Source organism: Mercenaria mercenaria, chromosome 4 (assembly GCF_021730395.1).
Source record: "Mercenaria mercenaria strain notata chromosome 4, MADL_Memer_1, whole genome shotgun sequence".
Classification (NCBI taxonomy): Eukaryota; Metazoa; Mollusca; class Bivalvia; order Venerida; family Veneridae; genus Mercenaria; species Mercenaria mercenaria.
This window is the reverse complement of record NC_069364.1, coordinates 42,464,651-42,753,008: the sequence shown is the minus strand read 5'-3', so window position 1 is coordinate 42,753,008 and position 288,358 is coordinate 42,464,651. Positions and strand designations below refer to the sequence as shown.

Below are 288,358 nucleotides of genomic sequence, written 5' to 3'. Positions count from 1 at the left end.
AACTGCTCTGAAAGCCCACGTGGAAAGATACTGCGATAAAGTATACGAAAACTCTGGTAAACACTTATTTTGGTCGATTAAAAATTCTGGTGAAATCCTGGATAAGTTGAAAATTAATAATTACAAGGTATCTACAGTCAGTACATGCGATTTTTCTACTTTCTATACCACTTTACCACATAACTTAATAAATGACAAATTAACTGCCCTAACTCAAAAGACTTTTGCTAGAGAGAATGCTACATTTATTGCTTGCAATTTTGATAAAGCTTTTTTTTACTAACAATATTATCAAACATTATACAATGTGGACCTGTGACGAAGTTTGTAAAGCCCTTTCCTTTTTATTGAACAACATTTACATCAGGTTTGGGAATGCAGTTTTTAGACAAGTTGTTGGTGGTATTCCCATGGGAACAAATTGTGCACCCCTTGTCGCAGATTTGTTTTTATATTGTTATGAAAGAGACTTTATGTTGAGCCTCTCTCCAGATACGCAGGCAGATATTATAACGGCATTTAATAATACAACACGCTATCTAGATGATATTCTTAATATGCATAATCCGTTTTTTGGTCAATTGGTGGGTACTATTTATCCTAGGGAGCTTCAGTTAATTAAAACTAACAATTCGGATACTGATGCTTCATTTCTAGATTTGCATCTCTCTATCTATGACAGTTTTATACATACCAAAATTTATGACAAGAGGGATGAATTTAATTTTAGTATTGTAAATTTTCCCCCATTTGGATGGGGATGTACCTCAGGCTACATCTTATGGTGTATATATTTCTCAATTAATTCGGTTTGCCAGAGCGTGTAGTCATGTCAAGCATTTCAATGAACATAATCAATATATTACAGGTAAACTTCTTCAGCGAGGCTACCGTTATTACAAATTGCGTAAATATTTTGCTAAATTTTATTATCGTAATTCTGATTTAGTTTTAAAATTCAATAGTAATTTAAAGACACTTCTGCGAGAAGGTATTTCTAAACCCGTTTTTTTATGGGGATGTGGTTTACAAACTTCGTAAGATCTTGGGTCACGGTAATTTTCCAAATGTATTTGGAAAGATTATCAAACGTTTTATTAAAAGAGGTTACGACCCAACTGTTTTGAGACATACCGCATGTTAAGTGTTCAACCCGTTTACTGTTGGACACTACGCTTCCCTCTTTGATTGCGTCTGACGGAAGAGGGGGAGGACTCTATGATAAGCAGTTTTTAAATCCTACCAGGACGTAACTGTTTTGATATTTGTCTTCTGGCCTGTTTCGTCGGGCCCTTAAGTGTGTTTCTCTTGTTGCTCTGTCTTCTGAAAAGGCATTAAGTACATACTTTTTGGTTCTTAAGGTTTGTTTCTTATATATTTATACACGAGCATTTTTGTGTTTTACATGCCATGCCTTTTTGTTTCCATTACGTGTGTAAGAGATTCACCTGGAGGGGATTACTTTTATTTACACTGTCCCATGTCTTTGGAACATGGTGGGGGTAAGAGTGAGGTTAGGTGCACCATAAACCGGTTTAAGCTCCCCAGTGGTGTTTTTGCCACTGACCGTTCCAAGGCGGTGCCCCTCTGTGTTCCTTTGTTTGTTCGTTTCGTCTTATGTGTTGGCTTTGTGTGCGTGTGTGTTGTTCGTTTTGTCCTTGTGTGTTGGCTTTGGGTGTGTGTGTGTGTGTGTGTGTGTGTGTGTGTGTGGTGCACGCGTCTGCGTGCTGGGGGTTTCGTTTTGGGGAGGCTGCGTTTTTGGTGCGTGGCATTCTCTGTTTGATATTTTTCTTTGGCTTTTTTTGAAATAATAATACTTTATTACGCGTTATTTTGTCATATTTTGAAATCTGTTTTATAGTACAAGTGACAGTATAATTATAGTATACCAATGTATTTCGTATATAATATCATTGTATATTTTTACAAAAAAAAAAACGTTTCCTTTCTATATTTTGCAACCCCATTGAGCTAAAAACTCATGACTTAACAAATGCGTTAACCTTAAACAATGGTCGATCAATTTTGATTTTAAAGTCTGTCCATTAATGGTCAAAGTCAAAGTAATCGTTAGTGCAACACGAGCTGTCTGTCGAGTATTCGAAGAAATGATGGAAGTATGGGGTCAAATAATTTTAACAAACATGTACTTGTATAAAAAAACAATTTCCAAGCCAAAATATGGTCATAATTCAGCCAAGACACTTCACAGACTTATGTACTCTTGCCTACATGTAGAGACTGTTATAATAAACAAGAGTTCTAAGTTTAAAACAAAATATTTTTACTGGTTTACAAGATATTACCATTTCATAAAAACTTTAACCGAAGCCGACTCCGGGATGAGAAGTATAGCTCTCCATATTCTTCAAATAATCGAGCTAAGAACTTTGAGTGATTGTTTCGAAGTCAAGATATCATTAAATTAAGAAATGATTAATTAGATACAGTAATGTAGATGGATGATTGCTACTAAACATTTGCTAATGAGTTCTTAACGTTTGGAGAATTAAAATAATACCACAGAGCAAAGATCAGATAAATTTTCAGCAAGTTTCTTAAAATCGTCAAGTTGAAAAAAAAATGTTAAAATTTATGATAATTTAAATAGCTTTATTTCACATCTAAAGATATCTATCATAATTTAATACCTATTCTAAATGTGGTATAAATTCTAAGATCATTTTAAGTGTCTGCATTGTCTGAGAATTCGATTATAGCAACTGCCTGGATTACACTGCATTTTTCATATCCCAAAATGAAACTCTCCGCTATTAAAATAATCAGGATCAGTTGCCAATACCATTATTTGCATAAGATAAGCTAGAACATTATCATTTCCGATGGTATTGGTACAACTTTTAAATACAAAATTGTTGTGAGTTCGCTATGTCATCACGCTCTGACATGATAACATGAAACGTCTCGACATAAGGCAGGTACGGCCTTCCATACAATCCTGCCTACACTCGAGAATAATATTTTATCAGTTAGAACGTGTATTCTTGCACGCCGGACTGGCGTTTCCGGTGATTTTACCCATGCCGGCAAAACCCATCTGGCACCCCCAATGCCAGATGACTCTCGTGCTGTTAATGACAAATAGTGGTTGATGCACTGATAATATATTGTTTATGTAAAAATACGAAAAAAGCAGGTACCTCGATAGTTTCTCTCCGTTCCTTATAGAATATTTCTCGATTCAAAATACGTTACTTTACCATAAGAACATAACGTTACGCTACAAACGATAAAACTTAAGTGAAACTTTGTTATTGTGCGTAACGCAAAACATCATGACGTCACTTTTGCTTACGGACGTTAATTTCGCGCGCTCTACTATAAGAAAGAGTGCTACAAAGAAAATATTTCTACCTGTTATTTGTAAAATACGGTATGCCGGAATAAAATGCTAACATGTAGACGATATGTAAGAAGATATGTAAGAAAAAATATACCCTCGGCCACCTGCGCATGGGCGGTAATTCGGCAAGCCTCATTACCGTCCAATGCGCAGGTGCCCTCTGGACGGATATTTCTATCCGATTCCTAAACACATGACAGATATTATTAATATGTTATAACGATTGTATTCTTTCTTTCATTTTCACTATAAATATGTGTCAAATCTAATTTTTAAAAAAGTCCATAAGCGTCGTTCTGTCAGCAGGATGAAAATTTAGGCTTTATGCCTTTTTGTTTTGCTTTTTTGTTCTTTAAATGACTGTTACATGTGTTATTTGTTGATGGCAGATTAAAATTTGTGGTAGATCGAATCAATTCCTTGAGTTTACCACAAGAACGATATAATTATGTTTTTTTTCGTTCCATTAAAAATACACCACAGTGATAACGACAACTCGTTTTCTGTAAACATGAAGATTCAATATTCTTTTTCAAGGCTTATGTTAAAGGGGAGTTACGGACAAATGCTACACCTTCACGTGTTTCTTGACTCGGAAGTTAATCCATAAAAATAAAATTTTCTTTATTTTGCGAGAAATTATAACAACTTATTAAATCAAATGATTTATATTTGTTAAGTAGCTTACAGTAGTACTTTAGAAGACCTCAATTAAATTCTAATTTACATGTACATTATATAATAATAGCTTTTTAAATTAGATATGATATTTTAATGGACTAAAAGGTTAAAGGGGAGTTACGGACACATGCTACACCTTCAAAAGTGTTTCCTTTGTTTTGCGAAAAATTATAACAACTTCTATCAAATTATTCATGTTTGTTAAATAGCTTACACTTGTAATTAAGAAAACCTTAATTATATATATATAGTAGAGAGAATTAATTAATACGAACTAAATCACCACCACAATATACCAGACCAATTACGGCAAAGCGCCTAGCAGTACAAACGAACACGCACATGCCACAGCAAGTCCACTAACCCATTAAGATTAGTTTCGATACTGCTTTATATACGAGCCCGAATTGTACTACACATTCGTACTGGTTCAACATTTGTATATATATACTCAAATCTCTGTTTTCATATATGTGTGTGTGTGCAATATATAATAATGGCTTTTTATATTAAATATGATATTTTAATGGACAATAAATTGAAAATCTCTGAATAATGTTATTCCAGTTGAAAAATCGTTATCTACAATACCGGAAATAGTTTTTAAAAGAAGAAACGGAACGAAATACAAATGGAGATATAAGTAAAATACAATATGGTTGCAAATATCTTGTATTTTGACGTTATCGTTTCCTTCTAAGGTGACTATTAAAACCCAGAATATATAGTGACATTCTATAGCATATAGAAATTCTTGAAACTCACTCTTAACTTCGGTAAATATAAGTGTCGTTTAAGAGACGTTCTGTTACTAGAATTTTCCCACATAACTCTGATAACCCTCTGGCACAGACCTCCATTTACAAATCTGCAGTGATTCTAAATTGAATTCGAACTTGATATGAAAGCAAATGAAAAGCACCAAGGAAACATTGTTTCATTTTGACAAAAACACGATAATTGACAGAAAGAAGACTTGCCATAACAGACAGCGTTGATACAAAAATAACGATCGAAAGGCAGTTAAATCACGTATGTGAGAAACATCAAGCAGATATCATAGTAAAACTTGTACATCAAGACAAATACGCAAACGTAAATCTTAAGAGGAGATAGAGGGAATATACATTTGCATTTCCTTTCTGTACAATTATAAATCAACAATGAGGTTTATCTGGACTCGTATAGCGTTGCTACAAGTTAACTCATATATGTTTTATTTTTAACAGATACTTTCTAAACATTATCATTTGTAGTTTCCGTATGTTTCCCGAATTAAAGCATCACAGAAATTTTGGTTCATTTGTATGCAACACTGCAGAAATTTGACAATGATACAGGACTTTATTGATATCGGCCTCTGGTGACACTGTCAGATGCTCCTCCGACTGATCAAGTAACACATTCAAACATTTTATCTTGGCATACATAATTTCAAAAATGTCCTTGAATGCTAAACCACTTTCACATATTCTTGCAAAATGCGAAACACGATCGGTAGGAAATTCTGAGACATAACGGAATAATGTTCAGTCAAACGAATATAAATAATGGAAATCAGTAGGAAAGTAACCAGACTGAGTCAATTTCGATATTCGTCCCTCTAAATTAGCTGAATATGTAATGAAATTGTCTGTAAACAGAAGAGCTATTGGTCCATTCGTCATCGTGTAAATGCATTAATGGACATCAGTATTACAGGCACATTGTTGAGTAATCTATCTAATAGCTTTGAATATTTACGCTGTGTGAATGGAAAGCTTCTGGAAAACATTCAATATCGTTTGAGAACTATTCAGAGTGCAATTGTATTCAAAAGAAATTGACATTGAGACATCTTTATAATAGAATGGTTGATTAACTACCATATCAATATCCGTCCAAATCATCTAAAAGCCATCTTGAAATTCTGCAGTAATTAGCAATGAATACAAGCCATCTATAAACTCTAAACAGACTGACAAATAATGAAAACATTTACATCAAATGAATGTTTGTCACTCGGCATGAACGGAACAGCTGTTTATGAATAAGTAGTTAGGAATGAGGTTTTACTAAAATATTCAAACTATGTCCAACATAATCCGTGTGTTTGTTCTACTTTTATTTAAGACATTTTAGACAAAATGTACTTCAATCCGTAAAAAAATCATTAAAGTGTCTGCAAAAACATTAGAAGCTTTTAGACTGTCATTTCGAGTTGCAAATTAAATAAACGATTGTGAATGGAATGGGGTCACCGTGGTTTATCTATCACTTAAATATTGCGTGACCAGACGAGAGTCAATGTACCACACATTTAAACATTTTTTGCTGTCACTCGCGTGGCTCCCTTAAGTGATTCGAACAATTTATCATTTGAGAAGCAGAGAGAGAATAAAATACAAAAAAATGTAGAAATCTTCACGTCAACTTCTCTCTGAAATACATCTGAATAATTAAGCTTAGACTAGATTCTTAATAAATTCTCAGTTACTGTAACACACCCTATGAACGACTGTACTCCCCATGTTCCTGTTGCGACCAAACAAAACAATAAGCTGACCGCTAAAAGTTGGAAAAAATATTTTAAAGTGATTATATTTATATCTTATTGGAAGCTTAACATGATTTGTTTCTTTATATGTTAGTCTGGTAAAATTACAGCACAAAAACTAGATTGATCACTGATTTTGGCCAGAAATTGCACATTGTCGGCGTCAAAAGTACATTTTTTCTTGCTTGAAGAATGATCTACATATAAATCCCACTGTTTCGTGGATAAATAAACAATACTAGTTTAGTAAACTTAAACAAAATCCTTGCTAAAAACTCCAATTTGTTTATTACCATCAATGAAAGAGGATTCGGTGTGATTTCCTGACGGTATGCATGATTGCTTGAAGTATTGTACAAATGTTTGCGACTTTCTTAAAAAGATACTCTATGCCTGTTAGCAACTGACTTATTTATTAAAAATCGGTTTTTACCTTATTTCTTCATAATTATACACGGAAAACGAAGTTCGAAGGTGGGGTATATTTGAGTCACCATGCGGTCTGTCTGTCCGGTCTGTTTGTATGTGTGTCCTCATAAATTTGGTCCTGCAATTACCTGAATACTATGACACCTACCTCTCTCAAACTTCACAAACACACACATAGCTAATATGTGGTTAATGCTCGTCCTCTTTCTTTTCCCTGTAAAGTCAATGTCACACGTAAGAGATCAAAGGTAAAAAAGGTCCATTTTTCCTATCCGTGCCATAACTTCGTTATGCATGAAGAGATTCTGAAATAACTTGGCACAACTGTTGATGTATCGCGCACATGACACAGTTCCCAAGTTCAAAGGTCAAGGTCACACTTAGAAAAAGTCAAATGTCAAAAATAGGGTCGGTTCATTTTTCGTGTCCGGGCAATAACGTCTTTATGCATGAAGGGATTCTGAAATAACTTGCTACAAATACTCACTATCATGTGTCAATGTGTAGCGCATAAGACACAGGGGTGGGGACGTCTTATCAAACATAGTAGGTCTACGACTAAAATCGATCGTAGGTCAAGTGTGATATCTGTTTTGTTGGAATATGGACACATTATGCAGAAAACATGCTACCTGCCCTCTATGTGTGTGTGAAGTTTAAAAGAGGTAGGTGCAATAGTTTTCAAGAAATCACAGGAACACCTTTTAATCCAAAATGACTGCCAGTCAGCCATCTTGGATCCAATCTGAAAAAAAAAAATATTATACGGGCATTAACTACATATTGCCCGCTATGTGTATGTGAAATTTCAAGGTAGGTGCAATATTTTTAATAAATCGGAGGAACAATTTTAGGCGGACATACAGACAGAAAGACACACGGACAGACGAACGGGGGTAAACCTATGGACTTTTTGAAGTCGTCAGGAAACATTTCCTCGCGTGACTTCTATAGGGAAACAACAGAAGGTAATTTCTTTTCGTGACATACTAGGGACCCTGTGTATACTTTCGGTTTCATCTCAGTGTTGTTATATTTTCTGGTCCTTCGGGATGATTGATTTCATCTCATTTAGATTTGAAGATTGAGTACTGCTTAAGCCGGTGCTAGGGGGCGTGGGCAGTGTTGCATTTTCCATTACTGCCCATGAACAGACTTAGTCAAACCGAGTCTGCAATTTTCACCGTTTGCATTGTTTTCGGTGCTTCCGAGGGATCTACTTTCCAGATTTTATTTCTAATTCTATATTTTATGAGAGTATATGTCTGTAAAACCAACACGGAATACTTGGAATACTTGCATGTAAACGATTCTGAAGCATTCAATAGCATTATATAATCAGGTAGGAGAGCGAGTCACGAACAGATATGCAACATCTTATTTACATATATTTATGGAGTGTGCATGCTTATTTCTGAAAACAACATTGATTATTAGATTGCAAATCAATTTGACATGTTATTCACCAGTATCGTGACTTGGTCGAGAGAATTTCCTTGCAATGAGTGTGATCAGTCAACATTTTGTCAGCATTTTGTAAACATTACTTGTCTGTTTCGTCTGTTATATCACCCAATACACGTACTAATGTTCAACTTATCGTAAAACTTAAATAGACACATCATGTAAAGCAAAAACTGCTAGTTGTTTGTTTTGATCGGTCGCAACAGGAAGAGGGGGAGTACAATTGTTTATAGGGTGTGTGTAAGAAACAAGGCCCCAATTTCACAAAAAACTGATGTCATTGCTCAGCTACGTCTGTTATTTCAAATGCTTGTTTTTGGCCGTTATGCGTCATCAATGTTGACTTTTTCTTCTACATGTATATCAGAATTGTACATGACTATTTCATAGATCAAAACACAACAATGCTGAAGTTTACAGAAAACAAAGTATAGAAATGAGAAATATACTTAAGCAAACACTTAAAATAGAAAAAAAATGGAAACTTCACAGGTCGCTCAGCACGACAAAGTTCGCTAAATCGTGCTTAGATAGTAATATCATATTTGCGTGACTGAAATAAGTACTGCAGACAAATACTACTAGCCATAGTATAATTTAGGTATAAAAACATTGTTATAGAAAAAAACAACATTAGATAATAATAACTTTAGCAACAGCACGATTTTAAAACAACAGACTTAACTAAGTAATTATCTATTATGAAATTAATATAAAGAAATTAATTACATAAAAGGGTGTAATATGTGACAACTCTTATAGATGTTAAGTAGGCAAAAGGAAATATTCTCATAGGCGTACGTCTTTTATACTTTTATTCATAAGATCAGAGGAACAGTGTACTGCTTCCGGAATTTTGTTTTTAAGCAAGTAGTTATGTAAAAACATTTTAACGAACTTAATTAAATATTTTCACTGTAAACGTTTACCATATTGAATAAATAAATCTAAACTTCATATTATTGCTTGCAAGACAATGTTATAAATGTTATTATGATCACCTTTAACTATATTGTACACAATTTTATTTTTGTAGCTTATAATGTATTGTTATTATATAAAGCTTCAGATAATTTCCTCTTGTTACAACTGTAGTTGAAACTTTTTTCTTTTTCTCACGGTACCAACACTCTTTTACAACTCTTTTGCAGTGTGATTCTGATCACAGGCATTGTTTTCAACATTTCCTATTAAACATAGTTACACTGATTTTATTTCTTTTCCGAGAAAACCCACATAATTGATTATGCTGTAAATTAATTATTTATTAATATTGTCTTTGATATTGGAAACGTTAATCATAGCCGACACGAATAAGGTTAATAACATTTTCAACTGCACTTTTCAAAATATTACCACTCATTTTGGGAATGTTTGTTTGTTAAAAATATGAGTTTCTGTTGTTTCAAAACGTATGTATTCACTGATATTTTCTTGTCCGTCAGCATACCATAATTTTGTACTTGTGTAACATATCCGTTTTATTCGAAACTCTAAAGAAACTCTTCTTGTTGTTTGTCTCTTAAACAAATACTATTGGCACTTCATTCATAGAAAAGGGGATGCCTGGCAATATGTCATTTTCATCGATAATGCAAAACAAAGTACATCCGACCGTGGATCGAACTCACGACCCAGAGATCTCTCTCTATTGAGGTAAGCGAGTGGGCTTTATAATGTAAAGTGTAAAGTTTAGAATCAGTTAACATTAATCTATATAAACAGCTTATGTCATGCTATCGATTGTAGCATTTCTAGATATTTGATTTTTCATTTATTACATTTGACGACGCGAGAGTGAAACAAAGTCATACATAATTTTGGTATTACATTAGTGTAATAAACCTTTGACGTTGACATTGTTTCAAATATAGGGTACGTTGGTTGATTTGACTTTTGATGTTTCAGATGGATAAAAAGAATACTACATTTGTGCCTTTCCACATTGGATTTATTAAACTTATTTGATAAAATTGATAAAATACTGGGCAGAGCTTCGAATTTTATTGTTTTATTTAACTCGTGTAGTATCCAATACTTAATGCATACATTACAATGTCTTGAAAATAAGGAATAATTCAAATATCACTCAGCTGAATATAAAGCATCTTGCAATTAACTGGGACCTCAGTGGTGTTTCTTTTGGTCAAAAATTTGCTTTCTTTGACTTCGTTCAAAAGTTTAGGAACATGATTTATGATCTGTCAAATTTCCTTAATTTATTATATACACAATTCTATTTACATGAGCATATCTATTGTTTATATATCTTGCCTTTACTGGTGGGAATAACCTTTCAATATAACATCCAACAAGTTGTTCTAACAAGTAGTGCGGTTAATTTTTGCAATGGAAGGACATACTAGATATTTTCAATATATTTCCTTACACGCGACGAAGGGAAATAGATAAGTGTGGTGCTACCGCTGGTGCTTAACTTTGGTGAAATACAGAATTTACGTTATATTAACAAAAATGGAATATGTAGCAATGCTACTAGTTCATTGATTTAGCAAAACCCTATCGAATTAAATCTACACTTCTGTATAAGTAATACATAGGCTGTATCGCACGTGCTTTGCAACCTGATTTATGTTTTGTGAGATTATCAAAACGATATTTAAACCTTTGCGATTAGAATATCGTCACCCACTAAGAAACGTAAGTGATGCCTGCTATAGTTTAGGTCTATTTACGATTAATAAAAATTACAAAAGCATTACTAGTATCTGTTTTAAATGTAAAACAATAAAGTATGTAGCATTTTTCATGACAAATATTTTTGGCATTTGGTAAACATACAGGCTTTAGTTATCACCCTTAATGAAAGGAATTCTTTATGTCATTTCATAAACAATACTGAGCAGTTGATAGGATAATACATATTTATTTAAATCATTCAGTGTCTTTTTGTTATAACAGTTTCTGACTTAAATAATCATTCGGTTATGAAGGGATAACGCATGTTTTTTCGTGTTATAACCCCTGCAGAATCCTGAGGGATTGCTTGGTGCCCGAGCCCGGTAGGGCGAGGGTACCAACGATTCCAGAGGGATTCTGAAGATGCTATAACACGAAATGAACATTCGCTAACGCTATTCTATCATAGTTAACGCGTAAAAACTAATAAACGACTATATTATCCCGCATCGTCATTAAATTTCCATGAAATGCGCGGGAATGTCTGCATTGTTTGTTTACGTTGACATCATTTCCTTTTGAACCATTTGTTTTGGGGCCTAATGCGTTTACGCATCGCCAAGAACCGCGCAAATGTAAAAAAAGGGTGTTTTAACAGCACGTGAGCGCGAAAATCTCTCTTTTAATACAAGTTTTCTCTCCTATTAAAACACTACTGTAAAGTGACAAGAACAACAGTTTTATGCTAGAATAACAGATTTATATTAATCCAATTTTAACAAATTCTATATTTTGCTTCCATTGTAAATATTGAAAATTACTACAAAATGATCAATAATGTCTTTTACAAGTGTGCTTTCAAGCATTAGAGCGTACATAGTAAATATTATGCAGTAGGCCTGCTGAAATAAATATCGGAAATATGAGTTCCACAAAAAGTAGTGTAAATGAATATCTTAATTGTTATTTTCATTAATCTGTCATGTAACTTAAGTCAGATTATGATCATATATGCATATGTAAATACGGTGTTACCTATCAACTTCATTTGATCTGAGAATACTTAATCTAGCAGCGGATGGGCTTTCCATAACAATAGCTTTGCAATGTCGCTAGGAAAATAACGATCCTTATAACGACATGTGTTAACATAGTTTCAAGTTCAGAATTAATGCTTACGTGATCGAAAGTTATGCAAGGTATATTTTGCATATAATCAAATCTATAAGAGGCATTATATTGTACAGTATTCTAAGGCGCTTGGTAATTCATTTGCAATAAAATAGAGACAGTAGCCTAAGAAAAGGTCAACCTAGTTTCGAACGGTTAACCTACTTTGAGACTTGTAAAAAAGTCTACTGTAGTTCTAATACAAGCTTTATTCAAGTCATTTCTTGCAATAAATTAGTGTCAAAGCAACAAAAACATCTAAAGACTACCATTTATACTGTGCAAAGAGTTAAACAAATACAAAACATCTGAAGATTTGTTTCTTCAATTGCTGACTTGTACGAGTATTGTCTATGTCTGGGTAGCTGTAAATTTGGTCTTTTTACCAGCTTCTCTACTGATTAAGGACCATTTGATATTCAGGCTTGGGGTGAGATTTTTTTTAGAAAAAAAAAACCTGTCTGGTTTTGCTTTTAAAGTTGAAAAGAAGCTCTTAGGTAAATGATGTGTGTTTTTTTCTTTGTTTTTTTTTTGTTTTTTTTTTTTTTTTTTGTTTTTTTTTTTTTGTTGTTTTTTTTTTCATCTAGGCCCGTAAAGACATAAATAAGACATAAATACCTGTATCAATGTCAAGCTTTTTTCTTTCATGGTTGTTAGGACATACTACATTAATTTTAGATTCAGTTCATTATACTAAATTTCATTCCCCATAACATATTTTTTCAATTTTACATCTAATGTAATGTTAAATTTTGTTGACAAGATTTAACCTTTAACAAATAAAAGCATGTTCTTTGATATTTGTATATTTAAAAATAATGCTTTAGCAAAAGACTTGCATGTACGATAACCATAACAAATGGCGTATTTCTTGTTAATTTGTACAAAAAGACAATCCAGGGAAAAAGAAATATGAGCCGTGCCATGGGAAAACCAACATAGTGGGTATGCGACCAGCATGGATCCAGACCAGCCTGCGCATCCGCGCAGTCTGGTCAGGATCCATGCTGTTCGCTAACAGTTTCTCCAATTCCAATAGGCTTTAAAAGCGAACAGCATGGCAGATCTAACCAACATAAGGCATGTCGCTTGTTCTGATAAATCATAGCCTGCATGTACGATAACCCAAACTATTTTGTTTTCTCATCCGGAAAGAAATATTTCCTTTGTCATTTAATTATCACACCGTAATGCTTCAGAAAACGGAGAAAGTTCTCACATATTAAGTTATTTGCACACAGTTTTCCCCAGGCTTTCATGCTTCTATGTTTAATTTCCCACTTGGTTTTCTTCTGCATTAATATTCGATATAAAATTTATTCTAGGCTACATCAAGGCTAGATCAAATTCGGTTGTTTTACACAGTAGCTTTGAGATCTCATTGTTCATTCGGAATCTGTAGATTTAATGGACCAAAAAATGTATTCCGACAAATATACGTTAATAATTTAAATATTGAGCTCCAAATTGATAATAATAATGTCGCCAACACGCTTGGAAAATTCGGTGCTTAGCAACTAGAATTGAAACTAGTAGTTTAATTCGTGTTATTTTGTCAATGTTTTGAAATCTGTTTATAAATAAAGTTATAGTATACCAATGTATTTCGTATATAATGATATGGTGTGTTATATCAGTACAAAAGCCGTTTCTGTTCTATATCTTGCAACCTCATTGAGCTACGAACCTATGACTTGGCAGATGCATTTGCCCATGAAATATGGTCGATCCTGATTGATTTTAAGTATGTTGGTTAGAGGTCAAAGTAAAAGTGATCGTTACTGCAAAAACAACAATATTTAAGAAGTACAGTTGTTATGCTTCGTGGCCAGGTGAACTTATTACGTGATAGCGCAAGATGTCAGCCGTTTGTTAGCAAACTCAAGACCTTTAGAATGAATGCTTTGACATATGATCCTACATTGCTTTAGGCGTATTTAGCTCTGCCTAGTAGTGCCTTGCGTAAACCCATTTTAAAAAAATCTCAAAAATACGATTTAACAAATAAAATCAAATATGAGCCGTGCCATGAGAAAACCAACATAGTGGCTTTGCGACCAGCATGGATCCAGACCAGCCTGCGCATCCGCGCAGTCTGGTCAGGCTCCATGCTGTTCGCTTTTAAAGCCTATTGGAATTGGAGAAACTGTTAGCGAACAGCATGGATCCTGACCAGACTGCGCGGATGCGCAGGCTGGTCTGGATCCATGGTGGTCGCACACCCACTATGTTGGTTTTCTCATGGCACGGCTCATATATTTTTTGTAAATCAACCACATCTTATGGAAAACTGAGTTATCTAAAATGTATGTTTCAAACTGCATTTTTGAAAGCGACATGCTAAGATAACCTTTCAGACATGAATTATGGCAATAACACAACGTTAAGGTTATAATATGTCCAAAAGAGACTTACTCATTCAAAGACACATATAAAAGGATAATTTAATGAGCATTTAGCAAGTATTTATTACGGAATTTACTTATTTTGTTATTTCTAATGTCGGTTAAAACTTTTGCATCCAACTTTGATTTTATGAAGATTTTCACTATTGATAGTAAACGACTGTATGTGTTATTGGCTTTAAATGGGCGCACCTTTATTTAATGATCAACAATGTCTGAATACTTGTTTTCCAAACGATTTGCTCAAACATTTACTTTGTTTAAAAATTTCATTACATTTATTTTATGTTATTTTCATGGCTTTTCGAAAACGGTGTGTGGTCGTAAACGTGTAAAATTATGCTGTGACTTAAATTCTCTGTATGATATTTATAATAAACTTGTCTTAAAGTATGCTAAATGTTAGAAATATACTTCCCGTACCGATTATGATATTTGCAAAGCACGAATTACTGCGTTAGAAGATTTATAAGTAGTCCAAATCATTAAATAATTTCAATCGTCTGTAACACGGTTTTCTGAAGCCATAGACAGTTTAGAGTTTATTAACTTAACACAACAGCAATGTATAAGTGCCGAGTGTCCTCGTGCTTGGATTTAGTGTTGTTATATTTCCTGGTCCTTCGGGATCAGTATTTATATGACAGAGTTCCGCTATTTTGGATCTCCTTAGATATTTCATTTCAGATATGAAACTGGTCCAATATATTATCAAAGTACATTGTAAATACAAATAACAAAAGAAACGGAGATGAATAAATATAAATGCAGTTTTCTATTTTTTCAAGTTTTCAAATGTCCAATAGGCAGCATCAACTAATGTAAGCAACATTTTGAAGGAGGTTAAAACAAGGTGTAAAAAAAGATTTTGAAAAAAAAATCAGTTTATGTTTTATATAAACTATTCTTAGACTACGAGTTCTACTGCAGTTAATTTCCTAAACAAATTCGGTCATATTAATTGTATTCATTATAGATCTAGTGATGATTTTCCCATAGCAAGCGGATAATATATTCCTGTGAGCTATTTTTACAACAAAGCCTCATAAAAAAGAAAAAGTATGAAAGTGATATACTATTTTCTGCAGTTTCACTCCTAATGTCGGGCGCCACATACGTCATAAACTGATTTCCCATATGTATAACAAGCACTAAAATAGCTCCGCATTTTACTTATGTATATTCAATAACCTCACTTCGCGTTATGAGACCTGCAGGGAACAGATAGATTATTAGGAATATCTTCTCTACTACTGTGCAACTGGTCAGGAAAAGATGGTCAGGTCCTTTTAAGACTATACAGACAGAATCATGAAATATACCGTTTGTAAGGACGTATATTGGTATCGTGAATCGTTTCTTCTTTTGAAAAATGAACAGCATTCAAGTTTTGCTTATTTATACGTGCTTACTTAGCAAGAGTATGAAATCTTGGCATTTGAATATGGAACTATTCCTCACTGAAAACAAAGACAAAATTATACAGAAATTGTCGCGTTTCAAAAAACACACTCCCTCCAAAATGACACCCACAGCAGTGTACGTATGAATTTTCAAATGGTTGACATTTACACAAAAAGATATAGAAAAAAGCAAAGCAATGAGACAAGATATTTGTGTTTGTGTGTTTCTTTTCTTCGGGGAGGGGATGGTGTTAACGCCGTTTTAACAGTTTTTCAAGTATGTAACCTCGTGCAGATAACCTAACCAGTGTTTCTGGAATAGGTTCTCCGCCAATAACTGCCTACTTCCCCACATGAAGAAGAGATGGAGGAAAAATGATTTCAGACACGATGTCTTTTATCAAATCGTCTGGGAGAATATACGCCTCGCCAGGGGATCGCACTCAAGACACTACGATCCGTCGATCTTCGCTCTTCCTATTGAGCTAAACGGGCGGGCAATGACACAAGAAGGCAAATGAAAATTGAGAATTAAATGTTATCCGCACAAATAGTTTGACTATCAGCAGTATCAGTTGTAACAAAAGGCCGAAATATAAACCACTATAATGCTCATATAGAACTATATACAGTGTACTCAGTGCCTTTGCAAAATACAAAGCAACTGCAGAACCACTATAAAGGGTCCAACGAAACTGGCCAGAAAACATATTTCAAAACAGGTCAGTCCCAGTGGGCCTTAACAATTGCCTAATATAATGTTTTCACCTGTTTCGTTAAACACAATCATATAGGGCGGAATAACGCGTAACTGTAAATGGCTGAATGTGCCTCAGGTTGATTCATAATCCCCTTCATGTCGAAACATTTCTTTTGTTTGGAAATATGTTCGGTAAATGTGATACAAACATTATCTCAAACAGAGTGCAGAGTCTCAGGTATATTACAAGATCTAAAAGATCAAGCTTGCAGGCACTTATCAACCAGTGTGTATAGCAGCCAACGTCGTGTTGTAATTTCAAAACACAAACTGTCTAAATAGAAAAACATTTTTCAAGTGATGTAGAAGGAAAATGGAAAGTATCTAAGGAAATAAATCTTGGCCATTATAATTACCATTTGAATATAAAATATGATAAAATGCATTTTGATTGTTTTAAAAGGGTGTAGAGGTCACATAAGGACAATGACGGGGATCCATGCAACGGTGATGACATTTTATTTCTAATGTACATTGTTATACGACTGATTTTAAACACCTATAGTGCATTTTCGGGGATTTTTTTTCTATATTTGGGACCTTGTTCTCTTTCTTTTTTATTGAAATAGCTTTTTATAATTTGATATCAGCGAACAATAATACAGTAATGAGAACTATGCTAGATTATTTAAATAAACATTTTTATCATACCTTCATGTGAAAAAAGGCAAAACTAGGGATACAATAATTTTTGCCTTAAAAGGTCATAGACGAAATAGAATTTTACCGAACTTATTTTCTTTAACTTTTTCAAAACGACGCTATCTTGCTTTAGGTAATTACTACTCAAGATATATTCATGCTACGATTTTTATAAACAAGCTTTTAATTGGGTACGCGAGACTATTTTTATATCAAGCGGCTAACGTTTGCTTGGTGAGAATGGATATCTGAAAATGCAACTGAATTTCGGATAAAACTGCACTTGGTACCAAATTTAGATTATTCAACACTTCATGTTTAGAAGTACACAGAAGTTGGATACAAAACCAAATACATCTATCAAAATAGCTGACTTAAAAAGGTGAACGATGCTATGGGAAGTTACTTGGCATACCTGTAGAACATGTGAAAATCGGAGTTTAAGCACTGGCAGCCTCTACATACATGATCGAACTTCTGAAGCATTTAAAGGTTTTCCTAAATACTAGACTAGACTCAATACTAGACTGACCCTAAACGCTATACATAACGCATTTATATATGTAGTTCCGTCACGGTGTCAGGATGGATATAAAGTGCTTATCATATAAGATTGGGGCTTGACATTAGCGTTTGGTTTTTGCATGTTGTGCCACATTTTCTCTCCTAATTGCAATTAGGATCGTTTCCATTCTTTTCATCATTTTTAATCTAATCTGACTTTTAGTTTGCTAGTTATAGTTGTTTCACCAAGTAAGGATCTGATTTTTTCATCGTTTTGGCATTTTGAGTTAGGCATGTGTGGCAAAAAGTTGAATTGTTAGGAAGAAGTGTTTTCTTTAAGGTTTAAAGTTTTGAGATTTGATTTTAACTGCTAAGCTTTGTATTCAAATAACAAAAAAATGACTGAACGTCTCGTCCCTTGCCGGACATATATGAAACTAGATATGTGTCATATGGACACAGGTGCCCCCCCCCCCCCCCCCCCCCCCCCCCCCCCCCCACGGCCCACTTCTGCCACTGTGACATGGTTTAATGACTCAGGTTAAACAATTTTTAAGATACAACATTCCTGACAGTGTAAAGTTTTGTGACTCTACGTCAAATACTTTTGAAGCTACGCGCGACAAAACATTAAAATGACAATTTTTTTTCTAGGTCAAGGGCCATAACTCCTACAATACTGAATGAATCTGGACGTGAAACCCCAGGTGCACAACTGCACATGCAGACCAACATTCCTGTAAACTTTGGTGACTCTAGGTCAAAGACTTTTGGAGCTACGCGCGACAAAACATTAAAGACAAATTTTTAACTAAGTCAGGGACCATAACTCCTAAAATACTGAATGAATCCGGATGCGAAACCCCAGGTGCACTACTGCACATGCTGACCAACATTCCTGTAAACTTTGGTGACTCTAGGTCAAATACTTTTGGAGCTACGCGCGACACAACAATAAAACGACCAATCCGGACGCGAAACCCCAGGTGCACAACTGCACATGCTGACCAACATTCCTGTAAACTTTGGTGACTCTTGGTCAAATACTTTTGAAGCTAGGCGCGACACAACATTAAAATGACCAATTTTTTACTAATTCAGGGGCCATAACTCCTACGTGACTGAATGAATCCGGACGCGAAACCCCAGGTGCACAACTACACATGCTGACCAACATTCCTGTAAAGTTTTTTGACTCTATGTCAAATACTTTTGGAGCTAGGCGCGACACAACATTCTCGGAATGACGGACGGACGGACGGACGGAAAGAGCAAATCTATATGCCCCCATCACTCATGGGGGGGGGGGGGGCACAAAAATGAAGCAAAAACATGCGAACGAAATATTTTCTTTTGGGAAGTATTCTTCATTTTTCGTCTTAAAGATTCAATTTAAAGAACATAGAATAATAAACAAGAAGCTGTATTAGTAAAACACATTACCTTTTATAAATATATGATACAAAATGCACCAAAAAATCCAAACGATGCAATGGAGGCCAAAGAAATGTACATAATGGAAATCAGTTAGAATAATGGAGCATGAAAGTAACCAGTCAGTTTTGATATTCGTCTCAGTAAGTTAGTCAAGGATATAAGTAAATTATCTGTAATACGAATAATGCAAGGGAAGGTCTTCTGTCTGTTCCAATCTCTCATCGTAGAAATGTAATATTGGACATAAATATTAGAGCACATTGTAAATTCATCTCGGTAATAGCCTGTAGTGATGACTTTCCGCGAATATAGAGCTTCTGGGAAACATTCAATATCTTTTGAGAACCATTCAAAGTGCAATTTCGTTCTAAATGAATAGACAATGTGACATCAGTATAAAGGAACGGTTGATTTCTAGTAACTGTCTTATAAAGATCTATTCTTTAGAAACGCTATTTTGAAATTCCCAGTAGACTGACAATGAATACAAACATTTATATCAAATGCATTTCTGTCATTTTTCATAAAATGAACTGCTGCTTTGTGAATTAGTGTTTACTTGAGTATTCAAGGGTCTAAATTACGACTGTTGGATAACAGTAGCTATTAGATTTTTAACAGAACTTTGTTCTTTCAATAAAAGGAAGGAAATTAGAAGTTTATGAATATACAATCTGTAATTTAGGACCGCCATTGCAGTAAACAGAAACGCACTAATTTTGAATGCACGAATTGGTTACATAATAACAGGCCAGCGGTTGGTACATAATTACAGAAAACATGGCATACGTCATGCCTCGCAGAAAATGTTTTTATATCTGTTTCAAAGATAAATAGGGACTAAATGGTCTTTTGATACTTGGGGTACATATGTGAACGTCAACGCTCATCTAATATAGTGTAGCTTTCTACTTTTTCATTTTGCACAAGTTTTCATCTTCCAACATTTTTCATTTTTTGTCGTTGCTTTATTCTGACATAAATTTCTGCATTAAGATCTACAGTAGCAGGTTCGGTCTAAGTCATTTCATCAACGTTTGTTGAAAATGATATTTTCAAAGAATTGTTTGAGGCTATATTTGGTTCAATTTGTTCAGCTACTATTTATACTAAATATCAGAACATCAAAATTAGGTTTGTTTACGTTTCGGGCGACCTCCGCAGATTACTTCCTTTTCACCACTGTGTGTGGGTTCGAAACATTGCTTAGGGTGTTGAATTATTATTTGTTAGGAAATCATGGAGCCACCTTCAAAAGATTGGTGGTTCTATTCAGCCGCCCATTCTTGCCTGAAATAATGTTCATTTTCAAAACTAACTCAGGCTGTATGAAATGCTTCGATTAAATGTTTATTAAATTTTGAGCATGTACTTTTTAAAACTGGCTATTAAAGATCATATGCAATTCTTGTATCTAAATTTTAAGATCACTTGTGTGTTAGTGAGTTCAACATGTACTGGCAAATCTTCTTAAGCACCATAATATTTGGAAAATTAATATCTTTACAATTACTGACAATACATTGTTCAAATGGCATGCTTTTAGATTTTTTATCTTCCGTATTTTCTATAATTTAAAACAACAACTTAAAACAACAATGGTATCATAAACATGCAGTTTCATTTTCCATTTATGGTTAATGACATTTTAAAAAATATTCGGAAAAATACACAAAAATATTTTAAAGGTACTTAACGAGTGATTATTACTGAGGAAAGAATAGATTAAGATTCTGTGAACTTTTATCAGGTGATAGTCATATGTCAGATTTGCACTAGGATATTGACATATATCACATTTTCCTAAGTTACAGTCATATATATAATGAAAATTGCATGCTCTTCTTTGGTATCTCAGGACAAAGTTTCATTGACTTTATTTTGCACTTAAAACTCATTTTTTGTAAATTTTAGTTTGATATACTAATTTATTTTAGCTCGATTGTGATGAAAGCTTCAAGTTATTTGAACCACTCTCGAGTCCGCTTCCTGGAAAAACGAGTACTTGTGTATGAGAGGGCGCGGTCGTGGCCCTAGTGGTGCCCGAACCCACAACTCCAAGACTGAGCGGCCGACACCTTAACCACTAGACCTTAACCACCTTTCTTTGTAAATTGTATTGATGTTATTCGGGTATATTCGTTAAGTGTATAGTTATTGTAAAATGCCTTACCTAAATTTCCTTGAATCATAAGTTCTTTTAATTGCAATTACTTAATTAAACTAGATTTTTATTCCCTTTTTCTCACTTTGCCAAAAATCCCTGCGTATTTACTGTTAATTGTTTCGATTTATTTCTGTTTTGATAACGGAAACGAAAACAAGTCTATCATTAAAGATAAAATGGATCATTGATTTTTGAATTGTGACTACAACCGACATCAACAGAGGAAAATGCAATTTCCTATCATAAACAACTGTTTGAAGCAAAACACACTTTCTGTCTCTTAAATTGGTATTTCTGTAAGAAAATGTTGCTTTTTATATACACTAGCAATTCATTTTTCGTCAATAAGACAAATTTGTATTTAATGCCAGTCTGACCAACATTTCTGAGGGTGTGTGCGTGGGTGCATGCGTGGGTGTGTGAGTGTGTGAGTAATGTGTTTGTGTTTTAATTATATTATTTAATTAATTATTTATAGTCGCCGTCAACAGTTTCAAAACATTTTTAGTAATTTTAGTTGGAGAATATTAAAAGATACAGAAAACGCTCTAATATAAGAATATACCCTGTTACAATAGCGCACCGCATGTAAGGTATCTATGCATGGAACTCATATCCGGATGATATAATATTACTTGGGGGATATTAATATACAGAAAACGCTCCAATATAAAAAGATTCCCTGTTACTATAGCGCACAGCATGTAAGGTATCTATGCATGGGACTCGTATCCGGATGATATAATATAAGTTGGTGGAGTGTGGACTCGAACTCACATTTCTTGGTTTGGTAATCCAACGTGTTCAAACTAGACTACTGCGTCCGCTCTTTAGTGTTTAACATTAAATGACACTACCATTAACGGAAAAAACTACACATTTTGATCAGGAAGATAGCAAACATGGGTTCATTATATAATAAATTTCGTTTTGCCAGGTACCCGTCCATCTAACAATGTGCTATTTTATCGATTTGGCAAAATCTGAATATCTATCATAGGGACAAATCGTGGCGGGTTTCTCGCTTTAGATTACCTAAATTGGTAATTTGAATTGAATCATTGGTTTCAGATTTTCAGGAAAGTATTTTAAACTTGATGAATTAATGGTGACATTTGAAAGTTACGTAAAAAGCGTTCCTTCCATTCGAAGAACAATTCACTCGTTCGAGCCATCGTATTCAGACTGACTGAATTGCAAAGAGTAAGCGTAGAGCATATAATAGTTTTAGGCAACAGCTTGTTTACGTCTCCCAGACTATGAAGTGCAGCATTTTATCATGATTTCTTTTTATGTTATACTTGCTAGATCGGCGCTTTCATAAGAATCACATGAACAGTAGCTGGCTATAGTTGGATAGTAGGTGGTTGTTAGACAAAAAATGCGAACTTTAAAGGGAATTCCTATAGTTTTTTATGCGCATCTTTCTGCGCAGCCGACACTATCTACGGGAAATTGAAGTGAAGTCAGCATTTGTTGAAACATGTGACACACAATCTTAAATATGAGGAATCTTGAATAAAATAACATTTTAATAAGTTTTATCAGTAATCAAATGTTGATACTGGTTTATGTTGACATGGATCATGCCTGACATGCATCTTGCCATTTTTGTGGCTGTGTATTGACAGCGCATTTTAATACAAAGACAGTGTTGTTCATATAATGTTAGACAATTAACTTTGTATTGATAAAACAATATCTCCTTTCAGATTATTTAGTATTCAATTATAGAAAGAATTAAGAATTTTTATTTTTTTTAACTTCTAGCAGATTACATCTAATCAATTTGGTCAGGTTCGCGCCATTTTTCGTCCGAACAGGTGTTGTATTCAAGCGGTCTTAACATAAAATTAAGCCTGGTGACCAACACATTTTTAGCCATTTTTATGCTCACAATAAAATTAGTTATACACAAGAAAAACAGGAAAAAAAGTCTATGAAACAGTTGTTTTTTTTTTCAAAATTTAAAAAAGAAAAATATTCTTCACTATGGGTAAATCTCATCGAAGAAAGTTCACAAAAGTGAATATGAAACAAGATTTTTTTTTTCATTTGGACCCATTATTATAATGATATAGAATTACAAATACGACTATAATATCAAATACGTATATATAATAAAATCTGTAGAAAGAATAAACCTTACTGTGCTATTTTAATGCATATTTTGGTCGTTATATTTAAACAAGAAATATCTTTAAAAATGATGGTCGGCGAATTGTAATAAGGAAAGAAGTTTATGAATTTTTCATCTAACATTCATCTTTCATCTAACATTTTATCAAATTGCAAAACTAAACACCACACTTTAACAATTTAAATGGTTCTCTTTTAATTTTTCGCAAAGGTTTCGTAGGGTTGCAATTTTGTTTCGTTTATCCGTAGACGAATAATTACAGCAGTAGTTTGATGAAGATTCATGAAGCGGTTCATGAGAAGAGGTCATTAAACGTGTTTATATTTTTAGCTAAATTGGTCCCTATCCCCATTTATAACAAAATAGCAGGAGACCTTACGATATTGTTACGCATCGAGTTTGATAAAAATCCATTACATTTTAGTGGTTAATGCGAAGAAAGGCATATCTACTTTTAGCTATAGTGGTCCCTAATAGAGCCCAAGTTCCTATATAAATAAATTTGGAAGAGGACCTTATAATGATGCTCCAGACCAAGTATGACAAAGATCCAGCAAGCTGTTCATGAGACGCTGTATAAAGGCATTTCTTGTTTTAGCTCTAGCAGCCCCTAAAAGGGGTTAAATGTCCCAGCTGAACAAAGTTGGCTGCGGGCCTAATAAAGATGCTACAAATCAAGTTTGATTAGAATACATGAGAAAAATCAATTAAAGGATTTTTTAATTTATTATTTTTATTTATTTCTAAAATAGGCCAACTGATCCCGCTTTAACAAATGCATATTCGCTATTCACGAATCTTTGGACAATGACGTCACACCTATAAAAAAGTGAAGGTCAAGCAAAACATACAATTGTAATAATTTCAATATTTCTGTTTCATAAGCAAAGTTTGACCGTAGTCATATCACATAGATAAACTGTATGCAGCGTACCTTCATTTTCGTGCAATGAGATTCAGTGATTATATAGCATATATATAATAAAACAGATTTCAGCTGAGTTCAATATTTGCATACCATACTAAAGAAAAATGTTCATATATAATTAATCAGTTAAATAATTTATAACAAATATATCAAAGCAAACAAGTACTCACTTTAATATGCAATCTTAATAACTCACAAAAGCAAGAAACCTTTTCATATACAGACGACAATTGTAACAAGGAAAATCTTTTAAAAAGCACATCTCTACATAAAAGACTCTTCTCACACCCTTATTCATGTGATACGCAGACCGTATTCAGCTCTTTCTTTAATTTGATATATGTTGGTATTTGAACAGGTTTTTATCATATTTATTAAACTTACTTATCATTTTGAAATATATCAATATTCTTGCTAAATATACTGAGCCAAAGTTAGCTTTAAAACTGTGAACAGCGTCGTTTAGGATAAACGCTTTGTCTACATTTCACTCAGCGTAGCACAATCAAGAGAGTGAAAGAAATTGACACTCTCGTCCAATCAGGCAGAGTGTTGCATAAATCTTCCATTTTGATAAATTATCTATAATGCGTTATCAATTAGTTTGATTTGCAAACTGAAGTCACGTGGCATATGTAGCGAAAACGAATTTAGACGGCGTCGCCGAAAAAGCAGAAAATTATGCAAATGTTGAAAGATTGTTGGCAGTTTCAGCAATAATGGGTGTGTTCAAAACAATTTTACACAAATTCAAGCCTGGTCACCCATTGTTTTTATTTGTTCGTAATTTTCAGCAGAATTTTTCCTATCATAAATGTGAATTCGAAAAAAATCTATGAAAGGAAAAAAATTATAGGAATTCTCTTTAACGAGCCTTTTGTTTATAATGCTATGGATTTAAGTGATAAATAAATGTTAACCATCCCGCTTAGCTCAATAGGGAGAGCGCAGATCTACGGACAACGGGGGGCCGGTCGTATGTTCTCCGTGACGATTTGAAAAAAGACATTGTGTCTGAAATCATTCGTTCTCAACCTCTGATTCATGCGGAGAATTTTTAGTTACTTGCGGAGAACAGGTTTGTACTGGTACAGAATCCAGGAACACTGGTTAGGTTAACTGCTCGCCGTTACATAACTGAGATACTGTTGAAAAACGGCGTTAAACACAAAATAAAAAAATGAATAAATAAATGCAAATTACAAACATATAACTTACGCAAGAAATAAAATGTTTTGAAGCTGCATTAAACGAGAAAGATAAATTCAATTAGTATTTTTAAAAGAAATTACGATAAAAAGCAAGAAATAAGATATTATAAACATCTCTGTTGGCATGGTTACTTTAAACGTTAAGAATAACTGAATACCATGTAAAGGTTTTGATATCCTGCGAATAAAATTACCTTAACATTCCATTTTGGTCATAAGATAATGGCACTGAAGTCATTAGAAAACCCATAATCATACATAGCTGTTTAGAAATGAGAGGAAATGCGTTACCATGGAAATACTAATAAAATTATCAAGTTCGCAGACTTCTACGAATAATAGTGAAACCGAAATACCCTATAATCGGTATATGGTTCTAGAACACCTGATTTTCAGATTCAGTACTTTCAAAGTCATATAAAACCTTTCTAAAAATAAAGAGATCGAATGGGACGTGCGTAAATTGCATGGCTCATCTCTCAACATCAGTTGATAACTGGCATTTATTGAGTCATTCAGTGATGTTATTTACAAAATGCTGGATCCTAAAGTGAGTCATCCGTGGATATCTCAGCATTACACAGTCAATGATTTTCCAAATGAGTTGTGCAGACAAGGCTCATGAGTCATATAGAAACTGTTGCAGTTGTAAGTATATCTTTCTTTTGTTTAACGAGCTTAGACAAAATGTAAACATGACATCTAAGAAAAAAACATATCTATAAACATCCTTTTCTTATTTAAAAACCATATTCTGACTTCAGATAATTCACTGTTCACGGTTCAGTTGTTTTGAATCTACCCCGGTGACAAGGTATACTACATCCTTAATTACCTACCGACTCCTTTCTTTTGAAGATGTCTATAGATGCAAGACATATCTCGAGAAAAGATGGTCGGCGAATAGTAATAAGACAAGAAGTTTATGAGGTTTTCATATCATTTGTGTTATTCTATCACCTATCTAACATTTTGCAAATAGCAAAACTAAACACCACACTTTAACAATTTAAATGGTTCTCTTTTCATTTTTCACAAAGGTGTCGTAGGGGTGCAATTTTGTTTCGTTTATTCTACGACGAATTCTCTACCTATAAGACTTTAATTTATCGGCTAATCACACCATTATTTATGTGATACGCAGACCGTATTTTCAACTCTTTCTGTAAATTGATATCTGATTACAAATGTGCACGTGTTTTTCATGCAATGCAAATGTCGTTTCCTAATTGCTGACAAACATAACAAGCTGGACATTTTGTTATATAAGTAGAACTCGACAATTTAAACACACGGTGTTTTCCTTTATTTTTTGTTTTGTTTTTAATCATACATATATACAATTTCGAAACCAGCCTGGTATATTTTAACCAAAGGAGTGTGTAGGTAAGTCAGTAATCATTCTCGGAATATGTCTGCATGTTGTTTATAGACCTGTGAGGTGACTACACTCGCCAGGTTAACAAATCCGTCACAGGTCTATAAACACCATGCAGACCTATTTCTCGAACAAAAACTATTATATAAGGATTTCATCTTTTGAATACACAAAATATAGCAGCGTTTAGCAGTCGTACTTTGGAAGTTTGAATATTCTAAAAAAGCTACTACATTGTAGCCATTCATTTCATGAGATGCAGCTTTAACTCTTTTTATGTCAGCATATGTGTTCATTGCCTTCTGAGATGACTTATAGATTATATGCGTGGTTTGATACGGAAGTTACCCATCGATTCCAATATGTCAAATGTCCTGTCTGTTTTTTTTTTTTTTTTTTTTTTTTTTTTTTTTTTTTTGGTGGTTGAGGCACGATATAAAGGGGTTATTATAATAGTAGATTGATCTGGGATGCTGTATTCGGCTCGAGTGGATTTCTGCCAGATCGGAACTCACGAGGTGCTGATCCGACTTTGCAAAATCCACGAAAGCCGAATACAAAATCACAGATCTAGCTACCTTTTATTATATACCATTATTTCCCGATACCAGAGGCAAAAGATAACCTTTGTTAAACTAACTGTCAGCTTACCAAAATTAACAGTCATGTACTGTCTCGGTAGCCTAGTGGCAGAACATACGTTCTTGCGAACGGGCCTTTATTGGGTATTTCTTTTGTTAAAAAGTACCCAACTAGTGATAGAAAGTACCTAATAAACAGTACGGAATAAATAGAATTTACCGTTACCTATTGTCCTCAGTACCCAACAAATGTTCTCTCGTTTGCATATTTCTTTCGAGTACAGGAGGCCGTCGGTTTATCCCTGACCGTGTCATACCAAAGACATGACAGCTGCTACCATAATCCACTTTGGTTTGAGTTCAAATATTAAAATGTAAACGGTCTCTGTTTGGCTGTTTCAAGCCTATATATTGTTTCCGATTATCTTGCCTCCCCAAATGTCTACTACAAGAAGCCGGGATGCAGAATATATTCAAGCGACAGGATGTAAGTAGTCTACCGATTAGTCACACCTACATGCTTCGGTCCAACGGGTGTTTGCGTTTTATAACAGTCTATTATTAATTCGAGGGTGTTTCACGAACAAATTGTAAATCAATTACATATATTAACATTGATAATGAATATCGTTTCATTTCCGACTTTACATATTTCAGTTTTTTAGCTTCTATGGACATTAATACATGTCATAGTAAGCACACCCCTGAAATAATGCAATCTGCCAAATGGGTATGTTTCTGCGCTTAAGTTGTGACCGAACCCATAAGAGTTTAAAAGGGTGTCTGGTTTTGTACTGCTTCTGTGCATGTTTTCACCGCTAAGTCGTGTTTGCGAAAAAGACAGAGACAAAGACGGTTTCGTCAGATTTAAATAGTAATAAGTGGCCGATACGGATGCTTTTACACAATCTTTTCGGTTTTATGCGAACTGTTTTTGTTTTGGTCATAAGCTGCTATATTTGCAGTCTTTGATATAGTTCCCAGCAAGCCTTTCCTTTTTAAAGGAAACTTTATCTCACACTCTAAATGCATTGGATACCATCAGGAATGTAGAGTAGATTTGTAGAGTGATAAATATAAGTTGTAGATATTTTTCAAATCTAACATTAATAAATTAATATAAAATAACAACAAGTCGTTCTTCAGTAACAAAATTTACTTCTGACAGGACTTGATTCTTCAACAACCCAATTGCAGACCAGGGGCCGTATTCATAAAGCATCTTAAGTATACGTTTTGACTTAAGTTGAAGATTTTACTTAAGTTTGTGGTGATTTCAGCTAAGTCTAAGTAAAAACTTAAGTCCTATTCATAAAACAGCTTAAACTTAAGATACGTAAGAAATGACTTAAGTCAGAAAACAAAATGGCGTCGTGAGTACGATTAAAGTGTTGTTTTTCAGATAAAAGCACTTTAAACATAATTGTGCATGTTGTATCTGTCTGAAATTAATGTTGATTTTTTTAAATGTTTTCGTCCACAATAAAAGCCAATAATTACTTATTAAGTTGTTTTATGAATAACAAATATACTTAAGTAAAATAAATTTTCTTACTAAAGTAATACTTAAGTAAATAATCAATTTCTTATACTTATACTTAAGATGCTTTATGAATACGGCCCCAGGCCCCAATTTCACGGAAAAAAATAAGTAATTGCTTAGCTAAGTCTGTTATTTAAAATGCTTGTTTTTGCTCTTTATGCGCCTTCAATCTTGACTTTTTCATCTATATCAGAATTGTATATGACTATTTCATAGATTAAAAAAAACTAAACAGTTTTAAATTTTAGCGATAAATACATTGTTATAGAAAACAATCTACATTAAATAACAATAACTGAAGCAATATAGCAGGACTTTAAAATAACATACTTTACTAAGTAATTACTTATTAGGTTTTTCGTGAAATTGGGGCCTGGTGCATTCTCTATAAACCTTCGCTGTGTGGATAAATCTTAACTGTTTTTGTATGTTCATGATATTGGCCGATTCCGCCTTTTATTTTTATCATTGTAAGGAATTATATTTTTGAGAAAATATATTGTTGATGCATACAATATAAGAAGCACATAACATATTTTGGTGTCAATTCATAGGTTTACAATATTTATTATTACTACTTATGTTGTTGTTAATAAATCACAGTGATATTACAGTCTTTGCATGGATAGTTTTACGTTTGTACTGAGTATTTTACAGAACGTATTTCGTAAAATACAAATTAGTACTACTTAACTAAACATGAGCATCAGAAAATGACAAACGGGTATCAAATGACCCATACAATCAATATTGTGTTACGCTTTTATGTAAAAAGACTCAATGTTAATATGTTTAATATCATCACTGAAAGCAATGGCTTTAGAAATCAAAAACTCATATATGGATAGACCCGGTGAATACAGGGCAAAAACTTATGTCATAACAAAAAAATCAAAGTGTGTGTTTGGAATAGTCGTTGACACTTCATTTTCACAAACAGTCTTCCAAAGTGCGGCACCACTCTGTTGCCTCTTTTTACATTCAATTATATTTTTCTCTTTCTTTGTTCTTACTAAATTGTCGTGTTTTTTGTCAAAACAAGGTGCTTCTTCATTTGTTTCCTTATCTTGCACTAATTCAGTCTGGGATCAGTGCTGATATATAAATGAGCCGCGTCATGAGAAAACCAACATAGTGGGTTTGCGACCAGCATGGATCCAGACCAGCCTGCGCATCCGCGCAGTCTGGTCAGGATCCATGCTGTTCGCTTTCAAAGCCTATTACAATTAGAGAAACTGTTAGCGAACAGCATGGATCCTGACCAGACTGCGCGGATGCGCAGGCTGGTCTGGATCCATGCTGGTCGCAAACCCACTATGTTGGTTTTCTCATGGCGCGGCTCAAATGGAGATCTTAGACAGAGGAGTATGACAGACAGACAAACCCATAGCAGAAACGTCTTAACAAAATGTCGTATCAACAGAGTTTGAGACTAGTAGAATAACATTCTGGTGATATCGTGCATATATCGTAAAACAATAATGATAATACTGTGTTCCCACTATATATTCTGATATTGCATTCTTGAGATAATTTCCAGTAAATGTTTCCCCTATGCTCAAGTTTGAAAATCAAATTAATCCGAAATGCTAGATAAATGAGCTGTCTCGGTGCATTGAGAAATATATCGTCTATACGGCCACCGTGGGAGAAAACGACTACGTTCAAATACCAGACATACTTGCTTAAAATATTTTATCTATCTGCATTGATTTTTAATTTCTTGTTAAATAAATCGCTTATTGAAGAGAACAGTTTCCTGTAATTTAAATAGAACAAAGCTATATATTCAAGCAATAGTCATTTTAAAAAAGCCGTTTCTACTTAAGAACGAATGCTTTCATTTCAATTTGATGAAGGTTTTCTAAATCTTTTACATAAACAATTTAACTGAAATGAATACTTTGATGGAGATCTAAAAAAAATGGAAATTTAATAAATAGAGGTAAGGACTGTGGAAATAACTTACAACTCAATTTGCATTGTTCAGCATAATTTTCTGTGTTTAACTGATGAGAAAGAAAATGGTATGTAAGATTTAAAATGTCTGTGGAAGATATATGAGCCGTGCCATGAGAAAACCAACATAGTGGCTTTGCGACCAGCTGGGATCCAGACCAGCCTGCGCATCCGCGCAGTCTGGTCAGGATCCATGCTGTTCGCTTTCAAAGTCTATTGCAATTAGAGAAACTGTTAGCGAAAAGCATGGATCCTGACCAGACTGCGCGGATGCGCAGGCTGGTCTGGATCCATGTTGGTCGCAAAGCCACTATGTTGGTTTTCTCATGGCGCGGCTCATATGTACTTTTAGATGTCTTTTAATAAAACCCAACAGATGATTGTTGTCTCTAACAAATTTCATGTTTTATTTCATTTTGCCATCAACGGATTACAGATGGTGTAACAGTCTATGTCTATCAAGGGACAAAAGTAGCCGACAGCATGATTTTATAGAAGCTTGGGTTTATACTGTCTTTTAAAACAAGTTACGGGCATTGTCTTGAAAAACAAAATAGATAGTTACATTTTATGAATTTAAACAAAGAGTACAACAAATTACTATATATTACTGACTACATTACTATATCTTACTGACTACATTACCGTTATATATATTACTGACTGCATTTCAGTAATATAAATTACTGACTACATTACTATATATTACTGACTACATTACTATAAATGATAACAAAATCACCGATCGACATGGTCATTATGATTACCATATAGGGACAGATAATGACATGGTGTGCCTCACGCGCATTACTAATAATGTCCACTTGTCCAGAATGTCTGCGCATTCTGACGCTGAGTCACAATAATATTTCATAACTCTTTTGAGCGCTTCTGATCCGTGTTCATCGATGCCACTACGACAATGCGACAAGTAGGTTGGTGAGATAGATTTTCAAATTATCGGGCTACGATAGCTTGCCACTAAAGGACGTTTATCAATGCAAAATGTGTCTGCCTACTTATATCTATGTCCTTTGGTGAATTTATTGTTAAGATTTTTGATGGAACTTCTTCAAAACTTTTATTGACTTTGATGGAATATAATATCTTATATTTAAATGAATTAGAGGAACCAGTGTAATGCATTTTGTCTTACATTTATCACAGAATTTTCAAAAAGTCTTACTTCTGCGGAAATTTTTTTTAAAGCAGGTTTGTGTATGATAATTAACTATTTTGCACAACTACCAGCATTTTGATGCCATAATGTAGCCCGTTATTTTCTGGATGTACTTGCAGGATAATACAAGTGGGAAATTACACATAAAAGTACAAAACATCTGGGGAACCAGTGTGAAGGAAAGCTTGATGTGTGAGAGCTCTCTCCAATTTCTGAAAAAAAATTACAATGATTATTCAATGACAAAGGTCATGTTCGTTTTTCCCTGCACAGTCTTATTTCGTATTAACTTAATCACACATACACACGCAAAAGAAGCATTGATTAGAACCTGTTCCATTACTTGACGGTTATAATATGTCATTTACTATACCATTATGTCTAAAGTTACACACATGTCAATAAACACAAAACATACATACTTAAATTTGTCGACGATCATATATGTTATTAGCACAGCAAAATATTAATAAAGTATGGACAAAAGTTGTAAAGATGAGAAGAAGTGAAAATGGCTATAAATGGTGAAGAAATAAAACCAGCGAAGCAACTTAATGATGACTTAGTACCACAAATATCTTTTTAAATGATTTAATAGCACAATGCTTTTAACAAACCAAAGTTCCATCCGATAGAATTTTGTTGCATCATGATAATCCACACAAAACCTCGATATTTTCAAAATATTTTTGTTGAAAACTAACATAGTCAAACGTCTACAGAAATTTCGACCACTCAAATGAAATACAGCCACGGAAAATATTCAATAACATATAGGCTCTAATATTTTATCACTTGAAATCACTCTTGTACTACTTATCCCTACTAGAATTACTAAAAACACTTAAAAATATACATATTGTACAAGCTAAAAACTGTTTTATATAACTTATATTACACACTGCACCCGGCTACGTCCTTGTGCGCCATATTACCGGCAAGCGCGGAGAAAGGTTGTGTTGTAATAGCCGTGAAAACAAGTAATGTTCAATTTTATATTTGCTTGAAAATCAGTATCATAGATAAGTGTTGTTTGTTTTTAGAATTAATTCACATTTTGGTGAAAAACTTAAAGTAGGCGTTTCGATATTTTTAAAATCAAAAAGTCTTAACTGCGCCATATTACCTGCCACAAGGCTACTTGTCCAGAAGTGTCGACAGTGTCGGTTCAGGGAAGTTCCGATTAATTTCTGATATCAAGCTTACAGGCTGTAATCTTTCTGACATGATTGATGATTAGATCAATAATATCGTTAAACTTTCAAGTAAGTGTGAACATTCGAAAACCATATGCAATTATGATTGTCAATGATTAATCTAAAAACGTTTACATGTGCAAATAGATGCAATGTCTGACTATTGAGTCATCGAAGTATCAATTAAGATATCAAATTTCCATGATCTGTTTCTGTCAATAATTGCAATTTAGTTTCTGCATATTCAGTTGAACGCGTGCAATGTGCTCTGACACTTTCAACACATACTGTAAACAGATCAATTTGTAGCAATAACTCGATGCAAACATAAAGTAATTTCTTTTTGAAAGAAGATACAACATAATTGTATATATGATCATCTAAAGAAGTATTATCAATTTATTGTGTTTGAGAAAACTAATATAAAGTTTGAGGCCTTGTTGTGTAATTTTCATTAGCTTCTGATTCGATCTTTTTACTGTAAGGAAATTTTTCTGAGATTTTATGTTGGAAAAAATGATGAGAGATTCGGCTACCGCAAAGGACGTATTGCTGTAAATAAATATGTATGCTTAATGCTCAATGAAATTGCTGATATGTTAACCATCCTTTCAGTATCCCATTGTTTTATATAATCAATGTATCATTTCGGAAAAATGATTGCAACATTACATGAAACAAAGTCTTATACTAGAATTTTAACAGGAATGAATGCATTTAGATAACAGCTAAGAAACACATTTTGATTTTTTCAAATAGATAAGAAGAAATAACTATCTGGATAACTGACTTATTATGCTCACCTATTTGGATTTGTATTTGTAATAAAACTTTTGTTATTTAGTGGAAGTCTAAGGATTTTGAGAGTAAATTGATTTATTCTATTTCAGAAATTCTTTTACTCTCTATACATTACATAGGCATTAACTTTGTTATCATACATCAATCGGAATTTAACGTCTCGAGGGTTTCTTAACTAAATCAGTTTAAGTAATATTTCATTCCATGTCTTACAATTAAACTTTAACATTTAAAACGGAGACATTTTTTTTCCATTTAGGAAACACTGTTTTTACATTGGCATTTTAATCTGTTTTTAATCGTCCTGTGACAGCAAGTATCAAATAAGGATCTTTTCAAACACAGTTATAAGTTGTACACAAAGTTTGTATATCTCTGATGCCTCTATGTGCATTGTTTATCTATAATTTGCTCTGGCTGATATTTTTTCTGTTTTCTCTCAATGGAAATGATTTTTCTTAGTGCATTTTCATTTGTTTTATATTAGATAAACTGTAGGTCTTGCCTTAGGGGTACGTAGTCAAACTTTAGACCTCTCTAAAATTTAATTTTGCATTAACAAAATTCAAGAAGAGAACGCAACTGATGTTGGGATTGTATCAGCGCGATCGTAAAAGGAAACAATAACTTCATTTTATTTTGTCACTTTTCCCCTCGCTGCTGCATTTTGAATGTTTACTCAACGAACTTTGGTCGTTCCTGGTAAACGAAGTTGCTTAGCTTATACCCTAAAATAAACCTTATTCAAAATACTAAGTAATAGGATAATTTAGGAGACATTTTTAATTTGTCTCGGTGTATGATCAAACACGACTGTCTATATGGACACCTAGGGAGAAAGCTATTACGTTTAAGTATCAGAGATGTATCCTATAACGTGTGTCTATTTTTGAATTTCTGTAAACTACATGTGCATCTTGTACATAAAATTTGCAAGAGGTTTTATTGACAAATATCCATATTTCTTAATAATATTAATGTTTTATTGACTGCGGATGCTATCGTTAATTGCAAAAGTGAGAAGTTCCGTCCCACAGGACCATACAAACCTATTCTTTTTTAGAAGAAAGCATAGTGTATCCAGTTGATTAGGTACAATAGATTCATTAGATAGATACAACGAAATTGATTACTTCCATTACAATTCTTGAAATTCTTAGCACATTGTATTTCTAATATACCTTGATGTTGCATTTTTTTGCTTAAAGTAAGGTGAGAATATGCAAAAAAATAGTGTTATATACAAACTTTAGGTTTTGCCAAAAACACCATAGAATGAATTGTTCTTTCCACAGAGGAAGCGATACTTTCGCATCTGAAAACAAGTCATAAAGAACGATAGACATTTATGAATTCTAGCCAATTTGTTCATGTTTAAGTAGCAGTCTTGAAAATCTAAAACCCACGATATCAGGTTTTAGAAAATCGATTACATGTAACAGTACACTTTTACAGTAATTTGTCTACCAACCTAAATGACAAATCGAATTATAGGTTTTAGGATGAACATATGTTTTAAGTTTAATAACTTCTTCGTGATGAATTACTAAACATCTTTTTCTGTAATACACTTCAGGTATTTTCTTTCAAATGTTCGCGGCGTCCATAAAAAGTGATGTAGATTATTAAAATAATGTCGTCTTCACGAAACTATTGAAACCCTGTATAATCTGACCAATCAAATTTTAATCTAGCTACTGATTGATGATGAGGTAATTAAAATTTCTAATTATAGAATAGGTTACGATGCACTAAAATCAGAACTAAATACTGGATCTTAAATACTAGATTTGATAAAATGTAATAAATTACTGTATAGATTATGAATACAACTTAAACGCCGATTCCTTCACTTTTTTGAATAAGAGTTGTCCTCTACTGATCATGTGTTTTTATTATTATTATTAGAATGTGAATCTAATGTTTATTTGGTACATACTGAGAATTTATTTATAAACTTGGAAACTTGGAAACTATAAAAAATGTGCTTATTATTTGTTTCAAAGAGTTCTTGTTGGTTTGAACAGTATTCGATTCTGTTTATGACGGTTTTAGCTATCATTTCAAATAGCAAAGCAATTATCAGTAAAATAATTCTTTCATAATTACAGCATAATTATGATTGTTACACTTTGAACAGAAATGGCGCAAACATTGTATTGGGTTTAACGTCGCATCGACACGATTATAATTCATATGGCGACTTTCCAGCTTTGATAGTGGAGGAAGACCTCGGGTATCTTTCCGTGCAGTATTTCATCACGAGCAGGCATCTGTGTAGAACCACCGACCTTCCGTAAGCCAACTGGATAACCTCCTCACATGAAGAATTCAACGCCCGTGTATGGCTCGAACTCACATTGGTGAGGGACAGGTAATTTGAAGTCATAGTTGATATACAGAAAATGCTGCAAACAAATTTTGCATTAAGAACTCATATGATGGAAGATTGTTGACAAGGTAAGAAAAAGATAATAGCTTAAATTATTATTATTATTATTATTATTATACCAGATTTATATAGCGCCCTTTTCATGATCAATTTCACGTTCAAAGGCGCTTTACATAGTTCAAATGCAGCCACACAGGGCGCATAATTCATCCTCTACTAGTACAGACACAGAGCGATCTGACCAGAGGGACAGAGTGAGACAAAGTCCCCACGACAGAGAGATCAGGAATCAGATACAGGCTTGTCCGGCTAACTTAGCCTAGCTCGTTGCGAATAGACAGCCTGGTTCTTTAACGTGCCTCGTGTATAGCATTGATACACGCATGTATAATGCAGGTACTTATTCATTATACGAAAAATAATGAACAATAAATGTACAGTGGGCTGAATGAAGTAACAGGAAATGTGACCATAACAAAGTTTGGCAAACAATAATATGACGAACGTTAGAATTATAAAACTAAGTACACTGTTATTAATATAAAATTGGGGAGCATGTTTCAATCAGTAACGATAGTATGAACCATTAGGTGCCTTAAACATCTACAAGAAACAATTATGTAATAAGCTTATCGCGGCTTTTTTTATTTTTGCAAGAACACGATGGTTCATGTAACAACAAGACTCTCCATGTAACAAGAGTATACACAACTATCATAAAAATCAACACATGCTATCATCTAGATCTATTCTACAGAAGAAGTGGTAGATATCTCAAGCCGGCGTAAAAACAGTTATTGATAAAATACTAGGAAAATATATAACCACAGCAGTGGAAGCGAAGAAATGGTAGATACTGTGAAAATTCACTACATTTCCAGCTTAGCTTAGCCAAAATCCATTTTATTTCATTTATTTCACTAACTGATTTATTTAATACTAGTAAATCAAGATCTAAAGGACAACTTACATAAAGGAACGTATACTCATGCACTTGAGGCAAGTTAATAAAAATCGGACAAAACATTATTATACCAATGAATCGTCAGGGGAAATACAAACGGAATTATCTCTATATTTCTGTTATTGAAATGTGCCTCAGTTACATCCAATATCGATATAGTATAGACGATAAGCCTCCATACATAATAATAGATGGGACGGTCTATGATAAAATCTGTATTAATGACACGAAATCAAAATTAAGATATAGATGATATTACATGATTGTCTTTTCATACTGAATTTATCAAACGAGTTGAATAAGATAATAAAATGCAAGGCTGTGCCGAGTTTAATAAATTCAATGTGGGAAGTCACAAATGTAATATTCTTTTAATCACATGTTAGCCTTTCCTGTCGAAACATCAAAAATTCTACTTTCTTTTACTGTATAAACAAGTCAATTTGACCAACGTCTCCTATACTATAAACGACGTTGACGTCAAAGCTTTATTACATTAGTGTATTATCATTTTTATTTAATGGCTTTATTACACTTCCGGGACGTCAAACATGTGATAAAACAAAATATTCAAAAAGAACACACTTAAGCCTGTACTTCTGGTTTCGTCAAAGACTTTTTAACTTTAAACCACTGTCTAGCGTGAGAAATAAAAATATTTGTCAAGTAGGCATTTCACCTGCCGTTAATACATGATTTTTTTCTTTTTGAAATGCTGTGTCCCCGCCGGTTTAGCTCAATAGGGAGAGTGCAGATCTACGGATCGCGGTGTCATGTTTGATCCTCGGCCGAGGCGAATGCTTTCACTTGACGATTAAATACAGACGTTGCATCTCAAATTATACGTTCTTCACCTCTGATTCATGTGGAGAAGTTGACAGTTACTTGCAGAGAACAGGTTTGTACTGATACAGAATCCAGGAACACTGGTTAGAGTCACTGCCCACCGTTACATAACTGAAATATTGTTGCAAAACCGTGTTAAACCTAAAATAAACGAACAATGAAATGCTGCGTCAGGACCGAATATTTAATCTTGCGCCGCTATCTACACTCTGTCGATCGTGAATGTATTGAATCGCAGGACGCTTTAATCCATTTTATTTTAGGAATCAACGATTTTGGGATGTATCAATGGTATGATTCTTATCAAATATCTCACAGAATTCTTATAAATTTTGAAAGCATGTCAACACATTGAAAACCGTTGTACACAAAATAACTACTACAGTGGAACTTCCGAAAACCGGACCTTCTGAAAGCCGCATAAAACTTAAAGTCCCTCTTTTCTTGTTCTTATTTCTATATACTTTTAACTTCTGAAAACCGGAACTTCTGAATTCTGAAAACTGGACGATTTTTGAAGGACCATTTATATTTTAACACTTAAATTGACTTCTGAAAACCGAACAGCAAAATATTTGCCGGATTAAAAGTGTCACCTGTAAATCCAAAACCATTCATGGCAAGTTGTCAACATGTTCTTTTGTGTATCTATTAGCGGCGCATGTTTATTTTGACACGCATTATAATAACAATGATCATTTGATGCATAAGTAAAGAAGTAATTGGCGATTAACTTGTTTTAAATTTATGAAAACGTGATGAATTAAATACCTTAAGTGTGAAAACTCTTCTAAATGTTTGAATGAAAGAAAGATCGATGTTTTAATAATTGATTCAGTAAAATCGAGTAAACTATGCAATATAAACATCTATTAAATATTGACAAACTCGAACTTCAATGAAGGTAAATTGTATGTGTATAATATTTGAGTAAATGCTGTTATTAAAGAGATGTTTTCATATTTCTTATGTCGGTAATTTTTTTGTACATACTTGATTATCCTTAATGTTTGTAATTAATTCATTAATATATTCATTAATTACTTTATACAAACTTGTTCAATTATCCTAAAGGATAATAATCTCTTTCATCCTAAGATGTGTAAGAAAGGTGTAAGAAAAGATAAATATAGTGCACCTCGTCTGCTTTGCCTGCAAATTTCCAAACTTCTGAATTCCGGAAACTTCCAAATACCGAACATTTAGGCTGGTCCGGAGGTCGTTCGGTTTTCGGAAGTTACACTGTAGTAATCATTCTCTTGAAATTGTGTTCCTTTTCACCAAATATTTAAGTGATATGCAAAAATATTGTTAATGTCATGTTTGCTTTAACGAGAAATAAACAAAACCGTTTAAAATACTTTGAATATATGTTTTGGTAGTGTTGCTGATTTGTGCATTCCGGTTATGGATATTTAATACATGTTGATTGTTTCAAAGAACAACAGAAATATAATTAAAAATGTTATCAGAAATGTAAAGTCATCGCTCGCCTATGAAAAACAATGCATTAGTTTTCTTGTCATGTCTTTATGCAAGAATAACGACATTACACGTTTATATATATATTATATGTTTATGACCTCGACATTTGGTCTCGGTTTAAAATAAACCTGCGGACTTCTGCAGACCTTAATACATAAAAACGTGTATTACCCTTAAATCAAGTTATGATATTTTTTAGGATTTTCTGTATAGTAATTTATTGGCTTTGACCACCTATCAATTTCCTATCGGTAACGAGTGAGTAATTATTTTAAACCGTTGGATGTGATGAACTGCCAAGCGTCCGGTCATGTGAGCTTTCCGATGGTAAAACTGTCCATTGCTTCCGCAACCACTTAATTCAATTCAAAATTCGGAACGGCAGACTGACAGGTTAGTCTAAAGAGAGTAGAATATAGGCGCGACTTCCAATGGAAAACAGAAGCGAACAGTTCACAACAATATCGAATACAAAAGACATGGATAATTACAAATGTTCTGAGGTTTTAAACAGTATATCAGTTACCATAAGGTTTTGCTAGATGAATAATGAAGACTTTCCAGAGTTTAAATATATGTAAATCAAAACATATAGTATCTTAATAGAATTTATCTGCTTTAACTTTTTAAGTTTCCTGTCGCACATAAACTCAGCAAATACATTTGTTTTACTTTTCTGTCTAAAAAACTCTTCATTGGACTATTAGTGAAGGTTTGTATGTGATAGCATTTCACCAGTCTTCCTGCGTCTCATTTTATCATGTTCTCAATGGAGACATCATCATTTTCATGATACTTGTATAAATGCGTTTTAAAAAATTCAACGATGCAGGTTTAAAAGAAACTTCTTACATCAGTAAATTTGAATATACTTTATAATTCGATCTAATAAAAAATATAAATTAGTACACTTATTTATGAGATGTATGCTGCCAAGGATTAAGGATTACAGCCATCTGCAAATTTTAAGCTGGTTTATTCTTATGAAAGGTAGTTACATGTATGATTTCATCTATTAATGCACGGGTTGCCATCTATTTGATAAATAACGTTTCGGTTTTCCGGATCAATGACTTTCACTCATGATTTCGGTTTGACCATACGCGTGCTGTAATACCTTCAACATGACCGCTTCTAAAAATATATGTTTTTTGTTGTTCATTTTTATACATATTATTATTATTATTATTATTATTATTATTATTATACCACATTTTATAAAACTCTTTTCATGCACATGTACACGTTCAAAAAAGTTTTACAAAATACATTCCTAGGCCCAAGCATTCTACGTCCGGAAACGGTTTACCTGTTCCGAGTCACTTTGACCTCGACCTTTGACCTACTGACCTCAAAATCGTTAGGAGTCATCTGCTGGTCATGATCAGCCTCCCTATCAACTTTCATGATCCTAGATCCAAGAGTTCTTGAGTTATCATCCGAAAATCGTTTAACTGTTCCGGGTCGCTTTGACCTTTGACCTACTGATCTCCAGATCAATAGGGTTCATCTGCTGGTCATGACCAACCTCCCTATCAAGTTGCATGATCCTAGGTGCAAGCGTTCTTCAGTTATCATCCGGAAACCAATTGGTCTACATACCGACAGACCGACCGACATCTGCAAAACAATATACCCCTCCTTCTTCGAAGAGGGACATAAAATGCACAGGTCAGTTTGCGAAATGTTGTACAAAGAAGTGACCTTTAGCTAGAAACATGTCAAAAAGACTAGTTAAATTGATGTTTTAACACTCATTTATTGACATCAGCTTTACGTCGATATGTTGTCAACGTGCATGTAGTATAATGTAATTACTTATGATGCACAATTTCTTTCAGATCTCAGGTCTTTGTTTCATTTGTCTCTGTAATTTGTATTGAGTTAATCTCTTTGTGCTAAATCAATAAACATGAAAACTGCTAAAAAAGAAAGCACTGTTAAGAAACACAAATAGCACTATCTAATATGATGATACCGAAAACAAAGATACTGTATCAATCCTCACTCAGTTATAAAGAAGACGTTTATTACCAGTCAATAATATCTTTTAGATACTCTTGTTGAATCCATAGAGTAAAAATGTAGTTCAGTCATTGAGAACATTTTTGCACGCTTTTGACAACGACGACATGGATAGGAACAACAACAGCCACTAAAAGCCAAAAAAAAAGAGCATTTTTAAACTTGTAACCGTGATACATTACCAGACATCTGGTCACGCAAGATTTAAGAGGAAAGGAAAATATCTCATTTGTCTTAAAACCAATGAAATGACAGCTTAAAAGCTTCAAATGCTTCCGCGGTATCTTTCATTAATATATTTTAAGGAAACGGACATTTATCTAACATTTCTTTGAAATATAATACAGTTACGGAACGGCCTGTAAACACTGGCTCCACCTCTTCTTGAAGGTAAATTGAAAAAGAGCCAATGATACTTCCAAGGTGGCTCTCATGACTGGTACTAAACAAGAAATATAAAACAAAGAAAACGCTTTAGTTGATTCTTTCTGTAACAGTTGAAGACCTTATTTTAAAAAAGTTCCATGTAGTAGCACTGAGAAATTGTTATACTTTTTATGTGCGCAGGTTGATTTGCAGAACGAAGGTATTTATTATTATAGACTGATCATGAAAAAAGATTTTACTAATATTTTTGATAACTTGATATGGCACAATGCACCAATGATTTTTTTTTAAATCGTGCGGGGCGTTGATGAAATTATAAAAAAAGATCAATCATACAATAACGTGTTTATCTTAACAGATGACGATTTCCCTACCGAATTTGAAGACGTCTTTTACCTACTTCATCATTACTGTCCAGTAGTAAAACGATGATCGAAATCGAGAAACAAAGGATAATATTTGTAAATATCTTAAAAAGGGGCACAAATGGAGAGCAGAAAAGGGCGATAACTCGTCAAATTCAGGGGCATGTTAATCATGTACATTTGTATATTGTTTGTTGCTTTGTATACTAGTAAACCTATCCATGGCAATTATGCTAATGGTGTGGAATTGTTGTTTTGTTTTGTTATGTTATTTTTTATGATGATGACCATCATCATTCTGTGATTGATCCACATAGTTGATGTGAAGAGACACCAAATCGTGCCAAGTTTTATTGTAAACTTAGAGTTCTAACTTGTGATTTGTTATGCTAAATAACTAATTTTGATTGATTATTCTTTGTATAGATACAAAGTAGCATTTTTTAATATGCACCCCTTTTTACCGATGAATTACACGTTATTTCACAGACCTGACTTTTCATGGACAGTGTTAATCAAACGGAGTCTGATATTTTGCAAGGGTATTTCTATGTTGCTTCAAACTTCTGGTGTTTCTCTGGATGTTCTGTCTTCTGCAAAGGCATTGAGTACATACGATTTTGGTACTTAAGGTTTGCTGTTTATATAATTATACAGGAGCATTTTTGTGTTTCACATGCCATGCTTTTTTGTTTCCATTACGTGTGTTAGAGATTCACCTGGCGGGGATTACTATCTAAAAGTAAAGAAATCAATAACAGATTGCATATTCCGAAACTAAGGTAATCTCATTTCTTTTCGAAAGAGCTGAAAACATTGAAAATAAAGTGAACGTTGACCGGCTGTCGCCCTATACAATTATTAATATTCTAGTAAAACCTCATTTCTCAGCTTTTAGTTCACATAGCATCAGTTCATTTCATGAGAAATGACAGACATTCATTTGATATTACTGTTTTCGTTCATTGTCAGTCTGTTGGGAATTCGAGATGGCTTTTAAATGATTTGGATGGATCTCGATATGGAAGTAAATCACGCATTCCATTATTCTGATGTCACAATGTCAATTTGTTTTGAAGGAAATTGCACTTTGGATGGTTCTCAAACGATGTTGAATGTTTCCCAGAAGCTCTCTATTCGCACAGAGTCAACACTAAAAGCTATTACCGAGATTACTTTACAATGTGCCCGTAATACTAATGTCCATTATTATACTAGTATTTACATGACGACAGATGCAAATAGACAATTCGTTTATTTTCCATTATTCTTTTTACAGACAATGTATTTGCATTCTCTGTTAATTTAGGATGAATATAAAAACTGACATGTCATATTCGTACTGCATTGTTCTAACTGATTTCCAGTATTTCTATTTCTTTGTTCTCTGTTACAGAAAGACCGAAACAAATGGATAGTTTTGGTTGCTTAGCATTTAGTATCGACAAGTTTTTCGCATTTTTGAAGAAATTCCTGAAGCGGTACAGCAACTCAGTCAGTGAAACGAAGGACAAGACAACCAAGGACTAAAGACCAACATTTTCAGATTTTATGGATGATGGCCAAACATGTAACTATTCTATGAAACTAAAATAAAAACCTATCCTTCAATGTAATTGGCGAAATTACTTACATGTATCATAGGCTCAAGTAATTCAGCCATAAGAAAGAATTTTTATTTCCTTCTGTCTCAGATACAGATGCCGTAGGCAATAACGTGCTGTTTACATTTCTGCTCAAATTATCGTATATGTACGTTTTAGATAAAAAAAATCAATATAAACACCATTTTTACAAACTTTGTTCATCAGCCGGTTGACTAAAATTAATTTCAGATTTAAAAATCAGGAAACAAACGGAAACGTCTTTATAGACAAAAGCTGTTTAACTACATTACTGACGAGAATGGGTGGAGGAGTCAAGAAATTATCGTTCTCATTATTATTGCACGGGAAAAACGATTGTATATGCCCTGTCGCCAAAATTTACCTTCACTTTTCTCTGGTATGCTACTCTTTTGCTTGCTTTCACTAGCTGTTTAACTACAGTTTGCTCGTGTTTTTGCCGTTATTCTCATCTCGTAGCTGTCTGTTGTGACACATCTTATTTTCTTCCAATTATCGAAGTTTTTTGTTAATATGATGCTGTCTTTTCTTTACGCTTTTTCCTTTTTATTCCACTTTACGTGTTAATTTCAGTTGAAATCGCAGCAGATTGTAAAAAGAGGTCTGTGCCAAAGAGAATACAGTTATGCGGGGCAATAGCATTGCAAAACAACAGAATATCCTAATTATTAATCGTAAAAACAAATGAAAATAATATAATCCGTAAAAATAAGTCAGAAAATAGCGTAAATATAAATTAAACATTTCCGGAAGTCAATTAATTAAGATACGAGTAGGCACACTCTTGCTGAAACATTGCTGGTTGTTTTATAAAATAGCTTTTTAGATCTCATTGTCCATACTTAGTCTATTGTAATAGGGAACAAATTTTCTGTATATATTATCATTAAACATCACATTTTTTGGTGTTTTCACGTACAGTTTTGCTGCGACTTTATGTAAAAAATGTGTTTCAGCTGAGCAAAAACTTAATGACAGGTCCGAAGAGTTCTTGAACATTTGATGATCACAGTGAAATACTGTTAGATAAAATACAAAGGTCCTATGTATTATGTTTACCTTATTTTCTAAGATATTTGCTGGCAATGTTCTCTAGTTCACGTCAGTATAATGCAACTGTCCTTTCTAACTGAGAATAAATGACATGGTTAAATATTGATTTTAACCATAACCTGAAAGCAATGCTCAGGTTTGCTGAAATCGCAAATACTGTACCAATTTTAGCTTCATTTTTCTGAATTTTAGGACTCAAGTTTTTAAAAATTGTTTCAGTCACAACGAAACTGTGGGTTGACATCTCCTTGTATGCGATGAAAAGACCGGGTAAAACTGAGTCTGCTATTATTTTGTTTGGTTGAATTCAATGCTTTTACATGATCTTCTGATATATTTTATTAACTATTATGACAACAGTCTTTAACGAAATTCATTTAGTGATAGTGTGAGGATTTCATAATTGTTCTATCTACATGCATTTGTTCTTTCCTCGGTTATAATGCCTTTGAATTTTCCTCCAACCATTATACAATCACGACACAGTTTTTTACAAATTAACATTTATCTGATTAGTGTATCTCATTCATTAACTGACTCAGTGATATTCATTTTTGAAATAAACACATTAAATAATTATCAAACTCATTTCGGTAACATTTCAATTCCGATGAAAGCGGGTTTGTTCCCTTATTTAGAAAGCATGCGTTGTAGCTCCGTTTAGTTGCGTTTTCCATTTTTTTCCATAACTGATTGATGTGACATGTCTACTTTCTATCAATTATCGTGTTTTTTGTTGTTGTTTTTTTGTGTGTTTTTTTTGGGGGGGGGGGGGGGGGGGGGGGGTTGGCCATGAAACATGCTATCATGTTACATCTTCGTGTGTTTCCATATCGAGCGCTATTTCAATTTGAAATCACTGCCGATTTATAAATGGTCTGTGCTATAGGGATATAAAAATCATGCGGTGTTAACTGAAATCTACAGTAGTCAGAGTCACTAGTCATTATGCAACGGATCGCAAAAGGGCTATGCTAATGTTCTTTCATCAATATTTTCCTTCAATATTGCATTTTGAATTTTAAGGAAGTTAGGCTGTTTCTAGTAATTAGGGGTGGGGCGCCTTCGTGGCCAAGCGGTTAAGGTCGCTGACTTCAAATCACTTGCCCCTCATCGATGTGGGAGCCTCACTCGGGGTGTTGAATTATTCATGTAAGGATGTCATCTAGCTGACTTTACGGAAGGTCCGTGGTTCTACCCAGGGGCCCGCTCGTAATGAAATAATGCACGGAGGGGCATCTGGGGTCTTCCTCCACCAACAAAGCTGAAAAGTCGCGATATGACCTATAATTTTGTCGATGTGACGTTAAACCCAACAAATGAACAAAAACTGATAAGTAATTAGCGTTAATATTTTACGTTCTTACATATAAAGTAACTGTACGGCTTTCGAAGATATATTCTAGATGATTACATCAATGTTGCCGGTATTATAAATGTACACAGTGACTGACATTTACACTTAGGATGATTGCACGTTTGATTACCCTGAACTAAAATGGCGTTACGTTATTCTTTCGTACTACACTATCTGCGTATAATTTCCGGATTTGGCCCTTTCTTAATATTTGCCGCGTCTGAAGTTTTGAAAAATGAGGGTTTAATCAAATTCTGCATTATAGAATTTATTTTTAGTCGAATATGCAGAACTACAATAAGAGACCAGATATATTTTCTAAACAGAGTATCTGTATTAACTTTAAAAGACATTTAAATTATATCCGATAATATAGAAAACAATTTACAGAAAACAAAAGAAAACAAAATTATTAAAGTAATCGTTCATTTGAAATAACTATTTTTCACGAAAGTACTTATTTTCAAACTAATATTTTTCTAAATTACAAATTAAACTACTGAAAAAAATATGAATTTTACTTGCTATTTCTCGCAGAAAGAGTAGAAAGTTTACTTTATGAGTAAACGTTACGCGCCTGGAAATTGTTTCACATTTTACCACAGTGTAGCATAATTTGCCGGTAACACTTCTTTAAATGGAAAGGAAATATTGTTCTTATGTTAATTCCACCTGCTAGGATTTCTTAAATCATTTAAAGAAGTGAAAGAATTTTCAAAATCGGCTTAAAAAAGAGAAAGTTATCAGCATTAAATCAAAATGACGGACATTTTGTTTCCAAAACATTAAATTTCTAGGTACATATTTGAACTGTATTTACTTATTTACTATTATTCAGCTGTCTTCAGTAATGAAAGAAATTACTGTACCATGTTTTACGTCATCTTACCTTCAAGAAGCATATAAAATTTATCTGTTTAAAAGGTTATTTGGTAAATAAAGAATTCTGCAGTGTGTGAAAATGACGTTATAAACACACTAAAATAGCTGCCTCCATAACTATAAAACGGCTATATCTTTTTCATTGGTTGTCCGATTTTAAAAATTCTTTCAGCGTGATGAAAGGCTTGAGAATGGATTTTAAATGAAATTAAATTATTGTCAGGCATGCCTTGCCCTTTACGTGAACCGTTGAACAAGAAGCTGTAATACTGGTATTTACACAGAAAGCAAAGACACAGTCTATAAGATGAATTATTAATGGAATGAAAAATGCATTCTGGAACAGTTCTTTTAGTAAAACTCAAGAGACTGATACCGTCTGTCACAAATTCTTGTTTATTACAGTTTGTTATCAACGGATTACAGATAGTGCAGCTATCAGGGAAAAATGGCTTAGTCTACGTGATTGTAATGGTGAGCTAGTGATGTCATCTTAAACCAGTATAAGAGCTTTATTTCGCAAATAAAGTTTGACACATACACATGTAAAACAATCTCTTTATTTTATATAAGTGATCATGCTTCTATTAAGGATTATTTTATTTATTTCTGTACTCAAATTCCTTACAGTCAGTTATGTTTAAGTAAGATTTACAAGAAAATTAAGCACGTAAATTGCACAACTGAATCAGTAGAATAAGAGTTTACATTTATCAATTCGTGTAAATGAATACAAAATCATAATCCTGACTTCTCAGTAAAAGTCTGTATTAACTTTTAACCTATCGAATCACATATGACAATAATCTTGACAAAGAGAAATTAAAGAATTTTACTTGGAGCATCGTTTTAATTGATTCAGCAATGGCAAACAGATGTTGCCGTTCATATAGAAACAGCTTTATTTTCATATAATCATGTCATATGTGCATATTTGCATTTTTCTTGTTGTTGTAGTTGTTGTTGATGATGATTATTGGTAACAAAGAAATTTTCAATAAATTTTTTTTTGTCAAGTTCAATGTTTTAAGAGCTGACTTTTCTAGTACTTCATTAAAAATATCCTTTAGGAATAATTTTTGGAGCAGTAGGATCAAAAATACCAACATTAACTTAGTCATGATCAACTCTAGAAAGAACATTATATTAGAGATTTATAAAGAATAAACCAAAAGGGAAATTAACATAAAGCCATGAAATACTTTTGGGAAGAAACTTTTTAATGGTTAACAGCTCTCAACAGTGTCTGGAAAAAAAAAGATAATTTAATGACGAGGGAATATTCCTTTTTTCCTAGACATTCACATTTTATCAGCATTTGTACGTAAAAACACGCACGAAAAAGACATTCTTTTACAAAAAATAATTAAATGTTATTTTCTTTATTGTTATCATTTATTAATTATTGATTTATCTCTAAAATCACACAAAAGTCAGTTTATACTGACTAGGAATTGCCAGCGGTTATCTCTATATCTTAAATGGAATAACTTACACATTTTAGGCGAAAAACATATCACAATAATCAAATAAAAATGAGTACTTTGGAAGTGTCTAGTGGTACAAACATATTGGCATAAGTTTTTTCAAGCTATTCTAATAAATAACCAAATATATTGTACAGAAGGTAGTAAACCGTTGCAACGCTTTTGAAATGATGCAGAAAATTTACATTCTTCTTACATTTTTCCCAAAATCTAACATGTCATATATACATCCCATGCCAAACTTGGTGGACATGATATGTTCAAAAATTTCACCCAAACTGTGGGCGAATGCTTTAACATCATGACAAAAGATCAATTGACACCAAAATACTGTTAAATTTGAGAACTTGTAAAGAAAATAATTAGTCAAAACCGACCGACTTATAATGTTCATTTTCTTCTGTTTATCCTTTTGATCAAATTTAAATCCTGTGAGCGTCTTTATAACGTGCCGCTGTAATTCCTTTGTACAGGATTCCCATCACAGTATTCCGGCTGCGAAGGAGACGTTGGCATCCATTCTTCTGCAGTTTTAAATTTCCAAATACATTGATAAAACGGCGTATTTAAGGTAGACTGGTAACATTCCTTATATTTGCAAATGGTAGGTAACTTCTCTTTATATATATTAAATTGTTAACCTCTCTTACTGATTACAAATTTCATACAATGAATTGACTGAAAATAAAATAATAGTAAAAACAAGCTTATTGTCGGACATACAGCTAGTATATATTTCAGGAACAGTCCTGACACATTTCGTTGCTCATTTATTAGATTTTATGCGAGATTAATACATTTTGTAGTTTGTTTTAAATATGTATTTTATCATAATATTAATAGACGAATTGTTCTTTCCACACAAGAAACTAACATTTGCGTGTAAAGATCATGTCGTTATGAAAACGCAAATAGCTTTGACTACAATCTCCATATCCGGAAGCCAGCAATTCATTTAGGAAACATAACGCGTGAAAATCCCCGCCGCGGTTTGTTCTTGCAAAAGATATCAGAATTCAATTGATTTTATTTCGTAAAATCGACAAGAATGACACATTGCTATATATTCGGCATTTCTCAATAATTGGTCTAGCAAAACGAATAGCAATAGGAATCATTCAATAGAGTTTAGCATGGACCGGATATGTTACATGATTCTTGAAACTGAATGTAATTAGGTTTGAAACTGTATAAACAATATGTCCTGTGGTGGTGGCTGAAATTTCAAACGCACGACCGTTTATAGTGTTCGTTTTTTCTATAAAGCGTACGGCATACTTTACCGATTATCTGAAATAATTTTATCAAAAGCATTCCATCATACGGCGGTGTAAGTAAGAAAAGTAGAATGATAAACTCCATGAGATAATAATGTAATGGCCAAACATGATCATCAATGCAAACAGTAATTTAAAATCTGAATTTATTCAGTGTTTTTCTAAAATAAAAAACAAACGAATGAGACCATTTCGTAATGCTTTACTGGTAAAACATTTAGACAGGCGTGGCTTACGTATCCGAAAATGACCAGATCTAAATCATCTAAAGAAAGCGTTGTATATTTGTGTGGTACCGGAGCCATGCATTTACCTGGCTTCATGCTTCCAGATATGCCACTTTTACTTTCTAAGTTACCCATATCTGTTAATATCGAGTCAATATACTTTGAATTTAAAAAACCGTTATCAATAAGTCGCTCTTTCGACTATGAATAATTAAAAAGGCCATTAATTCACAAAAACAGTATTTCATTTCATGAGTAGAAACAGAAATCCATTAGATATACATTCATTGACAATAAGTTGGGAATTCTAGCAAGGCTTTTAAATAACTTGGAAGGATCTCGCTATGAAAGTTAATAGACAGTATCATTTATATTGGTGTCAAAATGTCAATTTATTTTAAATACAATTGCACTTTGAGTGGTTCTCAAACGATATTGAATGTTTATCAGAAACTCTCTATTCACAAAGAGTCAACACTGAACCTTTATATAGAGATTACTTTATTATTTGCCTGTAATAATGACGTCCATTATTATATTAACATGATGACGGAATGATATGAATAGACGGCTTTCTATTGCATTGTTTGTTGACAGAAAATAAATTCACATCCTAATTGAGAGGGAAGAATATCGAAAACGACTAATTACAATCACGTTCCATTATTTGAGCCATGCCATGAGAAAACTTACATATTGTATTTGCGACCAGCATGGATCCAGACCAGCCGGCGCATCCGCGCAGTCTGGTCAGGATCCATGCTGTTCGCTTTCAAAGTGTATTGCAATTAGAGAAACCGTTAGCGAACAGCAATGATCCTGTCAAGACTGCGCGGATGCGCAGGCTGGTCTGGATCCATGCTGGTCGCAAAGGCACAATGTTGGTTTTCTCATGGCATGGCTCATTTCTATTTCTTTGGATGGTTTCCGTTAGAGAGAAGTGAAGCTAAATAAGTGTTCGCTATGGCACCGAATTTTGTACCAGGGTTTGCTCTGGTATCTCTTTTTCACGCGTTATTTAACTGCATTTCCTTTGTATATTTCCATTACTTTTCTCTCGTAGCTTTCTGTTACGACTAGACTTTTTTCAGTCGATTTTCTTGTTTTGTCGTCGTGCTTCTTCCTTTGTTTTTATAATTATATTACAGATTAATTAATGGAGATGTATGTCAGAGTGAGTGAGGAACAATTCTAATAATAGATCCTCTCTAAAACGGCGCTGATATAAAAAGAAATTTACAGAGGTCTAATGAAATATCTTCTAAAGAATTTTAAACTGGTTCGAGTAAATGTTCACTTTTAAAACGTTGAACAAATCCAAACACATGCTACCTGTTTTTAAAATATTTTCTGGTACTTTTGGGGTTATGTGGAGCATTCAGTTGTACTATGATAAGATTCTGCTATAGGACTTGAGGGCTGTTGCACATTGCATTACCTCTCATGAACAGACCCGATCAAGCCTAGCCTGCTTGGTTTCATTCGATGCTTCTAAAAGACCTTTTTCTTAATTTGATGAAATATAATAACAACAGTCCTAAAGTGACGAGTAGCGAAAATAAAAAGTTATGCTTGTTAAAGAGAATTGCTATAGTTGTTTTCCTTTCATAGATTTTTTTTCAAAATCCACATATATGATAGGAAAATTTGTGCTGAAAACAATGAACAAATAAAAACAATGGGTCACCAGGCTTGTTTCTGTGAAAATTTGTTTTGAACACACCCACTATTGCTGAAACTGCCAGCGATTTTTTAACATTTTCATAATTCTTTGCTTTTTTACAAATACCAACCAAAATATGCATCAAGACAGCACAATAGGGTTTATTCTTTTTACAGATTTTATTATATACACATTTGATATCATAGTCATATTTGAAATACTATATCATAACAATAATGGGTACAAATGAAAACAAATCTTGTTTCATATCAACTTTTGTGAACTTTTTTCAATAAAAAATATCCATAGTGAAGAATATATTTTTTTATTTTGAAAAAACTGTTTCATATATTTTTTTCCTGTTTTTCTTGTATATAAATAACTGTATTGTGAACATCAAAAGGCCTAAAAATGTATGGGTCACCAGGCTAAATTTTATGTTAAGACCGCTTGAATACAACACCTGTTCAGACGAAAAGTGGCGCGAACCTGACCAAATTGATTACATGTATATCTGCTAGAAGTTTAAAAAAGTTTAAAAAATACTTAACTCTTTCTGTAATTGAATAATGAATAAGCTGAAAAGAGATATTGTCTTGTCAATACAAAGTTAATTGTTTAACATTATATGAACAACACTGTCTTTGTACTAACTTGCCCTGTCAAAACACAGCCACAAAACCCGTATCAACATTGGATTACTGATAAAACTTATTTAAAAAAAAATATTTTATACAAGATTCCTCATATTGACACTCTCTGTCTCATGTTTCAACAACTGTTGACTTCACTTCAATTTTCCATAGATAGTGTTGGCTGCGCAGAAATATGCGCATAACAAACTACAGGAATTCCCTTTAAGCCGGTACTAGAGTGTTTGTAGGGCTACCTCTTATGTACAGACAAAGTCAAATCAAGACTGTTTTTATGTCGCTTCGTTGCATGCGTTCCATGCTTTCAAAGGATCTTTTCTTATTTTAAGTTTCTAAGTCAAAATACTAGAGAGGTTTGCTGTAATATTATATAATCTAACTGTATTATATTTCATTGCGCATGAAAGATATGCCGATATTCAATTAGCATTAAATAGATAAAAAAAGATGTCAAGTAACAATTCATTAAAATTAACATTACCATATTAATTTAAAAAATCATTACCATACTTATATACAAATATCATTATTTAGTTTTAAACTTAAATTTAATGAATGCTTTCCAAATAAATTACTGACCTCCTAACTAACATGAACACTCGTCACATCTCGCAAAACCGGAAACTTAATTTGTCTGGAAAGTACTGTTGAGTCATCATGGATGCGGAAACCGTGAAATTCTTTGATGTAATCTGTTGGCGAAAAATTGATGAAATCATGATATTAACAGTAAATGAAGCTATAAATAATTAATGGAATTAAAAAATCAAATTATTGCACAATGCTTTTAGTAAAACTCGAGAGACGGCAGATCTTGTTTATTTTATTTTGTCATCAATGAATTACAATTGTGGAAACTTCAAGGAGACTAAAAGTGCAAGGCTTTTGTTATTGCGATGCTGACCGGTAAAAATATACGTTGTATTGACTTCTTAAAAACGTTATCTACATATACATGATACGTCCAACAGGCAATAACTGACTATGACTGGGAGGCGGCTGTCTGGAGAACATTTGGATGATTAAACCGCTATTGAAAAAAAACTATTAGTGTACAATATTACAACTAGTACTACTATTTGATAAATAAATTGTTTAAAGACGATAAAATCATTCATTTCAGGTTAGAACATTTATAATTCCAGGCTACTTCTGAACTCGTTAAGAGTATCGCTGGATTTGACATAATGCGGTAGGTTATTCCAATCTAAAATGAGCACATGCGATACTGTGTTCGAGAGAAGGGAATATGAAAGTTAACGTTCCTAGATTCAAGTACGAACTGATGATCTACAATACGAATGGAATGATAAATTTCATTACAAGGGATGTGAAATTTCTCCTTATTTCTAAAGTTTAACATTTCAGTACAATTGACATTTTATATGGGCCTCGTTTCTAAACATGCTTACTGCCACACGTCTGAACACTTTAAAACTCGCTGTATACCATTATATTTTACATATGTGTAAAAAGGAATGTTGGACTACGGCAAAAACCTGCTTAATATACTACAGCCGACATTGTATTAAGAGACCACCCAAGGGACTGCTAAGAATTGGTCTCTTAATTGAATGGTCTCTTAATGAATTTCAGTGAGATAAAAAGAAAAGTTATTTTTAACTGTTAATGTAACTGTATTTATTATGAATATACATGTATGGTTTAAAAATCTGTTTTTACATCGTGAACACTTTTCCAAGTCTACAAACCGTGAAAATTATGGCTAGATTGTTTGTCAGTTCGACTGATACAAAGGTTAATTGCATTCAGTCACGTGCAAAACGTACTCGCTAATTACACAGATGAAGAAATGTCCGGTAGAATTTTGGTACCCGGTCGCTTGATAGATACTTTTGTCGAATATTTTACCTGTCTACATTAATGTGGTCGCTAGTCGTTTAATAAAAAATGTTGTTCAATGGAATAAATTTATGTACTGAAAACGTTCGAGAGGGATTTTGACCGGTCGTTTAATATAAATATCGCTTAATAGAGGTGGTCGCAAGTACGATGTCGACTATATAGAGTTTAAAATTAACTGAATGTGTTTGAAAAAATCGCTAATGAATGTTAAATCAAAGAATCTAATGGGTGCGAAAGTGCCTCTTTTAGATCAGGAAATAAGGCATGCTTGTTCAGATCCTGAAAATGAAATAAATTATGACATGTTGACAAAAACAAAATTTGAAATGTGCTAAAATTTACGTCATCAAATGACAGACTTCTTTTAATTCATGCTGCGTTGTTGTGAAAACTCTTATAAACTCGTATGAAATGAAATAATCAATACATTCAAAACCGTAAATGAATTTGAATTTTAATTTGTTCCAATTTTCTAATATTTTGTTGGTTTGGACTAAAACTATTTACAGGAAGCGATGCGAGTAAAAACAGAAATCGAATGCAAATTTATATTGGTAATAAACTACGTGCCTTATCAGGTAATTCTTAGATATTAGGATATCCCATTCAATTCAGAGTCATTTATTCAATTTACAACTTGTAACAGTAGTCTAAAAGCTTCTAATGCTTTTGCAATCACTTCAATAAATGTCTTCGGAATAAAGCATACTTTATCGTAAATGTCTTTTTTACAAAGGAAAACATTATAAAATAACAAGTAAAAAAAACGCGAAAAGACTATGAAAGAGTAGACATGGCTTTTTCTAAGTAGAACCTAACAAGTTTTGTTCTGAATTTAAAAAAAGTAATTTACAAAACTTTAGACGTTGTAATGGATTTTTTTCTTCTATTTCATTCTAGAATATCCTCAATGAATTTAAATGTGTAACATATCACACCATAGGTCATCAAAACATTGCGGGCATGGCTCATCTACGAACCTGATTTATTTAGAAACTGATGCACTTGTAAGTATATTTTTCTTTCGTTTAACAAGCTTAGACAAAATATATACATGACATTTCAGGGGAAAAAATGATATCTTGCCCGCTTGCGGAAGCGAAGACATAGTCGTCCAAATGGCTGTTCGGTATATGTGCATGTGTGATTGCGTCCGTCCGTGTGTGCGTGCGTCCGTCCGGATTTGTTTGTCCGGACCCTTACTTTGACATGCATGGAGCAGTCTTGTTTATATTGGGCATGGATGTTAACCTTAGTAAGAAAAAATGTCACGCGCAAATTTCAGGTTCCTATCTGAAAGGTCAAGGTCACACTTAGAGGTCAAATGTCAAATTCAATTATGACTTTGTCCGGGATATTTCTTCTTCAGGCAACAACCTAGAATTACTTCTTGATGTTACTATAAATAGCTTATATTGTAATTTTTTTATTAGTGATCGAAGGGAAAAAATCAAGACCACTTTTCTGTAGTACAACATGCAAGTTACATTCAATTTTGAGATGTATTTTGACCTATCTCCACTGGTAAGGTTTTTTTCTGCGGGCTTATGTATTTATTTTAAGATTTACTTTCCTTTGTTGTTACTATAAATAATCTATATTGTAACGTTTTGCAATCTTTTTTTTTATTTGGCATAAATGTTTGCCTCAATGAGACAGTGTCGCGTGTTATTCGAAAAACATATTCTGATTTCAGATAATTCACTGTTTACGGTTCAGTTGTTTTGAATCTACCCCGGTGACAAGGTATACAATATCCTTAATTACTCTTGTATCTTGAAGATGTCTATAAAACATATAGACCGTTTAACAGATTAAGAGGTCTATAATAATTACCAGACCAATCCTACATCTTTTGCTTATAAAATCAAATAAACTAACAGTTTTCACAAAGACGTCCAAATTCTGACAAATATGCCAGCCATGTCAAATCCTGACAATATTCCATATTATGAAAGGATGTGTAGACACACGTTGCTGACCTCAGAACGACCATAAACTTCTCGATGTTCATGTATGTGCATGCGTTTTTCGTTCAATGCAAATGTCATTTCCTACTTGCTGACAAACATACTTACAGGTGCTTAGCAAGCTGAACAATTTTTATTATGACATACATTGGTTGTCGGTGAAAGCAAGGATTGAGTTCAAGATACTTTCTTTCATGTACAGTTGTCTGATTGGCAGAGCACATGTATTTAACAGAATTGCTTACACAGTATACTCCTAGTAGACAATGTTTGAGGTACGGTATTGGTTACGTAAGGTGTTAGACAGCCGGTTAGCTCAGTCGATAGGGAACTCGCTCTGTTAGCGAGGGGTCCCGGGTTCGAACCCCGGACTGACTGTACATTTTTTCACTCTTTGACATTCGACTCTGTTGTCTGTTCAGCAAATGCTTGTTAAAAAGAGTCGTCTGATTGGTTCAAAGCAAGATAGATCTGCAAATACAGAAATAGCAATTTGGGAGATCTAAATATACAGAAAGATGAATGTGAATGGGCCGATCTTAGATCTTCGTTTAGAAGATCAAGTATTTAGGTCATATTGCCTCTACATGCAGCCCTTCTGGGCGTAACAGGTAAGCCTTTTAACACTGGTATTCGCAACAGAGGTAAGGATCAGGGGAAGGATGCGCTCATGATATTTTGTTTAAATAAGGCTGTTATGATTGTTATTATTATTATTGTCGTTATTATTTCTATTATTATTATTATAACCACTCCATTGAATATGTCATTGTATAGAAATAGGCTTTTAAACAAATGATTCAGTTTCAGTTTTCAGTTTATATATGTAGTACCCGACAATTTTAAGCACATGGTGTTTTTCCTTTATTTATTTATTTACTTTTTAGCTCACGAGAGCACAAAGTGCTCAAGGTGAGCTATTGTGACCAGTCATTGTCCGGCGTCCGGCGTCGTGCGTCGTCCGTCAACATTTGCTTTGTGAACACTTTAGAGACCACATTTTTGACCGAATCGTTATGAAACTTGGTCAGAATGTTTGGCTTGATAATCTATAGGTCAAGTTTGAAACTTGATTATGTGGGGTCAAAAACTAGGTCAGTAGGTCAGATCAAAGGAAAAGCTTGTGAACACTCTAGAGACCACATTTGTGACCCAATCTTTATGAAACTTAGTCAGAATGTTAGTCTTGATGATTTCTAGATAAAGTTTGAAACTGGGTTATGTGGAGTCAAAAACTAGGTCAGTAGGTTAGATCAATGGAAGAGCTTGTGAACACTCTAGAGACCACATTTTTGACCCAATCTTTATTAAACATGGTCAGAACGTTAGCCTTAATGATTTCTAGGGCAAGTTTGAAATTGGGTTATGTGGAGACAAAAACTAGGCCAGTAGGTCAAATCAAAGGAAAAGCTTCTGAACACTGTAGAGACTACATTTGAAACCTAATCTTTACGAAACGTGGTCAGAATGTTAGTCTTGATGATCTCTAAATTAAATTTGGAATTGGGTCATGTGGGGTCAAAACCTAGGTCAGTAGGTCAGATTAAAGGAAAACTTTTGAACACTCTAGAGACCACATTTTTGACCCAATCTTTATGAAACTTAGTCCGAATGTTTGTCTTGATGATTGCTAGGTCAAGTTTTAAACTGGGTCATTTGGGGTCAAAAACTAGGTCAGTATGTCAGATCAAAGGAAATGCTTGTGAACACACTAGAGACCACATTTGTGATCTAATCTTAATGAAACGTTGTCAGAACATCTGTCTTGATGTTTTCTAGGTCAGGTTCGAAACTGGGTTATGTGGGGTCAAAAACTAGGTCAGTACATCAGATCAAATAAATAGCTTTTGAACACTCTAAAGACCACATTTGTGATCCAATCTTTATGAAACCTGATCAGTATGTTAGTATTGATGATCTCTAGGTCAAGTTTGAATCTTTCTTTGTTTGTTTGTTTTGGGTTTAACGCCGTTTTTCAACAGTATGTCAGTTATGTAACGGCGGGCTTTTAACCTAACCAGTGTTCCTGGATTCTTTACGAGTACAAACCTGTTCTCCGCAAGTAACTGCCAACTTCCCCACATGACTCAGAGGTGGAGAACTAATGATTTCAGACACGGTGTCGTTTATCAAATAGTCACGGAGAACATACGCCCCGCCCGAGGATCGAACTCACGACCCGACGCTCTACCTACTGGGCTAAGCGGGCGGGCTAAGTTTGAATCTTGCTCATGTTGGGTCAAAAACTAGGTCAGTAGGTCAGATCAGTGGAAAAGCTTGTAAACACTCTAGAGGCCACAGTTGAGACAAAATATTTATGAAACTTAGTCAGAACGTTTGACTTGATGATTTCAAGGTCAAGTTTCAATCTAGGCCATGTGGGGTCAAAAACTAGGTCACAAGGCCAGATCAAAGGAAATTCTTTTCAACACTCTACAGACCACAATTTAAGTTTGAAACTCATGGGAATTAGTCAGGATGTTTGTTTTGATAAGCTATAGATCAAGATCGAATCTTGGTCATGTGGGTTCAAAAACAAGATCACCGGTCAAATCAAAGGAAAAGCTTGTGAACACTCTAGAGGCCACAGTTGTAACCAAATCTTTATGAAATTTAGAATGTTTGTCTTGATGATCTTTAGGTCAAGTTCATCTCTTGGTCATGTGGGGTCAAAAACTAGGTCAGTAGGCCAGATCAACTCTGGTGAGCGATGTATAGGGCCATCAGGGCTCTCTTGTTTGTTTTTAATCACACTTACATACAATATACGTTTTACAATCCCGAAACCAACCTGATCGCTACGCTCGCTAGGTTAACATCTATAAACACTGTGTATACCTATGCCTCGAATAATAACTATTATCTTTTGAATACTGATTAGCAGTCCTACTTTGGAAGTTTGAATATTCTAAAACAACTACTAAACTGCAGCCGTTCATTTCATGAGAGGCTACATGAATTTTTTTTTATGTCAACATATCTGTTCATTGCCTTCTGAGATAGCAATTATCTGCTTGGGTTTTGATATGGAAGTTACCTATCGATTACAATTTGTCAAATGTCTTATAGTCTTTATTTTTTCTTTTCTTTACTTTTGTTGTTGTTGTTGTTGTTTCAGGCATTAACTTTTTGAATAGATCACAATCAATATGGAAAGTGTCCGAAAGTTTTCTATTCACACATAGTAAATATTTTGATTTATCACACAGATTATTGTGCTATTTTTAACCTGTCAAATGTGACTAAATTATACGCTCTGTGCATTCGATATTATAATATTCGGCCCAGCTCCTGTGCTATCCGTATGTTTTATGGAAAGAAATTTGGTTAAGTGCCTAAATATCATTATTAGTAATGTAAGTGAAACACGTGCTCATCGGCGGCTCAGTGGTTACAGCACATGGCTCGTATGCGGGAAATCGCTGATTCGAGCTCAAAAACGAGAATTTTTTATTTTTCATTTATAATTGTTTATTGATTTACATGTTTTAAATTAAAAAAAGGACTTGTGGAAATTGAAATTCTCGGGCTTCACGATAAGAAGTGTTTCGTACTAATTTTTAACGCCAAACCAAATCATTGCCGCCTGTTCACTGCACTTCGGTTATTGAGCTTGTCGAACTGTCTGAAGAAAATTATCTAGGAAATCTTGGGTCCAATGCCAAACGAATATATTGAATGTTTATGATTACCTTTAAAGACAACCTACATAAATGAAAAAAATCAGACATTGAACGCACTGCACAGGCGGTGGGGGTCAGGCCAAGAAAAGTCTACAGAATGAAAAAAAAGAACACAAAGACAGTCGATCCTTCAAATCGACACAGCGGTCTAAGCGTGGGGCTTAAAAAGCTATCGATACTTTGATCAGACAGTGATTCGGGACAAAATTCACGAGTTTTGTACGGTTCGTCGTCAGCTACCGACACTTGCAAACCTGCACGCAGCACTGAAGTTTGACATTAACTTTACAGGAAGTGTTTTAACGCTGAGGAAAGAAGTGTTGAAAATAGGTTTTTGTTGGAAGAAAACAAGCAACAACAGAAAAGTACTGGTACAAAACCGGCAGTTGTCGCTCAGAGAGTGAAATTTTATAGGAGAAAAAAGAACTAGAAGACCTGGATTTCAAACTTGTGTTTGTAGATGAAACATGGATAGACATTGCCTACTACGTTAAACGATGCTGTCAGGGATCAAATTCGCCTTGGGTTATACATTCTTTTAACGGAGGCCAGAGGCTGATAGTGGTTCATGCTGGACCCACTGATGGAATTGTACAAGGAGTCCAGCTGATCTACAAAGCTTCCGAGCATGTACACAAGGTTGTGCAACGATACAAAGCCAACGACCACTTCATGGGTGATGTCATGGATTCCATCATCATAGATTTGGCTGGCGACAGCAGTACCGACACCGCGAGCGAAACTGAATGATGAATTGAGCTAGTTGTAATTTATATTTATGAAATTTGTAATGCATTGAAATGAACTGTGAATAAGAATGATATAAAAATGTAAAAAATGAGAAATTAAATAAAGAGATAAAAATAAAAGAATGCTTGTAAAAATACAAAAAAAAAGGAAATATTGGATAAAACGTGTCAATGTACATAGTGCTTGTTGAAATTAATGGGAAAAAGCACAGACACTGAACGTTTTCGATCTTACGACCTCCAGGGTTCAAGTTATTGACAACTGAGCTATCGTGACTTTTGTACATCCGTATACACATTTTAATTGCTGGTTACTTTCCATAAAATGTATGGAATGTACCGAAAATCAATCGAAAAAGATATATTCTGTGCACCGACCATGTAATCAATATGCATTTGACAGTTCAATAAAATAGAAAAATACTTTCCAATATCCCCATATTTTATGATTATTATTATACTTACACTACCACAGATAAACAATGGCGTTCATTTTTATTACAATTTTATTTCTGTTCCTTTGGCTTCACAAGGAAAAAGAACTTCATTGTGAACTTGTAAACAGTCCAGTCCGTTACGTGGAGCATCGGAGCGGAAAATTAACGCCCAAATATTGAACTTCTTTCTGAATCTACACATGTAATATTTTATTATGAACGTCTCTGAGACGAAACTGACGACAAACGTAATACGTAAAACATTCAAGTAAAATAGCTTTTATTGAATAGAATGCCTATTCATCCAGTTGATTTTAAACATAGGGAGAAATAACGTTTGTTTTGTAAGTAGCATTACATGGATCTCTCAACGAGTTGAGGCATGACATAAATCATTTATTCAGCGTCCGCAATCATATCTTCATCATCCACATAATTGAAACATAGTTAAAGGTCATAAGTATCAGTTAATTGACGTATTGAAGTTGTCCCTACTTCCATTTTTTTAATTAAAATAAAAGTAATTTGTGTATAAATTATTAAGTTTGGCTAATGAAACACTTACCGATATTGAACAGACCAGCATCATGGAAGTAGGTACACAGTAACCATCACTGAACTAGTTGTATTTGATATTAAACATCAGCAAGTATAAACAATCGAGGATTCCTTCGATTAGAAGTAAAAAACAACCTTGGCATTTATTTGCAAACGACCTTCTTCCTCCGTGTGCAGAACTGAAATGACCCAAAAGGAGATTAAATCGCAACAAGTGTAATAATATACCAACAAGACATTAGCTAAAACGGGTCCTTACAACAGGATCGGAGCTCCTTCAGAAACTGGTTTTGAATGGTAATCATTAAAAACAGTGTCGATTCATAGGTTTACATTTTTCATTATTACTACTTTTGTTGTTGTTATTAAATCACATTGATATAGCATTCTTTGTATGTATAGTTTTAAGTATTTTACAGGGTACACAATCAAGAAAACAATAAATGCTGTATGATATAACTAAACATGAGCATCAAAAATGACAAACTGTTATCAAATGACCCATGGATGCAAATGTCTCAGATTATAACATTATCTGTGTACATCTTTCTTTATAATTATTTCTTTTAGCTTTATATTCTTATATTTATGCACAAGAAGTTTCGTCACAGTGAGTAACAAAGGAAGCTTTTTCACTGACAATGTTCAAAAGTTAACCAGTTAGCGTAAAATAAAACTTAAATTGACTAGAAGTAGGTGTCTTCTATATTACGTAGTGGTCAATAATATACTTTTTTCCATCCCATTATATTAAATTATGCTAACTCAGTTCTTCTTTGGGTTGATAACTCTCCCTTTGTTGAAGTTTTTAGTCTTCTTTTTAATACTATTAATGACAGTACTTCTATTATGAACATAACTAGTACAAAGTCACACATCTCATAGGTATTTATTTAGAATGTAAATGCTCATTTTCCGCGTGTAATGATATATGTAATTATAACAGCAATCTTATTTATTTCAAATTTCTGATTCTGATATTCTTGTTTCTGTTAAAACACGCTTACGCTTAAATGACGTCACGTTAACGTGCGATGACATCAATGTTTTGAAGAAAGAGTGAAAATATATTTTATCTACTGTTTTAGATTAAGGGCATATTAGAATCTAAATAATGTATAGCAAAATCGTGTTTTACATAAATTAATACACTCAAAAATGTTTATACATCGCTAGAATAATTCACTCGGGTTACGTCCTCATGAAATTATTCGCGGACGTATAACATCTTTCCGTGTATTAATAACTTTAAAACACGGCTTTTCTTTACATTATTTCTTAATTGTTAATATTGTGATTACCAATACGAGTATGATTATGAGTATTGTGTGCTATCACTAATGTTCGTCTTTGTTTTTCTTAAGTGAGGTACCATGAATGTAATATGTGATACCGTTACCACGTTATACTGACTGGAAATATGTGATACCGTTACCGAGTAAGACTGACTGGAAGCATGTGATACCGTCCTTGCTATTCAAATATTTGACACCCTTCTTACATCAGTTTTACTTTACTTTATGTAACAGTAAGTTTTATGAAATAAAGTAGTGACAGGAAGTTATTGTTAAAAGAATCTGTAAATCATTACCTTAATTTGCAAATAGTTTGTATTTCTATATTCTATGTTTTGTTTCCATCCAATTTATTTTTCAAAACTTATCATTACTTAGTATGTATTTCTTGCTTTAAAAAATATAAGCTATCTGTTTTCGAGTTTCTGTTTCTTTCATTACACATCTATCGTACTTGTTTAAAGCCGTAAACTCTTAAGATTAATATTTTTAACATATTCCTTTCTTTTTTGCAGTGGAAATAGTTTAAACACATTTGCTTTGATTTATATTATGTTTTGGTATCCAGACAACAACTTGACGCTGTAACGAAATCATAATTTGTAGCTTCAGACCATAAATCACAGGCAGACGTTTAGAAAAATAAAGTGACAGATAGGGAAGTTTTGTTTTCAATCTGCCTAAAGTACATCTCCAATTACGCTACGCTTAGGATCTGAAGACGTGCTATTGATAGCCTCGTTCTGATTGCCCTTCTGCTAGCCAATCAGAGTCTTACTTACAACATTTTTTATGTGAGTAGAAGTTTAAAAAATCTATATTTAGCCTGGGTTTTTCATATTTACAATTCTTATGACGACCACATCACGATTACGCCCTCGTGTTTTGAGAGAAATCATATGTCACGGTACGGACTTGGTCAAGTAAGGTGTCAGACAGCCGGTTAGCTCTGTCGGTAGGCCACTCGCCCTGTAAGCGAGAGGTCCCGGGTTCGAGCCTAGGAATGACTATACGTTTTTCGCACCGCTTGACATTCGACGCTATTGTGATGGTTCAGCAAAATACTTGTTGAAACGAGTCGTCTGATTGGTTCAGTAAAAATAGATTTGCGAAAACAAAAATAGAAATTTCGGAAATCCAAATATACAGCAAGTTAAATGTGAATGGGTCATTCTCAGATCTTCGTTTAGAGAAGATTAAGTACTTTAGTCAGATTGTATTGTTTTTGATGACTTATGGTTTGATATGTTACTCATTTAAATGCAATGAGGATATTCTAGAATGAAACAGAAGAGACAAATCCATTACAGCGGCAAAAGTTTTGTAATCACTTCTTCAAAATAGTTAAGAATAAAACCTGTTCGGTTCTACTTTGATAGCCTCTTTTGAATTTATATTTTCCTTGTTAGTTTTTAATGTTTTCTTTGTAATCATTTATGGTTTTAAAGATACTAACGAATAAAGTGTGCTTCATTCCGAAGACATTTCTTGAAGTGATTGCAAAAGCCTTAGAAGCTTTAAGAGTACCGTTACAAGTTATAAATTGAATAAATTAGTGTGAATTGAATGGGATATCCTAATATCTAAGAACTACGCGATAAGGCACGTAGAAATTTGAAATTGGGATTTGATTTCTGCTTTATCTCGCATTGTTCTCTGTAAAAATAGTCCAACCAAAGATTAGAAAATTGGAACAAATTAAAACTCAAATTCACTTATTGTTGCAAATGTCTAGAATTTTTCAGCTAGTTTATTCTCTACAACGCAATATGATTTTAATGATGTTTCTGTCATTTGATGACAAATTTTGTTTTTTTAGTCAACATGTCATAATTAATTTCATCGGCAGGGTCTGAACAAAGCACGCCTAATTTTCTGATCTAAAAGAGTTACTTTGGCACTTTTACATTGATAGAAGAAACTTTTCACACATCCAGTTCACTTAAAGCTCTATGGAATTAGTCCTTTCACTATTCGTTTTTCGGGAAAATGTGGTACTATCTGTAGTTTCGAAGGAACAATTGAGTCGTCGGCATTCTGGTATATTTTATGGTATGTAAGCATGTTCTTGCCGTAGTCCGACATTCCATTTCAGACATACGTAAAATATAATGGTACACATTATCAAACAAGTAAATGATCTTTTAAGTGTTCAGACGTGTGGCAGTAAGTATGTTTAGAAATATTTCCATATAAAAAATGTTAACTGTACTAAAATGGTAAACTTTAGAAACAAGGAGAAATTTACATCCCTTGTAATGAAATTCATCATTCCATTCTTTTTGTAAATCATCAGTTCCTACTAGATCTCAGGAGCCTTTACTTTCATATTCCCTTCTCTCACACACAGTACCGCATGAAATCTTTTTTCCAAAAACCATTAGACTGTAATAACCTATCGCATGTCAAATCCAGTGCTATTCTTAACGAGTTTAGGAGTAGCCTGGAATTATTTATGTTCTAACCAGAAATAAATGTTTTATTGTCTTTAAGCCTTTGTATTATGGTTTACCTGCAGTGCCATTATAACTGTTAACTTCCATCTATAATTTTTTTACAACTGAGGAAGAGGCTTGGCGATAAGCTGTACTCTAACTAAGTTACTAAGTTAAGGAACATGTCTTAGGTCCCACCTATATATAGAATACTGTAGGGAAATGTTGAACTTTCTGAAACCGTTCTCTATTACAGTTAGAGTACGATTATCTAATATCAAATTTAAGCTGTGTGATTCGCTTAAAATGGAATGTTAACTTGGCAATCAAAATAAGTAGCCGAATGCGTTGTTCATATTGGCGGACAATGATACAAAACAGAAAGGATAGAGGCCATTCGAATAATGAGGTTATTCCCCTGAACCCCTACTCTTTCTATTACTTAACTTCTATTATAGAAGTACTTACTCTAATGTTGTACACCACTCCTGTGTTTTTCAATAGCAGCTTAATCATCAAAGTGTCCCCAAGACAGTTGCCTGCCAGTCATAGTCAATTACTGACAGTTGAGAGGGTTTCATGTAGATGTAAATAACATTTTTCGAAGTCCATATACCGGTCTGCATCGCCAAAGCCTTACACTTTTAGCCCTCTTGAAGTTTCAACATTTGTAATCCATTGATGACAATATTAAATAAACAAGAACTTGTGACAAACATCACCCGTCTCTCGAGTTGTGTTTATAATTCCATTAGTTATTTATCGTTTCGGATTTGTCATCGCGTTTTCTGTAAGCATCATGATTTCATCAAATTTTCGTCAATGGATTACATAACAGAACTTCACGTTTTCCGCGTGTATGATGACTCAAGAGTACTTTCCGGACAAATATATTTTCCGGGTTTGCGAGAAATGACGAGCATAAGAGGTTTACGTTAGTAATTTATTTAAAAAGCCTTGAATAAATTCAAGTTTAAAACTAAATATTTTTTATCTTTTCACTTCAATTGCTTATTTTCAGCCCTTCTCTGTACCTCAAACATGTACACCCAGATTTCATCACCTGTTAGCAAGTTATAAATAACCCGATTATCACAGCATTTGTATGTTTTCAAAAGTTCCCGGGCACATTTAAGGCGTTGTTTCTTTTGCTCCTCAGTGAGCAAATGAGGTACCCACCTAACGCAAACCTTTCTCAGGTCTAAACGCTTTTTCAGAATTGTTTGCACACTGACTTCTGATATGCCAGTACAAGTGCCTACATCTTTTACCACCAATCGCGCATCCTGATCGACCACAGCTTTTACAAGAGCGATGTTTGCCTTAGTAACAGAGGGTATCATCGTCAACAGATAATTTCCCAGCTTTAAAAGCTTTAATCCATCTAAAATGTGAGCATTGAAATTTCCTGAGGTTCATATATACCACACAATTCATCAAATATTTGCTTTGAATCTATATCAAGCCTAATGTGGCATTTAATATATCTACGAATTTCTGTTTTAGTGTATATGACTGCATATATTTCAGTTTGAAATAACTCAGTTGAGAAGCAATTTGAACGAAATAAACGGATATCGTTAGCTATCGGACACACTATTCATGTTTAATGAAGCGTTTTAAAAATACCTGGGATAAAACTACGGAAGCCTATTAGTGACAAAACTTTTTCAGGACCATCCTACTGGGAGACATTTTACAGCTGCTGCACGGCACTTATTTGATGATGTTGTGATAGTAAATGAACTCTTTGAAAACATTTTTAGTAGCATAGAATGCAAAAAAGCAACGTAATAACAGTGTAAGTTTGTTTTTGAACCTTTCCATGAGAGGTTACGAAATGAAATGTGCAACATTCCTCCCGCCCTACCCCAACCCTGGCACAGGCTTAAGCGGAATACTGTTATAGTAAAAATAAATATTCTCCACGATCCCACAGGATACTGAGTACAGGATACATTTTATCTTCGCTTCGCGGCACTTTAGGACTGTTGTTGTAATATTTATTTTTTTAATGAATGAAAAGGTCTTTTAGAAGCATCGAACGAAACCAAGCAGGTTCGGTTTGACTGGGTATGTTCATGAGAGGTAATGCAATGTGCAACAGCCCTCACGTCCCATAGCACCGGCTTAAGCAGAATTTTGTCATAGTACAATTGAATGCTCCACATAACCCAAAAGTACCAGAAAATATTCAAAACAAAAGAAAACAAAAGAAAACAAAAAAGAAAAGACTAAATAATGTTTTTAACGCTAGCATGTGTTTGGATTACTTAAACGTCTCAAAAGTGAACATTTACTAGAAGCAGTGTAAAATTCCTTAGAAGATAATTCTTTAGTCCTCTGTAAATTCAGTTTATATAAGCGTCCTTTTAGAAAGGTTGTTCCTCAGAACTGTTAAATAACTCTGACAAGCATCTCCATTTAGTAATCTGTGATAAAATTATGAAAACAAAGGACGAAGCACCAAGAAAAAAACATGATAAAAAGTCTAGTCATAACAAAAGCTACGAGAGAAAAGTAATGGAAATATACAAACGAAATGCAGCTAAATAACGCGTGAAAAGAGATACCTGTAAAATTCTGTGTCATAGCGAACACTTATTCAGCTTCACTTCTCTCTAACGGAAACCAACCAAAGAAATAGAAAATAATTGAACGTGATTGTAATTAGTCAATTTCGATTCTCTTCTCTCTCAGTTAGTAAATGCGTATAAAGATCATTAGTTGTGAATATATTTTTGTCAACAAACAATGCAAGAGAAAGCCGTCTATTCAGATTATTCCGTCATCATGCAAATATAATAATGGACGTCATCATTACAGGCAAATAATAAAGTAATCTCTATAAAAAGGGTTCAGTGTTGACTCTTTGTGAATAGAGAGTTTCTTATAAACATTCACGATCGTTTAAGAACCACGCAAAAAGCAGTTATAGTAAAATTAATTGACATTTTGACACTAATATAAATGATACAGTCAATTAACTTCCATAGCGAAACCCGTCCAAGTATTAATTTTATATTTGAAAGCCTTGTTAGAATTCCCAACTTATTGGCAATGAATGTAAACATTCATATCATTGGACAAATTGATTTCTGTTATTACTTATGAAATGAACCACTGTTTTGTGAATCAATGGCGTATAAATACGTTTTTAAGTTACCGTAATATTCGAAGGAAGGACTTGTTGATAACGGTTGATTTTCTAACAAATACACTCAAAGGATTTTGACTTGATATTTACAGATATGGATAACTTAGAAAGTAAAAATGACATATCTGGAAGCATTAAGCCAAGTAAATGCATGGCTCCGGTTTCACACACATATAAAACAACAACGCTTTCTTTTTAAGTTTCAAGTTTATTTATTATCTCTTGCAGACCGTAGAATTATGCAGAAATTAATATTAGCGTATAAAGGAAATAACGGACTGCTTCCCGATTACCTTATAGACATTTTTCCTCCAACAGTTCACAATTCTAACAACTATGAACTTAGAAACAACACTAATTTTGTAACATTGCCTAGACGTCTCGAAATTTACTCAGAATCAGTTATACCCGATTCAGTAAAACTATGGAATAACCTTGACCTCCCGACACGCAATGCTAACACCCTTACATCTTTTAAGAGCAAATTGAAGAGTAAATTTAAAACTCCAATTGTTCCATCTTTTTATCTAATAGGAGAAAGATTCTATAATGTAGTTCAAACTCGTATTAGAAACCGATGCAGCAACTTAAACAATGATTTATTTTATAACCATTTACGAGACTATCCCGATTGCTCTTGTGGACATGGTATTGAAGATGCGGACCATTTCTTTTTTAAATGTAGCCATTATGCCGATGCTCGTCGATTGTTATTTATCAATACTCGAAGATTTCATCCTCTTAGTACTCACAAATTACTTCACGGAATTGATTCACTTACTATTGAGGAGAACAAATCTTTGTTTTTAGAAGTACAAACTTATATAAAACATACACATCGTTACTCTAGCACTGCCTCCTGATCGTTTGACTATATATCTGTTTTGAAGGCTCTGGGTTGGGCTGCGTGTGGGAATTCGGCAGCGGATGCGACGAGGTGCACTGATTGATTTTATGCTTGTCTGTGTTAGTTTTATTGTTGTTGTTTTTTTTTTTGTTTTTGTTTTTTTCGATTGTTTTTTTTTTGCCTGCTTTTCTTCTATTTAATTTACTGTCTTAACTCTTCTTCTATATAAGTAAGTTTATATCTTAAAATTATATTTTGTCAAGCATATTTTTTTCCATTCTAGTCCAAACAAAAATCCGCCATTTAGTTTAATCTAACATTAATTTGACATCCAGGGACGGACCGATTTCTAATGTTGGCAAAACTTGTGGTCCAACCCTTTTGTATTATCGCACATTCGCAAAGTTACTGAATACTTTTTAATGTACAGTAGTAATATATATGTCTTGTATAATGATAGTTTGCTGTTGTATATATATTTACATATGTATCTGTATAATATTGTCCTGTTGTACATTACCATTATGTGTTGTGTGATGATTACAATAAAATATGATTAAACTGAACATTTATTAAATCCATTAGACTCATAAGCCCATTACATGTATGACGAACAGTGAAAATTGCAAATACATAACACATATAAATCATACATTCCATTTCGGAGAAGGTTATATTCATATCAAGAACAAAATGTTATATACTAACACATGATTAAGACTTTTAGAAAATAATGTGATTAACAGGAAAAAACGTTATTCTAATTCGAGGTAAGAAATATAACTAGCCTACTAGATGGGAATACAAATTGCAGTCAACCTTTATCAAAAATGAAAATCCAGTGGTTAACATGTTCGCTATTCACATGTATGGTTAATCTTTAAAAGATCTTTAACTAAATGTTTTAGTCACAAAGACAATGAAGCAATAACATATAACAATGTGACTAAGTCTTTGTCTTTCTTGGTTGCATTCTATGCTTCCAAAGGATCTTTTTACAGATATTATTAACTATCACAACAGCAATCTTTAAGTGCCGTGTGGCGGCTGTAAAAAGTCTCCCCGTACTTAGATTCAGTGTTGTTACATTTTCTGGTCCTTTGGGATCATGGAGTCCATTCAACTTATGTATAAAAAGAGTTCCGCTTAAGCCGGTGCTAGTGGGCATAAGAGGTGTTGCACATTTCATTACCTCTCATGAATAGACTCAATCAAACCGAGTCTGCTATTGTTCTTCTTCGTTGCATTCTATGCTTCTAAAGGATCTTTTTACAAGGGTTTAAAGAAAGTTCACGTGTTTAGCAAGGAGTTACATGAATAACCAATTAAACCAAGTAATACTTATAACTTTTATTTACTCTGTCCTGTGACTTTCACAGTCAGTTTCAAACATAATTACACTCAGTTAACATATGCGGTCCGTGTTAAACTCTATCGAATAATTGCTATTGCTATTCGTTTTGCTACACCAATTATTAACACCGTTCATATAAAAACCGGATAAATAGCAATGTCTCATTCCCATCGATTTTACGAAATCAAATCCATTGAATTCTGGTATCTAATGTCAAGAATATACGTTGGCGCTCTGATGCGCGTGACGTCTACCGATATTTGTACGTTACGTCTAAGACGTCATTTCCTTCTTACTTTTGTATATATATACAATAAAGGTACGAACCTGGAAAGACGTGTTATTATACATCGCCTTATTACTTCCCGATATTGGTGCCGTGAACAAACTTCAAGGAAATGGAGAGACTAATTTCAATCAGAGAGGGACATAGAAGAGTTATTCAGCAATATTTACAGAGAATTGAAACCGCTAAACAAGATCCGACGCCAACAGCATTTAACACGATATTACAAAACATTCGCAATAAATTAGAAAATGTGCGAGAACTTGATCAGAAGATTATAGAAGTTATTGAGCCATCTGAGATCGAGACAGAAATACTAGAGGCAGAGGAATACACGTTGAATATAGACATAGAAATAAGCAGTCTGGAAGATTTTAGAAGATCACAAGGCTTTAACCCAGACAGAGAGTTATACCAACCCAACAGCGAGCCAGGACTTCAGCTGATACCCGGTATACAGAATTCTCAACAAACTGTGAGTTCAAGTTTTTCTCAATCCCATAAACTTCCAAAATTATCACTTCCAACATTCTCAGGTGACTTACTTCAGTGGCAGACATTCTGGGATTCGTATGAATCTTCGGTACATAATAATCCGACCCTTACAGATGTACAAAAGTTCACTTATTTGAAAGCTCAGATAGAGGGTATTGCAGCCAACACCATAGCAGGTTTTGCACTCACAAATGCAAACTACACAAGAGCGGTCGACCTACTTCATGAAAGGTTTGGACAAACACATAAGATCGTACAAGCATACATGCAAGCCTTATTGCAACTTCCAGCGCCGAGTAATAACCTAAACAGTCTGCAAAGATATTACGATCAACTAGAGTCATACATTCGCGGATTAGAATCACTTGGTCAGTTTCAAGAGACATATGGATGTCTGCTTGTACCAGTAATCATTGGGAAACTTCAGATGGAAATAAGAAAGAATTTAGCAAGGGAACACGGAAGCGATAGCTGGATTTTAGCAGATCTTCGGAGGGCAATTCACAAAGAAATCACAATCATGGACGTAGGACAAACGACAGTGACACCGGAAGTACACGATCCTACTGCGTTGTTCTTCGCCGGAACTAGACAAAAATCAAAGACACCAAACTACAAAAAGACAGATACTATCAAAACTAGTAACATAAAAGCATGTATATATTGCGATGAAGAGCATTTGCCGAACAATTGTAACAAGGTAACTTCTTTTGAAGCACGGATTGAAATTGTTAAAAAGAAAAAAATGTGTTTTAACTGCTTGAGGAACCATCAAGTTTCAAAATGCCGATCTAACAATAGATGTCGCAATTGTAAAAGGAAACATCATACCAGTATCTGTGAAAGTGGTTTTACACAGTCTACAGAGACAACACAGCAGACAGATAAACGTGACACAGCTATGCTGCACTCTGCGATACAGTCTACACCTAATGTATTACTGAAAACAGCCATAGCACAAGTATGTTCTAATCAAGTCAGCACCGAAGCTAATATTCTGTTTGATGAATGGGTGCAGCGTTCATTTATCACCGACGAATTAGCTGACCGATTGAAACTTACCCGTGGAAATATTGAGACTATTCACTTGACGTCATTTGGAGATTCGAACCAGTCTGTTAGACATATGAACACTACAACAGTCTATCTACTAACAGATGCCGGAAAAAGGATTGCCATTCAAGTCCTAATTGTCCCGACGATAGCAGTTCCGCTAAGAAACCTACAAAACAACGTTACCAACTTACCTTACCTACGAGGGCTGAAGTTAGCACATCCTTTAACAGACGATAATTCATTTGAAATTTCACTTTTGATTGGCGCAGATTACTTTTGGGAGATTGTACAGAATCGAGTAGTTCGTGGAAATGGACCTACCGCTGTCAGCTCAAAGATTGGTTACCTCCTGTCAGGACCACTTCCAATGTCACCCCCTACGCCTACAACAAATCACATTCTGAATGTATTTACTTCGCCGCCTGATGTCAGTCAATTAGAACAGTTTTGGAAATTAGAGTCAATGGGGATAGTGTCCCATGAAGAAGATAATTCTACTAAAGAATACCTTCAACGATACCAAGATTGTTCTATAACGTTCAAAGACGGAAGATATTCTGCCATGTTACCATGGAAACCTCATGCCGCGCTACCAACCAATTACAATATCACTAAGCGAAGGACAGAGAACACTATTCAAAGATTGCGACAAGAACCTGAGATGTTGAAAAAATACGGAGAAATCATAGATGAGCAGGAGAGGAGAGGTTTTATAGAGAAAGTTCCTCACACACAGATCCCGTCCCATAATGTACATTACATTCCTCATCATGGAGTCAAGAAAGATTCAACAACCACTCCTATTCGTATTGTTTACGATTGTAGCTGCCGACAGTCAGGTGACATGCCCAGTTTAAATGATTGCTTAGGATCGACACCACCGGTGCTGAATGATTTGACAAGTATTCTTGTTCGTTTCCGTCTACACAGATATGCCGTGTCTACTGACATAGAAAAAGCATTTTTGCACGTGCAATTAGATGAGAATGACAGAGATTTTACGAAATTTTTGTGTCTGAGTGACCCAAATGATGCCAATAGTCAGTTAGCTACCTACAGATTCAAATCCGTTCTTTTTGGCGCAACCTGTTCTCCGTTCATCCTAAGCGCGAAAATACTGAGACATCTCCAAGAAAACAAAAACAACTGGGTCAGTGAAATCATAAAGAGAGACTTGTATGTAGATAACATATTGACGAGCTTTCCTCTAGAGTCAGATATCATTGTTTTCTTCCGTTGTACTCGAACTATGATGTCAGGCGCAGGTTTCAATCTAAGATCTTGGACTTCAAACAGTCAACGTGTGCGGTCAGTTGCTGCAACAGAAAATGTTCTCCAGACAGACAAAATCACCAAAGTACTAGGTATGCTATGGAACACGGACACAGACGAATTGTCATTTCAAAACAGATCCATCCGCATTTCGGCGTATACTACCAAACGTGAAATTCTACAACAGACGTCCAGAATATATGACCCACTAGGTCTGTTGAGCCCAGTTACCATCCGTGCAAAGATCATGCTACAAGACCTCTGGCAATATGGATATACCTTGGATGCTCCATTACCAGACGACATACAACAAAGATGGTCAATCCTTGCTAGAGATTTGAACCTGATTATGAAAACAAAATTCCCGCGTCACTACTTTCCAAATACTTACGTAGCAGAAGACAAGAACTGTGTAACAGACGACAACTATAGTGTAACAGACGACAGTTGCAGTTCAGCAGACATGAATACCCTTCACATCTTCGTTGATGCCAGTATCCAGTCTTACGGTGCGGTAGCCTATCTATGCGGTAATCAGAAATCTACATTCGTTATGGCGAAAACTCGTGTAGCACCTCTGAAAACATTAACGTTACCACGATTAGAACTTATGGCCGCAGTGGTGGGAGCGCGTCTCGCAAATCATTTACAACATGCGTGTTCAATTGATTCTGGAAATATATACCTGTGGTCAGATAGCCAAAATGTTCTACACTGGTTACACACAACGAAGCCATTAAAAAGATTCGTTGAGAACAGAATTCGTGAAATCAAGGAGCTGACGGACGTGCGACATTGGAGATACTGCCCCACCCATGACAACCCTGCCGATCTTCAGACACGTGGTATATCTGCAAAACAGTACAATAATAGCCTTTGCTGGAAGTCAGGTCCTTCATGGATCAGTAAACCTTCAAAATGGCCGACTTGGAATTTACAAGACACGTCAGTGATGACAGCAGTGACAAATGACACCCTAGAATACGGTTTAGGTAACCTTTTATCACAGCACGACTCAGAAACAATAACTACACTCGGACTGCATAACATCATCAACATAAGTAAATTCAGCAAGAATATGAAGCTTCTAAGAGTTACGGCATATGTACTTAGATTCGTTAACAATTGTAGAGCATCTGGTCGTAAAATATCAAATCCATTAACAGTTGCAGAACTACAAAAGTCTGAAAAGTTGTGGATTCAGAGTTGTCAGGTTACAACATACAACAATGAAATATCAAACCTGAGTTCCAGCAAAAATTGCCTTCCACTCGTAAAACAACTACGTCTGTTCTTAGATGGTGAAGGTTTCGTTCGTTGTGGCCGAAGGATTCAAAACGCACCCCTTGGTAAAATGACAAAATTCCCGTTTTTACTACTTACAAAACGCCTACTTACTCATCTTTTAATACTGGACGCTCATGAAAGACAATTACATCCTGAAGTGAATGATACGATTACTTATCTACGTCAAAAATACTGGATTCCCTCGATTCGCCAGAGAGTTCGTGCCATACTCAGGAAGTGTGTCATTTCATTTTTGCCGGAAAACGGAAGGGAAACCATACAACGCCCCAGATCCACCACCTCTACCTAGATATAGAGTCGACGATGCTCCACCATTCTCAGTCACAGGAGTTGACTTTACCGGCGCTTTGTACGTGAGAGATAATACCGGATGCGAAACTAAAGCCTACATCTGCCTGTTTACTTGTGCATCGACCAGAGCCGTTCACCTAGAAGTTGTGTCTGACTTATCAGAAGAATCATTTTTACAAGCGTTCAGGAGATTTTGCAGTCGTATGTCCGTACCAAATATCATGATATCAGACAATGCTTCGACTTACATGGCTGCGTCCAACCATATTAAACGTCTGTTTGAATCAGACTCACTTCAAGAAACACTCAGCCACAAGGGTACAAAGTGGCAATTTATTCCTAAACGTGCACCTTGGTATGGCGGATGGTGGGAAAGACTTATTGGTTCAACAAAAAGATCACTAAAAAAAGTACAAGGTCGAGCGTATATAACTTACGAAACACTGCAAACAGTTGTGACGGAAGTAGAAGCCGTAATGAATGATAGACCACTTACATACATCACTTCCGATTCATCAGATCCAGATCCTCTTACGCCAGCCCATCTACTCTACGGCCGAAGATTGACCATGTTACCATATCAAGACGTAACCGATACACAGATCACTAATCCAATACTTAGTGATACATCAGGAATAACGAAACGAGCAAGGGTCCAGAAGAATCTCATTGACAGCTTCCGGGAAAAATGGAGACACGAGTATCTCACTGCTTTACGTGAGAACCACCAAACGACAGGAAACAATCATCAGACGATAAGAGTAGGAGATGTCGTTCAAATCCATGATGAAAAATCACGTTCTCAATGGAAACTAGCAGTTGTAGAAGACCTTATAACTGGAAAAGATGGTCTTGTACGTGCCGCGACAATCAGAACGAACAACTGTGTTACAAACAGAGCTATCATTAAACTTTACTCATTAGAAGTGCAATAAGAGTGAAAATATAATCAATGCAAAGACACTCACCAGAGAAACTGTTCTTAAGCAAATTTTATCAGTTTATGTATTTCAGAAGATAAAGACTGTACTTCATATCATTTTGCGGCCCCCAGAAAGCGCCAACGTATATTCTTGACATCTAATACAAGAACAAATCGCAGCGGGTTTAACACGTTAGTTTTAAAAAATTGTGAGCTACAAATGAATGAATCGCTTCCGGAGTTGATGATAGTAGTCACAGCTCTTTGCATTTTCATAACGAAATGATCTTTATACGTAAATGTTAGTTTCTTCTGTGGAAAGAATAATTCGTCTAAAATACATATTTTTAACAAGCTACAAAATGTATTAATCTCGCTTATAATATAAATGAGCAAAGAAATGTGGACTGTTACTGAAATATAGGCTAGCTGTTTGTCCGAGAATATGTTTGTTTTTACTACATGTATATTTTTATTTTCAGTCAATTCATTCTATGAAATTTGTTAAATTGCTATAAATTATCATTACAATCGGCAGTAAGAGAAGTTAACAATGTTATAACTATGAAGAGAAGTAATCTCCCATAAGTATATGAAGTGAATATCAGGAGTGTTAAGTAATAAAGACGTTCATAGAATTTAAATTTGATAAAAATGGTAAGCGGAAGAAACTGTACAATATAAGGCCGTCCGTTTTGACTAATTTATTTTACAAGTTTTCCAATTTAACAGTATTTTAGTGTCAATTGATCTTTTGTCCTTATGATAAAGGTACCCGCCCACAGTTTGGGTGAAATTTGTCAAATGTTCAAATGCAAGAGGAATGTAATTTGTCTGCATTATTTCAAAAGCGTTGCAACGGTTTATTACCTTCTGCACAATATTTTTATTTATTTATTAGAATAGCTTGAAAAATCCTAAGCCAAATGCTTGTACCACTAGACACTTCCAGAGTACTCACTTTTTATGGATTTTTGAGATAATTTTTTTCCCTTAAAATGTATAGGTTATTCCATTTAAGATATAGAGTTAACCGCTGGCAATTCCTATTCAGTACAAACTGACTTTTGTGCAATTTTAGAGATAACCCAATAATTAATAAATGTCGATAACAATAAAGTAAATGACATTTGTTTGTTTTTTTGTAAAAGAATGTTGCTTTTTTTTTTGTTTTTGTTTTTTTTGGGGGGGGGGGGTGTGGGCGGGGGTTCGTATGTTTTATTTTGTACAAATACACAACAAAATGTGACAGTCAAGGAAATAAAAGTAATTAAATTATCTTCTTTTTTTCAGACATTGTGGAGAGCTGTTAACTGTTAAGAATTTTTGCACACTGTTTTCCTAAAAGTATTTCATGGCTTTATGTTAATTTCCCACTTGGTTTATTCTTTGTAAATCTGTAATATAATATTCTTTGCAGAGGTAATCATAACTAAGTCAGTTCTGGTATTTTGGTCTTTACTACTGTAAAAAAATTCCTGGGTGATAGTTTTGATGAACTACTAAAAAAGCCAATAGTTCAGAAGTTGAATTAATTGAAATTTCCTTTGTTACCAAAAAAAAACAACAGTATAATTATCATCATCAACAACAGCAACTACAAAGAGAAAGAAATAAATACACATATAATATAATCATATGAACATAAAAAAAAGTTTCTGTATGAACTGCAACAAAAAAAAACAACGAAAAATAAATTCAAAAGTTCAAAAGTATGTAACTTAAACATACAGGATAGGCATGTCAGTCTGTTGACTGTATACAGTACAACCTCTCCAGAGCGGCCCTCTCTTAAGAAAAAAAACCTCTGTAACGAAATCATCAAACTTTCCCTTAGCTGAAATATACTGTCAAATTCATCTATCAAGAGCAACAACCTCTACATAACAATCAATATTTGTATCTCCCTCTGTTGCTCTACAGAGGTTGCACTGTACGTTCCATATCAACTTAAGCAATTACTTTTACTATTGTTTGTTCCTTGACATTTACGTAGCTGCCAGAAACAATAAAATTGCTTGTTAGTAATTATAAATGTATTATTTTTCAGCCAGAGTATCGATGTGTTTGGAGACTTTATCATTACTGACTAAACAACTAGAGAGAACATAAACATAGCACTTGTTTTTGTGACCTAACTTATTGTGTTTGACCATTAAATAATATAATATGTGCACTTAATTCCAGTGCCCCAAGTAAAATTCTTTAATTTTACTTTATCTAGATTATTGTCATATATGATTCGATTGGTTGAAAGTCAATACGGACGTTTACTAAGAAGTCAGGATTCTGTGTTTGTATTAATTTAGACGGATTGATATATATCTTATTCTACTGATTTCAGAAGCAAAATTGTGAATTTATTTTCCAAACGAATTTGAGTGTTTCTTACTTTCAAAGACCTATTACTTCCAAGTCAACAATAATTGAAAAGTACATGTATGTTCAAAAGCATTTCAGTTACAAGTTTTATGAATTCAATTCTAGTCAATGCGGCCAGTTTCTATTAAAAATCATCAAGAACACTGGCAACCCTGGCATAGTTGTGCAATTTACCTGCTTAATTTTTTTGCACAAATTTTACTTAAACATAAGTGATTGTTAGGAATAGTAATACAGAAAAAATACTTCTTTTAAACTGCGTAAAAAGCTCATATTACAACATTAGCTCACAGGTTAAGCCATTTTCCCCTGATAGCTGCACTATCTGTAATCCGTTGATGACAAACTGAAATAAACAAGACTTTCTAACAGACGGTATCAGTCTCTTGAGTTTTATTAAACCGACGTTCCAGCATTTTTCTTTCCATTAATAATTGATCTTATAGACTTTGTCTTTGCTTTTTCTGTAAATATACCAGTATTACATCTTCTTTTTCAACGGTTCAATTTAAAGAAGTGTTACTGAGAAATTATTCTACACTGTGTTAAAATGTGAAGTACTCTCTTACCCATATAGTAAACTGCGAAAAATAGCAAGTTTAATTCATATTTACGAGGGTCCTGCAAAAAGTTTTGTAACTAATGGGCTTCCATAGCTTTATCCCAGGTAGTTTTAAAACGCTTCATTGCACTTGAATGGTGTGTTCAATAGCTAACGATATCCGTTTATTTCATGCAAATTGCTTTTCAAATGACCGAGTTATTTTAAACTGAAATACATACAGTCATATACACTGACCAATTTACTTGTCAAATTGTAAAACGGACGAAAAGACTGAAATTGGTAGCTTTATAGATTCACAGCAAATATTTGATGAATTGTATGGTGTATATGGACCTCAGATCATTTCAATCCGCACAGTTTTTAGGTTGGTTAACTCTTTTAATGATGGGAAATTATCTGTCAAAGATGATACCCGTTCTGGTAGGCCTAAAACCTCTGTGACCAAGGCAAACATCGCTGCTGTAAAAGCTTTGGTCCTAAAGGATGCGCGATTGTTGGTGAAAGATATTGTCAGTTTTACTGACATATCAGAAGGCAGATTGCAAACAATTTTGAGGAAAAAGTGTTTTGACCTGTGAATTGCTTGCGCTAGGTGGGTACCTCATTTGCTCACTGTGGAGCAAAAGAAAGAACGCCTTAAATGTGCCCGTGAATTATGAGAAAATACAAAGGCTGTGATAGTCGAGTTATTTCTAACTTTGCTAACAGGTTATGAAACTTGGGTTTGAGCCTCATAGAAGGGCTGATAATAAGCAATGGAAGCTAAGAGAGCATAAGTTAGAAAAACAAGAGCTGTCACTCATGGTGACAAATGCCCCCGCAGCACCTTGACCTTTGATCTGGTGGCTTTGACCTTTGACCTGGTGACCCCAAAGTCAGTAGGGGTGGTGTACTCAATAAGTACTATCAGCATGTGAAGTCTGAAGGTCCTGGGTGAAGTGGTTCGCGAATAAAGTGCCTTCATGCAAAAAGTTAACGTTGTGACGAACTAACGAACGGACGGACAGTTGAAAACTAATATGCCTCCCTTCGGGGGCATAAATATATGTCGTACACAGTTTTCTTCTATTATGGGCCAGTCGTTTAAGTGCACTGTCCATCTGGACATACAATCACTGGACGAATCTACGAGTACTGAAGAAAGTGAAATAGTTTTACAGTAAGAAACTCTGGATTGACAGTGAAGCGTGTTACCACTAGACCACCAGCCCACTGGGTTTGACGTCGCATCCAAACAATTATAGGTCATATGGCGAATTTTCAGCTTTAATGGCGGAGGAAAACCCCAGGTGTCCCTCCGTGCATAATTTCATCACGATCGGGTATCTGGATGTCTTCCTTAAATGGAGAATTCAACGCTCCGATTGAGACTCGAACCCACATCAATGAGGGGCAAAAGAGCAAATTATTTGAAGTCAGCGACCTTAATCACTCAGCCACGAAGCTAAAATTTATAAGAAGCTAATTTTGTGAGCATTGAATGAAACCAAACAAAATAATAGCAGACTCAGTTTCATCTAGTCTTTTTTATCGCAAAGAAAAGAAGATGTCAACTTACATTTTCGTTGCGGCTGACACAGAAGGTTTTCAAAACCTGGAGTCATAAAATTCAGAAAAATGTAGTTAAAATTTGTACAGGATTTGCGGTATCAGCAAACTCAGGCTATGGTTAAAATAAATATTTAACGATGAAGTAATTTATTCTTAATTAGAAAGGACACTTGCGTTATACATAGAACAGTGCCAGCCACGATCTTGGAAAATAAGATGGACATAATTTTCCTTTTCTTAAAAATGTCTTTGCTGTAATATAAATACTGATAAGCCAAGGAAAGGCAGTACTAATATAAAAGAGGTATTATGGCAGAGAGTTAGGTTACTCAAGTGTACGATGTGACCTATTATTTTATAACGTTATCTCACCATTGAACACAATTTGTGATCATTTCTACATGTTAAGATATTTGATGAAATTTAACTTTTTGAACTTTGTTTATAACTCATGGCTACAATGTATTTCATTTATTCTTGCTACAATTTACTGTTTTATCGAGTCAGAATTATGTTGGTTATGTGAAAATATATGTTTATCTTGAAAATCGATTTATTACTGATAGATGTTATGTGAAATCCTGATGTATGCAACACAAGTACTTGTAATATTCTACAATAGCTTTCCCTTCTATCGAAGAACTTTTTATCCTGTCTCAACGTTTTTTTTATATGTTTAGAAGCTAGAAAATTGCATGACATGCAATGGATAGTACTTGAATTTTGCTAAAATAGTTGTCAGTCCCTGTTAATAGTTGTATAACTATTTTTTCACATAGAACCTATGTATTTTTTTAACATCATTTCACCATGATCATCAAATGTGCAGCAACTCTTCGGACCTGTCACTTGGCCCAACTGAAATATATTTCCTTACATAAAGTCGAAGCCAAAATGTACGTACAACTCCAAATATGTGATGTTTAATGATAATATATACAAACGTACCCTAACAATAAGATCTTAAAAGCTATTTTATAGAACAGCCAGCATTGATTCTGCCAGAGTATGCCTACTTGTTTCTTATCAAATTTAATTAACTTCCGGAAATGTTTACTATAATTTACATTTACGCTAATTTTTGGAAGCAAATGTCTTTATTACAAAAAATCATTAAGATCAAATAAATTTTTATGCTTCATGCACTGACTTAAAGGTAATTTTAAACTATTTTCTAATGTACAAGTACTGATTATGTTTGCACTGCAGACTTTGATTTCGGGAAATATACGGTGTATATACAAATCTTACAGCTACCGTTATCAAAATCGCAGGAAACAGACATTCATCGTAGTATCTTAGAATTGTTATAACACAGTGTGCTCTGAACTATTATCAACGTAAAATATAGCTTTTCATCACAAAATGTATGAACTAGATCCGTATATTCACACGAACCGAATGCCGATTTGAGAATTTTATAAAAAGAAAAGAATGCCTTTAGAAAAAAGTTAGGAGAGAAATTTTGACTGTTTTATGCTATAACCATCAGTGGAAAAATAGAAAGGAGTTTCATGTTATGCTTGTTTATTGTATGTTTATTTCAAGTACAGTGTGAAGGTCATTAAAGTATCCCCTTAACTGGAGTCAGTGTTGTATTTCCTGGTCATTTGGGAGTCCATTCAATGAAGCTGGATCTAAGGTGACGTTAAAATAATTCAATATAAGCTGTAAAAGATCAGGTCTACTATTATTTTACTTGGTTGCGTTCTATGCTTCTAAAGTCGTTAAGTTCATTATAGCGGTTGTAGAAAGCCTCCTGTAAGTGGACACAGTGTAATTATATTTTCTTGTCCTTCAGGTACATGGAGACGATGAAAAACGTTCTTTTTATACATGTTCGTTTCAGGGAAGTTTCACCTTTCATCACTTTGCATGGACGGAAACGATCAATTCGAGCCTGCTTCATTACGATGTCCTCCAAGATCTTCTAGTAGGATATATGCATAACTTTGTCAATTAGTAATGTTTATTTTCCAATTTAGTGAAAATTATACACAAACTGTTTCGTCTTTCCCTGTGAAAAAATGATCTATTGATCTTTTGATTTTTTGTAGCTTTTCTAAACATTAGCATATTTGATCCTAATGTCTGGTTACCACGTAACAGTCACTTCATTTCAGCAGTTTTAAAACATATTTGTATGAATAATCATGTTCTATATTTATCAGTTCTGATTGTTGCTTTTTCCATTGCGATGTCGGTTATATATAACGACTGCGTTCATTATCAAACACTTGTCAATTCAATCCGCCCGCTTAGCCCAATATGGGGAGCGCAGATCTATGGATTCGAGAGTCGCGAGTTTGATCCCCCGGCGGGCCATATTTTCTCTGTGACGATTTGATAAAAGACAGTGTATCTAAAATCATCAGTCCTCCACCTTTGATTCATGTGGGGAAGTTGGCAGCTACTTGCGGAGAACAGATTTGTACTGGTACAGAATCCAGGAACACTGGTTACTATGATAACTGCCCGCCGTTACATAACTGAAATACTGCTGGAAAACGGCATTAATCCCAACACAAACAATCAAAACTTGTCGCTTCAAAGAGCACAACTGAATATATGTTTTCTTAGCTTACTGGTATCTAATGTCATTATGCATGCAGTGTCTCTTTAATTTAGCTTAAGGAGTTTAACTTCATTCATAAAAAGATCAATGATTTGTTTTAAAAGAATAAGCGTCAATATAAAACAGGCTGTTGAGCTTTCGTTCCCCATGATATTTACACAATTTGTAATCCGTTGAAGGCAAAAAGAAATAAACAAGACTTTGTGTCAAACTCTTTCCGTTCTCAAAACTTTTCTTAATGAGAACATATTTATTTGAATTTCATTCCATAAATAATAGATCTAAGAATTTTATCAAACTGAATGCATTCTCAATACAAACCAAGATATATACTCCCGTTTAAACAAGGAAGTGGTACTTATAAATTATGCTGCATAGTCTGAACTAAGGCCTTTTTTTCTTTCATATAATTCACATGTTTCGTGGGGTGAGGGTGTGGGAGCAGGGGGCGGGCGAGAAATCAAATGGCAGGAATCACACTTAAAGTATACAAAAGTTACTGTCTGTTCAATGTTATTTTTAAAAAAGTTTCTAAATTACTAGGTATATTTAAGAAAATGCAAGTATAACAATATATGGAAAATATAATAATTGACTTCTTGTTTTTTGGTGACCATTAAACGCAGAATACAGAAGGCCGTATAACAAATGTATTAAATCAACTAATGGGAAATTTCAGGTTATTTCTAAAGCTGTTCTGTTTGCAGCATGTTAGATAAATTTTCATTTTAAATGCGAATGATACTGTCATTTGTTTTATTGCGATTTTCTATTTCGAGTTTCAGTTTAAACAATCCTGTTCTTTTGCAATGACATTGCCACGCATAATTGTATTCTCTACGGCACATATCTCCATTTACAATCTGCAGCGATTTCAACAGGAATTAAGACGTAATATGGACAAAAATGAATAGGAACCAAGAAAAGACAGTATCATATTAACAAAAACTTCGATGATTGGAAGAAAACAAGATGTGTCACAACAGACAGCTACGAGATGAGAATAACGGCAAAAATACAAGCAAACTTGTTAAACTGCCGTGAAAGCAAGCACAAGAGTAGCATACCAGAGAAAGGTGAAGGTAAATTTTCGCGACGGGGCATATACAATAGTTTCTCCCGTGCAATAATAATAAGCACAAACAGATAATTTCTTGACTCCTCCACCCATTCTTGTCCGTTTGTTTCCTAATTTTTGAATCTTAAGTTAATTGTCAACCGGCTCATGTACAAAATTTGTAAAATTTGTAAAATTGCTGCTTTTATTTTTTCTAAAAAGAAAGCCTAAAATGCACTAAAGTTGAATCTTCCAGCATGTTAAAATAAAGATCTAGTTAAACGTACATATACGATAATTTCAGCAATAATGTAAACAGTACGTTATTACCTACGGTACTTGTATCTGAGACAGAAGGAAATGAAAATTCTTTCTTTTGGCTGATATATTTGAGCCTGTAATACATGTAAGTAATTTCGCCAATCACATTTATTTTAGTTTCATAGAATAGTTATATGTTTGGCCATCATCCTAAAAATCTGAGGGGTCTCCGTGGCCGAGTGGTTAAGGCCGCTGACTTCAAATCACTTTCCCCTCATCGATGCGGGTTCGAGCCTCAATTCCTCATGTGAGGAAGCCATCAAGCTGGTTTACGGAAGGTCGATGGTTCTACCCAGGTCCCCGCTCGTGATGAAATAATACACGGAGGAGCGCCTGTGGTCTTCCTCCACCATTAAAAGCTGGAAAGTCGCCATATGACCTAAAATTGTGTCGGTGCGACGTTAAACCCAACAGAATAAGAATAAAAACCTGAAATTGTTGGTCTTTAGTCCTTAGTTTTCTTGTCCTTTTCTTCGCTGATTGAGTTGCTGTACCGCTTCAGGAATTTCTTCAAAAATGCGAAAAACGTGTTGATAATAAACATGATAAATGCTAAGCAACCAAAACTATCCATTCGTTTCGGTTTTCCTATAACAGTGATCAAAGAAATAGAAATACTGGCAATCAAATAGAACAATGCAGTACGAATATGATATGTCAGTTTTTATATTCATCCTTCTAAATTAACAGAGAATGCAAATGCATTGTCTGTAAAAAGAATAATGGAAAAGAAACTAATCGTCTATTTGCATCTGTCATCATGTAAATATAATAATGGACATTAGTATTACGGGCACATTGTAAAGTAATCTCGGTAATAGCTTTTAGTGTTGACTCTGTGCGGATAGAGAGCTTCTGGGAAACACTCAATATCGTTTGAGAACCATCCAAGGTGCAATTTCCTTCAAAACAAATTGACATTGTGACATCAGAATAATGGAATGCGTGATTTACTTCCATACCGAGATCCATCCAAATCATTTAAAGCCATCTCGAATTCCCAACAGACTGACAATGAACGAAAACAGTTATATCAAATGTATATCTGTCATTTCTCATGAAATGAACTGATGCTATGTGAACTAGAAGCTGAGAAATGAGGTTTTACTAGAATATTAACAATTGTATATTACGACAGACGGTCAACGTTCACTTTATTTTCAATGTTTTCAGCTCTTTCGAAAACAAATGAGATTACCTTAGTTTAGGAATATGCAATTTGTGATTGATTTCTTTACTTTAAGATAGTAATCCCCGCCAGGAGGATCTATAACACACGTTATGGAAACAAAAAGGCATGGCATGCGAAACACAAAAATGTTCCTGTATAATTACATATTATTAAAAAATCATTGATGTATTGTGCCATATTAAATCATCAAATATATTAGTAAATGTGTTGTGTTTTTTTTTCATGATCAGTTTATAATAACAAATACCTTCGTTTTGCAAATCAACCTACCTGGGCACATAAACATATAACAATTTCTCAGTGCTACTTCATTGAACTTTTTTTTAATAAGGTCTTCAATTGTTACAGAAAGAATCAAGTAAAAAATTTCTGTTTTATATTTCTAGTTTAGTACAGGTCAGGAGAGCCTCCTTGGAAGTATCATTGGCTCTTTGTCAATTTACCTTCAAGAAGAGGCGGATCCAGTATATACGGGCATTATATTTCAAAGAAATGTTAGATAAATGTCCGTTTCCTTAAAATATATTCATAAAAGATACCGCGGAAGCATTTGAAGCTTTTAAGCTGTCATTTCGTTAATTTCAAGAGACATGAGACACTTCTTTTCCTCTTATATCTTGCGTGACCAGAAGTCTGGTGATGTATCACGGTTACAATGTTAAAATGCTCCTTGGTTTGGCTTTTAGTGAATGTTGTTGTTCCTATTCATTACACCGTTGTCAAAAGCGTGTAAAATGTTCCCATGACTAACCTACATTTTAATGATTCAACAAAAGTATCTAAAAGATATCATTGAATGGTAATAAACATATTCTTTATAACTGAGAAAGGATTGATACAGTATCTTTGTTTTCGGTATCATCATATTAGATCGTGCTATTTGTGTTTCTTAACAGGTTTAGTTTTTTTTTTCGGCTTTCTTTTTTAGCAGTTTGCATGTTCATTGATTTAGCACAAAGATATTAACTCAATACGAATTACAGAGACAAATCAAACAAAGACCTGAGATCTGAAAGAAATAGTTGCTTTCCAAAAGTAACGAAAGTGCGTTCCCTTTAAATCAATACTCTAGAGTAGCGTAAGTAAACAAACAAAAACCGAAAAAATACATAAATGAACAAGAGGCACACCGCCTTTTGAATGTTATATGTAGCAAAAGAACCCAATCTCCTTGAAGCGATGTTTAGCTCACAGTCAAACGTCTGTGCTTCATCAGTAATTACATTTTATTACATGCACGTAGACAACATATCGACGAAAAGCTGATGTCAATAAACGAGTGTTGAACATCAATTTACCTAGTAGTCTTTCTTGACACGTTTCTAGTTAAAAATCACTTCTTTGTACAAAATGTTGTAAACTTACCGGTTATTTTTTTCTTTTCATATTACAGCGTAGAACAGCTCTTTTTATCCTAAGGTCACTTTATTTTCCAAACATAATGTTTGTCTTGTTTGGTTTTGTCTATATGTTCATATGCACGTTTTCTTAATGTAAAAAGACAAAAGACATCTGTTTGTGTTGAATTTTTAATTGTTTATACTTTAGCAATGCATTCTGTAAATAATTTTGAACGACGTTTACATGGGCATGAAAGGAGTTTTATAAAGATGTGGTTCAATAATAATAATAATAATAATAATATCTTTAGAAATGACCAACGAAAAACATATATTTTCAGATGCGGTCATGTTGAAGATATTTCAGCACGTACGGTCAAACCGAAATCATGAGTGAAAGACATTTATCCGGAAAACATTCTAGAACAAAGCCTAGATCCGAAAAACCGAAAAGTTTTTTATCAAATAGATGAGAACCCGTGTGTTAATAGATGAAATCATACATACCATATTATCAACAAAAGTTTTGATATGTGGAAAAGGTCAATATAATATCATAAAACAGCTTAAAATTTGCAGATGGCTGTAACCTATAAATAAGTGTTACGTACTAATTTATATTTTTTATTAGATCGATCGAATCAGTAAATTTGAATATATTCTATAAATATATTCAAATTTACTGATGTGAGAAGCTTATTTAAACCTGCATCATTTAATTTTTTAAAACGCATTTATACAAGTATCATGAAAATGATGATTTTTCCATTAAGAAAATGACTGGTGAAAAGCTATCACATACAATCCTTCACTTCGTCCAATAAAAGGTTTTAAGACAGAACAATAAAATAAAATGTATTTACTGAGTTTATGTGCGACTGGAAACTTAAAAAGTTACTACATGTATATGTATTAAAATTCTGGAAGGTCTTCATTATTCATCTAGCAAAACCTTATCGTAACTGAGGTACTGTTTAAAGCCTAAGAACATTTGTAGTTATCCATGTCTTTTGTATTCGATATTGGTGTGAACTGTTCGCTCCTGTTTTCCATTGGAAGCCGCGTCTAAATTCTAGACTCTTTAGACTAATCTGTCAGTCTGCCATTCCGACTTTTGAATTAAATTAAATGGTTGCGGACGCTGTGGACAGTTTTACCATCTGAAAGCTCACATGACCTGACGCTTGGCAGTTCATCACATTCAACGGTTTAAAATAATCACTCACTCGTTACCGATAGAAAATGGACAGGTGATCAAAATCAATAAATTACTAGAAAAAATAGGGAAATACAGAACATCCTAAAAGTGTTATAATTTGATTTAAGGGTAATACACGTTTTTATGTATTAAGGTCTGCAGAAGACCGCGAGTTTATTTTTGACCGAGACCAAATGTTGAGGTCATAAACATATAATATATATAAACGTGTTATGTCGCTAATCTTGCATAAAAACATGACAAGAAAACTGAATGCATTATTTTTCATAGGCGAGCGACGTCTTTTCATTTCTGATAGTATTTTAATTATTTTTCTGTCGTTCTTTGAAACAATCAACATGTGTTAAATATCCATAACTGGATTGCACAAATCAGCAACATTACTCAAAACATATATTCAAGTTTTTTAAACGTGTTTGTTTATTTCTCGTTATGGCAAACAGAACATCAACAATATTTTTGCATATCACTTAAATATTTGGTGAAAAGAAACACAATTTCAAGAGAATAATTAGTTATTTTGTGTACAACGGTTTCAATATTGACATGCTTTCAAGATTTATATGAATTTTGTGAGATATTTGAAAAGAAACATACCATTGATACTTCCCAAAATCGTTGATTCCATAGAATAAAATGAATTAAAGCGTCCTGCGATTCAATACATTCACGGTCGACAGAGTGTAGATAGCGACGCAAGGTTAAATATTCGGTCCTGACGCAGAATTTCATTGTTCGTTTGTTTTGGGTTTAACACGGCTTTTCAACAGTATTTCAGTGATGTAACGGCGGGTAGTGAACCTAACCAGTGTTCTTGGATTCTGTACCAGTACAAACATTTTCTCTGCAAGTAACTGTCAACTTCTCCACATGAATCAAAGGTGAAGAACGTATACTTTGAGATGCAACGTCTGTGTCTAATCGTCAAGGGAAGCATTCGCCTTGGCCAAGGATCAAACATGAAACCGCGGTCTGTAGATCTGCACTCTTCCTATTGAGTTAAACCGACGGGGACACAAAAATAAACAAAATCATGAAACGGCATGTGAAATGCCTACTTGACAACTGTTTTTATTTTCTCTCGCTAGACAGCGGTTTAAAGTTAAAAAGTCCTTGACGAAACCAGAAGTACAGGCTTAAGTGTGTTCTTTTTTAATATTTTGTTTTATCCCATGTTTGACGTCGCAGAAGTGTAATAAAACCATTAAATAAAAATGAAAATACACTAGCGTAATAAAGCTTTTACGTTTTCGTCGTTTATAGTATAGGAGACGTTGTTAAATTGACCTGTTGATACAGTAAAAGAAAGTTGAATTTTTGATGTTTCAACAGGAAAGGCTAACATGTGATTAAAAGAAAATTACATTTGTGACTGTCCACATAGACTTTATTAAACGAGTTGAATGAAATCAATAAATTGCGCATTTTATTATTTTATTCAACTCGTTTAATAAATTCAATATGAAAAGAAACTCATGTAATATCCTTTATGTCTTAATTTTGATTTCGTGTCATTAATACAGATTTTATCATAGAACGTCCCATCAGTTATTATGTATGAAGGCTTATCGTCTATACTATATCGATATTGGATGTAACTGAGGCAAATTTCAATAACATCAATATAGAGATCATTCCGTTTGTATTTCCCCTGATGTTTCATTGGTATTATAATGTTTTGGGCCGATTTTTATTAACTTGCCTAAAGTGCATGAGTATACGTTCCTTTTTGTAAGTTGTCTTTTAGATCTTGATGTACTAGTATTGAATAAATCAGTTAGTGAAATAAATGAAGCAAAATGTGGATTTGGGCTATCATAAGCTAAGCTGAAAATGTTGTGGATCTTTAGGTCATTTCTTAGCTTTGGCTGCTTCTGTGGTTATATATGAACTACTAAAGACATATAAAACCAACTTTTATGCCCCCGGCATCTTCTGATGCGGGAGGCATATAGTGATTGTCCTGTCCGTCTGTCCGTTCGCCCGTCCGTCCGTCCGTACGAGGTTAACCAAATGGGACCGTTTTGTCTAGCATCAGTACCCCTAACTAGAATGACTTGATACTAATGCAGATGTAACCTGTGACCATTCCTCATTTTCAGACGTCACCTGACCTCAGTTTGACCTTGACATTGAACTTGACCTCGTTTTGGACTTAGGTTGCTTTGTATCGACAAGGATGCCACCGGGGGCATCAAGCGTTTATTGAACGCAGCTCATTGTTTCTATCGTTTTTGTCAATAACTGTCTTGCTTTTTAGGTATATATCACTTGTTTTGTAGAATATATCTAGATGATAGCATGTGTTGCTTTTTAGGACAGTTTTGTAGACTCTTGTTACATGGAGGGTCTCGTTATTACATGAACCATCGTGTTTTTACAAAAATAAAAATGCCACGATAAGCTTATTACATAATTGTTTCTTTTGTGGATATTTAAATCTTGAGAAATATAAAAAGTGTGATGTTTGACGCCTAATGGTTCACATTATCGTGATTGATTTAAACATGTTCCTTTATTTTTGTATTAATAACAGTGTAAATAGTTTTATAATTCTAACTTTCGTCATATAATTGTTTCTAAAGTTTGTTATGGTCACAGTTCCTGTTACTTCATTCAGCCCACTATACATTTATTGTTCATTATTTTTCGTATAATGAATTAGTAACTGCATTAAAATGCTAATTTAAGCTATTATCTTTTTCTTACCTTGTCAACAACCTTCCATCATATGAGTTCTTAATGCAAAATTTGTTTGCAGCATTTTCTGTATATCAAATATGATTGCACCCACGGCCGGGTGGTTAAGGTCGCTGACTTCATATCACCTGTTCCTCACCAATGTGGGTTCGAGCCTCACTCGGGGCGTTGAATTCTTCGTGTGAGGAGGTTATCCAGTTGGCTTACGGAAGGTCGGTGGTTCTACACAGGTACCTGATCGTGATGAAATACTGCACGGAAGGGTACCTGAGGTTTCTCTCCACTATAAAAGCTAGAAAGTCGCCACATAAACTGTAATTTTGTCGATGCGACGTTAAACCCAACACAATGTTTACGCCATTTCTGTTCAAAGTGTAACAATCGTAATTATGCTGTAGTTATAAAAGAATTATTTTACTGATAATTGCTTTGCTATTTAAAATGATAGCTAAAACCATCATAAACAGAATCGAATACTGTTCAAACCACCAAGAACTCTATGCAATAAATCATAAGCATATTTTTATACAGGGTTTCAATAGTTTCGTGAAGACGATATTATTTTAATAATCTATATCACTTTTTATGGACGCCGCGAACATTTGAAAGAAAATACCTGAAGTGTATTACAGAAAAAGATGCTTAGTAATTCATCACGAAGAAGGTAATTCAACTTAAAACGTATGTTCATCCTAAAAGCTATAATTCGATTTGTCATTCAAGTTAGTAGACAAACTATTGTAAAAGTGCAATGTTACATGTAATCGATTTTGCAAAATCTGATCTCGTGGGTCTTAGATTTTCAAGACTGTTATTTAAGCATGAACACATTGGCTAGAATTTATAAATGTCTGTAGTTCTTTATGACTTGCTTTCAGATACGAAAATATCGCTTCTTCTGTGGAAAGAACAATTCATTCTATGGTGTTTTGGGCAAAACCTGAAGTTTATATATAACAATATTTTTCGCATATGTTCACCTTACTTTAAGCACAAAAATGCAAAACCGAGGTATATACAATATTCTAAGAATTTCAAGAATTGTAATGAAGATATTCAATTTCGTTATGAATCTATTGTAATCTTATCAATTGGACACACTGTGCTTTTTCTTGGTCCCGTGGAACAGAACTTGTCACTTTTGCAATTAACAATAGCATCCGCAGTCAATTGAACAATAATATTATTAAACAGTATGGATATTTGTCAATAAAATCTCTTGCAAATTTTATGTACAAGATGTGAATTCAAAAACAGACACACGGATACATTACAGGATACATCTCTTATACTTAAACGTAATAGCTTTCTCCCTATGTGTCCATATAGACAGTCGTGTTTGATCGTACACCGAGACAAATTAAAAATGTCTCCTAATATTATCCTATAGAATTTTTGAATAACGTTTATTTTAGATCATAAGCTAAGCAACTCCGTTTACCATGGCAGGAACGACCAAAGTTCGTTGAGTAAACATTCAAAATGCAGCAGCGAGGGAAAAGTGACAAAATAAAATGAAGTTATTCTTTTACGATCGCGCTGATATAATTCCAATATCATCTGCGTTCTCTTCTTTAATTCTGTTAATGCAATATTAAATTTTAGAGAGGCCTAAAGAGTGACTACTTATCCAAAAGGCAAGACCTACAGTTTTCTGATATAAAACAAATGAAGATGCGCTAAGAAAAAAAAAAACATCATTTCAATATCTGACAAAAATGCGAGAGATAACAGAAAAGAGACGTGTTATATCAGACAGAGCAAATTATAGAAACAATGCACAGAGAGGCAACAGAGATATACGAACCTAGTATACAACTCATAACTGTAGCTCAGGGTAAAAGATCCTTATTTTGATACTTGCTGTCACAGGACGATTTAAAAACAGATTAAAATGCCAAATGTAAAAACAATGTTTCCTAAATGAAAAAAAAAATAACCCGGTTTTAAATGTTAAAGTTTAAGTGAATGACATGAAATGAGATAATACTGATTTAGTTAAGAAACTTTCGTTAAATTCCGATAGATGTATGATCACAAAGCTAATACCTGTGTAATGTATGGAGTGTAAAATTAAAAGAAAACTTCTGAAATATAATAAATCAAATTACTCTCAAAATCCTTACACTTCCACCGGATAACTAGTTTTGTCACTGAATACTAATCCAAATAGGCCAGCATAATAAATCGGTTATCGAAACAGTTATTTCTTTTTATCTATTTGAAACTTTTTTAGCTGTTATCTAAATGTATTCATTGCTGCTAAAATTCTAGTATAAGCACTTGTTTCATGCACTGTGGCAATCATTTTTCCAAAATGATAATTATATAATTATACCAATATGATACTGAAAGGACTGTAAATATATCAGCAAGTTCATTGGGCATTAAGCATATATATTTGTTTACAGCAAAACGTACTGCGTGGTAACCGAATCCCTCATCATTTTATTTTCAACATAAAATTTCAGATAAATTTCAATACGGTAAAAATATCGAATCGGAAGCTAATGACATTGCACAGAAAGGCCTCAAAACTTGATATTAGTTCTCAAACACAATAAATTGGTAATACGTCTTTAGACGATCATATATAAAACTATGTTGGATCTTTTTTCTTTAAAGGAAATAAATGACTTAATGTTTGCATCGAGTTATTACTTCAAATTGATCTGTTTACAGTATGTGTTTAAAAGTATCAGAGCACATTGTGCACATTCAACTGAATATGCAGAATCTATGTTGCAATTATTGACAAAATCAGATCATGGAAATTTGATATCTTAATTGATACTTTGATGACTCGATAGTCAGACATCATGTAAACATTAAACGCAGGATTTTAGATGTTTAATCATTGATAATCATAATTGCATATGATTTTCTAATGTTCACATTTAGATGTTATTGATCTAAAAGTTCTTTTTATCATCAATCATTTCAGAAAGAATATAGTCTGTAAGCTTGTTATCAGAAATTAATCGGAATATTCCCTAAAGCCGACAATGTTGGTACTTGTGAACAAGTACAAGGTACATTGTATAATGCCATTATGTCTATTTTGTAACTCATAACGTTTTTATCCTTTCTGAATTTAAATCAGATCCTGGATCTAGTCAGTCTTTCACATATGCTGCAAAGGCAATTTCGTGCCTTGCTTTGAAAATAACAGAGACGACAGACTAAGAAAATGAAATTAACCTTACCCCGCTACGTTTCTAAAATGAACTTGTCCATAATTCAATTTGGGCAGTACCATTTTTTATTCAAAGGGGTGTTCACTGAGAACTTACTGACTGAATACAAACAGTGCATACCATGTTCAGCCTGAACAACATGTTCTTCATCTTATTGAATATATTTCGTAGCTGCATTTCATTTGAGCGGTGGAAATCTCTGCAGACTTTTGATTATATTTGTTTTCAACAAAAGTGTTGAGTTTTGTGTGATTATCATGATGTAACAAAATTTTATCGGATGGAACTTTGGGTTGTTAAAAACATTGTGGTATTTAATAATTTTAAAAATGGTATTTGAGGTAGCTGTTTATCAATAAGTTGCTTCGCTCGTATGATTTTTTCACCATTCAAAGCCATTTTCATTCTTTCTCATCTTGACATCTTTTGTCTATATTGTTTTTAGACACCAATGAAATTAATATTTTGCCGTGCTATATGATATAACCGTCGACAATTTTAAATATGTGTGTTTATTGACATGAGTGTAACTTTAGACATAATGGTATGGTAACCATCAAACAAATGTAACAGGTTCTATATATAATCATTGTAAAACAATGCTTCTTTTGCGTGTGTATTTGTGATCAGTTTAGTACAAAATAAGACTGCGCAGGAAAAAACGAACATGGCCTTTGTCATTGAATTATCATTGTAATTTTTCAGAAACTAGAGGGTGCTCTCACACATTAAGTTTTTCTTCACACTGGTTCCCCAAATGTTTCGTGCTTTTATGTGTAATTTCCAACGTGTATTATCCTGCAAGCACATCCAGAATATAACGGGTCTAAGCCACATTATGGCTGATTCAATGATGGTAGTTGTGCAAAATAGCTAATCGTCATATAAAATGCTGTAAAATATTTTTCCACAGAAGTAAGAATCTCTGGTGGAGGAGAATGCCAAAGGAGATGCAATTCCTAAAAAAGACTGTGTGTGGACTTGATTTCTTTGAAATAAAAAGACTCAATCGAAAAGTTTGGCATGGACGAACTAGACGAACACATTTTGCATTGATATACGTCCTTTAGTGACAAGTTATCGTAGCCCGAGAACCTGAAAATCTATCTCACCAACCTACTTGTCGCATTGACGTAGTGGCATCGATGAACACGGATCAGAAGCGGATCAAAACAGTTTATGTAAAATATTTAGAAAACCTTCAAGTTTAAATCTAAATGAAAACATTCTTTCTTAAGTAGAAACGGCTATTTTAAATGACTATTGCTCAAATCTATAAGTATGGTCTATTTTACATGGAACTGTTCTCTACAACAGCCGATTTATTCAAAAAGAAATTAAAAATCAATGCAGATAGATAAAATATTTGAAGCAAGTATATCATGTATATGAACGTAGCAGTTTTCTCCCACGGTAGCCATATAGACGACATATTTCACAATGCACCGAGACAGCTCATTTATCTAGCATTTTGGATTAATTTGATTTTCAAACTTGAACATAGGGGAAACATTTACTAGAAAATATCTTAACGTCCTCGAACGCAATATCATTTTACGATATATGCTTGATAGCACTAGAATTACATTCTCCTGGTTTAAAGCACTGTTAATCGACAGTTTGTTTAGACGTTTCTGCTACGGGTTGGTTTGTCTGTATTATTCCTCTGTCTAAGATCTCCTTTTATATACATGTATAAACATCGATCTCAGACTGAATTAGTCCAAAATAAGGAATCAAATGAAGAAGCACGTCATTTTGACAAAAGCACGATAAAGGAAGAGAGAAAGGTAACTGAATGTAAAAGCAAAGTGTCAACGACTATTCCAAAAACACATTTTTGATTTTTTTGTTAAGATATAATTTTTGTCCACTATTCACCGGATGTGTCCATATTTGACAAAGATTCATATATAGCAAAACAGTTGAGTGTAAAATAGATGTGTGGGGGATGGGAGGGGGCATAACGATTCAGCTTTGTTCGTCCGTGCAATAATAATGTTCAAACGTGAGGTGAGATTTTGATTCATACAGTCAATGCTATCAGTGGTGTTGTTAAACATATCAACTTGTGAGTATTCTTATACACACAGTATTTTCTAGTTTTAACACCTTTTTTCACCTGGGCTGCCTGCTTGTCTTACACTGCTCTTTTAAAAATCACTAAAACGGTTCAATATAGCAAAGAATTCTTTCTAGTTTTTGCAAGAGACACCATAAATATTCGATTAATAACCAAAGCTGTGAGTTTGGCAGTAATTTAATCTTACCTAAAATCAGTCGTCACTAGCACTTAAAGCAATACAGTTGAGAACTCAAAAGTACATGTTGTTGTTGATAATGTTGGTTGCTGTTGCTCCTGAGTAGTGCAGCCGCCGAGAAGGTTTATTGTGTGATATAATTGACGTCTGATATGCAATAAGATTACATAAAAAATATGTATTTTTTGTTTTGTTTTTGTTTTGTTTTTTCCTTTTTTAACATTTTTGTTGTTGTTATTTTTTCCCGAAAAGAAAACATACTTACTTCTCGTAGAAATTTGGAAAATACATAAAATTGTTTCAAAGAAAATAGTAAAATTCGTAGTACTGAATATACCCATTAAATAGATCAAATGTAATCCTAGTAACTATACGTGTACAAGAATGTCTGAAATACGTTGTATATAGAAATCTATCACGCTCCGGTTTTTTTCCTATTAAACAAAGAAGGCTTTAATGCAATAATTTATTTTTCTGGACGCACAATTATTAGTTCAAGGCGTCAAACGGCATAACGGCGCGCTGGAAAAGAAACCATCTGAAAACAGACAAATATTTGATGGATGTCTCCAAGAATCCTTGGTAATATGTAAGAATCGAAATAATGTATCTCTAGCACTGATTTGCTCTGATATAAAATCATTGTTGTCAAGTAGATGCGCCCTCTTGATATGATTCCTTCACATCTTCACATTCCAATGATTTTATTCAATGATAAATCACTTTTTAGAACATATTATTTCTTAAATATCATTCTACAGCCGTCCTGTATATATACATTTTAGATACTTATTAGACATTTCAGATAAACGTTTTGCAAAGAGAACATGGATGTCCAATCAGAATATGATGTAAAATCATGAGAACACGTTAACAGCATAAATGTTTGTTTGATTTGACACTGTTTTGAACGACATGGTGGAAATGCAAAACAATATCCAGTAAAAGAAAGGCAAAGTGCATATGTATATTAGTGACTGTGATCCACAGCCAAACTTCCGGTATAGTGAATTTAAAATTTTTTAGAAATCTTGTCTTGCAAAAACCAGAAATACAACATAAATGTGATCGAGATGTAAATAATCTTAGATTTGCTAGAGTAAGAACACTGCAGCAGAATCATAATGAGTCAAAGGAACATTGTTGTGTATGGAGGCAATTTGAAGGAACATTTTCAACATCATGTCATGTCTCTAGATATTATACTAACTATTCTCTGCTAATTGGAAAAAATAGAGGATATTTGTTTGTTTCAGTGAAATATCAATTTTATTTCACAAGTGAGCATCAAAAACTGATATTTTCATGAGTGGCGTAGCCACGAGTGAAAATGACTTTTTTTGGTGCTCACGAGTGAAATAAAATTGATATTTCACTGACACAAACACATTTTCTTTTTATTTCATGTGTAAAACTCTACTTTTGTTGCGTAATTTATAAAATGGCGAAAATCGCGGAAAAGATCAACAGAAAGCATAACACAAATGACGTCAATTTAATGACGTCACCGTCATTATGGTTCCTGGTATTCATAACGCTCGGTATTACAATTTGACTTCAATCGCGACGGAGGACCGGAACTAGTTCGGCAAAAACATTGAAAAATAAAAATGATAATCTACTGTTTCAAAACTGTGGATTATCACTTTTATTTTACTGAGAAAACTCTATAATTCACTGGAAAACATAAAATAAAAAGCTTTGATTTATTTTGTTTTCAAATAGATCTATGCCTTTTAGTACAATACTAACGTTATGTAACATTCATGCAATAGAATAATGAGTATTTTAGTAAAACATCATTTCTTAGATACTTTTTCAAAACGAAGCAGTTCATTTCGCGAAAAGTGACAGTATTTCTTTTGATATATGTATTTCCATTCAATGTCAATCTGTTGGGAATTAAGAAAAGGCTTCAATGATATTTGTATGGATACCGACATGGTTGTTAATAAACTTTTCCATTATATTGATGTCACACTGTGGACTTTTTATCAAGGCATTTGTAGTTTGACTGGTTCGTTCTCAAACGATATTGAATGTGTTCCAGAAGTTCTCTATTCAGTCTGAGCAGACATTAAAAGCTATTATCGAGGAAATAGATGTCCATTATCATATCTGCACGATGACAGATACAAATGGAACATGGCTTTCCATGCATTATTCGCATTGAGGACATTATATTTACAGCCTCGACTAATGAAAGGGACAAATATCTAAATTGACTGGTTGTTTTCAAGTCGCATTATTTCCATTGATTCGGAGAAAAGCTACATTAAATGAAGAAGAATATCAGTAGATGGGGTATGTTTGCCGATAATTTGTATAAATATTAAAATGTTTGTTTATTATAGTGTCACCCCTACTGCAAAGGCTAGCCTTGTCGGCTTATGAAAAACCTACATACATCGAAATACTTTCAGAATCATATTTATTCTCCCAGGCACAAGGAAGGTAGGCAGTCGGCAACCATTATTAGACTAGCTGGCAGCACTACAACTGGTCTCTCTCCAGTAACAACCCCGCCTCTTACAGGGCTCGGACATTCGACCTTCTAATTTCCGGACAGATGTCTTACCCATTAAACCATCAGAGTTAATTATTCTTGATACAGTCAGAGTGGCATCGAATGTTACAGCTGCATGTCGATCTAAACTTGTGTCAATGAAATTAAAGCGTAAATTTAGTTTAAACATTCATTTTGCACGGACGATCTGGAACTCATCGACTTGTATCATACTTTTAAACAAGAAATATCTTTAAAAATGATGGTCGGCGAATTGTAATAAGGAAAGAAGTTTATGAATTTTTCATCTAACATTCATCTTTCATCTAACATTTTTCAAAATGCAAAACTAAACACTCTTTTAATTTTTCGCAAAGGTTTCGTAGGGTTGCAATTTTGTTTCGTTTATCCTTAGACGAATAATTACAGCAGTAGTTTGATGAAGATTCATGAAGCGGTTCATGAGAAGAGGTCATTAAACGTGTTTATATTTTTAGCTAAATTGGTCCCTATCCCCATTTTGTAACAAAATAGCAGGAGACCTTACGATGTTGTTACACATCGAGTTTGATAAAAATCCATTAAATTTTAGTGGTTAATGCGAAGAAAGGCATATCTACTTCTAGCTATAGTGGTCTCTTATAGGGCCCAAGTTCCTATATAAATAAATTTGGAAGAGGACCTTATAATAATGCTCCAGACCAAGTATGACAAAGATCCACCAAGCTGTTCATGAGACGCTGTATAAAGGCATTTCTAGTTTTAGCTCTAGCAGCCCCTAAAAGGGGTCAAATGTCCCAGCTGAACAAAGTTGGCTGCGGGCCTAATAAAGATGCTACAAATCAAGTTTGATTAGAATACATGAGAAAAAATCAATTTAAGGATTTATTTATTTATTATTTTTATTTATTTCGAAAATAGGCCAACTGATCCCGCTTTAACAAATAGCTTATTCGCTATTCATGAATCTTTGGACAATGACGTCACACCTATAAAAAACTGAAGGTCAAGCAAAACATACAATTGTAATTATTTCAATATTTCTGTTTCATAAGCAAAGTTTGACCGTAGTCATATCACATAGATAAACTGTATGCAGCGTACCTTCATTTCAGTGTAATGAGATTCAGTCATTATACAGCATATATATAATAAACAGATTTCAACTGAGTTCAATATTTGCATACATACTAAAGAAAAATATTCATATATAATAAATCAGTTAAATAATTTATAACAAATATATCAAAGCAAACAAGTACTCATTTTAATATGCAATCTGAATAAGTCACAAAAGCAAGAAACATTTTCATATACAGACGACAACTGTAACAAGGAAAATCTTTTAAAAAGCACTTCTCTACATAAAAGTCTCTTATCACACCCTTATTCATGTGATACGCAGACCGTATTCAGCTCTTTCTTTAATTTGATATATGTTGGTATTTGAAGAGATTTTTATCATATTTATTAAACTTACTTATCATTTTGAGATATATTAATATTCTTGCTAAATATACTGAGCCAAAGTTAGCTTTAAAACTGTGAACAGCGTCGTTTAGGATAAACGCTTTGTCTACATTTCACTCAGCGTAGCACAATCAACAGAGTGAAAGAAATTGACACTCGTCCAATCAGGCAGAGTTTTATATAAATCTTCCATTTTGATAAATTATCTACAATGCGTTATCAAGTAGTTTGATTTGCAAACTGAAGTCACGTGGCATAGGTAACGAAAACGAATATAGACGGCGTCGCCGAAAAATATATCTATTTCGCTTATGCCTTCCGAGGGATCTACTTTTCGGTTTATATTTACTTCACAACAGCGGATGTTAAGTGCTGTGTAGCGGCCGTAAAAAGTCGCCCTGACTTCATTTCAGTGTTGTTATATTTTCTGGTCCTTCGGGAACATTAATTTCAACTCATTTAGATTTGAAGATTGAATACTGCTTAAGCCGGTGCTAGGGGTCGTGGGCAAGTTGCATTTTACATTTCTGCTCATGAATAGACTCAATCAAACCGAGTCTGAAATTTTCACTATTTGCTTTGTTCTCTGTGCTCCCCAGGGATCTACTTTTCAGATTATATTTACTTCACAACAGCGAGTGTTAAATGCTACGTGGCGCCCGTAAATTTTCTGGTCCTTCGGGATTATTAATTTCAACTTATTTAGATTTGAAATTTAAATACTGCTTAAGCCGGTGCTAGGGGGGCGTGGGCAGTTTTGCATTTTCCATTACTGCTCATGAACAGACTCAATCAAACCGAGTCTGCAAGTTTCACTATTTGCTTTGTTCTCGGTGCTTCCGATGTACTTTTCAGATTATATTTATTGTTCATGCATAAAATATTTTTTCATGTTATTTTGACATTTATCATAGAGCAAAAAATTTGTGACTTTTGTCATTGAACACAACGGTTTATTGTATTATTATTATTATATAAGGGCACTTGGGTTTACGATGTTCATTTGAAATTTTGGTGAGGGATGCAACATGCAGGGAGTAGTTTGTTTCTTACTTTTGTCTGGAACGGAGGAACATGGTGGGACTTAAGAGGCAGGGGAGATGTTATGACAGTAAACTAGTTTAAAACACTCAAGTGGTGGTGTACCGCTTCGGTTCCTTAGTGGTAAAGCGTCCGCTTCGAGTGCGGGAGGTCGTGGGTTCGATCCCCGGCCGCGTCAAACCAAAGACGTAAGAGATGGTACTAGTAGCTTCCTCGCTTGGCGCTCAGCATTAAGAGGATAGTGCTAGGACTGGTAAGCCCGGTGTTAGTATAATGTGACTGGGTGGGGTATTATGCCGCGTGTCTACGGCGTGATATTCCAGTGAGGCAGCACTGTAAAGTTAGACATTGTTCTCACTGCTACATGTAGACACCGTCATTTATATGACTGAAAAATTGTTGAAAAAGATGTTAAACCCGATTACACACTCATGTGGTGATGCTGGGTACGGGAGGGAGTAGCTGACAACCGTGTTTTGTACATGCATGTATGCTGTTATTTTTTTATTATTACTCCAGTCTCCATGTAACTGTGTTATATGAAATGAATTAGTGCTAATTTAGACATATTCCTATAAAGTATTGAGAGTGGCTTTGGTTTTCTAATGTAGCTTTAATTTTCTTCTTTTTTTCTTCCTACCGAATTAAACTGAAGATGTTTGTTCCTGTTATTATGTCTTCCTCTAGTTTAAGAAGACTTGTTTATCAGTATGTTGATATATCAAGTCACTTTTATAGTTTATTTTCACTTACTGAAGAAATATCAGAACAGTTTAAATACCAATTTTACACATATCCGACAGCGTCAAATAGAAATTTCCTGGTTACCTATTCAATGAAAACACGTTGAACAACACTTCAGTTCAGAATTTTATTCAGGAAACAAACTAACAAACACTGATGTTACGAAAACGTTTTTTTTTCTTCTGCGGATCGTTTGGATGTTCAGTTATCCCTGTAAAAGTCTGTTGTGACAGGTCAACGTTTTGTCAATTATCTTGCTTTTTGTCTATGAAGCAATAGTCTCTTGATGCTTCTTCATTAGCTTCCATAACACGTACAAATTTAATTTGAAATCACTGCAGAAATAAAAATGGAGCTCCGTGCCAGATTTCTACGGAAATCTCATTACAGAACGTCTCTTAAAAGACAATATAATGCTAAATATTCAAGTTTTATCAGGATCATTTTTGCGCGATCGTTAAAAATAACTACATTTTATCAGCTACATTCCAAATCACTGTTGCGTTTTTTATTTATTTTTTAGACAAACATTTGATTTTTTAGTAAATGTAAAAGTCATCCCAATTTGTCAGTCAGTTGGTCTCAAGACTGTCCATGTTGTCTCGTTCATTATGATATTGTACCAGATACATTTGCTATAAATTTCATATATATTGTATTTAAAAATACATGTATCTATTTCGAAATTCATGCGCTGAAAATGACACTTCCAACTGGACATAACCAGACTTGATCTATCGATGTATTGGTTCAACCATTACTTTTTTTAAGAACGACTTCAGTGTAATCATTTTCATCTATCGAAGTATTGGTTCAATCATTATTTTTTATGAACGACTTCAGTGTAATCATTTTCAAATTTGAAATTAATAAAAATAGTGTTATCTATAGTGGCATATTTTGTCAAGTAAATACTACAGTATTGTAACTCTTCGGAAATTGTAATCAGTTTTTCATATTCATAGGTCTAAGGGATGATACTGGAGAAATAACTTTTTTCATTTAATGACTGAGTTGTCCCCCTACGAAAATAGATTTCTCTACTTCGCTCACATTCATAATGGGAGGGAGTCAGATACAAAGTTTGCAAAATTGTTTGGACACAAACTGCCTTGAAATTGTTTATGGACAATTTATTTTTACCTTATTACTGGTAATAAATGGTTTTCATCACACTTCAGATTATCATTATCTAAAAGCATTATATCTTGTTTAAATGGGTCTGATACGTTTTAAAATACCTATTTCGTTGGTAAATGTATTCATAATGCACAATTTTATATATTGTCATACTAGGTTAAGCATCACTATCACTTTCGAAACTTTAAAGTTTTATAACTACAACTTTTTTTCGACATAAACTTCTTATTTACAAACCAAATAAAGAATATAACTGTATGAATATCACAACACTTCTTTAGGCTTTTCAACATGGCGTGTTAGACTGCAAAATGATAAACTGCAGTTATTTTAAACATTTATGCATCTTGAAACACTGAAAAAATAGTTACCTCCATCTGCTGCTATACATTCTCAATGATGTTCTTGATGCCCCCATACAGCCAAAATCTAATATTTAACTCGCTTGTTCGAGGTACAGGTAACTGTGTCGATCGGTATTTTGCCACTATATCTATTGGTAGATTCAAGATACCTATCATTTTATGTCCAATAAGGGTTAGGGCCCATGTGAAATGGCTATAATAAACATCTTAGAAAGAAGTATCTTGGGGCCAAGTATCTTGAAAGCCTTAAAAGTGATATTCATCTAATATTGTGAATGGAGACCGTGCATAATATTATCAATTTGTCTTTTTGTTATGAATCTTTGTTTTGCAAGTGTGTTTAGCTAGCAAGGACAAACAGTCTGATCGAAGAGTCCGTGCTCAAATACAACATATTCTTGGAACGGGTATTTAAGACGATCTACGTTTTGACAAAAAAATCAAAATTTAGTCATTACAAGTAAATTTACATGTCCTGCAAAATAAAATTGGCGCTGGATGAATCATTTAAGTCTGTCAACGCAAGTAAACCTTTAGCCTTATCATTGTTGCACCACGGCTACTCTATTTTTGCCGCGCTATTTCAATGATAGAAATACCTGCGTATTAAGCTTGTGGACCACAATCGGGGTGCTCCACTACCGATTAAGTTCATTGGTTTGGGCAAGATGACGAACTCAGTTTTAAGCTGAGTTAAACTGTTGCTGCTATGTTGCAAGGAAAATATATCTTCGTATTTAGCTTGTGATCTACAATTAATGGTGCTTCGCCGCTGATTTGGTTGTTTGATTAGGACAGTCTCAATTTGGACCAAACAAGAAGAATTTTCACATAGCAAAAACAATATACATTGTACATGGCCTATGTCATATATTGGCCCATTGTTAAATTGGTTTCTGTCTGTCACAGAAATCATCCTTATACTGATCACCGCAAGTAAGAAACGCACACATTACTACAAGCCTGAGTAACATCTGGTCTCTATCGTTTTATCCTTTGTAGCTATATTGCAGTCAAAGTATACATGGCTCATTAAATATAGTTGACGCTGGTTGAATTGTGTCTGTCGTGCACAAAACTCGTCCTTATATGACTTAACGCAAACGAAAACAACATCCTTAGAAATGTCGGGTCACTGTGACCTAAGCTTTTGTTGCTACATTGCAATGAAAAATATGAGCCGCGCCATGAGAAAATCAACATAGTGGGTTTGCGACCAGCATGGATCCAGACCAGCCTGCGCATCCGCGCAGTCTGGTCAGGATCCATGCTGTTCGCTAACGGTTTCTCTAATTGCATAAGGCTTTAAAAGCGAACAGCATGTATCCTGACCAGACTGCGCGGATGCGCAGGCTGGTCTGGATCCATGCTGGTCGCAAACCCACTATGCTGGTTTTCTCATGACGCGGCTCATATCTACGTATTGAAAACAACTTATGGTACTTCGCTGTGGTTTTTGGCGCACTGATTACAACAGAAAGATGGTTTCAAATTGGCCCATGGAGTATACTTGGCGCTGGTTAGATTGTTTCAGCCTGTCAACGTGCGGTTTACTACAAGTGAGAACTGCACGAGATATTACACGTCTTAATGATATTGGTCCAGTGTAACTTAAACGTTTCTTTTTCTTTTCCTTAGAGTAGATCAGTTTTTTTGAACAATAAATGAAATTTAACATAGTAAGAGTCAATAACAAATGGCCCATATATTAATTGTTCTAGTCCGTCAAAGAACACGTCTTTATACGGTTCAACGCAAGCACAAACCGCAACCTTAGTAATGTCGGGTCACTCAAGTGATCGTTGCTGTTTTGCAATCAAAAAAAATATGTACTGAACTTTATAACTATAATTAGTAGTCCTTCGCTACATAATTTGTTCTGTGGTTAAAGAAGGACGACGGTCTTAATTTGGACAAAACTTGTAAATTAATTTTCACATAGAAAAAAGTCAATACATACGGCCTTCGAAATATGCTTGAAGATGGTTGAATTGTTTCAGCCTGTCAAACACCTCGTCCTCATACGGCACAACGCAGGTGAGAGCCGCACACAATTTGGACCAAAACTTTACATAGAAATGGTTAATATACATGGTCTATAAATATATTTAGCGCTGATCGAATTGGTTCAGTCTGTCAAAGCACTCATACGACTCAACGCAAGTGAGAGCCGCGCACGATATTGCAAGCCTTAGTAATATCAGACTACTATTTCAATTAAAATACATTTATATATTAAAGTTGTGAACTACAATTAGAGGTGCTTTGCTGCCGAATCTGTTTAGTGGTGAAAGTAGGACGACGGTCTCAGTTCGGACGGAATATTGAAGTTTTAAGTAGAAAAAGTTATTATACGTGTCTTATAAAATATGTTTGACGCTTTTAGAAATCTTTTAGGCTGTGAAAGAACTCATCTTTTGCAAGTGATAACAGCAAATGACATTACAAGCATTAGTAATATCAGGCTACTATGACTCAAGTGTTCGTTTCTCTGTTGCAGTAAGCATACATGTATATTGACCTTTGCTATGTATAAACGTTATGAACTACAATTAAACATACTTAGCTGTCGAACTGGTTCAGTGGTAGAGCAGGACGACTTTCTCAGTTTTTACCAAAATTTGAAATTGTACAGAGAAAAAGTCAATTTACATGGCTTTTTAAGTTTGAATATATTCATTCTGTCAATTGTCTCATCCTTATACGGTCCAGCGCAAATGAGCGCCGCGCACGAAATTACAAGCCTGAGTAATATCGGACCAGACAGGCTTAAGCGTTTTTATCTCTATTGCCATGAACATAATGAATTATATCTCTGTATGAAACTTGTGAACTGCACTTAGGGAAGCCTCGCAGTCCAATCGGTACAGTCGTCAGTAGTATGCCTAGAATTTCCAAAATTGTGACTTGCGTAGGCATTTTCTGAAGATGGATGACTACCATGTTAAACGTTATCTGCTAGGTGCCACAAGAAAGACTTGCCCGGTAGTCACTCTTGAGAGGCCCTTTATACTGAAATAAACGAGGTCAAAGGTCATTCGGTGCAGATTTTCATGTGTGTCACATAAAATACGTTGTATCTTGGTCATTTTTCGGTGTAGAATAACAACAATGGTATCAAAATGAAGCCAGGTCTTTGTACATTTATTTACAAACACTTACTTAAAGATTTTCTCATATACATACTTATGAATATTCATGAAATCTTAAAAAATGGGCAGATAATTCGTTAAAAATGATGTTTTCAAATAATACTAAGATCAAATCTTCACTATTTGTGTTTATAAATGGACAAAAATAATCAATATTACATTTGAAACATTACTTTATATAAATATATATCTGTTTGTAGCATAATTTATTGTTTCCAAGAGTAAATTCTGTCAAAAGTGGGTGGGGTATAATAATAATTAAGAAAACAAATATTTAAAAAATTGACAATATTTACATAACTCACATATAAAACATATTTTGAGATAGTAATTTGTTTTGATTTTGGAATAATGTTCTTCATAAATATGAATTAAGAGTTTTTCAGCTCATTTGCATACTCATGAATATTAATTAAAATGTATCAAATATGTGTTTAAAACGTTCATTTAGTACACATATATCTGTTCTTAACCATTGATAAGAATCTTATCAGTTTTATTAATGTCCAAGTAAAGCTTGTAAATATTCCATGCATTAAGAATATAAGTAGTATCTAACACTCATTCAAATACTGCACATCGTTGTTCACACAGTTCAATCTTGTTAATAGTCTTTTCTCTATATACAATACCAGAGGATATTGTTTTAAAAATGTCACAACTTTATTGTATTCGTTGCCATATACATTTCTACAGTTTGTATATAAATAGCCTCGCATGCACATTCAAACATGCAAACCTGGTAGGATCGGTAGCATTTGCACATTGAACTGCCACATTCCGTCTTGCAATCCACATTAGTATAATATGATAATTTACATATTATAGGAATACAGTTATACATGTCATCCGTGGTATCCTTTGTATGCAGACTTAGATCCATTATTTTACGCTATCGATTCAAAGTTGTGAAGCTTAATTAGTATATGACCAAACTGGCATATATGTATAGCTATGATGGTCTATCTGTATACACAGGATACACACGTGGTTAGTCCGTATAACACTGATACCCAAAATGGCCTGCATCTATACATAAGGTACCGATAGTTGCCACTTTATATGCCACGGACACCTATAGTGTATCGGTATTTATCGCTTACCTGACCTGTATGTATATCCATGATAACCTATATACCTTGGATACATTGGCGGTCTTTTTGTATACCAAAGATATCCGTATTAGCATACATATATAGCCCTGATAGCCTGTATGTATACAATAAATACCACAAGAAGCCTGTTTGTACACCTAGGGTACCCATAGTTTTCTGTATATATAACCAGGAAGACCTGTATATCCAGTATACCCAGAGTGGTGTTTACAAAAAGCGGTACCCAGGATCCAGTAGTGGCCTGTATTTATAGCCAAGAAGACCTGACAGTATACCAAGGATACCCAAATACACCTGCCTCTATACCTAGGGTACACCGGTGGCATGTATTTATACCCAGAATATTTATGTTGGTGACATTAAGTAAACGGTCAGGATGTCCTGTTTGCATACCCAGGATACTCAAGGTGGCCTACCAAGAATGCACTCAGGTGACCTGTCTATATACCAATTATACTCAACGCATATACTGGCCTAGTGTATAGCAACGATGGTCTGCCTGTATACCCAGGGTTTATTTTACCCAGAAAGGCTTATATGCAAAACCGGGATATCCATAATTGCCAGTATATACGGCCAAGATGACATGTACGATATCCTGACTACACAGAGTGGCATGGCTCTATACCTTGGATACATAGGTAACCTGTCTGTATACCAATGCCATCCAAAGTGACCTGAATGTATAGCCGTGATAACATGTCTATATACCCAAGACACCCAGAATGGTGTGTATGTAAATCGAAGATACCCTTAGTTGCATATATATACAACTGTATAGGCAGGATGACATGCCTGTATACCCAGAATATCCAGAGTTGCAAGGAAACTCGGTTGGACCTTCTGTATGTCCAGAATACACAGAATTGCCTTTCTGTACATTCAGTATATCAGTATTTGCCAGTATGCATACATGTGTAGCCAATATAACCAGTCTGTATGCACAGAATACACAGATAAGCCTTTCTGTATACACAAGATACCCATAGTGACCTGTATGTATAGCCAAGGTACCCTTAGTGGACAGTATGCATAGCCAGGGCGGCTATACATGTATGCACAAAACACGCAGAGTGAATGATTATATAACTAAGATACCCATAGTGGAATGTACATGTATGTATACCCATGATAGTTTTCCTGTATAACTAGAATACCAATTTTATCTGTCTCTATATCCAGGCTACCTATTGTTGCATATATATAGCCAGGTTTTCCCTAGATGTCTTATGTATAGCAAGAAGGGCCAATCTGTATACACAGGATACCCAGAGTGGCATGTCTGTATACCCTCGATACCGATAGTGGCATCAATATTTAGCCCGGATGACGTGTCTGTAAACAAAGGATACCAAAAATGGCCTGACTATATATCACTGATACACAGTTTGCATGTCTGTATCCTAAGAATATTCATAGTTGCCTGTATGAAAAGCCAGGTTTGCCGATATACCGAAGATACCATAGTTGCCTTCTATATTCCCCTAGATACATTGGGTGCCTAGTCGTTATACCAAGCATACTACTGAAACCAATTTAGTCTATCCTGTCTGTAAACCTAATATTATGTTTTAAATAGTATATTGTTTAATTATCCATCAAAATACTGCAAAACCTTACATAAAACCTTTTGTACATTCTCTAGTATATTAGTAAAACTGAACATACTGACTTCTTGACGGCCTTTGTGAAAAGTGGCTGTCTTATTGGTTGTCTGAGAAATCATTGTGTCAACCCGATTTAAAATAGAATATTTTTTTTCAATCACACTACCTTAATAAACTTCATAAAACAACTATGTAAACTCTATAATGTATGCAAAGAAATCTTAACATATTGACTTTTGGTAGCCAAGTTGAAAAATGAGCGCCATATTGGTTATCTGAGGTTGCCTACATGGTGTATGGTCTTATTATCAGTTGTATATATCAATCTAAATACTGCAATAAATTACATTAAAACATATGTAGACGCTCATATATATGCATACTTTTGAACATACTTATTTTGGTGGTCATCTTAGTCGCCATTTCGAAAAAATGGCGGCCATATTGGCTGTGTGACATAGGTTAACATTTTAAAATACTAATAGCCGGTAGATATGTACCTAATAAAAAAGAAATGCCTTGCTATTGTGAAAACAAATACACAATTGTGCTAAATATAACTATTGGGCAGAAGTCAACTCACCCACCCACTTCAAGCAGTATCTACACATAAAACACATATGATGGCGATATAAAACAGTTGCGTTTATAAATAGATATTTATCCCACATTTCATTTGCTACCTTTCTGTTTTTCAAATCATGAAAATTATATATAAAACTATGAATATTGTACAGCTGTACATGCATGCCAATTTTTATCGTAATTTTATACAATTTTGCCGCTTTCATTAACATTAATTAATATGCAAATGAGCTACTTTGCATATAGTTATTTTATTTCATAGTTGAATACATTCGCTTCAATTAAATACAATTTTTGCTCAATTATTTCATAAAGTGGCGAAGACATGATGCCAAATAAGTGAAATTTGTAAAAACTGCACTTAATGACCTTTGACCTAATTTCTTGACCTTAATTTGACCTTAGGATTGTGACTACCGGCAGCAATGAACTACTTATATCATATACTTCACATATAACACATAAAAGTTGCATCTTCACGAAATGCCTACGTAGGTGTTATCCAGCCACATATATGAAAATAATTGGTAAACTACAGGGCAGGAAGAAGGCTTTAATTAGGAAGGAAAAAATAAGGTTTTACATGGCGGAAGTCAATATACATGGCTTATGAAATATATAGCACTGGCCAAGAACCGCTAATATTTTCTGATACGCAAGGGCTTAACGGAAAACTGTTGTATCTCTTTACTATTTGATATGAGTTTTCTGTTCATTCCTCGAACTGTTACTGCACTTTTAAACATATTATTTATTTCGTTTTCGTTATATTTTGGGTTACACCTTGACATGACCTTGACCTCACTACTAGTCATTTTCTGGGGATGTTTTATTTTTTTCGACAATAAATGCATTCTCTATTCTGCTGCTGTTTTAAGATACGAATCTTGCACGTCTTGAATAACTTATTTCTTAGTTCGTACTTTTAATGTTAGGTCGATTATAAAAAAAGTTCTACAACTTATAAAAAGCTGTAAAATGTCTCCCCGTATTTCGATTGAGTGTTGTAAAATTTTCTAGTCCTTTGGTATTATGGAGTTCATTCAATATATGTGTAATAGAGTTCCACTTAAGCCGGTGCTAGGGGGCGTGAGAGGTGTTGCACATTTCATTACCTCTCATGAACAGACTCAAGCAAACCGAGTCTGATATTATTCCTCTTGGTTGCATTCTTTGCTTCCAAAGGATCTTTGTACAGATTTTATTATATTTATCACTCCCGACACCACATTCCTGATGGAATCCATCGCCACCAGGTTGAGAGAAGTAGCCGGTTTCCCTTTTGATGCTGTTTGACGCGGACAGGGATCAACCCACGACCTCCTGCACTCAAAGCGGACGCTCTACGACTAGACTGTCGAGGCGGTTTTGGTGTTGCATTACTTAAATCTTGATTAATTTATTGCGTGCAGCTATGAGTAGCATTCAACGAGATACCGTGGAGAGATAAAAATAACTCACGCTTCATAAGAACTGGTTTGTCGGATTGGGTTTAATATATTCCCGCTATAAAAATCTGTTGCGATGTTGTTGTTTTTTTTGTTTGTTTTTGTTTTTTTTGTTGTTGTTTTTTTCAGGTGTCAAGTACGACACAATGTAAATCATGTGATAACTTTCCATCTTTACTGATGGATGAATTATCACTCTTGCCATAATTTCATATATCCGCCTGGATAGAACCATAGGCCTTAAACAAGGTATATGGATGGACTCCTCCTACATCGCGGGGCCTACATATGGCCGAGTGGTTAAGGTCGCTGACTTCAAAACACTCGGCCACAAAGCACTTATTCCTCATCGATATGGGTTCGAGCCTCACTTTGGGCGTGAGGAAACCATCTAGCTGGCTTACAGAAGGTCGGTTGTACGGTGTGAAACTTGAGGGCTTCGTGCACTGCGAAAACTGGAAAGTCGCAGTATTACCTATAATCTAACTTAAACCCAATATAAAAATCACCCTCCTACTTCATGACCCACATGTAGTCATTAATTACAGTCATAGGACGAGAGGTAACTGCTATGATTTAAAAGGTGTTCCAACACCTATCTACATAATAATTATATAAAATGACAGATAAAAAGTCTAATGTTTTCGTACATTAAACAAGTGACTAGAATAACGAAACTATCCGGGAAATATTATTGCTTCATCATTTTAAAGTTATATAAATGAAAACTAGGAAAACCAAGATAACCAAGATAACTGACTTTTTATTATTATATCTTATATGAGTTATCAGTTAAGTACATTATATTCATGTGTATATATGGTGATTCACAGTAGATACCTAATGTTTAGATCAAGGCCTTGGAAAACATTCACGTGTTCTGCTGACAGCATATTACTGACAATGACTTTGCTAATATGTGATAACACTGTGGAATACCAAAAAAAAAATCTTATTTCAAATGTCCAATTTTGGGAAATGGTTCGGTTAAAATTTATGGTACTTATAAAACTATAAGTATGTTATTGGTAATATGTTGAAATTATCTGTAAAATTAAGACATATCTAAAATAATCCCAGCAGTGCATATAACTTTATTAGTTTGCAAATTGTATCACAGAAAGATGTGACCCACCGCCTCTATTATTTCGCTTGTTTGCATTTTATTTTCCAAAGCGCATTCTTATTAGATATATAAACTATCACAAACGCAATCATTAGTGCTATGTGGCGGCTTTAAAATATCTTCAGGTTATTGTTTACGGTTATGCTAAAGTCTTCTAGTCTTTTGGGATCATGGAGTCCGTTCAATACCTATATGATATAATTCCACTTCAGTCGGGACTAGGGAGTGTGAGAGGTTATTTAACTTTCCATTGCATCTCAAACAATCAAACCGAGTCTGCTATTAGTTTGCTTGGTTGCATTCTATGCTTCTAAAGGATCCTCAGTCATGACAAAAAAGTTTCAAGATTTCTTCTTATTATTATAACAAAAATTTTATTTTATTACAGAATTCTGTTACATGTATGTATGGACGCTAACATTATTTTAAACATATGTATGGACTCTAATATCCATTTACTCGCTTAGGCTGATATCTTACTGTATATTTAGCTGTAGTTTACCATTGATATATAAAAAGAGATCATTCACAAGATATATGAATATATTTGTAGAAAATTGAAACAAGGGGAAATTCCGTCATTGGAGGTCAGTGTTTTATCTTTCACTAAACTACAGCGTGATCAAACATCATTTCATTGTAACATATGAACTATTTTAATTATATCTTATAAAACTTATTATATAATAGAATTTTTTCATGTCATTAGAAACATAAGAAAAGAAAGAACTTAAGTCTTGTTTTACATTTAAGATGTAATTTATAATAAAGTCCATTTGTAATAAAGTCCTATCCAAAATATGTAAAATAGTAAACGGTAAAAGCAGAATTCCTAGCAATACAAAACAAGGGCCACGTAAGTCTAGCCACATACAAATAAATTTGATTGTGTCACTGCAATCCCGAAGCCAATAGAACAAATTGTTTGTTAACTGTATAAACTTAAACTGAACTCCAGTTGAAAAGATGACTCGTGGAAATAGAAGAAGCAATTGCCACAAAACGAAAAGATTTCATTATTTACTCGTATGATGCCTTTACAAGATTTCTGTTTGGATACAAAATGAGCATGTAGATTGCCAATGTACGTTAATCCTTCGTTTGTCATTTTATCATTTGCTAGTCTAGTTTGTTTATATACATGTAACAGATGGTGTGTTTGAAACAGTATTCAGTACATGGTGTGTTACAACGGATTTTATCATACAGTAAAATTCTTCAATGCTTTTTCTAGCTCAAATTCTCACTGAGACTTTACTAAGCAATGCCTTCTTCTGGCGAATATATCGTCATATCTAGTGACTTAAAACTCAACAGTTGTATTATTATACCAAAATAACATTACCAACAAAATCCATAGGAAAATGCTTTGTAAGCATAGAACGCAACCAAGCAAAAAGATAGCAAACTCGGTTTGGTTTAATCTGTGCATGAGAAGTTATGAGATGTGCAATACCTCTCACGCACCCTTGCACCGACTTAAACGGAATTCTAATTCAGTTAAATTGAATGTACTCCACGATCAGAAATTATAACAATACGGGGCGACATTTTACAGCCGCCACACAGTATTTAAAGAGAAAGCAAATAGTAAGAACCAACAGACCACATTTAAACTTTTTAACTCTTTAATATGTAACAGAAAACAGTCATATCAAACATATAATAGTTAACAAATAAAACGTAATGAAAAATATGGTTCGGTAATTTCTAAGTAAAGACATTTATAATAAATAAATAAAGGAATCACATGATCTAAAGTTGAATATGAAATTTATTTGGTTATTACCAGTAAAAAATAGTTATATAACTAGAAGATGTTTTTGTAGAAAAGCGCATGTCTCCCAAAGTGCATAATCGTATAGGCAAGAAGTCAATAGGGGACAGGAGCCAAAGTCAGAGACACTGGTGGTTGGCTGCAATAGGGATCATCTACTTGGCATGTCAAATCATCCAACTAAGTTTCAACATATTGGGCCTAATGGTTCTCAAGTTATGAATTGGAAACGGTTTTCCATGTTCAAGCCCCTGTGACATTCACCTTTGATCGAGTGACCTCAAAATCAGTACGGGTCATCTACTCTGCATGTTCAATCATCCTATTAAGTTTCAACATTCTGGGTCAAATGGTTTTCAAGTTATTGATTGGAAAGTGTTTTCTATGTTCAGGCCCCTGTGACTTTGACCTTTGCTCAAGTGACCCCAAAAACGATAAGGGTCGTCTACTCTTTATGTCCTATCACCCTATGAAGTTTGAAGGTTCAGGATCAAATGGTTGTTGTTGAACGGAAACCGTTTTCCATGTTCTGGTCCCTGTGATCTTGTGACCCGAAAAGCAATAGGCGTCATCTACTCTATATGTTTAATCGTCCTACGAAGTTTCAACATTCTCGGTCAAGTGGTTCTGAAGTTATTGATCAGAAACGGTTTTCCATGTTCAGGCCCCTTTGATCTTGACCTTTGATCTAGTAACCACAAAAATAATAGGGTCATCTTCTCTGTAAGGCCTATCACCCTATGAAGTTTGAAAGATGTAGGTCAAATGGTTCTCCAGTTATTGATCGAAAAAAATCAAGTGTGACGGACAGATGGCCCCTGTGACCTTGACCTTTGATAGAGTAACCCCAAAAACAGTAAGATCATCTACTCTATAAGTCCTATCACCGTATGAAGTTTGAAGGTTCTAGGTCAGATGTTTCTTACGTTATTGACCGGAAATGGATTTCCATGTTCGGTCCATTGCGACCTTGACCTTAAATAGAGTGACCCCAAAATCAATAGGGGGTCATCTTGTCTGCATGTCATCCTATGAAGTTTCAACATTCTGGGTCAAGTGGTTCTCAAGTTACTGACCGAAAATGTTTTTCTATATTCAGGCCCCTGTGACCTTGACCTTTAATAGAGTGACCCCAAAATCAATAGGGGTCGTCTACTCTGCATGTCCAATCATCCTATGAAGTTCTGGGTCAAGTGGTTCTCAAGTTATTGATCGTAAATGGTTTTCTATGTTCAGGCCCCTGTGACATTGACCTTTAACAGAGCGACCCCAAAAACAAAAGGGGCCGTCTACTCCATAAGCCCTGCCACTCTATCAAGTCGGAATTTTCTAGGTCAAATGGTTCTCCAGTTATTGATCGGAAATGAAGTGTGACGGACGGACGGACAGGGAAAAAATAATATGTCTCCCCCAGTGGGGGGGGGGGGGAGGGGGAGACATAATTATATGATTTTAGTGATGTATCTTTTTATATAAAGACACCATCTCACAAGTACAGAACTACACATGAACGTGAAAGAATATAAAGTATAAATAATAGGATGTACTATTATCAGAAATATATTTTCTATTCTGGTTTCTATAAACCCCGTGAAATAAAGTTAATTTTCTTCTTTTTTACATCTTTAAGTAGCTTGATTAACGCCTGCGAGAGTTTTCAACATATTTTATTGATTAAATTGTGTTACTGAAGATAATAAGTTCCTTAAACGTAAAGAATCAATTTTTCCAATCATCAGCTACAAAAGATATTTTCAAGATTTTGACAACTTTTTACCTAAATCTGGAGGCATGCTGCTTTAAAATTTCTTAATTTTATACATATTTTGAAAAATCTATTGTAAATACATGTAAAATATGAGAATTACAGGAAAATCGAAATAATATTATGCAGTAGCGTAGTTTCATTAATGAGCCAATTTTTGTTCTAAAAAGTCGCAAAAGAAAGGAATTAGTGAATAATTGCATTTATTCAAGTAATTTGCTTGCATTTTTACGATAAAAATTGGCGTTATCGTAAACTTTAGTTTTAAGCTTCATCAAAAAGTGATATGTGAAATAATTATTACTAGTATTATCATAAGTTCCAAAGTTACTTTATTCTGATTTGTCCAAGGTTGGGCGTTCATTTTCTTCCAGTTAATTAAGTATTTGATAAATAGTGTATAATTAGTGTATTTTCGGTGCAGTATTATTGAACCCAGTGGAAAATATATTCTATTTATCACGTACACCTACACCTTCATCTAATGTAGGAAAACATTTAACAAATCTCAATCAATTCAGTACTGACAATACACAATTTGATATCCTCTGTATAAAACAAATTTGATACACATATAAAAATAAATATCCTTTTATTTTGTAATAGATGTATGCCTTACATTGATTCGAAAGTCATCATCTTTTATTTGTTGTGTAATAAATTTGTGGATAAATTCTTCCAATTTTTCCTGACAGAGACTTTCTAAAAAGTTCGTCCTGCTCCGGTGAAATATGTTCGTGTGCCGGATGGAAGTTGCCATACACTTTCTTCACTGTCATGGACATTGATGCTATCTGCTCCAAACATCTCGTCAGTTCATACAAACGTTTATCATTTTGTGCATTGAGCAAGCTTGCTGTTGTCATTTCCAGCTCATTTCTCAGACCCATAATGAGCGAATTTTCTTCCTCTATTCGTGTTTCAAGCTTTGCTTTAAGCTCATCAAAGTTCCTTTGCAAAATGGTCATTTGTATTTCTGTGTCTAACTTTTCAACCTTAAGCTCTCCATTCTCTTTGATGGCCTCATTATATTTCGACAAAGTTTCTTCATATTTAGACTGGGCTTCGTTATATTTAAACAGAAGATTTTGGGATTCTTCTGATAATACGGAAGCTCTCATGTTTAGGACGGCATTGTCTTTTTTCAATGAATTCAATTCATACTCTCTGTCTTTTGTCAGCTTGTTCATATGGGAACTATCAAACTCTTCGCTTTCACTTACATCTGTTGTTTCAAGAATATTTGTCAAAAGAGATGGCATATCATCATATAACTGAAGATTGTTTGTTTCCAGACTTTTCGATTTCTTCATGTGTTTCATTTCAGAAATGTCCATTGCTTGCATTTGTATGTACTGTTTTGCTTCAGCCAGTTGTCGTTTTAGACGCTCGTTTTCTTCTGCTAGTGCGTGTCGATGCTGTATGTCAACGATTTCTGTATCAGTTTGTATTCCTGGAATACATTGTATAATATATATTTATATAGTAAACTAAAATTGTTCAAAAGTGACAAACTATCACTTATTTAAAATAACGTTTTGAGAAGTTTATATTGTTTGTTTTATCGCCACTTTCCATATTGACAACAGTCAGTTATTGTGTGTCTGCATTTTGTTTGTTTTTTTTTTTGTTTTGTTTTGTTTTTTTAATTGTGTTTGTTTTTTTTTGTTTTTTTTTTTTTTTTGTTTTCTTATTGGGTTTAATGACACATAGTCACATTTTAGGTCAAATGGAGACTTTTGAAACGTTTTATGGTGGAGGAATACTCCTGTCCCCTCCGCCCTTCCAAGTATTGTTTCAGTTGTTTCAGGCATGGGTGGGTACCTGAGGTAGAGCCACCGGTATTCCGTAAGTCAGCTCTCAAGAAGATTTTTAACCCACAAAGGAGGTATCGAACCAAATCAATGAGTTTCAGTTGATAAATCTTCGAAAGGAAGTACGTTTTGGGATTTCTTTTTAAAAAAAAATTAATGTCAAGGTATATCAAAGTAATTTTATTTTTGCCACGCCAAATGAAAATATAAAATTATATTATTTAAAGCTTTAAAATGCAATATTCTCACCAGTGTCACAGAAAAGAACGTAATGCCTGCTTCTAGAGTTCTTGACATGTGTTTCTTGTGATGGCTCACACGGTTCATTGATTTCATATACGAGCAAATCGTCGCTGCTACCGCACGTATTATCCCGGGAACAAGATATACATGTAGAAAGCCTTAGTTGTTCGCACGATGTTGAAATTGGCCGGCGGTTTGAGCAGACTGCTGCTATTCTTAATATCCTGTTGCACAATATGTCAAGTTGAATGGTGGAGTAGCAACGGAAATCAACTCCTCTCACGTTGATTTCTCTAAGATGGTCGCCAGTTGCTGAAAATATCCATATTGACAGAAAAATTGAAATCATTATGAGTATCATGAATCTATACCTATTTGTTTAAGGTTGCGTATTATCATTTATTTATTTATTTATTTATTTTTGGGCTGGATATATTATCATGTGGGTTGCTTAAACTAGCCACTAGACTGATTTCACAAAATTTCAATTTTTGTATTTTATTTTTTCTTTTATTTTATGTTATAGTGACAATTCTAGTTTTAGATATTTTCTCAGAGAACTGATGGTAAGAGCTGATTGTCACCTAAGGCTATTAAGATACCCCTAGATGTTTTAGTGCATCATGCAAGTGATTAAGAATTATGTAGCTAACCACTGATATGTTTCGTTAACGAATTTTAAATGGCTATGACTTTCCCATGTAAGAGTTCATCCAGATATTTGTTCTCAGAAATATTCTTACAAGAAGGGATAGTTGTTTTTCATGAAACAGATCTAACTCAAGATATTTAAAAAAGATTATGATTGTGAAATAATGGCATTTTTGTTGAAAGTTGGACAATGGGTAATCGTTCGTCAGAGTTAGGACCAAACTTAGAATAAAAAAGACTTATTTTATAATACAAAATGTATTTCTAAGAAATATTGTAATCATTTAAGCATGTTTCCTTAATTTTATTAATGAATCTGCTTGTGATTAACGATTTTTTCTTGGAAATTGTCTACTAATCAAGTTAGTGAAGAAGACTTTTAATTTTATAATATATATAATATGTACTTGCAATCTTTGATGTAGCTAAGTACTACTACACTGATGGCTTTATAATAGATTTAAATAAGTAAGATCCATGCAATATTGGCAAACAAGAAAATAATAATCTCTGCTACTGCACAAGTACAACACCCTGTCTTTATTGAATTTAGCTCATTTTTCCACTTTTGAGAACATCACTTTTCACAATTTCCATGTTTTTCTCCTCTTACAATACCGAACATGAAGTTCTTACATATTTAATCTGTTCTGACCACTGAAGTAGCAAACTTCCTGCTACCAGATGGTTTCTATGAGCTACATAAACATGGGGCAGTAAACTAATGACCTGTATCAGCTAGGCTGCGGTCAAGATTTGCCATTAGAATTAGAATATGATATTTGACATAGGATATAGACTGGCTATGTTCAAAATTTTAAAAACAAAAATTGCAAAAGTATATATATCATAGTCTAGGAGCTAGTCTATAGTTTTCTGTACTTAGTTACATTTCATTGACTAAAACTCGTGTGAAATAGGTTATCAAATTATCATATTTGTGGTCATGTTGATCCGACATGATATACAACTTAATAATTTATCAGGTAAAGGTCCAGTTGTAATGACTTCGATTATACTTGCTTGATAAACAGTTTAAAATAAACATACCGGTGTATCTAAGCGGTGGATCAAAGTGCAAAACATTTTCTGTGTTTTGGGCGTACTTGTAAACCATATCAATAAGCGATTCGTTTCCTAGTGCAGCCAGAATCGTTTGTAGAAAGAGCAAGTCTTTACTTGTAACGAAGTTTCTCGTTTGTAAAAGGTCAAACACTTTAAGAGGTGATGCATTTTGAAGATATCCTGCGCTATCCCCATCATTCTTGCCTTTAAATAATGAAAAGGTAAAGGATATGTTACTACTGAATATAATGTTTGTAAAAAGATGATATTATTTGTAAACCATTAAATGTGTTATTGAATTGATATTTACTTGTTTCCAAATTATCATAAAATTATAAAACCAGTTTCCGAATAGTTCTAGGGTTATATTATGATCTTTGATGATACATGAAAAATTTGAAAGCATTCACTCATTTGGTAAAAATGTCATATAGGATATTAAGTAATTCCTATCTTATTCAAAGCAATTAAAACAATCTGTTTACCTATCAACAGAAACTTAATTGTTTCCAAATCGTACTCTGTTAGTTCTTTCGACAGTCGGACAAGCAGTAACTTCAGTCCCCAACATTCTTCTGGTTGCCGAGGAATTGCTGGCTTGCATTCCTTTCTCCTATTTGCCGGCCAGTATGCGTCAGATACTTCTTCGGCTATAATTCTAGCTTTTTCATTTTCAATGTAACGTTCTTTGAGAAAAGTTTGATCTGTGTCAGACTCTACCTGTTCATGAATGTTTCGTGAAAAATTTGAATAATCATCCTGGATTTCTTGTAATTCAATTCTTCTAGAATTTAGTTGATTGTAAGTTCTTTCTTCTGGTCTTGCATCCAAACAATATTGCATCATCACCGCAAAGTGATTGATTTGTCAAAATAAAATTTGTCAATTTCTACAAACATTTAGTTTAAATTTTAAATAGTAATATTTTTCTTTGTATTCTGATATCTTAATATCCAGGAGATGTTAAAAAGACAATGTATTAACCAATAAGATACATCTTTTTTTTTAATTTAGTCCAATTGTTATTCACTCTGAAATGTATTTCGCAACACTTAACTTTTATGAACGTATTAGGTTAGTGACGCACGTTCTTAAATGTGAGCAAACACTTGCCTCTGCTTTTCGAATTTAATTGTCTCCTTAATGACGTATACGAAACAAAATCAACCACCAAGGTCGACTTCACATACGTAAGGTTATGATTTATAACGTTTGCACTCCAGTGTTTATATCGAGGATATTTGTAAACTGTACCCATTGTTTATTTCTATATATATATATATATAACCTTATTGATAGTATCATTTATTCTTAATACTAGCAGCGTTGCTCTGGCCCATATATATGATATCAAAGCAAGTCTATGACTATTAGTTTTGATACTTTATTCTAAATGTTTCAAAAGTATGGCCCTTAGTTTTGATATTTTATTCTTAATGTTTCAAACGTATGGCCCTTATTTTTGATATTTTATTCTTAATGTTTCAAACGTATGACCCTTAGTTTTGAAATTTTATTCTTAATGTTTCAAACGTATGGCTCTTAGTTTTGATACTTTATTTTAAATGTTTCAAACGTATGGTTTTGATACTTTACTCTGAATGTTTCAAGTTTACGGCTCTTAGAATTGATACTTTATTTTGAATGCCTCAAGTATGCCTCAAGGGTGCTTACAATTTTAAAACATTTCATGTATTTGTTTTTACTTTATCAGTAAATGGCAGTATTGATTTCATACCATTGGCAAGTCCAGTTTGTTGCCATTAATTGAACCATTGTACATTGATTTCCGTATCAAACATCTGTCTCTGGCTGTCGAATAGCAGACATTTTGGAACAGAAAATGCAATTTAAGATAATAACTTTGAGAACAGTACTATATTTAACAAAATATGTTTACCTATAAAATTTATTTTTGACAGATTTTTGGTGATATAAACAAATAACTCCTTTTTACATGTTAGTCACATGCAATGTGTAAATGACTTGTTTCACAATGTGAGTTTTTTTTTCAACAATTTGATCATCAGCAAAATAACGACAGCAAACAAATCTGGTATTTTACGAATATCGAAAATTACCTTGTCTAAAATGTTAAAAGTAAAGGTGTTGTTTTTCCAATTATAAAAATGTTGCTGTCATTCAAAATGCATCTATTTCATTCGTGATCAATTATCTATTGCAAAATACGGGTATGTAAAACAAGGTTAATTAATTCATATCTTTACTGATTTTGCCCTTACGTTACTATTACTCGAGTTCAGAAAATGTGATTTATTGATATACAAATTATGAGTGGGGGAAATGGAATGTCATTGATAAAATTTAAAGCAAGTTGTTCGCAAATGTTTAGAAAATTTCAAAATATTTTTGTTATTGAGATCTTTGTTTGTAGTTATGGCGTAAATGTATATTTTATATATTCTGAATTCAGAATATTATTAATAGTCCCAAGTATAATACTTGTTTCTTTTTGTCATTATTATACACCTCGTGTTTGAATTTTCTTAGATTCGTTTTTTCTTTTTTATACTGTAACAACAAAAAAATGTTTTTAACTTTCTCATGTCATTTCTTTTATCTTTATAAAAAAACGTGCAGTTGTATGTGTTTGCGAACACACAATTTTCTATAATTCGTACAATTTTTCTTGTTATATCATGTGTATTCAAATAAATTTATATATAATTGAATTTTCTTTCTTTTTTTTTATAAAAAGATATTCGTATTATGTCAACAGGTTCCTCGATGACGATTCTGTTTTTTTATAACATTGGCTTTCGATTTAATTTGATTAGATTAACATTAGTAAATAGTATTTTACGAATTGCCTGATAATCAAAAGATTACTAAATTAATACAAATTTTAGTGTGATTTCACTGGTGATCATGTATTTCGCTCTTTTAATGTTAAAGGTTCCGTGCTGAATTGAAATTTAACCACCTATGTGATGTTTGATAAACTTCACCAGAATGACTGCTCTCTACACCTATATTTGACCTTCGCTCCCTGAACACTTGTAAAAAAGACTACACATTAAAATCAAGATCAATAATTCTCCAAACTTTTGTATCCATGTAAGCAATAATTCGTAAAATTAGCAATTACAGTCTAGTTTAACGTTTTAAAATTGGAAACAAATAAATGTATTTTTAATGCTTAAATGCTTGTAAATCATGTGTTTACTTATTATTTTCAACATACAATTGGCACTCGTAATCCATATTTATTCCAGAGATTTGATGATAATATTTTTATTCAGTTACAGATAATGATGACTTGTTAGTTTTATCAATTAAACTGAGTGACAGTTCATTTTTTCATGTATGTTTTATGTTGAATATAGCGACTTATCTCATCTTATGTTCCAATTTGTCAGAAGTAACTGACAAAAAAATGTATTCTGGTTTCGAAGCAGGGTATATTCATGCATGTATTAAAACAGATAAAGACAAAAAATATGATAAAAAAACTAATTCTTTATTTTGATAGAGTAACTACTGTTTTGTCATTAACAATAAAAGATATCGGTGAAATGTATCAAATCTTTCTAAAAATAAAGAGAAAAACTAAAAGAATTCTCTTAGTACGATATTCAACAGAGCTATGAGATAAGATTAAACAAGGGGTAAGTATTCAACGAACTTGTAAAGAATGTATGATACAACATTCAGCTGTCTATTTGAAAGACGTTCGGTTCTGACTTGATTACCCTTGTGTCAACACGGATCATCTATTGTCTATTCTAAATGGTATGACTTCTTGCAGATCTAGCATCAATACCTAATATAATAAAAATATCTTTAGCGATTCTTTAGATCAACAATATACATTCAATTGTTCTGCGGGATAAATAACAAAGCGAAAGTATGCCGCCAGACTACTGTAGGCGTACATTTATTAGCGCGGCAAAAATTTAGCGCAAAACGCAATTTTTGGTGAAATATCTAATTAATGCGTGGACGTGAATTAGCGCTCTCGCGAGACCGCTAATTTCTGATTTTAGCGCTGTACGAGGTGAGGCTATCGGAGATTTACGGAGATTCACGAAAATATTCGGAAATAAACTTAACCGTCGGCAATTTTTATGTAATGTGTTTCTGGTGTAATTATACGTGATACTGATTATTAAATCAACTTTTTTCACTGTTGGCGGGCTAAAGAAAGTAGGATTTATTTTAAATTATTTACTTAAGTGTTATACCGTAAATCTCTTCTTGTATTTAATTATAATAATCTGCGTGTTATATATTTTGTATAGAATCTACTAGTTATAATTGCTGAAATAAAACGAGATTGTCGAACATTTTAATCATTGAATCTCCTTTGTCCTACATGCATTGTGTCTTAATACAAACGTTCACACCTTTACGTATACGAGCGAATGCAACAACGGACATGCCCGAAGGTGATACGGAAATCGATAACAACTTGATCAAATGAGAAAAAACACAAACTACAAGCTTAAATATTTTATTTTGTATAATGATATATTTAAAATAATAATATGAACAATAAACAGGAATATCATACGAACCTTAAAATATTAGCAAGCAGTGTAACTAGTGCAAACTGTCAAGAGTGTTTATTTGCAAAATTTCGAAGAAAACATCATCAAATGAAAATGCTTGGACAAATTAATGCGCGGACATGAATTAGCGCACGTGCGATAGCGCTAAAAGCGCTGTTATTAGTACACCGCTAAAATAAGTAAGCCTACAGTATTCAACGAACTATATACAGAGTAACTTCCAGTTGAATTTGTAAAGAAAGACATTCAGCTACCTATTTGAAGGACGCTCCCTCTTGATCAACAAGGCTCATCTATTGATTATAAATATTCGAATGACTTTTAGTAGATTGTGTGTCTATAAAAGAGACAATAACTGTAGCTATTCTCTACATTTCATTGCTCTGTGGGATAAATAACAAAGGGAACGTATGCTGTCAGACTATTCAACGAACTAAAAACAGAGTTACTTCCAGCTGAATTAGAAAAGAAAGTATGATATGTATGATGCCTACCTGAAGGACGCTCCTTCTTGTCCTGATTACCTAAATCAACACGACTCATCTATTGGCTATAAACAATCGTATGACTTTGGTAAATCTAGCGCATCAATACCTAAAATAGAAAAAGAAACTGTTGCGATTCTCTATATTCAATTACTCTGCGGCTTGAATAACAAATAACATAAGGGAGAGTATGCTGCCAAACTATTCAACGAACTACATACAGAGTAACTTCAAGCTGAATTTGCAAAGCATGTATGGAATATTTGAAGGGCGCTCCCCTTGTCCTGATTATCCTTAAATCAAAATTGATAATTTGTTAACTGTAAACAGTCGTGTGATTTCTAAAGATCTCTTGTTTTCCATATACTATAGTGCATGTTTTCTGACCTGGCAGAGATATTTATAGAAATGTCATCAATGTGCCATTCTATCGTTTAGTTTAGGGTAATCGGCTACATCATTAGATTTGGTTTCATTCCGTACGAATAAATCCGATTGCATCAAGTTACCTATTGATTTTAATGGTACAACCTGTACTAAAATATCTCCGCCAGGTCAGAAAATATGCACTATAACTTCATGATACATAAAATGTTTAAACTGTCTAGGCCTAATAAATATTACTGTCAGTTTGTTACTGGCTACTTGTTTTTTCTCAATTGTTTAATGGGAATCATGCGTAAATACTAACATGGAAAACAAAAGAATAAAGTGAGTTAAAGTTACGCTTAGTGTAAGATTGACCTTTGATATAATGAACGAAAAAAAAATCAGCTAAATAAGGACATTCTTTTTAGGAAGTTTTTATGCTTCATCAGTTTCTAAGCGGATTAAATATAATCCATGTAACTTCAATCTGAACTTCTAAAGGGATTTGATGCCAAGGAAACCAAACAGTTTTACCTAATAATGACGGGACGTCTACAGATGTAATCATTTACTTTAAAGAGTTCAGGATATAATACTAGTTGTTATTAAATAAGAAAGTTTAAACACGTTACAAATCATAAACAAGTTCTAAATTTTGTGACGTATTTTTAAGTGTTATTTTTAATATCTGTAATTAGAAATAATAGCTTTCTTTGATCCTAAAATCTATTGCTTTTCATCAAAGCATTTGAATTAAAAACACATCATACATTTTTATGGAAGTAAAAGTACAAACCACTTCTAAATTTGAGGTCTAGAACTTTAACGATTTAGGTGATAATTTAAATAGTAAACAGTTACTGTATGATGGTGAGGTAAATTTCCATGCATATGAACCTGACCGAGCTGATATTTACCGATGCTGATAGATCGAGGTGAATATCACATTGGTCAGGTCAACAGCTTGAAGATTCTTCGATATTGTCATACGGTTAGTATCTATTTCATTATACGACAACGCTGGGAAAAGAGCAGTATGTCTGGTGTCTTAACAGTAAAAGTAATACTAGATTGTTCATAAGGAAAATGCTTACACACAGTCGACCATGTTCCACTAAAACTCTTGAAATGTAAAACAAATGTCAAACCGCTTCTCCTTATAAATCCTATTATATATGCAAATTTGATTTCTATTAGAAATAAATGCATGGATTTCTTTGTGGAATAGAACTTTTTGCGATGAATATCGCTTTCTACTAACCTCTAGCTATGTCGCCAGTTACTGGCAAATGAAATAAGCGAAATTTACGAGACATAAAATAATATGTTATAAATGCAATAACATAATAATTGGTGAATTACAAAAGATATGCATTATACCATTCATCAAAAGAACAGAATAGCAGAAATTTATTAATAAGATAGCCAAAGTGACCCTAGGTCCTAGGTAGCACACCTTAAATTGACTATTTGACATTGAATATATGTATGACACACTTTATCATAAATAATAACAACTGTGTTTTGTATAAAAAAGTAAATCATTCAAAGAGCCCTCACCCAACCCCACCCCTATCCCCATTTGAAAAAAAAATTAGAGGTCCTGACAAGGATTCAACAAACAAATTTTAATAAAAAATCTACCGGAATAAGTCATTTAAAGATATTTCTACTTTTAGGTAAAGAGTCCCTTTTTAAACGGACCAAATACCCCTATTCAAAGAAATTTAACAGAGGATCTTACAAGAATGCTACAGACCAAGATAGACCGCCCGCTTAGCTCAGTAGGGAGAGCATCGGTCTACGGATCGCGGGGTCGCGAGTTGGATCTTCGGGCGGGGCGTATGTTCTCCGTGACGATTTGATAAACGACATTGTGTCTGAAATCAATCGTCCTCCATCTCTGATAATTCATGTGGGGAAGTTGGCAGTTACTCGCGGAGAACAGGTTTGTACTGGTTCAGAATCCAGGAACACTGGTTAGGTTAACTGCCCGCCGTTACATGACTAAAATACTGTTGAGAAACGGCGTTAAACCCAAAACAAACAAACAAACAAAACATACCAAGATCGATAAAATTTGATCAAACACTTCATGGGAAGAAGTTGGTTTAAGGTTTTTCTATTTTAGCTCTAGCAGCCCTTAAAAGGGGAGTGGAGCACCCATTGAATAAATTTTGGAGACCTTATAATGATGCTACAAAACAACTTTGATGACGATACATCAGGCGGTTCATTAAAAAAACTGTTTAAAATTTGTTGTCTACTTTATGCTCTAACGGACTCTAAAAGGAGCTGAGTGCCCCCATTTGAACAAATCTAGGAAAAGATCTCATAATGATGCTACAAAGCAAGTTTGAAAGACTGTACGTGAAAACCTAATAATGATGTTACAGACCAAGTTTAATGAAGATCCGTATAATGGCTCATGAGAAGAACTCTTTTAGAGTTTTTTTTTTCTGTTTTTAGCTCTAGCAGCCCCTACATTTGGCTAAAAGAGGCCGAGTACCCCATTTGAACAAAATGGTGAGAGGATCTTATTACGATGTTGCAAACCATATTTGATGAAGATCTATCAAACAGTTCATAGGAAGAAGTCATTTAAAAGTATTTCTGTTTTAGCTCTAAATAGTGGCTCTAAAAAGAGGCCGAGGGCTTCGATTTGGACAACATTGTGCAAGGGCCTTATAGTGATAGTACAGACTACGTTTGCTAATGATCAAGTAAGCAACTCAAGTTCGTTTAAATGTTTTCTATTTTTAGCTCTAGTAGCCCCTAACTGGGGTCAAGTATTCCCATTTGAACAACATTTTGAAAGGTTCTGACAGTGATGCTACATGTCATGTTTGATGAAGATCCATCGAGCAGCTCGTATTAGTCTTTTAAATATTTCACTATTTTCAGCACAAGCGGTCCCAAAAAGGGATCAAGCGCCTCAATTTGAACAAAACTGGAAGGGATCTTACAATGAAGCTTCGGGTGAAGTTTGATGAAAATCCATCAAGCAGCTCATAAAAAAAAGTCGTTCAAAGGTTTTTTATTTTATTTTTAGAACAAACTTGAGAGAGAAACTTGCAAGGATGCTATAGACTAAGTTTGGTGTAATTCTGACCAGTAGCTGCAGGTTAGATGTTTATGTAAGTTGTGGACGACTGAAGTCGAACTTCTAACGATGAACGCCGGACCATCCACCTATTCTAACGGCTCACCCTGAACCTTTACTTCAGGTGTGAAAACAACAGAGCCACGATGACCCTATATCGCTCAGCTGAGTGTAGTTGCTTGCTTGAACAAATTTCTCTGCTAAAGCTTCAAAAAACTTGGTGAGTCGGTCATGGCAGGGATTATTAAAAATAACTACTGAAATCTGTTAAAATGGTACAGTGGTCCAAATCTCTTTGTTGTACCTTCAAAAACAAACAAGTATGTCAGTGGGTCAGGGTCAGGGTTAAGAATATTAAAGATGTGGTCCAAATTTCTTTGCTGTAGCTTCAGAAACAAGAAAGTAGGTCAGCAGGTTAGGGTTAAGAATATAACAGATGAGTATTAAATCTGTATTAAAAGTTATAAACGTGGTCAAAATTTCTATACTGTACCTTCAAAATCAAGAAAGTATGTCAGTAGGTCATGCTTAAGACCATTCAAGCTGAGCATTAAAATCTATATTAAAAATAATATATGTGGTCCAAACTTCTATGCTGTAACTTCAAAAACGAGAAAATATGTCAGAAGGTCACGAATATGACTATTCAAGATGAGTGTTGAAATATGTATCAAACATTATACTTATGCTCCAAGTTTGTTTTCCACTGCTTCAAAGTAAAACTAGGGACCACCTGGGTGTGGCCTATATTGAACCCAGGGTCATGATTTGAACAATCTTGGTAGAGTTACACTAGAGCATACCACATAATACATGTCTAAGCTCCAGTTTTACCCCAGGGTGATTAATTTGAACACTCTTGGTAAAGGGCTACTACACAATGCTACATACCAAATATCAAAGCCCTAGGTCATGTGCTTTTGTACAGGTAGATTTTCAAATGATAATAGGTAAGGGTAGATTTCAACACCAAATGTGATTTCAAAGTTTCCCCTATATAAGTCTATATAAACCATATGACCACCCGGGCGGGGCAATATTTGACCTTATTGGGATAATTTGAATAATCTTGGTAGAGGACCACTAGATGAAGCTACACACAAAATATCAAAACCCTGGACCCAGTGGTTTTGGACAAGTAGATTTTACCTATATAAGTCTATATAAACCATATTACCCCCAGGGCGGGGCCAGTTTTAGCAACAATTTTGGTAAAGGACTACATACCAAATATCAAAGCCCTAGGCCATGTGGTTTTGTACAAGAATATTTTCAAAGTTTTCACAATTTAAGTCTATATAAACCATGTGACCTCCAGGGCGGGGCCATATTTGAGCCTAGGGTGGATACTTTTAACAATCTGGGTAGAGGCTCACTAGATCATGCTACGTACAGATGTACCAAATATTAAGTTTTTCATTTCATGGCACCCAGAATTCTGCATGGAATTCAATTATTTTGGGCAATTGTGAAAGGGGGGGGGGGCACCCAAAGATTATTCATATTAAGTTTGGTGTAAATCTGCCCAGTGGTTTTGAAGAAGATTTTATTAGAAATTGTTGACACACGAAGCACCGCGGACGACGAACGACGGTCATCGAACGGTCACAATAGCTCGCCTTGAGCCTTTGGTTCAGGTGAGCTAAAAAGGTGTAGCAACAATACATTGGGTTGATGATGACACTGGTTTAATATACAGACGCTTACCTTTTAGGTAGAATTTCTTCAAGCTTTCTTTTTACTCCGATCATCATTTGGAAATCTGTCTGACCACTGTCAATCGAGCTGGCATGGTTCATGGGGATAGTTTTGTGGACATCTTTTTACATGAGATTTAAGTACCTATGGTGTATCTTTAGTCTGATGAATCAATATTTGTTTTGTAAACTAGCGCAATTTTTACATCCTTTTAGAAAGTGTACACACAATTCAAATTACTACAGCTATACTAGATTTATGATCCGTGTTATTATTATCACGGAGTAACAGAGTGACACATCACCTGTGGAAGGTTAAATGTCACAAGTTCAAATCCTCCTCTGTTTCATATAAAAACTGGCAACTTCATATCTTATTAAGGTATCTTTATAGAATATCATTATCACAGACAGCTTCTATTCATGAATATTCTGTCATAAATTGAGGAAAAATAAAAGGAAAATAGGAGATTGAAAAGTTGTAATGCCAGTCAGTGGTGGTCTGCTACCCTAAAAGTGACGTAAATTTCTTTTGTCCGCACAAAAGGTTATGTTTACAATCATAAAATTTGTGTCAAAATCAAGCAATGCAATGTGCTCTGTGAAATTTGGAATATTTTTCAAGTGTCTGACTGAATGCTTGACTTTTTCAATTCTCTCTTTAGAATAGAAGGTGTCAGTGGGCATTTTGCCTCTAAATGCCATTCAACAAAGGGGATAGTTTTGTTTGAAAAAAAAATGTAAGAAAAAGGATTTGATGAGCCTATATAAAACTGCTATTTTTATGTGTCTGAAATGCTGAATTACTGAAAGAATCACATTTTAATGGTAATTTCTCACGTTTTGGGGCATGTGACAGGGTCATTTCTTATAATGGAAGTCAACGGAAAAATAATAGTGCCTGACCTAAAGAGAATTTCCTATATTTGTGAATTAACTGAAAGAATTGATTCTGAAGAAAGATTTTGTTATTGTATATTCTTCTGCTGGATTGTTGTAGGAGAATCAAAGCCTCCTAGGTTATTCAGCAATAAAAATGCAGGGATTTAATCGAGTAAGTAGATATTTTCAGTCATTATCAGCGCCAGGGTGCTCAATTTTGGCATTATTAATTTTTCAAACTGGTGACTGCATGTGACTTAGACGATACTTGCAGTATTTAGTGTCTACCCAAAGGCAGAACTTTCTTTGTGTGCAGGACATAAGGAGGGGTGGAGTGTTAGATGAATGTATAGTGTTTTTTTCTTTTCATATATCTTTTATTTAGATCTCTTAACAGACTTGACCGGTTATGATTCCATGAAGATTTTATCAAAAGACTGTAAGAAAACTAGGTACTGACAGTGCCAGAGTGGTTATTGGTGAAGAATAGTTAAGGTATGACAAAGAAATACATTCTTTTAGACAGGCATAGCTTTATATTTGCTCTTATAACCTCCTGCATTATATGTGGAAACATTTTCTCTTTTCCTTGAAGCAATGACAGTCAGCGGGACGCCATTTTTGTCTTTTTATTTGTCTGTTTATGTAACTACTGATAATGTTTAATTTATTTCAGATGTTTTCCAGTGATTCAGTTACTCAAAACTAAATTAGAAGCAGGAGTAACATTGAAACTTGAATATTAAGATATCTTTAAGCTCCATGCTCAAAAAATATATGTCATGAAGAGACACAGAGTTTGTAATACAGACTCAAGAACAAGCAGCTAATGCTTTAAAATTTGGAATATTTTACAAGTGTCTGGCTGAATGCTTGACTTTTCAATTCTCTTTTTAGAATAGTAGGTGTCATTGTGCATTTTACATCTAAATGTCATTCAACAAAGGGGGTAGGCTTGTCTGAAGAAAAATTGTAAGAAAATGGATTGGATGAGTCTATATAAAATTGTTATGTTTATGTGTCTGAAATGCTGTCTTACTGAAATAAAATCACATTTTAATGATAATTTCTCAATTTTGGGGTGTGTGATAGAGTCATTTCTTTTAATGGAAGTCTATGGAAAAAATAGAAGTGCCTGACCAGTAGAATTGCGCAGCAAATGAAAAATCAAAGCACTAAAAGTGCTGAATGCGGCGGGCTTAAATAGAAGACATGAAATATAATGGAAGATTGTATTTTAAAATTTCTCTTTCTCAAAACAGTTAGATTTTGAATTTTAATTATAAATTTGCATCTAGAATATACACTGAATACATATTTTTCTCAGCGAATCACTTTTGTACCACGTGACTGTCCAATATATTACTGTATTGGATCCATTATATATTCCGTATTTGACTAGACAAATCCTTTATTTTAATCTGCATGTAAGCAAAACGATAAAAGCCATATACCGATGAAAGTATCCGCATGAATATCAACTTAATGCAATGTTACATACGTCTAAAAGATGAGTTCATGTCTGTTTGATTGTCTTTTTCCTTTTTTACCGAGAATAAAAGGCATAGAATAACAAGAAAATAATGGTAAACCCAATGGATGCTCACCAAAATAAGATTATTGCATATTAAAAGAAACAAGAGGACCATGGTGGCCCTATATCACTCACCAGAGTTGATCTGGCCTACGGAACTAGTTTTTGACCTCACATGACCCAGATTCAAACTTGACCTAGAAATCATCAAGACAAACATTTTGACAAAGTTTCATGATGATTGGGTTACAACTGTGGCCTCTAGAGTATTAACAAGACAAACATTCTGACCAAGTTTCATGAAGATCGGGTTACAACTGTGACCTCTAGAGTTTTAACAAGCTTTTCCTTTGATTTGACCGGGTGACCTAGTTTTTAAACCCAAATGACCCAGATTCGAACTTGACCAAGACAAACATGCTGACCAATTCTTATGAGTTTCAAACTTAAACTATGGAGGTTAACAAGATTTTCCTTTGATCTGGCCTGCTGACCTGTTTTTTTTATCCTAACTGACACAGTTTCAAACTTTACCTAGAGATCATCTATACAAACATTCTGACCAATATTCATAAAGGTTGGGTTACAACTGTGGCCTCTAGAGTGTTAACAAGCTTTTCCTTTGATTTGACCGGGTGACCTAGTTTTTGATCCCACATGACCCAGATTCGAACTTGACCTAGAGGACATCGCGACAAACATTTTAAACAATTCTCATGAATTTCCAACTTAAACTGTGGACTCTTGAGTGTTTATAAGATTTTCCTTTGACCTGACCAAGAGATCTTCAAGACAAACTTTCTGACCAAGCTTCATAAGATTGGGTCACAGATGTGGCCTCTAGAGTGTTAACAAGGTAAATGTTGATGGATGACGCATGTCGCATGACGAACGCAGCCGGACAATGACTGGTCACAATTGCTTACCTTGAGCACTTCGTGCTCTGGTGAGCTAAAAAGTGGAATTCGCTGACTGGGCACATATAGTTTTAAAAAATACTCATGTTGAATTAATAAAATATTAGAACCTCACTGGAATATTATCCCACCATAAGATGAAGATACATGAGTGCCATGAAGGCCCTGTATCGCTCACCTGACCTATTGACCTAAAGATCATCAAGATTAACATTCTGACCAAGTTTTCATTAAGATATGGTCATAAATGTGGTCTCTAAAGTGTTAACTAGCTTTTCCTTTGATTTGACCCGGTGACCTGGTTTTTGAAGTGACATGACCCAGATTCGAACTAGACCTAAAGATCATCAAGTTTAACATTCTGACTAAGTTTCATGAAGATACAGTCAAAAATGTGGCATCTAGAGTGTTAACAAGCTTTTCCTTTGATTTGACCTAGTTTTTGACCCCACCTGACCCAGATTTGAACTTGACCAATAGATCATCAAGGTCAACATTCTGACCAAGTTTCATTAAGATATGGTCATACATGTGGCCTCTACAGTGTTAACAAGCTTTTCCTTTGATTTGACCTGGTGACCTGCTTTTTGACCCCAGATGACCCAATATCAAACTCATCCAAAATTTATTGAGAGTATCATTCTGACTAAGTTTAATTAAGATTGGACCAAAATTGTGACCTCTAGAGTGTTAACATGCTTTTCCTTTGATTTGACCTGGTGACCTAGTTTTTGACCCCAGATGACCCAATATCGAATTCGTCCAAGATTATTTTGAGAGTAACATTCTGACTAAGTTTCATTAAGATTGGGCCAAAATTGTGACCTCTAGAGTGTTTAAAAGCTTTTCCTTTGATCTGACCTAGTGACCTAGTTTTTGACCCAATATTGAACTCTTCCAAGATTTTATTGAGAGTAACATTCTGACTAAGTTTAACTAAGATTGGTTCAAAATTGTGACCTCTAGAGTGTTAACAAGCTTTATCTTAGATTTTACCTGATGACCTAGTTTTTGACCCCATATGACCCAATATCAAACTCTTCCAAGATTTTATTGAGGGTAACATTCTGACCAAATTTCATTAAGATTGGGCCAAAATTGTGACCTCTAGAGTGTTAACAGTCAAATTGTTGACAACGGACGACTGACAGACAGACGGACGACGACGGACACAGAGCGATCACAAAAGCTCACCTTTGAGCACTTCGTGCTCAGATGAGCTAAAAATGCGCACCACCTTTTGTTGCCAAGAAATATCCTGACTAGAATGGCGCTATAGTTCATTAAAGTTGAACAATCAAAGGGCAGTAACTCAGTGATAATCATTCGACCAAAACATGAAGATAATATGCAACTTCCGATGAAGTTTCTATGGATTCCAGTCCAGGACAAAAAATGGTACTATAGTGTACTAAAGTTGAATTATCAAAGGGCAGTAACTCAGTGAATCATCTGACTGGAACGCGCATTTACTCTTGGCAGTGAAGCTTCCTATGAAGCTACTATAAATTCTAGCCAGTGGTTGCTGAGGAATACTCTGGACAAGAAATGGTACTATAGTAAACTAAGTTGAATTACCAAAGGGCAATAAGTCAGTGAAAAATCATCTGGCTGGAACTTTGAACAAGAGCTGTCGGATGACAGCGCGCTCGACTATTCGAAGAATTGATTGAAGAATGGGGTCAAAATATTTCCATAGATTTTCAGACAAAAGAAAAAAATGGATTAAACATAAAATGTTCCTGTATTTGTGGATTTCGATTAATCTTGCACTAAATGGCAATGTGTGACCATGTTGGCAAATATGTTAAGTTATATGTTAAGCAAAATATGGACTTGTATGAAAAATTTAACTAATTTCCAAGTCCAAAAAAAGGCCATAATTCAGTCAAAATAGTTGACAGAGTTGTGTACTCTTGCCTACAGATGGAAATCATGCTGATAAACTAGTGTTAAATGTTTCAAAACCACAGTTCAAATAGTTTTGACAAAACGCTGACTTGTAAGAAAAACTGAACAAATTTCAAAGTCCAAAAAGGGCCATAATTCAGCCAAAACAGTTGTCAGAGTTATGTACTCTTGCCTACAGATGGAAATTATAATGATAAGCAAGTGTTTAAAGTTTAAAAGCCATATGTCAAATAGTCTTGACAAAACATGGACATATACAAAACAGAACCAATGTCCAAGTTCAAAAAGGGCCATACTTCAGTCAAAAAAATGACAGAGTTATGTACTCTTGCCTACTGATAGAGACTATTATACTGAACAAGTTATAAATGTTTCAAAGCCATATGTCAAACACTTTACACAAAATATAAACCGATATATCAAGATATACGCGCCAAAAACAACGTTAAGCCAGTTTCGCGCCATTTCACACGTGCAGACCACTACGTCAGTGATATTAACGTCACGTTAATACAAACAACAACGAGAGACACTAACATTCGCCTACGTACAGAAGAAGTATGGATATCAAAATTGAAGACGAAAACCCCTATTGGACTCAATATCATCCAGTAGATTCGGAAATAGAATTCATAGCAAGACAAGCTACTGCCGAGGAACTTCAAGCATTATCAAATAATGCAGAACGCAAAAAAACAAACAAGAGGGTTGGAAAACGTTTCAACAAACTATGCGACATCTGTGGAAATCAGTTCACAACTTCCTCGAGCTTATATAGACATAAGAAGAAACACGAGGCCACAACAATAAAATTTCAATGTTCATGGTGCAATAAAACCTTCGCAAATAAACAATCTCTAAAACGACATGCCACCAGGACCTACCACTACCAGGAAGAATACAACACCATCACAACTGAACAATCTACAGGTAACAATACCAAAAGAAGCCATTCTTTAACGTGGAATATGAACATAACACCAAAATTCAGAACAGTACCAGGCTTCAAGAATTGGATTTCTAAACCTAAGATAAAGAACACTACCAGGAAAACACCAAAATCTAAACACTAACTCAATATCAATGAATGTTTATTTACCATACCAGATCCGATTTCACCACAATCTACACCGACCAGGAACGTTCCAAGCGACACAACCATTTGCCAAGATGAATATGGACTATTCAATGAATATAACGAACTTTCAATCAGTATTGGAAGAGTTTATGGAACTTTTGACTGTAATAATGTTTGTAATTGTAATAAGTCCAAATTTGGCAGCTTGCCAGACTTTCAGTTATAAATAGTAACATTTAGGCTATAAATAGTAACAAACTTCACAAACTGACACAGCATTTTATGTACTTTAGTCAATAATTTTCTAATGTATTTTATCCTGATGAAGGTCTTAGTAGACTGAAACTGGTTGATCAAGTAATAAATAGTATATCAACCACCCCGGTGTTCGACGTGTTGTTCTCCCCTTCCGTGCTTTTGTATTTGTTTTAAAATATAAACCGGTACGAAAAACTTAACCAAGATTTCTAAGTCAAAAGGGGCCATAATTCAGCCAAAATGCTTGATGGAGTTATGTACTCTTGCCTACAAATGGACATGGTGATGGTAAACAAGTGTTGAAAGTTTCAGAGCTTTATCTCAAAAGACTTTGTCAAAATGCAGACTGGTACGAAAAACTTAACCAAGATTTATAAGTCAAAAAGGGGCCATAATTCAACCAAAATGCTTGATGGAGTTATGTTCTCTTGCCTATAACTGGACATGGTGATGGTAAACAAGTGTTGAAAGTTTCAAAGCTTTATCTCAAAAGACTTTGTCAAAATATGAACTGGTTCGAAAAACTTAACCAAGATTTCTAACTCAAAAGGGGCCATAATTCAGTCAAAATGCTTGACAAAGTTATGTACTCTTGCCTATAACTGGACATGGTGATGGTAAAAGTGTTGAAAGTTTCAAAGCTTTATCTCAAAAGACTTTGTCAAAATGTGGACTGGTACGAAAAACTTAACCAGGGTGTGACGCCGACGCCGACGCCGACACCGTGGTGAGTAGGATTAGCTCTACTTATTCTTCGAATAGTCGAGCTAAAAATCATCCGACCAGAATATGAAGATAATATGTGCATCTGATATAGCAATAATATCAAACAAGAGATTTAAAGAAACAAAACTTTTAAGTTGATGAAAAATGCCTGAAATAAAACACTTGAGACACCAGGTCTGTATGAACAAATGACAGAGTATAGCCGTGGCATTATATACATAAGTCCCATACCGGTGAAAATTTTTTTGCTTGACTTTCAATAATGACTTTGACCTATGGCCGACAACAATGGTCATGTGCGCGACATATAGCATAATCATGGGGAACATTTCTGTGTAGTACTAAAAATATCCTTTGATGCAATTAATGTAGCAGAAACAAATTTTTACTTGATCTTGAACAGTGACCTTGACCTTTAACCAACAAGCACTGTCTCATCATGGGGAACATTTTTGTGTAGCACTTGATAATCCTTCAGCAGAAACAAATTTTTCTTGACCTTCAATAGTGACACTGACCTTTGACCTATAAGCATAAGTCAAGTACATGCATATCTATTTATTGCACTCTAATAGGCGTCATTCCTATAATCCACTCCGGTGTTCCACCTGTAGGGGACTATAAAAACCTACTGTTCTATTTATCGTCTGATTTAATATCATTTTTTTTAAATAAAATTTCCCAACAAGTAGAGTAACTAGCAGCTGGTATCCAGGTATGTGTTACTTCCATAAGTAAGCTCAATATTACTTTTAAACTTCATTTTTTACGATAATTTAAGTTTTTTGTTTTTCATCACGTTATGTCTTATGGATCATAGTACATGTTTATTTAGCAAAACGGAAATGCACAACTTCACACAATAAATACATTAAGGTCTAGAGGTCCGGGCTAAGGGTGTAATTAACGACATCTCGAAATTCACTGTATCACGATACATTATATATATATAGTCTGGCGATAAGAGTATCGTATCATAGGTCTGTTTTACGATACAGTGAAAAGTAGAGATCGGCATTGAATGAAAACTTCCATACAATCATTGTTGAAGATAGCAACTAAACAAATGTATCATTTATTACAGTTACTTTAACTTTAAAGCAAAATTTCAAGTACTTTCCAAGAGAAGGAACATTAATTTTTTTTTAATTTTGTCACACGATATGTATTGTAATGTGAGACTAAGCATATCGCTACACCCCTAGTCCGGGCATCAATATACAACATGTACAGTCATGTACTATTAATTTATTATGTACTGTATTACTGTGTATAAGGTAATTGCTGGTAAAAGTTCTGATTTCTTGTCATAAAGCAGAACGTTTTGGGACAGCGTGATAACATAAATCTGACTGTCGCTGTCCCGTCACGTCCAAACTTAAGAAATCCCCAGTGAAATCCGTTGTGAATGTTTTCTGGTACATGTACAATGTATTTGTATAGATTACATCTCTGATAATGAATTTATGTCGACACTAAAGCATAAAATTGCATCACTGACATTTTTTAATGTATATATGTTTTGTTTCTGCAAGTTAGTGTCGTTCGCGTCCGCTGCGTATTGAAACAGGTGTCGGGGTAAATATCTCCTCACACCTGTTTACATTATATTATATAGATTTATGTGTATATAGATTTATGTCTGTTATTTAAAATTATTAGTTAAATTCAACATGAATATATTAATGTTTAATGTATTGTAGCAGTAAGTCTGACCAGTTTATATGACATTTTTTTTATTTTTTATTGTCTTCGTTTTCCTAACATTAAAATGCTGATACGGGTAAGGCTTAGAGGGATAAAAAAATACCATATCATAAAATAAGTCATCCCAATAAACCAAATGAGTATATTAAGTCTAGCCTAAAGTTGCCTTCATCTAATTTTTTGTTTATCTTATAATCATAATTATTACATGTATGTTGCTCTCACTCGAAGGTCTGAGGCATATTGAATAGAAAATTTTAACAGCAATTAACGACTGTCACCATTAATTAAACCAATTCAACAATTCATGAGCACAATCCATGTCTTAAATACTAAAGAAAATATTGTTTATTATTTTATTTTTAATTCATCTGTCCAGAGATAAATGGAACTTGTCTAGATGTCTGGTACTGGAGTCTTGACCCCTTATCATTGCCTAAAAACAAAGCGCTAAGCCTATAAGAATAAACAGACCCGCAACTTGAAAGGCACATAGAGCAAATCTCGCAAACATCACGTGGTAACTGAATGAGATCTCGTTTTACCAATGTCTGAAATTTTTTACCATACAACAGAAGGATAAAAATTTGTCATGAAAAACTTTCTATTAGATTGTCAAGATTGTTTGTTTATAATGATAATGGTGTTTTTTAATGTTGACTATATATATATATATATATATATATATTGTTGTTAGTATTTTTTACACAGGGAAGGAAGGAATAAATTATGATTGAAAGTCTGGAAATTCAGAAGTGGTCTTTTGAAAATTGGACCCGATTCGGTCAGCCGTTACCAGTGAATGAAACAGAAAGCAGAAGGATAAAAAATTTTATCGTGAAAAACTTTCTATTTTAAGATCGTTTGTTTATAATGTTAATGGTGTTTTTTTAATATTGTTAGTATTTTCTACAAGATCACAGGGAAGAAATGAGTTTATGATTGGAAGTCTGAGAAATCAAGAGTGCTCGTTTGAAAATTGGACCCGATTCAGTTTATTACGCGACGGCCGTACATGTATCACCAGTTTTAAATTAACAAGAGTCTATCGATTTGATCAGGAGTGATCAACAGATCAAGTCAGCATTAACCCTTCAAGATGATAACACCAGTTATCGCGGGGATACGTGCCTGCGGGAGATGATCTCCAGTTGCGATTCTGTATATTTATAGTTATACTTCTTTGCTAAAAATCAATACACCCTACAAATTATTAACCTTCATAAAATAGCTTTGACAAAAAATCCCAAACATTATGAAATAAAAGCAGAAAAATCAATGCCTAACATTGTGTTTTGTACCCGCCTTCTGTCAATCATGTGTCCTGCTGAACATGAATGACGTAGAAATCTTCTTTTAATTTGATGCCAAACGTGTGAAGTATCCGAAGTTCTGCTAGTTAGTAGTATCTAGTTGCAATTTGGAATACCCATTCTTACCAAGCAAACGTAAGGCCCCATTTAGGCATTATCCTGTTATTTGGTCCGCGGACCAGAAACTTTCCGGTCTTATTTTCTTGTATTAATGTAACTTTCTTGAAATTATTTATCGGTGTTTCTCACCGTATTGGGGTCAAAAAGTAGTCCATCCTAAAAAGTAGTTCCTATAGTGTTGCAAAAAAAAGTCCGAAGTCTTTTTCATTCCTCAGGTGACTATAGTCTGCATCAAAAGCCGACTAATGCTATTTATTCCGTACAGTGTTGAAAACAAAGTCCCTAACCTCAGGTGACTATAGTCTGTATCAATAGACTAATGCTATTTATTCCGTAAAGTAACCGAATATAAAAACTACTTACATGTCAGTTAGCAGTCCAAAATTACTTCCACAGCAAATGAACAACGAAATATCCAAGTTTTAAAAGAGCAGTTCAGCACAAAATTAGTAGTCTTTATTCCGAGATACTGTTTAAGTACACACAAAAAATATCAATATACTCGTACCGATTATTTGTGACATTAAATGCATACAAATTGTATTTCTTTTCGTCAAACAGACGGAATAAATCGCGAAAATGTTTATATCCGCTCTCATCCCTGCACAAATTTGTCAGATAAGCCCACTCTAGAAATATATCTGGATTTAATCCATTGACATACACGAATGCAGCTAATAATAAACGATCAAAATGTTTAACACCTATCTTCCAAAACAGTCTCCTAATTAGCTTTGACCACTTTTTAGCATCTCCACTAATGTCTTGTATTATCATCCATTGTGTGTAAATTTTTCTTCTGTGATCGCGTGCTTCCATAGCTAACGGTCAATTGAAACTTGCAATCAAAATCAAGGCATATTAACATCTCTGTGAACTATGTTAATTGGTTCATTCGAAGTACATGATTATCTTTTGATCTGAACGTAAACTTATGGGTAAACATTGTCTGCAGAATGCCTGACCTCTCTATATACTCCTGGTATTTGGTCCGCGGACCAAATAAATTCTTCGTCGCTATATATACTCCTGGTATTTGGTCCGCATCTGAAAACTTCTATATTAACGAATTATTTTAAGAATGTCACCCCCAAAAGACTACCAAGCCCCATTTTCTGAAAATATGCTCCCCCAAAGAAAACCCTTTACCCGGGGATACTTCCCCTTATAAGACATTAGAAAGAATCTATTGGAAAACAATTACGTGTCTCTATATATACTCCTGGTATTTGGTCTGCGGACCAAATAAATTCTTCGTCGCTATATATACTCCTGGTATTTGGTCCGCATCTGAAAACTTCTATATTAACGAATTATTCTCAGAATGTCACCCCCAAAAGACTGCCAAGCCCCATTTTCTGAAAATATGATCCCCCAAAGAAAACCCTTTTCCCGGGGATACTTCCCCTTATAAGGCATTAGAATGAATCTATCGGAAAACAATTTCGTCTCTCTATATATACTCCTGGTATTTGGTCCGCATCTGAAAACTTCTATATTAACGAATTATTTTAAGAATGTCACCCCTAAAAGACTGCCAAGCCCCATTTTCTGAAAATATGATCCCCCAAAGAAAACCCTTTTCCCGGGGATACTTCCCCTTATAAGGCATTAGAATGAATCTATCGGAAAACAATTTCGTCTCTCTATATATACTCCTGGTATTTGGTCCGCGGACCAAATAAATTCTTCGTCGCTATATATACTCCTGGTATTTGGTCCGCACCTGAAAACTTCTATATTAACGAATTATTTTCAGAATTTCACTCCCCCCCCCACCCCCAAAAAAAAGACTACCAAGCCCAATTTTCTGAAAATATGCCCCCCCCCCCCCCCAAAGAAAACCCTTTTCCCGGGGATACTTCCCCTTATAAGGCATTAGAATGAATCTATCGGAAAACATTTTCGTCTCTATATATATACTCCTGGTATTTGGTCCGCACATGTATAATTTGTTATGTGTATTCCTACGCGACCTTACATGACCTCAACAGTGAATGACGGATGGATACACTATGATCTTTTTTAGAATGGCGGATGGATACACAATGATTTTTTTACAAAACAGAAGCTAAACATATCATTTAAATATTGTGGAATTTATTTGGTCCACGGACCAAATAACAGGATAATGCCCCATTCCAAATGCAATATTCCTTGATTTGAGATAAAAGTGCAGAAATCTATAATGCTATCGATGAGTCATTTTCCGCTTCTTCGAACGTTTCAGTTATAAAAACTATTTTGTGGTAATTGCAAATACGGAAGGCATACGCTATATATTAGTGACACCTTGACACGGTCTCACGTTCCTATTAAAAGCTCGTTTTATAAAACAAAATTACCGAAACAGATATGTCCTTTAGAAGTTATTGTTGTTGTTTCATTCACAAAAACAAGATGGCGTCATAAACAACAATGATTAAAGAAGTCCGGTAATACCTATTAAAACAAAAAATATCATTCGCCTAGATTTTCTTCTTTATTCTTATTAAAATGCACGAAAGTAGGATAATATAAAAACTTCATCAAATGCATTTTTACGGTGTAATAACAATGAAAATGTGGACTATTTTGTCACAGTATGTTGTTTGGTTTTGTCCAATGACATTCCGCGAAGTCAAATAGTTCTGTTATTGAACTAGTTTGACGGGTTTATTACTGTATAAAACAGGTTTACCATACAAGATATAAGTACTTTATAAATCATCACGCAGTAACCACTAACCCTTCTACTCATTTTTACAAGAATTATTACGCTTCAATTTGATGTGTTATTCGGATTGTCTCCAATTTTCGATCTTCCGCGCGATGACACACTTTGAAACTGTGAGTGTTAACTAAGCGGCAGAAGCCGCAAGCGGCCCGCCGCAAAAATAGGATAAGGTCAAAGGGAAATAATCACTGGGCTTTTGATTGGTTGAAAAAGTATATGGTATTCTGACACAAATATTTAAGATGTAAAGTGGTCTCTGATTGGTGAAATACCTGTTGGATATGTTTGAAAACTGTTTTATTTCTTAAATTGAAGTTCTAAGCCATGATTAATTGAGGAAAAAATATTTAAAGGTGTATTTTGCTTGAAAATTTTGCTTGTTTTACTGATATGGTATTTTCATGAAATGTAAACAAAAATTCAGTGCCGGACTGGGGGTTACTGACTTCCGGGTGAAAAAAGTGCAGAAAAATGACAGTCAACATGTATATTGCTGGCTGTTTTCTTTTAGGTCTTGAATAGTTCTATCACCCTGGGTAGGTGGCATCAAAAGTTTAAATGTTAGGAAAGGGCTATAACCCAAAACATTACAATGTAAGTCTATGGGAAACCGGTTACTTCCCTTTGACCTAAAGGTAAAATTTCTTGGCTGAAGATGTAACATAGTTTTTGGTAATTTTTTCACTTTTTGCTAGTTTTTGCAGACGAAATCATTGTAAACTGTCAACAGAAGTATCAGATAGCAAATATACTGAAAAATTAAGGGAATCTATTTAGAAAAAATGCAAAATAGGGGTCAATAGCCTCGGCTGCATTAAGTGGGTGGGAGTGTGTGACAAAGATGGCTATGGCCTGAAAAGAGTTAAGTGGCCTGGCACGGTTTCTCGTTTAGAACGTGTCCATAGACTGGTGTTCTTACCACATACCGGACAAGCTGTTCAAGAGACAGACATGGACGGGAACAGGCTACACTGTTCCCACCTCTGTCATAATAAATGGTGTATAAACATATCCCACCTTATTGTTGAGCCACACTTTAATAACCAGACAGACAGACAGACAGACAGACAAATTCTTTATTTCATCTCAGGTACATATGTACAACATGAGCGTCGTGGGTGTGCGAGTACTGGTGTCTGCATTGGCTGTGAACCTCGGTGTATTTTTCCTGGTTGCACGTATTCCAATTTGTCTTCTATTTCTCGTGTTTATACTTGGGTCTCTGCTATATTTATCGTGATCAATGGCGGGTAGTGGAGTCGATTTCAGTAGTAGCTGTCTTTTATGGCGACGTTTATTAAGGAATGTGGTTAATTGGTTTTTAATGTACTTTTTCTGCTCTTGGTGTTTTTCATACAGTTTATACAGTATATTTCTTCTAGCTTTTCTCTTGATTTTGTACACTAATCACTGTTCACGCTCTTTTTTTCTTTCAGACTCCCGTTGAAGAGTGTCAAGTGTTTTGTCAACCTGACTTCCAGTCGGTATCGGACACCCAGTGGCTTGACATAGCTTACGCAGTGAATCCCCAGGACCATTGTTTACAGAGTGTAAAGCACTGTGAATACGTGACTCGTAACACCTAGAGAACGTCTTGTCTCGAGGTAAGGACCTTTTTATTGCACGGATTGTTGCTTCCACCTTTTGGCTGTTTGTATTTAATTTTGTTAGGCTAACTGTCTGGTCCCCAAGGCGGTATTCTATCAGCTGCATTAATGTTTCTTCATTGGCTTGATTACTAATATCAATTTTGAACCCTTTTGGCAGGTAGATACTGTTGTGGATCCAGTTATTGTCAATATTGCCTTTACAGACTCCAGAATTCATGCCACATATGATTTCCAGCATAGCAGTTCTTTATCATGATCATGCTGTCCCTTGTCTTATCTAGCAGATTGGAAGAAACATTTTTTTTTACTATACAGCTCATTTCTGCCTGACAGCGTTGACTTAGGTCTACTGCAAATTTATTCTGTATTTGAGTGCGGATAGCTTTAGTTCTACCTGGCATCATATCTGTGGCCTTAGCTGATGACTTAATAAATTTTCAGTGATTTGCACCAAGATGCCTTGTGTCTAGTTGTTGAATTGGTTCGACAGTTGTGATGCCTTGTTCAAACAGACACCGTGCTCCCTCGCAGGCCATCCCATCACCATCACTTGTTAGGTATTTAACCTCTATTCCCTCATGTTTAAGGTCTTCAAAACAGTATTCAGCCCACTTTTCCTCATTACCGATGTTAGTTTCCATACTAGCTGTTGCGGAACACGTATCAGACTTAATGTTGAATTCGTCATCATCTTTCGTGTGAAATCCACTTTTTGAGCATAATTTGTTTACAGTCTCTACAGCAACAATTTGCTTTTTTGGCGTCAGGTTTTCGCATACGGTCAGTGTGCATTGAGTGGCTGGCTGGAAGGGAGTTCGTCCAACGCCTGAATAGAGGGAGTTGTTGTAAACGGCATCCACTTCTGCCGCAATGTGGGTCTCCGGGCGCCCTTTCAACTTGTTTATCTTCTTAAGCTGTTGTATACGTTCTGACATGTCTCGTTTATTTTCACTTATTATTGTATTTCTCACTTTTCTCTTCATATGGGTAATACCTCTTTTTGATGGCGGCTTGATGTTTCCACCAGCTAGAATTTTTGTCAGACTTGATGCTGCTATAGGGGTTTGTGTAAGGGCAACATTGATACCTACATTAGCTGCAGCCGCTTTACGACCTGTGGTATACCCGGTGTTTACCTCCTTATATAGGTTAAACATTTCTGACTTATACGGGCAACTGTCACAGAGCACAGCTTCTCTCCAAACGATGCCCCGTTGCATCTCTCTATGCGGATCAAAGGCCAAGTCACCACAACAACTGGGGTTACTCTCGCGATGCTGTCGGGTTACACAATTGATCATCTCCCAAAGTTTTCCAACATGAAATAGCTTGTTACAGTCAGTGGTTGTACTGAAAAATACATGATAAACACTCTGCTGTACTGCTTAAATGGTGTGAAACAATGTTTGAATAGTACACTGGGCCTGAAGACTCTATATCTGAAATTATAGTGTTTATGCATTGTTGCAGTTGTTTCCCTTGGACTGTACTGAAATGCAGCACTGTCATTTAAATCCAAAATTAATGACTAAAACACCATTGGAAATTCATAAAATGTGCACAAAATGGTAATAAACATTGTTTTGATAGGTTCATCATGTTTAAGGTGTAAAAAGTGAAAAAAAACTCTACCTTTATATTAAGAAATATGATTTTTGGCAAAAAATACAGACATAAATCTGTTAAAAACTAACCATTGGAGACTAAACTGTAAACTGTAAATATGTTTAAATTCCCTGTCTGTAATGCTTATAGTAATATCTTTGAACTTACTTTACTTCGGAATCCTTTGTCTCATTTTTACTTGCATTAGATGTCCGGTTACTGTTGGGGCGTAGTATCTTGACCACGGGGTGGGCGTCGTCTTTGGGGAATGGTGAGGACATTGCTGCATCAATAACCAGGTCCGATTCGAGGAGCTCTGCCTCCAGCTTTGTCGGTCTAACATACTGCACCGCTGCACCAAGTGGCAAACACTTCTTTGATCCTTTCGAGTACTTATTGCCACGGCCTTTACACCTAGATCTGTCACCTTTCATTTTAAACTTGTAAGTCCAAAATATTTTAGCACTGCAATTATGTTTAACTTCTTCTGCATATAAGCTCAGAATGATGCTGGATAGTGTTATCAGTGTCATCAGCAAACAATTTTTTGGTTTGACCCACATCTAGGAGTCCACTGTGGTGAAATTATAACTGGAGTAGACTCACCCTTCTAAGTCCTAATCTGTATACTGACAGTTAATTCTGTAACATAAGACAGACATATCTTGTCTTTTCATGATATTTATATAGATATCTAGTGTAGAAGTCTTCCCTTTAACTAAATACATGCTTGTTTTCTATATGATATATAATTTAAATTCAAAATTTAACTGTTTAAAAGTAAAATTTTACTGAAAATTGGTTATATTATTGAATATTACATAATATTGTGTAATATAGCATAATTGTGGTTCAATCATCAATTAAAATGTAGGGGACACTTTAAATTACAGTTAAAAGTAAATATGGCCCATCCTGGACACATTAAAGTTCACTTTGCAGTGAAAATTTAAAAAAAAAAACAATTAAAGGGAGAGAACTACAACTTGTCTATATACTGTATCATAAGAAGGGGGTGGTGTTGTAAAAATGTGATTTTCTCTGAAACAGCTTGATATTTTTCAATGAAATTTGGTAGTTATATGCGAAATTGATTACTATTAATAAATATGATTAGATATTGGGGAAAATTAAAAATAAATATTGACTTTAGGTCAAAGGGAAATAAGTCACTGGGCTTTTGATTGGTTCAAAAAGTATATGGTATTCTGAGACAAATGTTTAAGATGTAAAGTGGTCTCTGATTGGTGAAATATCTGTTGGATATGTTTGAAAACTGTTTTATTTCTTAAATTGAAGTTCTAAGCCATGATTAATTGAGGACAAAAATATTTGAAGGTGTATTTTGCTTGAAAATTTTGCTTGTTTTACTGATATGGTATTTTCATGAAATGTAAACAAAAATTCAGTGCCGGACTGGAGGTTACTGACTTCTGGGTGAAAAAAGTGCAGAAAAATGACAGTCAACATGTATATTGCTGGCTGTTTTCTTTTAGGTCTTGAATAGTTCTATCACCCTGGGTAGGTGGCATCAAAAGTTTAAATGTTAGGAAAGGGCTATAACCCAAAACATTACAATGTAAGTCTATGGGAAACCGGTTACTTCCCTTTGACCTAATATTTACCACTACTCCACTACCCGGAAGTGCATTTTTTGACCGAATTAGTATCAACTGCGGAATAATAGGCTTTTCTTTTCGGAACTGTGATTAAATATTTTAAGGTACGTCCTGTAAAAATTGACTGTTGATTTTATATTGTGATATATTTTCTGTGATTGTATCAAATGTGAGTATTTAGTTTTATGCATTTTTCAAGTTAAGCGTATTTTTTAAAGTATCATACATTTTCGCGAATACTTTTTTTGTTCAATCTTTTTCTAAGTGAATTTATTGGGTATTATTTAGATAATTTGTATGATTTACAAGGTATTTGAAGAAACCAATATGCAATTTTGTTATTTTTTATATCACACAGCGTTTTAAGGAAATTTTCACTCTTTTCGTCTGAATTTCTTTTTGAAACCTTAGGAGTGTTTTCTTGCTAAATGCTTTTAGTCAACCGTTTGCACAAAATTCTTTGCACTGCGCATGTCTCTTAGATGTATGATTGAGAAAATAAACTAGAGAGGCAAGTGTTGTGTTGTCATTTTGTGTTTCAGTTTGTGTTTGGTTAACGATTCTAAGCAGATGATCTTGTATTGAATAACGGTGTCGGGTTTATACCTCCAGTACATTATTACGTATAAACCGATAGTAACTTTTGAATGCAGAAGTACTGTAGTTTAGAAAGTACTAATGTTTGTATGGAGTAGCAAATACCCTACTGAGTATAGTGTATCCCACCTAGACTGGAGATTTGTCAGAAATATTGTGTGTTTAGATTCTTTTTTATTTCTTTTTTGATTTTTTGGTAATAACAACATTAACACTTTTTTCTACAGTTTCGGCTTTGTTTTCGGTTATTTGTCACAGTTATTTGGAGACAAAGCACCAAATAGCTTGCAAAGTCATTAAATTTTGTACTGAGCATTGACACATCACAATAGTCGGCTGGTCAGTGATTGATGTAATTTTCCATAGATATGTGGTAAAATCTGGCCAGAATACAGAGCTGAGAAGATTGTCTATAGTTTTACGACTTGATAAGCAATACTTGAACGAGTACATTCTATAGTGGTGGCCAGGTCATATTAATTCTAACTTTGTTTTTATATATTACCTTAGCAATTTTGAATTCAGCATTAAAGATAATACTTCAGATAATCGAAAATTTTGAATTTCGTCTTATTTTTTCTGCTTTGGTTTATATATTTAGCCATAGCAGATGCACACAATGGATTTAGGTGGAGAATATGCAAGACGAACTGGCTAAGACGTAGATTTGTTTCTTTCTGATATTCAGCTGAAGCATATTTAAAACGCACTTAAGAAGGGTGGTGAATATATAGCTTTAAGCAAGGATGAGTCAAAACTAGTTATAAACAGGAAAAGATATCAGCAAAATTGTCTATAGAAATAATTTGTAAAAGAAATGAGCAAACACCTTCAAAATACGAGTTATATACTAGAAGTGTGTTCTTCTTTTAATTTTTGAAAACTCCATTTATTGGTGATTTCCAAAAGAGTTTCTGATATCATTTTATTCATTTTATTTTATTGCGATAAATACTTTTTTTCTCCAGTCTTAATATGCATAGAGAGAATATTTTTGTCAAACATTTCATTTTCAATACAGACATGGACAGGTTACAGCAATACAGTTATGTTATTCGTTTATATCTGTCTACATATGTTCTTTTTTCTCATATTTACATACATCATATTTTGAGCAAAATAATAATATCTTGAAATCTTGAATCTCGGCCAACGTTTTGTGGAGCATATTAGATAACATTATCATGTGAGACGAAGTTCGCTTGCGGTCGGTGTGACCCATTCAAATATAACTATGTGAGACGAAGTTCGCTTGCGGTCGGTGTGACCTATTCAAGTATAACTATGTGAGACGAAGTTCGCTTGCGGTCGGTGTGACATATTCAGATATAACTATCTGATATGAAGTTGCCTGCGGTCGGTGTGACCCATTCAAACATTTCAAGGCGGAAGTATAAAACGTTATGTTATAACTTTTAAATATTCTAGAAAATAACCTTTTCAATATCAGTATAGACGGTGTAAGTTTTGAATATTTCATTTATTCATTTATACAAAATAAACAAACAAGTCGTAAGTTTGTCAGATAAACTACACGTTATTTTTGCACTTGAAAAAAAAAAAGAAATAGGAATGCATGTTCAGTCTGTTTGATAAATAAATCAGTTCGTTATTCTTATAATAAAAAAACTCTGGTTTTCATTCATCTGGTCGCTATAACCGAGTTTATTGTAATTATAAGTCTTAGCACTTTACTTAATTTAGACTTTTTCCTTCATACAGCATAGAAGCGTTAAAGGGCATTGTTTACAAATATATTACATATTTACCTATTTGAAATAAGAGAAGCGTGCACATGCGCGAATCCACAGTCCGGGCGGCCATCCCCTCCCCCCCCCCCCCCCCGCCCCCACCCATGGAAAAGCCAAAATTAAAGGGGCAAAGGGAAGAAGAGAAGAAGGAAAGAAAATTGTTTTTCGAAAAGGCAACATTAGGACCGCATTCAAAGTGTATATGGCTGCTGCTACATACGACTCCGGCGTAATTTATATTTATGTTATTAATAATTATCTCAAAGAAACAAAGAATGTTACCTGAAAAGTTTAAGAAAATCTAAATTTAATATTTTCCCAAATTTAACAGGTGAGCTTATAATAATGTGAAAATAAGAGGTATATTGTATATAAAATTGCAGTGGATCAGGTATTCTTATATGCTCCTGAAATGCCCCAGAATGTAGGAAATGAAGCGCTTAATTCCAAAATTTACAAGGGGTAGGGGGACATTCCCACAGACACCCATAGCTGGTTGGCTACTTTTCTATTTCAGCCTGTTCAACAAAACTTATTGAAAACCCTGTACTTGTTAACGGCTAACATCCACATCAAATTATTTAGTGTATAAAGGCACATTTGTCATAAAGGATTTTGTAGGACCCCCTCCCCTACCTCTGAGAAAATTGGCTGGATCCGAACATAGTACATATATATTTATATATATCTCTGTTAACAATATAGATTAACTGAAGATGTAGATGTATGCTCCTGATTTCTCACAACGATATTATGATTATTATGATTAACTTGTAGCATAAAAGCATATATGTTGTTTTGGCAGAAACAAAATGAAACAAATCTTACATATTACAGTGCCACAACTTATCAACGGCAGCTCAATACTTCTACCTAAGCAAATTGACCACTACCAAGCAGGTATCTTCTCTGTACAAAAACAAACATAGTAGAATAGATCAATTTAGCAAACTAAGAAAACACCTAAATGCACAATTAATTCTGCTATAACGGTTTATCTGGATTTATTCATACAGTCATTCAATCAGTTCCGGTGTAATGAAGTATTTCGACCCCCATAGAATAATGACCCCCCGGTCATTATTCTATAGAAAAAGTGACCCCCGGTCATAGTATTATGACCTCCAGATCATAGTACTATGACTCCCCCACGTGAAGTAAACTGAACCTCACGAAGAATATTGACTCCCATAAAAAAACGACCCCCGGTCATTTGGTCAAATTTAGTGATAACTCATGTATCTAAGGCCTAACTGCTGCATTTTATGCCCCCACTCGGGGGAGTGGGGGTGGGGGGCATATAGATTTGCCCTTGTCCCTCCGTCCGTACGGTAGCAGCAACAATAGAAAGTAGTAGTAGTAGTAGTAGTAGTAGTATTGGCAGTGGTAGTGGCAGTTGCAGTTGCAGTAGCAGCAACAGCAGCAGCAGCAGCAGAGGAATAAGTGACAGCAACAACAGCAGCAGGAGAAGAAGAGGTAGATGTACAAGACGTATTAGTGGAAGCAGGTATAGTAGTATCAGTAGTAGCAGTTGTAGTAGTAGTAGTAGTAGAAGTAGCAGGCCCGTAGCTACACTGAGGCACAGGGAGGCCGGTGCCTCCCTGTTTTTCTGCCAAGATTATGAGAAAAAAGGATATGTTTTGAGTCACCATCTTAAAAAGCATAATCGAACTGAGGCACTGCCCCGACAGGCATTAATTTGGAAGGTTGTGTCCCAGCCTCCTCCATAGGAGGGTTTGTGGGGGCTCCCCCAAAAATAGGATATATGATATGAAAAACACACTTTGTTGCGCTGTTTTTTATCTTAAAGAGAAAATTACCCTTTCACTCCGCGGTCTACCCCGGGTACTAATACCGATTTATGGTTCGTTTGTAATGTCTCACTTGCGATGGAGGTCTCGGATGCAACACAGGACTTACTTTTTGGGAGGTGTATGTCTATAATATTCTTCTTGATGGAGCTGCTGTTTTATCTCATACGAGTAAAATTAAATGTAAAAATGTTCAAACAATTTTCCCTAAAACCAAAGTTCCGTCTAATGTTGCTCTCATGCTGAAAAGGACATTAGTTTTCTATAAAAAAAATCTTCTTTCATACAATGACAAGGATGTTGCTACAAAGACTGGATATCAGTATAGCTCGCCACAGAGGTAAGAGCAAAATGCGTTTTAACAAATTGTTTGCGGCGTGAAATTAAAATAAAACTTCATTAGGTTGAAAAGAACATTCAAATCCATAATAATTACAGCATAAATAGAGTTTCATCAATTGCTCACGATACCACATGTTCTACCTATCGTCTGCTTCAACAAGAATTTCTTCAAAATAAATGAAAATAAACTGCGCCGTTCTCCATCAATGATATTTTGATAAAAATGAAATACATATAAACTATAATGATAAATCATTAACTTTCAAATGCTTTGCTTTTGGCACCAACAAATTCATCGATTTATTTTGAATCTTAACCATACTTTGAAATAAATTAGGTTTGAAAAAGAAATGATTTATATTGTAGGAAATTAGACATAAAGTAGCTAGAAACGTAGGTATGTAAACTTTTCTAGTGCCCCTACCTCCCGATCCCGAGGTTCCGTAAATCATTGCTCCGACTATAAGTGCCCAAGTACGAAATGACGATGGGAGAGATGCGAATATTAATTCGGGATCCGAATGTTTCACGAATGAAAAATGCAGTCCTTGTGAATGTTTAGAAATAGCTATTTGGTTGGTTTAACAGGCCTATTTTATCACATATAAAGGACATTTTAATATGTTTAACAGTGATAGACGTTTACAGTACATTTTGCCTTAGCGGTCACTTACAGGTATTAATCATTAAGTAGCCAATCAAGAAGCTTCGCAAACTGACTATTCTATTGTGCCGAATAAAAAATACTAAGACATTGTTTCGATATATTTATGGGCATACTACAATACTGGAGCTTATTTGAAACTGAATAGGGAAGATCAAAGTTTAAACTAGTATCTACAATGTTTGACATAATTTGTTTTGGCACTATGGAGATATATATATATATATATTTTTTTTTTTTATTTGAGTGTTACAGCGCACCAACCCAGTATAGGTTATATGGCGCCAAACAGGACTTCAAATTTTGGTTTCACATCTCATTTACATTGAAATAAAAACATGAGGTATGGAATGAAAATTTGCATAACTGCTTGAATCACAGAGTTACAGCAAAACCAAGTGTTAAGACTCTAATAGTCGCCTCTTACGATCATGCAAGGGTAAGGCAGTGGTTCCAATTCTTTTCATACACAGATCGACCCAGAACCGCATGGGGCCTATTGATATATTTAAAGCTGTAAGACTTAAAGTGTACTACACGAATATAATTTTTCTAGTATGATAAATATATAAATTTTTATTCGTATAAAATACTCACGAGTACAATTTTGAAGCAATGGTAAGAGTAAACGTGTAACAAGAAGTGATCATTAGGTTCAACACATCTGACCGAAAGAGTTTTGCTATTGACCATTTAAATTCTAAATTTGACTGGAAACTTATTCTGTCACGCTCTTTGGAATAAAAGTAGCTAAATACGTCTCTCATTGGTATAAGACACTGTTTTTCCTGCTATTTTTTAATTACCTTACATTTACAGTATTATGGTTTCTTTCTGTTTATATCATTCGAACGCAGTTATTAGGAGCTTTTTTCTCTCATTTTGTTTTACAAATGCAATGGCACTGCAACTTATGCCCATATTACCAAGTATTGAGATCCAAGCAACTAAAAGGGAAAAAAACTTACCTTGTGGGTATGCATTTCGCTATTTACATTTGAAAGCAGTTTCACCATTTTTTTCATAGTATTTTAGATACTTTTTTGCATTTAGCGGCGTTTAGATTATGACGCAAATGTATCTGATAACATATTATACTTTTATTTTGATACAGACAGTAGACATTTTTTGACCGGTAACTTGATTCAGTATTATATCTTATAAATCTTTTGAAGATAATACTAAAATTTCTTTACTGGCGTGTCTGAATCATGAAACGACCATGAAAGGATATCAAATTAACCTGACATCCATTTCTTGTAATAGTGGTAAAACTTTTGTTGGTATTAACCAGTATGGTATCATCTAAACTTAAGCAAGATGAACATTTACAGTGAAATAAAGGTCTACAGTAGAAATTATTAAATGAATTACAGTTGTGAAATATTAACTAAGCTGTAGGACTAGGAATACCAAAATCTGCATTAAGCAAATATAAAACATTTATTTTGACCGTATCCCAGAGTTTCAGATATGCATATGCAACAGAAGTGTTTTATCACTCACTGCACTTGCTAATAAATTTCATTAAAATGAACGTCTTAACTGAACGACTGAAACGTCGAGGTCTGATAAATCTACAAAAATACAGTTTACTAATATATGCGCAAACATTGACACTAGCCTCATACCCTGCCCTGATCTGTTTTATTGCTTCTTTCGATATTTGATAGAATTAAGCCCAGCTCTAGCTGAGAAAAGTCGAGATTGAGCTTTAATGTAATTTTAGGTCTTAAGTTATATCAGTTTTTAACTAATGATTGGCAACTTTTACAACATCTTGGTTTTAACACTGTAATTACATGTACATGTGAGAGGTAGACATAGTGTAGTATCGTACAATCTTGAACAATACATTGTATGTAATGTAGCAATGGTAAGTGTATAAGCGTGTAATTATCCTCCACACCGCTGACCGAAGGAGATTTAAATTTTAAATCGGAAAATTGTTTCGCTACTCTTCGTGGTATAAAAGTAGCTAAATGCATTTCCCATTTCTACAAGACGCTGTCTTCAGGCAATCTTTTGAATTTCACATCTTCCATTAAATCATTTCATTTACTGTATGAGGCTGATGTCTGTTTCTATTATTCGAACGGAGTTATCAGGTGCTTTTTATTCCTATTTTATTTTACAAATTCAATGACACTGCAACTTATGCCCATATTACCAAGTAATGAGATCCAAACAACTAAAAAGGCATAAAAACTTACTTTGCGGCAATCACTACGCTTCATACATTTTAAAATCATTTTTTCCACAGTATTGTATATATTGTTTCATTTAGCGTGTTTAGATTACGATGCAAGTGTAACTTAATGAGTAACTTTTTTGACTGCAAAACTTGATTTAGTATTATATTTGGTAAATCGTTTGAAGATTATTAAAATTTCCTTTCTTTACTTGCGTGTCTGAATCATGAAATGATATCTTAATATGTCAGCCTGACATAGCCTTCAGTGCTATACTTAGATTTTTAATTTTAAGTACAGTCAAACTTGCTTGAGAGACCACAACACTCAATGACTCAGATAACAATCCTACCTTGCATTCATCCATACATCTGTATGTCACAGCTTAGTGAAAAGTCATTTCAATGTAATGTTAATTTTCATGGTAAATATTGAATAGTTTTTCTTATTTTTATATATGATATATGATATGGTTCGAATAACTAAATTTCAGAATAAATAGTCGATCTGAATTTATTTTATTAGACTTACAACATTTTCTGATATCATACAATATGCATGTACAGTCAAACCTGTGAACAAAGACCACTCTTCAGAACAAGCAGAAGTGGTCTTTGTTCACAGGTGGTCTTTATTCGGGGGGAAGGGTCGCTTCTCATTTAGCCATTATCATGCTGATAAAAAGTATTTTTACAACGTTTTGCTTTCTTTAATTCGAGGGGTGAATGCGAAAGAGTTCTAAGTGCTTCTTTATTTATTGCTTCTTCATTCACCCCTCGTTATGTTCTATGTATAAATTCGGCCGGTGCAAACTTGAAAATTTTCAATCAAGCAGTAATTATTATGTAAGTCGTGAAAATTCGGCGGATTTCAAATATATTCATGCCGGAACTGTCTAGCTTGGCCGTTATTGGGGGGCAAATATGACCCTTGGGAATGAATTAGGCCGGTCGCTGGTCGCGGTCGCCAGATGGTCGCTATTCACAGCCTTTTTATGAGCATTTTTCTATGGGGAGACCAGAGACCGGTCGTTGTCGACAGGTGGTCGCTATTCAGGGGTGGTCGCTAGCACAAGTTTGACTGTATCTTACAATTTTCCGTCATTGAGAGAAGTTATTCCCGTAATAATTATCAATAGCTTGATAGGTAGGACTATCTGCAGGAGCGGCTACATGGAAATTAAAAAACATTAAAACAACATGCTCAAAATGATCAATTCAAATTGTTTTGGTCTTGCATATTATGTATAAGCAAGAAACATGAATTTTTCAATTGCTTTTCATAATTTAAAATTTGGGTACTATCTCTATAATATGAGACCACTTGCATTAAGATATCTGAAATGCGCGCACCAACTGAAGTATGATACTGAAATATCTCACAAATGCCACATAATTATAACGTCGTATCGTGTTTTTAAGCTGTTGTCATATAACATACCTATTCGAAAATGAAAATTGAAGACATATTTGTCACACCCCATATAGCTCCCTTCGGATATAGCTTCCCGGGGAGCTGTATTCGGCACACGTTTTCGTATATAGCTCCTTGGGACAGAGGAGCTGTATACGACAAACCCGAATATGACTCCTTATACATGGAAAAATTAAAATACTATAACAGTACTGTTCGAGTAATAAAAAACATAAATATTTGGCAGAGTGTCATTTTGATATACGATTTTCCACACCACTTGGGAGACAGGTGGGGATTTAATAAATTTTATTTCTCGTGGCAATCATACGTATGAGCTAGAGAGCAAGAGTGCGTAGGTACACAGTCCCGAAAACGGATATAGTTAGACCAATAATCGCCAACCTGTACAAGAAAATAATAACTGGCAATTTAAGTTAGAAACATGGGTTTAAAATTTTGTATCTGGTCTAGCAAATATGACCTCGAGTCCAAATACATACTTGATCATACTGTGACAGGCACTCATCTTCTGTACTATGTGACAGAATTATCAAATTTGGAAGAAACAAATGTTAATTAGGTGTACCTGAAGATTTTAGGTCTTTTTTGTCGGACTTGACGAAATAAGGTAGTTGCCCCAAAGTTCCAAGACTGTCCAGAAATATATTGGTTTAGTACTAGTTATGACCCTTGCATCAGAATTAAGGCATCATGTTTGAAATATTTGACACTATTTGGTCTTTAAAAATGCGACATAACGAAATGTCCTAAATAAGCCACGTAGTCCATTTTGCATAAAAACCCCGAGGAGCTATAATTATACGGAACAAAGCTACAGGTGTTCCTTTTATAGCTCCAGTTTAAGCAAGGGAGCTATATACGGAGATATATACGGAGAATACGAAAAGGTGCCCCGAATATAGCTCCCCGAGGAGCTATATCCGATGTGACACATATTACTAAACCTAGATTAGACACTACCGGAAAGCCTGGTAATTCATACAGCTGAGGCAAACTGAAAGACGGAGACTAAAGATAATAAAAACAAGAGGGTCATGATGACCCTGGATTGCTCACCTGAGTAAAATGAGCTACATGTTTCAAATGTCAAACTGATGATAAAATATTAAGAAAGTCAGTAGGTCACATTCATGGTCAATGAAATTCAGTTTTACGATTTGTGTGCAAAACTGTGTTTGTCATCAAAATTTCAAGGCTGTATCTTAAAAAACAAGAAAGTAGGTCAGTAGGTCAAGGTCACAGTCAAGTGACATCATATTACTTGGGGTCATCAGGTAATTATAATTAAACAGTCTTGGAAATAGGATCAGATGATTTTTTAAGTATTTTTCCTATATAACTCACATAATAATAACTAAGTGACCCCAGGGCGGGGCCTCTTTTAACCCCAGGGGCATAATTTGAACAATTTTGGTAGAGGACTACCAGACAATGCATCATACCAAATATCAAAAGCCTAGATCATATGGTTTCTGACAAGAAGATTTTTAAAGCTTTTTTCTATATAAGTCTATATAAAACTTAGGACCCCAAGGGCAGGGCCTCTTCTCACCCAAGGGGTACAATTTGAACAATTTTGGTAGAGGACCATAAGACAATGCTACAAACCAAATATCAAAGGTCTAAGTGTTGTGGTTTCAGACAAGAAGATTTTTAAAAAAAATTTCCTATATAAGTCTATGTAAAACTTGTGACCCCCGGGGCGGGGCCATATTTCACCCTAGCGGGATAATTTGAATAATCTTGGTAGAGGACCACTAGATGATGCTACATACCAAATATCAAAGCCCTAAGCCGTGTGGTTTTGTACAAGAAGATTTTCAAAGTTTTCCCTATATAAGTCTATATAAACCATGTGACCCCCGGGGCGGGGCCATATTTGATCCTAGGGGGATAATTTGAAAAATCTTGGTAGAAGACTACTAGATGATGCTACATACCAAATATCAAAGCCCTAGGCCATGTGGTTTTGTACAAGAAGATTTTCAAAGTTTTCTCTATATAAGTCTATATAAACCATGTGACCCCCGGGGCGGGCCATATTTGACCCTAGGGGGATAATTTGAACAATCTTGGTAGAAGACTACTAGATGATGCTACACACCAGATATCAAAGCCCTAGGCCCTGTGGTTTTGGACAAGAAGAATTTTAATTTTTTTCCGTTCGGTTGCCATGGCAACCAGAGTTCTGCATGGAATTCAATTCTTTGAACAATTTTGAAAGGGGGCCACCCAAGGATCATTCCTGTGAAGTTTGGTGTAATTCTGCCCAGTGGTTTTCAAGAAGAAGATTTTTTTAGGAAATGTTGACGGACGGACGACGCACGACGGACGCCGGACATTGAGCGGTCACAAAAGCTCACCACGAGCCTTTGGCTCAGGTGAGCTAAAAAATACAGCCTCTATCGCATACACAAGGTTTTTCTTTGATTTGACCTAGTGACCTAGTTTTTGACCCCAGATGACCCATTTTCAAATTCGGCCTAGATTTCATCAAGGTAATCATTCTGACCAAAATTCATGAAGATTAATTGAAAAATACAGCCTCTATCGCATACACAAGGTTTTTATTTGATTTGACCTAGTGACCTAGTTTTTGACCCCAAATAACCCATTTTCGAACTCGGCCTAGATTTCATCAAGGTAATCATTCTGACCAAATTTCATGAAGATCAGTTGAAAAATACAGCCTCTATCGCATACACAAGCTAAATGTTGACAGACGACAGACGACGGACGCTGAACATCGAGCGATCAGAAAAACTACCGAGGCAAATGAGGCAGAAAAATGACCGAGGCAAGTGCAATATAGCATAGTTTTCGCACAACCTATGCGCTCGTTAGTTTATATTCCAGCTTACATTGTCGCTGTCAGTTGGTTCATGTTCTTGCGAAAGAAGTTTTATGTTATGCATACCTAAATAAAACGTGGCGCTTATCTGACTTAATGTTGATATATTTTCTAAATTGATTCATTTTGACATTACAACAGAATGAAGTCTTGCAATCATGAGGTTTTGTTCTTAACACGCTTTTGAACATATCATTTCTAAAAAGTCACGATTATAGATCTACGTACAGCATTTCAAAACTTCGTTATAAGATTTCTCTCAAAAATATATGGTCACTTAAAAGTTAAGAACTTATATCAGATACACTTATTAATTGTTCGTAAGTATGGAATCTTCCCGTCTATACTTTTTTTATATAAATGTGTGACATTTTAGATTTTGATTAACTTATAAGTATAACTTTATGACTACATTTGATCTTTTAGATCTGACATGTCATACGCACTATTTATCCTAGTGCTGAATTTCAAAAATGTAATAGTATTTTAAGAAGATTGACAAAATATATTATGTACTAAGTACATTGATTTTGTATTACGTTTCTGTATTGTATTTGTATATGCATAAACTGTGTTGCTTCTTTTAAATTTTCGTTTCACGTCAGCCATGCTAAAAAGTTTATAGCTCTACATGAACATAATTATATACATTTACTCAACTGAAGATGTAAAAACCAAGCAAACATGACCATATGCCTTTAAATTAGCGTTTTAGAGTGACAATAATCGCAAATACGTTGGCTATTTCAAAACTCTTATTTTTCTGTAGATCTATATTAACTAAAATGTACGCGAATCTTTTTAACGTCATTTATTTTTTCCGAAATCGGTATGTTAAAAGTAACAAAAACCTGTTTGAAATGCAGAAAAACGCACGAAATGGTACCCTCGAAAAAAAATCCAGGGGAGCATGCCCACGGGCCCCCTACCAAATGCCTCCCTATTTTCTTACCTCTGGCTATGGGCCTGAGGAGTAGTAGTAGTAGTAGTAGTAGTAGTGGAAGAAGAAGAAGTTCATGTAGTAATAGCAATAGAAGTAACGGCACCAGTAGTAGTAGTACAATAAAAATGTTAACTATTGGCAATGGAGGGTGTTAGAGTTGTAGATCTAGTAAAATTGTCCGTTAGGTTTGGTGGGGATCACTTTTTAATAGATATTATCGTCGAAAGTCTTTTTAGGAGCCGGTGTTTTACACGGAAAGAGTAAATTTTTTAAATAGAATAATGTCCGGGAATCGGTATTGTATGAGAGTTCGAATGTAGTAATTTCGGCAGTGAGTATTTTACATGGAAGGAGTCACTTTTTCTATAGAATAATAACCGGGATCGTTATTCTATGAGATTCGAAGGGAGTCATCTTTAGGGAGTCAGTATTTTACTTGGAGGGGTCAGTTTTTCTATAGAATAATGACCGGGGGGTCGTTATTCTATAGAGTTTTCAAAGGGAGTCAGTTTTTTTATAAGGGGAGTCAATATTTTACAGGAAAGGAGTCCCATTTTCTATAGAATAATGACCGGGGGGTCGTTATTCTATGGGGGTCGAAATACTTCATTACACCGGCACACGTTATGCATTTTTGCTGCAAAGTCTATACCTGCTATGCAAACATTTCATATATTTCTAATAATTAAAAAAAATCAGAATACTTTACTTGAAGAAAATTTGAAATAAAATAGTTATATTCTAATTAATCTTAAGTGAAATGAGGTATATATATGTTCAAATGACATGTAAATAATTACAGCAAGAAATCCTTTTTTCAGTAGGTAAACCAATGTTATAGATTGTTCTGATTTTAGATCTGTGCATTTCTGATAAAAAGAATCTTAATGAAACTACCACCTGGACAGTTAAAAGAATGAAACTATCAATAGGAAAAATATATTTTTAAAAATGTAAATATGTGCATTCTGGAAAGCAGAAAGCTCTTCACTTTCAATATTTATCTCCTACGAAAAACAGTCAGTGTGCAGCCACTTCTTGCAGTAGTCACAATTCACCAATGTTCTTCCCAGTCCCAACTCTTTGTCCTCTTTCCATTAACTTTCACAACCCAGACATGTAATATTTTCTTCTTCATCCTCTTCATTAGGTTCAGTAGCCTGTGCTCTATCAGACTTATTCTGCTTTACATTTACAATTTGATTTTTTTAATCCTCTGACCTCTTGATGATTTTTCTTGAGTGGAAGTCATAAATTTATGTTTTGCTTTCTGTTCCTTCGCGGCAAGGGTTTTTATTTTTGAGAATTCGCGTTAAGTCATTGTTCAAACACTTTCAGCGGAGGAAAGATGATGTGGACGCTTTGGTTGCATTTTTGTTGGGTTTAGCAGATTTAGGCAACACCATTGACTCCAGCAGCACAGGTGATACCAAAGATGACTCTGCTTGAACATCATCAGTCACTATCTGTTGTTGTTTGTCATCTTGTTGTATTGCAACACTGGCTAAACTGTCCAATTTAGATGAAGGATGGACAATTTGACTACTGCTTCCTTCGGTCTCTTCTATTTCTGGTGCTAATGGCATAGCCAGACCCTCACTAACTATTCTAAGCTTTTTGTACGCATCATAACATGGAGATTTTCAAACAACATTGCACCCTTCCTCGATACGTTTTTGGTATTCTTGTCCTGTATGTGTTCTGATTCTAATGCACGCAGAGCACCTTGTGCTTCAAGCTGCTCCTTAGAGCACTTTGTCACCTTTGTTTTCTGACTATCTCAAGTTTCTTCATCACTGTGTGAGAAGGTTAACCCAGGTTGAAGGTCCGAATCCTTAATTACTGTGCTATTGAGAATTCAATCTCTTTTGCTATACCACTCATCTATTGCTTCTCAAGTTTGGCCGGCTTGACTCTAAGGGGGCTTCATTCCTAATTTCAACTACGTGTCCATTCCTCTCCATGAATTTTTATAGCAAGTATATGATGGCCTGTCATTTACAAATGGAGTATTTTTCCTTCTTTACAACACTTTGAATAAAGTCCAAAAATTCGCCTGGCTTTAGCCCCATTCCCCTCTGAACCATTTTGCCATAGCCTCTTTCTCGTGCTTGTTGGAGACAGGTTGTAGGACATTTCTGCTGTCCAAAGCTACTTCACCAGACAGGCGTCTTCTTAAATAACTTACAGAAACAGAACTGTCCTTAGCTGATTGTCTGATGCTGATGGAGGTTTTCTTGTCCTGGACATCCAGCAAAGCTCGTCTGACTCTGAGACATTTTCCTGGAGACCGGCTTCCTGTACCATATTTCTAAAATGTTGAGAACATGATAGTGTCAGAATCTAAATGGCTACACAAGATAGCACTTGGGCCCTGGGGTGTTCACCTGCTTACACAATATTCATGGAAAGTTCAACAAATTTGAACAAGTCAATCAGTAGACAGCTATATTCCTTTGGCACAGAGATAACTTTATCTTGACATTTAACACGAAATCAAAAGCTGAAACCTTGAACTGTGACCTTGAGCCAGAATGGTTGCAATGTGAGTTCAGCATGTCATTTCAGTGAGTTACACATTTGGTGTAAGTTTCGCGGAAACCTGTCATGGGTTCAAAAGATACTTAGCAGATATGATTTAGTTACGGACGGACAGACGGTTTTTTAAATCGATAGAGTTATACGTTTACGTCACAAAAGCGAAGAAGCTGAAGCTATTTTAGTAATCCCGACAGGTTAACCCCGCCCCATCCGCAAACTTTTTACCTTGTCGCTTGAAAGAGTTGAATGCGTCCTTTCTTATCTATGACACAAGTGTACACAAAGCGCACGCTCTGACTCTACAGCATTGGCCCAGTATCCCCGTTGTAACTTATAGAATAACGTGAATATAGTCATATTCGGGATGCTTTGGTCCGATTACCGTATCAACCGTTACGACACACATTATTAAACCTATTTTATCTGCCGAAGAGGTTGATAGATTCGTCTAATTTAATTAGCTATCGCAAATCTAAGTCCATTATATTTTTAGTTTTTAGTTCAGGCCTAGACTATTGTTCTTGTTTCTTGCTGTGTGTGAGGGGGACTTCAGTCTGATTCTTGATATGTATATGTACCATTTATTTGAAGTGTTTAATGCCCGTCGTTTAAACATTAACTCAGTTATTTTCAGACAGGCAGTTGATAAGCCATGTCTTCATTCTTGGGAAGAATCATTTCTAGACTAATATATTTCGTAAGAAATTACCGACTTTTTCATCTAAAGATCTTCAATCAATGATAGGTTACAACGACCACGAGTGAGATACATTATCTGTAGGCGGGACAATGCCTATAATGTATGAAAGGGTTCCGTTTTTATTGGTGGCTGCTAGCTGCCACCAGTGTCAAAAAGAATACTCCGTTTGAAAAATCTTGTCAGTTCTTAAGACCATCCTAACAACACAACCAAAAATAGTTCCAAGCTTTCTAGGTAAACAATTATCTACACAACGTGCATAATTTGAAAAGCTACAATATATGCCTTAATACCATTTTTAATGTAAATTCGGCGACTAAAATCAATACAAACTGAGGTAAACGTTTTAATTAAAACAACAACGTGTATGAATACAAATATGCAAATTTATGGTCACGTGAATAAACGATGACCTCATGTCACCTGGACTGGAGCGTTGTAGTACTGCCCCAGAGGTCACGTAGCTTATAACGTTGAAAAAGGTAGCTTATGTATATAGAAACCTAGCCTGGGAATCCAGACTGACAATTCAAAAATGTTTCCTAACCGCACTGTCACATGTATAACTTCCGAAATTTAAGGCTTTATTTGATAAAGAACAATGACTTCTGATAGCAATAATCCGCGGCTAAAAATAGAAACGGAATTTCAACGGAAAAGTTTCCAAACATTTCCGGTCCATAGACAATACCAGTTTGTACTGCTGATAGCTTTTCCAGCAAGTTGTAATACTTTTCAAATATGTCAGAACAAACTTAAATTTCGTCATAGCTATCAAATTGTAAGATATTATATTAATGCTACCCTAGTGATCTAAGAATGTTACTGAATTTTCGACTGCATTGTCTCGTTTTCGTTTCAAGCACGCAAAAATATGACCACATGTTGATTAGGCTATTTATAGAAAATCGATAATCAGCAGTGATATGGATTTCCTCAGGCGTTGATACTGCCAATTAACACTAATTAGCGCAAATTTAGTGAGATAATTTATGAACAGAACAGTACTTTATTGATATAACTTGAACATGTACAGTTCATCGTTATATCAAGAACAAAATATACTAAAACATGCTTACAATACGAGAGTGAACAAAAATGAAAGAACATTCAGTTAAAATTCATTCGATATTGTTTGCAATGTGACCTGCCGTGAGAATCAAAGACATGTATGTTTTCTAAATAATATTCCCTCACGGATAATCTTCCTTCAGCAAATGTACAATATAAGATACTATATGTGTGCATAGATACACATGTATTCGGTATAATTTCGTCCGACAAAACACGAATTATCAACGTGGAAACCCACAGGTCGCCCAAGCTGAGAAGTGTTTCAAGCTCGCTTTGACTAAGTGGTGCTACTGTATCACGATTTCATCAACTTGTAAGCCCATGAAAGTGGGCGCAGCGATGATACTAATACTCGCCTTTTTTAAAAGGCAATGTGTCAGACTGTAGCAAGTCGTCGGATAACAGATTTGACCAACTTAAAAATTGAATTGTTTCAAGACAGATTCTGCTCACTTCAGCTAAATTCATTCGAGTCGCACCATGAGAAAAACAACATAGTGCATTTGTGACCAGCATGGGCCCAAATCAAACTGCGGATCCATACACCACTCTGGTCAGAATCCTTGCTGTTCGCTAACGCACTATGCTGGTTTTCTCATGGTGCGTCTCAATATATCTGGATACAAATATATGTATAAAAAGTAAAACGGTTTCGTTTCGCCAGTTACATATTTTCGACTTTTTTCTCGGTCTGACTAAAGTTGTAAGTTTGTCTGACTTAATGTCCAGCATTTTTGCCAAGGAGTGATAATTAATGCACCTCTAAAATACACTAGCTGCAGAACTGACATTCTGAGGTGCATCTGTGGTGCATGTTTGTGTTGTTTTCTTTCACAAAAGTCTCATGAAAACCACAGCTATCTGATACGGACTAAATCAGTGTGTATAATAATTCATGACAGACACTGCCCAAAAGCTTTAAAAAGAAATCTTAAAAGCTGAATGATTTGAAGAAAAAGCTTATATTATTTATTCATAGTAAAACATTTTCGATGTAATTTATGTTGTCGTTTTCCTCACAAATAATCAAAACTATTCGTTAAAGACTGAATCAGTGTGTATGTAAACAATGACTGGCAGTGAAAAAGGATTAATTTTGAAACCAAAGCCGAATATTAAAAAAATGCAAAAAAGTTCTTATAGTTTATATTAACAATTCCTCAGTTGTCACTTTCTTTGTAATATTTTAAACATTGATTAGCAGCCACCATCAGCGCTTTGAGCGCTTTGATTTTCACATCCACGCGACCTAATTGTAGTCAGTGACCCTGATGTAGTGTGCATTCTATTAAGATTTAAATGACTAGTATTATATCTTTTACCTTTCGGTTAAACAACTGTAAATCAATCTTTTATCTTGTAAAATTCTCGGTCATTAGGCCAAGGTAAACAAGTTCATTCAGTGTATGCGTAAATAAAGCTTACCTCGTATCGGAAAGGACGGAGTAACCTGTATAGACGAGTTCCAAAAATAGCTTCAGCATCGCCGTTCTATCGATTTAAAAAAAAGGACGAAAGGGCAATTTGATCTGCAAACAGTAGTATAATGTACAGTAGTGGTAATGGAATATCAAGAATAAGGTGTTGAATGTTATTATTATAAGCTGTAAAACTTGATTTTCAATGCAACTAGTATACACTTATTTATATTATTATAAAACATGAATTGAATTAATTAACCACTTCACAGACTTTGCAGTGTCGGCTGCATGACTGCACTGTGAAGATTTATCTGGGGTTTTCCGTGTTTTACCCTTGGTGCATCTGGTTGGCTATTGTATCTGGAAATATAAATAATATACCAAGAGTTTAATAGAGTATTTCAAATACATAAAAAATCCAACTAGGGAGATGAATTGTATTTTATTTCCTTTTTCAATTTTATTTTACGCCTTATGTTAGTCTAATATGCATTTATACTGCGTGTAACATCCTAATTGTTGTCATTCAAACCATGCTACACAACATAGAAGCTCAAAATATTTGTCCCATGATTTGAAATAAATTCAATTCTGTCCTGTTCTATACATGAGACAGCATGTGTACTTAACAGTAAAACACAAGACTACAATACAGTACTTCTTTACAATTAAACCAGGACTTTCATGAGAATATATCAAGTTGTAATGTATACTTGGCATGTGGACAAAGTTTAATGACCAAAGATATCCATTGAACAACAGAGCATGCTGCACAATAGCATTTAATCCAGTGCACGTGTATGTCAAGTTAAGATAACCTCTATACGGCCCCCAACTTATATAGCATGTGTACCGGAAATATTTAGCGGGTGGCCTTTAAATAATACTATTTTACTCGCATAAATGAAACTTCCAAGTCATAGTGATGAATGTAATGAACTAGAAATACATTCTGTGTGCTTACGGGCAAAATGTCGAGCCAGCAAGCACCTTTGGCCTCTAGGTGTGACCTAGACCTTAGACGTAGGGACCTGGTTCTTGCGCATGACACTCCGTCTCATCATGGTGAACATTCACGCCAAGTTACATCAAAATCCCACCATGCATGAAGAAAAAAATCTCCGGACAAACTTCCATTTGACCTTTGACCCCCAAGTGTATCCTTGCCCTTTGAGATAGGAACATGGGGTTTGTGCATGACACTCATGCTCATTGAGGTAAACATTAATGCCAAATATAAACAAGATTGGTCCATGCATGTCAAAGTTATGGTCCGGATAAACTTCAATTTGACCTTTGACCTCCAACTGTGACCTTGACATTTGAGATACGAACATGGGGTTTGCGCATGACACTCCTTCTCATTGAGGTAAACATTCATGCCAAATATAAACAAGATTGGTCCATACAAAGTTAAGGTCCGGACAAAATCGACCCGTCAAAACTGAAGACTATATCGAGCACACTGCAAGCGGGCTCGACAATAAAATAAACATAAATACACAAAACAATACCAACCTTTTGGTATTTATCTTCGTAGAACAAAAACAAATCCCTCTCCAACTCTCAAGCTCCTCGAAACCACTATCGAAAGACACACATCAATCTGACTAAAGTACATCTCCTATTACGCTACGCATAGGATCTGACAACGAGCTATTCATGGCCTCGTTCTGACAACCCTTCCGCTAGCCAATCAAAAGCTACCTTACAATATCCTGCAAGCTTTAAAAGCCGTGGGTTTTGATATCAACAATTTTTATGTCGAAAGATGTCAGATAGCCGGTTAGCTCAGTCGGTAAGGCACTTGCTTTGTAAATGAGAGGTCCCGGGTTCGAGCCCTGGATTAACTGCAAAATTTTCTTACTCTTTGACATTGGAACAAGTTGTCTGGTTGGTTCAAACAAAAATAGATTTGCGAAAATAAAAATAGCAATATTGGAAATCCAAAATATACAGAAGACGAATGTGAATGGGTCGTTCTCAGATCTTCGTTTAGAAGATCAAGTACTTTAGTCAGATTGGACACACATCATCCAAAACCTTGTTTTGAAACTGCAAGCGCTTGCTGACCTAGATTTCATACAAGATTTGTAAACATGGTCAGACTCTGCTATTAATTTTTCAATAGGTTTCCATTGTAAGACATGACTCAGTAGGACCCCCTCAAAACTTTCATTGACACATGAGGTGCCGTTTCCCCTGTCAAATAGCCTTCCAGACACAAAAAATACCATTTTTATATGGGCACGCCCGATCCATTTTTTTCTATGTCCATTCAAAGACAACCGCCCTCATCTGTGCATGGAATTTAGTGGTGAATTTCCAACTAGTACTTACTTCACTTAATTTCTAATTTCAGAGTAAAATATATAGTCAGGCAGCTATAAAATACTTCAAAATGCACAGAAAACATTACATTTCAAGATTTTAAAGATATTTTTATGATACAAGGCAACACATTTTTAACCAATCTACTGATGTCCCATTGACTGTTATGGGTTTCCCTACACCTTTTTTTTTAACCAATCCGAAACCGGCAAACAATAACAACATTTGACCTAAAGAGAACATAAAATTTCAATATACATGCATTTCAGCTATTATAATTTTAAAGTAAACACTTACTAAAGTAACAAATGTGTTATTTTTACTCTCATCCAAAATCCATACCTCTTGTCCCCTTTTATCTATAGTGTGTCACAGTGCCTTTAATCAGCTGTACTGAAAATATGAAATAAAACTGCATTTAATTTAAATTATCACCATGGAGTCAATGTTGAGGCAAAATATATGAAATCCCTCCTGTATTGAATAAATATAGTCTCCTTCAAAAAAATGCTACTTAGCATAAATGCTACAGCAAGGAGCTGCTTTCATACCTCACCCATCACAAAAACAGTGTTTTTCTGCATTATCAACACACTTTAATAAGTAAATACAAAATGTTTCATATGAAGAACTTCTTTTACCACATGGAATGGTCTCCATAAGAAAATACAATCAGTTAAAATCATAATAAATTCAAGAAAGGAGTTTTAAAAAAATCTGGTTTTCACTATGAGGTCTGTATAGCTCCTTTAGTGTATCAACGAGCAAATGAATTATAACATGCGCGAGATGGGTGATGTATAATACTATCTTTTTTATAGTAATGTATAGCGTGATTCAAATAAATGATATTAGGTTGAATTCATATTTCAAATACTATATGATTGGCTTTCTGACATAATCTGGGTATCCAACCTACGTGACTATTTGGTATCGAACATAAGGAGAGCAGCTCGTTTCATGTAACATTTGTTTTGTAATTTCCTTGTTACTTGATGGATTTTTTAATAAAATAAAAATTGTCAAAGACAGAAAAAACGAGTGCTTTCATCGGCACAAAACACCTGTCAGACTATATTCATACTATCTTCAAGCACTTCGCCCGAAATCCAGTGTGTACGTTACTTACACATTTGGGTCGTGAAAAAAGACTTGGGCAAAGTGTTTGAGAAAAGTATCGAGAATGTCTGGCAAATATTTTATAGTGTGAAGGTACTACCAATTTTCCTGTCTTTGACGCTTCCTTATTCTATTAAATTCTGCCAAGTTACAAGTAAATTAAAAGCAAAAGAAATGTTACATGAGTCGAGCGATTTTCTCTGTGTTTACGGTACAGAAAAGTCATGTGGGTTGCAAACCCTGATAATATGCATGACTGTCTGTACGGTACAGATATTGTACCAGTCATCAATGCTGTCGCATAATTATACATGTACTAAGGTGTAATATCAATCGATACAATACCTCAAGTGATATTACCTACTAAATATGAATTGGATGATTAGTAGTTTGAGTCATTGGTAAACTTGTTTCTATTTGTAAAAGTACGCATTTTGATATGGTAATAATATCATTATTAGTTCCCAATCGGTAGAACACCGGAGTAGACTATAGGAATGCCCTCCGTCCGTCCGTCTGCAAATCTGGATCCTGCAATTACTCAAAAATTATTAAAGCTAGGTTCATAAAACTTAGTATGTGAATAGAAAGCAACATGTTGATTATGCACATATATAACTATGGTTGTAGGTCAAAGGTCAAGGTCATTATTGAAGGTCAAGTAAAAGTTGTTTCTGCTTCATAAGTTTTATATGCATTGGTGGATTATCTTAGTACTACACACAAATAATCCCCATGATGAGACAATGTGTCAACCCATGATTGGTTAAAGTTCACTGTCTAAGGTCAAGTAAAAATCTGTTTCCATTCCATAAATTTTAATTGCATTGGAGAATTTCTATTACTACACAGAAATGTTCCCCATGATTAGGCTATGTGTCGCGCACATGGCCTATGGTTGTCGGTCAAAGGTCAATGTCACTATTGAAGGTCAAGTACAATAGTTTCCGCTCCATAACTGTTATTTGCATGAAAGTTTTTCACCGGTAATGGACATCTGTATTGCCACTGCAATACTCGGTCACTTGTTTAAAGAGGGCAACACATTAAGAAATATACAAACACTTATAAACATCTTATTTCAATTGTGGACTTCTGAAATTAAGATAAAAGAAACATCAACAATAACATACATGTACCATCAAAAATGAAATATATATAGTCAATGACACAGATAATACAACTTGCATACCAATATATTTACACATGATATTATCAAATGATGACTCATTGATACAATTTACGACGTATGTTTTTCTAATAGAGACGAATCTACACATTTCGGGGTTTTAACTGTTCAATATTCTTCTAATTTTTAGAACACATGTATGGTTAATATATTATAGTCTCTATATATCTTCATGTATCTAAATGTCTCTTTACTTATAATCTCGGAACTGTATACCAGTGGATACTTCAAACCGCTCAAGCGTTACATGTACGGGTCTGAAACAAACATAATAACAATAGTAAAAGAAATGTATGATATCAAATGGACATCATACAGATAATCATATTTTATACATACAATAGATATCATACAATAGATATCAGTTACACTATAATTCATACCGCTTTCCCTTAACGGTTATTTTATACAAAGTAGATCAAACTATCTATCCGTTGTTCATTTAGAAGTTACCGGTAATAAAAAAATTACACAACAGATTATATAAATGGTTTAAACCACTGTATAAAACATAAAACACATCATTGTTATCTAGTGGTCTAGTGGTCTGTTTAGTGGCTAATATCTAGTATTTCAGATAACTGGCAAACTTGACTAATTTTGACTTCTATAAGTCTGTTCCTTCCTATTAAAGTACATGTATATAAAAACAATAGAATATTGACAATATTGCATTACCTTATTTGTAGAATAAACACCCACATGTACGTTGTAACCCACACAGAGCTGTCTGCTCAAATTGTGCTTCGTGTACCAGTGTACCAAGAGCTGTAACTGTGCTGTAATGTGAATATTATGATATTCATGCTAGATGTTAAAACAAAAGTAAATGGCAGTTGTAGACCTGCGATTACAGAACTTTACGCGGATTCCAGAATGACAGACAAAACGCGTAATATGAACGAATAAAACAATATCAACCGAACCAGGAACAATACAAATCCATCGATACAATGTAATAACATTATACAAACCCAATTCCTATATCCAAATATATCTATCAACTTCTAAAATGTAAAAACACCTCCAGAACTTCTAAGCCTTGTAGAAATTAAACATGGCGGTCTCTCCCGCAAACCAAGATCACATGATCACAAAACAACCAATGCTCCAATCTCATTGGTCAAAACAATGTGAAACTAGCCAATCTAAAAAAAATCAGTTCGTGGAAATGGTGACAACATTTCACTTTTCTGTACTTTAAAGGCCCTATGTTAACTAATAAACAAAAGATTTAAAGGCCCATGTTGACAAATCTGAAAAATGATGAGTAAAAACATGAAATGAACAATATAATGAAATGATAGTGTTAAAATAATGACACTGCTACACTTTTATTTCGAACAAAACAGGAAAAAAGAGGAAGAGATAAACAAATTGTGCAACAAATCTATTGTACTCATATTAAAAACGAACAATCACTTATTCTGTAAAATACTATTAAGATATGTCATGTACGTTACATTAAAACATTAAAAACTATTTACATTGCGAATAGTTATAGGTATATTATTCCAAACTTTTATACTATTATAAGAAAATGTAGTTTTAAGATAGTTTGTGTTAGGTCTTGTATATAATGCAATGTTGCCATATTATTAACTGTTTTGAAAACTAGTACATCCGTTTGGTGTTCACATCTATCAAGGAAGTGTTTTATAAAGCTCAGCTGACGAGTAAGATTGAGGTTTCTCAAAAACGATTCTAGATTTTCTTTTCTTTATTTTTTTTTTTTTTTTTTTTTTTTTTTTTTTTTTTTTTTTGTTATTTGCAAATCTTATTTATATATAACTTCTTTTTCTTCACACTTCTTTCAGTATTTGTAGGAAGCTCGATTTTGACTTTTAGATTTTTGTAACATCGTAAGAAAATGATATATTTATACGTATATTCACTTCTTTCTTTTACAGTTTACGAATATGTCAACGGTTTCTGCAAGTGAGGTAACCGTTCGTCAGCATAGAAAGGAAGATATTACATTTCTGCAGCAGTTTGTTAAAGAGGAAGGATGGGACTGGTCTATGTATGAGCATTTGTCGAACACTAGACTCGATCCAAACTACCTCCTTGTGGCTGAAGACAAATCTGGCGAGCCTGTTGGTAAGTCCAGCTACCTCATTAGCGGTGGTCTAGTGGCAGAGGTGTCGGTCGCTCGAGCCGGGTTCGTGGGTTCGAGCCCTCACGATCAAGACACCAGTACTGTTTTTTCCTGGAAGTGGACTCGAGCGTGGTACAAATAAGCTCAAAGCTTTCATCACAATCGAGCTAAAATAAATCAGTATAAACTACCTCCTTGTGGCTCCTTGTGGCTGAAGACAAACCTGGCGAGCCTGTTGGTAGGTCCAAACTGCTTCCATGTGGCTAAGACATCTGTTGAGCCTGTTGGTAAGTCCAAACTGCCTTCTGTGTGGCTAAGACATCTGCTGAGCCTGTTAGTAATTCCAAACTATCTTCTTATGGCTTAAGGAAAATCTGGTGAACCTGTTGATAAGTCCAAACTACCTTCTTGTTGCTTAAGACAGAACTGTTGATCCTGCTGGTTAAGTCCAAACTGCCTTCTTGTGGCTTAAGACAGATCTGGTGAGCCTGTTAGTTCAGTCCAAACTGACCTTTTGTGGCTTAAGACAGATCTAGTGAGCCTGTTGGTGAGTTGAAACTATCTTCTTGTGGCTTGAGACTGATCAAGTGAGCCTGTTGGTTAGAGAACCATAGATCAAACTTCTCTTTTTTTTGAAAGACGTGACGTAAACAATTACATTAGAAGGAACCAGAAACTTTCCGCAGTTGTACAAAATATTTCTTGATATTCTTTGTCAAAATAAAGCGAAATTTCGTCGCACTTCAACTTTGTTAATATAGGATATGCAATAATTTCAGTTGCAGAACTATACATACGGATTGTATTCCGATTTATCAGTATTCAGATGACATGTTCTGCTTGAATTGTACACTTGTTTCAGGATTTTGCGGGATAACCAAGAATGCTCCGGACACGGTATTCGTATCTACTTTCATTGTCCGTAAAGATCTTCGACGCAGCGGCATAGGACGAGTACTGTGGAAAGCAATGTTACAAAGGGCGGGAAATCAAAATATAGCTCTGGACGCAGTAAACGTAATGGTAGACTGGTACAAGGAGAATGGGCTCCATTTTCAAACGTTCAGAACCTTCTGTTGCTTCTTCACTATTACAGATGATATGAAAAAAAGTTATTTGTCCAATTATGACACCATCACTCTATCTGAAGAAATGTGGCCTGCTTTAATGGCATATGATCGGTATACATATCCAAACTTTGACCGAACGACGATACTTCGTGCATGGTTTTCAGGAGATGATGTTCGCGTTGCTGTTGCCATGGATGCAGGGAAAATTGTAGGTTATGGAAGCATTCACAAAAAGCCAAACAATGAATACGGTCTCCGCAATGTCTGTGGTGACAACGAAAACGTCATCGAAGCATTATTGCATGATATTGTTTCAGGATTACCAAAGGGAGCTGTTGTTTATTTCTTTCTACTAGATGACAAGCCCTTGCCGACATACATCAAACACAGCGTAAAATATGATGAAGCAGTGGTGCGAATGTATAGCAAATTCAAAATTGAAACCACTGCAAAAATGTGGCTTGCCGCAGTGTTTTTTGTCTGAAGATAGTCTAGATTATTAGTTTCCTACTGGCTGAAAACCAGTTTCGGGGACTACGAGATTGCACTTTTCCGTACGTCCGTTATTCCGTCTGTCATTTCATAAGTTCGTTCACACTTTCACTTCCGATTCAAAACTCATTAAAGGATTGTAATATTACTTGGCATAAATATTTCCCAATATGAGTCGACTTGTCAGCCGCAACACCGATATCACTAGATGAAAGGTCAACTGGGCTTGTTGCTATATCTTCTTCTATTTAATATGATGAAGTATTTCATTACAATTGTTCTCTTATTTTCCGACGAATTTAAAAATGAAATGTCACTAAAAAGTTACATTAACAAAGGTTAACAGTAATTAACAATTGTGAATGTTTAGATATGCAAACATAATTACAAACATTTTGTGCTGTATCATATTGTCTATATAGCACAATATTGTATATACATTAATGGCAGACATAAGATCATTTGATTATGCTGAAGTTGAGATAATAAGTCACCTTCCACTAGGGGACTTTGTATTTTACTTCGCTATGCATCATCCCTATTGTTTCCCAATAAAAAAAATAAAATCATTTCTAAAACTTATAGACTCAAATTTAATGCAGTGACACTTTGATACAAATCCGACATTGATATAATATTAGAAAAAAAAAACAAGAAACAGTATTATATCAAGCATAATGATTCTATCAAGCATAATATTTCGTGCCCTCACTGAATGGAGTTTGCTTCAAATTCAGTCCAAAATTAAACTTTAATATCGGTCCACTATTGTTGATGTCGGAACCAATATCTGACCGGTATAACGTTAATTTTGCAAAACTGATGTCGGGCCAATTGTTATGTATATGTCATCCCCATTCATGTTTAACTTTATTGATAAGTCATTGTTTATTAATCTAGTTTTGAGACATCATGTAAACATTTTCTTTTATATTCTATGGTAATCCAGAGTGGTCTACCACAATACTGATAAATAGTGTGTATTACTAACAATTATTTTTAGAAAGGATTGTTCTTTGTTTTTCCAGAATGTTCTTTTTATTCTTAGTGTTATATGGAAGTTCTAGAACCTTCCATGATACAATAAATATGATGCTGTTTGACACCAGGCCAGAATCTAAAGTTATAATATTATTGAAAACTTTCCTGTATTTCTTAATAACAAAATATTACCAGTTTGGATATCTAACATTTGAAGGATTTACATTAAAATTGTAGCTTTAAAAAGTTATCTTTGAAGAAAGGATTTATATTCTTTGGATATACTAAATCTGGTTTTGAACTGCTGTGAAATATTGTGGCATTTATATTGATTGGGTTTGAATTTGACCTGGACATGATTTGGACTATTTTTGCACATAAGATTTGATTTTACGGCTTTTGACATTTTTAAATGGTATTTGAATTGTTGCTTAAATTTACGAATGAAATTTTGTTATTGTTAATAGCTGCTGGTTTATTTTTCTGTTACTTTTATTTACTTTAACAAAAAATTGTTAAAATTGTTAAAATTGTTACCCTTGGCGTAATACAATATTGAAAACCATATCTTAATATGTAACGGTCGCTGAGGTGAATACACTCAACAAAATTCCCAATCGTTCAGTTTATATTGTATTACCATTTTGTTAATAGTACATGTATTCACACAACATTTCACATACCGACATTTGAAAAGGTACTGCAGCTAATTAATAATTTATTTTTGGCGACTCACGGCCAAAGTAACTGCATTAGGCGTTTAAACCAATATTGCATATTTTGCACGTGCAGGGCATGTGCACCAACATGCACGTATTCGTTTACACTTTTGGCATTACCGACGAAAGTCATACTAGAAAAACATATATCATGGTGAAATTGACACACGAGCAACGCGATCGAGCTGTCGGAATGTTGCTAGCCTGAATACATTTACGCCACGTGTGTAATTATTTTTGCAGTTGCAAAAGAATTTTGATATAATTTGTTTGGAGCTGTTACTTTTAGGGTTATTTCCATTTTGAACTTATTTCCGTTTACAATAACCTTCAATCTTTGGTTATCTACCATCCGTGTTCTTATGGAGAAATTTAACCAAAGTACAATTCATTGAAGTGGCCGACTTTGAAATTTATTGTAAAAGTCCGAAGGCCCGGGCGCGTTGCTCTTGTGTCAATTTCATGATGATATGTTTTTTCTAGTAGGACTTTTGTCAGTAATGCCAAAAGTGTGCATATTGGTGCACATGCACTGTACGTACGAAATATGCTATATTGGTCAACACACTTAATGCAGTTACGTAGGCCGTGATTCGCCAGAACTAAATCAATAATTAGCTGCAGTACCTATTCAAATATCGGTCTGTGAAAAAAAAAAGACCGATTACGAATTTTTGTGAGTGTAGTATGTTTCACTACTTAATTCAAAATTTGTTTTAAAAATAAATCTAGTAGTAACCTAAAACACATTACTGGGACAATGTAATCAACAACCTGACTGGGATGTTAGTTATAGTTTCATGAAATGCTTGGTCACGGCAATTTTCTAGTTTTATTCCGTAAAAGTATAAAAAGGTTCTGTTAAAAAGGTTATAACCCAACTAGGCACGCCGCTTATTTGTGTTGATACCTTTTTTACAGTTGGACAATACGCTTTCCTCTTTTATGGTGGCTGTGAGGTTGAAGACTCTACGATAGACAGAACTTTTTAAAAGACCACTAGGGTTCAATTTCTTTGAAATTTGTCTCCCAACAAATAGTATTGATTCTCTACAAAAGCATCGAGGACGTGCGTATAGGTTAACGTACACCAAATGGGAAATTGGAGCAAAACCAATTGCAGTCGCCAATGGCGGTCAGTTTCGCTCTGTAGAGAATCTCTCCTTAAATTTAATGCAATTAATCTTGCAATAAAATACATCATACTTCTAGGCTTGGCATTTTGGAAGCATTTTCCTCATACAATTTTACTCATGAAAAGTTCTAAAGCCATATATCACCGCTACAATTTGGATTTCATTTTAGATCTGATTTTTCAGTAATTTTGTTTGATTGAAAATATTTTTCTAACCCCATTTTTCTTTTGAGTTTGATTCAGCACTGACAATGTTCAGATAGTTAGTCTGCCACATATACTTTGTTCAACTGCAAACTAGATCCCTAAGAAATATTTCAATGTCTCAAAAAGTGCTGATGATAAAAAGTTGAAATTATCACTGATAATACTTCACATAGCTTTGTCAGTGTAGAATGAATAAAATATAGGGATACAAATTACAGGTATGACCCATCAATTCGAAATTTGTACAATACTACTGTATTAGTTCAACCCTATTTAATGCCTAAGATATCCTGTAAAATGTAAATGTTGAATTATTTTACCTTCTTTCCATATCTCTCTTGATATTTTCATTTTTCTTATTTTTCACAAACGTTTTCATTCACAAATTGCTATCAACACTTGAGAATCATTTTGAAAGCGATTTAGCACATTTTCACTTGCCATATAGGTTACAGGCCACAAATTGATTTCCCATAGTTCTATCCTTACATTGTTGTCTGTATGGCCTTCTATAAATTATTTATATGTAGTCTGTAGATTTTCTCACATTTATTCTCAGAAACTACCATGGTTCTGGTCCACCAAAATAACTGACGAACAACGCCATTAGTAATACTTTATTTTTATTTTTATTCGCGCGAATGATATGAATCCCTGTGTTGCATTGTTAGCACGGCAGGAGAAAACTGTTTCATTGAGCTTTTTTCCAATACACATAAAATGTAGAAAATACTGTCAAAATGTAAAATAATGTAAACGCTGTAAAAAGGTTCAATTTTCAACCTTCTTCATGACCAGTCAAAAAGGACTGAACGTTACCTTAATGCCAGATATACGATTACCTTACTCCTAGTAAGTTCTCTGTACTTTCATGAACTGATGGTTTCTATCCTATATTCTAACACACCCGATTCATTTTCCTATCAAACAAAGAAGACTGAAAATTGTGTGTTATTATACACCAAGTCATTTCTCTGACGTCACAATTATTACGTCACAGCGTCAAACGGCATAGCGGCGCGCTGGAAAAGAAACCAACAAAACAGGCAAATATTTAATGGATGTCGTCAAGGATGTACTTTAAAACACTCAATAACGTGTTAGAATCGAAATAATATATCTCATTTAGTGATTTTCTCTTTAATAAAAAGTCATTGTCGTTTAGATGCGTATAAATATATCATTTCGGCTGTGCCCTCGTGATATACTTCCTACGCATCTGAACCCGATCCAAACGATGATTTTATTCAGCTATAAATCACTAAATGAGATATATTATTTCTTAAATGACGTTGATACATGACGTCTACGTCAGAACGCGACTTTGTTCGGGTTACTTTAGGTTATTATTATTATGGCGTGTGAGGCACGGTTGTCAATATACGTCAACGTCGACCGTTATGATCCTTGTTACTACTTATAGTAAAGTGTATAATAAATTAAATAATATTAACTGAAAAGAAAGTAGACATTTGTACAACTTAGGTAAAAGGAAAACAAACAAAAACAATACTAATCCCAAAATTAGAATTTGACAATTAAATAATTAGATCGGTAAGTTTACAAACAAGCTTAAAAATTCAAAAAGGCAACAAAGGCTTAAGTTTCTGAATTTAAGTACAGCACATACCGGACTTTTGCATACATTGCATTGGCTTAAAATTATCTCCCCTGTTAACACCTGTCATGCTGACTCGCTTGCAAAACAAGTATTGAATCATATAGGGAATTTGTTTTTAAACATTTAAAACACCAATAATTATTTATTTGTCATAATTTTATAATCTATATTCCCAATTTACATTTCCAAGTTTAAGGGTTTGTTTCTACATTTAATGATAAAATGCCAATATTTTAAAACCTTTATTCTGTATCTATATTTTCCATTCTTTTAGACGATGCCATTTTGAAAAAGATATTTTGTTAGGAAATTGCTTCCAACTTCCTGTCAAATAGTTGAAATCATTTGACTTAAAATATCTGCGGCCATTTTGGTGAATTGAAACCGTAGTGATTATGGCATACAGACACTCAGTCCTCAGATTTTTCGCTCTGTAGAGCTATTTTCCTTATTTTCTTTGATTTTTTTTTTTTTTTTTTTTTTTTTGCAGTTTGTTTGTTTGACTGACACTATTTTTTTTTTGCATCAAACATGACCCCCACTTTTCTTTTGACTTTTTTTCAGCACTGACACTATTCTTCAAGAAAATGTACGTTGCAGAATTTTAGAATGGGTCCTGATGTGTGCTGCGGCAATTGGAAATATGTCAATTTTATATAGAATAAAGAAGAACAGCTATTTAGTGTGTTGTAACCTTATTGCTTGAAGAATTTATTGTAATATGTTTATTTGAAATACAGTTTTAATTTTAGATATATGTATGTTTGCTTGTATGGGAACTTGTCCTAAACAGTTTTAAATATGGCATATTAGATCACTAAAACTCTTGTATTCTCACACAATAACAGCACAATTGTTGTTAAAGAAATTGAGTTTCATTGCACATGTATTTCATTATTATCATTATTATTCGCTCTCTTTAAGAAATTTAATGTCTAAATCGAAGAAGTATGTAACACATTTTAATCAATTTGAAAGAAAATTATCAAATAAAGCTTTTAATTGCTTAATCAGAAATGATTTCTTGTTATATATATATATATTACACTGTGAACTTTGTAATGACTTAATATTCAATATTTTAGGTACCGTTATCTCGAGTAACTTGTTCAATGACCTGGATATTAATGGAAAACTGAAATATTTGTTAAATTCATACCCTAGAAAAATCCCTAAATACTTGTCAAAAGCTTACCTGTGCAGACGAACCGTTATGTCTTCGTGACTAATGACTATGGTAGTCCATGAATGAATATTCAAAATTTATTCATTTTTTGTTGGGTTTAACGTCGTACCGACACAATTTTAGGACATATGGCGATGATATGACCTAGTGACCTAGCTTTATATCCTAGATAACCTTACTTTAAATTTGTTAAACAATTTATGCATATAGGAAATACCACCCCTGTGAATCTGCGCTGCTTCGGTTGGTTAATGATTTTCTACGTGGTACGAAGAAAAAGGAAGTCACGGCCCTTATTGCAATTGACTTAAGTGCGGCATTTGACACTGTCGACCACGAACTTCTTTTAGATGTCCTAAAAGCACAGTATGGTGTCTGTGAAACAGCTCTTCAATGGGCTGACTCGTACTTGTAAAATTAATATCAACAATGTATATTCATCAGACCGCCATCTTGAAAGCAGTGTGCCCCAAGGCAGTTGCCTTGGTCCGTGGTTGTATCTCACCTATGCTGGAACTCTTTTAGATGTCATTCCAAAAATCCATATCAGTCTACGGTTTTGCTGATGATCATATAGAAAATAAAAGCTGTCGTCCTACATCTGTTTCCGAAGAATTACAAGCGATCGGAGACCTTGAACAGTGTGCAGTTATAATCAATGACTGGATGAACAGAAACAAACTGAAAATAAACACTTCAAAAACTGAATTTATTATGTTTGGTAGCAGACCTCAATTGAACAAATGTTTTACAAATTCAATTAACATTGCGGGTGATGATATTAAACGTAAAAGCACAATTAGATATCTCGGTGCATTTCTTGACGAAACCTTGAACTTTGAAGATCATGTAAATCGCAAATGTCGTACAGCCATGTTGTATTACCTACGAATTAAGAACATCCGTGAATATTTATCAAAAGCAGCCACTGAAATTTTAGTTTTGTCTCTAGTTATTTCACATCTGGATTACTGCGATGTCATACTGTATGGTGTAGCTAACTTTGAGGTGCGTAAGAATCAACGTATTCAAAACATGTGCGGAAAACTTAACTGAGGGAAATTTGACAGTTCTAAAGAAGCATTGTATGACCTGCATTGGTTGCCGGTGAAAGTAAGGATTGAGTTCAAGATACTTTCTTTCATGGATAGCTGTCACATTGGCAGAATACCAATGTATTTAACAGAATTGCTTACACAGTATGTTCCTATTAGACAAGGCTTGAGATCTTCAGAAAATTCTGAATATCGTTATATTGTTCCATACAACAAGTGCAAAACTTTCAATGATAGAAATTTCTGTACTATTGGTCCAAAACTGTCGAATAAACTGCCGTTAAAACTACGCAAAAGTAAATCACTTGATACATTCAAAAAAATCTTAAGGCACTGTATTTCAGAGACTTCGTGTCATTGTTCTAAATTTTTTGGTAACTGTTTTATATGCGATAGTCGCAGATGATATTTTTTTTAATTTTTGTAAAAGGCTTTACATTTCAAGATTAATATTTTCCAAGTTTGCTTAATTGAACGTAATTGTTGGTACATGCTCTATGGGTAGGGTAGTGTGTAGTATTTCTTTTTTTCCAAAACGTCTTTGATAGCACCATTAACCAGGGGGTTTGAACCTCTATATGCAGCCCGTCTGGGAATACCATTTAAGGCTTTAGTACAGGTATTCTCAATAGAGGTAAAACAACCTCAGGGGGAGGGGTGCGGTCATGACATTTTGTTTAAATACGGCTGTTATGATTGTTTTTATTATTATTGTCGTTATTATTACTGTTGTTGTTGTTGTTGTTATTATTATTATGTACAATGCCATTGAATATGTCATTGTATAGAAATAAGCGTTTAATCAAATTATTCAGTTTCAGTTTCAGGTTTAGGGAGACATATTGTTTTCCCCTGTCCGTCCGTCCGTCACACTTCATTTCCGATCAATAACTGGAGACCCAGAACCTTCAAACTTCATAGGGTTGCAGGGCTGCTGGACTAGACGGCCTCTATTGTTTTTGGTCACTCCATCAAAGGTCAAGGTCACAGGGGCCTGAACATGGAAAACTATTTCCGATCAATAATTTGAGAACCACTTGACCCAGAATGTTGAAACTTCATAGGATGATTGGTCATGCAGAGTAGATGACCCCTATTGATTTTGGGATCACTCTGTTAAAGGTCAAGGTCACAGGGGCCTGAACATGGAAAACCATTTCCAATCAGTAACTTGAGAACCACTTGATCCAGAATGTTGAAACTTCATTGGATAATGGATGGATCCGGGCTGTCAATCAAACTAATTGTTTTCTATGATATTGACCAATAATATAACGCGGATTATTCAGTGCACTTCCCTTGTTGCTAACCAGCCATTGCTTCCCACAAGCTTTCACTTAGAAACCGTTACTGATTAATTCTTATAAGTTTGATACAAATTTTTATTCGAAGGAAGAGGTGTTGAGGTGTGCATTGGGAATATGTAACGCCGACGATCGGTACCCGGAAAAGCTAGAATGGTGAAGATTCATTTTTTCCGTAAACCAATGGCAGATTTAGAAAAATGTAAGCGTTGAACGTTGAACAGATCAATAAGCAATCTGCTCAAATGTATTTCTAATGAACTTTATATTAAAACTACCGTGTGTGTCACTAATGTGCATGGTATAATATAATAACATACATAATACATCATGAATCGTCTGTCTCTCTCTACTCATTAGTCTGTGATCGGAATTTTAATATGAATTGGCTCAATTTATTTTAATTTAGGCCGATCGCGGAATTATTCAGTTCAAGACGTTAGATATATAAGTCATTTATATCTTATTTCATACAAAAGTAACAGCTAACCTTCTTCAGTAATATATTCTCGCAATTGAAAGTATGATCCACATTTTCGCATTTGACTCTATGTTAACTATACTATATAAAATTGCTTTATTAAACGACCAATCTTCTTACACAGAACAATGTTAAACCTAGAGCGCACATTGAACGAGTCATTAATAAAGTCAAAACATATACATGTAAAATAATTTTACATAAAATACCAACATCATTATTCAGAAATATAAATAAGATCTGGACAGTGCACGGCATATTAACTTTATTTCAAGGATGAAACGTAAGCTTTTATTAATCAGACATTAAATCAAGAGCATAAAGATAATTATTCGAGAGTGGATTTTAATACTTTCTCATTATTTTTTATGTAATGATATTTCTTTCATATTTGTAGACAGCAAGTATGACAACAGTATCCCCTGTTTCGACACCATTCTGTTTTATTCTAGGAAGTCTGACAATTGATGAGTTTGTAATGATTTTCCTGTCAGTTGCTTGCTTTTAAATGCAATTTAAAAAATAAATATACGCACATGTCCATGCGGTTTAGAATGTCGCTGATTATTTTGTTTCATATATTTATTTTACCTTACGACTATCCTAAACTATTTATAACTACCATTAATACTATGATATAATAAATGCCAATGGATTCATTTTATCTGTTTGTTTTCTCTTTTTTCATTTTTATTTTTATCATTATTATTATTATTTTTTTTTTTTTTTTTTTTTTTTTTTGCAAAATGAAGACATATTTAATCATATGAACTGTCAAGTTGAAAGATCACAGGTTTTCGTTTTCTTGTGTCCGGCGGCCTAGCAACAACAACATAGTTTATAGGTTTCGGCAAGATCTTTGTCCCTCTTTGTTTGTGCCACTGCTGTGATAGACTTATGCAACTTCGCTGGTCTGGAATTTGTTTAATTTAATTGTGAAGGAGATTTAATCAGCCCTATGATATGCGAGCAATGTCCGGCCGCACTGAAAACAAAACTAATCAGACTACCAAATGTTTAAAGTTTTGTAAGCTGGCATGCATAAATTAGTACTAAAATATACACCAAGCATGGACATATGTTTATCTTTAAGACAGCTGCGTGGTATTTTACAAATATATATTATAGTATAATGGGAATAATTATCTTAATTGATATCACAGTGGTGATCGACAGGTCCGCAATTAATTGCAACAGCAGCGCGAGCGCAGAACATACTTGTAATTAAAAACTGCAGAGTATTAAGCAACGTTAATAAAAAGCTATTGAACCAATTAATAAATTTCCTTATCTGTTGAAAATGTTATCTTGATGTAAGAAATCACTTACACCATATGTGACTGCACATGGTGTTTGATATTTTCATCGTATTAGCCTAGCGTGGAAATACAGTCTCTACGACTGAAGTGGACATAATATTTTGATCAAATAATTTATAGAATAATCTAAGACGTAATTTCTTTTCAAATGTTGCTTAAAAGATAACTAAGATTATATATACCATGCATCTGCATAAGGACTCAACAATTTTCCTGCCAGCAATATCTACCGAAAGACGGAAAAAGTTCTTTCTTTGAGAACGCAAGTATTTGGCGCTAACTTTTACCGTGGTTTCTTCTGAGTCAACCTTAATGCCATGTACATAACCTTCAGTAAAACAATTAACGTAAAGCCTCTTTGACAGTTATCTTGGTGCATTTTAGTTCACAATTTGGTAAGTATTTCACAGAGAAATCATCTGGAATACTTTCTAGCGAGTCAATCGCTAATGTACATTAATCCGCCATTTTGAAAGAAGCTTGTGGGAAGCAGCAACAGTAACTAACGGGCGAAGTTTATTGATCGGTTTACGGATCCATGCATTGGACATGCAGAGTAGATGACCCCTATTGATTTTGGGGTGACTCTACTAAAGGTCAAGGTCACAGGGGCCTGAACATGGAAAACCGTTTCCGGTCAGTAACTTGAGAACCACTTGACCCAGAATGTTGAAACTTCATAGGATGATTGATCATGAAGAGTAGATGACCCCTATTGATTTTGGGGTCACTCTGTTAAAGGTCAAGGTCACAGGGGCCTGAATATGGAAAACCGTTTCCAGTCAGTAACTTGAGAACCGCTTGACCCAGAATGTTGAAACTTCACAGGATAATTGGACATGCAGAGTAGATGACCTCTATTGATTTTGGAGTCACTTTGTTAAAGTTCAAGGTCGCAGTGGATAGAAAATGTAAATCCATCTCTGGTCAATAACTGGAGAACCATTTGACCTAGAACTGTCAAACTTCATAGGGTGATAGGACTTAGAGTAGACGGCCCCTATTTTTTTTGGAGTCACTCCATCAAAGGTCAAGGTCACAGGGGGCTGAACATAGAAAACTCTTTCCAATCAATAACTTGAAAACCACTTGACCCAGAATGTTGAAACTTAATAGGATGATTGGACATGCAGAGTAGATGACCCCTATTGATTTCTAATTCATAACATGTCCATAACTTGAGAACCACTAGGCCCTGAATGTTGAAACTTAGTGGGATGATTGGACATGCCAAGTAGACTGTTGCAGCCAACCGTCAGTGTTTTTTTTTGACTTTTGCACCTGTCCCCTATTGACTTCTTGCCTATATGACTATGCACTGGGGGAGACATGCGCTTTTCTACAAAAGCATCTTCTAGTTTAACATGTATGTTAATGACCTTCATTATACATCACATTGTTGAATATTAGTATATCTGTAAATGGTGAAAGAGTTTGCATTTTATTGTATGCGGACGATATCGTCCTGTTGTCTGAAACAGCCAGTGACTTGCAAATACTCTTAAATGGTTTACATGATTGGTGCGGTAATGATATGATCATTAATGATCTTAAAAGCAATATAGTTCATTTCAAAAAACATTCAATACTGAAAACAAATGTGAAGTTTATGTGTGGTGATAAAGAACTATCAGCTGTAGACAAGTATACATATTTAGGTGTTTTTAAGTGAATTTTAGATTATAATGTTACTGCCAAAGCTGTAGCTCAAAGTGCTAGTCCAGCTCTTGGTTTACTTATAGCCAAATCCAAGTTAGCCGGCGGTTTCCCTCGCGATGTTTTTAGAAAACTATATGATTTATTGCTATGGCCGGTTATGGACTACGGTGCATGTATTTGGGGTAACAAAGTCTACTCCTGTATTGAAGCTGTACAGAATAGAGCAATGCGCTTTTTTCTGGGTGTTGGCAAAATATATACCTACTATGGCTTAGTATTGTGAGTTGGCTTGGGTTACTATCAAAACTTTTGCCTTGTAACTTAAAATAGTAATTAACTATCAAAATCTTACCAAGGAAACAATCCCCATAACTCTGTTTCACTGGCAAAGCTCTAATTCATAGTCTAGCATTGAGAAAAGTCGAGCGTGCTGTCCTACGGACAGCTCTTGTTAGACATACTAATCCAAAATTTATCGGGTTATTGTTGTGTCACAATCTGACACAAATTTTATTTTGGGGTCATTGACATGTCATAAACCTTCAATTTGGGCTTTCAAGCTTGTGGTCCTGAAATAATACATATAGCTCAATGTCTCTTAATTTCATATACTGTGTTTATGTTTATTTTAATTCTAGGTAATTTTAATAATGTGTTAATATGTTTTAAATTGATTGAAAGGTTTTATGTATGTATTTCTCTTATAGCTCTGTATAGAGCGGCTGTATACTGTTTAATGTTAAATTGTTTGTTGTATGCATATGATGTATACAGATGAGACATTAATAAAAGTATAAACTAAACTAGAATAATAACTATCTTACACTATAGAAACAAAGTTGGCAATTATCAATTTGTAACTAGATACTTGTTATTTCTCATTTTCTACATGCAAATTATGTATAATTACCGTCACGGAAAAAAGAATACAGTTATATTATGGCGCGTCTTTAAGGTTTCTCTGTATGCTTTGATTAATGAATTTAAAAATGAAAATTAAATATGTTATTAAACTATGCTTTTCCTCTGGTTTAATCATCACAATAAATACGACGATCACATTCGGGCCAACGTTTGTTCAGCTAGTGATTTTGAATGAAATGCATTTAAAATGTGAAATATTTTACCCGCACACTGATTTCCTTGGTTGGATTAACAATCTTCCTCCTGACACAATGTCCAACGTTGATCATATTATAACCCCAGGGAATATCTCAGACGCGGTGTAAGGGAAATAACTGTAACAAGCATAAAGTGTCACTTTTGAAGGACGGTATATTGCACCGAATGTATTGAAAAGTCCCACATTATGTAAAGCATAAATGTTCGCTGCTTGTCCACACACGAATCAACTGATCAACGCTAAATTTGCATAGAGAAAATATTTTGTCAAGCATTTCATTTTCAATATTGACATGGACAGGTAACAGCGATACAGTTTTGTTACTTGTTTATATTTTTCTACATATGTTCTTTTTTCTCTCATATTCACATACATCATATTTTGAGCGAAATAATAAAGTCTTGAAATCTTGAATCTTTACAACGGTTGGCGGAGCATATCATTGATGCAAGTTTCACATAATTATAAAAACATATCAGTAATGACATCTACAAATAACATAATCATGTGAGGCGAAGTTCGCCTGCTGTGTGGCCAATACAAAGGCTTCAATGCGGAAGTATAAAACGTTATGTTATAACTTTTAAACATTATAGAAAATTCCCTTGCTATTTTTGTACTTGAAAAAATCAGTTCATTATTCTTATACTGGACTCGGATTTTCATTCTGCTGGTCGCTTAACCGGAATTAAATGTAATTATTTTACTTAAGTTATATTTTTTCTTTCATGCAGCATACTAGCGTTAAAGGTCATTGTTTACAAGTATATTACATGTTTACCTATTACAAATAGGATAAGAGTACATATATAAATCTGTTAACAATATAGATTAACTGATGATATAGATGTAACCCAAAGATTTCTTAAAACGATAGTATGACAAACTTGTAGCTTAAAAGTTTTGGCAGAAACAAAATGAAAATCTTACGTATCAACTGCAGCTAAACACCACTGCCTAAGCAGATTGACCACTGCCAAGCAGGCATCTTCTCTACACAAAAATAAACATAATATAGTGGATCAGTTAAGCACACTAAATAAACAAACAAAATTAATTCTGCTATAGCTAGCAGTTTATCTGGATTTATTCATATCTGGCCCGCCAATTTTTGAGAGATACCCGTCGGATTGGGTTTTTGGGGCCTCCCCTTGAAAATGTTCAAAAAAAATGGCAAGAGATGCGTTCCCTTGTTATATTTAAGCGTTAATAGGCCTATATTTTGTTTGTCATATTTGTTGTACTACATGTTACAAAGTAATCATTTAAATTCATAGTTTATCACACCGCTCGTGCTTACATGCAGTGATAGTGACAGTGTCTAAAATTGCAACTGGAGCAGCCCCGGATATTTAAAGAAATATAATCATTTTTCGTATAGAGTCCTATGTAACTTTACTGTGGAAAGTGCGTGCTTCAATAGCTCAATCGCTCTGGCAGATACTTGGCCCGTACTAGTATTCATTAATTTCATGTAAGATTTTAAAATGTAATATATCTATTTCGCAGATTTTTCCTTGAATTACTTCGATTCAATGATAAATAAAATGAATTTTGTCAGACTTAGAATGTTGAAAAATCAGAGTTCTGTGAATTGCTCTAAACAATACACTCCAGGAAATAACAACTTTAAATCAACAGTAACAATAAATATATAGTTATGTTTCAAAATATTTGCGTCACTGAAATACGATATATTTTATTGTGTAACTGCCAAGACCCACGCATCGCCAAAGGGACCAGTAACAATGAGTCTGTTGGGGTAACTTCATCTAAACCCTTCCCTAATCCCAACTGCTACACATTATGGCATGTGAACAAATCGCATATTCGAACCGTGTGCAAAGCTGTTATTATCATTATTTATTCATTTGTTTGTTTTTTTAATATCCTATACAATGATAATTAATGACATTAAAGATATACTAGTTTTTCTTGTTATCGTTTTTTAAATCTTCATCAATGTTGAATTTAATGCATGACTTCTGCATCCGCATTTTAACAGGTTTTTGTTAAATCCATCTACCCCACACATCGAAATTTATGCATACGTGTGATTTCTTTACAATTCTTTCGGTCTTTGGAGAAACCACGATTTTTGGCGTTTAGATTTTTATGCCCTCCACCCCCCTTCGAAGAAGGAGGAGTAGATCTATTGTTTTGCTGATGCCGGTCGGTCTGTTTGTCGGTCGGTCCGTACACCAATCGGTTTCCAGATGATAACTTAAAAACGCTAAGGCCTAGGATCCTGACACTTAATAGGGAGGTTGACAATGACCAGCAGATGACCCCTATTCATTTTAAGGTCAGTAGATCAAAGGTCAAGGTCACAGTGTTACGGAACATTTAAACGGTTTCCGGACGATAACTTGAGAACGCTTGGGCCTAGGATCATGAAACTTAATAGGTAAGGTTGCAATGACCAGCAGATGACTCCTATAGATTTTGAGATCGATGTGTCCAAGGTCAAGGTCACAGTGATCCGGAACAGTTAAACCGTTTCCGGACGATAACTTGAGAACGCTTGGGCCTAGGATCACGAAACTTAATAAGGAGGTTGATACAAGGGGTATATTATTTTGCTGTTGTCGGTTGGTCTGTCGGTCGGTCGGTCTGTCTGTCGATCGGCATGTAAGCCAATCGGTTTCCGGATAATGACTCCAGAACGCTTGGGCCCAGGATCATAAATGTTGATAGGGAGGTTGGTCATGACCAGCAGATGACACCTATTGATCTTGAGATCAGTAGGTCAAAGGTCAAGGTCACAGTGACACAGAATATTTAAACTTAATAGGGAGGTTTACAATGACCAGCAGATGACTACTATAGATTTTGAGATCAATGTGTCCAAGGTCAAGATCACAGTGATCCGGAACAGTTAAACCGTTTATGGACGATAACTTGAGAACGCTTGGGCCTAGGATCACGAAACTCATTAAGGAGGTTGACGAAAGGGGTATATTATTTTACTGATGTCGGTTGGTCTCTCGGTCGGTCAGTCGGACGGTCTGTTGGTCGGCCCGTAGGCCAATCGGTTTCCGGATAATAACTCCGGAACGCTTGGGCCCAGGATCATAAATGTTGATAGGAAGGTTGGTCATGACCAGCAGATGAGCCCTATTCAACTTGAGATCAGTAGGTTAAAGGTCAAGGTCACAGTGACACGGAACATTTAAAATGTTTCCGGACGATAACTTCAGAACTCTTAGGCCTAGGATCACGAAACTTAATAGGGAGGTTGATCATGACCAGCAGATGATCCCTACTGATTTTGAGATCAGTATGGCAAAGGTTAATGTCACAGTGACCCGGAACAGTTAAACCGTTTCCGGATGATAACTTGAGAACGCTTGGACCTATGATCACGAAACTTAATAGGGAGGTTGATGAAGGGGATATATTGTTTTCCGATGTCGGCGGTTGGCCGGTCGTCCATCCGTAGACCAATCGGTTTCGGATGATAACTCAAATACGCTTGGGCCAAGGGTCATTACAGTTAATAGTGGGGTTTGTCATAATAAGCAGACGATCCCTACTAATTTTAAGATCAGTAGGTCTAAAGTCTAGGTCACAGTGACCCGTAACATTTAAACCGTTTCCGAATGATAACTAGATAACGCTTGGGCGTAGGAGCACGAAACTTAATAGGGAGGTTGATCATGGCCTGCAGATGACCCCTATTGATTTTGAGATCAGAAAGTCAAAGGTCACATTGACTCAGAACGGTAAAACTGTTTTGCCAAATAACTAGAGAATGCTTTGGTCTAAGATCACATTTGATACGGATGTCACTTATGACTTGTAAATGACCCATAATTATTTTTTTGAGGTCAGCACGTCAAACGTCCACAGTGTACAGTGCACAGTGACCAAATAATTTTTGTTCTTTGTGCAGTTACTGAATGCATCAAGGGGGAGGGGGCACTTCATGTTCTACGAGCTTTTGTTATAAAGTTGTAAGAAAATTGTATATCTATACATATGTTTCCTTTATTCTTTTACAGTTTATTAATATGTCAACGGTTTCTGCAAGTGACGTAACTAATCGTCAATGTAGAAAGGAAGACATTACAATTCTGCTGCAGTTTGTTGACGAAGACGGATGGGACTGGTCTATGTATGACCATTTGTCGCACACTAGACTCGATCCAAACTACCTCCTTGTGGCTGAAAACAAATCTGGCGAACCTGTTGGTAAGTCCAACTACCTCTAGAGAGGTGGTCTAGCGGTTAAGGTGTTGGCCACTTGAGCTGGGGATCATGGGTTCGAGCTCTACTGGGGTCAAAATCACGCCATAAGACACCAGTACTTGTTTTTCCAAGAAAGGGACTAGAACGTGGTATAAATAAGCTGAAAGCTTTCTTCACAATCGAGCTAAAATAAGTTAGTATAAACTAACTACTTACTTGTGGCTGAAGACAAATATAGCGAGGCTGTTGGCAAGTCAAGCTACTTCTTTGTGGCTGAAGACAAATCAGGCGACCCTGTTGCTAAGTCCGAACTACTCCTTGTGACGGAAGACAGGTCTGATGAGCCTGTTGTTATATCAAAACTTCCTGGTTGTGACTGGTTGAGCCTGCTGGTAAAAATACCATATATCAAACTTATCTTTTATGTTGAAGAACAAGAGGTAAACAAGAACATTAGAAAGAATTCAAAACTTTCCGCAGCTGTACAAAATATTTCTTGATGTTCTTTGACAAAATAAAGAGAAATTTTGTCGCACTTCAACTTTGTTAATTTAGGATATGCAATAATTTCAGTCTTTATTAGTATACAGTTGTAGAAGTAGAAGATTGCATTTGATTAATCAATATTCAGATGACATGTTCTATTTTAAGTGTACACGTGTTTCAGGATTTTGCGGGGTAACTAAGAGTGCTCCGGATACTGTATACGTGTCTACTTTCATTGTCCGTAAAGATCTTCGACGCAGCGGCATAGGACGAGTACTGTGGAAAGCAATGTTACAAAGGACGGGAAATCAAAATATAACTCTGGACGCAGTAAAAGGAATGGTAGACTGGTACAAAAAGAATGGGCTCCAATTTCAAACGTTTAGAACCTTCTATCACTTTTTCACTATTACAGATGATATGAAAAAAGGTTATTTGTCCAATTATGAAACCATCACTCTATCTGAAGAAATGTGGCCTGCTTTAATGGTATATGATCAGTATGTATATCCAAACTTTGACCGAACGGCGATACTTCGTGCATGGTTTTCAGGAGAAGATGTTCGCGTTGCTGTTGTCATGGATGCAGGGAAAATTATAGGCTATGGAAGCATTCACAAAAAGCCAAACAATGAATACGGTCTCCGAAATGTCTTTGGTGACAGCGAAGACGTCATCGAAGCATTACTGCATGATATGGTTTCAGGATTACCAAAAGGAGCTATTGTGCATTTCTTTCTACTAGATGAAAAGCCCTTGCCGACATACATCAAGCACAGTGTAAAATATGAAGAACCATCAGTGCGAATGTATAGCAAGGTCAGAATTGAAACCAACACTGCAAAAATGTGGCTTGCAACAGCGCATTTAGTCTGAAAATGATCTAGATTATTAGTCTCCTCCAGTTTCGGGGACTATGAGATTGCTTTTTTCCGTCCATCCGTCATTCCGTCTGTCATTTCGTCCGTCCGTCCACACTTTCATGTCCGGAGGGATTTTAATATTACTTGGCATAAATGTTTCCTTTCCCGTAATGAGTCGACTTGTCAGACGCAACAGCACTAGCTCAAAGGTCAGCTTGGTTTGTTGGTATATTTTCTCCAAAATTACTTCCCTTTAATATGATGAAGTATTTCATTGCATTTTTTCTATCTATCTATCTTCCGTAACCGTCGAACCACTTGCGGGGACGTAGACGTTTTGCGCGTCAAAATCATAAGAGAAAGAATATAGTGATAAAAATCTAGAGTGGAAGAAACTAAAAAATAACTTTGGTGAAATAAAAAGGTTAAAACTTGAGTTAGCAGGATAACTAGGGCGAGACATGTTCAAGGCTGCAAACTGCGGCAGTGAACTGCTCTAGGGTAGGGAGGTGGGCGACACTGGGGTGGGGGGGATGGGGGGGGGGGGGTAGTTGGTTCCAATGGTACACAGTTCTCGGAAAATAAGAGAACCTATAATTAACCTATAACTTAGGTAATGGCCATAGCGGACACATCGGGTCATTGGGGTAAGGTAATCTACGATTGGGATAGCAAACCAGATCATGATGAATCTTATAGAAGAGTGATAACCTAGAATCCATACGCCTTAAATCCAGTCAACGAAGGTTTAGGGAGTGAAGCATATCTGTTACACTGGAAGTACGGCCGTAGTCAGTCTTGATCCAACGGGCGGCTCTCCTTTGGACGCATTCAATTTGGTCTATCTGGGTTTGGGTGTGGGGCGACCATACCTCAGAGGCATATTCAAGCTGGGGTCGGACTAGAATCTGGTAAGCAATGGTCTTAATGGTTTGGGATTTGACCTTAATGTTTCTTCTTAAGAACCCTAGGGTTTGGTTAGCTTTTTTGGTTGACCTATTTATGTGATTGTCCCATGATAGGTCATTTGAGATATCCACGCCTAGGTATTTAGCTGAGCTGACCGATTCAAGTTGAACTCCATGTATGTAATACTGGGTAGAGATAGAACGTTTCCTTCTAGTGGCGTGGATCACTTGACACTTGGAGGGGTTGAACTCCATATCCCACTCCAACTCCCACTTTTCTAGACGTTTTAGGTCATTTTGGAGAGTGACAGATTGGTCTGCAGATGACAATGTTAGATATATTGCCGTGTCATCTGCAAACAGACGGACTTTGGAACTAATGTTTTGTGGGAGGTCATTTATGTAAGCTAGAAAGAGCAGGGGACCAAGTACAGACCCCTGGGGGACACCTGATGATACTGGGATTTTTCTATTATCTACCTAAGAATTTAAAATGAACAGTTATGAAAAAGTTGTAATAATGAGGGTTAAAAATAATTAACAACTGTGGATATTTAGATATGCAAACTTAAATCCAAATGTTTTGAGTTGTAACATATTTTCTATATATAGCACAATAGTGTGTATACATCAATGGCAGATGAGATAATAATCAATCATCTTCTAGTAGGAAACTTTGTATTGCATGGCTATACTTCATTCACTTGTTTTGCTTCGCTATGCATCTATTGTCATCTATATTTTTGCTTTTTTTTTGTTATATTAAATATTAGCTGACTTTCTTTAAATGTGAATTATAAAATTTAATAAGACTTATTTGGTTGTAATTTATATAATGTGAATATATAACTTAATTTTGATACATATTGTTTGATTCCAATATTTAAATAAACATATTATTTTTTCATCTTTTTAGAAAACAAAAATGATCCGTGAAAAGTAAATTCTACCTTTAAGGTAATTATGTCACCTATGATTGACATTTCCTACTTTTGGATTTGCTAGGTTTGATATCTTGTACTAGAGTAATGATTATCAGTTTTATTCTTACTTAAAAATAGGGCTTTGTTATTCTTGCTTGTCATTTATGACTTTCTTCCCTAAATGTTTATTATTTTTATTGTTGTTACATTTCCACTATTTGTTATTTCAAAAGATATCTTTAAGATAAGGGTAAGTTTACTCATGTCAAAATTTGAAAACAGTATATAAACCAGATTTTTTTAGAAAGAAAGACATTATCAAAAATATGGTATAAAAATAAAGACATAAAATAAATACTTTCTGGTACACTGACATATAGAAGAAAGGACTACTTTGTGTTCAGTAAATTTCAATTACTGTGTGATAAATATTAAATTGGAAAACACTTTGTGCTACTTGGCAACAACTATTTCATTTCGCAAACGAGTGCTACTGTAATTAAACCGTTTGTTGCTGCAGTGTACTAGTATACTCTAACACTGTGCATAGTTAAAGTCTTGATGAACTGTATGTAAATTTTCATTAACCTTTGAACTGTCAATTATAAGCTGTATATTTGAATATTTATTGGTGTTGGAAATAACATTGTAAAAATCCAACTGACTTTGTGTCATCAACAACCCCCATAGCTGAAGCCATCTCAGTCAACAACAGTAGAACTCTAAAGCATTCGACATCACTAGCATCTCTCATCTTTTTCTAAGTTATTGCATCATCCCTATTGTTTCCCACTTACAATAATATAAGAGAAGATAATAAAATCATTTCTAAACATTTTCAGACTCAAATTTAATACAGTTACACTTTGATACCAGTCCAACATTGGTATGATATTAGAAAGAAACAAGATAAAGTATTAATAACTCACTGGATTGATTTTACTTCGAATTCAGACCAACATTAAACTTTAATATCGCATCGCCATCGTTGATGTCGGAAACAATATTGGACAAGTATGACGTTAATTTTGCAAACTGACTATGACTGATGTCCGGCAAATATTCAAAAACATATAGGACTGACATCGGCTTAATATGCAATGCTTGCTGGGGTGAATAGTTAAGTATGTTTTACTATAATTGTAAATAAAGTTTGTTTTAAAATTAAAATTAATAGTAGCCTTAAGACACTTTACTGAGACAATATAACCAACAACCTGACTTTTATGGGAATGTTATTTATAATGTCGTGAAATTCTGGGTCAGGACAGATTTCCAGTTTAATTCGGTAAAATTATAAAAGGCTTTGTTAAAAAAGGTTATAACCCGACTAGAGATGCCGCTTGTTCGCTGTTCATACACTTTTACAATTGGACAATACGCTATCCTCTCTTTTTTGTGACTGAGAGGTTGAAGACAGAACTTTGTAAACGTCCACTAGGACTCGATTGCTTTGAATTTTGTCTTCCAGCACCTAATATTGATACTCTAATTGTTCTGCCTTCTACGACAGCATCGAGGATGCGCGTATGTATAGGTTAACAGACACCAAATAGAGAAATAGCGGCAAAACAATTGCAGTAGCACAACTGCTGTCAGTTTTGCTACGTAGCGAATTTCTCCTTAAAGCTAGTTTCTTGCTAAATACGCATCATACTTCTATGCTTGGTTTCCTCATTCAATATTACTTATGGGAATGTTTAAATTCATACACCACCAATACAATTTGGGTTTCGTTTTAGGTCTGATTCTTTTCAGTATTTTTATTTAGCGGAAAATATGTTTCTTGCAGAAGTCATGAACCAATTTTCCTTTTGAGTTTTATTCAGCACTGAAAATGTTCAGATAGTTAGTCTGCCACATATACTTGGTTCAACTACCAGCTAGACCCCTAAGAAATATTTGAATGCGCAAAAAGGTACTGATGGTCGAAAGTTGAATTTATCATTGATAATATTTCATTAATATATCAATATATGACGTAGCTTTGTCAGTGTAGAATGAATATAATATAGGAATACAAATTACAGATATGACCAATCATTCGAAATTCGCAGAATACTACTGTATTAGTTCAACCCTATTCAATGTCCAAGATCTCGTGTAAAATGTACATGCTGAATTATTAAAACAATTTATACAAGAATCTTGGGTTAGATATCATGGTGAGCCATTCGACAGAAACTATATAGGTGTGGGATAAATCGGATAGACGTGTACGAAGACTTCCCTATCCCGTACAAAACTAGCACAGCTTCAGAATGCACTCCTGAACGAGTGGGACTGGATTTGGCAAACGTACCTGTAGAATTGTATCTATTCTATGCGTGACCGGTGCAGCCAACGGCGGGCATACCCGGTATTAACTAAGTATAAGATATATTCAGTGAGACTTTTGACTGCTGGAAAATCCGTTATTTTGGGAATCTGATTTTGGATACCGATCTCTGTTTCTTTTATACCCAGGTTGTGTTATGCTTTTGATATGGTAATGAAATGGTGCAGTTCGTTGACAATATAAAGAAGGTATCCTCAGTGAAAATTTAAACATTTTTTCGTCAGTACTTTATGAGATATTCAAACATTTCTTACGGGTCTAGTTAACTGTGAAATTAGACCCAAGTATGTTTCCTTGTTGCTTTTCATCACAGTACTTGTTTGGTTTAAGGCGTTATATAATCCTGTTAGGTATATCCCTAACCTTAACCTTAACTCTAACCAAACAAGATACATAATACTAGAAACTTAAATTTATGTAATGTCGAAATTAACATTATCTCACGAGCTATTTTCCACCAAACATATGGCAAACAGATTTTAACAATGATAACACAGCTAAAAGAAAAGACATTAGCATTTGCTGAAGAGTATTTAAACATGAAAGTACTTTACAACATTATGAGACGTGGGGTGACGTGTGTACATAAGACAGGTGCAAATAAAATACAATAAAATACAACATTTCATAAGCAGCATACAAATTGCAACAAAGGCTAATGTTTCTGAATTTAAGTACAGCACATACCGGACGTTTGCATACATTGCTCCCGGATTATCGATAGAATTATCTCCCTTGTTAACTCCTGTCATACCGTTATAGATAAAACAAGCATTGAATCATATAGGGAAGTTGTTTTTAAACGTTTAAAACGCCAATAATCATTTATTTGTCATATAACCTATATTCCCAATTTACATTTCTTTATCTTTCATTTCATGTAAAAAAAATATGAAAATATTTAAAGAGGAAACTGCTTTCTTTTAACTTTCAATTTCATCACTGTCGCTCATATAGAATATATAAGGATAAAAATAGAATTGCGACTTTGTTCAAGTTTAAGGATTTATTTCTACATTTAATGATAAAATGCCAAAATTTTATAACCTTTATTCTGTATCTACATTTTCCGATCTTTTAGACAATGCTATTTTGTAAAAGATATTTTGTTAGGAAATTGCTTCCAAATTTCTGTCAAAATTCTGAAATCATTTCCTCAGTTTTCGGACTTAAAATATGCGGCCATTTTGGTGAATTGAAACCGTAGTGATTATAGCTTGAAGAATTGATTGTAATATGTTTATTCGAAATACAGTTTTAATTTTAGATATATGTATGTTTGCTTGTATGGGAACTTGTCCTATAAAAGTTTTAAATATGGCATATAAAATCACTAAAATTCTTGTATTCTCACACAATAACAGCACAATTGTTGTTAAAGAAATTGAGTTTCAGTGCTCATGTATTTCATTATTATCATTATTATTCGCTCTCTTTAAGAATTTAATTTCTAAATCGCAGAAGTATTTAACACATTTTAATCAATTTGAAAGAACATTTTAATGGCTTAATCAGAAATGATTTGTTGTTATATATATGACACTGTGAACTTTGTAATGACTTAAGATTCAATATTTTAGGTACCGTTATCTCGAGTAACTTGTTCAATGACCTGGATATTAATGGAAAACTGAAATATTTGTTAAATTCATCAAACCGTTCAGTACTTGTCAAAGGCTTACCTGTGCAGACGAATCGTTATGTATTCCTGACTAATGACCACGGTAGTCCATGAACGAATATTCAAAATTTATTCTTTCATTTTGGTCTTGTTTGAAATTCTGTATATTTATTTTGTATAACCATTTTATACAGATATTTCTATCTGTCATTTCATTTCGTCTTAATTGCATTACTTATATTTATTGTCTATATGATTTTATAATTTACTCTTTTCCTGTATGTGACATATAGGCCCACTGGGCCGGGTGCTGTATATTATTCATATTCATATGTTATTTTGTTGGACACGGAAATGCACATGTCACTATAATAAAATACTTACTTACTTACTTACTTACTTACTAGTAATGATTTAAGCTGATTGATGTTACGAATTATGTAAAGCAGATCTATTTACTTTTTCCTCCAACATGAACTTCGTGCGAGTCATTCTGATAATACTGGTATAAAACAGCTATTCTACAAGATGACAGGTGGACAATTTAGGCCCTCCCTGAATTAATGTGTTTTCACAACTTCATCTGCAAACTTATTCATTCTCTTTTTAGTATAGTTTTATAAACTTTTGTATTGGAGTATTTTAACCTCAGGTGTAAATGGTGAAAATGATAATTGTTTGCAGTCGGGAAATATTAATGAAGATTCTGTAATTTTTGATAAATTTGATTTTAAAGGTATTCAGGACAAATAGTTTTATGTCTAGTGATAGTACTGTTATTAGATTGAATGAAACTATTCTATATTTAGAGCAAGGTTTACAAAGGCAGTGTGATATTGATATTGTTACCAGTGGTGTAATACTGTTAAAGAAAATATCTTAGTTTACCTTTGGTATAATGTTTGTCATTCTGAACGCCTATGTCGTAAAAGTAATGGAAATGCTAATTGTTAAAGTGTCTATGATCAAGCACGTAAGAAATTTGATAAAGAAAAAGCGTATGTACTGGTTTAATTTTCAACATAATATTGCTACTGAATGTGACACTGATAATATTTCATTTTGGAAAACAATTGATAAAGTTGGCATAGGTTTTACTAAATCATCCAAACTTATAATGATGATGACTCCACCACGCATGACATTAACAAGTAACTACAGAAATGGCACAAGGATTTAATTAACGCTTCGGTGGGAGATGTATCAAATGTAGCTTTCTTACGTCCACAGAATGTTGACTGCCGGGGCATTTTTAATAATAAAATCTCCATATTAGAGGTTAGACGAGCCGTTGATAATGCCGAGCGTGGTAAGGCATCAGGTTTTGACAACATACCAGATGATGTTTTAAAGAATGCTGCTTCTGCTTTATTTCTTCACTCTCTGTTCAATGTATGTTTTAGCTCAGACGTTGTACCTTCTGTATGGAATAAATCCCATACCAAAGTCAGCATCCTTGGATCAAAGGGATCCGCTATCATATAGAGGTATAGCTCCATCTATATATAAGATGTACTGTTTCATTCTGAATGAAAGACTGGCAAAATGGTGGAATGATAATGATTGATAAATTTTATTTATTTTTGTTTTGGTTAAAGTTTCAGATAAAGTCAAATATTTATTTGATTGAGTTAAGCCCCTTTTACTTGCAAAGCTCTAACTCATAGTCTAGCATTGAGAAAAGTCGAACGTGCTGTCTTACGGACCGTTCTTGTTAGACATTCTAATAAAAAATTTATCGGGTTATTGCTTTGTCACAATTTGACACAAATATTAATTTGGGGTCATTGACATGCCATAAACCTTCAACCTTTAGGCTTTCAAGCTTATAGTCTTGAAATAATACATATAGCTCAATGTCTCTTGATGTCTTATACTGTATTTATGTGTATTTTAAGTCTAGGTAATTTTCAATAATGTGTTAATATGCTTTAAATTGATTGAAAGGTTTTTTGCATGTATTTCTCTTGTAGCTCTGTATAGAGCGGCACTGTATACTGTTTAATGTTAAATTGTTTGTTGTATGCATATGATGTATACAGATGAGACATTAATAAAAGAATAAACTGAACTTGTCTAGAATAATAACTATCTTACACTGTAGAAACAAAGTTTGGTCTAAACTCACCTTAATACGTCAAGTACTGTGCACGCTACTACATTAATCTAACAATATATTTAGACGTCAACACACTGTGTTGGCAATTGTCAATTTGTAACTAGATACTTGTTATTTCTCATTTTCTACATGCAAAGCATGTATAATCTACGGAAATACAAAAGAATACAGTTATTTTGTTGTGGTAAGTCTTTAAGGGTTGTCTGTATACTTTGATTAGTGAATTTAAAAGATATAATTACAAATGTTATTAAACTATGCTTTTCATCTGTTTTAATCATTATAACTCCAGGGAATATTTCAGATTTTATGACACGCTTTGATAAAAACACGGGTATCCGGCTAGTCAGATACGACGTGGTCTAAGGGAACTAACTGTGACAAGCATAAAGTGTCACATTAGAGGAACTGTTAATTGCACCTAAGCATAAATGTTGACTGCTTGTCCACACACGAACCAATCAATCAACGCTAAATGTGCATAGAGAAAATATTTTGCCAAGCGTTTATTTTTCAAAATAGACATGGACAGGTAACAGCAATACAGTTTTGTTACTCGTTTATAGTTGTCTACATATGTTCTTTTTTTCTCATATTTACATGCATCATATTTTGAGCGAAATAATAAAATCTTAAAATCTTGAATCTTTTCAAAGGTTGGCGGAGCATATCATTGATGCACGTTTCACATAGTTATAAAAACATATCAGTAATGACATCTACAAATAACATAATCATGTTGTTAACTTTTATATAAGAAAACTACAGTTCGTTAAATACAACCCGCTGAATTTACAACTTTTCGCTTCTTTCAATTTCTCTTTTCGAGACATTAAGGTGGCAGGGGAGTGCAAATTTGCGAATTCCACATTGACGTGTGGGTACCAGTGTTGAAATATCCATAGAAATCTCGTTTTTGCTTATTTTTCTTTGAAACTACTATGGACCATTGCAGATACTATAGACTACATAAAGACGTCTCTCCGGTCCTATGCACCTGTCGCTTTCCACGCCAGATGTAGTGAAAATCGGCCACAGCACCCAAATTTTATAGACCAAAAATAGCCTAACCGGGCCTCACTTTGAACCATGCCATTCATCCATTTCTATTTTTAAATCCAATTTCGTAGCATATATGTATAGTACGAACATAGATGCATACCCAGGTGGTGTGGAATGTGTCTCCCAGCCACCACTTTATTTCCCTAATTTTCACTTGAAAAAAGTGGATGGATGACAGCCGCGCGTCTGGCCGACTTTTTGTTCTGATATTTATGTTTTAGCCTCAACCGGAAGTACGGAGCTAGGAATTTTAAAACACCCGTCATGCAGAATCATTTACCGTTTCACATTCTCCAGATATATTAAAGAATTAATAATGATAAATAACCAGTAAGATAGATATGCCTTTATATCTACCCTGTCCTGTTTATACAGAAAATCGACAGGGGCCAAACTACGAAACCGCTCCCCTACCACCTTAAATTCTTACGCCACCATTTTTACCTAGCATGCGATAGGAACATGCCGATTTCAAATAGAATGCAAAGTGATACATACTGAAACGCGGTAGGATAAGAGTAAGCACGTTGCTGTCGAGAAAATGCACTAGGAAACGAAAAAAGATTAGTACTCTTTATATTTGGACTACTTGTGACTAGACCAGCGGGAGGTTTACATTCTATTTGGTAGTGATCAGCCCATACTGGACTCGGATTTTCATTCTGCTGGTCGCTTAGTCGGAATTAAATGTAATTATATTTGATTTAAATTATAATTTAAATATAATTGATAATTTTATTTATAATTTTTAATATAATTTTATATTACTTTTATAATTTAGATTTTTTCTTTCATACAGCATAGTAGCGTTAACGATTATTGTTTACAAGTATATTACATGTTTACCTATTACAAATAGAAGAAGCGTACATATATAAATCTGCTAACAATATAGATTAACTGATGATGTAGATGTAAGTCAATGATTTCTCCTTAACGATAGTATGACTGTCTTGTAGCATATTGTGTTTTGGCAGACAAAAAATTGAAAATCTTACGTATCAACTGCAGATAAATACTATACTACCTAAGCAGACTGAACACTACCAAGCAGGTATCTTATCTGTACAAAAATAAACATAGTATAATAGATCAATCAAACTCATTAAATAAACAAAATGCACAATTATTTCTGCTATAGCTAGCAGTTTATCTGGATTTATTCATATCTGGACCGCCGCTTTTTGAGAGATACGCGTCAACCTGTTTTTAGTTGTAGTAAAAAAATGTTAAAAAGTGTTTGAAATATGGTTCTAATGTTTTGACATAATGCAATAAATTATCTTATGATATAAGACAAAGTTAAGTGTGCAAAAATGAAATGTAAAATGAGAAAAAGTACAAATATTCATTAATGGCTCTTACCAAAAGATGCACATGTTTGACGCCGGATTGAAGCTAAAGACATATATCGTCTGCTTGGCGCAAAAAGTCACCTAACTGACATTTTTATCCAAACTGACTTTTTGGCAGTTTTGACTAATAAATATCCCATTTCATTATTCTGAATAAGTTTTGTCGTAAATTTCACGTCTTAAAGTATTCTTTTTGAAAAATAAGACAAATCGCTAACTACATATACCATTTTGATAAGTGCAAAAACTGTACTAAGTGTACATAATATAGTTTTTGCTTTTATTTCTTGATATAGTTATTGAAAGTTGTTAATGCAAAAAATAGACTAAGTGCACATAGCCTACTTTTTGCATTTAAATAAATATTCTTTTTTTAAATAGTTGGTGTAATAAGTGTACTATATGCAGAAAATACATTTACAATAATTATTTAGGAACAATTTAGTGACATTGAAAACAGTCCAGCAAATTCATATTCTTCCCCTAATCATAATGAACAGGACAAAAATGATAAACCTCGAAAATCACATAAGCACAAATGTATGGAAGCGTCCTGGTGCCAGCAGAGAGATTTAAATTTGTCATACGTACGACTTACTATCTCCTACGTAGGAGTTAGTATCTCCTACGTAGGACTTAGTATCTCCTACGTAGGACATAGTATCTCCTACGTAGGAGTTAGTATCTCCTACGTAGTACTTAATATCTCCTACGTAGGACATAGTATCTCCTACGTAGGACTTAGTATCTCCTACGTAGGACATAGTATCTCCTACGTAGGACATATTAAGTACTACGTAGGAGTTAGTATCTCCTACGTAGGACTTAGTATCTCCTACGTAGGACTTAGTATCTCCTACGTAGGAGTTAGTATCTCCTACGTAGGAGTAAGTAACTCGTACGTATGTCACTGACTAAAAGACTCTCAAGCATGCGCAGTGGAACAATATACTCGTGTGTACTATTATTTAGTAAGGATTATCTGATACCGGTAGATTACATATTTGTAAATAATTAAACATCTCCCTTCTTTCAATGTCTCACACAAACTTCGTAAGTATGAATTAAAGACACATTTGACCAAGTTCTGAATTTGACAGATGAAGTAGTCAATAAATTTGTTTTAATAGATATTTTTGAACATTTTATTTTGTTGTTGTTGTTTTTTTTTTTGTTTTTTTTTTATTTTTTTGTATTTTTGGGGGGACTACGTAGTTTGGGTATAGTCACACTGCGCTACCCACAAGGTGCACTTCTAGGCATTGCTCCAGGCATGGGCAGACATCAGGTTACCACCGCCGACATTCCATAAGCCAACCGGGCAGTTTATGAGCATGAAGAATTGAAACATGTCATGTGAGGTTTCGAACCTTTACCATTCGGCTATGGAGGCCTCTCTTGAAATTATGTAGAGAGTTCAAAAGTATGATTAAAGTATATCATGAAAGTTACTAAATATAATTACTGCCAGTTATTGTTTTGACCGATTGTGTGATTTGATTAATAAACTTTCTCTCAATAAAGGCACTGACCTACAAATTTTGGCTAAAAATGGTCTTTGAAGTTCGGTCATACATACTATGGACATTAAAATTCGAGTTTTTGTTTCTAAACTATCCTTAATCTACTCAATCAAGGAAAAAAGATGCCAGAGCCGGGAATCGAACCCGGGCCGCCACGGCAATGAAAATTTTCCTGCTGTCTTTAACAATATACACCACGGAGGAATATGTATACAATGACCCTTGAATGTAGATATTTAATAATTAGGCAGTTTACCTCAGTAAAACATTACAAACGCTTTTCAATTTCCAGTGTAAAAGATAGCTAAGACAACTAGTTCTCATGTGTTTCAATAACATATAATCTGTTAGTAATTAATTCAAAGCCTTTTTAAGCGGTATTAGCATTAATTTCGTGATACTGGTACCTAAAATTTCCCTTTTTTTCTGTTGTTGTATGATCTCAAGGACAGTGCCTTTAATAATCAATATTTATTAGGTGTTATCATCATTTGAGCTGCGCCAGGAGAAAACCAACATAGTGGCTTTGTGACCAGCATGGATCCAGACCAGCCTGAGCATCCGCGCAGTCTGGTCAGGATCCACGCTGTTCGCTTTTAAAGCCTATTGCAGTTAGAGAGACCATTAGTGAACAGCATGGATCCTGACCAGACTGTGCAGATGCACCAGCTGGTCTGGATCCATGCTGGTCACAAAGCCACTATGTTGGTTTTCTCATGGCACGGCTCAATTTTCTTTTTCTACATTCAGGTCATGCATTAACTAGTTACAGGAAATTACTGTAACTGCATCTAAAGCATGATTTAACATGATAATAAACTATTGATACTTTTTTTGTTTTAAACACTCATTTCTACTTTATTTGCATATTAAAGATGATACATTTATGAAGTTTATTCACAGACTATAACGTGTCGGAACAGTACCCACAGGAAATAAAGGATCGACGCAATGAACTCATTCCAGTGATGATTCAAGCCAGAAAAGAAGGCAAACGAGCTGTTCTAGTCAGGGATAAGCTGTTTATCAACAATGTTCAATATATGGGTAACAATGCAGCATAGGGGGGTGGAGAAAAGTGTGACAGTTTAAGCATTGTTTCATGGAATATTGAAGGATTAAACTCAAGTATAGATGATGAAGACTTTTTAAATTTTGTCCTAAATTTTGACATCATATTTGTAAGCGAAACATGGCAAAAAAGTACCGTTAATTTTACACTAAACGGATATAAATCTATTTCTTTACCTAGACCTGAGAGTTTAAAATCCAATAGAGGGCACGGTGGAATTTGCTTATTTTATAAAGACAGCCTAAATAGAGGTATTTCAGTACTTGAGACGGACAGTTCTGGGTTTATTTGGGTGAAACTATGTAAAAACCTTTTCGGATTTGATGATGACTTGTATATCTGCTTTGTTTATATACCACCTAGTAACTCTGTTTATTATTTAAATCATGAAATTGGTTTCTATGAATTGTTAGAAAGTAATATTAGAAAATATCAAGAATATGGTAAAGTGTCAGTTATTGGAGATTTAAATGCTAGATGTGGCGAACGGTCGGACACGTTACAAAATACACATGATTTTAACAAATACATTCCTTCATTAGAAAAAGATGATTGTGATAATGTATGTTATAACATTCCTACCCGATTTACGATGGACAAAACTGTTAATAACTCTGGTAATAAACTATTAGATATATGTTTATGCACCGACTTGAAAATTGTTAACGGGCGTATTGGTGATGACGCCGGGGTCGGTAGTTACACATTTATGTCATCTAGCGGTTGTAGTGTGATTGATTATGCACTTATGTCTCATGATTTCTTTCAATACATTAACGATTTCGTTGTTCATGATTTGTATACATGCTCACATCATGTACCTATACAAATTGATTTGTGTGTCAAGAAATCTGTATCACAGTCACATGTAGATGATAAATTTATTGATAAAATATTCTGGAATAATGAAAAAAGTCCTGAATACAAAACATTGATTCACTCAGATTTTGGTAATTTAGAATCTATTTTTAATGATATTTTATCAACAAGTATTGATGTTAATACAGGTATAGACCAGTTTGCTGACATTTTATATAAAAATGCCTACAGTGTTTTTGGTAGGTCTGTAAACATAAACAAATCTAAAAATAAAAGAAAAGTTAAGAGTAAGTGGTTTACGCAAGAATGCGTATCGGCTAGACGTGAATTTCGTTCAGCCAAGGCAGCTTATCGGAAAAATAAATGTGATCATAACAGAAATGTATTACTTGAAAAACGTCGCATTTACCGTTCTTCCAAGCGCAAAGCCCGTGCTAGTTATAAGGCCAATCAAAGAAATAATTTGCACAATCTAGCTACGTCCCAACCTCAACAATTTTGGAAAGAGGTACGTAAACTTAAAGCTAGCAAAGTACAGAATAACAATATTAGTTCTGAAGAATTTTTTAATCATTTTAAGCATATCTACTCTGATGATGACAATTTTAGCAATGAAGATGTTGAGAATGACTTGTTTAACAATGGTGATGGAAATGATATTGAACAACTTGACAGATTATTCACTGTAGATGAAGTATTTAAAGCTATGTCAGAGCTAAAGCGTGGTAAAAGCGGAGGTGTAGATAGTTTAATTCCTGAGATGTTTATTGAGTGCAAAGATATATTTGCACCACTATTATGTAAACTTTTTAACCATATGTATGTACATTGTATCTACCCAGATAGTTGGACAAAAGGCGTTATTGTTCCTGTTCCCAAAAAGGGCAATCCAAATGATGTTAATAATTACAGGGGCATTACTCTTACCAGTATTTTTTCAAAAATATTTTCTACTTTGTTGAATACACGTCTTCGAATATGGGCGGAAGAAAATGAATTGTTGTCAGATTTTCAATTCGGATTTCGAAAAAATAAAAGCACTGTTGATTGTATTTATGTTCTAACATCTTTAATTGATAGAGTTATCTCTCATGAAAAGAAAAAACTTTACTGCGCATTTGTAGATTTTCGAAAAGCTTTCGATGTAGTGTATAGAAATGGCATATGGTTTAAATTATTACAATGTGGAGCCTCAACAAGGTTAGTTAAAATGTTACAGAAAATATATGAACAGGTAAAATGTTGTGTAAGAGTAAATGGTGATTATACAGAAAATTTTAATAGTACCAAGGGAGTTAAGCAAGGCGAGCCTTTGTCACCTCTACTATTCCTGTTCTTTATAAATGATGTGTCTCAATATATATATGATAATGCTATAGACCCTGTTTTTATTGATGAACTTAGATTTTTTTTACTACTGTTTGCTGATGACACTGTTTTAATGTCGTATTCTAAGGAAGGCCTTCAACGCGCCTTAAATAACTTAAATGCATACTGTAATAATTGGGGAATAAGTGTTAATATAGATAAAACTATTGTAATGGTATTTAAAAAAGGTAATAGACCTGAAAACATTGAAATATTTTTTAATAACCATAAACTGAATATTGTAACAAATTTTGCATATCTTGGAGTAACTTTGTCTTCTAATGGTTGTTATTATCAGACTCAGAAATCCTTATCTCAACAGGCAATGAAAGCTTTATTTTCTCTTAACTCATTGTTTGATGTTGTTTCTTTCGATGCATCTGAGAAAGTTAAGTTTTTTGATTCGATGATAGCTTCAATTGTAAATTATGGATGTGAAGTTTGGGGCTTTCATAAAGCCCCGGATATTGAAAGGTTACATATAAAATTTCTTAAACAAACTTTACAAGTAAGACAACAAACAACTAATGCTACGATATATGGTGAATTTGGACGAGTTCCAATGAGTGTTACTCGAAAAGTTAGAATTGTAAAATACTGGTTTAAAGTCATAAAAAATACAGACTCAGTTATGTATAAATTATTTAATTTACGTGATGAAAATGGTAATTATACAAATAAGTGGTCTAAAGATGTAAAAAAGCTACTAGATGACACAGGATTTTCATATTTATGGAATAATGTATCAGTGTCAAATACGCAAATACAAAATGTTATAAGGTGTTTATATGACCAGTTCTTACAGCAGTGGTTTTCAGATCTTAGAAACCTACCTAAACTTGTAACATATTGTATGTTGAAAACCGATTTCCAAGTTGAAAAGTATTTGTCATGTGTTAAGAACGATAATTACAGAAATGCATTGTCTAGATTCAGATGTTCAGCTCACAATTTACTTATAGAAGAAGGAAGGCATAGAAATATAGACAGAAATCTTAGATTATGTACAAGGTGTAACATGAATACAATTGAGAATGAATATCACTTTTTGTTAGTGTGTCCATTTTATAGAGATTTACGAAATACCTGTCTACCAAACTATTATTGTCATTGGCCTAATTTGAATAAGTTTAAAACTCTGTTAAGTAATTGCCAGAGTGGTATTGTTAATAAGTTAGCGAAATATATTTATCAAGCATTTGCTTTAAGAGGTTAAATTGCAATTGTGTACTTGTATTACAATTTATACCTATCACCTGTATGTTTGTATGTCTATACATGTATATTCATGCTTTTCTCATATTCTTTATAATTCTTTAACACCGCCATACAGTACTGGCGAGGAACATTGTATATGTTTTGCCAAATAAACTATAGCATTAGCATTAGCATTAATAGCATTATGAAGTTTATTAAGGTATAAAGTTCATTAACACCTCTCCCATTCATCTGGTGATAAAAGGTACTCATTGGCAAGCACTTCATTATACAGACTGTGAAGGTCATAAAGGATATTCTATGATCCAGGGCACTGGAGTCAATCAAGGGTTATGTTACATCATGAACACATTTGCAATGATCTCTAATGAGATGGTGATTATTATAGCTGGGATGAAAACTGCCTAGCTCAGATCGCATTTGTCCAGTCGTTAGAGTCAGAGGTAAGAGGTATTGAATTTTTTTTCAGAAAGTGGTATCAGAGAGGAAAGTTCTTTACATTTAATGACTCTAACGACTGATGCGAGTCTATAGTGTTCCGAAAAACTAATGTCAAATCAACTTGTGGTCCGACGGTTTTGCTTTCTTTAACATGGTGTGTGTATCTTCTACATATTGTATATGTTGTAAAAAAGAGGAAGAATAGAATAGTATTTAAATAAAGTGAAGCATTTTTTGACAGTAAAATCTTTTAAGTACCGAATATCACGGAATTTGTAGGTTTCAGTAATTAAATCTGGTTATCCTTTGTTTTGTTAAGTGTATGCCTAGAGAGAAGAAATTAAGGACGAGTAACTTGGTAAACATGATTTATTCCCCTTTATCGCTCTTCACAGTAGAGGCTATTTTTTTAAATATAAGAACTCATTTCATGCGAAATAACATTTACAATTTTGTTTGATCAGAGTGACTAGATAAAAGAATAACTGACTAGTTGAAACTAACTAAATGTTATAGAACATTGATAATCGTGTCATGCAATCAGGTCTATATAAATTCATTCTTTGTTATTGGTTAGAAACAGTGGTTAAGAGATAATTTCACTGATTGCAATGAAAAGTTATTTATTTAAGCCCCTTCTCGAGACAACACATAAAATACAAGAATATAAATAGTTTAGAAAATAAATCAAATATTGCAATAAATGCCATTTATCAGCACGCAATTAAAAAGTCAACCAGCAATGTTCAATTAACACATGTACCGGAAACGCGAGTAGGACCACAGAACGCTGCAGCGCCCCAAAATAGGAACCCTTATGTATGAGTTACTAAGTCCTACGTAGGAGATACTAAGTCCTACGTAGGAGATACTAAGTCCTACGTAGGAGATACTATGTCATACGTAGGAGATATTAAGTACTACGTAGGAGATACTAAGTACTACGTAGGAGATAATAACTCCTACGTAGTACTTAATATCTCCTACGTAGGAGATACTATGTCCTACGTAGGAGATACTAACTCCTACGTAGGAGATATTAAGTACTACGTAGGAGATACTATGTCCTACGTAGGAGATACTAAGTCCTACGTAGGAGATACTAACTCCTACGTAGTACTTAATATCTCCTACGTAGGAGATACTATGTCCTACGTAGGAGATACTATGTCCTACGTAGGAGATACTAAGTCCTACGTAGGAGATACTATGTCCTACGTAGGAGATACTAACTCCTACGTAGGAGATAGTAAGTCGTACGTAAGACAAATTTAAATCTCTCTGCTGGCACCAGGACGCTTCCATACAAATGTGATGAAAATTCATGGAAACAAATTGTCATTAAAAGCAATAAAATTAAGTTGAAAGAAAACTCTGATAAAAACTATTTTACCACAATTGGGAAAATGAAATGAAGTAAAATTTTGAAGAGGGGTTGTGGAGCTGGGTGTAAAACCCATATGCCACACAAACATTTCCCACACAGAAAGAGAAAACAATTTTCAATTTTTTTGTGGAACGTGGAGTTATGAGAAACAGAAAGAATTCATTGCACACACTCTCAATAAAATCCATAGAAAAAAGATTATTAATAAAAGTAATATATAGTAAGTGAAAACATTCAAGGGGGTATATTTTCAGTACAAAAGAAAATATAAGAGCAAGATTGCAAACAATTTTACTTAGATACACCTGATATTACATGAGTCGTAATATCCTAAGCATTAGGAAAAAAATGTACTGGTGGAATTACCAGGGCAGATTCACGTGGCAAGCATGCAAAATGGCCAAATAAAATGCCCAGAGTAATTTTAACTGATATTCAAGGGTATAAACAGTTTTCCTAGGGTTTAGTCACATTACTGGTGACAAACATCAACAAAAGAATATCTTGAGACTAATTTAAACCTCAAAAAAATGTATGTTTATGCTAAAAAATGCCAGGATAAGAACCTTGTTCCCAAGTCTATCTGCACATATAGGTATATCTTTAATACAAAATTTAATATATCATTTTAAAAAAACCCTTAAAGACCAGTGTGACATTTTTTTTTCACAGAAAAGTGGTAGGGATAAAGAGCAGTATGAACGTCATTTAAAAAAATAAAGTTTTATCCAGAGAACATAAAAACTGTGACAAAATTACTGTCGGAATCTAATACTAAACATATTACAGCTTGCTTTGACCTACAACAGGTAGTTTCCCCTCCGAAATCATTTCAGTCAAGAAAATTAAACAATTACAATTTGACTGTTTACAGTTTAGGTGATATGCACTGGCCAGAGCCGAAACAGATTTTATTTGCTATGTTGTGGTACAGTCTGAAACATGTTAGATTTCTAAAGCTTACACACAAAATTTTAGAACGTGGCCGCGTCCAAAATTGAATGACTCAGTTCATTCAACAAAACTATTTCTCTATACACTACTTCTCAATTTGCAACCACTGTTCAAATGGCTCGTAGAAGGAAAACATACTTTATGTTACTGCAATGACATTAAATGATTTCCTAGACTTTAAACACATTGCTTCCAAAATTAAAAATCTTGATATAGACACAAATGAGGAAAAAATAAAATGGATGCATATACATTGATAGACCTAGATTTTGGAGTGTTGTGTAATAAAATATGACTGATGGTGATGAACATGTGGTCAAGTTGTATCCAAGTACAAAAGCTAAACAGCCCGCCTGCTTAGCTCAGTAGGGATAGCGTTGGTCTACAGATCGCGGGGTCGGGAGTTCGATCCTTGCGGGGGCGTATGTTCTCCATGTCGATTTGATAAAAGACATTGTGTCTGGAAACATTCGTCCTCCACCTCTGATTTTTCATGTGGGGGAGTTGGCAGTTACTTGCGGAGAACAGGTTTGTACTGGTACAGAATCCAGGAACACTGGTTAGGTTAACTGCCCGCCATTACATAACTGAAATACTGTTGAAAACGGCGTTAAACCACAAACAAACAAAAGCAAAACTGCCTAAACCGAAGTACTTGTGTAATGAAGAATTTCGCCCAAAGTTATTACCCGACAAGTATAAAGATTTGTTGGGGCTCTGTAAGAGGAATATTATTCACCGCCCTACCAGGGCTTCTGCAAAATGTTACCCCATGAATAAACTATACTGTACTACATTTTCGAGAATAGCATTTGGTTGTTCTATGACCATGTTGATTTGCGCTTATGTGAGTGCAGGCGGTCTTGTATGATCAGATTTACTTGGTGATGGGTAAATAAAAAGGAATATGTGAATTTGCTGACTTGCTTCACTTAATTCTGCTTCATATGACATAGAATTCAACAATGGAATAAGTTGTTAAAGTTGGTAATGAATTAATCACCGTAATGAGTTAAGAGAGTGTAAAAAGGACAGTCTGTATTATTGTGTGACTGTCTTAACTTTTTTCTTGTGTTTTAATATTTATTAATTCTGAAACTGCTTACAAATTAATATAAAATTTGTTATTAAAAATTGTTTATTCACATGTATAAAATATCATTTTCATTTTTCATTGCTGTTGTATTGTAAATAAAACTTAAATTAAATTATTGCAATAGTATTGCCATTCTATTACACATTCAAGCAAACATTGCAAAAGAAACAAGTAAGGTTTGAACTTTAAAAATTGTCAAAATTAAATTATAACAATGTCATCAGGAAAATATTAAAAATTGTATTTCCAGAACTTAATACAGAATATTGCCCCCAAATCAAAAATGTTGAATGCATAAACTTGGTTAAGTGCACTTAACTGAGTTTTTGCGTTAAAAAATTTCAGCACATAACGAGTGTAACTGCATTATACTTTAATTTATTATTTATGCTCTATGTTATGACAATTGCCAAAAAATATTAAAAGTATGAGCATATTATACCCTTTTTGAATTAAATAGGTAGATATTTAAAAGATTATCAACAAAAGAGAAAATCAGTTTTTTTGCTTCTCCTGAACGTTTCTTAAAATGTCAGTTAGACTACTTTTTGCGCCAAGCAGACGATATGTTGGTATCATGTAAATTCAACATTGAATGGGACATCGAAACAAAAATGTTTTATAAATAAAGAGAACTGTATTAATGTTAAACATTCTTTTACAATAAAGTCCGGCTTCGGTAGGTGATATGGGATGTTATGACTGTTGCACCTTGTCAGACTCTATCAATAAAATCTCTGAGAAGTTCCTGAAACCGCGACTGCTCATTATTTTCCTAAGGTGCATTCTATGCTTCCAAAAATGGAAAAAGACGACCGTAAACAAATCTATTGAAATTGCAAAGGTTTCGAAGTGTTTCAAAATCAGTGAATCAACTTTCGTGTTTTACCTAACTGCCTTTCATGCACGCTGGTTTACAGACTAGGACGCGTTACATTGAATTACTTGCTTTATTTTCAAAAAGATTAATTATGACACTTACTTCGGCTTCAACTTGACTCACACAACTGTAAAGCAGTAGCTTCACCACTGTGACACATTAGGTACATTAACCATTAACGTGTTTCTACTGCAGTGGTTTGATTTAGCGGACTGATTCGGGAAAGCTGTTATAACAATCAATAAGTAAATAAAAAAAAATGTCTCATATGGAACGGTCTCCATGGGAAAGTACAATATTAGCAAAAATCGTTAACATTTAAGAAAGAGGATTAAAAACATTTTGTCTGTATGGTTCTGTCTGTAGGATCTGTATAGCTCCACTAGTGTATCAACGAGTAAATGAACTATAACATGCGACCAAATAATGTATAGCGTGATTCAGGTAAATGACGGTTGAATAAGGTTGAATTCCTGTTTAAAATACTAAGATTTGATGTCTGACATAATCAGGGTGGCCAAACCACGTAACTCTTGGTATCGTTTACACGGGAAAATCGCTCAGTTTATGAAATATTTTTATTTGTAATTTCCTTGTTACTTGACGGATTTTTGATAAAATAAAAAGCGTTGAAGACAGCAAAGCGAGTGGATACCTCTGCACAAAAAGTCTGCCAGACGTTTTCTATTCCATCTTCAAAGACTTCGCTGAATATCCAGTGTTAACGTTACTTCCACATTTGGTCCGTGGAAAACAAAAACTTGGGCAGTGTTTTAGAAAAATATCAAGAATGTCTAGGAAACGTTTTATAGCGAGAAAGTACCCCTTTCCTGTCATTGACGCTTTTTTTTAAATTACAATCTGCAAAGTAACAAGGAAATTAAAAACACAAAAATGTAACATGAATCGTGCGATTTTCCAAGTGTTTACGGGACAGAAACCCCCAATAAGGTGCGTGCTTATGTGTGACTGTATATACCACGGTAAATAAATTGAGTCAGTCATCAATGCTATCGCATAATTATACTAAAGTATATCGTCTATCGACACAATACCTGAAGTAATATTACTTACTAAATATGAATTAGATGATTTATAGTTTAATCATTGGTTAACTTATTCTATTTGTAAAAGAACGCATTTTGATATGATAATAATATCTTTATTCAAAGACGGTAACATGTTAAGAAATATATATTCAGTTGTGGTCTGCTGAAATTGAAATAAAAGAAAAATTAACAACAACATACATGTACCATCAAAACTGAAATATTTATAGTCATTGAAACAGATAACGCAACTCATTCACACAATTTACGACAGACACTTGTATGTCAAACAAAACAGAAAGAAAGATAAACTGTGCAATAAATTTATTCTACTCATATTAAAAAGGAACAGTCACTTATTCTGTAAAATACTATTAATATATGTCGTGTACGTTTCTTTAAAATATTAAAAGACTATTTCTGTTGCGAATAATTATAGGTATATTATAGGTATATTATTCCAAACTTTTATTTTGAAGATAGTTTGTGTTAGGTCTTCTCCATCATGGAATGTCAGTGAACTTGGTCTCAGAGTGTACATTTGATTGTTTGAAACAGTCACCAATGCCGACATATCATTCGCTTCCATATAATCTACTTTTTTAAAAACTAGTACAGATGTTGGTGCTCAAGGAATGGCAACCAGTTAATGTTATATATAACTCAGCCTACAAATCATATTGAGATATCTCTAGAATGATTTAATAGAGTCTCTCTTTTTTGTAACTTGCGAATCGTTTTATGAAACGCAAGTAATGCATCATAAACTAGGGCACTTGTTTTTTTATCACGTTTTTTTTCTCTTCTTAACATTTTGTATGTTTTTGTAAGTACACATACGCCAATGTATATGATAATTTTGTCGCGTTACATTAGGTGGACCTTAATGGGAATTAGTCTTTGGTTATTTTGCGTTTATTAGAATACAGCCAAACTTCGTGAGCTCGAACTCGACGTTAGTTCGTGTGCATTGCCGCAATATACATTATAAAGAAATTTTGCCGGGACCTGACGATGAATTTGAGAGAGGGATGGTGTTCGAATTATCCGAGTTCGAGCGAATTACGTTCGACAATGATAAGCCTTTTAACTCTTTTGTATTAAATTTAGCAAATCTTAGATACACCTGTGATATAAGACCTACTGTGATGTTTCATAGTAATATTGTGATAAAGAATCAAGGTATCATTGTATAAAACTATAGCTAAATGTTTGTTTTTATTTAAATGACGCTATGCTTATACTTTTGTACATTTATGCATACTATGTGATTTGTTTGCTAAATAGTACTATCTATATGTCTTTTCATTTCTCTCAGTCTTAAGAGAACATTTGATGTTGGCCTTAAGATTTTTTTATGATCCCCTTTCGAAGAAAGAGGGGTCGGTCCGTCCGCAGACCAATTAGTTTTCGGTCGATACCTCGAGAACGCTTGGGCCTACGATCATAAAAGATGACAGGGAGGTTGATCATGACCAGCAAATGAGTCCTATTGATCTTAAAATCAGTAGGTGAAAGGTCAAGGTCACAGTGACCCGGACAGTTAAACCGTTTCCGGATGATAACTTGAAAACGCTTGGTCCTAGTATCACAAAACTTGATAGGGAGTTTGATCATGATTCCTATTGATTTTGAGGTTAGTAGGTCAAATGTCAAAGTCACAGCGACCCGGAACAGTTAAACAGTTTCCGGTCGATAACTTGAGAACGCTCGGGCCTAGGATCACGAAAATTAATAGGAAGGTGGATCATGACCAGCCGATAACTCCTATTGATTATGAGATCAGTAGATCAAAAGTCAATGCCCCTTGACCCAGTACAGTAGAACTCTAAATAACTGGAGAATGCTTCGAATCAAATTTGATACACCAAACGTCCAGTGCACAGTGACCAAATAGCTTTTGTTCATTGTGCTGAATGCATCAAAATGGGGGCGGGGTCATTTCGTGTTCTACAAGCTCTTGTTATAAAGTTGTAAGAAAATTGTATATCTATACATATGTTTCCCTTTTCCTTTTACAGTTAACGAATATGTCAACGGTTTCTGCAAGTGAGGTAACTATTCGTCAGAATAAAAAGGAAGATATTACATTTCTGCTGCAGTTTGTTGAAGAAGAAGGATGGGACTGGTCTATGTATGACCATTTGTCGCACACTAGACTCGATCCAAACTACCTCCTTGTGGCTGAAGACAAATCTGGCGAGCCTGTTGGTAAGTTCAGCTACCTCCAGAGAGGTAGCCTAGTGATTAAGATGTCGGCCGCTCGAACCAGAGATCACGGGTTTGAACCCTACTGGGGTCACAATCACGCCATCAGACACCAGCACCGGTTTTTACAGGAAGCGGACTCGAGCTGTGTGCAAACAAGCTGGAAGCTTTCATCTCTATCGAGCTAAAAAAAGTTGGACTAAACCAAATACCTACTTGTGGCTGAAGACAAATATAGTGATATCTTTAGCAAGTCAGGCTGAAGACAAATCTGGGGAGTCCAGACTACCTCCTTGTGGCTTAAGACAGAATTGATGAGCTAGTTGGTTATGTCAAAACTATCTCCTTGTGACGGAATACAGATCTGATGAGTCGCAACTACCTGGTAGTGACTGGGTGGGCCTGTTGATAGGAATACCATATACAAACTTGTATTTTATGCTGAAAGACAAGAGAAAAACAAAACCATAAGAAGTATTTCAAAACTTTCCGCAGCTGTACAAAATATTTCTTTATATTCTTTGACAAAATAAAGAGAAATTTCGTTGCACTTTTTAAATTTAGGATATGCAATAATTTCAGTCTTTATTGGTATACAATTGTAGGTAGAAGTTCACATACGGATTGCATTCAATTCATCAGTATTCGAATGACATGTTCTGTTTTAACTGTACACTTATTTCAGGATTTTGTGCGGTAACCAAGAGTGCTCCGGACACGGTATACGTATCTTCTTTCATTGTCCGTAAAGATCTTCGTCGCAGCGGCATAGGACGAGCACTGTGGAAAGCAATGGTACAAAGAGCAGGAAATCAAAATATAGCTCTGGACGCAGTAAAAGGAATGGTAGACTGGTATAAGAAGAATGGGCTCCAATTTCAAACGTTCAGAACCTTCTATCACATCTTCACTATTACAGATGATATGAAAAAAAGTTATGCATCAAATTATGAAACCATCGCTTTATCTGAAGAAATGTGGCCTGCTTTATTGGCATATGATCAGTATGTATATCCAAACTTTGACCGAACGGCGATACTTCGTGCATGGTTTTCAGGAGAAGATGTTCATGTTGCTGTTGCCATGGATGCAGGGAAAATTGTAGGTTATGGAAGCATTCACAAAAAGCCAAACAATGAATACGGTCTCCGAAATGTCTTTGGTGACAATGAAGATGTCATCCAAGCATTATTGCATGATATGGTTTCAGGATTACAAAAAGGAGCTGTTGTGCATTTCTTTCTACTAGATGAAAAGCGCTTGCCGACATACATCAAACACAGCGTAAAATATGAAGAAGCACCGGTGCGAATGTATAGCAAGGTCAGGATTGAAACCAACACTGCAAGAATGTGGATTGCTACAGCGCATTTAATCTGAAAATAGTCTAGACTATTAGTTTCCTACTGAAAGTCAGTTTCGGGGACTATGAGATTGCTCTTTCCATCATTCCGTCTGTCATTTTGTCCGTCCGCCCACGCCTTCATGTCCGGAGGGATTTTAATATTACTTGGCATAAATGTTTCCTTTCCCATAAGACGACTTGTCAAACGCAACATCACCAGCTCAAAGGTCAACTGGGCTTATTGGTATATTTTCTTCAAAATTACTTCCCTTTAATATGATGAAGTATTACATTTTTATACGCCGTCTCTGAAAAAGCCGGGCGTATTATGCGAACACCCGTGGCGGCGGGCGATGGGCGGCTGGCGGCGTGCGGTCGGCGTCCAATAGCATGTCCGCTCTCTAACTCGAACAATTTTTATCCGATCTTCACCAAACTTGCTGACAATATTTGTGGGCATAATATCTCGGGCAAGTTTGATAATCGGTCAAATCGCTTTAGGCACTCTTGGATTATGGCCCTTGAATTACTCTTAATCTGCGAATTTACGATTTTCCGCCCTCTAAGTCAAATAGTTTTCATCCGTTCTTCACCAAACTTTGTGACAATGTTTGTGGGTATGATATCTCGGAAAGTTCGATAATCAGCTAAATTGCCCAAGGCACACTTGGATTATGGCTTTTAAATTACTCGAAAAACTCTTATCCACTCTCTAAGTCGAATAGTATCATCCGATCTTCACCAAACTTGGTGACAATGTCGGTTGGCATAGTATCTTGGCCAAGTTTGATAATCAGCCAAATTGACCCAGGCACTCTTGGATTTTGGCCCTTGAATTACTCGAAATCTGCGAACTTAGGCTTGTCCGCCCGCTAAGTCGATAAGTTTTCATCCGATTTTCACCAAACTTGGTGACAATGTTTGTGGGCATAATATCTCGACCAAGTTTGATAACCAGTCAAACCGCGTTAGACAGTCTTGGATTATGGCCCTTGAATTACTCAAAATCTTTTTATGATACATAACTGAATAGTTAGATGGGCGTATTTTGTGACAGTCTGGCACTCTTAATTCGTTCTCTTATTCCATGAATTTAACAAATGAAATGTTATTAAAACGTTGTATTAAGAAAATATTAAAAATTAATTCACAACTGTGGATGTTTCAATATGCAACCTTAAATCCAAACATTTTGTGTTTTAACATATTATCTATATAGCACAACAATAACAGATGCAAGATCATTTGGTTATGTAATCACCTTGTAGTAGGGAGCTTTGTATTGCATGTTACTTCGTTCACTTGTTTTACTTCGTTATGCATCTATTGCCATCCATATTTTGGTTTTTTTTTTTTTGTTATATTAAATATGACTTTGATTTTGATACATGTTGTTCGATTCCAATATTTTGATAAACATCTTATTTGTCAGCTTTTTAGAAAAATAATTATTTTTCATTTCTTTAATCAGTGATATTTGATTGACATTTTCTACTTTTGACTTTAATAAGTTTGATTTCCTGTTCTAGAGTAATGGTTATTACTTTTATCATTACTTAACAATATGGCTTTATCTCAGTGTTGTTATATTGTCTGGTCCTTCGGGATCATTGATTTCAACTCATTTAGATTTGAAGATTGAATACTGCTTAGGCCGGTGCTAGGGGGCGTGGGCAGTGTTGCATTTTCCGTTACTGCTCATGAACAGACTCAATCAAACCGAGTCTGCAATTTTCACTGTTTGCCTTGTTCTAGGTGCTTCCGAGGGATCTACTTTCCAGATTTTATTTATTATTTTTGTTTGTCGCTTATGACTTTCCTCCCTAAATGTTTATTGATTTTATTGTTGTTTCTATTTCCACTTATTGTTATTTAAAAAAAAAATATCTTTAAGATGTTAGTAAATTTACTCATTTCTATCAAAATTTGAGAACAGTATATAAATCAGATTATTTTAGAGAGAAACAGATAAGAAAAAAGACATAAAATAATTACTATATGACATAAAATAATTACTATGTGATATATCAGCATAGACAAATAATTTGACATTTCCTACTTTTAGCTTTGCTAAGTTTGATATCCTGTACTAGCGTAATGATAGAAAAATAATTTGACATGGGAAGAATTATTGTGATCTATATTTTTGCTTTTTGTTATATTAAATATTACCTGGACATTCTTTAAATGCAATTTATAAAATTCAATTCTTACCTAAGTAATACTTAAAAGTATGGCTATATTATTCTTGCTTGTCACTTATGACTTCCTTCCCTAAATGTTTGTTGTTTTTATTGTTGTGTTTTGTTATTTTAAAAAATATCTTTAAGATAAGAGTTAGTTTACTCAATTATATCAAAATTTGAGAATAGTATATAAACCAGATATTTTTAGAAAGAAAGACATTAATAAAAATAAGATATAAAAAATATAAGACATAAAATAAATACTTTCTGGTACACAGAAAAAGGGACTATTTTGTGTTCAGTAAATTCCAATTTCTTTGTGATAAATATTAAATTGAAAAACACTTTGTTTATTTGTATATTTTACTATTGTAATTCAAAGTTTGTTTCAAAATTAAAGTATGTAGTAACCTAAAGACACTTTACTGGGACAATATACTAGTAATCAACAAAGTTACTTTTGTGGGGATGTTATTTATAATATTGTAAAATTCTGGTTCACGGCAGTTTTCTAGTTTAATTCGGTAAAATTATAAAAGGCTTTGACCCGACTAGACGCGCCGCTTGTTTGGTGTTCATACCTTATACGCTTTCCTCTCTTTTATTGTGACTGAGATGTTGACGATATGATAGACAGTACTTTTTACACGTCAGTTAGGACTCAGTTGCATTGAAATTTGTCTTCCAGCACTTAATATTGATACCCTGATTGTTCTGCATTCTACGAAAACATCGAAACATCGAGGATGTGCGTACGTATACATAGGTTAACAAACACCATATAGGGAAATAACGCAAAAACAATTTCAGTCGCATAATTGCGGTCACTTTTTCTCTGTAGAGAATTTCTCCTAAAAGCTATTAGCTTGCAAAATATACATCATACTTCTATGCTTAATCATGACATTTTGTAAGCATTTTCCTCATACAATATTGCTCATGGAAAGTTCTAAATTCATACACCACAACTACAGTTTGGGTTTAATTTTAGATCTGAACTTTTCAGTATATTTTGTTTATCTGAAAATATTTTCCTTGCATTATTCATGGCCATATTGTTCTTTTTTTTAGTTTTGTTCAGCATTGACAATGTTCAGACTATTAGTCTGCCACGAATACTTGGTTCCACTGCCAACATAAGAAATATTTGAATGTCTCAAAAAGTATTGATGATAGAAAGTTAAAATTACCACTGATGATATATTATACATGACAGTTTTGTCAGTGTAGAATGAATAAAATATAGGGACTAAAAATTACAGGTATGGCCCATCATTCGAAATTTGCAAAATACTACTGTATTAGTTCAACCCTATTCAATGTATAAGATTTCCTGTAAAATGTACATGTTTAATTATTTGAATAATTTATACAGGAATCTTGGGTTAGACATCATGGTGAGCCATTTGAGAGTAACTATGTTCTGTATAGTAGAATCTGACCGTTTCCTTTCCATCATGGTGGATCTATAAAGCTATGTCCAGGCGTATCACTTTTATTCACTGTGAGGCTCAAACAATACCTAAGCGCTGTCCATTATCAGAAACACGTGCTTATAGATGTGGCAATACCACCATTATGCGCCTTATGCATGATGGAGCCACAAGGCACACACAGTCTGATGCTTACAGCAACATTACGTTCGTGTTCTGCCTTGTGCCTCCAAGTCGCCAGACCTTAGCCCTATCGAGGAAGTATACATGGGAAAATCGAATAGACGTGTACGAAAACTTTCAAATCCCGTATGAAACTAGCACAGCTTCAGAATGCACTCCTGAACGAGTGGGATTGGAATTGGCAAACGTATTTGAAGACTTGCATCTATTCAAAACGTGACCGGTGCTGCCAACGACGGGCATACCCGGTATTAACTAAGTACAGATATATTCGGACATCTCTTACGGGTCTAGTGTAACAAATGTAACATTATCTCACGAGCTATTTTCCACCAAACATAGGGCAAACAGATTTTAACAATGATAACACAGCTATAAGGAAAGACATGTATAAGCATTTGTTGAAGTGTATTTAAAACATGAAAGTAATTTACAACATTAAGATACGTGGTGTGACGTGTGTACATAAGACAAGTGCAAATAGCATACAATGAAATACAATATTTCATAAATAGCAAAACAATTGTGTCAATAACTAAATGAATAAAGTAAAGGTAATATAACTCTGTGTATGTAAAAGAAAGACAGAATAATATAGTATAGGGATTGGGTGTGTCTTTTTGACATAACGGCATGCTATCACCATATACTTATAAATGCTGTATTTTCCCACACGGGTCTATGACCTTCTGGTTTATATGATTTAAAACCTTGAAATTTCGAGCGTTATAATTGTCTGAGGACTTCAGTCCTAGGGTCATTTTGAAAGTAGGTGTGTCATTTATATTGCTAGAAGGCGCACACCAGCCGTTTATTTAAGAAATAATAAGTCCCCAAACGCGGTTTATCGTAGAATAACCCGAGTTTTAAGTCCTTATGCGTAAGAATATATTGTTTCGCATAAGAACGAAAAACTCGGGTTATTCTACGACAAAAAAACACTTGGAAACTTATTTTTTCGATTCTAACACGACATACTAGTATTATATCAACAGTGTTAGAAAAAAATATTAATGGTAACTACTTTTTACAACCGTGCTACGCACCTGGATCGGATGACGTCATTGCACGCGAGTGGTTTATTGCAGAATAACCCGAGATAGATTTTGCTCTACATAGTCAGGTCATTCTGGCTCAAATACACCCTCGACCTCAAACAAATTGCAACAGAAAATGTTTAAGCGATTTTAAATCCTGAAACCATCCTGCTTAACATATCAAAAGTCTAGAAAAATCTAGATTGCGGAAGAATATAAAAATCGAAGTCAAATTGATGGTTTTTTAAGATTTTATTTTTCTAATTTGATAACCCAAAATTACACACATATCTCATTTTACAATCAATTGTACGGATAATATACTTTATTATGTATCTATATCTTATACTTTTATGCCTTGAACTAATAGGAAAGCAATTTTAATTTGAAAATAATTTTAAATGTAACTTTTGTACATAAAATCAAAATGGGTGGGGTAATTTCATACGGCAACATGGCACAAGAAAATTAAGTAACTGACAACATTCGACGAAATACATAATATACTGTCCAAAACACATAAAATGGTGTAATTTACCTACATCTTATAATTTTATTCTTAAATAAATGTAAATTAATCATTCTATATACGTGGCCAGGCACGTGTCCAGGTGGGGGGCCAGGGGGCCCGGGCCCCCCAGCTGGCTGGCTAGTTACGATTTTTATTACTATGGGCCCCTCAATTAACAAATTTATACACCAGCGCAACTGGCTTGATTTGACAGCAATACACAGACTAAAGAGCCATAAACCGTATCCAGTAGTGGAAATTAGCCCCAGGCATGTCACAGGTAAAAGTTTATCTGTGCATGCTTCATTGATCGCTTGATCGGTACTTGATTGGGTAGTGGAGAAACTATTATGTTTTTTACTCTTCTTTGGAAGTGTTATAAAATGATCAGAACATTGTTGGTTTTGTTAAGTAAATCTTAAAATGAATCTGAAAATTGAAATATTATGATGGTTGTATTTTGTTTTTACATTAAGGCACATTCCCCAAATTTATTAAATTGATAGATATTTATCCTATCTTTTTATTTTACAACAATTATGAATCTGAAACTACTGTATCAATTTTACTCTTATAGGTCCAATAACCTTACTTAAAACTCTCATAGTTTTTAAAGTAGTTTCTCAGTAAATCTTACAAAACGCATCTAAAACTCGGTACTTATGAGGGGTTTTATACATAAAAATATCATTTACTAATATGTGCTGTGATGTTATAGTTTGTACACTCAAAGAAGTATAAAATACACATCTCTTTATTTTTATAGATCTTTGGTACAGTTAAGAGTTCAATGTGATTTGAAATCTATGATGTAAATAGTAATTGTCGTAATACGTCATTTGTTTTGTTAGAAATCTAAAAACATTTGGCCATTTTGCAATTAGGATACCCTTAATAATTAGACTAGCCCTTAGACTGATAATTACGATATTTCTATGATTTTTTTTCTTTTTTATGTTCATAGAGACAAAAGCCAGTCTATTCTAGAGATTTTCTAGGATAACTGATGTTAAAATTGTAATATTGGACATAGTATATAGACTGACTCAGTTTACTACATGAAATCATAAAAATGTGAAGAAAAATTATCATAGTCTAGGAGCTAGTCTACTTAATAATCATCTTAAAATGTCAACATTTTTTTTTCAACTGGGTATCATACAGAAAAATAAGTCCATACACTGTGACTGTACAATCATACATACATTGAAAAGGCTTGATGAAATGATTAAAAAGTAGACTTTTCCTTAAATATAAGATACATTCATGCATCCTTAAAGGTGTTTCAGGTAGCAGGAAAATGCATCTATTCATGTGCCATATTAAAAAATTTCGCAATCGGGAGGGAATACCCCTCCCGAACCCATCCCAGGTTGGGCCCCCCCAGCAAACAAATCCTGCACACGGGCCTGGTGGCGGCATTTAAATATTAATTTGGGTGGGGTAATTTCATACATGATAAGGACACCTTTCTATCACTGTACACTGTTCTACAATTCTTGTACATAAGTTAATATTACTTGTACACATCCTTAATACAAATACATGAAACGTTTGTAAATTGTTTACTGATACATAGGTTACATTACACAATGACCTTTAACATACCAGTTGACCTTTTAAAGGTCAAATAGAAACATAAAAGAATGGGTGGGGTGATTTTATATGGCAAAACTGCACAAACATAAACTGACAACACTCGATGTAATAATGTCCAAAACACGTGCAATAATGTAATTTTATTTCTATCTCAATATAAAGTATTCAGTCTATGCATGTGCTTGCATCTGAATCAAACGTGGGTGGGGTAATTGCATACATAATTTTACTTTTTAACAATTGTTTTGAAATAGTTAACAATGGGTGTACACATCCTTAAAGAATCTACATTAAAAGAGTTTGTAAAATATTAACTGATGAGTATGTTAGATTACACAATGACCTTGATGTATATAAGTCCACATTTTAAAGGTCAAATTGAAACATATGAGTGGGTGGGGTAATTTCATAAGACAAATTGGTAGAAAAAGTAACTGTACTAACTGATAACACTTGATGGAATACATAATACTGTCCAAAACACTGGTGCAATTTACCTACTAGTTGTTATTTAAAACCTACTATAAAGTTATCATTATATGAGACTGTTTGCATTTAAATCAAAGTGGGGTGGGGTAATTTCATAGCATAATAAGGAACATTTTTCTTAAGTAACAATTGCAATGTTTAACAAAAGTTTACAATAATTGTACAATGCTTCAAGAAAATACATGGTATGATGTAAACTGATACCTTGGTTACATTACACAATAACCTTGAACCATATACCGTACGTTGATCTTTCAAAGGTCCGATGGAAACATATGTGAAACACTCGACACAAACATAATAATTCATAAAGTTTCTGAACGAAAATCAGTAAATAATATGTAAATTTAAACAGTTCATATTTTATGTTTTACTAGTCCCTTGCCCTGTACTTTTATTTTTATGAATACACTATAGACACCACCTTCTATCAGTAACTAAATTTTATATGTTTTATTACATTTTAATTGACTCATAACGGTCACGGTTTTATTCCAGGTCAGCGTCTGTGTCGTTGAACTTGGCTACATTGGTGCAGCTAATGCCACGACACTCTGAGCATCCGGAAGAACATTCTAGTCCATTTTTCCTACATGTACATCTTTTTGTGTCGCACTGTTGTTTACATTTACATTTAACCATTTTCAAGAGCTTTTCCGGTGCGGGGGGTCGGTCTGTTTTAATTGGCATCATCTTGTTTCCTTTCAGTTCAAATCCCCACCACTGGCGACATGAGTCGCTGTCTGCATATATCCATTCCTGGACTTGGAAATACGCTCTTAAAGTGTGATACTTGGCGGCATCTGCTGTTGGCGGCAATGTGCTAACTTGAACGTAGCTTGTGCTAGACATTACTTTTTGGGAAAATTTCCTGATGCGCAATAAATTCAGGTTCTCAATGGACAACCCGCCATATAATGACACTAGTATCCGCTCACCAATGTCGATAATTGCATCTTTGTCTGTTTCTTTGAGAAAATCATCTGCCAGGTTACGTAGTTCTTCGTTTGAGCGAAATGCCTTCAGTGTTGCTCCCTTGCTGATCCCAATCATATGAGATGTCGTATCACAACCCGATAGTGCATGAAGAACTGGTAATGTCCCACTTATCTGTTCGCCAAGTATTTGTTTGGTCTTTTGGATGTCCCATATCCGGACAACCTTTGAGGCGTTTTGTCTGGCTGCAGGCTTAAAAACGACAGATTTGTGACGTGAACGTATTTGGTACACCACAACCACCAATATATTTGTATCCTCGCCTATGATGACAACAACATTTGTTTCGGCTAAATCTAGAGCAGTTTTCACTATCAATACATCAGCATCCCCTTTCGCATGAACTACATCATATCCATTCTCCTCAAGTTCTTGGGCAAGCAAAAATATGAAATTTTGCTTGTTTTCTAAATTTGACAAGAATATTTCCTTTTTAGATGCTAATGGTGTTGATTTTGTTATATACACCTTCGTTCCTGTGACACCACGGGTTCGTCTCAAGTGTGCAGTATCTTTCGTAGATGGGCCGGAAGTATATCCATCAAATACAATGACTGCATTTGGATATCGGTTGGATATGCATCGAATATAAGATTCACAAATTTCGGAAAACAACATTCCAGCCTTCCAAGGTACTTGATGTAACAAGGAGCCTCCATCCAGTACGAACCTGACACTTTCATCATTAAGGTTTCTATTATGACTGCAATCTCCAAATTCCCATATTGCCTCAGCAAGTAACCATTTCTGTGACTCTCTTATAAGTCCATCGGGAGCAAATAATGAGGAAGGCAAACCACATAATTCATAGGTAAATACATCTGGAAGATCATCACTAAATCTCTGTGCTGCTATCGTCAACCGTTGGAACAGCAGTTGTGGATCAACCTTTAGCGGCTCGTCGTTAATCTTGATTTGTTGTGCTGCATCTAGAGTGACCCCTTTTTGATTTCTTTTGAAGCTTACGTTGAAAACGTTTTGTCCAACCATTGCTGATACAACTTTTGTACCTATTTGTACTGCTTTGTGTGCATTCACGCTGGAATGCGATGTAACACCAGTTTCAACATTGAAGAGAAGGGTATCTTCTCTAAAAGGATTTCGTTCCTCCAAGTGTGACATTAAAGTCTGCGTATCTTTTCGATCTCTAATAATTCGCGACTTTCCACTATCTTTATGCAGCTTATTTGTATGGAATTCCTTCCCACAAAACGCCTGCATTGCGTTGTTTATAGCAATGTAGGAAGGCTTTGAGAGGAGCCACTGGGTGCGTTGCTGCTCACTCATGCCTTTACCTCGTGTCATCCCTCCTGCACTTTTTACCGACCACATGAGGACCTGCTCGATCACTGTCTGCAGAAAGTCCTGCCCAATACCTATCACTGCGTCTCACAACATGATAACCTTGAAGGAAAGCCTTGTGTACATCTGGATGACTTTCATGAAGGTTCTGCATTGTCTGTAGGTATACATAGACAGACTTCAAGTACAGAATATGTCCGGCCGCAGCAAAATAGGGTAACATTTCCTGCATGGCCTGCAAACCAAGTTCCCAGAATCCAGTTCTTTCAGCCGCAATGAATTTTTGCAGTATATCAGTCATTTCTAAATATTGAATCCATAATGCAGCGGTTGGGTATTTCTTAATGTCTTGTCTAATCTGCATGTACTCTCTTTCTACGTAATCCAGAAGCTCATTCTGATAGACAGTGTCTACACTGGTATTTCCAGATAAAAGTTGCTCATAATATCTTACTAGGTTTTTCATATTAAGATGAACTGGAGCCGCGTTGTTTTCCATCATATTGTTGTTCAAATCTGACTGTATTGAATGTGTATTTGACATGTTTATGTTTCCTACTGTAGAAGCATCTGTCAAACTGACATCCATCTTATCAAACTGTCTATCAGTGTCTTCATGTGTTATCATTTCTTCATGATGCATGTAGCTTCCTTCGTGTGTCACCATTCCTTCAGACTTCTTTGTGTCTTTGTGTGTCATTACTTCTTCACATTTTTCCGTGTACAATGTATTCATGTGTCATCACTTCTTCCGACCTTTCTGTGCTTTCAATTATCATCATTTCTTCAGACTTTTCGGTGACTTCTTGTGTCATCATTTCTTTAGAATTCTCCGTGTCTTCCTGTGTCATAATTTCTTCAGACGTCATCTCTGGGTCTTTATGGGTCATCATTTCTTCCTGTTGCATGTTGCTGTCTTCATGGGTCAGTATTTCTTCATGGTTCTTTTCTGTCTCGTCGTGTGTTGTCACTGCGTCATACTGAGTTCCAAAATATTGCCGCATTAGCAGAACATTCAATGCATTGCTTGCTAGAAAGTGAGCTCTCACCGCTCTTGAAACTGCTCTTCCGCTCATCATGTGTGGGATAGTATTGGGTGCATATATTGTTTCCAACAATTCACTTAAACCAGAGCCTGACATCAACTGACCAATGCATCCTAAGAAGCTCATGATACAATGAAAACCACCAAGTCGTACCAAAATTGCTTTAAGAAGGCTATAAGTGTTTTCATTTGCAACCACAGTCATAGCTTTCCAGTACAATGGCTGATCAAATGTTACAATGGCCGTTTGATTGTATCGCTTGGCATGATTCCCAATGTACTGTAACGTTGTGTAAATACACGACATATCCCCTGGTGACATATCTGTCATTGGCAAAAATACAACCGAAGATTTCCCAGGATATTCACCTTGTCTCACCATTTGCATAAATCCGGACCATTCGGGTCCTTGATATCGTAAGGGCCATGTGATCTGCGCAAGCAGAGTTAATCTGGCAGTGCAGTCTGATGGGGTCCATTTAACCAATTCTTCTAATTGTAACGGCGTGCGTTGGTCTGCTGTTGGTGGTCGGTAGTAGGAAATTTCTACTTTTCCTGCTGCCAAAAGTTCGTCTGAGGACACAACCTGGCGCTTTACTGGTTTATTACCAAACTTCCCTGGGGTGACGCAAACAATCATCCCCATGCCGTGAAATGTTCCATGCCCGTCTATAGTACACAAATTATGATCCACATTGTCAGCAACGTACTGTATAAATGGACTATCTGAATCGCTATCCTGTTCTATATCGCCATTGCCAGATATAGCAGCATTTTTCTCAAACAGTTCGACTTCTGTGTATGAAACACAAAAACCAATACTGTTCAAGAGCTCTACAATATACTTTGAACCTGTAAGATGATGTGCCGACACTGCGAGCCCAAATTGTAAGGGGGCAATTATTGCTCTTGGTCGCGTTCCTTGCATTATTGCATGACCTATAGCGCTTATTTTTTCATCTGCATCTTTTTCATTGAATAACACACGTAAAAGTAGATAAAGGCTGTCAGGTAAAAACTCTTTATTTGCTTCACGTGCTTCTATACTTAGTGAATCGGGATATAAAGTTTTATCGACTTCTTTTGATTTTATGTCACTCTTTATCAATTTTGCGGCAGTTTTGATAAGTTTCAGTTTTTCACTTTCTGTATTTTCAGAGTTTTCATGACGGTAGAAATCATGCAAAATTGATGACGCAGTTCGTCTGAGAGTTACATTTGCTTTTCCATTTATCTCAGTGATTATAGCAGCTTCACCAAAGTGTTGAATTATTTTTTGCTTTGGATAAGTAATGCTGTATGCTTTATCGCCACACAATTCCACCATTTTATCTTGTAATTGTTTTATTGTCACTTGTTCATCGTCATTTTCTTTCAGGTATTTCATGACCTCCAAAAATGCGTCGTGCGCTTGTTCGTCTTCTGGTCGACCAGGTTTACGCTTTTTCGAGCTGGCTGGCTGTATCTGAAATTCCTCTGGTATATTTTTACCAGTTCTAAAATTAGAAGAACATATTTGATGGTACGCTGCATCGGCTGCAGGCAAATCACTGACCTGTTCTATTCTGGCCTTAACCGTGTCTGACCAACTATCATTTCTTTTTAAACATACATTCAGAATTGTTGGCTCTAATGTCGTTATTGGCCATACATCACCCCGCTTTCGTTTTGTTCCCTTAACATCAGCAACAGGTTGCCCACAATACAGACAATGTTCTTTGTATGAAAATTTAACATTTTTCGATCTTAGAGGTGACAATGGTGAATCATTAATTACTTTGCTTTCCCTAGTGTCACGTTTTATACAATTTGGATTACAATAATGTTTTCTGCATTCAACATGAACATAGTCACCAGGTTGAACATGTAAACTGTCATTTCGTTTATCACAAGCATCATTTATACCATCACAGCCCTTTTGACTTAGCTTTACCGCCTTTGCTTGGCCTTCGATCTGTTGATGGCAAATCTTGCAGGAGTCCATCTAGAAATAAATAATGCATTTAACATAATGTTTGGACAGTCCCACCATTTTAATATTGTGATAAATTATTGTATTTTAACAATAAAATAACAAAAGTGTTGGATTAATGTAATCAAGTTCGATTTAATAATCATTTATTTTATTTATTTGGGTTTTACGGCGCACCAACACAGTATAGGTTATATGGCGCCAAACAGGAATACAAATTTTGGTTCCACATCTCATTTACATCGAAATAAAAACATGAGGTATGGAATTAGATCAAAATAATTACATGTATACATGATACATAGTTATGTATAGAATATATGAACGTCCTATTGTATAGAATTACCTTCTTTCATTCAAGTCGGGAATAATCAGTCACGCCATTTTGCTTTCTACTCTTCTATTTACAACATGTATCTGAAAAGAGAAAAATCAAAATGTTTAGACATATATTGCTTATATGCAGCAGTATTATGTTTCGAATCATTTGTTTCTAAGGTGATAATGAAACAGCTATTCAACATTTTATTAGAAGCTACTTTCCGAATTATTATTATTATTATTTGCTCATTTGTTAGTTTGATAAGAAATCATTAAATAAAGTAAATTACTTTCAACTAAATTACCTTTTTTGGCTTATATGTCCTCAATTTTATATATCTCAACGCATAAATGTCTTTATACCTGAAACTAATAGTATTCTCTAAAGATTCAACCAGATCAGGAGTGGCGGAGTTGATATATTGGCAACGCACTCGTGCTTCAAGCCTGGAATTCAAGATGATTATATTTTTGTGGTGAATATATTAAACTTAATATACAGCTACTATACATAACTATTTTGCTAACAGTCGGCCAGTCAACAAAGAAAATAGATGTCTATTTTTCTAATTGAAAACGCTGATTTACAGTTCTTTATTTTTATTTGAGACGTTTTTCTTACAAATTTAAAAGTACATCGTTTGTTGTTAACGTAATAAACATCAGTGATATCTCATATACGAAAAACAATCAGTCACAACAGCAAGCATAATTTTCATAAGATGCTGCCAACTTACCTGCATAGTTTTGAAAACTGCGTATATTACACAACAGAATGGGCTGAAAGGTCCTTAGTCTAACCCTGAAATAAAAAAACAACAAATAATATTAATTATTATTTCAATAAAAAGTTACTTTAAGTGCATTTTATTATTGTAATGTTTAAAAAATGCATCAGAGGCATTTTGACTCAATACGGTTCCGGCGTTCCATAGTTTTAAAAAACACAAAAATGGGGGGATATAAATACCACTTTAAATTGTATTTTTTTATGTTTAGATAAGCAAATTGTTCACCGGAAGACTTAAAAACACAAATTTGATCGTTTACCGATGATATTTTAAATGATGCTGGCGGAAATTCCTATTTGACCTTCAACACACAAAAAAACAGATAGAACTTATTTATCAGCAAATTTGTACATAAATAACGAGGAACGATAAATATTTTGGTAATTTTACATTAGTACATTGAGTTTTCGGGTATTTTAAAAGACCACTTACCATTGTTGAGCTAGTTTTTCTGCCTAAAGGTAGTTTGTTTACATTTGATGTTGTTGTTGTCGTCGTTTTTGCAGACGCTCGTCTGTGTTTTGGAGACGCTTTATCACATATGGCAAGCCGTTCCCGTCTTTCCACAAATTACGAAAATACCGCAATACAAACCCGTTTTTTTTACTGTTTCCGCAACTTAGATTTTTCTAGACTTTTGATATGTTTTATATTATTCCTTACTTTATCTTCTGCAATAATAATATTTTCTGTTGCAATTTGTTTGAGGTGTATTCAGATAACTCCTACACTAACATGTATGTAGGTTATTTGCTGGTCGTGTCAGAATAATTAATCTTTCTATTAAATTACCTTCTCTCCATATAAATTTATCTTGATATTTTCATTTTTCATAGTTATCACAAACTTATAAGAATCAATTGTATTGCTGTTATTTATTCACAATGCAATCAACACTTGAATCATTTTGAAAACGATTCAGCACTTATACTTGCTATATAGGTTATATGCCACAAAATGATTTCCCATATACTTCTATCGTAACATTATTGTCTGTATGGCCTTCTATAAATTATTTAAATTTAGTCTGTAGATCTTCTCAGATTTATTTTAAAAAACTATCATGGTTCCATTCCACCAAAGTACTGTAAAACACCGCTCGCTCGAGGTCGCAAAGGGATGAGCAAAATGCTCGAGTTATCCATGGTTTCGAGCGACCTAAACATTGACCAACATACGAAGAAAATTGAAATTTGTTTTACCAGTTGTCATCGGGACCATTTGCAGAGTAAACGGTGATGCGTAATAATAACATCCTTTAATTTTCAAAAAAAAAACGTATTACAAACGTTATCTATGATAGCCGTTGTAAATGGCACATGTGAAGAAACAACTAAGACTTTTATTTTTACTTATCAACTAGTGCATATCATGCCAAAATTATCGTCTCAATTTTATGAATAGGCTATATTATTTCCTTCGTTTGCATGCAAACAACTGCTGATCTCAAACTATCTTCTCAATCCCGCAGAAAAGATGTTTTAAGTAATCAGTAATTGATCAATATTTTATCAACAACAACAGCAACATTTATTAGCATAATCGACATATATATGCCTTTGGCTAATGAACAGTATACAGTTCTTTCAAATCATGCGTATAAATAATTTGTAATCAAGATTTCAAACCCTTAACAAATAAATTTCCTTCAAATATTTACATACATTCCATTGGACTTTTTTCTTAGCAGATGACAACAAATTGTCAAACATTTTCAGATTTGGCCACGATGTTTTTGGCAAATATTTTGAACGTAAGTTTTTATATTTAGGACAAGTCAATAACACATGATACTCAGATTCTATAACATTTAAATTACAATTTTGACATATTCTTTGATCCCTAGCTATACCACTATACCTTCCAGTTTCAATAGCTAGGCAATGTGAAGACATTCTAAAACAACTGGGTATTTTTCTTAAGTAATCATTATCAACATTTGTGAGATATGGTTCAAATATAAACAGCGTTTTAAATCTTGAATAATATTCTAGTTTTGGCATGATTGTAATACTACCATGCCATTCCTGTATAAACTGGTCTCTTAACCGTTTTTGTAGCATTGGAAAATAGTTAATATTTGGCGCTATATGGTTCCATAAATATCCATATCCTAATTGTTCTAAAAGAGTTTTAACATATTTGGGCCAATTTGTACATCGGGGAGAATAGACATTGTTACTTTGGTCTCTAAAAATATCAGTCATGATAGAATCTGGATTATTTACAAGCTTTAACCAATATTTTAGAACTCTCTCTTTGCACAGTATTCAACCATTTATCAATAATTAATCTCATTTTCAGATCAAATATACCGACAAACAAACATTTAAGATAGTCGGGGAGTAGACCACGCAATTCTCACGGCGTGTGAAAATTTTTAATTGTTTGACACCTCTGCTCGAATTTGTCAGAAGCAACAAAGAGTAAATTAATACACAGGAACCAGGTGTCATGCTCGAGCGATCGAATTATCGATGCTCGACCCAGCCATGGTAATTTCACATAGAAACTAGAAGGAAATCGGCCAGGACCACATGAATTGCTCGAGCGAGCTCAGATGCTCGAGTCATCGATGCTCGAGCGAGTGGTGTTTCACTGTAACTGACGAAAAACGTGAATAGTAATACTTATTATTTCAATGTTTTTCGCGTGAATATAATATGCATCCCTGTTTCATTGTGCTTTTTTCAATACACATAAAATGTAGAAACAAGTGTCAAAATTTATAATAAAATAAGGTAAACGCTGTGAAAAAAGTTCAATGTTCAACTTCCTTCTTGATCAGTCAGAAAGACTGAACGCTACCTTAATCCCAGATATGATGAACGTTGATACATGACGTCTACGCCAGAACGCACTCAGATGTTAAGCCAAGGTTCAATAAAATGAAACCCCGCCTAGTTCACTTATATAAAAAAGCAGACTGGTCAAAATTTCAGCTGTTCATAGTGTCAAAATCCCCTTCCCTGTTTATAGGTTATAACACACGGTCTGTTGAGGACCTATGGTCAGAATTCAAAGAGGTTCTATCTGAAAATATGAACCTATTCATTCCAACCAAGAGAATAGGCTCAAGACCCCAACTACCATGGATTACCCAAAGCATTAAACGTCAGATTAGGAAACGAAATAAGATGTTCCAAAAGGTCAAAAATAACACCAACCCAAAGGTCAAACAACATTACATAAATTTTAAAAATCTTGTCAGGAAAAATATCGAACAAGCCCATGACAGTTACATAGATTATGTCCTGGAATTTCAAGATGATCCGGGTAACCCACAAACAGATAAAAACTTCTCTTGTAAGAAACTTTTCTCCCTTGCCAAAAATGCCAAGCAAGACTCCCAAGGCATTTCCCCTCGTCTAGAAAAAGGTCAACTTCATATGATAAAATGAAGACCAATATTCTCAATCGTCAATTCCAATCTGTGTTCACCCCAATGTCACCTCTCAAATCGGACCAACTCTGTAAAATGAAAGTGCAGTCTCTACTCTCTATACCAACTGATTACCAGCCAAAATATCCCCTAATGCCAAAAGTCACTACAGGCATAAATGGTGTTCAGAAACTCCTTTCGTCCCTCAAAATAGATAAAGCATGTGGTCCCGTTGGTCTAAAGCCGATCCTTCCTAAAAATCTTATTGAACAAATCTCACCACTAGTCACTAAGCTCTTTCAAAGTTCCCTTGACACGGGCACTATCCCAGCTGACTGGTCCAAGGCCAATGTCACTCCTTTGTTTAAGAAAGGCGACAAAAGCAATCCTGCAAATTACCGGCCTATTTCCCTAACTTGTATTCTCTGTAAGTTACTGGAACACATTATAGCCTCTAATATTACCAAGCACTTCCAGGTTAACAATGTCCTCTATGACCTACAGCATGGGTTCAGAGAGAAAAGGTCATGCGAAACTCAGTTACTCGGACTTGTAGAAGACCTATCTCGAAACTTAATTCAAGGCCACCAGACGGACTTGATCCTTCTGGACTTCTCTAAAGCATTTGACAAGGTTAACCATCTGAAACTTCTGTACAAACTTCATCAACATGGTGTTCAGGGCACCACGTTGCAATGGGTCAAGTCGCATGTCATTTGACGGGCTATCCCGCATCCCGACAGCTCCATTGCCACATTTCTTGTTTATGCATGAGAGTACGTAAACTTATCCGAATTCATTATTATTTGAATGGTTCAATGGCTATATTGCCTTATTACTGTTCAATTTTTAAAGGAAATACATTTTGCTAAAATCTGACTTAAATTAAAAACCATCTGCAAAAAAAATTACTTAAAATTATGTTCTTCAGTCAGATTGATTTTTGCTAAAAATCATGCAATAAAATAATTTAACAGTTTCAGCCTTAACTTGTCTCCTATACGTCAGTATTCTACATCAGTGAGACAACAGAGAGTAATAAATATAAATTTATAAATTAAGATTTACAAGCGTATTATAAACATTTAAACTTAAACTTTTACCGAATCAGGTCGATATGACCAGAACTATTGATTAAGTGTATTTCCTATAGATAGTGCTAATGGATTAACACATATGAACTCAAGCCAATCACTTTTAATAATGACTATGGGGTATCTTACTTTTTGACGTCATTTCATCATTAGGAAATATTTCTGTCTTTATAAACTTTCAAAATAGAAACAGTAGACAGTTCGCTAATATTGTTATCATTTAGGCGTAAAAAAATGTTTGTTTCCGGTATCACGACCTACCCTAAATTTTTGGCCCGACCCTAAATGTTTATGATGGCCTTGGAGAATAATTTTTCAACTTTTTAACAAAAAGTTGCAAAAGTGCACTTTTCATACTTTAAACATGGTCAGCTTCCTGATGTTCTAAAGGCATAACCCCCTTATTTGTATTCATTTTTGACACAAAAATAATTTCCGAAAAGTCTCACTTAATATTTCTTTTTTTTTTTTTTTTTTTTTTTAAATTCCGACCTACCTACCCTAATTTTTTCAGCATGTTACCGGAAAAAAGGGGTTTTTTTTAAAGCCTTGATTCAAAAAATGTCTCTTTTTTTTTAAAATTTTTCCTTTTTTGGGGGCTACATTTTTTATTTTTGGGGTTCGTGTTATCGGGGAGGGGGGAAACGACAACAGGCCGGCAGGGTTGAAAAATGCCATGGTCTATTAGTTTTTTTTATAGATTCGGAAATTCCAATTTTTACATATCTTTTAAATTCCAAAAAGTGACTATCCTACCACGAATGATTAGCAGGGTTGTCAATTTTTATGAAAAAAAACAAAAAAAGTTTATTCCCTGATTCTCTTTTTATTTCCGTTTATTGGCCCTTAAAAACTACAAGGGGACACGTCTGCGGATGAAATAATGATTATTTTTTCATTAACGGGAAAAGGGTTAGTGCAATTTTGAATTTTATATTTTTTTTTAAATTAAGGTTCACTACCCCCATGAAACTGCCCCTTTTAAAGAAAATTTTGTTAAAAAATAATTTTTTCCCTTTGAAAAGAAAGTTTTGAGGTATGGTTCAAAATATTTTATTAGTACAGAAAGTAGACAGATTACCAATAAAAAAAATCGCCAGCAAACATTTAAAATAATGTTTCAATATAAAACATATGCAACAAATCCCGTAACTTAGTGTTTCCTTTTGTAAAAAATTTGCTTTAAATTAAATTGTTATTTAAACATCACTTAGGGGAAAAAAACCAGTTTTTCCTAAACCTAATTAGTTTTACTAATTTTTTTTAGTGATTGTGATGAAAGCTTCAAGCTTTTTGGAACCCCCTTCGGGTCTCCCCGGGGGAAAAACGTATTGGTGTCATATAAAGTCAGGTCTGCCCCAAGGGCCGAACTCACGCCCCGGGATAGAGGGGACGACACCTTATCCACTAGCCCCACCGCTCCCCTTTCAAACCAAACTGTGATGTTTTTTGTTTAAAATTCAAATTTTACTACCCTTTTAGATTTTTGCAGCCTTTTCACAGTCACGCCCTTGGGAAACAACGGAAAAATGAATGCCGTTCTCTAAATTCAAATAGTTTGAAGTGGATAAAATGTTTGTAAGGGGATGGGGTAGCTCTGTAAAAAGAGTTCGCCTGTAAGCGAAAGGGCCCCCGGTTCGAGTCCTGGTCAGCTGTACATTTTTCTCACCCAGGAATATCCCCAGGGAGCACCCTAAAAGCCACTTACGAGGCAAAAAACACGGTATCAAAATTTTTATTTTGTGGCAACAACATTGAAATTGCTGCTTCAATTTTGAAATATAATGAGAAAAGGTCTCACAATTTTTTCTACACCCCCATTTGAAATTTTAGTGCTTTTTTGAAGGGTATACAAAAAAAGAAAATTTGTGCAGAATTTGATCTATTTGCTCTTTTTTTTGTCTACAAACGTTATTTGTAATTGAAATTCTTTAACCATGACCCACTTTTGTCATGGCAGAGCAGATCTTATCATAAATACGAAAAAAAGGCTAAACTGATGTATGGCCTAACAACGCTAAAGTGGGTCTTACAATACTTAGATAACCGGCCCCAATGTTGTCATGGTTGTGAAAACACAGTTAGAGCATGGTGGTATATTACTATAGATAAAAAGGGCATCGAGTTGTCATTGTTGTGTAAAAAAGGCTAGGCATGGTCTTATTAGTACTATAATAAAAAACATCAAACTTTTCTTTTGGTTGTTTTACAACAGCTAGAGCAGGCTTACAGTAAATGATAAACCTGCCCGGCTGTTGTATTGACGGTAGCAACAGCTGACCCAAGTCATATCATTACAATAAAAAACGCTGGGGCCTTGTCATTGCCGGAACAACAGCAAAGGCATGGTCTGTACGTACTATAGATAACCGGGCCCCCAAACTTTTTTTAATGGTTTGTTCAACACTGTATATAGTATAAATAGTACAATAATGAAATGCTCCAGCTGTTTAAAGGTTGGGGTTACAACAGATAGAGCATGGTTTTGTACATCTTTTGAAAACCCCCGGCCCCAACTTTTCATGGTTGGTAAAAACACTAGAGCTGATCTGTACACTAAATTTTAAACCAGGTCCCAACGCTTTCATGTTTGTGTTACAACAGCTGTAACATTGTCTGTATCATATTAAAATAACCATCCCCCAAACTTTTGTCGGGGTTGTTTTCCCAGCGCACATCGGTCTGTATCATACTTTAGTCCCAAACCCCAAATTTTATTGTCAGGGGTTGTGCTACAATGGGACAAAAAGTCTGCATCTTTACTTTAGATAACCCAGACCCCAACGTTTTCAGGGTTGAGGTACAAAAGCTACAGCAGGGTCTGTTCATACAAGATAACCCCCCCCAATGTTTCATGTTTGTGAAACAGCATTTGGGCATATCGTCATACTCAGTAAAAGGCTCTGAGTGGCGGGTCCGGTAAAAAATACGGAGAATAATCGTATTGCCCTTCGATAAACGCCCCCACCGTTGTCTGATTGTGTTACAACAGCTAGGCAGGGCGGTTCATCACAATAGATAAAACCTGCTCCGGCTGCGCACTGACCGTACAACAGCAAAAGCGGGGAATATCAACTATGAATCCAGCCCCCAACTTTTGTCATTGTTGTGTTACACAGCTGGAGTATGGTAAAAATCAGTTCAAAGATACACACTCCAGCTGTTCTCATGTTCCGGTAGCAACGCTAGGCAGTCGTATCAGCAAAAGATAAAATTCCGGCGTTGTCATCGACCGGTAACAACAGAGGAGCATGGTTACTAATAATTCATATATACCTACCAATTTTTTTGCTCCCCAAACCCACCACACATTTTGGTCACGTTTAACTATCGAAAATACTACTCTCTTCCTACGTACCTATATCAGTTACATTTTCGCTACCGAACCATCACTACGCACGGCTGTTGTTAAAAACCATGAAAAGAGTCATTTCAGGTTATTTATTTTCCCTTTGGTACCATGTTCCGCTGTTGCTGTGGTGGTCATGGTAAAACTATAGTCTATATATACAACTCCAGCTGTTTCATGAAATTTTGACAAAAATTTTTAAGCATTGTTTAAATAGAACAATATAAAACGAAACAACAACACCCAAACATATTCATCTTATCTGATAAAAACCATATCTTCCTGTTTTTATCAAACAATGACAGCAAAAGGCATGGTTATCTAATTACTCTTATTACCGTCACCACATTGTTATCGAACCAAAACAACAGCCAAAACATCGTCACTGTATTTTGAATATACCATGCTTTTCCCTGATGTTTATCAAACCATGACAACATTGGGACTAGTTTCTATAGACAAATATTTACCAGCCCCCATGTTTTTTGAACCATAACAACAGCCAAAACAGGTCATCCGTAATCTGTTTTTAAGCTTTTTCCGTTTTCCCAAAAACCATGAAACAGTTGGGGCTTGGTTATCTTATAACTATATTTACCATGCTCCCACTGTTTTTACTAACCTAACAAACCCAGAAATGGTTAACTGTAATACTGATATATACCTCTCTTCCGTTTTTCCAAACCATGACAACAGAAAAGCCATAGTTATCTAAGTACCATATTCACCAGCTCCCATGTTGTAACTGAATAAAACCCCAAAACCCCAAACAGGGTCATCTGAAAAAGTATATACATCTTTTTCCCCTGTTGTTCCAAAACCATGACACATTGGGGCAGGGTTTTATTTTTATTTTCTCCTTTTTTAAACATGCCCCATGTGTTACTAAAACATAACAACAGCCGGAATATGGCATCTGCAAACTTTTTTTACCATGCTTTCCGTTGTTACCAAACCGACAACATTTTGGGGCAGGGTAATTTCCCATGCCCCAGTTTTACGAACCACAACAACAACCAAACATAGTCCTGTAATACTGATAAAACCCATCTCTTCCTTTTTTCCCAAAACAATGACAACATTGGGGGCATGGTTATCTATAGTACTCATATTTGCCAGCTCCCTCTTTTTGTTACGAACCATAACAACAGCCAGAACATGGTCATCTGAAATACTGTATATACCAGCCTTCCGTTTTTACCAAACATGACAACTTTGGGGCAGGGTTTCTATAGTACACATTTTTACAATGCTCCCATGTTGTTACTGATGCACAACGCGCCGAACAGGGTCATCTGTAATATGATATATTCTGCTTTTCCTTTGTTCCCAAAAAACAGACAACAGCGGGGGCATGATATCTAAGATCATATTTACCAGTCCCACTGTTGTTACTGAACCCAAAACAGCCAGAACAAGTCATTGTAATACTGATATTTACCATTCTTTTCCCGTTGTTACCAAACCGACAACACTGGCAGGGTTATCTATATCCCAAATTTTCCCTGCTCCCCGTTGTTACTGAACCACAAAAACAGCCAGAACTTGCCATCGAATACTGATATATACCATGCTTTCCTTTTTTTTCCAAACCATGACAACTTGGGGGCATGGTTATTATGTACCATATTTACCTGCCCCACTTTTGTTACTGAACCATAACAACAGCCGAACATGGTTAACTGTAATACTGATATATCCCATGCCTTCCTTGTTACAAACCATGCAACAGTTAGGGCATGCTTAACTATAGTTTTCTTTTTTTCCGTGACCCAGCTGTTGTTATAGCCACAAAAACAGCCAGGAAAGGGTACTGTAAAACTGATATTACCATCTCTTCCTGTTGTTACCAAACCTGACCCCCTTTGGGTGCTTTGGTTATATATAGTACTATATTTTGCTCCCACTTTTGTTGTGAACCTAACAGAGCCAAAACTGTTTATCTGAAAACGATATATACCAGCCTTCCTGTTGCCCCCAAAATGACAAAAAAAGAGGCATGGTTATGTATTTACTCATATTTTCCCGTCATCCAGCAGTTGTTAGGGAAACCACAACAACACCGGGAAACAGGCCCATCTGTAAACTGAATTACCTTCTTTTCCTTTTGTTACCAAACCAAGAAAAACATTGGGGCATGGTATCATAATTACTATATTTCCATGCCCCCTTTTGTTACGAACCCAAAAACAATGAACTGGTTATCTTAATACTGATATATCCCTCTCTTCCGTTTTTTCCATAAAATGAAAAACGTTAGGCATGCTTATAAAGTACTCATAGTTACCGTCATCCAGCGTTGTTATAGAACCAAAACAACAGCCAGAACAGGTCATCTGTAATACTAAATATCATGCCTTCCGGGTGTTACCAAACCATGACAACATTTGGGACTGGTTACTATATACAAATTATTTACCATGCCCCAGTTTTTACTAAACCCATAAAAACACCAAAAATGGTCATCTGTAATACGATATTTACCATGCTTTCCTTTTTATCCCAAAACCCCAGACAACGGTTGGGCATTTTATCTATGTACTCTATTTACCATGCTCCCACGTTTTACTGAACTACAAAACACCGGGAGATGGTCATTTTGTAAACGATTATACCGTCTTCCTGTTGGTACCAAACCTGGAAACAGTTGGGGCGGGCTTACTATAGTTCTCATATTTCCCGTACCCAGCATTTTTTTTAACCCAAAAAAAACGCCAGAAAAGGGTCACTGTAAACTGATAAAACCCCTGCTTTTCCTGTGTTCCCCAAACCAGACAACTTTGGGGGCATTGTTTCTATGCCCCATGTTTTTTCTAACCAAAAAACCCAAAACAGGTCATTGTAGAAACTGATAATCCCCAGCTTTTCCTGTTGTTTCAACAATGACAACATGGGGCAGGATTTTCAGTACCAATTTACCATGTCTCACTTTTTTTATGAACAACAACAAACCAGAACAGGAAATCTCTAAAACTGAATATCCATCTCTTCCCTGTTTTTTCCCAAACCCCCTACAACAGTTGGGGCATTGTTATCAAAAGTACCATTTTCCCAGCCCCCCCCCACTGTTGTTCTGAACCATAACAACAGCCAAACTGGTCATCGTAATCTGTAATACCATGCCTTCCTTTTTACCAAACCATACAACAAGGGGTCAGGTTACTATAGTAGCTATAACCGTGCCCTTGCCCTACCAAACCCGACTGACACAAAGGTCCAAATTTTAGTTAATAGAGACGAATATATCATGATCCAGCTGTTGTTACCTACGTGACAATAGTTGGGGGCATGGTTTTTCTAGTACGCATATATCCCTGGCTTAAGCTGTTTCAAATTACATTGGGTCATAGTAAACTATATATATTAAACAAGCTTCATTTGTCAAAACCAAAAAAAAGTTAGGGTAAGTACTCATATATACCGTACTTTAAACTGTTGCTACCGAACCAAAAGTCAGTTGGGGCATACTTAACATAGTGCTGACAAATTTTTTATTTGTACCTGTGTTACTAAAACCCTGAAACTTTTTCGGCATGGTTATTTTAGATCCTATATGGACCGTGCACAAACGTTCTACGAACCATCACTACATTTTTGGGGGATGGGAAACTATAGTTCTGATATTTAAAAAGCCCCCCTGATGCAACAGAAAAACCCACAAGTTGGTCTGGTGAACTAAGTAAGATATCTGGAAATAGCTAGGAGCCCGGGTTTCCCGACAACTGACCCGGGGTCTAAGGGCCCGTTTTCCGGGCCCCTAGACAATACCAGGGCTGCAGAGGTTGGGAATAAATGAAAATGAGATTACAAAAGCAACATAATTTTTTCTATAAAAGGTTTGGGGATTTTAAAAGTTTGTTCTTTTTTCTCATTGCTTTAATGTTTAGATTATGGTAAATCACAGGAAAAAAGAAGCATTTATAATTCTTTAAACCCGGGGAAAAATACGATTTGGGTTCGGCAAATAATTATAGTTAACATGACGCCGAGATCGGAAGCTTTGGGTTTTTGTTTTTTTTTGTTTTTTTCTTCCCCCGGACGATGAATAAAAATGAAAACCCATACGTTTTTTTTCAGATTTGTTAATATTGTTTAATTCGTTTTTTCTGTTTGAGTAAAAAATAACAGTGATACCCAAAAAGTGTTAAAATTTCTATTCCATATGGTCGAACCTGGTGGAGCTTTTATAACTCAGCGTCACTGAAAAAAATTACCAGTAATTATACCTCTTTTCTATTTTATCAATATCACGTCACCTTTTCAGGGGCCCGTGCGCGGGGTATTACTCAAGACCCCGTCTGATCATGTCTCCTAACCCCTTCAGACTGCAGGGAGAACAGCTATCGACTCGTTTTCCGGGCATGAAATTCGGCGTCAACCATACCAATGGCCTGATGGTGTGATCGTGCCTTAAAGTGGCATTCTTAGCAAGCATCTCTGTTTTTTTTAAAGTATTCATTTGAATCTGTCACTAGCTTTCAAGTGCATGAAGGGTTGAAAAAAATTGTACATGTCGACATTGCTGGAAAAGCATTTGCAGTGCAGCCCTGCCTCAATGGAGTTTATCGAAATTTTACAAATCTTTACACCCGGACGACTCACGCTCAAAAATGTATCCTTTATCTTTTTAAAACAGTCAGTGCGATGTTTAAAAAAAAGGGCCCTTAGAGGGGAACTTTTCAGGACGCTGAGTATAAAATTTTAAAATTTCAAAAACCAACGTAATAAAAAATTTTGCATAATCATAACCTTTACCCGCAATTGCCTTATAGACCTACCTGGATTACAGCATATGTACTGTATATTAATTTGTCGAATTTGCGATCGTATTTTTTCCCCTGAGAAAAATAAAAAAAACCCCCTTTCCCTTTACTAACCATGTATTAAAACAAATTTTTGAAAACATCGTTCGTTTTTTAAAGAAAAAATAATTTTCCGACATCTTTTTTTTTCAAATTTTATACCGTTTTCAGTATTTTTATTGATTACCGGACCTCAGCCTGCCCTCTACGGGTTTTCTAGAGGGCCGGTTTTGGACCCCTAGTCACTTCCATGATATAACCATGCACCATTTAAAATCTAACCAGGCAACAGTCAGAGCAGTTATCTAAAATACTCATGTATACCGGTTCCAGCTGATGCTTTTGAAGCACGAAAAAAATGCGTAAAATCTATGGGACTCACAGAAACCATCTCCAGCCCTAGCTATCAACTACATAACACTTAGGGGGATTGTTTACAGTATGATACAAAACCATGTTGTCCATTTAAATTAAGGCCTCAACAACGGTAGGTTTTTAGTTGGACAACACTAATTATCTCAAAAAAGTACAATTTTAAATTTTTACATTTTTCAAATACAGACAGTATTCCACTTCCATTTTAACACAGAATTGACCTAGTTAACATTTGTGATAAAGATATTCCTTTCAAAGTCTATTTGCAATAGGAAAAACCCCAATTAACAACATGGGCCCAAAGCACGGATCTGGTCGGAAAAACGCCTGTGTTTGTTTTCTCATGGGCGGCACCCAAAACATTTAAATTTTTTTTGTCACCCTTTTTCAAAATGCCCTTTGGGAAACCCTTTTATATTCAATTTTGTTTTTTAGTTTGGGGAAAATTTTTCTGAATTTAATTCACCCCCGCCCCTATCAAATTTAATTTTTTACCCCAAATTTTTGTGTCAAAGTGGGTGAAAATAAGGTAAACTTACGAAAAAGAACAGTCCTTATTTTTAAGTCCCCAAATTTAAAATTTACAAAACAAACACATGGGGTAATTTGGCGTACAGTTAAATTTTATTGTTAAAAAATTTTAAAAATTTAATTTAAATGTTAAAATTTAAAAAAAACCTACTGTCCCGTTTAGGGGGTTTACGTTTCTGAATACTTTGAAAAAAAGTCGGGAATGTTTTTCTAATTGTTTATAAAATGTTATATGCATTTCATTTCTTCACTATTGCAGTTAAAACCACTTTTAACTAATTTATTACTTTGCGGCTTCGGGGCTGACACTATGAAAACCAAATTGAAAAAAGGAAAGACAATTTATCAAAAATATTTCTAATGGGATCCTACAGTACGGGGTAATTTGTGGGCATTTTTAACGATAACCAAAACGCACTTTCAACCATGGCGGGCCGTTGTCGTTATCCCCCCCCCGTGTTATCGCGCTTTTCGTAAGGGAATACCTCCCGTGAGATGAGAGCATGTTTTATCTAATTAAGTAATTAGAGTTCACCCGAGGCTCCCCAGAGCGGGGTTAAAAAGTAAACCGTCCAAATTTTTGGTTTTCCAGTCTTTTTAATGGTTTTATTAGTCCTTTCTCCTACATATTAGATAAATTCTTCATTTGCGTAAATACAATTGCGTTTTTTTATTTGGTTCCAAATTATGAGAGGAAAGTATTATCGAGAAAACAATATGGCGGAAAGCATGGAAAATGATCAAGATGTCGAGGATTTGGATATGGAAGCAGATTCGGATAGTGGTGCAATGGAAGTTGAAGCTGAATACACACCAGGTGCTGATGAAATAGAGAGACTGTTTTATGGAAACAGAATTTTTAAATTTCCAAAAAAATTTTTATTTTACAAATGTTTATGTTGGGTGTTTTAAAAAGAAATTTAAAGGTGGGGTTTTTCGCAAACAATTTTAATATATTTTTCACCATGAAATTGTTCTTTTTACTGCCTTGATTCAATGACTTTCATTTCAGGCAAATTGGCTTTTATTTAGAAAGTCAGTTTAGATCTTCAGTAATGTGAATAAACTTCAGTAATTATGAAGAGCAGTGAAGGCCTTGTCCTTATAAATTGAAGGAAGTGTCAAGCCGTCCGATAACCGGACGCCTAGCCTGCATTCTAGCCATCCAATTAACGGACGGTTAGCAAATCCTCGGGATTTTCTAGCCGTCCGGTAATTAATTTCTTTATGATTTTACATAGTTTTAAATGTTTATAAAAGAGGGTTAAGAGGACCAACACATCAAACACCGGGTATAGTTAACTAATTTAATAAGATCTACCAGTTTCGGTCATATAATGACCTTCATCAGTTTTAAATGTTATTTACTTAAGATATCAATACTTATCTGATTTTTCAGTCGATAAAACGAATGAGATCGTGTTTGTATACAAATCTGTTGATATTCTATTTTTGAAAATCCAGTGAAAAGGTTGTTAAAATTTAAAAATTCAGATCCCATAAAAGCTACCAGATGAACAGATTTTAATGAGTGACATCACGGCGATCTCGCCATTATTGATTTCGGCAAGCTTTCGTTTTAGTGGCTTAATAATGTAGTGATTTATTCAAAATGATTAAAAGTAAATCTGTAGCATGAATTCACACAAAATTATGTTTGCAGATGATATCGATATCTTTAGTAAATAACAGGTATCATTACTTATTCATTAGGAAATCTATTAACAGACGGCTAGAAAATCCCCACTGGATGGCTAGACACTTCCTACATTGTAAATTGAAATGTCTAGGGAAGGACCCTTACCGGGTAGAAAATCTGTTAGGGGTTGTCCCCTTTTTTCCCAGATTTATATTTTATTTCATTTTTAAATATTTTTGCAAATAAAAAATAAAATAATTTTTAAAAAAATAAAACAAAAATTTGAACCTAAAAACACAGTTCCCATTCCCACCTGATTTTTAATTAACTTCCTTCGAAATAAATAACTGAGGAACAGTACCCCAAAAACCCCCTGAAATCGTTTTTTCATTCAGTAAAAACAAATTCCTACAATAAAATGAAACTGAAAATAAAAATCTTCTTGAAATAAAATGCTGGCCCAATTTTAAAACAATTTTACAGCTATTTGTGTGATATATGAGCAACCCTTTTCCCAAAATTGTTCAAGCAGCTATAAAAACTCAGATTTTGTTTTTGGGCCATCGGGGCCCCTAAGACTTGTTCAACAAACCATTTGATATTTTAGATTTTTTTACGCTATATAATTTTTTAATGTGGGTTTTTAGAATTTTTTGAAGTTAACTACATATTTAAATAAAAAGTACATTGCATTTTTTGGACAATCATAGATGCCATTAATTGCTTTAGTTCTGTCACAGCAAGCTGCTCCCCCACTAGCAGGGTATAAAACACCTAAAATTGTGACATAAATCAATAACATTATTTTCCTTTTTTTCCTTTTGTAATTTGCTATTTTATAAACAATGTTGATAAGGAGTTTTATGGAAAGTTTCTCGTTTTAAAAATTTTTGTCATGTTTTCGCCTTCATATAATGTTAGCAACATTTAATTTGATTAAACATTTTTGATTTTTTTTTCCCTTTTATTGATTGAGTAAATAATAAAAAATTAAAAACTTGGGATCTGTAAACATTTTTTGAAAAAAAAATGAAAATCTTTTTAAAGATGTAAAGACTTTTTTCGTACTGTAGATTTCATGTATTTTCAGAATGAGTTTGAAAAAAAACATTCAAGTTTATTTTTAGAAGGAAACATTTTAAATTTTTCAAAATTTCCGAAGAGCGGGGAAAACTACACATCACCATTGTTTTCTGCTAAGTAGATAGCCTTCAAAAAACCGTTGTGGTCAAATCATAAAGTGCTTCTTTTCCCAAAGTAATAATAATAATTCATCATTATTAGAAAAAAAACAAAACTTCCAGCTTGACTTTTAAAAAGATGCACTCACTTTTTGGTCTTTTCCCCAATTTGTTTAAAATTTTTGTGTGTGAGCTGGTTTCTCAGTAACCCCATATTGGAATGGATTGAAACTTCACACACTTATTCACTGTGATTAACAGACATGTGTGCAGTGCACAGGTTCCATGACCTTATTATTTTGCTTTTTACAAAATTATGCCCCCTTTTCAGCTAAGCAATTTTTCGACTTTGGTATTCATTCATTTAGCTTTCTTTAGTGACAAGGCTGTTGAATAGTGATGTGTTGCTGTCCTCTGACAGTTCTTGTTTCTTTTCTCTTTGGAATGGTAAAACTGCACTTGGGGAATGGGGCTTGGTCCTTTACTACAGTGAAAAAAATGTGTCATAAGACATCCAAGTTAAGAAGTCAATTCAGTTTTACATAAGGCTAGCATATAACCTTGTTTTTGAACTTTTTGAAGATTTATATAGGTAAGTTCGGGCTGAAAGTATAGAAAAAAAAAAAAGGGTGGGTGGGGGGGAGTTTTTACTTAAATTTTTGGGGAAAAAAAACCATTGTCAATGATTGTTTTTGGGCCCAATTTTTGGGCCCACAAAAAGGAACACTGAGCTAAATCCAGATGTTGAGGTTTCAGTATTTTTACTAACTTACAAGCACTTTGTAGTCTTAATGTTTTTTGAATGCAGTTTGTTGAACCATGACTGAGAAAGCCTTATATGAATGCAACATCAGTGCAAGTACATCGTATTTTAAAAAGGCAAAACTATTGCAAATAAGATGCTTAATCTAAAAGTAATAGTTTGCATTCTGCAGAGTTAAGCTCCTGCTATGTTACAGGACAGTACTGGTCTTGCAGAAAGTAGAAATGACAGTGACTCGGGGGGTTTCTGTTTTGCAGAAAATTTTGAGCCATTTTAAAAAGTGCATGTGACTTTTACCAGATAAAAAATTTTTGCGAGTAAAAAAACAAAATGGAAATTAAAGGTTTTTCATTTCCCAGTTGTCAGTTACATTTTGTAAATATGCTTCATTGGTGGTTTTTTTTCCCAGTAGGCAGGGGCATTTTTTTTTCCCTTGCGCGTAATTTTTGGCGGTTTGCAAATTTTCCCATGGAATCTTTGGACGGGTTTTTGCAAATTTTCCGTGCGCAAATTTTGGACGGTTTGCAATTTTCCAGTGGCATTATTTTTGGGGACTGGTTTTGCAAATTTCCCCGTGGCAAAATCTTTGGATTTTTTAAAAATTTTTTATCATGGGTGATTTTGTCCCCAAGTTTAAATCCCAAATCAAATTTTTTTCATTTTTATGACCTAGCAAAATGTTGGCAAGAAAAATAACCAGGTACTTTTGTATATAAAATTTCTGTCAAAAACTTTGAACAAAACTACAAGTTGATTTTTTGGGGCAATTTGAAAATTTCTTTCCCCTAAAAAAGTTTAAAGCCAAAAAGTCTTAATTTAACCCCGTCAACCTTTTTTGTTAAATTTTGAACCGAAAAAATTTTACATTTTTGAATTTTTCTAACATTTCAGGGTTAGTTTTTTCTTCACTATGACAATTTTGGGAAAGTCAAAGTGTCTGAAATAATTTGTCTCTGCACCTGTGATTAAGTGGAGAGTTGGGAGTTTCTGAGGGGATTAAGTACGGTACAAAACCCCATATTTAAAAATTGTTAAAAAATGACCAAAAACCAAAAAAGACAAAAAGCTGCCCGGTAGCCTAGTGGGAGAGCATCCCTTCGGGCGGGAGGTCGGGGTTCGTCCCCGGGCCCTCATACCCAAAAACGTAAAAAAATTTGGGAAGCCTTCCTCCTTGGGGCTCAGCAGTAAGGGGAAATGCAGGACTGGTCATCCCGGTTCATAAATGGACGGGGGGGTATTGCACGTGTCTACACGTGATATTCCAATGAGGGAGCACTATAAAATTAAGCATTGTGCTCACTGCTACAAGTAGACACTGTTTACTTATTTGACGAAAAAAATTGTTGAAAAAAATTAAACCTGAACCCCACAACACCACCAAAACATTTAAACAATGCATTACGTATTACAGCCATTCACCTAACCAAGGATGATGAGGACCCTCACCGAAGCTGCCCCACCCCTAAAATGTTTCTTACTTTACCCCCCTGCCTCAAAACCCCCCTTTGACTGGGAAAAAAAGTTTGGAAGCCGACCGAAAAATTTAATACGACCTCTTGCAGCTTTTGCAAAATTGCCCAGGTTTTTTTCTTTTTTGTTGACCTGAACTAATTTGCAGCTATTTTGGATCAAATAGGGTTCACTCACTAGCATAAATGATGAATTCAAACAGGTCACAAATCCAGAGTACTTCCTAGAAGCATTTGTTCATGATAATTTTTTTTTAAAAATGCTGTTAACACCTTTTCGAGGGAAGTTATTGATTTTTAGCTCACCTGACCACAAGTGCTCATGGTGAGTTTTTTTTAGGATCCTTGGATGTATGTTGTCCATCAGTGCTCCACAAAATCTTTAAAGAACTTTTCCTAACTACTAGGCCATTTTTTTTTTTCTGGTGGCCCCCTTTCGATTTCTTCAAAAATTTGATTTCCTGCTGGGCCCGTTTAAATATCCCCCAAGTTCCTTGGGTGGGCCCCTTTTTAGATTTGGGCAAGTGTGTTGATTTGTTAAAAAACCTGCCGTGTTTGAGATAATTTTCTGTATACTAAAAGGAAAATTTAAAAACCCTCCTCTGAAACTGCTGGGGGAATTCAAAATGAAAGATCACAGCTCAGCAATGAACCTTGGAGGCCCTGTACCCAAAATCCTTATGCTTTTTTATTTGTTTAAAAGGTGGTTTTTTGGTTCGAGTGTTCATGTTGTAAATTTAGCCGCCCCTGGGAAAACCAACATAATGGGAGCGCCCGCATGGATCCAACCACCTGCGCATCCGCCAGTTGTCAGGATCCATGCTGTTCGCTAATTTTTCTCCAATTCCAATAGGCTTAAAAACGAACAGCATGGATCCTGACCAACCGGGGGATGGCCCGGTGGTCGGTCCATGCTGGGCCCCATACCCCCTATGTTTGGGTTTTCCATGGCCCGGTCATATGTCTATAAAAGCAAATATAAAAAAGACATTTTATCAAATAAAAAAAAAAACCCAGCTTTTTTTTACTTTCATTTTAAAAGGGGGGTATTACAAATTTAAAAAATAATAAATATACATTTCAAAAAAGGAATCTAACTCTATGTAATCGGTTTTTTGTTCCCTTAATAATCTCTACCAGAATATACAAAAAGTAAAAAATGTCATTAAATGTTGAATAAATGTGATTGACCACCTTTAAGAGTAGGGATGGCAAAGAATAGCATTTTTGGTGTTCGAATATTCACTAAAATTACACATAGCCGACTTAATATCAGATGTTTATGTGAATTACCTTTAAACCCGGGAGAAGACATAGGTAACATTTCACAGTCGAATTATGTTTACATTAACGTATTTCAAAGTATTGTTTTTGATTTTAAGAGCTTATTGGGGATTTTTTAAAACAAATTTTGCCACTTTCCCCCTTCTTTCTGAATTTGAATTGCATTTATTCTTTCTTTTTGCATAATTAATTTTTAAAGCGATATTTATTTTTGATGTGATTTACATTAAAAAAATCAAATATATTACATTTTACTTGTTTTTTAATGTTTCAACATTTTTCTTCACTCAAATACTTTTATTGAAAAAGAATCTTTCGTCAGGGGCGTTTGATGTTTGTTTTTAAAACCCATTCAACCCGTTTAATAGGGGATTTGTTTTGGACTGTTTTAAATTTTGTAATTAGCGATATTTAAAAGAGGATGCCTGTCTTACCTAGCGCATACAATGTCTGCAGCTAATATACAAAATGACACATCTAATAACAGCGGAAGTCATTTTTGCATATATTTATATTGAAAGCATGTTAACTTTGTCAAAATAAAAAAAATGAGCATTTTTGTTTCTTTCATTTAGCTTTATTTATTTGTCATGATTTCAATTTTTTTTAATGTTCTTATAGTGAAACAGTATCTGAATTTTTGTGTAATGAATGAATAGTTCGAATATTTGTCGCCATCCGTAAACTGCTAGTCTGATTTTGAAATAATTTCACAGCAGTTTTGTTTTGATGACCAAATTTCTTCAAGCTACATTCTTAAAAATGACTGTATTGAAAACAAGAAAAAACTTCTTCTCTGAAACTGCTGGCCAATTTTTGTATGCCTATAAAACGAAACATATTCTGTGATTACCTGCGGCATTAGGTGGGGTATTGTCCACTAAAGTTGTCCACTTGTCTAAATTTCAGCAGTTTTTATACTATGTTCACCAAACTTTGTCACAATGTTAATTGGAACTGTATCTCAGTCAGGTTTGATAAACAACTGGATTGTCCAAGAGGGTCTGAGGTTCAGGAGTTATGGGTAATGAATTATTGAAAACTGTCAGTGTATGGTTTTATTTTTACAGTAGCTCTTATCCAGTGGTCTGTCTGGGGTTATGACCCTTGGATTATTCAAAATCGCAAAAATTGACAGTGACAACTCCCATACTTGAGCAGTTCTTATGCAGTGTTCTATCAGGAGTTATGACCCTTCCCCAAAATTAAAAAAATTGACAGTGACCACTCTCTAACTTCAGCAGTTCTTATCCATTATAAGTAGTTCACAATGTTTTTGGGCATAATATCTCAACCAAGTTCGATAACCAGTCCTATTATCCCAGAGGGTCGGAAGTTTTGCCGCTTGAATTACTAACATTGGGAAAATTGACAATGTTTGTGCTGTAACTTGAGTAGTTCTTATCCAAGGTTCAAAAAGTTTAGTCAGACTATTAATGGGCATAATAACTTGGACAGGTTTTGTAACCAGTTGAATACTCCCAATCAGTATGAGAAAACCAACATAGTGCGTATGCGACCAGCATGGATCCATACCAGCCTGCGCATCCACGCTGTCTGGTCAGGATCCATGCTGTTCGCTTTCAAAGCCTATTGGAATTAGAGAAACTGTTGGCGAACAGCATGGATCCTGAACAGACTGCGTGGTTGTGCAGGCTGGTCTGGATCCATGCTGGTCGCAAAGCCACTATGTTGGTTTTCTCATGGCATGGCTCATGTTATTTCCTATCTGATTAGAAAGACCAAAGGTGACTGCCATGTCTTCTGTCTGCCTTTTTATGATAGCACATTAGTTAGCGTGAAAACACCTGTTGTTGTGTTACCGTTGGACTGAAACTCAATTATTACTTTTCCTTCGGCACATCACATTTTACCAAAGTTGTGACTATAATATGTGCCAACTATTTAGTTACATTGTACAATTATAAATTATTCTGTTAACCTATTACTCAGTTTGTAGTACAATAGTTTGATCACAGTGTTTTTTTCCACTGATTTGGGAATGGGGCCGAGGCATTTACAGTTGGGAAAAATGCACATAAAACGTCCAAATTGGGAATTGTTTAAAGTCATAATTTTTTATCAAAATGTTACATTTAAGAAAGAAAATGGCCATAAATGCATTAAATTAGCATACTGTCTTGTTTTTCAAATGTTTAAGGTTTCATAGGTACAGTCTTGGTTGAAAAGGTAAAAAAAAACATTTTCTTTTTAACTTCGGGGATTTTCACTTTGAAATTGGGAAAAAAAGCAATTTCGGCCCCAAATTGGCCTGACGAAAAACACTGGATCAGATTATCTCATGGCTTTTGTTGACATGTGTCACAGTGCAGCTGTGCCAATGGGTCATTTTTAAGACTTTGTGCCATTTGGTCAGTTTCAAGACTTTGGTTTGATTAAACCAGCCATGGTTGCAGGTTCGTAAACTGTGTTTGGAGACCAGTCTCTAAAATAAAGCACTTAATTGGTTGAATCTAATAACAAATTTGAAATTGAGCAATGGCAAAACTACATATTTAGACTGGTCTTCAAACTCTGCTTCCTAAACTAAATACATGCCATTTCTTTGTTCTGTTGGCCATAATCTAAAAATTGATTTTGTGTGTATTGCATTTTGTCTTACTTTTCGCATGTATTCACCAAACTTGGTTGTTAGTACCCATTTTTAGCTCACCTGAGCACAAAGTGCTCATGGTGAGGTATTGTGATCACGCCGTGTCTGTCATCAACAATTGTGTTTAAACGACATCTCCTCCAAAACCACTGAATGAATTTTGATGAAACTTGGCCTGGATGCTCCTTGGGTAGTCCTCTACCAAAGTTGTTCAAACTGTTCCGCTTGGTTCCACTGAATGGATTTTGATGAAACTTTACACAAATGATCTCTGGGTAGTCCTCTTTCAGAGTTGTTCCAATTGTTCCAGTTTATTGAACATATGGGTCTTTTTTGTTAAAAATAGGTTTTCAGCTGTCATACTTTAAAAATCTTTTTATGCCCCCGAAGGGAGGCATATAGTTTTTGAACAGTCTGTCTGTCTGTCCGCATTTTCGTGTCCGCCATATGTTTTCATCGATGGATGGATTTTCATCTAATGAATGTGTACCACAGTAAGACACTGTCGCGCGCAGACCCAGTCCGTACTCAAAGTCAAGGCACACTTGACTTAAGAATGCATTGATGGCTTCCGGTCCATATCTTTGTCATCGTGATGGATTTTCAAATAACTTGGCATGAATGTGGTACCACAGTAAGACGACGTGTCGTGCGCAAGACCCAGTTCGTAGCTCAAAGGTCAAGGTCACACTTAGACGTTAAAGGATATGCATTGATGGGCGTGTCCGGTCCATATCTTTGTCATGATGGATTTCAAATAACTTGGCATGAATGTGTACCACATAAGACGACTGTCACAGCAAACCAGGTCCTAGTCAAAGTCAAGTCACACTTAGACTAAGGTCATTTCAGATATGCATTGATGGCTGTCCGTCCATATCTTGTCATTCAGCAGGATTTAATAACTATCATGATGTGACACAGTAAACGACGTATCGCTGCAAGACCCGGTCCGTAGTCAAAGGTCCTAAACTCTAAACATCGGCCATAACTATCATCCAAAGTGCCATCGGGGGCATGTGTCATCCTATGGAGACAGCTCTTGTTCTCTAGAGCTTTGATATTTGGCATGTGATATAAGGGTTTAACTCTCTACCATAATTGACCAAAATATTGCCCCAAGGTCAAAAATGGCCACACCCTTGTTTGTGACATGTAAAACTTACTATATGCTTACAATAAGAAACTTTGAAAATCTTCTTCTCTGAATCAGTAATAGCTAGAGCCTTGATATTTGGCGTATGATATCAGAGTTGTACTTTCTGCTGTAATTGTTCAAATTATTGCCCTAGGTTAAAAAATGTGTGTGACATGTATATAATATAGGCTAACATAGAAGAAACCTAACTCTGTACTTGTACCATTACGTTATACAAAACACACTTGAAGCCTTGTACACAAGTGAGTGCTTTAGGGTCAATGACCCTCTTGTTATTGACTTGTTAGATACCTGTTAAGAGTTTCTAGGGATAAATCTTACATTGTCTTGGCAAATGGTTAAATAATGGTAAATTGATCTGGTTCAGTATCTAACAGAAAGTCTATGTAATGATGTATAAATGCCAATAGACATTTTGAGGGTACAGTGATCTGCTTCTTATTATGTAAACAGCTTTTACTGTATGTCATATCGTGCTTAAAGAAGCCGTGCATGCATTTTACTGAACATTGAGTACGGAAAGCTGGTATTGTATATGGGCGGCGGTAAAAAAATAAAAAAAAAATAAGAAAATATACAATCCATTCCTAAACAAGTCAGTCAGTGCAGTGCATTTCAACGCCATCTCATCCTAAACTCCATCCCGTCCAAGATATTTGCATTCAACGCATTGCATTTTGAGACCATTTAATACAAAACTTCATTGCATCCATTTAAACATGGAACAATGCATTGAAAAACTTGTTGCGATGCACCGTAATATGAAATCATCCGACAAAACATGATACCTTGCAGCTCAATGTGAGACCGTTTAACACAACATGAGTACGTGCAGTGTAAAGTGAAATGATTTATTACAACTTGACGCCGTTTGATGCATGTTGAAACTGCTTTGTGTAATTAAGGGCGGTGTATAAAAACTTGATGCCATGCAGTCCAATGTGAAGACGTTTAACACAACATGAATTTGTGCAGTGTAAAACAAAATGATTCTTGAAGCTTGGCAGCGTCTAATGCATACTGAAACCGTGTTGTGTGATTTGGAGCAGCATATCAAAATTTGACGCCATGCAGCCAAATGTGAGCCGTTTAACGAAACACGCGTACGTGCATTGTAAAAGGTTAATAAGACTATCAGTTTATAAGTTTGACCTGATATAAATATAGATTCCGGATCAGTTTTACATAAGAATATCTTAAAATTTGTCCTAAAACTGACCTTATGGTAAAATTCTAACATTTAATTTTAAACAGTTCCTGTGATTTATCTCAGTATTAAAAGGGGCCTTATGTTTGTGAAACAAAGCATCTTTCTTCTTAGAGTTAATCATTAATAATATAAAATCAATGTTAACATGTTTATGTTTCTAGACAGTATGTCTAAATTACATGTACTTCACTGTACAATGTTTTGTCAATGTTTTGTTTGTTTGTTTGTTTTTTAGCTCACCTGTCACAAAGTGACAAGGTGAGCGTTTGTGATCGCGCGGTGTCCGTCGTCAGTCCGTCGGTGCGTGCGTGCGTGCATCAGTCTGTAAACTTTTGCTTGTGACCACTCTAGAGTCACATTTTTCATGGGATCTTTATGAAATTGGTCAGAATGTTCCACCTGATGATATCTAGGTCAAGTTTAAAACTGGGTCACGTCATAAAAACTAGGTCAGTAGGTTAAAATAGAAAAACCTGTGACCTCGCTAGAGGCCAAATTCATAAGATCTTCATGAAATTTGGGCGGAATGTTCACCTGATGATATCTAGGTCAAGTTCGAAACTGGGTCACGTGCCATCAAAAACTAAGTCAGTGTCTAAAAATAGAAAAACCTTGTGACCTCTCTAGAGGCCATAAAGTTTCAAAGATCTCATGAAAATTTGGTCGAACGTTCACTTGATGATATCTAGGTCAAGTTTGGAACTGGTCACGTGCCTTCAAAAACTAGGTCAGTAAGTGTAAATAAATAAGAAAACCTTTGACCTCTCTAAAGGCCATATTTTTCATGGATCTTTATGAAAGTTGGTCTGATTCATCTTGATGATATCTATCAAGTTTCGAAACGGTGTCACGTGGTCAAAATTTAGGTCAGTTTTAAAAATAGAAAAACCTTGTGCCCTCTAGAGCCATAATTTCATGAGATCTTCATGAAAATTGGTAGAATGTTAACCTTGATGATATCTAGGTCAAGTTTAAAAGGTCGAAAGTGCCTTCAAAACTAGTCAAGTTCGAAATTAAAAACCTAGTGACCTTTCTAAGAGGCATATTTTATGATCTGTATAGAAATTGTGAAGTTCATCTTGATAATATCTAGGTCAATTCGAAAGTGGTCACATGCCTAAAATATCATAGGTCAAAATAGAAAAACTTGTGACCTCTCTAAAAGCCAATTTTTCAGGACTGTATGAAAATGGTCCTGAATTTTCATGATGATTTACTGAAGTGTCGAAACAGGTCATGTGCGGTCAAACTAGGGAGTGGCTAAAAATGAAAAACCTTGTGACCTCTCTAGAGCCATACAATTGGACCTCCATAAAAATTGTTAGATGTTCACTTTGATGATATCTAGGTCAGTTCGAAAGTGGTCATGTCGCGTCAAATAGTAGTCAGTAGGTCAATAATGAAAAAAGTACCTCTTAAAGCCATTTTTCATGGGAACTGATGAAAATTGTTTATGTTTATCTTGATAATTATAGGCAAGTTATAACTGGGTCAAACAATTCAAAAACTAGGTCAGTAGGCTTAAATAGAAAACCTTGTGACCTCTTTTGAGGCCATACCCTTGAATGGATCTCATGAAATTGGTCAGAATGTTCACCTTGATGATACAGGCAAGTTTGAACGGTCACGTGCCTATAAAACTAGGTCAGTAGGTCAAATAATAGAAAACCTTTTGACTCTCTAGAGGCCTTACTTTTCATGGATCTTATTGAAAGGTTTGAGTAAGTTTTTGGTGATTCTAGTCATGTTTAAACGGGTCAACTGCGTCAAAAACAAAGTCAGTATCTAAAATTAGAAGAATCTTTGACCCTCTTTAGAGCATTTTTCAATGGATCTTTAAAAATGACTTGAATTTCACCTTTGAATATCTGAATTTCAAACGTTCACGTGTTCAAAAACTAGGCCAGTATATAAAAATAAAAACTTGTGACCTCTCTAAGGCCATATTTTTCATTAGACTCAATGAAAATTAAGATTGTACAGTTATATTTAAGTAAAGTTAAAAGGTTCGACCTTTAAAACTGTTCAATAATGGTCAATAATAAAAAACCTAGTGACCTCTATAGACCATATTTTCAATGATCTTCTGGAAATTGGACAGAATTTTATCTTGATAATTATCTATTTTCAAAACTGGGTCACATGAGCTCAAAAACTAGCTTTAATCTAATAAAAAAACGATTCCTACTCCAACGGATCTAAGAAGATGGCGATTAGGACCCTTCTTGTCCTCTTGTTTGGAGGTTTTGTGGGAAGTTCTTGGTTTTTGAACATATTTATTAGTTGGACTTTTCCCGTATAATACAGGTAATTACTTTATCTCCACAAGTATCTGCTACTCGCTCGTTTCACAAAACGGCCTTAAGGCAATGGGCATTCCCCCCCCCCCCACAAGTTGTGAAGGTACCTATACACACAAAGATCACCTACCAATTTGGCAAGTTATTATTTCTCAAATTAAAGGGCCCAGAAATGCACCAGAGCCACTTTGTCATACCAGCATTCAAATTTTCCAGGAGAGCCCCATACCACCCATTCAAGATGGGATACATACCCCGTCAATACCTCAAATTTAGACATAAAAATGCACCATAGCACCATTTCATGCTGTATTTAAAAAATGTCAGTGGGGAGCCCCCTACCCATTAAATAAGGGAGTACTACACCAATAGAAACCGTGACATTCAACATACCTGATTTAAAAAAAAATCCTGGAAAGACCGCCCTGAATTCCCTAAATTGCAAAGGCAACCCCTGCAAACGCCATGGCCTACGGCTGTGCATTTTCAATTCAAGACTGGTACCCTCCCCACCCCATGCAAAAATTTTCCGGATCCGGCCCTGAAAGATCCCCTACTTCTAGAAATCCATGTTAACATGATTTATATTATAATTAAGATAAAGAATTTAGTTTTAATTAGTAATCTTATTATTCTAGAGTCATATTTTATCATCCCAGAACTTCCTGACAAACTTAATTAAAGGCAGTTTCCGAAAATAGGTCCCTTTAAAATACCTAGTAAAAACTGTTAAAACTTCCTGTTAGAATTTTACCACAAGGTTTTTTAGACAATTAAAATTTATGAAAATTAATAGAACAAATAATTATAACAGGTCAACTTAATAAACTGATAGCTTATTAACTTAAAACACGACCCTGTTCAATAAACCATTTTTTGCATGGCATCAAATTTTGTACGCTTTCAATTACAAACACGGTTATTCAGTATGCATTAACGGGCCAAGCTAATGATCGTTTCATTATACAACACACAAGATCATTTGTTAAACGGCTTCACATTGAGGTAGCATGGAATATTGGTTGATTTCAATTGTGGTGGAAAGTTTTTATGCAGTTTGTCCATTTTTAAATGGATGCAATGAAGTTTGTATATAAATGTCTCAAACAAGATTGATCAAAATCTGGGAAAACTAGCTGCATGACTGACCTGTTATGAATTTTATATTTACTATTTTGGCGTAACCCGCTCCCATAATTGTGAACGCAAAAAGTTTTCTTGATATTTGCTTTAATATTATTTTTTTTATCAGAGTTTTAATAATCAAAGCACATGACACCTTGGATTCATTTAAAATTTCAAAAGCAGCTTTTTTGAAATTGATTTTTTGACAGAAGTCAAACATTCAAAATTTAGCTCTCTATATTTAGCTCACCTTCCAAAGTGACAAGTAATTTGTCAGGGGGGTCCGACCCTCTACTCCGGTCTCCCGTAAACTTTGCTGTGACCACTCTAAAGCAGATTTTCATGGATTCTTAGAAGTGGTCAGAATGTTCACTTGAAATCTAGGTCAAGTCGAAACCGGTCCACGTGCCTTCAAAAACTGGGGCAGTATTTCTAAAAGAAAAAACCTTGTGACCTCTCTAGAGCCATAATATTTCATAAGATCTTCATGAATGGTCAGATTCCCTTGATGATATCGTCAAGTTAAATTTAACGTGGTTAAAAACTATGTTCATAGTCTAAAATTAGAAAAACCTTGTACTCTACTAGAGGCATTTTTCATGAGATCTTCATGAAATTGTCAAATGGTACTGTGTAACTAGACAAGTCCAATACTGGTCAACGAGGTAAAATATGTATTTTAAAAAGAAAACTTGTGACCTTAGAAATTTTTTCATGGGATCTTATAAAAATGGTCAAATGTTACCTATGATATATCTAGGTCAAATTTGAAACTGGGTCACGTGGTTAAAAACTAGTCAGTAGATCAAAATGAAAAACCTTGTGACCCTCAGAGTCCAATTTTCATGAGATCTTCAGAATATGGTCAATGTCACCTTGAGATCTAGGCAAGTTCGAACTGGTCATGTGGGTCAAAACTATGTCATGTAGTCTAAAAATAGAAAAACCATGTGACTCTAGAGGCCATATTTCATGGTCTTCATGAATTGGTCGAAATTTCATCTTGTATATCTAGTCAAGATGAAATGGGTCTGTGGGGTAACAAACTAGGTCAAGTAATCTAAAAATAAAACCTGAACCTCTCTAGAGACCATTTCTCAATGGATCTTCATAAAATTTCAAGTTCATCTTGAATATTCAATCAAACTGGTCACGTGGGTTAAAAACTGTATAGATAAATTTTAAAAAAAACTGTACTCTCTAAGCAAAATATTCATGAGAAATTCAAGAATATTGTCAGAAAGTCACGCTTGATGATATCTAGTCAAGTTCGAACTGGGTCATGTGGGTCCAAAAATAGGTCATTAGGTCTAAATAGAAAACTTGTTGACTCTTCTCTAGAGTGCCTATATTTCTCAAGATTCTTCATGAAAATTGGTCGAATTTCACCTATGGTATCTGTCTAAGTTCGAAACTTTCATGTGAGGTAAAAACTAACAAGAGATCTAAATAAAAAACTTGACCTCTCTAGAAGCCTATTTCTCAATGGACTTAGAAAAATTGGTTGATCACCTTATGATATCTAGCAAGTTAGAACTGGGCGTCCATAACAAATAGGTTAGATCAAAATTAGGAAAAACCTTATTCCTCTAGAGCGATATTTTTCAATGGATTTTAATGGTAAATTTCCTTTGAAAAGATATCTAGTCAGTTCGAAACTTGGTACGTTGGTTAAAAACTAGGTCATGACTAAAATAGGAAAACCTTGTGACCTCTCTAAGGGCCCTATTTTTCATGAAATCTTCTAAATGGTTCAAATTTCACCTTTTTTATATCAAGCCAGGTTTTAAACGGGCATGGGATCAAAAAATAGGTCAGAGTCTAAAAAAGAAAAAAACCCCTTTGACCTCTCAGACCAAATTTCCAACATCTTCTGAAAAAAAGGTCAAATGTTTCAGCTTATGATATCAGGGCAGTTCGTAACTGGGTCATGTGCCCGGGCCAAAAAAAGGTCAGTAGGTCAAAAAAAAAAAAAAACCTTTTACCTCCAGAGCCATATTTTTTTACAGATCTCATGAAAATTGGTGAGAATTTCACCTTTTATGAATCTAGCAAGTTTAAAAGTGGGTCACGTGCCTTCAAAAACTAGTCATTAGGTCAAATAATAGAAAAACCTTGTGACCTCTCTAGAGGCTATATTTTTCAATGGATCTTCGTGAAAATTGGTCAGAATTTTTTATCTTGATGATATCTAGGTCACATGTGCTCAAAACTAGGTCACTATGTCAAATAATAGAAATAACGACGTCATACTCAGTTCAACACTGGGTCATGTGGGGATAGGTGAGCGATTCAGGACCATCATGGTCCTCTTGTTTTTTTTTTGTTTTTTCGTTTTTTTTGCGTTTTTTGTGTGTCTGTTTGGCTATGTCCACATTTACAGTAAAATTAGAACTATACTTACAAACAGGTCTTTCATATTCGATGAAAATTACAAAAACACAATTCCTTCTCCCCTAACTTAAGCAGCTAAGAAACATTTTTTCTGAAAGCTTTAACACTTTGAAAAGACTTCTACCTACGTCTTCTCACTAATAACAATGTTGATTTTCAGCACCTCCTACTTGTCGGAGATTTAGTTCCTTGCCATTGTTCATGTCTAGATTAATGTTTTATTATGTGGGTGTAAGCTTTCTTCCATCAGAAAAAGATGATTTATGGTATGCTTTTAGTGTCTGTACTTTTAAGAAGTTTATTTCTTCCTTAAATGGTATATGTCTTGGAGAATCAGGCATTAAAAATGAAACATACATTAGTTCTGAAGTTCAAAAGTTCAAAGTTTTCTATGACTTTTTTTGAGAGTTATTTTTAGCTCACCTGTCACAAAGTGACAAGGTGAGCTTTTGTGATTGCGCGGTGTCCGTCGTCCGTGCGTCCGTCCGTCCGTCCGTCCATCCATCCGTCCGTCCGTAAACTTTTGCTTGTGACCACTCTAGAGGTCACATTTTTCATGGGATCTTTATGAAAGTTGGTCAGAATATTCATCTTGATGATATCTAGGTCAAGTTCGAAACTGGGTCACGTGCCTTCAAAAACTAGATCAGTAGGTCTTAAAATAGAAAAACCTTGTGACCTCTCTAGAGGCCATATATTTCATGAGATCTTCATAAAAATTGGTCAGAATGTTCACCTTGATGATATCTAGGTCCAGTTCGAAACTGGGACACGTGCCTTCAAAAACTAGGTCAGTAGGTCTAAAAATAGAAAAACCTTGTGACCTCTCTAGAGGCCATATATTTCACAAGATCTTCATGAAAATTGGTCAGAACATTCACCTTGATGATATCTAGGTCAGGTTTGAAACTGGGCCACGTGCCGTTAAAAACTAGGTCAGTAGATCAAATAATAGAAAAACCTTGTGACCTCTCTAAAGGCCATATTTTTCATGGAATGTATGAAAGTTGGTCTGAATGTTCATCTTGATGATATCTAGGTCAAGTTCGAAACTGGGTCACGTGCGGTCAAAAACTAGGTCAGTAGGTCTAAAAATAGAAAAACCTTGTGACCTCTCTAGAGGCCATATGTTTTATAATGTAGGATCTATCCATGGAAAAAATTCGTGGTCAGAATGATTTCCTCTAACTTAGATGTATATCTCAGGTCAGTATTCGAAAGTGGGTCACATGCCGTCAAAAACTAGGTCAGTAGGTCAAATAATAGAAAATCCTTGTGACCTCTCTAAAGGCCATACTTTTCATGGGATCTGTATGAAAATTGGTCAGAATGTTCATCTTGATGATATCTAGGTCAAGTTCGAAACAGGGTCATGTGTGGTCAAAAACTAGGTCAGTAGGTCTAAAAATAGAAAAACCTTGTGACCTCTCTAGAGGCCATACTTATGAATGGATCTCCATAAAAATTGGTCAGAATGTTCATCTTGATGATATCTAGGTCAAGTTCGAAACAGGGTCATGTGTGATCAAAAACTAGGTCAGTAGATCTAAAAATAGAAAAACCTTGTGACCTCTCTAGAGGCCATACTTATTAATGGATCTCCATGAAAATTGGTCAGAATGTTCACCTTGATGATATCTAGTTTAAATTTGAAACTGGGTCATGTGCCTTAAAAAACTAGGTCAGTAGGTCAAATAATAAAAAAAAAACTTGTGACCTCTCTAGAGGCCATACTTTTCATGGGATCTGTATGAAAGTTGGTCTGAATGTTCATCTTGATGATATCTAGGTCAAGTTTGAAACTGGGTCAACTGCGGTCAAAAACTAGGTCAGTAGGTCTAAAATTATTAAAATCTTTTGACCTCTCTAGAGGCCATATTTTTCAAGGGATCTTCATGAAAATTGATCTGAATGTTCACCTTGATGATATCTAGGTCAGTTACGAAACTGGGTCATATGCGATCAAAAACTAGGCCAGTAGGTATAAAAATAGAAAAACCTTGTGACCTCTCTAGAGGCCATATTTTTCATGAGATCTTCATGAAAATTAGTGAGAATGTTCACCTTGATGATATCTAGATAAATTTCAAAACAGGGTCACATACCTTTGAAAACTAGGTCAATAAGTCAAATAATAGAAAAACCTTGCGACCTCTCTAGAGACCATATTTTTCAATGGATCTTCATGAAAATTGGTCAGAATTTTTATCTTGATAATATCTAGCTCAAGTTCGAAACTGGGTCACATGAGCTCAAAAACTAGGTCACTATGTCAAATAATAGAAAAAACGACGTTATACTCAAAACTGGGTCATGTGGGAAGAGGTGAGCGATTCAGGACCATCATGGTCCTCTTGTTTAATGAAAGTGAAACATCTTAAAGCATTGTGAGATGACTTCACAATGTTGGTCTTTTAAACACTCCAGATGCAATATTTTCTACTTGATTTACATTTAGCTCTATAAACCAGAGTTATGGCCATTGACAGTCAGAAATACACATAAAAAGCCTGAAAGTTTATGTTGCAAGTATTTTAGAAGAGCCATGAAAATACTTACCATGTGAAATTCACTCACACAGTGCACCTGTGGTTTTCCTGGAGCCAGACCAGAAATGTGGCCCTTAACCTAGTAAAAAATAAATTAATAAAAATGCCTTGAAATTTATGTCACTTGTACCAATGTTTGTTTTGATAATATTTCGGTCAAGTTACAAACTGGGTCATCTTTGGTCAAAAACTATGTCACCCTCTCAAATCAAAGAGAAACCTTGTGAACAGGCTAGAGGTCACATTGTAAGTCCAGTTGTTAAACATGTCATAATGTTTCCATTGATAATTTCTCAGTTGAGTTCAAAACTGGGTCATCTAGGGTCAAAAACTAGGTCACCAGGTCAAATCATAGAAAAACCTTGGGAACACTCTAGAGGTCACAATTTTTAAGTCCAGTTGTCATAAAACTTGGTCATGATGTTTGTCTTGATGATATCTCAGTCGAGTTTCTAACTGGGTAATGTGGGGTCAAAAAGAAAAACCTTGTGAACACGCTAGAGGTCACATTTTAAGTCCATGCAATTGTTGTGAAAACATGTCATAATGTTTTCATTGATAATTTCTGTGTCAAATTCAAAACTGGGTCATCTAGGGTCAAAAACTAGGTGGCCCAATCAAATTAATAAAAAAACCTAATGTACTTGATGCAAGCCATTTATTAAGTCCAGTTATCATGAGAACTTGTTAGAATGTTTGTCTTGATGATACCTTGATCAGTTTTTGGGGTCAAAAACTAGGTCACCTGGACAAATCAAATTAAAACCTTGTGAATACTCTAAGAGGCCACATTTTAAGTTCAGTTATCATGAAACTTGGTCATAATGTTTGCCTTGATGATTTCATGGTTGAGTTTGAAACTGGGTTGTTACTCTCCACTTTATCTAGGAAGCAGTTATTAACATTTTTATGCACAGTTATCTTTGTTGACCATGGTTCTCTGGTGAGTGATGTGGGGCCAAAGTGGCCCTTTTCTTTTCAAATGGTGACTCTTGGCACTAGTTTACACTTAACACAGTTGTTACCACTCATGATTCAGTGTGTCGTACATATATTCAAGGTCAAATAGTCAAAGCCAGTTCAGCAACTTAAGACCAGGCCTTCTTGTTTGGTTTCTCATATTATGGAGCATACAGTTTATTTTCACTGCCTGATATCAATGCCTGTTTTCGAATTTGACTGAATTGGATGTAATATCAATCTGAATTGAAATAGAAGTGATAGTTATGAAACAAGTTGAACTAATGCAAGTGTGGCAGGGCTATAAAGTTGGCATTGTGCTCTCTGCTACGACACCATCAATACGTCATTTTGTCCTTGACATTTATTAGTGGCAAAGACCATTAAACTATTTTTAACTTGTCACACAGCACATATTAAAGAGATCTTATAAGCCTTAATTAAACAGAACAAAGTGAATCAATACTCAATAATTAGGGACATCACTTTTATTGATTGGCATTACATACTTTGACATTTTATCAAAATATGCTGAATTATTTAGTGATATACTAAATATAGTATTTGTTTTTGTTTTTGTTGGGTTTAACGTCGCACCGACAAAATTATAGGTCATATAGCAACTTTCCAGCTTTGATGGTGGAGGAAGACCCCAGGTGCCCATCCGTGCATTATTTCATCACGAGCGGGCACCTGGGTAGAACCACTGACCTTCCATAAGCCAGCTGGATGGCTTCCTCACATGAAGAATTCAACACACCGAGTGAGGCTCGGTGAGGGGCAAGTGATTTGAAGTCAACGACCTTAACTAAATATAGTAGCCTGCAAATCTTTTTAGCTCACATGTCACAAAGTCACAAAGAAGACAGAATGTTCATCTTGATGATATCTAGGTCAAGTTCGAAACGGTCAACTGCGGTCAAAAACTAGGTCAGTAGGCTAAAAATAGAAAAACCTTGATACCATCTCAGAGCCAATTTTTCAATGGATCTTCATGAAAGTTAGTCAAATAGTTCATCTTGATGATATCTAGGTCAAGTTCGAAACTGGGTCACGTGCCATCAAAAACTAGGTCAGTAGGTCAAATAATAGAAAGAACCTTGTGACCTCTCTAGAAGCCATATTTTCATGGGATCTGTATGAAAGTTGGTCTGAATGTTTCATCTTGATTGAATTCTAGGTCAAGTTCGAAACTGGGTACGTGCTGTCAAAACTAGGTCAAGTAGGTCTAAAAATAGAAAACCTTGTGACCTCTCTAGAGGCCATATTTTTCAATGGATCTTCATGAAAATTATCAGAATGTTCATCTTGATGATATTAGGTCAAGTTCGAAACTGGGTCACGTGCGGTCAAAATAGGTCATAAGGTCTAAAAATAGAAAAACCTTGTCCTCCCTAGAGGCCATATTTTTCAATGGATCTTCATGAAAATTGGTCAGAATGTTCATCTTGATGATAATTAGGCCATGTTCAAAAGTTGGGTCATGTGCGGTCAAAAACTAGGTCAGTAGTCTAAAAATGAATAAACTTGTGACCTCCCTAGAGCCATATTTTTCAATGGATTCTTCATGAAAATTGTCAGAATGTTCATCTTGATATATCTAGGACGTGTTCGAAAGTGGGTCACGTGCGGTCAAAAACTAGGTCGTAGGTCTAAAATAGAAAACCTTGTGACCTCCCTAAAGCCATATTTTTAAATGGATATTCATGAAAATTAGTCAAATGTTCATTTGATGATATCTAGATCAAGTTTGAAACTGGGTCACGTGCTTTCAAAAACTGGTCAGTAGGTCTGAAAATAGAAAAACCTTGTGACCTCTCTAGAGGCCATATTTTTCCATGGATCTTCATGAAAATGGTCTGAATGTTCACTTTGATGATATCTAGGTCAAGATCGAAACTGGGTCACATGCGGTCAAAACTAGGTCTTTAGGTCTAAAAATAGAAAACCTTGTACCTCTCTAAAGGCTTATTTTTCAATGGATCTTCATGAAAATTTGTCAGAATGTTCACCTTGATGATATCTTGGTCAGGTTCGAAAGTGGATGACGTATGGTCAAAAACTAGGTCATTATAGGTCTAAAAATAGAAAAACCTTGTGACCTCTCTAGAGGCCATACTTTTCATGAGATCTTCATGAAAATTGGTCAGAATGTTCACCTGATGATATCAGGTCAGGTTCGCACACTGGGTCACATGCCTTTAAAAACTAGGTCCTTAGGTCAATTAATAGAAAAACCTTTGACCTCTCTAGAGGCCGTACTTTTCATGAGATCTTGATGAAAATTGGCGAGAATGTTTACCTTGATGGTATCTAGGTCAAGTTCGAAACTGGGCCAATTGCCTTCAAAAACTAGGTCATTAGGTCAGATAAATAGAAAAACCTTGTGACCTCTCAAGAGGCCAATATTTTTCAATGGATCTTCATGAAACTTGGTCAGTAATTTTTATCTCGGTATCTAGGTCAAGTTCAAAACTGGGTCACATGAGCTCAAATACTAGGTCACTATGTCAAATAATAAAAAAAAACGACATCATACTCAGTTCAAAACTGGGTCATGTGGGGACAGGTGAGCGATTCAGGACCATCATGGTCCTCTTGTTGTACAATACTTTCAGGGTGTAGAGGCTTTTTATATGGAATAGGTTGTTTCTTAAACAAACATAATAATTCTTATAATTCTCATGCATCAGAGACCACATTATAATGCAAAGATTGTTTTGTGATCATGGAAATTTCAAAATTAGCTATTAAAAAACTAAAAAAAAAAAACTGAACCGAATATTTTCAAGCTCAATTATGTAATAGTCTCAGAGGACAAGTAGCATAACTCTACTATCTCTAGCTTTCATTTTGTCAAAAGTATGCATGCCCTTTGATTACTGTAACTTTGAAATTTTGACTTAAGTTTTGCACATGTAAGCAGGTTTCTCAGAAATGACTAGGATTTCACACTAATCTTTGTAATAGATTACGTCACAGGGCAATGTATTAACTCAAATTTTAATTTTGTAAAAATTATATTCCATTTTAACTTCGAAACTTTGGTGAAAGTTTTGCATTTTTATCTTACAGGTTTCTCAGACACTACATGACCAATGCTTTCCACACAACACTTTTGTATAATTAGAAAGTGACCTCAAATGCAAGTGAAATAATTCTAGCTTACATTTTCATCAAAAAACTGTAAAAGCACATATTTTCACTGGGTCAGAATTTTACAAATTTGACATTTTTAGTATGTTCGCAAGCTTTCAATATTTAGCTGAATTGTCGTAATGATATACTTGAAGTTGAATTACACTATTGGTGAATATTTACACGAGGATTAATTTTCACAAGATGTAGGGCCTCACGAAGATAGCGAAAATTAAACCCTCACGAAAATTTCAGCTTTTACAGTAATGCCCTTGTTTAAACTCTTGGTGTTAGTTTTAGTAATACATTGAAGAGTTTCATGTAGTCAAGCACACTGTAATTATACAAGTCTTCTTTCTTGTCGGATTTTGTCAGGCAATTTGTTTCATTTTCACATTAAAGCATTGCCCAATAAGGTCCTTAATTCCGAATTCTTTGTAACTGATGGCAGATATGGCATTATCTGCTTAATGAATGGAGATTTAGTATCTCTGTCTCTTTAATGTATTGATGATGACTGGGACTTGAATGAAATGTTATTTTTTCCTCATTAATGATTAGTGAGCCATACTAATGTGCTTAATGTATATTATCTATTTGTCGGTTGCCTACTGCTAAAGAACTTGGTTTCTATGATAAAATTAGCAGTCCTTGTGAAGATTTGATCTACAGATAATTAGAATGATGTACTTAGCAAAACATATAATTATACTTTTACAGAAAATATCCTTTTTTTTTTTGGAATAAAAATAGATTGTGACTTTTGTCAGTTTCTACGTGTGTTTTTTTGAGTAGGCATTCATATACTTCTTTTTAGCTCAACTCTGTACAGATCGAGAGCTCAAGGTCAGCTTTTAGGAATGTTTGATGTCCATTGTCCAGTCTACAATTTTTGCTGGGCCCAGCTTCGATGTCCATTGTCCACAGTTAACATAAACATTTTTTTCCCTCTGAAACTACTGGCCAGAATTATACCAAACTTGGTCTGTAGCATCCTGGCAAGATCCTCTCTCAGATTTGATCATATTTTTCTTTTTGACCCCTGTAGGGGCCACTTGAGCCAAAAATAGAAGAAGCTATTAAATGACTTCTTCTGTATCAAACACTGTGTATAAACAATGCAAAGTCTGTCATATGTCATAGCAACTCACAGACATATGCAAGTACCAACTCGCTTCCTGTTTAATTTTGACTGTTTGATACATGCGGTATCTGGAATGATTAGCCAATAATCTATGACATTACAAACAGCCTTTCGCAAATGTTTCAGCCAGGATGGTCTGGTTATATGGTACATTCATTGCATTATAGTGCACTTGTCATGCAGGATGACTTAACAGAAAGTTCCACTCATCCTTTGGCCTTTTCTACTCTTCAGAATGAGCAGATGAGTGGAAATTTTGTCCCCTGAGATGGATCTTCATCAAACTTGGTCTGTAGTATTCCCATCAGGTTTTCTTGCTAAATTTGTTGAAATGAGCACAGTTAGTCCCTTTTAGGGGCCTCTACAGCTACAAATCTCATGAAGTGCTAGATGGATTTCATCAAACTTGGTCTGTAGCTTTATTATACAGTCTTCTCTTACATTTGTTCAAATGGGGATGTTCAACTCACTGTAAAGACTTGGTCCTGTCCCAAGTTTGTTCATATGGGGCCATTGGCCTATTTTAGGGGTGCTAGAGCTAAAGAAAAGAAAAACCTCTTCCCATAACCTGCTTGGTGGATCTTCATGAAACTTGGTCTGTAGCATCACTGTAAGATCCTTTCCCAAATTTATCCAAACGGTGGCTCAAGGTTCCTTTTAGGGGTCACAAATTAATAGTAAACACAGTTGTTACCATTCATGATACCGTGTGTCGGTCAAACAGTCAAAGTCAAGTGAAGGACTTAGAGCCACTATGAACAGGGTTGCCACCTACCTTGAAAAGTCAGGGAAAAATGATTGTTTTTCAAGGTCAGTGAATTGTCAGGGAAATCTTGATAATGGTCAGAGTAAAATGAAAATTTAGAAAAGTCAGGGAAAAATGAAATTTTGGGTCGACGTTTAAAATGTTTCGTCAGTGGCTATGGCAGTCTTCAAGCAGTATTTATAAGTATTTCCAAACACATTTTGGTGTAGTTTAAGTGTGTTTGAATCAATTTTTGTTTTAACTTCAGAATTTTGATGAAAGTTTGTAATATCTGTAACAAAATGCATATAAAAGGGTTGATTGGAAGGCTGTAGGGGAGGAGGAAGCCGAAAAAATATGATGGTATTGGTCAGTGAAAAGTATGGTTTGGTCAGGGAAATGTCAGGGACTTCATTTTCTTATCTAAGTGGCAACCCTGATGAACCAGTCTTGTCCTTATGAAATGTATGTAATGGTTCATAGTAATCTAGGTCAAAATTGAAATTGGGTCACTTTGGGTTGGGGGGGGGTGTACAAAAATGCATCAGGTGAGCGATACACGGCCTTCAGAGCCCTAATATGTTTTCATGGGGAAAAAACAGGCAAATTTTAAAAAATCTCGGCAAGTTAACCAGCTTGCCGATCTATAAATAACAACTATACTTGATGTATAATTACAATCAGACTGATAAATTAATTCACAAACTGTAATTTCAGACTTGCATTTTTGTTCAGTTATTCTTCGTATAACATATTATTGTCTGTACCAGAAGAAACTTTTTTTGCCTGTGAGAATTGAGGTCATACCATTTGATTATTCATTTATTGAGCATTACGTGATGTGAAAGTCTTATTAAGTGCTTCTTCCTTTAGATTATCGTCACTTTTTCATTCTGCAACTTATAAATTTATGAGGTTATATTTGGCCAAACTTGGATTTTGTTTCTATTATCGCCTTTTCTAATTTTGCCTTGGTAAGAAAATTAAACTATCCCCCTTGCCCTCTTTGAAAATAAACAATTGGTTTCATAGAGACCATACTATAGCTTTCCGCAATACTTCGATTTTTCAAAATATAGTGGCTCTTACAAGTGTACCGGTTACGATCAAAAATGTAAACAACGGACTCGTCTATGAATCATTGGAATGAATGAATGACAGTCAATCTTAGTAATAATACTGATTGACAATGAATGCTAAAGAGAAAGGTATTTTGTTTGTAACTGTAATTTCCTATCAATTGAAATCCTCTCGAAACTGGTAAAAAGATTGCTTAAATTTGGAAAAAGCTCACTGTCTTTGCCGTTCGCCAGTTGCTAAAAGGGCAAATATAGAAGTTTAAGTGTAAGTAATATTTAACTGGTACTACCAATTAATAAGTTCATACTCTAAAGAACACGTCAGAGAAATTTTGGCAGTTTTTGCCGATTAAACTGTTGGCAAAATTAGATTATATTTTTTTCTTTACACGAAAATTGCCATTAGGTAACAAAGCGAATACCTGATAATCCGGAGTACACCGAACATGTTATTGTCACAAAATTGTTCCAGTTCAGGTAATGTAATCTTGAAAAGAATAGGGGTGCACTAAACTGCCTAGCTATAGCTACTGCTGTTATAAGGAAGTGGTAGAGTGTCTGCCTTAGGTATGAGAGGTCAAGGGTTTGAGTCCTGGTCAGAGCTTTTAAATATTTGCATTCTGCTACAGCATGTTTTTGCTGTTATCAGACTGTTCCAGATGTTCTATATTTTTTAGCGAACAATATCATGGATCATTATTTAGCAATCCAGATCATAGCTGAATGTTAAATCAAATGCACTCACAAGGAAAATATTCAATATATTATGTCCCTTTGATGTTTCTGCTCTCCATGGTGTTCAAGAAGAGTTACATTTCCTTGATCACAAAATTTCCTTCTATATGAAAATATTGAATGCTCATACTTTTACCATTCTGGCTAAAATATTGTCAATATATCTATTTTTGAGAAATACATGGACATTTGCCTTCATTTCAAAGCTTTTTAACTTCATACATATGATTTGAAAAAAAAAGGTACTATCTCTAGATTTCAGCTTCAGTTGTTTGGAATCTTAATTGCTCAAATCAGTCTAATCGCTATGTAAGACAATGAAAATAAAAATTATGTTAAAAAAAACAGAGGAAAAATGCAGCAAGAGGTTTAAGTAAACATCTTTTTCCAAAAACACTTATTATTGATACATTGTCTATAACATATGTTATCTTCTCAGAGACTTGAGTAATTACCGCAAAAGGTTGCTACAGTGGAAAAACAGTATTTACATCAGGTGATAAATGCTAACCAACTACTCCAGAGTTGTCAAGTTCCTTTAACGGAGATATTTTTGGTTATTAATTGATGGCTGCGTATTGATTGGTTGAATTGAGTTATTCGGGCCCGTCGTTCTACGAGTGCTCTGCTATTAGAGTGGATGAGCACAGTCATCGTGAAGAGTATTGGCTTTGAAGAATTATGCTGTAATTTGTTGGAGAGCGGCAAAAAGAAAAAAAAATCGTGATTGGACTAATTAAGTGAATTGGGAAAATTAAACCCATGAGAGGATTATGATGTAACGGATTTTAAATGGAAAATAGATAATTTTAGATATTGAATTTGTTGCATGCTGTAGAAGTGATTGATTTTCAAAAAAATTAAGGATCAGGGAATTTGTTTTTATTATTAATAAGAATATTCAGGCATGGCATGATGACCATAAAAAAAGTATGCTGACATGGTATTGAATTAAGAGTGATTCCAAGCATGACAACATGCAAGCTATTGATGAAAAATATTCCAATTAGTTTAATCAATTAATCTGAAAGCAGAGCTTTATTAGAGTAACTTTGAAATCTTTCAGAAGAAAGGAATTCTTGTGAATAAGGAAGCTGTTTGACTACATGTATTGTCATTGAAGACAATATTTTCTTTGAAGACTTACTTCAAAAAACTCGAAAACATTCTGGAAAAATATTATTCCGGAAAAAAAGATCACATAGTTGCTCACCTCCTATTCTATTGATGTTAATTTCGGACCTCAGCATGACGGCGGTAGAATGTCAGCACAAAGATAAACCGCAGGTGTTGACGCCCACAAAAATTGTTCCGGGTGATGGAGATTTTGAGGTTCCGGAGTTACCAAGGGTTCAGTGGCCTGTACCAAAAGGTGTGTTAATTACTTAGAATTTTCTTAATGTTTTGTACTTTTTTTTAGTGCATTAGAAATCTTCTGCTTAAAATTTTGACTGAAAAGGAAAAGATTTTAAAAATGTTTCAAGATTGAAGTAGCCTACTTGTTGACAAAGTAACATAGGTGCACATATAAAGTCAGCAATTAGTGATTAAATTGAAAAATGAGCAGCTGAAGTTTATTACGGTTTTAGGTTGTCTGTCTGTCCGTCTGTCTGTCCGTAGACACAATCTTGTGTGCACCATCTCTCCTTATCGCCTTGACACATTTTAATGAAACTTCACACAAGTGATCAGTAACAACAGCAGTTGTGCATGGGGCATGTTAGGTTCTTTCAGAAAAAAAAAATTTGCATAGGTACGGGACTTTGTTTTTTGTTACTATATACATAGACACAGCCTTGTGTGCACCATCCCTCCTTATCCCCTTGACACAATAAAATGAAACTTCACACAAGTGATCAGTAACAACAGCAGTTGTGCATGGGGCATGTTAGGTTCTTTCAGAAAAATATTTTGCAGAGTTATGGGACTTTGCTTTTTTGTTAACATATTATGCAATCTTGTGCATGCCTAATCTTCCAGACCCTTGCACACAATTTAATGAAACTTCACATAAGTGATCAGAACCAACCCTAGTTGTGCATGGAGTTTAGATAAATATTCTGCAGAGTAATGAGGTTATGAGGTTGTTTTTTTTTGTTACTATACTGCATTATGCAATTCTTTGTCAAGTTAATTGTTCTAACCAGTACAGACAATGAATTATTCTTTGGATTTTTTTTCCTATTGCATTTATACAAAGCTTATGTATAAGCTTAAGTAAAAAGTCTAATTTTAAAACTTAACTAAGCATGAATGAAAACGAGATAGTTTAATAATGTAAAATTTGGCATCCTGGCTTAATTCTGACCTACAAATAAAAGGCATGATGCCATGATGCTTGTTACTGTGATTAAACATAACTTGTTCCAGGATAAACTGAGCCGTGTCATGAGAAAACCAACATAGTGGGTTTGCGACCAGCATGGATCCAGTCAGGATCCATGCTGTCCGCTAACAGTTTCTCCAGTTCCAATAGGCTGTAAAAGCAAACAGCATGGATCCTGACCAGACTGCGCTGGTCGCAAACCCGCTATGTTGGTTTTCTCATGGCACTGCTCAACTTGATTTTGGCATATTCCTCATAAAATTGACAATTTCCCTACATGAATCCAAGGTGGAGGATAAATTATTTCAAGCATGTATTCATATCGTTATGGAGAACATTTACACTAATTTACCTTGGAGGAGATAAAACCATCATAGATTTGTGGTCAAACAATGAGGTTAAACTGGGGACATGCTATTATAAATTGTGTGATAAAACACATCATAAATACTTTGCCTTTGTTATGTTTCTTGAATTTGAAAAATCCATTTACATTTGGAAGTTACTGAGGATTTATTTGCCAAAATTGGCAATTTCCCATTGTGGAGAATAGTACAATGCGATATATCTGATCGACTTTGATCCTTTTTTTTTCTCTCATGTCATGTTTATTCATAGTGGTAATAACAGCTATACAAACCATAGTCTAAGTGAGATAGTGTTCTTGGATGGACTTACTTCAAGTCTGTGTCATTAAAGTAAGGTTTGAATAAAGATGAAAGGAGTGAAAAAAATATGATTTAAGGAATGCCTAATTCTCATTGCTCACTTGGAAGTTTGGGCTCCACATACTGAGTTGCCTCTGTAAAAATAGAACTAATTGTTATAATTGATAACAGAAACTGTTATTATTTCTTTTATTTCCTCCAACTTGCTATGCCTCCAAGTACTTTAGAAATATTTTATTTCTGCTTGTTCCTAAAAAAAATGTTAATGTGGAAAAAAGAAAAAATTTAGTTTTTTGGCAAATGAAAATAGAGTTAGTGATCAAAGGGATCAGTTTACTGCAAAAAGCACATATTTTTGCTGGGTCAGATTTTCACGAATATGAAATTCTGAGTATGTTTATAAGGTTTAATATTCGCGAAATTGTAAAAATGGTATCCTGTTTGAATTTGAATTATATTATGATGAATATTTATGTGAGAGATTAATTTTCGCGAGATACAGGGCCTCGCGAATTTTAAGTGAAAATTAAACCCTCGCGAAAATTTCTGATTTTACAGTATTGTAATTAATATTCATACAAGAAACAATGAATTCATAAATTTATATTAAATAAAGAACATTTTTTTCCATTATCTCTGACTTTTAAATATATAATTCTTACAATATTTTGGTTTATTGAATTTCTATCCAAAATATTGATCTCATGTCCTTCTTTATTCCCCATTTACATTCCTTGTATATTAGCAGGGAAATTTATTAACACTTATAGTCTATGTAATAATTTCTGATAGTGTTAGAAATGTTTGTCACGAAAGGCTTCAAATCTGATGTAAATGATGTTGTAAAATGTACAGTCAATACATTTGTTTTTCCCCATTTTAAGCTCTACATAGCATGCTAGCATGCCAATAATCCAGGAATGACGTCAATAACTCGAGGAACAAAATAGCCTTGTTATTCTCTCGTTGCTTTCTTGATTGTATTTGACTGTGTCTATTAATTCACAAAAATTGACATTTGCCTACGGCCCATTGCTGCAATCCTGTTTCCATTCAGGAAAAGGGCAAAATGTCTAAGAAGTTTCTCTTGGAAAATTGTTTTTCACTTCTTATGTCATCATTTCTAATTAATGTCTGGAACATCCTTTAGATGCAGCTCGGTGGTTGAACCGGAAAATTGTTATTTGGACTTCGTTGCACTAATACCACCCAAGCCACAGGCTAAATTAAGGCATTGTGAAAGGTCATTGTCCAGTTGGTTGTACGTCAACATTTCTTTTTTAATAAATATCTCTAAAACTACACAGCCAGTTTCTTTGAAACTCCAGGAATGGGTCTGTAATATGCAGGAATTTGTAAATTGTTAGTTTATTTCCAACTTTATTCATAGTCCCTTCCAGTTTGCCATGTAGCGGATTCCTCCAGAAAGAATATTACAATTAGGTTAATTTAAGTTTTGGAGAATAGCGCAAGATACAGAAGATGCCCAACTTCAAGAAATTTTTTCCCATGTTTTAAAACATGCAAGGTACCTCGTTATAAAATCACATGAGAAAGGCTACTAGTATTTTCTATAATGGTAAGTTCAGTCCCAGTGCATAATACCGGCCATTCTTCACTTAGGTTTTTCATATGATAATTAATTGCATAGTTCTATATGTTTACTCTAATTACAGACTGTGAAACTAATTCTGACTGTAGCAATCCATTCTCATGCGGTCTTCAGAAATTTTAGAGGGAATTTAATTATCTTAAAGACAGAAAAAATGACTGAGTACTATAATTGGAATAATTGATGCGTGTATAGTAGGCTGTATATCTTCATGAATAGTAATTAATGTTTGTCTAAAGTGGACTAAAATGTATAATTTCACAACTGTTACAGTATTTTACTCAATATTATATCATATGCACTTGAAAGTTGTCAGTGATCCAGTTCACAAAACATTGTTCTCTCTGATAGTTCACAACACACTTTTCCTTGTGGTAGTTCCTAATACAGTGTTGCCTCTGAAAGTTCAAAATACAGTGTTGCCTCTGAAAGTTCACAATACAGTGTTCCCTCTGAAAAGTTATGATACAGTGTTCACTGAAAGTTCACAATACAGTGTTCCCTCTGATAGTTCACAATACAGTGTTCACTCTGAAAAGTTATAATACAGTGTTCACTGAAAGTTCACAATACAGTGTTCCCTCTGATAGTTCACAATACAGTATTCACTGTGAAAAGTTATGATACAGTGTTCACTGAAAGTTCCTAATACAGTGTGTCCACTGAAAGTTCACAATACAGAGTTCACTCTGAAAAGTTATGATACAGTGTTCACTGAAAGTTCCTAATACAGTGTTCCCTCTGAAAGTTCACAATACAGTGTTCACTCTGAAAAGTTATGAAACAGTGTTCACTGAAAGTTCCTAATACAGTGTTCCCTCTGAAAGTTCACAATACAGTGTTCACTCTGAAAAGTTATGATACAGTGTTCACTGAAAGTTCCTAATACAGTGTTCCCTCTGAAAGTTCACAATACAGTGTTCACTCTGAAAAGTTATGATACAGTGTTCACTGAAAGTTCCTAATGCAGTGTTCCCTCTGAAAGTTCACAATACAGTGTTCACTCTGAAAAGTTATGAAACAGTGTCCACTGAAAGTTCACAATACAGTGTTCACTCTGAAAAGCTATGATACGGTGTTCACTGAAAGTTCCTAATACAGTGTTCCCTCTGAAAGTTCACAATACAGTGTTCACTCTGAAAAGTTATGAAACAGTGTTCACTGAAAGTTCACAATACTGTGTTCGTTCTAATAGTTCACAATACAGTATTCACTCTGAAAAGTTATGATACAGTGTTCACTGAAAGTTCCTAATACAGTGTGTCCACTGAAAGTTCACAATACAGTGTTCACTCTGAAAAGCTATGATACGGTGTTCACTGAAAGTTCCTAATACAGTGTTCCCTCTGAAAGTTCACAATACAGTGTTCACTCTGAAAAGTTATGAAACAGTGTTCACTGAAAGTTCACAATACAGTGTTTGCTCTGATAGTTCACAATACAGTGTTCACTCTGAAAAGTTATAATACAGTGTTCACTGAAAGTTCACAATACAGTGTTCCCTCTGATAGTTCACAATACAGTGTTCACTCTGTAAAGTTATAATACATTGTTCACTGAAAGTTCCTAATACAGTGTTTCCTTGATAGTTCAAAATACAGTGTTCACTGATAGTTCACAATACAGTGTTCACTGTAATAGTTCAGATTACATACATACATGCATACATTTAAAGACTATAACCAAATAATTGGGGGGAAAACAGGTTCAGTAGTATAAAATAAAATTTCGGATATTCATTTCTTGATTTGGGCATTGGCATTGATGGACATTAAGAATTTTGTATGGCTTCTAGCTTTTTCTAGCCACAAAACAGGCGGAGGACAAATGATTTTGATTTGGTACACAAGTGCATCCATACAAATGATACAGTATCTTAGTCACGAGGAGTATTAGCTTGGAAGTATCTTCATTTGGAATCTTATTCTCTGCCTTTTGCTCTAACTGGTGCAGCCTAGTAAAGAATTTCTGGATTTGAATTTTTTAACAAACGTTTGATTCTACCAAGTTTGGCGTAGATTATGTAAATATGGCACACAAAATGATCAAATGAGTGAAAGTAAGTGTTAGATTTGGATAAAAAAGCAAGAAGAAAGTTGATTTTCTTCATTATTTCAAATGTGTTACATTGGTTTGTTCTCTTTTGCACAATATTTTTGGTAATGGTATTATCTTGCGAAATTCATGTCAGTAAGTTTGTTTCCTTACTTTACAGTGCCAAAAATTTCTCCATTTTTTGAGAGAGAGAGAAAAAACTCCACATAAAATGAATGAACAAAACACATTAAGCCGTCTTGGTAAATAGCTTAAATCAATTAAATAGAATTAATATCTTACACGAAGTGCTCATTGATCGAAAAGTCAAAGGCCTTAGATAGAAATTAAAGGAGAAAATCGCTAGATTCGATAGTAATGTCAAGCTTGGCTCTTTAAAACAACTTTAAAGTTTAACAGAGTAGTGCAGTTTTTGAAAGAGATTTCTGAAAATAGAATCTACTTCAAGGATTAATAGTTACACTTGTCCAAACTTAATTAAATGTTGTTCTTTCACTTGTATGACGTCAATACATACTCTATGAAGTGCCTGATATAAAATATTGACATCGGAACTGAAGTTCCAGAGACTTGGCCGAGTGATACGATTATTTTATTATAGTGAAATTAACACTTCATCAAGCATCCCCATATTGAGAAAAAGTTATTTTTGGTATTTTATAACTAAATAATAGTGTAGTTTTTGAAGGAGATATGTTGATAGGGTGTTTTTTATTTTGCTTGAATCTGTATTCATTGGATGAAGGTTGTCCTTAACAGAAAATAGTTTGGGTATGATGTTTTTATGACTGTGAGGTATATATCAACTTGATTTTTGGAAAGTGAGGTATCAACTTGTTTTTAGCTCACCTGAGCCAAAGGCTCATGGTGAGCTTTTGTGACCGCTCAATGTCCGTCGTGTGTCTTGCGTCGTCCGTCTGTCAACATTTTCTAAAAATATCTTCTTCTTGAAATCCACTGGGCAGAATTACACCAAACTACACAGGAATGGTCCTTGGGTGGTCCCCTTTCAAAATTTTTCAAAGAATTTAATTCCATGCAGAACTCTGATTGCCATGGCAAAGAAAGGAAAAACTTCTTGTCCAAAACCACAAGGCGTAGAACCTTGATATTTGGCTTGTGACATCATCTTATGGTCCTCTATGAAGATTGTTCAAATTGTACCCCTGGGGTAAAAGAGGCCCCGCCCCGGGAGTCACAAGTTTTACAATTTAGACTTGCATAGTAAAAAACCTTAAAAATCTTCTTGTCTAAAACCACAATACCTAGGCCTTTGATATTTTGTATGTAGCATTGCTTTATGGTCCTCTACCAAAATTGTCCAATTATGCCCCAGGGTTGAATAGAGGCCCTGCCCCAGGGGGTCTCAAGTTTTACTTAGACTTATATAAAAAAAAACTTTAAAAATCTTCTTGCCCGAAACTGCAAGGCCTAGACTTTTGATATTAACTATGTTGCCTTTCCTAGTGTTTCTCTACCATATTTGTTCAAAATATTTCTCTAGGATGAAAAGAGGCCCTGCCCTGGGTGTACCAAGTTTAACATAGACTTATATAGGAAGAAAAATAAAGATCTTCTTGTCTGAAAGTTCAAGGCCTAGGCGGCCTTTGATATTTGATATGTAGCATTGCCTGTTCAAATTATGACCCTGGGGTGAAAAGAGGCCCCACTCTCAGGGGGTCAGTTGTTATAATTATGAGTTATATAGGAAAAAATACTTAAAAAATTATCAGATCATATTTCCTAGATGTTAAATTATAATTACCTGATGACCCCAAGGGATCACTAAGTCTTGACTGTGACCTTGACCCACTGACCTGTTTTTTTGGTTTTTAAGATACAGCCTTGAAATTTGGATGACATGTACAGTTTTGCACACCGATCTTAAAACTGACTTTCATTTACCACAGATGTGACCTACTGACCTACCGTCTTAATATTTTAGCATCAGTTTGCCATTTGAAACATGTGGCTCATATTACTCAGGTGAGCGATCCAGGGACATCATGACCCTCTTTTTATTACTGATGTTTGAAGTTGATTTTATGACTGATGTAAAACTGGGGTTTTTTGTGACTATGTCTGCTTACTTGTGACTATGTCTACTTACTTTTGTGACTGTGTCTACTGTCTACTTACTTTTGTGACTATGTCTACTTACTTTTGTGACTGTGTCTACTTACTTTACTTTTGTGACTGTGTCTACTTACTTTTGTGACTGTGATTTATTATTTTCATATCTTTGTGACTGTTACATATCTTATTTATGTGACATATGACAACTTACTTTTGTGACTGACATAGGACTTTTTTCCCCTATAAATCTACCTCCGGTAAAAGGAGGTAATCCCAATGCAAAAAAGTATGTTTTTTTCCCAAAGTTGAATTTAAAATTCCCAAATGATTATACCTTTTAGGGTTTTTGCTGTTTTAAGATAGTTTTGCTAATTTGTATGTATATTTAGGTAAATTATAATACTGTTGAACAATTACTGAAATGCAATTCATTGATATTTCACACAAAAACACATTTATGTAGTTTTTGGTAATTTGCAAATTGTCCCAATTAAGACAATTTCCGAGAGTATTTTCCCAATTCCACCAGTGTCGGTGGCATTCCCAAATTGATGAAAAAAAGGCTTGTGACATGTCAACTTAATTTGTTGTAACTGATGCATCAAACTATCAGCTTATTTTTATGACTGTGAGGTATCAAGTAGGTTATATGACTGTGAAGTATCAACTTCTTTTGTTAGTTCTTAATTTGCAGCTTTGACATATCAGCTAATTTTTCTGACTGACACAACAACTTTTTTTGATGACTGTGACCATATCTACTTGTTTTTTTAACTTTTAAAATTAATGATGTATCGTTCTACTTTTGTGACTCTGGGGTATATCAAAGAACTATAGAAAAAAAGTGATCTGAAGTTCTTTTAACCTTTAGCCACCTGGCAGCAAGTGATTCTACCTTTGCGACCAGTGCAGACCAAGATCAGCCTGCACATCCGTACAGGCTGATCATGGTCTGCACTGTTCACTATTCAGTAAATTTTCAGTGAACACCCCTTTGATAAACAAGTGGTACTGTCCAAATTGAATGATAGACCAATCCATTTTAGAAATCTAACAGGGTAATGGTTGAATGAAACCTACCAAAATCTCTTAACAGCTAAAATTTAATGAAACAGGTTTATCAATATTCTGTTTCCTTTGATTTTTAATAAGTGTCTATATGTTCAAGAATATTTTTCAGGTTTTGGGTTGGTACCATTTCAGGTAAAAGTGAAAGATTTCATTGTAAATTACGAATTCTAGGGAAATATGAAAGAAATATTCCACTTCTGTAACACTGTTACAAGAAGCTGTAGGTGGGGCAGCAGTTAAGATACCCAGGGGTTTTGACCTGGTTGTTGATATAGCACTTCTATTTCGGGGTGGAATACCTTAATAAACAAAAAGAAAAATAGGTTTTTGAAAAATTCCTACATCAAGACTCGGAGAAAATATACTTTTCCAGTTGGGGACTGACTCCATTTACTGGAGTCACTGTATGATAGCAGAAAAAACCCTGATCTTTGAAGTATTGATCACAATGATACCAGTATTTCACCAGAAATGGCCGCTTTCGATTCAGTTGTTATTATTTCTTTTGGTACATCGTAATAGCCTCTTATGTTAGAAAGTGCTACCTTGTAAATGTTCCCTGTGTTTTACTGTTTGATTGTGAGAACAACAGCTTCCTTATTGCTCTCATTTATAGCGCTGTTCATTGAGATTTTCAGTGAGTAATCTTGTTTTATTAGGCCTCTTACTGATGGTATCGGGTTATTTATTCACTATAATTGGTCTGGTTAAACAATAAATGGAGGTATTAATTGTTTTCAATTAAGCTTCCTTAGGCTTATATTGATGACATTTGATTAAGTACTTTTTATTGTCGGGACCTTCTGTCATCAGAAGATAAGAAAGCCTATAACTGACATAGATCTATAATGATCCAAGGTCGGCAAAATCAATTGTTCAACTTGACCAGCTTGTCCCAGAGCCCATGCGGACATAATTTAGCCAAATTTCACCATATTTCACTGTATAAGCATTACACAAACAAGTAGAAAATACTGTAAAATCATTTAATTTCGTGGGCATGAAATTTCGTGGTTTTGGTCAAAACAGCAATTCCGTGGGGATATGAATTCGTGGATTTCAACTTTTGAACATGAAATGAATGGGAATTTTACTTGTTCGTTGGGATTAAATTTCGTGGATTGTCACTCAACCACGAAATCCACAAAAATTAGTCCCCCACGAATATTAATGATTTTACAGTAGCACTTGGCAAAAATGGACAGGTAAATCAAAATCAGGTCCGCCGCTCCTGTGATCTGTAATAGAATTAACCAGCCTCAGTAGATAAACAAGGTTCCAGTTAAGACTAAGTGCTTAAAATTTTATTCACTGATGAATATTTTCATTTATGTTCAATAATCTATTCCCCATACAAGAGTGAAAATAGACTCAATTGATCATGAAAATAATAAATACCACGGTGCTTCTAAAGAGACGGAGTGTCATTTAAATCAGATTTTTAGTGATGTATTTTGGGTAGAAAAGATTTCCAGATTTAGCCATTTGACAGCTTGGCAATTTGTTTGTCAAAGTGAATTTCAAAGGTTGCTATAATAGTCACTGTACATCTATGATGGCTAATGGCCAATACAATAACTTAAGGCCTCTTTACTATTGCTTATGGCTTCTTTGTGATAACTCATGGCCTCTTTACAATAATTAATGGTCTCTGTATAATAAATAATGACCTCTACAAAAACTAATGCTCTCTTTGTGTTAACTCAAAATGGCCTCTTTGGTAACATAAGACCTCTTTACAATAGGCTTTTTATAGCTAATGGCTTCTTCATGATAACTAATGGCTTCTTTACAATAACTTATGCCATCTTTATGATAACTAATGGCTTCTTTACAATAACTTATGTCATCTTCATGATAACTAATGGCTTCTTTACAATAACTTATGTCATCTTCATGATAACTAATGGCTTCTTTACAATAACTTATGTCATCTTCATGATAACTAATGGCTTCTTTACAATAGCTTATGCCATCTTCATGATAACTTATGACTTCTTTACAATAGCTAATGCCATCTTCAAGATAACTAATTGCTTCTTTACAATAACTTATGCCATCTTCATGATAACTAATGGCTTCTTTACAATAACTTATGCCATCTTATGATAATTAATGGCTTCTTTACAATAATATTGGTCTCTTTACGATAACTAATGGTTTCTTTAAATTTAGTGCCATCTTTATGGTAACTAATATCTTTATGGCAACTAATGCCCTCTTTATGGTAACTAGAAACCTCTTTATGATAGCTAATGGCTTCTTCATGATAACTGGTGGTTTCTTTATAACTAATGGCCTCTAAAATAACTTAAATGGTATGTTGTGATATCTTTACCGATACCTTACAATATCTTCACTGATACTTTTTGGCATCTTTACCAATATCTTATGGCCTCTTTACTGATAACTCATGACATCTTTATCAATGGCTAATGGCATCTGTACCAGTGTATAATGGCATCGTTACCAGTATCTATTTACATCTTCACTGGCATCATGTGGCATCTTTACAGATGACTAATGACATATCAGTACTTTATGGAATCTTGACTGATAACAAATTAAATCTTTACTTATATCTATTTACATCTTTATGATACAAAACGTCATCTTTACCAATACCTAATGACATCATCAACAATTTGTAATGGCATCTTTTCTGATATTAGTCTGTTTGCATTTTTACAAGTAACTGATAGCATCTTTTTACCAATATCTGATGTCTTCTGTAACCAATACGTAGTGACAGATTCACCAGTATCAAATGGCATCCCTACCAATGCCAAATGGCATCTTACAAGTACCTAATGGCATCCTTACCAGTACTTAATTGCATCCTTACCAATATCTTATGGGCAGGGCTCCGGAAATTTTGATAACTCAATCGGTCCGAAACGAAAATCCTGACATCGGCCCTACCCCACCCACCGCATTCCGAATATTACATATTTTGTAAAACGTGATAGAGTAAAGAAATAAGCATGTCATGCATTAAAACTGAGTTACCGGTCACCGCGAGTTACCATACAATTTCAATGAAGACATTTATTCAGTGTTATGTGTGATCGTTACTTTGTTTAAATTTCGATGTTTTTCCGAGAAAATACTTGAAAGGATAAAATTGCCGAGGCATTGACACCGTGTACGAAATTAGTCTAAAAGTCAACTCATGTGACTTCGGTACCGTATACACGGCAGATACTTTGTGATGTTTCCTCATTCTTTGACGGAATTCTATAAAATACAATGCGTCAAAGTGAATTACACGACACATATTCTCTGCTAAACAGCCTCAGTATTTTAAGAATATACTCTGCCGCGGACCGAATGTGTACGTTATATGAATGCTGAGATCGAATTTCCTGCATGTATAGTACCAAAAGGTCACGCGGGCTGGCCACGGATATTTCATTTCACTTACGTTGTACTTCAATAAGCAACTACATTTTATAAAGTTATATGTTCTCTTCTTATGTAAACAAAATTTAAATCTGAAACCTTTTTTAAAAGACCGATTTGATACACGCGCTCACTCCGGTTTTCTTTATCATTCGTGTTTGCCAGTCCATTTTTTTCTTTTTCTTTTTTGTACAGTCGTTGCAGGGTTGCAAAGACGATTTTCTGCACTTGTTTCAACTGGAGCCCCAACAAATGAATCATGTAATTTTTTCAAATCAA

At 34.7% G+C, this 288,358-nt stretch overlaps 6 protein-coding genes and 3 long non-coding RNA genes across 11 annotated transcripts in view; 4 read left to right on the top strand and 5 right to left on the bottom strand.

Annotated features, from left to right (window-relative positions):
* Positions 1-71,956: 71,956 nt before the first annotated feature.
* On the top strand, positions 71,957-77,201 carry LOC128556606 (uncharacterized). The gene is made up of 2 exons (XM_053542155.1): positions 71,957-75,974; positions 76,225-77,201. The coding sequence occupies exons 1-2, from the start codon at positions 71,957-71,959 to the stop codon at positions 77,199-77,201; spliced, it is 4,995 nt and encodes a 1,664-aa protein (XP_053398130.1).
* Positions 77,202-118,024: 40,823 nt separating this feature from the next.
* Positions 118,025-122,005, bottom strand: LOC123552837 (uncharacterized). Its single transcript, XM_045342581.2, has 4 exons — positions 121,648-122,005; positions 121,148-121,366; positions 119,453-119,758; positions 118,025-118,842 (listed from the first exon to the last, which is right to left on the bottom strand). Exons 1-4 carry the CDS (start codon positions 122,003-122,005, stop codon positions 118,025-118,027), a joined length of 1,701 nt encoding a protein of 566 aa, XP_045198516.2.
* Positions 122,006-145,622: 23,617 nt separating this feature from the next.
* LOC123553351 (uncharacterized) lies at positions 145,623-148,159 on the bottom strand. The gene is made up of 2 exons (XM_045343084.2): positions 147,894-148,159; positions 145,623-147,470 (listed from the first exon to the last, which is right to left on the bottom strand). Exons 1-2 carry the CDS (start codon positions 148,157-148,159, stop codon positions 146,558-146,560), a joined length of 1,179 nt encoding a protein of 392 aa, XP_045199019.2. The 3' UTR covers positions 145,623-146,557.
* Positions 148,160-149,220: 1,061 nt separating this feature from the next.
* Positions 149,221-222,516, top strand: LOC123551554 (uncharacterized). Of its 3 annotated transcripts, none has more exons than XM_045340585.2 (3): positions 149,221-149,448; positions 218,452-218,641; positions 219,324-222,516. In XM_045340585.2, exons 2-3 carry the CDS (start codon positions 218,461-218,463, stop codon positions 220,016-220,018), a joined length of 876 nt encoding a protein of 291 aa, XP_045196520.2. In that variant the 5' UTR covers positions 149,221-149,448; positions 218,452-218,460; the 3' UTR covers positions 220,019-222,516. The 3 variants fall into 3 exon arrangements, with proteins under 3 accessions (XP_045196520.2, XP_053397016.1, XP_045196521.2); XM_053541041.1 differs by lacking the exon at positions 149,221-149,448 and adding an exon at positions 189,397-189,451; XM_045340586.2 differs by lacking the exon at positions 149,221-149,448 and adding an exon at positions 203,850-203,957.
* LOC123551560 (uncharacterized) lies at positions 149,493-183,597 on the top strand. The gene is made up of 3 exons (XM_053541042.1): positions 149,493-149,513; positions 174,218-174,407; positions 175,268-183,597. Exons 2-3 carry the CDS (start codon positions 174,227-174,229, stop codon positions 175,957-175,959), a joined length of 873 nt encoding a protein of 290 aa, XP_053397017.1. The 5' UTR covers positions 149,493-149,513; positions 174,218-174,226; the 3' UTR covers positions 175,960-183,597.
* LOC128556326 (uncharacterized) lies at positions 163,313-168,873 on the bottom strand. Its single transcript, XR_008370578.1, has 2 exons — positions 167,940-168,873; positions 163,313-164,243 (listed from the first exon to the last, which is right to left on the bottom strand). It is a non-coding gene; the product is annotated as an uncharacterized LOC128556326 (long non-coding RNA).
* LOC123551556 (uncharacterized) lies at positions 171,783-173,481 on the bottom strand. The gene is made up of 3 exons (XR_006686429.2): positions 173,282-173,481; positions 172,986-173,086; positions 171,783-172,564 (listed from the first exon to the last, which is right to left on the bottom strand). It is a non-coding gene; the product is annotated as an uncharacterized LOC123551556 (long non-coding RNA).
* A 7,910-nt stretch (positions 222,517-230,426) lies between the features above and the next one.
* On the bottom strand, positions 230,427-233,777 carry LOC123551553 (uncharacterized). Its single transcript, XM_053542154.1, has 2 exons — positions 233,083-233,777; positions 230,427-232,748 (listed from the first exon to the last, which is right to left on the bottom strand). The coding sequence occupies exon 2, from the start codon at positions 232,746-232,748 to the stop codon at positions 230,427-230,429; it is 2,322 nt and encodes a 773-aa protein (XP_053398129.1). The 5' UTR covers positions 233,083-233,777.
* Positions 233,778-275,166: 41,389 nt separating this feature from the next.
* The window catches only part of LOC123551552 (uncharacterized), a 23,163-nt gene continuing 9,971 nt past the window's right edge, over positions 275,167-288,358 (top strand). Inside the window, exon 1 of the long non-coding RNA XR_008370577.1 lies at positions 275,167-276,241. This is a non-coding gene — a long non-coding RNA (uncharacterized LOC123551552). The remainder of the gene's footprint in view (positions 276,242-288,358) is intronic.

Coding starts and splice junctions, on each gene's coding strand:
- LOC128556606 (XM_053542155.1), top strand. CDS start 71,957: ATGGAGAGACTAATTTCAATCAGAGAGGGACATAGAAGAGTTATTCAG. Junction 75,975..76,224: donor TCTGTTCTTAGATGGTGAAG/GTTTCGTTCGTT, acceptor GGAAAACGGAAG/GGAAACCATACAACGCCCCA.
- LOC123552837 (XM_045342581.2), bottom strand. CDS start 122,005: ATGCAATATTGTTTGGATGCAAGACCAGAAGAAAGAACTTACAATCAA. Junction 121,367..121,647: donor AATTAAGTTTCTGTTGATAG/GTAAACAGATTG, acceptor CATTATTTAAAG/GCAAGAATGATGGGGATAGC. Junction 118,843..119,452: donor CGTTCTTTTCTGTGACACTG/GTGAGAATATTG, acceptor AATGTATTCCAG/GAATACAAACTGATACAGAA.
- LOC123553351 (XM_045343084.2), bottom strand. CDS start 148,159: ATGAAAGGTGACAGATCTAGGTGTAAAGGCCGTGGCAATAAGTACTCG. Junction 147,471..147,893: donor ACAAAGGATTCCGAAGTAAA/GTAAGTTCAAAG, acceptor TGTATTTTTCAG/TACAACCACTGACTGTAACA.
- LOC123551560 (XM_053541042.1), top strand. CDS start 174,227: ATGTCAACGGTTTCTGCAAGTGAGGTAACCGTTCGTCAGCATAGAAAG. Junction 174,408..175,267: donor CAAATCTGGCGAGCCTGTTG/GTAAGTCCAGCT, acceptor CACTTGTTTCAG/GATTTTGCGGGATAACCAAG.
- LOC123551554 (XM_045340585.2), top strand. CDS start 218,461: ATGTCAACGGTTTCTGCAAGTGAGGTAACTATTCGTCAGAATAAAAAG. Junction 218,642..219,323: donor CAAATCTGGCGAGCCTGTTG/GTAAGTTCAGCT, acceptor CACTTATTTCAG/GATTTTGTGCGGTAACCAAG.
- LOC123551553 (XM_053542154.1), bottom strand. CDS start 232,748: ATGGACTCCTGCAAGATTTGCCATCAACAGATCGAAGGCCAAGCAAAG.